The following is a 257,741-nucleotide window of genomic DNA, read 5'->3' as shown; positions in this document are numbered from 1 at the left end:
TTTAGTTCTAGCGATTACCTAAGTTCTGCCTAGCAAAACTACTATTATTCTACCTCTTCTACACTATTCTATATTAACTATAAAGTTTTAGCCTACTCTAAATTATAAGCTTTTACTTTAGCTTGTCTATTACGCGCCTATATTAGTTCTACTAGTTCTTACTTAAATACGCAAATTACTAATATTCTACTTAGTAAAACTAGCGCTATTCTAACTATTTTAAACCTCTTATATTAACTATAAGGTTCTAGCTTACTCTAAATTATAAGCCTTTACTCTAGCTTACTTATTACGTGCCTACGTTAGTTCTAGTAGCACTTAACTAAACTTGTAAATTGCCTACATTCTACCTAGCAAAACTATTATAGTTCTAGGTATTCTACTACTAAGTATAACGTTACTTCTACCTTTTTAAAAATGTATATATTATTTTCTCTTTAATATATTATAAGACTTATAGAGTTATATTTATATTTTAGTATAGTTATACTTCTTTATCTATATAATTACGCTATAGCTTTATATAAGTATAACCTAACTATATAGCTCTGTATACGCCTTTCTATATATATTAGTAAGGCCTCTACTACCTTCTACGTTAGTAAGTAGCTAGTTTTAGAATTTAGCCTCTACTATAAGTTCTCTACTAAAGCTAGTACTCTATGTTATCTTTACAGCTCTAAAACTAATAGTGTTCTTATTATATTTATTTATAAATAGATTAATTACTATGTTATTATTAATATCTATATAGATCTTGTTATAGTCTATTAACTTACAGCGCAGCCTTATAAGTAGTAAGTAACTAATCTAGTAGCTATTACTATTACGCATAATAGAGTATATTCTTACATTTAGGCTCTACTCTAGAAAGTAAACGTTCTCTACTATAACCTATCTATTATTCTTTAAGTTAATATTAGTAAGTAGTTAGCTAGTAAGAGAAAGATCTATTATATTGCTGTAGGTAGTCTTTATATATATAGCTAACGTTATACTATTTATAAGCGCTAAAAGAGCTAGAGTTAGTATTATCTTAGATAAAGTAGAAAGGTTACGCGCACGCCTAGTATAATAGAAAATAAGTATTATATTTAGGTTATATAAGTAGAAATAGTTAGTCTTAAAAGTAGTTAGTATTATGTTAAGTAAAATACAAAGGTTTATACCTAAATTAATACCTAGCGCAAGTGTATTGTATAGTAATATATACCTAACTTAAGCTATTAATAGTAGCTACTCTAGAGAAGTAGTTTTATAGCGTAGTTAATTATTAGTAAGTATTAGTAATACTAGCGTAATAATACTAGAGTAGAGGTAGCATATAATAAGTAAGGTAAATTTTAGCTAAGATAAGATCTAGTAACGTTAGGCTAGTAGTGTTACGTTATTTATGTTTACGTTTATTATTAGATTATATTTAGTTATCTAGTAACGTTAGTGTTAAGGTAGCTTCTCTCTCTCTTACTAGAATAAGATACTTCTTTTCTATCTTACTCTATTATAAAAGCATCTATTACTTACTCTATAGTATATAATACTCTTAGTAAGACCTTAGGTTTTACGCTAGTTAGCGCTTACTTACTAATTCTATAGACTAGGTTTTAGTAGTACCTACTCTACCTTTACGCTCTTATTAATAACCTAATAAATCTACTTTACTTGCACGCTTATTACGTAATAACTATTAGATATTATAGTTATAGAGCTCTCTAAAAGAGATATATAAGCCTAGTAGAAAACTACCTTCTATAGCTTCTATATAAGTTTACTACCTAGTGTTATTACTCTAATTACTAATTTCTTTTATAGTAAACTACTACGCTCTTACTACGTAGGTAGTCTTTTCTAACTAGTTCTAGGCTAATCTTATTACTCTTATTAAGCGTAGTTATAGCTAGAGTGTCTACCTACTAATAGACCTCTATAAGTTCTACGTTGTAGATAAACCTAGTACCTACTTCTTATAGAATTAATAGCGCTAGAACGTAGGTAAGATTTAGCTATAGCAATCTAACTATCTACTTTACTACTTCTTTTCTAATCTATATTATAAATAGGTAAATCTTAGATAGAAGATAGGTAAGAAGCTAAAGTTTAGCGCTATATTATAGAGCTATAGAGATTAATAGTCTATTTTTAAGTATTTTCTTAAGAGCACTATATAGCTTAACCTAGTAATAAGTTAAAGTTACTCTCTCTATATTAAGCACGCTTAGTAGAGCAATAATAAGAACTCTAACTACTTTATCTACTACTCTATTAGAGCGTAAGACTAGTACTATAGCTACTATACTTATAGCACTAGTTATAATAGTTTTCTAAGGCCTAGTAAGTTAAAGAATAGATTATATTTAAAAGCAAATCTAAATAATTTAGCGCTAAGCTCTCTACTTTTCTTAACTTACGTAACTTTATATTATCTATTAGCTAGTGTTACTTTATCTTCTACGTCTTTAGCGTTCTCTTCTTTTTAGCTCTAGTAGTAGTTATTATTCTTATTATCTCTATTTTCTCTATTTAGACGTAGTAGAGCTAGTATAACTCTTAGAAGTTTATTTTTATTATTATTACTATTCTAAGTTTTACGTCTATTTTTCTCTACGTTGCTAGAGCGCTACTACGCGCATTAGCCTACTATATTTAACTTTAGAGTAGGTAATATAGAGAGGTTAATATTAAGAGGTATAGAGGCTATAATTTTAACACTTTCTGCATTATTAAATTACGTATTTAGTAGCAAAAAAAACCTAACTATTTAGCGCCTTTATAAGTACAAAGAAGAGAGCTTAAGAGAGACGTTTAGAATCTAGTAAATAGGTTCTTACTTTATAGACTTTGCTAAAGTTAGGTCTTAAATATAGCTATAGCTTAGATAGTAGAAGAAAGAGAGCTTACTATAGCGCTAGGCTAGTATATTACTTATAGTAGTATTCTACCTTATTTAATAAGATTTTCTAGTTAATTCTACTTCTATATAAGAAGAAATAGCTATTTTAGATCTCTAGAGTAGATAGATAGCTTATAGCCTATTATAAGAGCTTACTTTTATTCTCTATAGAGTATCTATGTACGCTAACGTTATTACCTCTACGTAAAGCTTCTCTATCTCTCTAATAGGTAAGGCAGGTTTAGGCTTTTATAGAAGTAACTATAATAGCGTTAATAAGTTTTATATAGAGAATAGCGTAAGCTCTTCTTTGCTATATAGGTATTCTACTCTTTCTACTAACTATAAGTATTATCTACCTCTAGTACTATACTAATATTATAGAGATCTTAGGTGTAGCGCTATATATAATAATTAAGCGCGTAATAAGGCCTACTTTATACTTACTAGTTTACTTTCTCTTCTCTTTCTACGCTAGTATAATAAACGCTTCTATACTTATACTATAACGCTCTAAAGCACTATAAACCTAGAAATACGCTCTACTACTAATTAGAGTTAGAAAGTAGAGATACTAATTTAAGGTAGCTCTTACTTACTATATTATTACCTATTAACTACTATCTTATTCTACTACTATAATAAAAAGAGACAAAACACTAATATTATATATCTAGACTTAGATAAAGAGCTTAATATCTAGTTAGGCCTCTAGTTTAAGTACTCTAGAACGCTAAGCTTAACGTTATAATCTCTACGTTTCTTATTAACTAGCTAGTTTTATACACCTAATTATACACTTTCTTATAAGTCTACTTCTTATATATTAGTATAGTCTTCTTAGCGTAATCTAATAGTTTTACGTAAGTTAAGCTCTTACGCGTTTATTATTCTAAGAATAGCGTACTAGCTAGATAGGCAAAGTAGTAAGAAGAACTTTAGTACTATATAGCGTAACTAAAGGCGCGCTTAGGTAATAGCAGCTTTATAGTAGGCGTAGCTAATAATAAAATAATATTAGTAGGCTTATAGATCTATATATAAAGGCGTTAGTAGTAGTATATTTCTATCTAAAAGTTCTATAGTAGTCTACTTAAGCCTTCTAGTAGTGTACCTTTTTCTTTCTACTTATAGCTAGTATTTATAGTTTACTAGTATAAAAGTATAGGTATATTACCTACTACTTAGCTAATATAAAGTATACTAGACTTGCTTTTACCTATATGTAAGACCTTTATAGTAGTAAACTAAATAAAATTAACTTTATTTTATAAGTTAGAGAAAGACTTTAGGCTTTAGTTATAGTAGTAATTAGAGTATCTTAAAAGAGGCTAAGATATATATATCTTACTACCTGCTTAGCGTACGCTACGCTACTAAATAACTTTATAGTATTAGCTTTAATAGCTATAGACAAGTAGTATATATCTATCTATTTCTTTTATCTACAAGCTAGCGTTACGCGTATACGTGCTAGAGATAAAAGGTAGCTTTTACTTTAGATCTTTGTTCTCTATATATCTCTATAATTAAGTCTATTATTTTAGTCTAAGTTCTTCTAATTAATTCTATTACTACTTTCTATTAGCTTATTACTTCTATACTTTAATATTTTTATTACTTACCTTAAGTAGAGGCCTAATAGGTCTAACTATGCGCTCTAGTAACTATAGTCTAGTCTTTTTACACAGTTAACCTAGTCTAATACTTATATACTATAGAAGAGGTAAGTAGCTAACGTAGCTTAAGAGCAAGTTGCGCGTAATATTAGATATCTATTTATACTTAGTAGTGTCTACGCTTCTAATACTAATGTAGTAGGCCTAGAGAGCCTTAAGTTATTACTACGCGCGTAGTTTATTAGCTATAGTTATAACGTATATAAAGTTTAGTTAGTTATTAGAAAATATATAAATAGAGTAGTATTAGGCTTAGTAGGTAAAAGTTAGATAAGTTGTAACTATAGTAGTAGGTATATTAACGTTAGCTAGTGTACGTTTAGCTATCTATGCCTAGGCACTTAGCTAGTCTCTAGCAGCGCAACTTGCACTAATAATATAATTAGTAACTATTAGGCTAGCCTTACTATAGTAGACTACTATATTCTAGTCTACTTTAACTTTACTATACTTATAGTTATATATATCTTTATATAAAGTTATATTTTATACTATAAGTATAAACTTTAGTATTTAGATTAGCTTTTTCTTCTTACTTATCTATATATTATGTCTCTATATTCTTAGGCGCTACCTAGAGCGTATATAATATATCTACTTATTATAACCTATATAGAATATTTATAAGGTTACTCTTAGAGACGTTAATAAAATACTTATTCTAGACGTCTATGTAGTTAATATTAAAGCGCCTAATTACCCTCTTTCTATTATTCTAGTTAGCTAGGCACTTACTATTAGCAGCGCGCAAGTAGATATAGTAGATAAGGTTCTTATTTAATATTAAGGCTATAGTAACTATATATTATAGTTTTGTAGTTGCGTTCTTATTACACTTTCTTACGCTACTAATAACTACGCATGCGTTAGAGCACTCTATAGTAGTGTAGTATTACTTTACTTTATTTACTAGTTAGTGCAACTTTATAGTATATAGGTAAGTTAATAAAGTAGAGGCTAACGCTAGTGTCTATTAGTAACTACGCTTACTAGAGTAGAATAGACTAGACTTTAGCTTAGAAGCGTTATTATTCTTATTATTAGATAGTAAAATAAGCTAGTTAGTAGTTCTATTCTCTATTAGTGTAGGTGTTACTAGAGTACTTACTAGTACTAAGGCTAGCTTAGATAGAGTTAGAAGTATACTACGCTAGAATAACTCTAACCTTTTTAGAGATAGATTATACTTATTACTAGTAGATAGGCTGCTCTAGTATAAGTAGCTAGTATAAGGTACTAGTTATAACTCTCTATTATTATTCTAGCAGCTACTTTCTAATACGCTTATAGAGTTAGTAGTTATTAGAGATATAAAGTGTTGTAGCGTAGATAAAGCTTATATAGTAGATATTAGTGTAGTTAAGAGCGCTACTATAGTCTATAGTGCCGCTAGTAGTGTTTATATTCTAATCTAGTCGCTAATGCGCTAGGTAGAGTTCTAACTAGTCTTACCTCTCTAATTAATTTTAGTAATAGCATTACTTAAAGTTTAAGGTTACAATTCTTTAAGTTTAGAGATAAAAGAGTTTAATCTATTAAGAGTAGTTTATAGTAGAAGTAGTATTACTTATATATCTACTATAAGTCTATTAGAGTATAGGCTAAGAGTAGTAGTTTAAACTATATAGTAAAGGTAGTTAAAGTTAGTAATAGTAATATTATAGAGGTTAACTCTAAGATTATTAAAGATATCTAGGTTCTTAACACTCTTAATATAACTTACGCTAAGTTCTACTATACTAGTTAATTACCTATGTTGTAGAGCTATTATTTTATAAAGAGTAGAGTAGTTAAAACTAGAATTTTAAGAGCAGGCAAGTTAGGTAGCTTATCTACTATCTTACTTATTCTTACTATAAGATCTAATTTATTCTACTTACCTTTACTATAAGTTTAAATCTCTAATAGTAAGTTATCTTTACTATAGAATTAATACACTTATAGTGCTATTTATATAAACTAAGATCTACTTACACGCTTTACTTAATATTACTATAAATCTTACTAACTGCGTAGGCGTCTATTACTCTTATTATAATAAAGTAGAGAGTATTAGACCTAGAAATTGCGTTATAGAGTAACGTTACTAGAGTAAAAGTATAAGAGTAAATAGTTTACGTTAGTAGAAAGAAATTTAGCTTATTATTTAATTTATGTAATTAGCACTAGCATAGAAAAGTAGTTAGGTTACTTAGTAGTCTCTTATTAGCAGCAGCTTAGTTAGTCTAGTTATTTTCTATATTAGCTATTAACCTAGTCTTTAGCATCTAGCGCTACTATAAAGAACTTAATTTTCTCTAGTAGCTTTATAGTATCTATAGCGAGTTAATTAGTCTATAGCGTTAGCACTATCTATCTTACGTTTATACTAGGTTTAGAGAGAATCTCTAGTTTATAGTATTATTGCGCTACTAGAAAGTAGATAATATTACTAGTTTTTGCCTCTATACTATACTCTATCTTAGGTAGAAGTAGGCGTCTAGGTATTTTAAAAATAATAATAATAGAGTAATAGTAGGCTGTTATAGTTAGTATATGTGTTTTAGCACAGCAGCGTGCGCTTACTATAGTTATCTAGATTATAGTAGAAGCTAGTTCTACTATTTATTACTACTAATACTATAAGTATACTTTCTAGGCTACTTATATAGTACGTTAAGGTTTGCGTATAGTTAGAGTTAGCTATATACTATACTTTATACTTATCTACGCCTTTTAATTTATTAACCTAAGACTATATAGTCTTAGCTACATTATAATATTCTACGCGTATCTTATTATATACTTTCTTATCTAATAATCTAAGTTGTCTAGTAGCCTTACTTAGCACTACGTTAAGGTAGTTAAGAAGCTTATAGGTTGTAGTAATAATAATAGGTTTCTTATTTTAGAGAGTAGCAGAGGCAAAGGTAGTAAGTAAGTACTTTTACTATATCTCTAACTAGATCTACTTAAAGAACAGCCTATAGGCGCTTATAGTATTAATTTATATCTCTAACTATACGTGTTAGCTTACTAGATAGTTATATTATAATAGTAGTTTACCTTTTCTAGCGTAGTAGCTTAGTTTATTAGCTTTACTTACTCTTTACCTAATAGGTAGCTAGTTAGGCGCAAAGCTATAAACTTAGAAGTAGATAAGTTTAGTATATAGTTAGAATTAGAGATACTAGCAACTATAATAGAGCTAGTGTATAGTATATTAACTAGCGCTCTACTTTATAGCTCTAATAGCTTATTCTTTTACGTTACTTACTTTATAGTCTTACTAGAGTAGTAACTAGAGTAGAAGCGTATATAAAGGGTATTTAGTAAAAAGAATAGTAGCTCTTATTAAATCTACTTCTATTTACTTACCTATAGCGACTTTACTATCTTTCTCTAATCTTATTTATTCTAGGCTCTCTTCTATCTATTAGATTAGCCTATAGTTTAGTTAGAATTGCGTATAGCTATTAACGCTCTTACTAGAAGAGTATAGATAGTAGTTTAGGTAGATTAGATAGTAGAGAATAGCTACCTTAAGTTACGGGCTCTTATTAGTAGGTAAGAGAATAGCAGCTTACTGCGTTGCCTAAAAGCTAGGTCTAGAAGGCGTAAGATAAGAGGTAGTAATATAGAAATAAGCGCGTAGTTATAGTTAGCGCTTTCTAAGAACGCTAATATTAAAGTGTACGTATAGTAAGTAGGTAAGAGAACAGCAGCTTACTGTGTTGCCTAAGAGCTAGGCCTAAAAGGCGTAAGATAAGAGGTAGTAATATAGTAGTAAGCGCGTAGTTATAATTAGTGCTTTCTAATAGCTTTATAGTTAAAGTGTACGTATATTACGTAGGTTGCGTTACTTAATAGCTAGGCCTTTTAGGCGTAGAGTAAGAGGTAGTAACGTAGTAATATAGATAGTAGTGTTATATAATATAGAGTAGATAAGCGTAGTATAAGGTAAGTAGAAAGAACTAGAGCTAGTAAGAAGTAGGCAGGTGTTATTAAAAGCGCGGCTAGGTGTAATTAGGTAGTAATATTATTATATAAAGATATTATAAAAGAATATTATAAGTAATAAGTAGGTAAGCTATAGAGTAGGTAAAATTACTAGCTTAGATTATGTTATATATTATAATGTTATCTTATAATAATAGTATATACGCGTAGCGCGTGCGTAATATATACGTAGAGTAATATTATAGAAGAAGAATATATAATAGAAGTTATAGCTTATAGCGTAATACTATATTATATTATATATTACTACTAACGCCTTATAGCCTATTCTTAGGTGTTATACGCTTCTTAATAAGCTATTATTACTAGCCTAATTCTCTATATACTAAATAAACTCTAGCCTCTACCTAAGAAAACCTATAGGCTATTCTCTTTTACTATAATATAGATCTCTTAGAAACCTCTTAAATACTACGCGTATTATACTAGTAAATAAAGAGAACTAGTAGCTATAGAGTTAGATATCTTTGTAATAGATAGTAGAAAATAATTTACCTACCTTCTATAGTTCTAGTCTAGCGCTATTAATGCTAACTAAAAGTACTTCTAGAATTAAGTTAGAGCTATAAATACAGGTAGTAACAAGGTACTCTAGGTGCGCTTACTAGTCTTAATATAGTTACCTAATAATACCTATATAGACTATAGTATTCTTATTAATAGAGACTTTCTTAGAAGCGTATACCTACTTAGTAATTATAATCTTCTTATTATTAAATAACTTATATATAAATAAAGTCTAGTTTCTAGAGTTTATATAGTATAGCTATTTGTTTTTCTATGCTAGTAGAGTAAGTAGATTACTTACCTCTTTCTTAATATCTATAGACTACTTACTATAGTGTATGTGCAAGAATATATTATAGTTATAGTTAGTATTATTAATAGTAGTACTACTATTGCCCTCTTATCTATAAGTATCTTATTCTTTCTAACTATTATAAGCATTCTTATTACTACTTACCTTAATAGGCTTACCTATACTTAGGCTGCTTTCTACTAATAGGCAACTCTTAGTATAAACCTACAGGTTTATTAGTAGGCGCTTTTTAGTTAATAATAATAAAGCTTTATTACTACTAGGCAGCAAGAGTATAGTTATAGCGTAGGCGTAGAGCATAATAGAGGGCAACCTATATAGTTAGCGTATTCTTTCTAGTATTATAGTTTAAGAGAATAGAACTATTTAGAAGAGAGTAGAAGTTAGACGTAGTCTAGAGTAGTTATTACGCGTAGAATAGCTTACCTAAGTTATAGGTAAGTTAATATAAGTATATAGGTAGTAGATAGATATTACGCGTAAAAGTAAGTTATTAGTTAGTTCTTAGTAATAGCTACTACTACTTTACTACCTATTTTAATAATACTATTCTATATTTTCTTATTTACCTTAGAATTACCTAACTACTCTAGATATCTCTACAATTCTCGCGCGTGCATACGCCTCTATAGATATAGATATATAGTCTAGAATAATTACTTCTAAAATAGGTAGATAACGTAACTAGTTTATAGAATTATAAGATACGCCTTAGATTATATATAAGAGTAAGGTATATTATATAAGTTTATATAATAATCTAATACAAATACATTAGTAGAAGAATATTTGCCTAACTTCTAACTAAAATAGCTATAACTAAAATAACTATAATTAAAATAGCTATAGCTACTTAAGTAGAGAGTACTTAGTAATTATATATCTATGCTCTTAGCAAACATAATATTGCGTGTACGTTCTATACTAAGATTATCTCTTTATTCTACTAGATACTTACTATATGCCTACGTTGCTAGCTATTAATACATTACTATATTCTTTACTAAACTTCTTAGTGTCTACATTAATAGATGCGCCTTTATTCTCTACTATATTATACTCTAGAGGCAAGGCGTCTAGCTATTTCTTAATAATATATATAGTGTAGTTAACATTAAACGTATATAAATTCTTGTTATATACCTCTAACTATAATACATCTATTATATCTTTAACTACTACGTCTAGTAAACCTATAGGCTTATAGTTACACGCCTAAACTATAGAGCTATTACACTTAGGTTCTAAACTTAGTAGTAATATATTAGATATATTAATATTACTATAATTAACCTATTAATAGTATATAAGTATAGTATAGACGCTGCTATTATTTAATACAAAAGCAAGATAGAATTAAAAGTCTAGTAGACTAGCAAGGTCTATAAATAATATTAGTCTATATATAGTAGCTTATAAGGTATACGTTATATATAGTAAAGTTTTTAGATAGAGACACTTACGTTGCTAGCTTTACTAGTGCATAATATAATATAGCGTTACTTATACTCTAGGTCTAGATATACTACCTACTTAAACTTGCTATTTCTAGTAGTAACGCCTATTAGAGTGTTAGTTTTATTTATTCTAGTAGTTATATCTAGTATACGTATACTTAATCTTGCTAGTAATTAATATGCTAGTTAGAATAAGCATACTATAGCTTATAGTAGTTAGGTATAGTAGAGAGAATAAAGATTAGATAGGTATATACGTTAATATAATAGAAAGAAGAGGTAAGGTAGTAACTTAGATTGTTATAGAGAAAGAGGTTAGTGTATAGATTTTATAGTAATATAGAGGTAAATTTAGATATAGATTTAGTGTAAGGTTTAAAGTTAAAGTAACTAAGTAATACCTAGGTATTGTAATACTAGTTAAATATACTTACTTTGCTGCCTCTATAACTCTTAGCTAGTACTCTAACTATATTACTACTTTACCTTAATACTTTTATATTACCTACTTATTACCTATTACTTGCGCGCTCTTACAACTTATATCTCTACTATATAGTGCGCTTTGTCTATTATATATCTTTTCTTTACTTACTACTACGTAAAGCGTTAAAATTACTACTTACTAGCTCTACTTACTATAACTATAAAGCTGCAGCTCTAATTATATTTACTTTTCTCTCTTCTATTATAATAGCTTCTTAAGCAACACTTCTATTATAATATACTCTAAATATAGCTAACTTTACCTATATCTTTACTTCTACTTTTACTTAAAGAGCCTACTCTAGCACTTTACTATAGCTATACGTAGCATTAAACTTAACTATTATTAAGATGTTAATATCTATAATACGCTTAGTATCTATCTATAGCTAGTCTATATATAGACTATACGTAAGTTTAAAGTATAACTAAACGCTACTACTTTTTGCATTACGCCTAATAAGCTTCTAGAACGCCTAGCGCTACCTAGTACTAACTATATAGCTATTAGAAGACTATTTAATATTATAAAGAATATAAGTCTATAAGAGTAGGCGTGTTACCTAACTATAATCTACGCAAATGTAATTCTATGTTTATAGAGTACCTAGAACATTATAAGTATAACTAATATATAGGCACTACGTCTAGTTACTACATTCTCTATAAATCTAACTACTACACCTACTACTTTAGTAGCCTCTACTTTATACTATATACTATTAACTTGCGCGTTTGCCTCTACCTACTTACTATCTACTACGTCTACTACGTCTACAGCGTCTACTAACACTAGTTTACACTATATGTTTAGTTTAGCTAGTAATAATAAGATATTTATACTACTACTACTACGTTTTAGAACTTACGTAGTATCTAGCTTAGTAGATAGTATAGGTAAGCAGCGTAGAGTAACTTTGCCTACTAGTAAATAACTACTAATTATTAACCTAACTAATAATCTTAATAATAACTCTAATAATAATAATATTATAAATAGTACCTCTTTACAAAAGCGGCGTATAGCTATTCTAAGTAACTACTAGTAGCGTAGTAGTTATACTAGAGAGTCTGCACTAGTTATTAACCTATATAGTAATAATAATAGCGCTAACAACTACCTAGCTATAACTACAACTAATAGTAGTACCCTCTAATATCTAATCTTATAACATATCTCTTTTACTAAGTATATAAGTCTAGATAAACTGCGTAAGACGTTTAGATATTACGTAACTAAGAATAGGCTTCTTATACTTATAAAGTTAGTGCGTAAGATAGAAGAGATAATAATACTAGTAATTAGAGTAGTTAGGTATAAAAGTAATAGAGAGGCGTTACTAAAATATATTATAATAGCAACGCTGTCTAAGATTAATACTATTAGCTTTAATGTACGCAACTTAAGTATTACTAGTAATAAGCTGCTACTATAGTTATTAGGTAGAGAGACTAACTAGATTATATTTAATATAATTATAGCTATAGAATACTTATTTAAAGGCGTTACTAATAACCTAGCTAAGTTAAAGAAATTTCTAGTTACTATAAGAGCTGCTAGCAGCGCTTAGCTAACTAGGCACTAAGCTTCTACTAACGCCTATTTACTCTATATCTAAAATACCTACATAATGCTATAGCTACTAATATAATACTACTATAGTTCTTATAGATTCTACTTACATACGTATAATATAATCTATATCTAAAGAGTAAGCTAGTTTAAAGTTTAGCGCGTAGTCTAATATATAAATCTATATATTAAGCGCCTATATAAGCACTAGTAGCTAAGAAGCGTATAAAAAATATTAATCTTTTATACTTACTTCTATAACGCTGCTCTTACTACGCGTTTATAAAACAGCTTAATATATATAAAAGTTTACTCTTTTCTTAGAAATAAAGGTCTTTATTTTGCTATAATGTTTTATAGTTATATACTACTAAATCTCTTTAATATAGCCTTATTATATTTTAAATACAGAGCTAAAAAGTAAGAAAATAAAAAAAAAACTTATAGCTACCTACCTGCCTAAAGATAGTACTAGTGTTACTTATATATAATATAGTTAAATAGGTACTACTATCTAGTAGGTAGATAGCTACTATTTATTAACACTAGTCTTATAAGCTCTAGTATTAATAAAGATATTAGTAATATGTTAATACGTATATATTAGCGGTAGAAAACTACTTGTTTTTTTATTCTACTAGTACGCCTAGCTATTCTTACTTTCTTCTATATATAAGCTTTTAGTAAGAGGTAAAAAAGAAAAATAAGATAACAACTTATTAATAAGTAATCTTTAATTTTAAGATAGGTAGAGAGGTTTATAAGCTATGTTACGCCTTAGAGACATAAATATATAGACTATAATATTATATAGTTATTTCTATATTTTAATAGCTAGCTTAACCTATAGAATTATAAGCTAGAGGTTTTTAGACAAACTAGAAAAGATAGATATAATAGAAACTATAGCAAGTTAAACGCTGTTAACGTTTTATATATTATTAGGCTATTAAATTATTACTTTGTACAAACCTATATCTACCTACTATATTAGTAGGTAATAGTATTAGTAGAGTATACTTTTAGAACATAGTATTGCACATATACTTATAATCTTTTAGAGTTAGATATTTTATTTTAGAAGACTAGTATATAGAGAAGTAGTGTAAAGTAGATAGAGTGCTAGAAGAGTTAATTTATACTCTATTCTAGTGTTAATTAGCGCATAGTTAACTCTATCTTAGCTTATTATAATATATTATAGTATACTTTTTAAATATAGTATTATATACACACTTATAATCTTATTACTAAGCTTTTTTACTATACTATACCTACGCTGCTTTTAATAAATTTAGTAGAATAGAATAGTGCTTAACTTATATAATACTTTTACTTTTGTTTTAGTATAGTTTAAATATAAAGTAAACTCTAAGGTAGTAGAATACGTCTAGCACAGAATATTTATATATCTCTACAGTCTAATAATACTTGTTTAGAACGTAGTATTATATATATACCTATAATTTTATTACTAAGCTCTTTTATTACGCCTATACTACTTTTAATAAATTTAGTAGAATAGAATAGTACTTAACTTATAGAAAGCTTTTACTTTTGTTTTAGTATAGTTTAAAGATAACGTAAACTCTAAGGTAGTAGACTACGTCTAGTATAGAAAATATATATACCTCTATAGTTTAATAACGCATCTATTATTTATAATATAGTATTAAATATACGCTTATAATTTTATTACTAAAGTCTTTTACTCTACTACGCTACTAGCTTAAACTATAAATCTTAGTCTAGAAGTTTTTTAATAATTTAGAAGAAGTAGAATATAATAAAAACAAAGATGTATTAAATATAGTTAACGTTTTATATTCTTATTATATATTTACTTTCTTAAGATAAGGTATAGAGAAGCGCGTAGGTAGAGCTAGTTTGTATATTATCTTAGCACTCTATTATTTAAAAAGCCTATAGCTAGCTAATACTTCTCTTATATTAGGCTATTTTGTATATAGCTTTGCTACTCTGTAATTTTAATACTATTACTACCTAGGCAGCGCTAACGTAATCTTATATCTATAGGCTAATAAGCCTTTAGTTTTTAGAGTCTAGCTACTACTATACATTTGCGATAGAGTAAAAGGTTTTAGAAATACCTATATAAGCAAAGTATGTAATAATAGAAATAAGTGTCTCTATACGTAGTAATATATATAGTTAGCTACCTAGTCTATACGCTACTAAAACTAGTATATACGTAGTATATATATATATAGTTATTATTTTAAGAATAATATTTTATAGCAAACTATTATATTTATTTTAGAGAAAAGACTATGTCTTATAGTAATAGGTAGTGTACTATTTTAGAAAAAAGACGTATATTTAATATATATAATGTCTTTTTAGAACGCTTATTAAGCGTTATATAGTTAGAGTAAGTATTATTTATTTTAGTAAAAAGACTACGCTCTATAGTAATAGACTACTTACTATTTTTAAGAAAAGACAAAGCTATATAAAGATCTATAGTTGTTTTTTTTAGAGAACTAGTGCATATTTAGCTCTTTTAGTTTCTTTTTAGAACGCTTATTAAGTGTTATAGAGTTAGAGTATATATAGAAAACTACCTAGGTAATGTTTTTATACTATTCTTAGTTACATATCTATAGGTACCTATAGGCACTTTAACTAGAATAAGAGAACTTTAAATATATATTCTAAAACTAAAAGAAACTACTTAAATAATTATGTGCGTCTAGTTTAACTAGAACTTAGATAGAACTACTTAATATCTACAAGTGCGTTCTATTAGCATAGAAATTAGATAATACTACACTTACTACATAGACTATTAATCTTATAACTAATCTATCTATAGCTCTAACACTATACTATTTTTAAAACTAGAAATATCTTAATACTACGTAGGTACTTAAACTATTAGCTATAAATATATAATTCTCTAACACTCTTACTTTACTCTTCTACTACTAAAAAATAGCTATTAGACTAGTAATATTCTAGAATCTAAAAGCGATTATAGAATTCTAAACTACTACTTTAAAAACAATAACTATTATAAATATAATAATCTTATCTATATAGCGCTACAAAAATAATAGCTACTACAAGTATAGAATATATACGCTAAAAATAACTACTACTATAACTATATATTATAGATTTTGCTATACTAAAAACAGCAATAGCTATATATATAAGATTTCTACATTCTTTCTAGTAAATAAATTCTAGTATAGAGTAGTTCTAAACTATATATCTAAACTATTAAATAAATATGTTATAGAAATATAGACGTTTTAAAAAGTTAAGTAATATATTATATATATTTTAATAATACGTTATAGTAAGAGAGTATAGGTTATAGGCCTTACTAACTATAGGTAAAGATAAATACCTAAGAGCCTTAGCAGCTGCGCCTATTAGTATAGCTCTTCTCTAACGTACCTAGTAATAGCGCTATCTTACCTACTCTCTACTTCTATTACGTACGTTTTATACTAAACTATTAGCTTTATCTCTACTACGCAATCGCTAATAAGAGATTCTACTTTACTATAGTAAAACTACTACTATACCTATAGTTGCTTATACTTCTTCTATCTTACTAGATAAATATATTTTATATTCTATATATATAAGTACAACGTTTACTAACACTATATAGTATATAGATTATTACTAGTTACGTATTAGTAGCTACTCTACTAGTGCTCTTACCTACTCTACTAGTCTCTCTACCTAGAGATATTCTTAACTATAAGACTAATCTAAGCTCTAACTTACGCGTTAAAGAAGGCTCTTAGAGTAATATACTAGCTAATAGTATAGCTCTTACTAACGCTAGCCTTATACTTAATAAATAGATAGAGATTAGTACTATCTTTTTTAGAGAATTTAGAGATAATATTAATAGTCTCTCTATTATCTATAACTATTATTAAATCTAGTAGGCCTACTTAGTCTTTGCTTAAGTAGTTTTAGATAAGTATAATTCTAACTAGGTTGCTATTAACAAGAATAGAAACCTTATTATCTATCTCTTTATAGCTACCTACGCTGCTAAGAACTATAGAGCGTTCTATTATAATAACTATAAGGTTAATATTAATAGCACTCTAATATAAGTTATAGAGGTTCTAATCTATAACTAGTTATTAGTCTATACTACTAGTAGCCTCTTTATCTATAAGATCTAGTAGCACGCGTATATAGTATTATATAGTATACTATAAGTGTAGATAGTTAGCTTATCTAATAGTAATAATAAGGCTATTATAGACAAATAATAAGACTAGGCTTTATAGATAGTACTTAAGAATAGATATATAATTAGCGTGTAAGGTAATTAAGTAGGCAAGGTATTAAAAAGAATAAGTAAATATACAACTTTCTATATACGTTTCTATATACTTACTATAATTTATGTAGAAATAGGTAAAGAAAGTATAAATATAGACTAGCATAATTAAGTAGGTAATAGCTATATAGTATCTATACACTTAATCTAACGCTACCTAGAGATATTTAATTAGCTACTCTACTCTTCTACTTCTAATAACTCACCGCTATTAGCTCTAAGCTTCTATAGATATATCTTTATTTTACGTACACCTAGACTACCTTAAGCTCTAATAGAGAGAATAAATCTAGTAAGGTTCTACTTACTTATAGCGCTTAAACGCTCTAATCTATCTAGTTTTTACGTTAGTAGCTTTTTCTTTTCTAGATTATAGCTTCTAACTATAAACACTAGGTAATTATTTACGCTAAGTATAGCTATAATAATATATTTATAGAATAGGTTACTCTAGCTACGCGTAAAAGTATATATTATAGTTATTAAGTTAGGCTTTGTCTTAAAAAGTACCTCTTTTATTATACACTTATCTTTTATAAGTAGGTATCTAAAAGAGGTATAATTATTAGTATCTTCTATATATTAGTAGTATTATTAGTGCTAGTAGCAAGGTTGCACTACTTAGTAAGAGTTATACTAGAGTAGGTTATTGTTATAGTTAGCAGCGCTTAACGCTAGTTAATAGTACACTAATAGTCTAGGCACACTCTTTTTACTATTACTACTATTAAATATATTAATTATTAGGCCTTTATAATAGAGTAGTAATCTACTATCTAAGTAATTACTCTAAGAGCTTAGTAGGTATAGGTGCAATTAGTTAGGTAGTCTATAGAAACCTTAGTCTACCTCTACGCTACTAGTATTCTATAAAGAAGTTATTATAAATCTTAGTTATAGCTAGGTAGGTAGTAGAGGTAGTAGAGGCAGTGCTTAAGGTAGTAGTACTTAGAGCAGCAGTGCTTAGAGCAAAAGTACTTAAGGTAGTAGTGCTTAGAGTAGAGGTACTTAGAGTAGCAGTGCTTAGAGTAGTAGTACCTAGACTCTACTTGCGGTATTTATTACTAGCGCCTATAGTCTAGTAGAATCTTTAATATTCTAAACTATGTTATAGTAGCGCTAAGTATTATAATACATAAATTAGAACGCTAAGCCTTAGTTATAAAGTAAGAGATTTAAGATTACGTTTATTAGACCTATTAGTTTTTTAAATTAAGTATCTAGTAGTGCTACCTAGCCTTTACTTACTAACTTATCTAAGTATAGACGTAGAGTAGCGTTATAGTAGGCCTTATAGAAGATTTTAATATTAGCAAAGGCCTACTTAGTATAGAGGTTAAGGCTAAAAGTATTATAGATATTAATATTATTATAATTTAAGAGTATAAGCCTATAGATATTACGTAAGAAAGTGTTAGCTATATTAAGAGTAAGTAGTAGGTAGTAAAGAGAGGTAGGTAGGTTAGTTAGTAAGCTAGTAGTAGTAATAGAGAATTAACCTAGTAGGTAGATAATAGTAGATTCTAGCAGCAGAGGGCCTACTATAGGCAATAAATAGATATAGAAAATGTTAGTTAATTCTATATATACGTAGTAGTTACTGCTAAGTTAGAGTTAGTTATGTTAATAATAACGCAATTAAACTAGCGTTAGTAGGTAGAGTATTATAGCCTTGCTTTATAGCTACCTCTATACTACACTTTAAGTAGCCTTTACTTTAACTATAACTCTAACCTTTACTATAACTATAGCTTTCTATTTAACACTTACTTTATTACTATAGCCTATACTATTCTTTTACTATAGACCTAAATCTGCATTTATACTATATAACACTACTTATACCTAATATAATAAGTACTTCTAGCGACTAGGTCTTAATTCTAACTAATACTCTAATTATTAATAGAGTTAAGCGTAAAACTACTACGTTAACTATAGTGTATACTTAGTAGAATTAATAGACTAATAGAAACTTCTAAAAGTAGTAGAATATATAACTAGGCTATAATAATTAATGTAGAGTCTAGGCTCTACTAGATTATACTCTACTTAGATAAAATAGAAACTATAGTTATATTAATTAACGCACTCTTTAGTAAAGCCTCTTCTTCTACTCTATCTCTTATTAGAACTAATTCTAACTCTTACGTAGTTACTATTAAACTACTCTATAACTACTTTTTTCTTTAGTTTAAATTAAACTATAGCACAACATACACTATTTCTATATACACTAAACTAATAACTAATAGTAATAAAACTAGTATAAGTAACATATATATTGCGTATACTAAGAGCCTTAACCTTACTATCTCTAATATATATATACGTAATAAGTAATATCTATACGTATAAGACTCTAATAAAAAGTACTCTATAGACGCGTATTAGCTAGAATACACTAATAAGAACTAGTATACGTCTAATATAGTATTATTAGTATATACTATTAAAAAATAGCTTAAGGTAGTTTCTATTAATAACAACTCTATAAATAGTAATAATAATATTAATAGTATACTAGAGCCTATAATTAGCGAAGATATAGATAATAATAATAATAGTATAATAATATATAAGTTCTAAAGCACGTAATAGCGCATATGTTATAACTATACACTACAACTAAGAACTATAAAGAAAAGAAAAAGTAGGCGTAGTTTAGTAAAATCTAGTTTACGTTTACTAGTATAAAATATAGTAACGTAGAATATCTAAAGTTAGATTAGATAAATATTAATCTAGTTGTACTAGTGTGTTTTAAGGCTACGTCTACCTACACAACACCTTATTAATTACTACACTAACTATAGATATAAGAAAACTATTTTACCTAATAACACTACTTATTAAATTTCTAGTATAACTCTCTTTGCCTATATTAATAAAAGTAAGTAAGAAGTGTTTATTGCTATAAGCGCGATAAAGATTATATATACACTATAAACTTTATAACACTACTAAACTCTATATTACTTACTATAGTAATAAACTACTACTATTAAACGTTGTCTAGAGAACTTAACTTATATTAGATTTTAAATTTATTAGTCTTATATAGCAACTAAGGTAGCTTATGCGTAGAAAATGTAACTATAGCTTAATTTAACCTTTCTAGTAATAACGTAGTAGAACTACTAGAACCTACTATATAACTAGATAGTGCTACGTTAACTAACTATAATATAGCTAGTTCTAATTCTAACTTCTAATTATAGGTGTTAGCGTAATCTAACTACTTACATAATCTAGACACGTTATTATAATACTACGTAACCTATTAATAGCTTATATAAAGCAGCTATATTACTTTCTTATAACTATACTCTACTTTAATATTAGCTACGTAGAGTAATTACGCATTAGGTAGTGCCTCTATATCTAATCTAAGTAACGCACTTAGAGGTATAGCTAGAATAGAAGATAATAGTATATAAAACTATAATATAGATAGTGTAGGTAGAGTAGGTATATAAATAGAGTAGGCGCGTAATAGAGTACTTAAGGTGCGTAAGAACTAAGAAACACAAGACTATAAGAGTAACAGTATTAATAGCGTTAGAATATAAGAAGATCTAATACGTAATAATTTATTAGTATCTATATAGTAATATTATACTTTAGCCTTTAGAATTAGAAGAAGAGGTTATATTAAACTATAGCGCACTCTTTAGCGTTGCTAGACATAGAATTAGAAGAAGTAGAAGACAATAAACTAAGGCAACCTACTTTAGAGTTCTCTAAATTAGGTATCTATACTATGTTAGCGTATTCTATATAAAACTAATACTTAAATACTACTTTATCTTGCATAGTTATCTATTAGAACTATTATACCTCTAGTAGGTACAGCGTAGAACGCAAAGTGTTAGGTTACTACTATAGTATAGAAGACTAGTACCTGTAATAATATAATAATTACTATAACTAATAAGAAGATAGTGTTAGATTAACTAGATAGGCAAAGCGCCTACTCTTATTCTATATACTCTAGTCTAGCTTATATACTAGGTAACTAGAATAAAATTTAAAGTAGCTCTATATAGAGTTAAGCTAACTTACTCTTCTTACTTTACTAAAGAGTAGTAATAGAACTTTTTAAAGTAGAAGAGTTGCGTAGGCTCTTAGGCACTTACTATCTAATTATTTTACTTTTATCTAAGAATTTTACTTCTATCTAAAGTGTTAACGTAACACGTTGTGTTACATCTTACGCGCGCGTAATTATATAAAGTTTTAATATTTCTTACTAAGCTTAGCGTAGTAGGTAAATATAATACTTTGTATTAAACTACTACTATAGTATACGCGCGAAACGCTAACCTCTATAATAAGGTTATTATATATAGCTAATAAGCGCACTACTTTAGATAGCTAATCTAATACTCTACTTCTATTCTATACGTTCTAAGCTAAATAGCCTAATTATACGCTACTAACGTAGTGTTACTTATAGAGTAATAAGTACACTATTAAAACTATAGTAGTAATATACTTATATTAAATAAGTAACTAAAAGTACGTTAGATTTTGCTTTTAATACTCTTATATTCTAGCCTAGTTATTTTTAAACTAATCTTCTCTATATAAAGAGTTATACTCTATAAAATTTACATAGTTATTTATAAACATTTTACTATCTTTACCTAATAGTATAATATAGAACGCACAAAGAAACTAGTCTATAGAGAAGTAATAGAAAGCCTAAAGGTAATCTCTACTATAAGTCTAGCTAGCGATTAACTACATAACTACTATACTATAAATAGAATATAGCTTACTCTAGTCTGCTACTATTACTATCTATATATATAGATAGAAGAACTTTTACTATATCTACTCTAGGTCTTAGAGTATAAAGATTAAATATACCTACCTAAGCTAAGTACTACGCAAAGCATTATTATTAGATAAGTTAAACTCTTATACCTAGACCTATAAGTAAAGCTACTTACTACTACGCTACTAATTTAGCGTATAACGCAAGTACGCTATATTCTCTCTAGTAGAGTTAGTCTTAAGATGTCTAGTAGGTACCTAGTACTAGATACACAGCCTAACTATTACTAGAAAATAACTAACCTAACTTAGATCTTACTTAAGTTACTTAGCTTCTTATATAGATTATCTACTCTAGCTACTATTCTCTAACTACTACTCTTTATAAACAAATATAGCTACTACGTTTAGAAACTCTTCTATTCTAGGCTAACTAGCTATATTAAAGATAGTTATAAAGGTCTAAGAGAACTACTCTATAGTAAGAACTTCTTAGACTTTATTCTTAATACGCTGCTAGAGGGTTCTACGTAGGTCTAAAGTAGTACTAAGTCTTATAGTCTAAGCTTTAATAGTATTACTATCTATACTAGAGCTAGAATTATACTAGATAAAAGCCTTTAGCGCCTACTAATAGACAAGGTAGATATTATAAATAGTAATCTACTCTAGAGTTTACTTCTTATTTATTATAGCAAAGAATATCTTAATAAGATATATATATAGCGCTTCTATAAACGTACTAGAATTATAATAGAGTAGTAGACTAAACTTTTAGATAAAGTATAAGTAATAGGTAATAGCGTAGAACTTTAGTATATTAAAGTGCTACTTTCTATCTACACCTAGCTTACGTAAGTTCTTTAGCTTCTATTTATATATATTAATTTACTCTAATACGTCTAGTAGGTATTCTAGTATTACCTTATTATAGCTATAATAATATAATATAGTAACAAAGTTATATAACGCACAAAGGTATTATATTGTATCTAGGTATAACTAAAGAAGAGAGGCGTAAATAGCAACTATCTACTATAATATAGCTCTTTAATCTATTCTAGTTAATTAGATAATATAGCTAATATTTATATAATAGAATACCTTAAGACTAGAAAACTCTAGAATAATATAATAGCAGTTATCTAACTAGCGTAGCCTATAGTAGGCATCTAATCTCTTAGAACTAAACTCTTTTTCTAGCAAGTCTAAGAGCTAATCTATAGAATACTTTATAATACTCTTATATAACTAATATAGAAGATCTAGAACTAATACCTTATATATATTAACATAAAAATAATTCTATACAAAATTATCTACGTTATAAATGTATTATTTCTCTCTTAACTAAGTTCTCTAAAGCCTCTACTAGTTAATTATCTACTACGTATTAAGATAGGTATAGATAGGCTAATATTTAGTAGTAGTTTTGTTTTCTTAATATAGCTATATAAGAATAGTGCGTTTAGAAGATAGAACTTTATAAATAGTGTAATGTTACCTAGTCTTTATACCTATTATAAGCACTTACTTCTTATAATCTACTATTACACTATATATAATAGAGAAGTATAAGCAGACGTAACTATTAGTATATTAAATATAGACTTTTTCTTTACTAGAGATATAGATAGCTATAAGTATTAAGCTATTAGTAGAGCTTTATAGAGAAGAATAGAGAGAGAAAGAAGGTAGAGAAAGTAGTAAGAATATATATTTCTACGTATAGTCTAGCATAATGTTTATACTTATATAGTAAGCTTTAGCTCTAACTAAGTAATTATAATACTTTATAGTAGGTAATAGAGTAGCTAAAAGGTTACCTAGAAGTATTCTAGAGCGTTACACGTCTAGAGAAAGGTTACTAATAGATATATATATAGGCTACGCAACTTAATTACTAGAGTAGTTTATTAGATACGTCTTATCTACACTAATAAATACTAGCACTAACGTAGCTCTATCTAGAAGTAACTTTTGCGTATTCTACTACTATGTAGAATTATATAGACTAGTATATACTCTTATATTTATATTATAGACGTTAGTATCGCCGCTAATACTAAGCTAATAGAGATACTTAGAACTATAGTAGAGATAGAGTTTAAATGCTAGAAATAATAATTAAAACTTAACTATATTAAGAACACTCTAATACAGAACCTAGTAATTTTTAAATATCTAATTCTAGCTAACTTTAGTTAGAATAGCTACACTAATACTAGTGCTATGCTATAATAACTTAGGTATACTATAAAGTATAGCATCTAGAAGATAATGCTACTTCTCTACGCTACTAAACTATAGTAGATTAGTTAGAGGCTTAAGACGTTTGTCTTTAAATAGTAAATCTATATTACTCTTAGTATAGTGTATAGTATTTAGCTATACTATAAACGTATAATTTATAGCATTATTAAAAGAGTAAAATATATTTATTAGTCTACGTAGCGTAAGTACGTATAAAAGTGTACTAAAAGACCTACTCTACTAAGACAAATACTAGTAGAGCTTATCTAGTAAAGGTGCACCTATAGAGTAACTTTATACTTTCTTATAAGTCTTGCGTTAAGAGATATAAGTACTACTAGTTATTATTAAGCTACTACGGGTGCTACCTAATAGGCTATAAGAAATTTATATATTTTTATCTAGAATAGAGGGCTTATTAAATAATAGAGAGTAGTTCTAATTATCTCTACTATTAATATTAAGCGCTAATATAGGCTTATTATATTTGCGTAGTGTCTCTAGTAATAGATAACTACTATCTTATAAATAGGCGCTAGTTAGGTCTAGTAGTAGAGAGATAGATAGATAATAGTAATAGAGTAGTACTACTACGTCTACTACTAATACGCTTAAGAAACGTTAACAAAGGCTATAGTAGAGTCTAATACTACCTCTACTACTTGCCTATAGTAATACTATAGCGTAATACTAATAACTATAGCTAGTAAAGGCTACTTAATTTGTAAGAGTACAACTATAGTAATATTAATATATTAAGAAAGTAGGTACGCGTATTAGAAGGTTTAGGTTAAAAGTATGTAATATAAATTAGAAGTATAATGCGTAATAGCTATAGAGAGTGTAAGGTACTACTAGTGTAATATCTATAGAATAAGTGCCTAGCTATTAATAAGATTAGAATAATAGTATATTTAGTCTAAGGCTCTACTAAATCTACGCAGAATTAGCTAGATTCTATCTTAGAACTAGTAGTATTAGTAGTAGTAACTATTGCCTACTTTAGCTGCGCGCGCAATACTAAGCCTACCTTAGCCTAAGCGTAGTGCTATAACCTTAGAAATTACAAAACACTTTAATAGCTGCTAACATTAACTCTTTTCTAACTACTACGCATCTTACTACTAGCGCGCCTAAAATACTATCTAAGAAGAGAACTAATTCTGTTTAAATAGCGCTAAACCTAAACGCCTCTACGTATAGCCTACTATACTATAAGATAGAAGCTAGTCTAAAGTAGAATAAACTTCTAGGCAAATCTCTAAAGCTAATAATAAGTAGAGAAATATTAGTGTAGATTATAGTAGCTACAGCCTATAGATTTCTAGCTATATTCTATAAGGTTCTCTTAGATAAACAAATTAAACACGTAAAACGTATTATAATCTAATATAACTATAACTACAAAAGAGTCTATAAGTAATAGTAGATATATATTAATAGAGCTACCTCTATAATGTAATTAATAGTAGACTTACTACTAGAAGAGTCTACTATATAATTTAACCTTAGGTTATAGTTAGTGTAACACTATAACGTATAAATAATAACGCCTACTCTATTAGAAAGGTATTTAACTACTAAGACTATAGATAATAACTACTCTATAGCAAGACTAGAAAGAGTGTATAAAGAAAAGAATAGATTATAGGTAATAATAACATAGCTCTATATACGTAATATTATTTAAGTAATAATAGTAGTATATATAGCTAAGAAGTAAGAGGTTTAGTAAGATACGTATAGTAGAGAAGAAGTGTAGACAAAGAACTATATATAACTAATAGCAATAATAAATAGTAAATACTAATAGAAAGAATATATAATATAACTAATTATAGTTAGCGCCTATAGCCTAAATCTAACCTTCTACTTATTCTAGTAAGAGGCGTAAACTCTTATTCTTCTATACTATAGATAAACGTACTAGCCTCTACATGCCTCTACCTATTAAACTATAGCTCTATTTATTATATAGATTAGTTATCTACTATATACTTACTATCTTAACTATATTAATAAAGCAAATAAAGATAACTATAGTAGCAGCACCTAGCTAAATTAGTAGCTTCTCTAGAAAGCGCTATCTAAAGTATATTAAGAATAAACTAAACTACAACTTAAAAGCTTTAATACTAACTACTAATTAAGTATATATATACTATAATATATCTAGAGAGTCTAGCTAGAGCTAATTAAGCTAGAAGCGTAGCTATAGTGTAAAGAACGTATACTACTACTAATAAGTAATATAAGAAAGCAAAGACAAGAATATAAGAATAGATATATGTTATAGAGAATACACTAACGTTAATATATACTTACTATATATAGGCGCTAACTCTCTTATAAATCTTCTATAAGATTATAACGCTAGTAAAGAAGTAGAAGGCCTACTATAATAATAACACTACCTTTAGAATATAGTTTACTCTAAGAGAACGCTCTCTATAGTTAAGTATAACTCTAAATAGTACGTACTTAGTTTTAGCTTATAGAATACTACTAATAATAAGTAGTATTATTTAATAGTAGTTAGTTAGTAAATAATTTCTAAAGGTCTGCCTATAGAAAGAGCTAAAATAATAAATATAAAAAGAAAAACAGACTACTTATCTACTACGCAACTCTATACCTTATTATAACACTATTATAGAGCGTTAACTCTTTGCTAGTTAAAAATAGTAATTCTTTATATTCTAAACGTAACTAAGAGAGAATATAGAATATAATAGATAAGAGTTAGTAAGTTATAATAGAAACTATGCGTAAGTAGTAGTTTACAGTAGACTTTAATAGTATTAGCTCTTAGCTAGATAAGAAGAAAGCTTATTAGATATACGTTTCTCTACGTACGTTATCTACGCTAGGCTAATAATAGTAAGATAATTAAGTAGTTATAGAGGTACTAATTACAACTAGTTATATACGCTAAGAATATTATAAAGAAGATATACTAGCTAAGTACTACTAGCGTAAAAGATAGAATTTAACTATTACTACTTAACTAGAGGTTCTTAAATAAGAGAGATATAAAAGTAAGTTTATTAGTGTATAATTATGCTACGCAACGTAGGCTTACTTTTTTATTTAAGATAAACTCTACTTTCTTAGTAATACGTTAGTAAGAGTTATAGTTATAGAAATATATAAGGTGTATATTAGTTACACCTTGCTAAGCAAAGAAATATACTTAAAACTTGTCTACACTAGAATTATAAGAACTATAGTTGCCTACTTTAGTGTAGTATTATATCTAGCACTTAAGAAGCTATAGAAGTAGCTTTATTAAAGATAGAACATAAATAGAAAGTAAGTTAAACGTTAGTATTATCTACCTACTCTAGATACTATACGCTAATAAGTATAGCTTAGTTCTATGCTATTACGCGTAACTAGAATACTTAATTCTAAGAGTAATATATAGCGCTAGCTAAGATAATTTAGAGAGAGATAGATACTTATTAGAGTATAGTTACTTCTATTACTAAACCTAACGCTTCTATAAACTATAATACTAATATAATAGATAACCTCTTTCTATATATAACTATAGATAAATAGTAAGCTTATAAATAACGTAAACATTCTAAGTCTAAAACCTACTACGCTTAGCAGGTATATAATTAAGATAATAATAGTAGTAATAGAGGCAGCAATGCAAATGTTAGAGAAAATAATACTCTAATACTAACACTAGATAAGTACATTAACCTAACGCTAGATTCTAATATTAATCTAACGCTAGAGAAAAGAACTAGTCTATAAAGCTAGAGAAGATATAATATAAGAAAAGAGAAATAAGAAGTATACACACATAAGAACTAGTATACTATAGATAGAAGTAATAAGAATAGTACTAGCTTTAATGCTAATAATATAATAAAGCTACTAAAGGTAAGTAATGCTTTACTACTTATAACTCTTTCTAATCTATTTATAGAAGTACTCTTAGTAGATTATTCTTAAATATAAGTATAATAGTAGCGTTTATATAAAGACCTATACTATAGCTATCTTAAATCTACTAATATTGTTATAGAAGTTAGTAAAAGCGCTTCTATCTAGAGTAAAGAAGAATAGAAGTTTACTACTAATGCTAATAGGCGTAGAGTAGTGCTTAGAATATTACTAAAGATAGAGAAATTATATTATACTTATAGTAGATAATAACAAAGAAGAGAACAAGCTAGTTATATAACTACTAAGTAAAATAGTAGAGAGCCTTACTTTACTACTATGCAAAATATACTAGAAGAAGAAAGAGTAGAAAGCTAGGCTATAATAGAATAAAGTAAATTAAATATATTAAGACTTTCTATACCTATACTATATAATAATTATAAAATAGTAATTATGCGTAAACTATAACGCTGCACTAGTTTAAGGCAAATTAGCTTATTTTAGTTAGACGTATACGTTGTATTACTTTAACGTAATAGCTAATATATTACTAGATAAGAATAGTTATACTAGATACAATATAGGTGCTAGTAGCTCTAGTAGCTCTAGTATTTATAGTAGCTTTAGTAGCTCTAGTAGTTATAGAGGCTCTAGTAGCTCTAGCGTTTATAATAGCTTTAGTAGCTCTAGTAGTTGCAGTAGCTCTAGTAGCTCTAGCAAACGTAGTAGCTTTAGTAGCTCTAGTAGCTATAGAGGCTCTAGTAGCTCTAGTAGCCTTAATAACTCTAGTAGCTCTAGTGGCTGTAGTAACTTTAGTAGTGCTAGTAGCTGTAGCAGCTCTAGTACTTCTAGTAGTTCTAGTAGTTCTAGTAGTTCTAGTAGTTTTAGTAGCTCTAGTAGCTCTAGTAGCACTAGAAGCTCTAGAAAATATAACTTATAAGCTGCCTTGCCTAGTTATTCTAGCTGTTCTACTTATTCTAGAACAAAACTAGGTCTCTTAGGCTAACTAGTCTAACTATATAAGGTAAAATATTTTCCTAATAAAGATAAGATTTTATACTACCTATAGGTATTTTAAGAAAACCTTGCTTATAGTTATTATAACTATTTAAGTTACTACTAAACTTTAGTTATTAACTAAATTTTCTATCTATTCTATAGTACTAAACACTGCCTACCTATCTAAGAAGTAATATTATAATACTATACTACTGCTTTTAATACTACAAAATAATTAGTAATTGCATATAATTTATATAACGAACGCGCAGCAAGATAAGATGGTGTTAAGTATTAGACTGCTGACAATGCCGATGTTGCGAGCGTGCTCAGGTGTCCTTAGCGCGAACCCTGGATCTTGGAAAGACGCGTTCCCGAAGGCCGTTCCATCTTCCGACACACTCCCTTCCATGGAGCTCGCTATACACTGTCAATGGCACCTGATTTTACCGCAGATGCATGGCTTCATGCCTCGTTCTCACCTTTCATGAAAATGTTCGGCTATACGGCAAGGCGTCAGGCGCTTGGCCAGGACGTGCTCGTGCATCCACCTACATGACGCGTACCTAAGCAACACACTTCCAAGGCTGATGACACGCCCACCAGCTCCCTTTGCTACAGGACGGATGAGACGCTCTATTCAACGTGCTAGAAGAGGTAAACTATCTCACATGACCACATTGGCTGCATGACTTATAATGACAGGATGGCTCGTCCTACCCCTCGGCAGACACCCCGCCCGCTTACCACCTACGCCCTCCTTCTTGCAGCCCCCGAGCAATACGCATATAGCAAAACCGCGAAACGGAGGCCCGTACAATGAGGACAAGCAAGAACGGAGCAAGTTTGCTCGGAGCGTGCTTGAGGGAAGCACGGTGGCTCTGATATCGCTCTTCGGCCTGGGTCTTGGCGGCTATGCCTACAGTTTGTTCTACAAGCGGACCGTCGCGAAGAAGATTGAGAATGCCTTTGCCACGGGATACAGCTCGCAGGAGCGGGTTGCGCTGGGTCGCATCTCATACGGCACGGAGCCAGACAAGATACAAGAGATTGTAGAAAGAGAATACTGGGTCCCGCGAGCAGAGCAGGAAGACATCGACAACGTCGTCAGCGGAAAGGCCAGGGGGAGATACTATTTGGTTATCGGCGAGCGAGGTACTGGAAAGCGAGCTCTACTCCTGGAGGCTATGCGGAAGGTCAATGGCGACGGCATTGCTATGCTAGAAGCGCACAACGATCTGGAAGTCTTTCGAACGCGACTCGGGAAGGCCATCGACTACGAATTCCACGAAGACTATATCGGAGGACTGTTCAGCATTCGGGGCCCGAGGGACAGCTCGCCGCTACTGGACATTGAGAGAGCGCTCAACCAGATGGAGAAGGTAGCCTTGTCGCTGCGAAAGCGTCGCGGCAAGCCTCTTCTCATGATTATTAACAATATCCACTTGTTCAAAGACGACGAAGCGGGAAAGCATCTACTGGAAATACTACAGCAGCGTGCCGAAATCTGGGCGGGCAACGAGCTCGTCACGACAGTCTTTACCTCCGATGAGTTCTGGACCCTAGAACGCTTGACACCACATGCGACCAACATGCACGTCATCAGCGTCAGAGACGTACGGAAGAACGTGGTAACTACCGCACTCAAACAATACCGCGCTCGCTACCACAACGAAGACGTACCCCAAAGCATCCTAGACGAAGTCTTCGCCAAAGTCGGCGGCCGACTCATCTTCCTAAACCAAGTCGCCAAATCCCACGACATGTTAGAAACATGCAAGCAAATTAATCGAAGAGAGAAAATGTGGTTCCTGAACAACTGCTGGATCCTCGGCGACTCCATGGACGACGACGTGGAAGAACAACAAAAATACTGCGCTGCCGCCATCGTCTTAGCACGCGCGCTCGTCCTGCGCGAGAACGAGACACTCGATTCGGATGACCAGTTCACACTCCCCCAAATTCCGCTACACGAGGCCCGCCAGATTATCACGCGCGCCGATTTTGTGCACCCGTTCGATCACATTAACGTTATTCATATCGATGCGCATGGTATGGTACGAGCAGATTCTGTGCCGATGCAGAATGCGTTTAGGGAGGTTGTACAACAGCCGGGCTTTGAAGAGCATTTGAAGGCGACGCTGAACAGGTTGGATGAGCTGGAGAGTTTGGCGAGGACGAGGGAGGTTGCGATGAGGGAGCCGCCGGATAGGAGTGGGGGAATTGTGCCGGTGCAGACGTATTGTGCGAAACTCTGAGGAGGTGAAGAGGTGGGTTTGTAGGTAGCAGACCGCGTCGATGTCGCGCGTGGTGCTGCCTGCTGCTGCTGTCGCGATCCCGTGCATGCTAGCACAAACATCGAAGTGGTATACATTCAGCTTCGCGTTCGTCTCCTCATCGCAAGTCTTTTTCCCCACCTCCAGCTCCAGCAGATTCCATCGCGCCATGTCCTTATTAGACCTCCCGAAGGAATTGCTCAGCAGAGTATGTCGTTTTCTCGGTCTCGATCCCCAGACGCGAAAGTACGAAAACAAGGACTTCCACTCCCTACGCCTCACGTGCAGGGAACTGTACAAGCGGACAACCTACGATGCGATTATCCGCTACGGACCTATGCTTCGCGTGCTAAAAATCAAGTTCACCTATCCATCCCTCTGTCGAGTCTTGCAAATTGTTAAGATCGAGGAGTTCCGTGATCGGATCGTGGCACTGGAATTGGATCCATACGCAAGCCATGATTTCGACCACATCCTAAAGCCATCATCGCCACTCCACCCAGGCGACGAAGAGAGAGACATGTTCATCGACTCAAGTGAAGCCGTTCTTCTTCTAACAGAGTGCTTTCGGTGGTTGGCCAAGGCGAAACGGCTTGTACAAGTGCAGCATTCCAGGTCTGCATCAATCCATGTCTCTTTAGCGGCTCTAGTGGAAGCCCAGTTTCCGGTCAAGCTTGATATCGTGTACGCATCCCCGCATGACCTTATAAGTCCACCGGGTCACGGAGATTTCGGACGATCGCCTGCGATTTACGTGCCCTATATCAGGTGTATCTCAACAGATGGAGGTGTCCCAGGGGTGCTGGATTATGACGAGGAACTCATCCAGGAGCTGGGCGAATACAAGAACGAAGTAGGCATTCACATCAAGAACTACCGCCTTCGCCAGCCAGCTGTCGCGTCCTTTTGGTTCGGTCTGCGCGATATCGAGCATCTGCACATCTCAGGCTGCATATGCGAGCCTTACTTGCGCTTTTGTAATGCGTGCAACGACACCTTTAACCACATCTTCCAGGTCGCTTTCAGTCATCTAACGGTCTTCCATCTGTTCTGCATGTACGTTAGTGGTGGCCGCCTTCGAAGGTTTCTCCGAGAGCAAGGCCACACACTCAATCAGTTACTATTCTCAAACAACGTCTTGACTGACGGTTCATGGAAGACTATCGCACAAGGGCTGCAGAAGCTACCTTTCTTGCGTGGGCTTACTCTCGACCATGATCTTTTGCAGAAAGTTGCCGTCCCAAGACCGCAAGGCCAACAGATACCTGTGTATCGATGCGAGGACCCTGAGGATGACGATGCGGGCGTAGACAAAGTTCGCCACTATCTGGCATTCTTTATCGAGAATTTCTGCACCTCGAGATATACGGGTACTAGATACTTGCCGTGGCCCTTGCCGCATTATCACAAGGTGGATCTCCCGATCTTCTCGCTGGCTTACGGCCCGGAGACTATTGACCGTGACCCTGCTAATCAGGCGCTGGAAAAGTACATTGTGGAAGTTGAAGGGGATTAAGGCGCTGGTCACAGGCAAACGCTACTAAGACGAGTTTTACGAATTCATATAGCTGGATACATTGAACACGAGGTATTCAGAAAATGCCTTGCGTCAAGGTTACTACATACAATCTCGGTCGCGTCTTATTGCCCTGTCCTGCTTTGACATTCCACCGTGATACTGTAGCGTACGAACAGGCTCATCCTGTGTTGGTAGTACCCAGCATAGTCCCCTTCATTCTTGATGAGAGACTGGAGTCGATGCCGAGGCAGAGTCCACACCGCGGTATTAGTAACATAGTCCCCCTCGTAAACGCGTAATTGCATACTGCTCAAGCTTCTTCGTCCGCCTCAAGATACTTGTCCAAAGCTATCTTCGCCCGTGACCGAGTATCGAGTATAGTCACGCTGTTGTAAGGTAGAAGGAACGTACGGGCCTCGTGATAGACCGGAAGTTTATAGCCATTGAACGCCTCATAACAGTCGCCGGCAATGCTCTTATCCGTGGCAAAGTATCTTACAAATACGTCCAGCCAGTGTGCGACATCCTTCGTGTTACGCAGTATAACATCAATGTGCGAGTCATCGCTTTGGAGCTTTGAGGCTTCAAGGCCAGGAGTGACGTATTTCTTTGGTAGGCTGATCGCGAGAGGTGATGAAGCGTGTCTCTGACGAAGAGAGCCAATGTAGCGACCCGTCGTCGTATCCGGGCCCACGTCCAGATAGTTGAGGTTCGGACATTTCTGCAGGCCTTTCGCGATCGAGCACCAGTTACCGTCGGTCAGAGATACGAAGTCGAACATGACGTGTTGTAGCGTTCCAGAATGTCGTTTGAGAAAGCCTCGAAGACGACTCCCACTCACGTAGCCGCCACAAAGCTCGAAGTGAGTAAGATTTGGATAAGTGTTCTTGGCGAAGATACCGGCCCAAACATCTTCGCATCCGTGACACAATCGTAGACGTGGAACGGTGTCGCATCCGCGAAAGCTGACTTCCTTCACGCTCGAGAGTTTGGCGGCTAGCTTTGCTACTTGTGGGGTGACGGACTTGTAGCTAGAGTAGTGGCGGCCGAATTCGTTGTGTGCGACGTCAACTCTTCTCATGTCTGGCTCTATGTCCCCGGGACTTTTGTGTAAAGTGGCTTGGAACTCGAGATGCGAGATGAGATGCGGAGACTCGATTAACGGGTTCACAAAGCGATTGTGCGATGATAGTTGGTAGTCCTTTGGATTCACCAATACGTGGATTATTTGGCGGGGGAAAGAGGCGAGGTTGAGTGCGGCAAGGACGGTGGGATAAGTTGTCGCTTCGCAGAGGTAGATTGTCAGCAATGAGGTCGAATTTGCAAGATTCTTGAAGCTTTCTGTCATCATGTAAACCGCTTCGGGAGAGTTCGCAAAGGCAGTCTGCTCTTCCCAAGATGAGCTGTCCGCGTATTCACCACAATCACAGAAAGAACTTCCGTCGCAATACACACTGTCGCATGGCGTATCAAATCTGATTTCGCGAAGTCGGTCTCGGAAATAGGGAGCGCGGCTCATCGAATATAGGACGCCGAGGGATTTGTAGGTAAGTCTGACCACGAGGTGGTCTAGCATTTCTCCGTAGAGAACCCCAACGTCGAATAGCGTTTTCTGGTAGACAGACCTGCAAGAAAGTCGGAGCGACTCGAGATCTTGAGGAAGAGTACAGTCGAACATATCATCTTCCAAGATGATGAAGCGACATATCCTGCTAAGAATCTCCGGCGGTAGCGCAGACAGGGCCATGACTGGGGATCTCCGGCGGCTTGGGCGAGGTGTGCGAACAGGGAACGAGATTGACTTGGCCGTAGATGATGTACATGCCAGTGCTGAAGAAACTGCGTTGTTCTGTTGTGGGTGCGGTCAGGCGGTCAAGTATCGACCTGAGGAGGTAGCACTTGCCAAGCAGGCAAATTATGAACGAAATGTTTGCTCGATTCTTTACTGCGTACGTCACCGCTAGCACGGACCCAGTCTCTAGCCGAAAGACATCGCTGCCTCAAGTGAAAGAGCTCAATGACAGGAAGCTTGAGCAAGTTGCCATCCTCGCACTTTTCTCTCGTACTTTGATGAACGATTGCAAATTCCTCGACGCCACTCTCTATACATGCACTTCGATATACCACCAACGAACGTAGATACGAATGCAGACGCAGAACAAAACACTTCCACCTCACCCATCATCACAGCCTCCCATCAACATTCCCATACTCAGCAAGCTCCACCTCATTCAAATGACTCCTCGCCCTCATACTACTCCGCGCACTCTCCGTCGTCGCCAGACTTTGACGCATGAGCACCGCTCTCTTCGGATCCATTTTCGCGTTCGGTGATGCAGGTTTGAAGACTCGATTGCTTTCATGTCCGTAGTACGAGTACCGGGCGGGTCGCTTTCCTTTAGCAGCTAGTGAAACTGCGCTGGCGTTAACACCAGCACCCGAGTACGATCTCGCCGGACGGGTTATGGCTGGTAACGGCCAGTCGTCAGTGTCAGAGTTTTCGTACTTGACTGATGATTCGGGCGAATCATGGTGCAATTCCCACTCCTCATGTTCCCAGATGGGGTCAGAGTATGTCGACGAGGAACCCGATGGTTCGTCGATATATACCGACGAGAATGATGTTGTCGCTGATGTTCGTCTCGGCGCGTAGGGACGCGGGTGCATCATCTTCTCCATCTGCGCATCGAACACGTGACTTGATGCAGTATCTCGCTGATGCAGTCGTGGCAAGCTACGACGAAGCGACAACATTCGTGCTGGGTTTCGTGGAGGTGGTGTTCGCTTCTCGAGATCCAACATCTCGTAGCAGGCTTTACCTATCCAGAGCATCTGCTCATGCTCGCGAAGGTAGCGTTCACCACCGAAAGACTTCTGGACAATGCTGCGGGCCATCATCCCCAGCTTTCTTCGATGTTCAGACTTCTCGTACATCCGACGCGTGATGATCTCGACGTCTTTTGGTGTGGGTTTGTGAGGTAAGATTGGTGCCGCTACCCCAGCGCCATCGTCGGCGTATTGAGCCCACTCATCCAGCATAGCGAGTAAGTTGATCTGCGCACGTGCGAGTCCATATGCGTCATTGGGTGCCACAACTTCGCTATAGCGTTTACCGTCATCAGGGTCAGTGAGCACGCGCAGGGATGCGCCAACGTCAGTACAGACGACTGGCGCTCCGGTGAGTGCCGCTTCTCCAAGCGCAAGCGGCAGTCCTTCGGACACGGAGGAGTTAAGGAATAGCCAAGTGTTCGCAAGGACCATTGCTGGGTCTGCAGTGCCGCGCATCGCTACATTTTGTCCAAGACCTTTGCAAGCCAAGATCTCTTGACATTCGGAGGAGTAGACGGGTGATTTGTTGAGAGCGCCGTAGATATCGAGCTTGTAGTCTTTGAAACCCCATTCGTTGGTGATGATGTCCGCCGCAAGTAAAGCTGTCTTGATGTCTTTCGCAAACCAAACGTGAGACAGCATGGTTACTGTCGGCGTCTTGGTTTTGATCTCGGTCACCGGAGAGAACTTGGTCATGTCGGTAATTCCGTTGACGATGGGATCGACTTTCCGACGAAACACGTTCCGGTGTGTAAGTTGCCCCTCTGCGCTACCGATCTCCACCTCCCAGCCGGGGTTGAAGAAGTCTAGCATATCAAATTAGTCACTTGGACTGGGATAAAAGATGCGATGCACCTACCTGCACAGGGAAGAATCTGATCGGCGTGATGCAAGATGAGACAAGATGTCAACTTCATTAGACCCAGTAGCGAGTTTCGGATGAAGGGCGGCAGAGTGCACATCGCGGATGAGAGGTAAAGGTTAGTCTCACGCCAGGAGATTGCATGATCCCAGATTTGAAGTGTGCAGTTGCGCTTCAGCTTGCAAACGATCCCGTAGGACGCTGACACGCTGTGGTGCGAGGCTTGGAAGACGTGGGGTATCTTTTCGGGGATGGGGATCGAGAAAATGAATAGATCTACTCAAGTTAGCTTCGTCGCGATCAACAAGAGGATATTACTTGCATCGGAACCACAGCTCTAGCGCCGTGTCGAAGTGATTAAGCGTTGGAAGCTCAGTACGGAACCATTCTGAGGGCGGTTGCGCGTTCGGCATGTCTTCATCGAGCCACAGTCTCCTCCATGTATCTTTGACCACATCGCTGGTCCAGACCTCTTTCCAGTGACGCGAATCCTGAAAATATGTGTTCAGGTTGACCAAAGCACGCGTCGCTTGCTTCACGTCTGCTGATGTCATTGTAGTCGCCCGTGCGCCGCGAACGAGAGCAGTCAAGGTAGGAATGAAGTTCGTTTCGATGTCGGATATCGTTGCTGCTTTGACCAGATGGTCGACCTCGCTGTCCAGCTTGTTGGTGAACATCCCATGGTTTGGATGCATGAAGTCCAGTCCCCATAGTGGTATCACCTTGAGTGACTCGACGTTCTCTTCGGTTTGGTGCTTCGGCAAGCCAAAGTCGTTAGCCGATTCGACGACCATGTGCCATTTGATGGTGCGCAAGTTGTTGATGAGATCTCGACGACATGCCGAGACTCCACCGCCTTCATTCGGCCATGTACCAGTGTCAACAGCGATGACATGAAGGTTGTGGTCGGTATCGCGTTGTAGTGCTTTCGTTCTTGTGAAGATAACGGCATCCCCACCCTGACCAAAGCTGAACAAATCACTCATTCGAATTGCAAGTGGCGTCCATGCGCTGATATCGCTTGTGAGGTCTGAGCTGGCCATGATGGCGTCGGCATGCAGCGCCAGATAATCTTCAGCCTTTACGAGGCTGCCGCGATCTCTCCGTCTCCAATATGGGCGGAGGAGAGCTTCTCTGCGAATCAACTCTTCATCTACCCATCGGATGACAACACCATCTAGATCGTTTCGCTTCTTCCAAGCTTTCCAGAGTTGGGATCGAGCTCTGGAAGTGGAAATTTCTTGTTGTTTGATGTTTGTGCGCAGCATCCGACTGAAGAAACTGGAAGACGGGGACTTGAAGGCTAACAAGGGATTCTCGTCCGCGAAAGTACATCGAGTTGGCTTCTTTAGTACGCCGAGCCAATCATGACGAATCATATCCGGGGTTTCGACTGGGGCGCCGTTAAGCTTCGTAGTAATGGTTGGATGGAACTTGTGGTCATACAGCCATGAGCATTCATATACATCGGCTCCTTGGACGAATGTCGCTTCGTGAACGCGAGGGGTGGGTATCCAGCGCTCCATCTTCTCGGCATGGCGAACAGGAGGTGCACACCAGCTGACGTTGGCTGACATGTGCGGCAGCACAAATTCGGCGCGGAGAAGTTCGTCGTCGTATTTGGCGTTCTTGCGATAATGATACTTGAAACGGACCAGATTATTGTGGTTGATATAGCTTCCCGACTCGATGTGGCCCTTCCGGTTGTAGATAACCTTGGCACCCGCATCCTGGCCGCTGCGACAGGTTCTGCTTAGAGGCACCCTACTCTTCTTGACTTTCGAGATCTTCGTCTTACGCTGAAGTTGCTTCAACGCATACTCGTAAACAAACTCATTGGTGACCGCGCCATTCTTGTACTCTTCACGCAACGTGATGCGCATCTCTTCGTCATAGTATGTGACCCGGAGATGACCCCAAGTAGGCTCTGCTTCCAGATCACCTTGATAGAACATCAGTTTAACCCCGCCAACTTTGACAGGATGAATGAATGCTGTCTCCGTGTCTCCATAGCTTCGAATGATCAGGCGAGTCTTTTTCTGGACGATCAAACTACCCTTCACTGTTCCAGCAAGGCCTGCGATGTCTTTGCGGCGATGGTACAAGAAAAACGGCAGAGCAACGGACATTGCAACCCGACTGTATATCCACAAGCCTGTCAGAACGAAGGTGGCAGACGTGGCTAGTGGACGTGGTGTGTGTATCAAGGCTCCGTTCAGCTCGCGCTGGTATTCAGGGTCGGCCATACATGCGAGGAAGAAGAACTTGACCCACGTCCCAGCAGAGTGGTAGACATAGGCAATCGGCAGACGGACGTATTCAGTGAAGATGCTGAGAACTGAGACAGCCGAGTGATTGAGGACAGGATGATACGCCTCCTGGATGTCCGCGGTCATTTGACGATACTCTTTCTCGGTTAGAGCCTGATCACCTCGGTTCTTGAAGAAGCTGTACTTGACGACCGCTAAGTACGCGCCAAGGTCATATCGCGCAATGCACGACAGAATGGTACACGAGCTTTCCACCGGAACGTTCGCGTTTATCCATGCCATTTCTGTGTTCGTATAGGGTGCGCGGACGCCAACACATCGTCGGAGGAAAAGGCGACGAATCTCGAGGGGAAGATCTTCCCATTGACTCTCGCAGTTGAACCCAAGGCATAGATTCCGCAACAGTTCTTTGCGAAGCGCAGTTTCAAAGCTCGAGGCTTTCGGTCCCACGATAAGCTCCGGCATCGACCGCTTGCTGCATTCTGATATGGCGTAGAAACCACAGTCGCTTTCCCGGCAAGCAAGCATTGATTCTGTAATCTCAGCCTGGTAGTGCGGCATGCCAAACAAGGTTTCTGAACAAGCGTGCAGCAACGTCTCGGCAATGATCGCACTATTGCTGCTCACATTCATCTGCTTTGAGCCAGACCCCTTTGCATCCGAAGCGACGTAAAGCGTGAGACGTCCGCCTGTATAATGCGAGATCGCCCGTAGGTCGCAATCAACCCCAGCCACAGCCTGCATAGGAACGATGAAGACTTTGATGGATTCGTTTTTCCACGCCAGAACGATCCGCTGGATTAGAAAGGGCATAGTCGGGAATGCTTGCATGGCAAGCCTAGAGAGATTTTCGTGGGTGCATGATAGTAGGATAGCACAGATCTGGTCACCAGGCTGACCGTTGGGATACACGCGGAACCTGTTCTCCTTAGGTGCAGCCCGTAGCTTGCTGCAGTACGCGTGGAGCTCACTTTGACTGAACTCCGCATCACCACCAGTGCCGCTGTAGGCGCGATATCGCTCGTCGATGGCTGAACGATCTACACCTCGAGACGCGACGCAGCTCAAGCTAGACATCTCGGTCGATTTAGTGGGCTCCCTGTTCTGCTCGGTGTTTGGTAGTAGGTTCGACATCCAGGTACGCACGTGGAGCAAATCAGGCATGCCTAGCTTGGCAGTCCGGAACGAGAGAAGAGCTGCCGTCCAGGTCGAGACAGCAAGTGCAATGATCTTGTTGTACATGAAACCTGGTAAGACCGTGATGAGTATGTTGCCAGTTACGAAGCCGAGACTGACTGCTGCCAGGAGTGGCATTAGTGCATGCGGGCCGGAGAAAATCTTGTTGTACTGGTAGAGGAGTAGACCAGTATATGCGCCAACGTAAGCCAGGAATATGGTGAGACCCACTGAGGAGCCATTGAAAATCCAGATCAGTGCAGCACATATCGCCAGGGCCCAAACATGGACACCGATAAATCGACATAAGGTGTTCAGATACAAGTGTCGCCTGAATTTCAGATCGTTGGATTTGGCTTTGTCGATCTGGTGTGCGTCCTTGATCGAGACTGGAGACATTTGCTCAGACATGGTGTGTAAGTGTTGAGCTTTGTAGTCAAGTAGTACAGCTCCAATGAGGTAGTATGCAAGACCGAAGCCGACTGAGAGGCGAAGTGTGTCGTTGTCTATGGAGGGAAGCAATCCGACTAGTTGGCCGCCAGGTTGGTTACCGCCGCGTACAAGATCGAGCCATCGATCCATGAGTGCGACGATGAAGTAGAGTATACCACAGTAGATCTCGTCTCCAGCGGTCCTCCAATGGATGAACGAGTTGTGAAGGCGAATACCTTTTTGCGACTGCTGCATGCTTTCAAGCGCCACCTGCGTTTCAAGATTCCAGGTTGAACTGTATGGGATCGGTCGTTTGGTGTCGGTAATGCGTGCGTACCAGTCCAGTAAAAATAGCGTGGAATCCCAGCAACCTGCGAGCTGTCTGACGAAGGCATCATTCGTAGGCTTCTGCCAAAATCGGCGTCCGTTCTCCTTCAAGACTGCGCTGTGTAGCGCGGTGCGGCAAAGAGCCAAGATTGCGGGCTCACTCATGCCGTAGAACAAGTCTTTGGCACTAATCGATGCTTTTGAAGAAGGCGCGCTCAAGTCGAGGACTTTGGATGCGGTATGAGGACCTTTGCTCGATTGATCTGCAGAAGTCGGATTAGCATGTGTGGCTGAAGCGTTAGGTGTGGCATTACCTTTAGGATGCATACCGCTTGTGACACGCTGCTCTTTGGCTGACCGTTTCACATACCAATCCTTGATGTCAGCATCGTTAAGCGTCTTGATGTTGTGATACCAGGTCACCCATTGCGTCGCAACGTGCCGAGTACCGAGGATCAGCAAGGTAATGAATATATAGAGAACTCCTGGATAGATGTAGATGTCGTAGTCCTGAATGAAAATGGTCAACAAAGGGGATATCACTAATGTCGGGACTACCATGATGATGACTTTGCGACCATTGAGGAAACTGGACCCGGGAACCTGATATGTGGAGAGGACAGCAAGCACGGTGAGGTATGTTGTGAGGCCGAAAAGGTAGAAGACGAACACCGCCCCAAGGCCTGGACCCACGACAGCTGAGATGATGACAAAGCCAAGAAGACAGCCAGCAAGAGTGAATGCTAGGCCACCAACCAGACGGGTGAGTACGAACATGTTAGCCGCTGAGAATGCCATTGATATGAGGTAGTAGGTGCCTCCGATGGATATCCAGGTTCCAATCGCGCCAGAGAGGAGCAATGAGCACATCAATGCCAGTGTAGCATAGTATAGTTGGTCCTCTTTCATGTGCACACTCAGATACAGACCATGGCCAGTCGTAGATAGTAGGATGATGTCAACTAATGCTGGAATTGCAAAGACACTGAGGAAGGTAAAGCGGCGATATGCAGGCATGACGGATGGCTTTTGCTCTGGGTCGATGTCGGTCTGGGCTGCAGCGTAAGCGGAAGCAAACGATGGTGCGTTGAAGATCCACATCGGAGGTTGGTGTTCTTCTTGGTTGTAGTAGTTCCTATGCTTCTCCGATAGCAATATACCGATATCGCTTGGCTTGATGTCAAAGTACGCCTCGCATCTTGATCCTAGCGCGAATAGCTCTGCAAAAGCTGCGCTTTGATCTGAGTATTGATTGAACAGGGGATTCCGATCCGACACCTCGATGTACACTTCCTCAAACCCTGCTTTCCTTGCAGCGCAGAAGACGCAGAAAAGCACGAAGTCAGCCGCCGAATCTAAGGATCCTCTGCTGGTAATGTTGTTGAGAGCGGAAGTGATGATGTCTAGCCTCTCATGGTCTCGTGACCATAATATATCATCGAGCACCCTGGCCACTTCCCTGAACAGTTCTAGAGCATCACGTCCGTCAAGTGTGGGTAGATGTGAGAGCCGGTACCATTTGAGCTTCGCGTTGACCAGCTGTTTATCGGTGATGCTACCACTGATGTAGTCCACGTTGCTGAGCTTCTTGAACTGATGGTACGTAGGTATATCGATCAGTAACTCTTCGCAACGTTTTCGTATGGATGAGAGCAACGAGCAGTCCTCATCCCACTCCGAATATTGCATGTGTTGCAGATACAGGAGTAGATCAGTCGACGAGAGAAGCTCTAGGTCTTGCTGTAGCCTCTCGGGTAGTCGCTCAGGCGAGAAGGACCCAGCCATGAACTCCGTCAAGCCATACTCTGCTAAGAAGCACTGGTATCTGGAGAAGCCTAGCCTGCTCAAGTGCGTATGAAGAAGAACAGCGTTGAGATCCTGAACCGACTTGGAGATGTACATGATGACGGATTGGGCTCTCTGCTCTAGTTCCCAGACAGCCCAAAACTGAGCACCACCAGGCGTGTGAAATCCAGAGTCGAGCGCAGAGTATACTTGTAGTTGATAGTTGTCCTCCGCGTCGTCATTTGTACGAGCTAGTGCGTCTACAAGCTTTGAGATGGCATCTCTTGACGTTGGAAGCAAGTCTAGGAAGTGGCTGCTGCTGTGGCAATAGTCACGAAGAATCTTGGCGACAGGATGTAGTTGTGCGGTGGAGAGTCGGCTGAGCAGCTTCAGATCCCGTAGACGTCGTTGTGATTCAATGACACGCGAAAAGTCTGTCATTGACGCGTCCAATCCAATCGGAAAGCATCCCAAAGAGCCGAATGGCGACCCATTGGATGAGCAAGACAGTGGGTCGCTGCTATGCTTCTCCCTTGCCAGTGTCCATTCCAGACCAGAAGATACTGGTGATGTAGGTGTTCGTGCAAGCATTGCTCCGTTCTCGTCGATCTCGGGGTAGTGCACAGTATCAGTACATGTGCTCGACGCATCGTCGTCGCTGTCGTCGGCAGAATCGGTTGCGTCGAGGCCGGCGAGCGTATCGGCAAGGCGGGGAAAGATGTGTTGTAAAGGGAGGTAATCGTCGATGATACTTGAGAAACCGGGAGCAAGCTGACAAGACTTAGCAGTGACCTACGAATGCCCAGGCCAGGCAGACTTACTGTTCGCGCCATGCGATATCGCTCGTGGACTTCCATGACTCTTCGTTGCTTGAGCCACTGGAAAGCAGCCAAGGGCTCATGACAAGGAACAATCTCGTCAATGTTCGAAAGAGCCCGTTGACGCGGAAAATATGGGATGGCGCCGTGGTAGCTACACCACATATGTGCTCTCCTGACCACAGCGTGCGAGAGTTCGACATCGTCCTCGATCGTATCCCACATCATCGTTACGAACGACCTTTGACAGGCTTGGGAAACAAAAGATTTGGTTGTAGTCTTCATTTTGTCCATTTCGAAGAAGTCTCGGCGCTCTCCATTCGACTTGATCGTTCCATTGCGGATGATGAAGCCAGCGAACAATGCCACATCGAGTTTCTGGACACTGTCTAGGAAGTCTGGAGCCTCAATCTCCAAGTAGACATCCAGACCGTAGGCAATGAGAAGCTTCGACAAGCCGTTGAGTAGAGGCACCGATATGCGGTCTCGCCAGCCAGAGACAAGAACGCCTGTGAAGTATCTTTTCTGGTCCGGCTGTCGCAAGGTACGCTGAATAGTCCACGACAGAACATACACCGCTCGCGACATGTCCAGTTCACTATCCGTTGTCGAGAATGTGATTATCTGAGCCAAATCAAGCCGTGCGATGATGTGAGGCCCCATTGAGACGCTATCGTCGCCAACAGCTTCCAAGACCCCAGGCTCGCAGTAATCCAACACTACAACGTCCCATTGTGAAAGTGTTTGCGCTTCATCGTGTGTGACTGGATTGCTCAGAAGGCCCAGATATACGCCAAACGTCGACGGCTTTGTGGGGAGGGTATGGGTTTTGCGGACGACGCTCGAACTGTTCGACAACAGGTGTATTCGTTCTTGTACCGATCGTGGTAAGCTGTGATCATTGTCGTCACCCTGTGAGGTTTATAAGCCCTGAGAAGGTATAGCATGCATGCTACGTACCTTCAACAATGTCCGTAGGGAACGGTATGAGTACCAAAGGAAAGCAACAACTCCTACAAGCCCACTGGCACTGATGATGGCAACAAGCGTCCATTCCCACCACTCCTGTAGTAATGGTCCAGTCTCGAAGGCCTGAACGCCCAAGATATCCGGCGAAGGCATTGGTCCTGCCTATGATCTGTTGGGTGTAGCTCAGATATCTCCAGGTGCTGCTCCACTTCCAGAGAGTACAGTAATTACCATATGGTGATAAAGGCCAGTCAGTAGGCAATGCACGAAGAACTGGTAGAAAGATCCATAGCAGAACCGTAGTAGCAAGGTGGATATGATGCCCTACTGCAATAGCCAGTGTGAACAGGGTGGAAGAATGGTCACTTGCTCATCGGCAAGCTCATCGGCTACCGAAAGCCAGTTTGACAGACACTAATATTTTCACCATGGCCTATGTTTGTGCAGTCATGTGTTAGCTGTTGATCTGCGAATCGCGTTAGCATACACGATAGGTGTGAATAATCCACCGCTGCAGGGCCAGCGGCAGTGACGGAGCAGGGCCATCCTTCGAGAATCCTGCAATACGACTCTTGGCTGCCGCGAATGGCATTGGAGCGGCAGTCATCATTGAGGGACTTGCAGCGCGAAGCCTTCTGACCGGGCATTGGCGAGAGCGATGCCAGGGAACGCTGGCGATATCTGGGGGCTAGTGCCATCTACCCCGAACAGCGGACTGTTACTGTATTGAGACTAGAACAAAGATGATTTAGATCTTAACGACGAGGCGATGTCAGCGTAGGAGGGTGTCGTGATGACGCGACAAGAGTGGTGGACGAGGGAGGACGTGACGAGGCTGAAATGTCGCGGTTCGGTAGTAAACGTCCGTGCACGCGCATCATCTCTCTTTCAATCACGTTCATCCGGCACCGCCTTTAGCCTAACATCCTCCACACGACGATTTTAATATCCAACCTCATCTATCACGGCACCTTTGTCGGTCTTGTATCCGACGCGCATGCAATGCAATGCACCTGCCGCAGATGAAGTCTGGGACGGTAATTGCTCGCGCAATATGGGCAGGCTGCGGGGATACGCGTGCTTTCGTGCAGCCAGGCTAGACGACACCCGGTGCTTCGTTCACAATATCCTTACACACACTCGCGTCCTTGCGGCCCCAAAGGCATTTTGCACCATGGACTTTGGCCGCACTTCTTCCAGCATGCATCGGGTTTTGCCTTCGGGGCTGCTCCAGAACTATCCAGTGGCTTGGTAGGCCAAAGTCACGAGTTCAGCCATGCCCTGAGATCTTCGCAATACATTCGTCTTAAGTGGCAAAGCTCATAACGCTGTGGTTTCTCAAGTACACTGATTTGCCAAGACCCTGGTAGACCATATGGCTTTAACGGCATCTTACGTATGCGAGGCCTTCCAGAGGTACGGCAATGAGTATTCGAAGCATCTGATCGAGCTATCCGCCGCGTCATGTTCTGAATCAAGTTGAATGCCAGGTGAATTCTGACTACTGAGGCTAAGAAGGGAGAAAATCGATAGTCTCTTGATCGTTTACTGCATCTGGACCAATATCCTCCGTGTGGCCTATGAGATGATATCTGCCGAGACTTCTTTATTAACTCGTCCAGGTTCCTCAAAAAAAGTTTCGGTAGCAGGCTGTTCACTTCGCGTCTCACGATGGCGGCTTCCATTGCATCATTACTGCGAGCATGCGCACTCACATGCTTCTGTCTCTTCCTGCAACATGTTTCCGCCTATGTGGGAAGTGCCACAGTATCAAGCACAATCTTGGTCATTGCACGCGATTCGACTTCGGCCATCAACAGCGCTACACTTGGCCTTCAAGGTTACGGTATCCCTTACGAGATCGTCACCGTTCCCCAGGATGGGATCACAAACCTGCCTTTACTCAACTCTTCAGCAACGCATGGCAACTACGGTGGTATTGTCACCGTGAGCGAAGTTGGATACAACTACGGAGACCAATACTACAGCGCACTCACTAGGCGGCAATGGAACGATCTATATGCTTACCAGACGAACTTTGGCGTACGCATGGTCCGTCTCGATGTTTTCCCTACAGCCGACTTTGGAGTCTCCAGCGTCGGGGGAAACTTGAACGATGAGCCTGTATCATTCACGAATACCACGGGGTTCTCCGCGGCTAATCTCAAGTCGTAAGTCTCGCGACCCAGTTCAAGTGGTACAATACTGACTATACCAATAGTAAAGTAGACGTGAGCATCGCGAACATATATCACTCTCCTGCGAAGATTGTGAACGCATCAATGGCATGGGAGGTTGCCAAGTTCTCGAGCAGTGGAAGCGCCGCAGTCATCAACCAAATAGGCACTCGGCAACAAATGGTTTGGTTTTTGCCATTCGCTCTAGACTGGGCACCGTCAAGCAACGTCCTCCAACACGCTTGGATCACATGGGTGACAAGAGGCCTTTTCGTTGGTTTCAGAAGGATCTACTTCAGCACACAGGTGGATGACATGTTTCTGGAGACGCCCATGTACCGACCGGCGGGCGTGAATTATCGCGCTAAACCCGATGACCTTTCGTTGCATGTCACATGGCAAGCCAACCTGAACGCGAATATGCCTGCAGGATCCGAGTTCTTCATAGAGATCGGGCACAACGGCAACGGTGACATAGAAGCATCCACGGACACGAGTGAAGGCGAGAGAGTCTGCACCCCAACGAACGCAATCGAATACGCGGATCAAAAGGATGGCGACCCAGAATTCCAGAAGCCTCCTGGTACTGGCACCAACATCTGGCCTTCGACGCCTTCTCAGTATACCTGGAGCCTTGAGTGTGCCGAGATCGACGAGCTACAAAATTGGTTCGCCGACGAAGAACAACGCGACGCCTTTGCGCACATCTCGCATACCTTGTACGTTCCATGCCCCTTCATGCTTTGCACTGCTGACTCAGGACCAGTTCCCACGCCGACCTGACCAACGCGACCTACTCAGATGCCTCAAAGGAGATCTCATTCAACCAAGCTTGGCTCAAACAGGTTGGGCTTGATGCTGCTAAGCGCTGGAGCGGGAAGGGCATCATTCCACCTGCAATCACTGGTCTACACAACGCAGATGCCATCAAAGGCTGGATGGATAACGGCATCGTCAATGTCGTAGGAGACAACACCCGCCCGCCTCTTCGCAACCAGCAAAACAGTTTCTGGCCGTTGACAACCAACGTCCAGAACAACGGCTACGCAGGGCTCAACGTCATGCCGCGCTGGGCAACGCTCATCTACTACAACTGCGATCTTCCCGCTTGTACTCTACAAGAGTGGATCGACACTTCTGCAGGCAAAGGAACGTTTGAAGATCTCATGATCAACTCTCGAGACACTGCAATGCGCAATCTCTTCGGCCTACATTGGGACCCGTGGGTGTAGCTTCATCCGCATCATTGGTTCATACTGATTTGTTATATAGATACATGTTCCATCAGGCCAACATGCGCGTCAACGACGTTCCGTCCACAACCGTCAACGGCAAGAGTGGCCAGTACTCGCTACTCATGACATGGATTGAGGTCATCTCCGCTGAAATGATGCGCCTGTATGTACCCTTGCTTCTCCGAAGGAGCATCCTACTAACACACTGCAGCACCACCTGGCCTTTCAAAACCCTCAAGCACGACGACCTCGCACAGCAGTTCATCAACCGTCAAACTCGCGACCTATGCCGACCCAGCTTGACCTGGACTACATCCGCCAACGGCGCCAACATCGAGTCTGTCAACGTCTATACGGCCGGCGGAAACAAATGTGGCACCACCATACCCATCACGGTACCAGGCGCTGTGGCAAGCACGACCGGCGCGACGAAAGAGCAACTGGGAAGCGATCCGCTTACACTATGGGTGACTATGAGCGGCGCAAGCAGGCAGTACAAGTTCTCACAGGCCATTCCGCTGTAAACACAAGCATCCTTTGGAAGAACATGGCGTCGGTCATTATCGAAATTGTCATCTTCAATGTATATCTTTTAGCTGAAGCTCAGTCAAAATTGTCTCTGTGTTTTTTCCCTGCATCCAGCATGGCCAGTGAACAGCTGCGGAGTTTAGGCGGTCATCTCTGACCCCTGAGCTAACCCCACATTCGCACAGCCACAACATCAATATGGGTGAACATCAGACCCAAGGTGGCGGGACAGCTGCGCCGCATTTCGCTACCTGCGTTTTGCAGTATCACCACACCCGACACGTAGTCACATCGTCTCTCGAAAGCGATCCAGTCCTGCCGTTATACTGTGGCCTTTTCCTAACAACTAAACTAATGGTCTTACCCCCATCGATCGACAGTGTGTTCAGCTGCCAACCTTTCCAACCGGGAGCGAATTCCTTCGGCACGCCTCACCCGCAATATGACTGCATGAGCGCTACACCAATTGCAGTTACTATATGTCTTACATACAACAATTATATATTGCCTACATATGCAAGGGTGGCGCACGTCACTGCGCCGCTTGCGACGCGTCTTCTCGTGATATTCCCAGGCTATCGATTTTTTTCGAAGCGTTTGCGGAGAGTCGGGTATGGGTTATCGGCGCGTAAGAGTCGTGAACTTGGTAGAGCTATTATAACCAGGTCTTCTATGATTGAAAGCATCGTGCCCAGAGTGTGATCGGAAACTCTGCGTCGGTGGAAGGAAGTTCTAGAGAGACGGCATATCTGATCTTCTGTGCCTAGCAACCCGTCGCTCAAAGGCATAATGTACACGAAACCCAAAGCACGACAGCCATGGTCTCTACGGCGCAAGATCCTCATCGCCGTCGGCATCGTCATTCTAATCCTCGCCTTAGGCCTCGGTCTAGGTCTAGGCCTCACATTAGGACGCGATAACGACGACGACAACGACAACACCTCACCACCAACCTCCACCCTAACACCCCTCCCCACACCAAACACCACACTCCCATGGACACCATCCGTATCCGATACCTGGCAAATCATCCTGTCCCATCCACCCGTTCTCTCCTCCTCAGACACTAGCACAACGCCCAACGTGAGCATCTTCGACATCGATCTCTTCGACACGCCCACCGAGACGATACGACAACTACACTCCATGGGCAAGAAAGTGATATGCTATTTCAGCGCAGGCAGCTACGAAGACTGGCGGCCCGACGCGTCGGAGTTTAAAAAGGAAGATCTTGGGCGTGATCTAGATGGGTGGCCGGGTGAGAAATGGTTGGATCTAAACAGTGAGAACGTGAGGAGGGTGATGAAGGGGAGGGTAAATCTGGCGAAGGAGAAGGGGTGTGATGGTGTAGACCCTGACAATGTTGATGGTTATGTGAGTAAACATCCGCCTCCCATACCATCTCCATCCGTATATATATATACTAACAACCCCCCAGCAAAACACCAACGGCCTCTCCCTCACCCCCTCCTCCTCAATCTCCTTCCTCTCCTACCTCTCCTCCCTAACCATCTCCCTAAACCTCACTCTCGGCCTCAAAAACGCCGGCGACATTATCCCCGCCGTCCTCCCCATTGTCCACTTCAGCGTAAACGAGCAATGCGCAAAGTACGGTGAGTGCGCCACCTTCGTCCCTTTCATCGCAGCGGGGAAACCCGTGTTCCATATCGAGTATCCGGATGGGGCGGGGGCGGAACAAGGGTTGGAGGAAGATGTTGTGGGGAGGTATTGTGATAGAGAGGGGAAGGGGGAGGGGAGCGAGGGGTTTAGTACGGTGCTGAAGAAGATGGAGTTGGATGGGTGGGTGGAGTTTTGTGATAGAAGAGTTGAGGTTACGGATGTGGATGAGGGGGTGGGGGGCCATGGGTAGAGAAGGGGAGAGGGATGTAGTGGTATAGCTCATGATAATGTCTTTGTTCATCAAAATCTGCCCATTACTTCTGACACCTAATGTTGTGTTTAAGCTCGAATGCGCATGGTTTCGTCGCTAAACCAGCATGCTTAGCTGTATCAAGCTTTGTGACACAACCGGGTTATCGTAGTCACCTATGCTGAGTACAACTTGCTCTGATCACATGATGTGGTAGTTCCTATACCTGCGAGGTCAACGATGGAGGCCCACCCCCGTGACCTGCCTCGTGCTGTCTGCTGACAAGGCGTTCTCTCTGCAGCAACATCTTCAGATCGTGATGAAACACTGTACCAGCAGCAAACGGGTCAGTCAGACTTCCAAGCGGTATGCCTCCCAGTATTCCCGGCAAGCAAAACTCTCACGCCCAACTCCAATCTTCCACATCTGCGCTACCCCAGCTCCCATACCCTTCCCTTCTGCTAGCCGTATATCACACAGCACACACAGCCTCGGGCTATGCAACTTGGCTTTAGCCGTCGTAAAAACTGGAGAACCCCTGCTTACACCGGCTCTTCCTACCGAAGTGATGGTGTGCTACGGCCGGGAATCTGACATCGGTGGCGTGTGTTTGAGGCTGACCAGCTCAGTGGTGGAATATGGCGTTACCAGCATTTTGCTTGTTTGATGCATCAAGCAGAGAGTATGCATAGTATGCATTCAATCTCGGTACGGGTCGATTTTGCCAAGGTGTAGCTACCGGCCGGTTGAATGCGATTCAATATCCGATGCAGGTGAGGTGGAAAATCTGGGGCGGGCATGTCGTTTGCGGTAGGTATGCTCGGCATATTGAAGCCGTCTAATATTTCGCCTGCGGTCGGTATAGTAAGACTTCTGGTCGAGCGGGCAAGCTGACTTGGTCGAGCAAGTTGCCGGGTGGGGCTGAGATGTCGAGGCAGAGTGGCGTATTCATCTGGTTCTAGAGCGCGATCTGGTGCACCGGTCCCGATACAAGATGATGCATTGGTTTCTAGATCTGAATTACGACGTTAGTGGCAGGTGTGTAGGCCCCCAGACTGCGAGATCACCGCCGATCGGGTCCGGATGCGCGGTATGGCCGGGACGAACGTACATGTCGCATACAATACGAAGTACTTAGATTGACCATGGATCTCGATGCGTTACGCGGGTCGACATTGAGGTTATTCGGGTCTGTTGCAGACTTGTTCGTACCAGCGAACCGGAATACACGTCACACGAATCCCTCCCTTGATGCAAGCCACCATGGGCGGTATATCCACCGTATCGGCGTGCGATACGAGCTTCTGAGAGTATCGAAAATCCTTCGTGTGGTTGCGATCACGCCAATCCACTTTCCATGTTCGGTAGTCGGGTCCTGCCGCATATATTGGGATCCACTCTGTGTAACTGAAACGTTAGCACGAGGCGAATAGACTTAGCTGTGCTGTCTACCGGAAGTGTTTTTCTTTACATCCCTACAAGCCAGTCTGCGTGGTTCACGATAGCTCTTGCCAATATAGGTAGGTGAGTCCCGCATGTCGATGTCGTCATTTAGCGAGGCTGACCACGCGCAATGGCGTCCTGTCATCGTGTCTTGTTCTCTACCTGTGAAGGCCTAGCGAACTGGCAGGACGAATGGCTGTAAATAGCCATACGTGTCAAGAGCTATCTTGGATGAGGTTTGCTTCGTGTTGTTGACCTCGTGTTGCTTGTGGTGTGATCCGAAAGTTGGCATCTCGCTTCCAGACCCAACCGAACGGAAGCGCAACGGACGCATCCTTTGAATGCAGCTACAGAGGTTCATGTGGAACGAGAAACCTGCACAGTATGCTGTAAGCGAAGGTTAGAAGCATGATGCGGAGGAGCGCGACAGGCCGCGAGGTAGCAGTCATGGCGGCACGACTTCGGCCCTCTACACCTATCCATGCAGCACGTTCATTGTATATCTTCGCAGAGCCGCCGGTACTTGGTCTCCATCACGTCGCGAAGTAACTCCGGTGCTCATCCAAGGATGACATACATCAAGGAAAGTGTCAATATCGAAGCCTGGAGCATCGCTTGGGAAGATGCACAAATAGACATGGGCCGACGCGGTACGCAGCAGAGATTGAATTTCGAAATGAAGGCCAAGGTTGAAATAAAGTGTGTATGCAGCTCTAGTGCAGGACGAAAGGCTTGTTTGTTTGATCCGGGGAAACGCGCAGGGGTTGAGTGAGCTAGATCTGCCGCCTAAAGCGGCAAACAGGGGAGCTCTCGGGGTAATATTAGAGCCAACCAGATGAATACTTGGTAGTCGAAAATTTGAAGGCGGGTTTTTCGATGATCGTTGCTTGTTTGAAGACGGCATTGTGTAGCTGGGATAATTCCTCGTAAGCTTTCCTCGGATTCAACCGACGGAGTGGCGGACCGCTTGTGTCACGGAAGGACTTTTTACATCGCGGACCGCTCTTGACACGCCTCGTCACGGCGCATTAGCCGGCTCGCTGTTGAGAAAGCCACGGTAGTACGAAGCAGTCGTGACCAGAAGATCCTTTCCTTCTGCATGCCAGCTTCAATCCGAAGATCAGGATCACTCAGCCCCAGGTCTCTAGACAGTGTAGTCAAGTGATTAAGGCTTGCCGCATAAGTGCTCGTAGCCGATGAAGTAGTTGAGACTGACACAGAAAGGACAACTGTCGAAGACGTGGGTGTCTTGCGTGGATTAAGCGATCGATGACCCGATATCTACATCATTCAGTTCCAAGGCTGTGACCCTCAACTCAACAGCGCATCCAAGCCTTCGATAAACGCAGGTAGCACACCGTCGAGTTCGGTATAGTTCGAGCTACCTGTTAACCAGATGCCGCGGCCTACGGCTAGTAATTGCAATAGCGTACTAGCGGTCTCAAGAATCGACAGATCCGGTGTGGAGTGCACAAGCAGCGCAAGCTTTTCGCGATCATATGAACCCGTCGCCTTGAAGAGCTCGCCACTTTCAGTCGTCCAATTGGAAAATGAGTTCTCGAAAACAACGGTCAAGTCCGGCCCAGTGAACAATGCCTCATCAAAGTAACGAGGCTCTGGAAGAGCGCCAGGGTTGTGAACTATAGTGCAGTGTCAGCCTTACGCTCATGTAACTGCCGGAGTTGAATAATGGGGGTTCTTCTCGCCTGCAATAGAAACAGACCCATTTGAGGACGCATGGTAAAGTGTACAGCAACACGACAGGGGCCTCAAAAGCCGGCTTCGGTGACGGTCTTACTTTCAATACAGAAGAAGGCGGGCTGAGCTTACCAATGTAGTTGTCCTTTAGTCCGGTGCTGTCTTGAACAGCTTGAGCGATGCTATCGAGATACACGGCACAGTCTGTAGAGTATTGGGTAGGCGTCTCATCAACGAAGACACCACTCAGAGCCAGTGAGGGATCATATTCGCCCCAGAATGAAAACGCAGCAATGTCATCCAGCACAGAACTCAAGTCCCTGGTACACCACGTGGTTGCCACATAGCCGATAGTGCGTACATTACTGAGCGAGTTGAGGGCCTCGATGGCTGCAGTGTATTCTGCGTTTGGTAGTGCACCCTCTCCAGGCCCGTTATGCACATTTACCACGACCGTAAAGTGTATGCGAGAGAACGATGATGCCCTGAAAGCAGTATATGTCGTTAGTCCCGGTATAATGAGTAGCGACAATAGTAGAGGTTCCGTAGCGTACACATCGTGAAACGGATCCCACGCGCCTGCTGAGGGGTAGACGTAGAGCGGAACAATTACGGAGCTGAGTCCGTCCATGACTCTGCTTTGAGCACGGCAGGCTAGGAGCCGATGACGAGACGCTGGCCCAAACGGAGATGAGCCGATAGAGAGTAAGATCTGGAGAAACACAGCTTACGGATACTGACGAACGCAAATATGTAATGGATATCCTTATGGTGTGTTCGGGCACCAAGAAGACGCTGACAGATGCCGGGAGATCGAGTAGTCGAACGAAGCCTCGCAGTATGCCCACGTTGAATCTCTGACGGCCCAGATGATGGTATTTTGAGAGATTAGAGGACGCGGCAATGCAACCACACGGGTACGTATTGCGCACTTGGCTATGCAGATTGGACAGGGATCGTTAGCGATGCGAGAGTATATTTTGAGAGTGCTAGACTCGAGGAGACTCCGAAACTGATGAGTCGGGATGAAGAGGCCGCATTGTGCCAAGCAATGTAAACAATATTGACGGCGCAGGAAAAGTCTGACTTCGATGTCTTCTGCCTAATTGATAGTGATTTGAGGCTGTTGTTGAGAGTTGTGGCGCGTATAAAGAATTTCGGACGTATCGAGAAAGGTAGCGCCGTAACAATCAACGCACTCGCTCTTCTTCCATACATTCGTTCATTCGCCAAGCATAATTGTGCAAGATGTCGTCATCCTCTTCGACGTATTCGCTATCGCCCTCCGTCACACCGGAAGTACTCAATACACCGGGAACACAGCGATCGGTGCTATTCGACGACGATGTAGTAGCGGATCCTCTGAACATCGATGGATCCACGTCGACCTTCATCATGGTCGTCGGTGGGCTGGGATACATCGGCTCGCACACCGTATTGGAGTTGCTCAAAGAAGGCTACAACGTGCTGGTCATCGATGACTTGAGTAACTCGTACGAAACCGTCCTGAACAGGGTGCGGGGTCTTGCGATTGACTTCTGCACGGCGCATGGACGACGAATGCCAGCGTTGCACTTCCGTCAGCTGGATTACAGGAGTGCACACATGAAGACGGTACTGGCCAGCTATTCATCATATTCGATCATCAGCAAGCCAGCGCCTACGCCAGCACGATTCCCATACTCGACTTTGCAGAGAACAGACTCCGGTATCGACATGGATATGGATGACGCCCAAGAACCCGTCGTTGAAAGACTGTCCAGAATATCCGGCGTTATCCATTTTGCGGCGTACAAGTCGGTCGAAGAGAGCATCCGGATGCCCTTGAGATACTACAGCAACAACGTCTGCGGGCTGGTCGACTTTCTGGGGTTGCTAGAGGAGTTTGGCATCAAGAATTTCGTGTTCTCCTCTTCTGCCACCGTTTATGGCGAAGGCGCTAATTGTGGGCTACCTCTGCGCGAGGAACTGTGCGTGCATCACCCAGAATCTTTCTTGGACAGCGACGGAGCAGAACGCCGAGTTTTGCCGGGCGTTCTGGGCCTCACATCACCATATGGTCGATCCAAGTTCATGTGCGAGTCCATTCTGGCAGACCTGGCGCTTTCCGACCCCACATGGTCCATAACCGCCCTTCGGTACTTCAATCCGGTATGTACATTCAATGATCAGGGTATGTAGGAAATGTACCTAACAACTCCAGGTCGGTTGCCACGAGTCCGGTATTCTGGGTGAAGATCCTCGGCAGAAACCGAGCAATCTGATTCCAGTTATTGCAACAGTCCTGACAGGGACAAAGCCAGTGCTGGACATCTTCGGCACGGATTGGAACACCCCAGACGGCACGGCAGTGCGGGACTTCATCCACGTCGTCGATCTAGCTCGGGGCCATATTGCGGCTTTAGCAGCTTCGACGGCTGGTCGTACTTTAGCAGCATTTCGCACGTACAACCTTGGTAAGTGGAGGCCTTAAAAGAACGTCTCACACTAAGGTCTGTGTACTGACTTCGACTCAGGTACGGGACGAGGACACACTGTCCGTGAGGTCCTCCAGAGTTTAGAGGACGCATCTCAACGGAAGATCCCCGTCAGGGAAGTTGGCCGCAGGGCTGGAGATGTTGGCTTCTGTGTGGCGGAGGTGCGACGAGCAGAGACCGAGCTGCAGTGGAAGGCTGAGAGGTCCTTGAATGACTGTTCCGGGGACGTGTGGAACTTCACTAAAGCTAGGTGTGTAGAGTCGTAGACAAGGGGCGTGCTGAGTGGCCCTGCACGGTTTTCTTCATCATCCTTTCTCTGCAAATTCTAGCATCAGCGGCATCTCTTCTCTTGTGTGTTCAGCAAGATAGACCATAGGCACCGAATTTAATACCCAATTTCTCACCAAACGATCAATGCGACCAATCAGTACTCTGGTTCATCGCCGCCGAAAGTTGCTGCAGGGCTGATAGTGTACAGGACGTCGTAGCCAGATCACGGAAATGAGCGAGACCTAGTAATGAGCAAGACCTAGTAATGAGCGAAACCTAGTGGAGAGTCGACGAGGCTTAGAGGCAACGCGCAGGTACGCCTCCTTTCATATGCGTTCAGCGCCTAGACAGCCCGATTTTGGCCAATCGAGACGAAAGCTGGATTGCTTTTTGGCGTCGTGTGTGTGGGTTCATCGCTGGTATCAGATAAGGCTGTGGCAGCATCTCGAGCCAAGGCCAGGTTGCATCGAGGCGAAATCTTAGAGGCACACTGTGCTGCTACGTCGCAGGCGCGGTACCATTTCCGTGACTAAGACAGTCCAATGGAACGTGTAAGAGCATGTGGCGAGGCGACTACTTCAGCTGGCTCGCTACACTCAACCCTTTCCGCCGAACGTGCGCAGAACCACTAACCCCACGATAAAATGGCAAAAGCGAAGGCGGAATCCAGGCTAGCGACACGGCGGTGACGGGAATGCGCGCAAACGGCCCAGTAATGGACGACGGCAGTGCCGTGGAGACAGCTCGTTAGTTCCGATTCGCCAATTGTGCGTTTCAGTCCCGGCCGGCTTGCGTTGAAGCGGTACAAGCGAAGTACAGGCGACGGCAGGATCCAACGGTGCGTCAAAGGGCAACGGGGCAGGCCGGCCAGGTCGACGGTACGATGGAGTTGCACAGAAGATGCTGTCCTGAGCTGAATGGGGCGACGATCACATAGGGGCCGACAACAAAGAGGCTGAGGCTCTCCTTGCGTCCTGCGGTTGGCGTCTTGAGTTGGGCGGAGACGGCCGATTGGGTGCAAGATGGAAGGAGGCTTCGGAAGCTTTTGGCGATTTCAGCGCTAGGCCGAGTAGACGGGCGTCACGTGCCGGGTCAACAGGACTAGCAGCCCGCACCCGTTGCAACCTCAACGTCTCTACCTACGCACAGTCGCAAAGCCCACGCCGACCTGGATACCGTGGATTCTGAATCGCCTGCGCGTAGACCGTTCTGTTGCGATGCCTCCCTCTGCCATGGCGATGCCGGGGCAACACATGAACGGCGCTCCTTCGAACATCTCGGCTGGCGTAGATCCCACTTACTGGGGCGGCCACCAGGACTTCTCACCGGACTCCACATCGCCATTGTCGCCCTCACTAGGGCTCCATCTGTCACCGACACAGAGTATCACCACCCAGAGCAGCATCAATGGCGGGACTCCCCCGGCGCAAACGCCCCAGTCGGACAGCGGCGGCAGCAAGGGAACCGGCCAGAAGAACAGCCAGAAGCAGTCAAATAACGACCAGACCAGAGCCTCGGTCGCTGTCGCGTGCGTCCCATGTCGCAGTAGACACTTGAAATGCGACGGTGGTGTGCGATGTTCCCGATGTAGGACCGACAACGTGGAATGTACCTACATCAAGTCGCGAAGAGGCTGGAAGGGCAAGCGGAAAACCAAGGACGACACGGGCGCGTCCACGACCCCGAATGGTGGGTATATCGCAACGACGACAATACCAACCCAAAATCTAACGTGATTAGGAATATCTGCATCTGAAGTCCAAGCCAGCAATGGCCACATCTCGTCACCTGAGTACTCGTACAACGGCGATGCTGGCATGAACCAGCTCAGCCCAACTCACGGTCTTGGCGTCCGACCTGTAGCCCCACCAGTTGCTCAACTCAACCTAAATGGATCCGCGCGTCTGAACCGATTTGGCCACTTGGGACCCGAGACGGCTGTTCAGGCCTTCTACCACTTCTTCTACAACTCACATCCATTCTGCCTTCCGGAACGGAGGTTAGTGGAACTCTTCAAGGAACGACATGCCCCACTCTTGGAACATGCCGTGCATTTCATCGGATCCAGCTACATACCGTCGGTACCCACGGCCATGTACAAGGAAGCGTTAGATCGCCAGATAGACAGCAACAACTACCCAAGAGATGCGTGGTCGGTCCAAGCCCTGCTCCTCTTCGCCATCGGCCTCCACGCCCACAACGAAGTCCCCCGCGCCGCCCAGATCTTCACCATAGCCCAAAACCTGACGCTGGAAATCGGGCTCAACCGTATGGAATTTGCGCTGATGCACGGAGAAAACGACGCCCAGTTAGAAGAAAGTTGGCGGAGAACGTGGTGGTCCATGTTCACAGCCAACGGCATGATGACCGCCGTTAACCCCGGCGTGCAATTCCGACTGAAAGACGTCGTAACCGACGTGCCACTGCCCTGTGAGAACGTCGAGTACTTTTCAGGTGTAAGTACCCACTCCCCTGACATCAGATCTGACATGTGTCAAATCGGCTTGGCATGTTTCCCTTCTTAGTGCGAACCCGTGCCGCTCTTAGGTACTCGAGATGAGATCATCTGACTGCATGTCATACTCCGATGGGGAGATCGATGCATGTCATACATGTGGGGTGGGGGTCTGCCGATTGCATGACCATCCTCCTGGGACTACACACATGAAACCTTATACAGATCACTAAACTAACAACCCACAACAGCAAATACCCTACCCCTCCACCCTCTCCGACTACGACGACTCGGCCTTCCTCCCCCACTTCACAACCTTCTCCTCCTTCACCTACCTCATCGACGCCATCCGCATCCTAGGAAAAGTCTTCGAATGCGCACGCTTAGACTCCACCTTTGAATACCACGCCGTCGACGTCGTAGACCAATACCTGTGCAACTGGCGTCTGCACCTCCCGGCCTCAAAAACAGACATCGTCTCCAACGACGGCCACATCGACGAGGTGCTGTTCCAGGCACACATGGTAAACGCCGGCAGCACAATAATGCTACACCGCCCGCGCAGCAACCTCGGTTTCGGCCGCGTCGAAGGCGTAAACATATGCGTCCAACCCGGCCAAGTTCTCCTCCCCACGCAAACCCGCGAAATCCACACCGCGAAATGCCTCACCTCCGCCGAAAACATCTCTTCCTTAATCCGTCTCCCCGGACCCCTGTTGTACCACACCCCCTTCTTCACCTGCGTCGTCGTAATGGCGTCCGTGGTGCACCTCTCCTACTGGTCTTTCCTTGTCCCCGACGGCCAGGACGACATCATCAAGCAGAGCATCCGGCTCGATGTCGGCACGCTGCAGCAATACAGCAATACGTGGCCGATTGCGAATGTGGTGCTGGGGCAGGTGCGCGGCGTGGCGCATACGCTGTTTAACAGTAAGAAGGCGATGAGCATACATCTTTGGAGCAATTTGCAGCAGGATGATGTTATTAGGGGCGTTATTGAGGAGGGGAGGAGTGTGCCGACGCAGCAGTATGCGCAGTTGATCGCTCCGTGAGTACTTCTCTTTCTTTTTCTCATGATGGGCTATGTGTGCGTCGACTTGAGCTAACATTATCGCAGGATGCTGAAATCGTAGAGGTGCCTTGTCGTCTTTTCGCTTTCGTTTTTGTCTCGCATCGTCTTGTTTACTTGCGCGTTGTAATCATTTCCATCCGTTGTCTTCGTCGCGCGCGTCAAAAACGGTCGTTTCCCGACTCCAGCGAGCGAGCGAGCGAGCGAGCCTTCTACTTGTCAATTTTTCGGTCGTCGCTTTGATCCGCTATTATGCGACTCTGCTTGTCCGTATTATGAGCATACTGACATCACGCGTCATTTCTTCTATCGTGTCTGGGCGGTGGGCGGCGCATTCCATTGAAAAGTCCGAGCAAGCGGAGTTGGAATATAATGAAGATACGAAATGTGCTGTTGTAGTAGTAGTCGCAACGCCCTTGTGCGTGTTAATAGTAGAATCGAAAAGCTTTCTCAACTGCAATTCTGATACATCACGTTGTCATGCTCTGAATTGATCGGAACAGTCTATTGTTCATTCGTCGAAACGCCGGCTAGTCCAGCGCTTCCAGTCGGATACTTCCGCCAGTCCTCCTCCGCATGCCCCGTTTTCGCCAAGAATGTCCTCAATTCTCGAGCTGCATATCCGTTGTCCCATTCCACTAAATCTCGTCCATGTCGTATACCCATTAGAGCCCTAGCCGTGGCCTAGAGCAAGCTCATGACCGTATCTACAAATCGGCGTCGTCCTCATCGGGCAGAGGCATCTGGGCGGCGTTCTCCATCTCCTGTCGGTACTGGTCGAGAACGGCCTGGTCGACCTGGACCTCGGGAGGCGCCAGAGCGGGGGCGGCGACAAAGTCGAGAGACTGGTTGCCGACGAGTTTCCGGGCGAGCCAGAGGAAAGGCTTCTCGAAGTTGTAGTTGGACTTGGCGGAGATGTCGTAGTACTGGAGGTTCTTCTTTCGGTGGAAGGTGATGGACTTTGCCTTGACCTTGCGCTCCTTGACGTCGACCTTGTTACCGGTGAGGACGATGGGGATGTTCTCGCAGACACGGACCAAGTCACCTGGGGCTGTTAGCGAATGCGTATCGGGGGGTTGTGGGCGCATGTACGGTGCCAGTTGGGGACGTTCTTGTATGTGATACGCGAGGTGACGTCGAACATGATGATACCGCACTGTCCGTTGATGTAGTATCCATCGCGGAGACCACCGAACTTCTCCTGACCGGCGGTGTCCCAGACGTCGAACTGGATCTGGCCGAGGTTCTGTCGTCTCGTTAGTAGGCGTAGCGCGGGCGGCAGAGGGTCGGACAACGTACTGTGGTGAAGCCGAGGGGGTGGACCTCTACTCCGAGCGTCGCGATGTACTTCTTTTCGAACTCTCCGGTCAAATGGCGCTTGACGAAGGTCGTCTATGGTGGGGCTGTTAGCAACCTGCATCGCAGTCTCAAATTCTCGCAGTCTCGCAGTCGCGCGGCCGTCTCAATAGACGGGCTGCTATCGCGAGAAGCGTCGGAATGGGCGTCATACCTTTCCGGTACCACCGTCACCGACAAGCACGAGCTTGAAGGTAGGGACTGAGCTTGCGGCAGTCTCGGCCATGGTGTCGGGTGTTGTGGCGGGGTGATGTGGTGTGTGAGGGGGGAAGTGGGCAGAGTCTGTGGGAGAAAAGATGTCAGTCGGGGTCGCACAGGGTTATTGAGCAAAAGACGGTGGTGCAGACTCACGGGTGATAAAGAGTGGGGAAAGTAGCGGGCGTGAGGTGGGCAAGAAGAGGTTTTGTTGTGCTGAAGTGTTGGCGCCCCGGGCGGTGTAAATCTCTTGGCGCCTTCCGCAATTTTGACCTCACAGGCAGGCAGGCAGGCAGAGGCAGAGGCAGAGGCAGCGTTAGGCAGCTATAGGCTTCTTTGTCTCAACAGCCCGGGTTTGCCTTGCACCTGTGTAGTCATAGATTGTCAATTACTAGCAATTCCTTGATCTGTTTCATCCCAAAGCAAACAACGCCGGGTATCATGCTATGCTTGTTGGCCAAACCGAGTGCGCCACGCGCGCTGCCGCCAGCCTTGCCTGCCACCCATCCAGCTCGACCTATCTCGTGATTTATAATACACTACATGGGCAGCAAGTGACAGCCCAACAGCCCCCTTCCGCCCCAGTTCCTCCGCGGTGTGAGTTGCATCTCAACTGTCTCTGCCGGGCCGCCCGATGGGTTGGGTCGCAGCGCCTTGACGGTAATGGGAATCTGCACTTGTCAGCCTGCTGCACGCCCGACTGAAGACAGCATCCTGTGCAGCGTGATGCGACGTACCCCTTCGTTCTGCGACACGGCCTCGGCCACGCGCGACAGGTTCTCGTGGTTTGTCCAGTCCACCCAGCCGAACTTGGTTATGGTGTCGTACACCTGTAAGCCGGCCGTCGCTGCTGGGCTGTCTGCGACCACGCTGTTGACCTTTGCAAAGGGCGCTTCGAGTGCGGCAGGCGGTGCGCTCAGCCCTGCCTGGGCGCCGTTAGCCGTCGTCGCGTCGCCCGCCTGCGCTGCCAGCCGCGCGTGGTGCTCGTGGAGGCCCTTTTCGATGCGCGACATGAGGTCCTTGTAGTCATTCTTCAGCCGTATGATGCGCGCGCGCGTGGTTCGGACTGCGACAGTCAGCGACCCTGGGTGACCTCGAAGATCACCGCTCCTTACTCTGGGGGACATCGATATCACTGCGTGGAAAGCCGTCGAGGGTGGTCAGGCCGGTGCTCATGCGGACGCCATGCTACAACAAGACGTCAACTGCTTATCCCGCCCATAGCCCTGATTTGCGTACCGAATCCAGCACCTGCCCTAATGCCTTCAACTCTGTCTCTACTCGGTCCTTCTCGGCCATGAGCTCCTGCAGCGTCAGCTGCTCTTTTGGTATGCCATTGGAGTAGCCTGCCGACGTGGGCCCAGACGAGACGGTTGGCGCGTGTATATCATCCATGATGTGCAGATGTTTGTCGCCGCCGCAGAGTTGAGAGTGCGTGAATGCTTACTACAGGGAGCTTGGATGTGGGGGTGGGAGCTTGAGGGAGCTTGAGCCGCGCGGGGCAAAACCGCCAGGACGGTCGCCTTCCTTTTTCCTCCCTCACTTCTCTACCAAACTTTACTATCCCCAAGGCACGCGCGTGACCTCTTGCGTGCCAAATAAAGAGAATACTCCAGTCGCTTAGTATGCTCAATCTTGCGATGGCTCGGCTCGGCTATAGACATACTTGTTCTGCACCTCCGCCGCTCCTGCCGTCATAGTGAGACGCGGTTACCAAAATTTGGTGAGAGCAACGCGGCCGCCATGTTAGCTGCCTTCGTCGATGGCTCACCACTCGCCCCTAACGAAACTCTGTCCATGGCTCTCGGTAAGCTTGTGTAGAATGCGCTTTACTGAGCGCCGTCTGGACCCTTTCCCTTAGATGCCGCCATTACGCTCTTGAGAACTTTGCGCCTCTGCGCTTTCCTCCCGTCCTAGCCAGTAGTCATATCCAAAATGCCTCAGCCAACTTCCTTATCGCTCTGCAGCTCACTTGTCTCTCCTTAAGCCATCGTCGTTGGATGCAGTAGTATTTATCTCATGCGCTGAAAGCCTTCGTACCCGTCCTATCCCGTGTCGACCGTACGACTACGGACATGGCATATGTGTTGTCGCTCCGGCCTCAGAGCCCACTCAAGCGGTCCTTCAGCGACAATCCATACCTCAACTCCTGCTCCCCTCAGAAAGACACACTACTGCCACCACTGAGCGACATTACTGCTCGCAATGCTTCCGCGTGCTCGTTGTATTCCCTCGGGGCGACTAGGGCAGGCGACTGGTCTCGGAGCAACGAGAACACACCACCACTTACCTCTCAGTCGCTCCTCGATCTCGTGCCCGAGAAAGGAGGCTTCCCATTTAGTACCAGACATGTCATCGAAGAGCCACGCAAGCGGAACTGTGGGCCTGATCGACCACCGCCATCTTTCTCGAGACTTACAGTCCCGCCGAGGCCGCATGCGAGAGGATATCACAGCTCGCAGCAAATAGCGGAACCTTCCTCTGACAGCGACAGCTCGGCTGATGACATGGACATTGACGACCACGACTTCGAGGAAACACACCTGTTCAATCTATACGAAGCCATACACGTGCCATTGCCAGAAGGTCGCTTCACCGATCATGACGGGGATGAGCCGCGCGAAGATTACGAAGAAGCGCCTGCGACTATCTCTGTATCTTCACAACCCTTTCGGCGGTGGATGAGCACTTTGAGGCGTCGACACGCGCACAGGTGGAGGGATAACGTCGCTGAAATACCACGGCTATCCTTCGACACCGCTGATGGCATATCTGTCCTCTCGCGACCGCTGGGAAGGCTGTCTGAATCGGTGCGCAGGACATCAGAGTCTATGACATCGTCAATGGGCTATGTGACAGCAATGAAGTCGACTTCGATGACCATCGGCAGCGCGAGCATTGCACCACGCTCAGAAGCTGGAGTACCAGGGAAAGTTCGCTTGGGTAACAGAAGCAGCAATTATTCCGAAGCGCGCAGATCACTCGAGAGTCATCGTGGTGCGCTAGGGCCTGTGCTCGACGAGAGCGCGTGGCTTCGATCACTACAGCGTCGCAAGGTTGTGGAGGAGCTGATCTCCTCAGAAGAGAGCTATATCGCAGACCTCAAGGTCTTGATCAACGTATGTTACCTATCACCGGGTTGACTCTACCATTCTAATCCAAGCAGGACTATTTCATGATCCTTACTGCCCTTCCTACTCTGTCAGGCCAGACACGATCATCCATACAACAGAATATCTCCCAGATTCTACAGCTTCACGAAGACTTGCTCGCCGAACTTCATCAGGTTGTACCTCAGGCAGACTTCACCAGAAGCGCGTACCAAGAGACATATCCCGTGACGAAAGCCAAACATATTCGCTTCCATAGCGCCGACATTGTGCCGGGGCGCTTCGCCGAACACAAGACTGCCAGGAGGCTGAGGCATTCTTTGGAGATTGGACGATCGCCAGACCGCAGACCGCGAGGCCTAGTAACGGACACGCAGACGGCCGGGAACATTGCCAAGATCTTCAACAAACATGTAAGCTATGCGCGACCCTTATCATTGTCTTCGCTAACAAAAACAGATGAAACGCTTCTTCACATACGAGGAGTACGGCGCGCATTGGACGACCATGTCGCAAGATCTCACCACCATGTGCAAAGGACTGCATGGCTGGCAAGAATACGAGCGCGGTGTCGAAGCGCTGCAGAAGGTGGTCGCGTCGGAGAACAACCGAGAGGCAGGTAGCAAGAAGGCACTCAGCTTTCCAGATCTCTTGATCAAGCCAATTCAGAGGGTGTGCAAGTACCCACTACTGTTCGACGACTTATGCCGCCACACTCCCGTCTACGACGACCCAGAAGCGCATGCCGAGCTCGAAAAAGCTCTTTTTCGGCTGCAAGAGACAATCCGCGAAGTCAACAAGGCAAAAGACGACCCTCAGACCCGGCGACTTATCGAGATTACATGGCAGCTACAAGATCGACTGGCGTTCTCAGAGCAGAAGATTTCTCGAGCTCTTGTCTTCCGCCTTCTCGGGCATGTTCTCCTATGTGGCGCTCTACATGTGACATATCAAACACCCGATCGTATCAAGGGTGCGTACATGGTTTGCGTTTTGTACAAATCATGCCTTGTACTTGCGACGGCGAGCCGGTTCCATACGCCATATACCGTCGTCGCGTCGATCGGGCTTGCCAACGCCAGCATCGAGGAATGTGATAACGGTCGCGGCATACAGTGCCATACTGCCCCACATACATGGAAATTTGTCTTCGAGCATGGCCATCGCTTACACGAACTCATCTTCAGCGCCTGCACTTCTCACGAAGAGGAGGTTTGGAAAAAGCAGCTGCGCGAGCGTATTGTTTACGAGACACACGATTTCGTCGAAGGCCAGTCTACCATGCAGGACATGTATACATCCCTATCGCTAGGTCTCAAGTCTCTTGGGCCTGTCTTCGGTCATGCGAATACTCTAGTACGACGCATGTCAGTTCATCGAGCGGCGACTCTCGGTGCGAAGACCAACACGAGTCAAGTCATTATCAAGAACACCCAGGCACAAAAGCTACCCGATACGCCCCCGACGTTTTCGCCAAGTATAGTAACTCGATCTCAATCGCACCTCTCCGCAAATCACATCCCTATACTTGCCCCGCGCCGAGCTGAGCGCGTACGTCTCGAGAGTACATTGGAAGACGTATGGACAAAAGACATGTTGCCCTTTCCGGGCATGTCAAATCGGAGGATGGAGAACCAAATCAGAGCTTCAGCAAACTCAGTGATGCGAAAGCTAAGCATAGCAAGCATAGCAAGCAATTTCTCGCGTCGCTCGCCCAGTCTTTCCAACACGAGCAACACGCGGTCAGAAGACTCTTTCGGAAGCCGCGTTCATAAGATGTCGAACGGGAACCTGCGAGCTCAATCAGCGACTGATCGAAGGCCGACCCCTGCACTTGTCGACTTCCATTCCGCACCCGCCGCGTTCTTACCAGAGGACTTCGAGGTCGAAGACACGCGACCTTCGAGTAGACGCCGCCGTCTTGCCAATCGAGCGATAGGCGTTGAGCGTCCAACCGATAAGCCACTACAGAGCAAGCCGAAGAAGGTTCGACGTCTTTCCACGCACCTGATCAGTCTCCCACGATCAGAATCACGCGCTCGCGTCACCGAGAGAACCGTCTCCCACGCATCAACAGCAACCACCGTACGCGCACCACCTCCCTGCGCCGAGGTAACCAAAAACATAGAAAACAGGAAGCAGCGACGGCAAGAAGAGCCCACCCCCGAATCCCGGCCTGCATCTTCAAACCACTCGACCTCGAACAAGTTTTCGAAGAGCAAGAGTAGGATCTTTAATTTCTTCCGATGATCCAACACACATATCCTGTTGGACCAACATGACAGACCACACTGGACACGCATTGGGTGTCCACAAAACGGCAACGCATTGCAGGTACATACTTTCCTTGACGACGTAACGACCACACTATCCTTGCTCCAACAGCAAGTACGAGAACATGAATACCACGACTGAGACGACGGCGACAGCAACGGCAATGACTCCGATAACCAAGGGCCAGTGTAACAAACATAATGATTAATCATGCGATCAGCAGAGCGTTACTGCAAGGTACACCCGCTCTCTCTTACGATCTTGGCAGCCACCGTTGATGGTGGCTGGTTGGAAGTCTGGGGGATCGGGAATTCGGCATGACGTCATGCGGCTAGCGGGTTTGGGACATGGACACGTACGTACTGGTACCTGGGCACGCGATCGCATGATGGAGGGGTGGCGTTTGTTTGTGATGGGATAGGGGTATTTGGATAGCAATGATTGAATCATGGTTACATGTTTTGGGTGTGCTTGAGTGAGATGTGTGTGATGTCTACTTCTGCTTGATGCTGGTGCTGTCTACATCGCGTCGTCTCAGCCTCATTGCCTGTGATGGCAAAGCAGAGCAAAGCAGGCATGCAACTCCGGCCTGCATCCCTGCCATACCGTTTCAGCCCAAAGAGCCTCAATGCAAAATACAAAACAAGGCGTGAGAGCTTGCGTGCGCAATTACCATGCCAGGTGGGAGTACGTAGAATACCCTTGGCAATGACGTAGCCGCCCACCCGGTCAAAGCTCCAGATCACGTAGCTCTAAATAGCCCCTCTAAAGCTTCCCCTCCATTCCCTCACATCACTCGAATACCCATTACACACTCTTCTCTACTTTACTACAACACTCAAACCACGCAAACTGGTTTCTTCGATCTTCAAAGAACCACACACACGAGATACCCCACGCGAGAAATCTACCAAAATGGCCCGCGGCAACTCCCCCCAAACCCAAGTCTTCTACAAGGGCAGCTCCGGCGACCAATTCTGCATCTTCGTCGAGAGCGTAGAGGAGCTTCAGAAATGGAAGGCTGATAGCACGATTCCCATGGTTGACGTTGTGGCTGGGTGGAAAGTGCTTGTCCCTGAACACGGCAAGCAAGGTGTCCTCAACACGGCTAGCAAGCAGCAGCTTGAGAACGAGTTTGGTAAAGATGCCAAGGAGGATGATATTTTCAAGAAGATTCTCCAGGAGGGTAGTGTGCAGAGCTCTGAGGTATGTTGATCCTTTACCCCGCGGATGTTGGTGAAGACGGTTGCTAATGTGTGTGTGTGTGATGAATAGAACTCGGAGCGCATCGGTATCACCAACGAGACCCAGGGCGGACGTCAGGCCCACTAAACGCTTCGTTGCTGCTTCAGCTTCAGCTTCAACATGAACGACGAACGATTTCTTTCGATATGATATCATGATTTAGGAAGATGGGAGGGTGGGATAGCTCGGCACGTAATACTGCTGGCTTGCAAGGAGGGCAAGGCATAAACAGCCTTGCCTGCATCCTGCATGTTTGACAGGCATCATAAATGAGATGAAAACCTACAATAGCGTCGGGCTTGAAGTCGAATGTGTGACGTGATGCTGCCTCATCTGTGATGTGAGCGCGGTTGTGTTTAAGTGGTGTGTAGGTGCTGGTGGTTTATGATCTACAACTGCACCTTGGTGAACTTGAACTAATGGTTCCAGAACTATTATGCCTACACCTTCGCCAACCGGACTATTGATCTTGCTTAATGAGCTTGGTGGTAGCCACGACTCTGCTCTCCTCCTATATTTGCTGTTGCTCGTCTTCAATGTATTCTTTCGTTTAGCACTGTGAGATCGGTCAATTGGAAAAATGCACTTCAATCCGTATACCGGATTGACGGGATATACGGCGCTCGTAGGACATGATGAGTGTGGTATAGACCTGGAAGAGGTGTTGGGAGAGAGGGAGTGTGTCGGTGGTTGCGGTGTGGTGGCAGGATGAGATGGTAGGTATGCGCGGCAATCTTCATCATTGAAGATCTAGGTAGAGCATGTCGCCAGCAACGGTCCGTTTTCGCTTCTTCAGACTCTAACGTTTCGATGAATGGGTGGTGATTGTAAGGCAGGAAAGCAGATCTACCGACTACATCAAAATGAAAAAAAAAATGCAGAGTTGGTAACTTGACGTCGATGTAGCCTCCAGGGCGTTCAGGTCTTTCCTAGGGTGACGTGGGAGTAAGTTTGTCGATATTGTAGTACGATGAAGACCACAATGCGTATGTAGGTATCTTGCCATGCAATGATACTCTCCAATGGTCACAAGGTTTTACAGATGCAGTCCCTGATAGGTAATCCAGCACAGATGCCGACCCTAAACCGGCTATTGATTGCCTAGCGCAGCACGACCATCTATCACTAATCCGTGAAGCGACCGAATACGGGAGGCAAAGTGTCTTGGTGGAGTCGCGCGCCGAATGTTGCAGCACTAACGAGTCTTCTAAAGAACACGAAGGACCGATGGAAGGTGAGGTTGTGCCGAGGTTGAGCCTACTATGTCCTCACTCTGTCAAGCCAGATTCTTTGACATTTGACATTTGGTTGATGGGATGTCGTGTAACCTGTCATGTTGGAAATGAATGCACTGCCGCGTGCAATGTTGTGCGCAGTACCAACATCTCCTAGTTACACAAAACGTCTACCTGTAACAACAATGCACTCTGCACCCCCCAGGAAGATGACAGCGTAAGGCCCGGTAGATCGACAACACCTGCATACCTTAATAAACCCAAACAGTGCCGCGCCGAACATTCCGATGTCCACACCCACCGCATAGCCGCAAATACGAAGTTCGCGCGAAGCCACCAGAGAAAAGGGTGTGCATGAAGTCGCAGTCCTGACGCAGGGCAAGCACGCCGTCTCTGAACGGTGTCGCAAGGCTGAGCGACCTTTTTGGCGTGGACACCGTATTTAGATTCTTCCGCTTGCAACATCGACCTCGGGACCTTTTCCCCGTGCAACAGGACCACCAGGCACGTCATCCGCATAGCTCAAACACCACCATCCGCCGTGATACGAAGCGCTCATTACCGACTATTGGTCGATCCCAGCGCCTTCGCTGTCATGGAAGCGATGTAGACACGGGATATTAATCATGTTATTGCTGTGTTGAATAGGAGCCGCGGAGGAGACAATGACGGGACGGTGTGGTTCAACATGCGACGCTCTGAAGCGAGGCATGGCAATTGGGTACAAAGCGCATACGTCCTACGACACCTGTCTAATATAGCAATATAAGAGACGGATATCCGCAGGGTTGGTGAGAGACAGCGAACAGTTGTAGCGCACGAGGGCGCGGAAAAGCCGGTTTTCTGGCTTGAATCATGCGAGCGAGCGTGCGAGTGTCCGCGACGGTTGCAAATGGGGGGCGGCGATCGCTCGTATCGCATCGCAGAGCGGCTGGTAGGTAGGTAGGTAGGTCACTCCTGCGCAGCAACAGTCGCAGTCGGTGTTCACTCTGCGGGCTCCAACAGCTTGCGCATTGCAAACCTCCCACATTCAAAGAACGCGTTAGTTTCACTCTGCCTCAGCCACAAACATCGCCGCATCGCATGGGATCGCCATCGCCGCCCTGGTACCACCTCGCATCGCAACCTTTTTTGCCTGGCGCACGCTGATACGAGGGCGAGGGCGGCCGCTCGGGCCTAGTGCAAGGAACGTGAGCGCCGCTGTGCATGGGTTGATGGTGGTGATGGTATTTCCCGATGACCTCACCGTGACCCGCCCAGCCTCTCGGTAACTAAACGAACGGACTGCGAGCAACCGAGGGGGGCGTGACTGTGGAGACTGTAGTTTAATTGGATCGAATGGGGTAAAGTTTGCTTGGGTGGGTGCTTCGTTCGGTGTATATCCTGGATGAGCGAGACTGGGGCGTGCAAACGGGCGTGCGATCATCGTGCAGTGTCTTTCTCCCTTGTCTTGTGTCTTTGAGTTTGTCGGCTGGCACCTGCTTGCTTTCTACACTCTCGATTCTTTCGGGACTTTTTGCTCGCTTCGCTCTCTCACCTTCATCTGCTCCACTATCGCCGTCGCGCGAGTTACGATCTCGAAATCGACTGCAAGGATAGATCGAGCTTTTCTGGTATCGCCTTTTCACCGAGCAAGGGACCCTTCTGGTACACGCGCATTATGCCTACTCTCAGGTGGATGCGCGCTGCTGCTGTTGTTGCTCTTGCGACACACGCTATTGCTCAGAAATGCTGTAAGACCTACTTGACCTCATCGCCGAGCAACAACTAATCGAACAGACTACCCCAATGGCGAAGAGGCGGCAAAATCAGAAAAGCCCTGCTCGTCAGTAGAGGGTTCTGCTTGCTGTCCTGATACCTGGGAATGCTTGGACAATGGTCTCTGCCATTTACCGGCCGGCAACCTGTACGGCAGATACAGCTGTACGGACAAGGACTGGAAAGCAGAAGGCTGTGCCTCGAACATGTGCACAATCAGTAACGGCGGTAAGTACCTCGAATTCTCCAATTGATCATTGCTAAGTTCCAGCAGATGTGAAAGCTGTTGGAGGCGAGTCGATCACACAATGCAAGGACCACGATGACCAGTGGTGCTGCAACGCAGACGCCGTAAACGTAAATTGCTGCAAGGAATCACCATCGCCACGACCCTTCTTCGCGCTGCAGGATGGAAAGGCGTATGCGACCATTGGCCAAAATCAAGCTTCGACTGCTCCCAACCTTGCGACTATCACCGGTCTGGCGCAGAGCGGCGGTGGATCAGGAGGAGGAAACCAAGCATCGAAGACGACAGCAGGAGGCTCTTCAGGATCTCCCTCTACCGACGCCCCCAACTCCGGTTCTGCAACCGCAACTGCCGATGACGCCGCGACCACGCCCTTCAGTTCCGTCATTCAAAGCCTCTCCACAAGCGCCGGCGGCGGCGTCGTAACAATCCAAAACACCGTCCTCGTAACCCCGACCCCAACCGCCGGCTCCAGCACCTCCAACAACGACTCCTCCTCCTCCAACGGCGGCTCAAAATCCAACCTCGGCCTCATAATCGGCTGCGCAGTCGGCATCCCCCTCGCCCTCGCCCTCGTCGGCATAATCTTCTGGCTCCTCCGCAAGCGCCGCCAACAAAAAGCCAACCCCTACCATGACCCTTCCTCTGAAGTCGAGGGCGACAGCCCTCTTGTTGGTGCAGCAAAACTCAACAAGAGTAAGAAAGAAACATACCGCAACTCGCGCCCTGCAACCGCGGAAATCGACGGGAACCCAATTGGCGCGGGGCGCGCAAATCGCGTGTCTGAATTACCGTCTGGAAACGGGTTTCAACCGGGTCATCAGGGCACGCCTTACGGACCCGACGCCGTTGGAATCGGAGGCGGAAACGGCGATCCGAATCGTACTACTTGGGATACTATTCCTCCGCAGTACTCACCCGCACAAGCTGCTTTCACGCATCCCGAGGCTATGGAGCTGGCGGATACAAGCGTCAACCCTGTTCTTAACGAAAAAGGACAACCGTATCAGGCGTATAGGCCGCCGCAGCCTGTGGCGGAGCTGCCGAGTGTGACGACGCCGCCCGAGGATGTGGAGAAGCAGATGCATCATCGGTAGAGCGTGGATATGATATTGGGTGGGGGCGTTTTGGGAGTATACACAAAGGCATGGGATATGAGGCATTTCGGTCTTCTTTTTCGTTCTTGAAGCAAAATATAGGGATGATACCATGCACGGTTTTGCTGTGTGTAATGAGTACGGTTTTCTTGAGAAGGGAGGTAGAGGGAGATGGGGAGGGAGATAGTGATCTAATCTTGAAATGTGAGTTTCACGTAACTACCTAGGTATGTTGAATCTCCAAACTTCCGATAGACCTCAATCTTCTATCTTTTCGCGTTTCAGTCGATTATTGTGCAGTGTAACTACGTTGATAACACCACCCATGTAACAATCGTGGATCTTACGCAATATATTTACGCTCAATATACTCAGATATCAACCTCCCTTTTCGGTGAGCTTGATGAGGAAAGGCGGTGTGTGGGGAAAGGGCAACGAGTCATGGGCCGAGGCGGCATGTCGTCAGCCCTTGAGCCCTTGAATCTCGACCCTGAGATGCGATAAACGTGTCGCATCTGCCATTGCTTCCGACATACAGACTACAATCATCATCCGTATATCTACACATACTGTTAGAGTGTTACACCTTCCTCAAGAACCATGATACATCTCCCGGACGAGCTGATCCTCCACATCATTTCCTGTAAGCATCCGTGCCCATCACGCGCATCCCCCACCCAGCCCTGACCCTCCCCAGACCTCGAACCCTCGGAGCTCGTCGCCCTCCAACACGTGTCGCGCCGCTTCCTCAACCTCTCACGCGACAACAACCTCTGGAAGTCGCTATGCTTCACCCACTCAACCGCTGAGCGCCGTCGCCGCCGTCTCGAAATCACCACCGACATCGACCCCCGCCTCGCCGAGCTGATACGCGCCGCTGACACTCTTGCCAACACCTTCGATACCTCTGTACACGATGAAAGCGCGCCAAGCGCTGAGTCACAGCAGGAGCGCAATCAGGAGAAGCGGAGGCAGGCGCTGATTGCGAATTGGGATCCTAGTTACCCTGACGAGAAGGTGAATTGGTACCAGGACTTTATACAGCGACATGCCGAGCAGAAGATTAGCTGGTTCCAGGATGCTGGGACGGAGGAGAGAGATGAGGGTGTCATAAGGAGAGAGGCTACGGGTGCAGGTATTCTATTCGACGAAGACGGCCTAGCAGACAAGCTCATCGCCCCCCTCGACGATGGCAGTATCAGCATCTGGGACGCCTCAGCGAGCAGCGACCGACAGGGCAAGATGCTAGCGAAGAGCGACATCGGGCTGCTACCAGGCAGAGGCTCAGACCTCGACTACGACACGCGCCTCACACAAAGCCAAGCCATCATGACAGAAACGGGTGCCGTCGAATGCGTAAGCATCGACAGCAAACTCCACAAAGGCTTCTTCGCCGTCAAAAACGCCCTCAACGAAGTCGATCTCAACACCCTCCAAGTCGTCTCACGGACGCCGTACCCCTTCCCCATCACCGCCCTCTCCGAAGCCCACCACCGCACCCCCCTCACAGTCGGCACAAACTGGACGCTCCACCTCCACGACTCGCGCAAACCGCCCGCACCGCCTTCCTCCGTCCGCTGCGAGCTCATCGGCGGCCCAACAGACAGCGACTTCTCGCGCCTCGACACCGGCGACTTTGACGGCCACGTCTCGCTCTCCCAGCCCGGTGCGCTGTCTATACTCCACCTACCTACAACGCGCGACTGGGATGGAAACGGCGATATCTGGGTCGCAGGACGCTTCACCAGCATGTTGAACTTTGACCGGAGGTCTTTCCCGAGACTACGCGGTACTGTGCATTCTGGCGCAAGGCTATCGTGTATCACAGCTATACCGCATCCCTTTGTACCACAAGATCTGAGACTGGGCCGTCCGTATAGCAGTCCGGCATTGTTGCGCGAAACGAAATCGACACGCGGGTATACGTTGATCGCAGCGGGTGAATACAAAGGCAAAGGCTCGCTCGAACTATATGGCCTCTCGAATGAACCGTCTCGTTCCATCAACTCGAGCGATAGCCGCACGACGCGCAACCAGAAAGCGTATTATCAGAATCGCCAGACGGCTAGTAGTTCCAAGCTATTGGCTGTGGCGCCGCAGGGCACGAGACTTGTTTTCTCAGACGGAGACGGGAATTTGAAGTGGGTTGAAAGGGATGGGAGTACGCCCGTGCGGCAGTTTAATATTAATGATTTCCAGAGGGGCAAGGATGGGGAGGCTGTGATAAGTGGTTCCCATCATCACAGTAGTCTTGTGAATGCGACGCCGGACGAGGAAGCGGGGTGGGGGGATATTGTGCAGAAGATCTTGCCTACGACGAACGGCTCACTGCTTACACCTTACTCTCCGGCTTCTTCTGGGACTGAGTCTCTCGGTCTGAATAACCTTGTTCTGTGGACCGGAGATGGCAAGTTGGGGCTGCTGGGCTTTGGCAAGGAACCGCCGATGGCGAGGGATGTTTTTGAAGATGCGCTGGAGAGGCAGGGTGATGGGGAGGAGGGAGGGGAGAAGATGAGGGAGAGAATGTATGGGGTTGAGATGAGGAGGGCGTTGGAGCATCAGGCTAGGGAGTTGAGGTGGTTGAGGGGGTATGGACTGTGAATAAGAAGGTTAGAACATTCACTCAGAAAGAGCCTGGTTTGTTTTGTGGTTCCTTGGGGGCGCCGGTGCCTGGTGGTACTTAAGGCTTTGCTCCTGCCTGGGTATAAGCATTGTTCGTTACCTTGAACGGTTCTCTACTCAACCACCGAAAATGTCAGTCAACGCTTACGCCTCACCTGTTGCTCCCGGCGACTCGAAACGCGCGAACCCAGACAAACACTCCTTCTTGGAGCTACCAGGCGAAATCCGTAATCAGATTTACGATTACGTGGTCAAATCTCCGACACCCCTTGAAGTACGATATCACGGAATAGAACCTTGGACTTGCGATCTGGGTCTATATCTCAGCGACCAGTCACGCATTCCGACAAGTCTCTTCCTCTCCTGTCGAAAGCTATACCATGAAGCTGCTTCATCTTTCTACGCCAACAATACATTTACCCTGGAACCGGATGTCAGACGTTCAGCATACCACTCCTACGCTGAGATATCTAGCACCTTAATCACTCGCTTAGGCACTCAAGCCCGATGGCTCGCCAAGATGGAACTTGATGTGAGCTCCCTAGCAGATTACCGATATCGCAGATGTGACGAGGGGCTTGGCTTCGTATTCAACGATTGGACCGAGCTTTTCGATGTTACTACTCTCCTTCGCGCTATCTGGAGTCGAGACTCGCCGGTGCTTGTTTCTTTCACCAGGTCGCCGAATCCCAGTACTTTTGAGTGTGACGCTACGACCGTGGCTGCTATCATCCAGTCCATCTGCCAGGGCCAACTTCAACTCCGTCGTTATGGACAGCAGCTGCGCGCGGTTGCGCTGAAGCGAGATGGATCTGGCGGGATACTCAACTGGGGGACTACTCCGGCTACACCTCAGCCATGGCAATGCCCAGGTCGTTTCCAAGCGAACCCTGATTACCTGACAGACTTCACCGCTGAAGACAACGGTTCACTGCTCAAGCTTGTCTCGCAACGTAGCGAACCCTTAACTTTGCTAACCCTGCCTGAGTCTATTCAGGACCGCATCTATAGCATGGTCGTACATCCCACCGAGGGTACACCAATCGATCTCGACCACGACACGAAATTCGATTGCGGACTCATCTACGTCAACAGACACTTCTACCGCACTTGGCGCGACAAGTTTCTCTTCGAGAACAAGTTCGTGTTGACCATGAGCACAAAGCAGCTACAAACAACATTCGACGACTTCGGCCATCTCCGGACCTTCCTCCGTAAAACCTACATGCCCAAGTCAACCTACTCAAATGGAGAGCCAGACACCATCACCGCGAGGATCGTCATCCGGGACAAAGCGAATCCACAGCCCGGTCCATCGTACATTCTTCGATTTGAACTCGAAGGCACGGCCTCGCTGGCCGATGTGCGTATCAATGCGTTACCATTCGTCATGGAGACGTCGACTACGCAAGCATCAAACACAGTCACAATCCAAACTTGGACGACGCCTGGCACTGACGGACCAGCAACCATGACTGCGTCTCATACCATGACACTCCACCAGCTGCGACTCAAAATCGTACTAGCGATAATGCACCACGTGTATTCCATTCCAACGTACAACCGAGACGAACTCCCAGATTTCTGGATCAACGGCTTCGGAGACGTCGTCCCGACTCCTCCTCCTCCTCCTACTACCACTACCACTAACACTCGTGTACCATGCTCACCCACCGGAACATGGCACCCAGCCTCCACACTCATATACAACGCCGACTGGGACGAAGACAACTACTCCATCTCAGAGCTCCATCCCATCGACTACGTTTACCGCAACAACGGCTGGGGATTCCATTCTGGCTGTCGGTATCCATACAGCATCCATTGGCAGCTTTTTCCGTTTTGCAGGCGGACGAGGGAGGTGCTGCCGTACCTTGTGCGTTGTTTGGATGAGGCGGGGTTGCCTGATGACGATGACGGGATTTTCGGACAGTAAGTAATGGTTGTGAGGTTGTGAGTTGTGGGTAGGAATGTGCTAATTGAGAATAGGCTCAGAGATACGGTTGTGTTGTGTGAGTGCGACTGGGGGTATTGTCCGCGCGAGGAGAGGGATAGACAGTTTTATGAGTATGGGTTTTAGGGATTTGGGGATTAGGGCTGGTGGCTACGTCGCTGGATTTGAGGCTATGGGTTAAGGCATGACGAAGGTCGGCGGATATATCGCAGGTGGAGACGCAAATCAGCTTTCATGAGTAGAGTCTGGAGAATTCAAAGCGAGGATGTTGCGTGGAGCGTGCTGGGAGATTGTGATGTATGCTTACTAACTAGCGTTGTCACGTCGCGTTCGGAAGCAAATCAGGTCTGTAGGCATCACTTCGACACTTCGATTGTCGACAAACCTCACACGTCGCAATCACCAGATGTCGCTTCCTGGAGTAACTGATGTGTTGCATTCCTGTCGACGATCGTGCGCATATATGTGCGCTTCATTCGCTGGTCTCGCGGGACGTCGTTCATGCCGACATCCTCTCTGTGGACGATGCGGCGGCCCCGAGGTTGCGAGCTCACGATGCGAGATCTGTGTCACCGGCGGCCACCACACACCGAAGGCATTGCAGTGCCTTCTGTGGTCTCTTTTCCCTTTAACATTCTCTGCTAATGAAATAGACACTCTCGGCTCGGCAAAGTCAGGTCGCCACTGCCTTCAGGGCCCTGGCGCCTAGCGTACGTCTGGGTTATGTACACCCAAGCTTTACCTGAAGGTGCGAGAACTACCACCAATTTGACCAACGTCTCCCCAGGTTCCTGGAGATCTCAATCGACTCAGCCTCCAGCAGCGCGATGGACGACCAGATGCTCCTTCCCCCTCTCGCGCGCGGCGACTCGAAGCGCGCTGACCCAAACAAGCTCTCGATCCTCGATCTACCGGGCGAGACTCGAAACCAGATATTTGGCTACTTGCTCAACTTTCACGCCCCACTGGATATATATCACGAGAGAAATCGTTTGGATGAAAATGGTCGGCTGCAAATGCGTCTCGGCTGCGGCGTACGGATTCCCGTAGCCCTGTTCGCATCGTGTCGGACGCTGTATCGCGAAGCAGTTTCCGCCTTCTACTCTGGTAATACCTTTGCCATAGGACTCGACGGCGGCGGTATTCTCTACCCTATACCATTCAGCCGTGGTTATAACTTTCCCATGGGATCCAACAGCTACTACTCTCCGAGTACCGCAGCCCCACATCGCGTTCCCATCGAATTGCCTGGCGCTTTCTTCGCACATCTTGGTACGCAAGCGTGCTGGCTTAAGAAGATTGTGCTTGACCTCATGGATCTTCCGAACGCAAGCTTTTACAAAGGTAGTTCGCTCAGGTCGCTTCCCGAAAATATTGCTCATGACGATGGGCTCGCATTATTCAAAATCACGCCTGTCCTACGCGCTATTTGGAGTATAGGACGGGATATCGACTTCTCCTTTACCCACAGCAAGTGTTTGCCAATCCTAGGCCCCTCGGGTTTGGCATGCAACGCCCCAGCCATGAGCGCTATGGTTCGCTCTATTCTAGAAGGTCAGCTACGATTACGAACATACGGTCGGCTGTTATGTGTGGTAGCCCTGGACCGGAATGGCGCTGGAGGTATAGTCGGTTGGGGCACCACTAACCCCATATCGTCAGACGCGTCTCCCACACGTGGACAAATCTGCGCCGACATGTATTTCGTTTCTAGTTTTATCGCCAAGGATGGTGGCCATCGATTGGAAATGGGCAAGCGAGAGAAGCCGCTGAATCTGCTAGACTTCCCCCGCCCCCTTCTCGATCGTATCCTCAATATGGTCGTGCACCCTAGTGAAGGCTTTCGAGTCAACCTGGGCAAAGATAACAAGATCAACTGTGGTCTCATTCACGTCAATCGGAAACTTCATAAGCGGTGGCGCGATGAAGTACTCTTCCGGGACAACCGCTTCGAGTTAGTCTTGACGACAGACTGCACGCGTACCGACTTCGATCAGTTCAAGCATTTGCGAAGATCTCTCAGGAAGACGTATGATACTCGTACCACCTATGTCGAAACGCGGACTCTTGTTGCCGGCGCATATCTCAAAAACAAAATGCGGTATACTCTCAAGTTCAAAGCAAATGATCCCATCTCACTAAGCGAAGTCCGCATCAGCATCCTCCCCCTGGTCATGGAGACGTCTACTACTCGTGGAGACGACACAATCACAGTCGAAGTCTGGGCTAGGAACAGCGAGGGGATATCCAGCCTAGCTAGTTCACATACCTTGACAATCCACGAGCTGCGCGTAAACATCGCTGCCGTCATAATGAAAAACTTTTACCTGACAGGAAACAAACTCGTACCAGACTTGTGGATCAACGGATTCGGAGAAGTCGTGCAAGTCGAGGACGCCGATGAGAAGATGCCTGTCTCGGGCGAGGCTTGGGAGCCAGCTTCGGAGCTTACAGATTTCGATAAACACGGGTTCAAGGTATCGAGGTTACATCCTATCGACATTCATTACCGAGGTAATGAGACACCAGCGAGGCCTGTTGTTCATTTTGTAGAATCTCAATTCTTTCCCTTTCGGGGAGAGGTCAAGGAGATTCTTCCGTACCTCATCAAGAGTATTGAAACGACGGGAGGGCCGTGCAGGGACATGTTCAGTCGGTGGGTGTTTACTTGCACATGATCGTTTTTTTGTATGCTGATGAGTTTCCAGGTCGATGATGACGCAACCATTTCATTACAAGGAGATCCCGCACCACGATACGGACTACGAAAGTGACGATATGGACGCTGTAGAGTAAGCTTTGAAGCTTACGAATGGGTAACGGGTTATTTGAGGGTATGTAGATGTAACCTCTATGGCGCGCGACAGAAGACCGTTGGTTTGGGCCACGGCAAGGTGTACCGCGGTATGCGGACTCGGAAACACGAGTTCAAGAAATACATAGCAAGAGAAATAATACGGATAACTCGATACTTGCAAATTCGCGCGGCCCTCGCAACAGGGGGTGCACCATCCTTGTAACACGCGTCATTGCGCTGGTGCCACTCTTGGACCATCGCTCTATGACTCCACGGTGACTCCGCAATTGTCATTTGCGACACGACCTTTTCATTCACCGCGCTCAAAGACACTACAAGTCCAGCCGTTAACTACAATCAAGTGATTTTGATGGAAGAAGCCTTCGATTGAAGTAGTGATCTTTTTACATCTTGCTCTGGATGAAAAACAGGTGCGTCATGTCGCACCGCTGGCAGATGACAAAGCAAATGCTGGGTACCCAACAGCGTCATCTTGTTTATCGCGACCCATCGTCTTTGCGCATCTACGCTCATCGCCTACAACAAGTCTGTAGTGGTTGCGATCTCTCTCATTCGGGAGGCCCGTTTCGTTAGGATGGCTCTGCTAAAGACGTAAGTATCAGCTTCTTCCTTGTCCTACATTTACTCCCACCTCTATACGCATGCAGCCACTGACAGTGCAGCCTATGGGAGTCGGTTGTTACCTAAACATGTGTAGTTTCACTGAGGAAAGCCAGGTCCACATCGCGCCCGATGTTGGTGCCTAGTGTTCTCCAAGAAAGTACTTGAGGTCTCGCTTCTCATACCGTAGGGCCACTGTCGCCACCTCAACCACCTTTCGCTCAACTGCCAAAAATGTCGGCTCAAGGCTCAACTGAAGGCTCACCTCCAGGCTCACCTCCAGGCAAGGCTTACAGAGAGTTTAAGGACCACTATGACGTTTGGTTCCTACCAGCATCCATACTCGCGATGGACAACTTCCACCCTGCCTCACCCCTCAGTCTCGGAGATTCGAAGCGCTGCGATCCAAACAAGTCTTCGATTTTAGATCTACCCGGCGAACTCCGCAATCATATCTTCAGTTATCTGGTTGAGTCTCGCACACTAGTGAGCGTGGGTTTCGTTACTCAACATCGCCCGTCCAACGATATGGATATGCGACTTCGTTTTGTTTCTCGGGTTCACCCTCCCATGGATCTCTTCACGTCGTGCCGAACGCTGTATCGCGAAGCAGGTACCATACTCTACTCAAACAACACATTTCGACTTTCGCGCCATCTCCCCTTTCCATTTGACCTGCCTAGCTCGTTTGTCGAAGTACCACGAGAATTCTTCAGCCGTCTTGGATCACAAGCGCATTGGCTGCGTAAAATTGTCTTAGACCTAGATCATCTAAAACCCAGGGACTGCTTCAGAGGAGAAGCTCGACTTGACAATGACTTCGAGGAGCAAGAACGGGTGTTCGATGAGAAACTGGAGCTGTTTGAGATTACGCCTCTTCTGCGGGCTATCTGGCGTCTTGAAGCTGACGTGGATGTCTCGTTCACCCAGCCATTTGGTCCTGCTAAGTATCAGGGTGAGGAAGTTTTCCGGTGCCACGCTTCATCAATCACTACCATTATGCGATCCATTCTACAGGGTCAACTGAAGTTACGGCAATATGGAAGGCTAGTCGCTGCCGTTGGTCTAAAGCGAGATGGAACCGGAGGAATGATCAACTGGGGAACTACAAATTACGACTATCGGGGCGCACATCCGCAACTGGTTAGGATTCTTCCTGGCCCTGAGCACATGTCGAGCTTCGTGGCGGAGGACGATGGGTCCCGACTGGAGCTTGTGAAGAGCAATGAAGCTTCTTTACTCGGTATCCCCAAACGCATACGCCGAACCATCTTCGACGCGATCATCAACCCTGATGATGGCATAGCCATCGATCTCGACAAAGAGACCAAGTTCAATTGCGGGTTGCTGCATACCAACAAGGAAATCTTCGAGACTTGGAGGTCGCATTTCCTGTTCCACAACCGCTTTACTCTGACGATGGCAACAAGCGACCTCCGCACTACATTCCAGAACTTCGATAAGCTGAGACGGTTCCTCCGCAAAACGTTCAAATCCGGTTACAGCCGTGAGCCGATGACTGATGAGTCGATGAGGACTATTGCAACATCAGGCAGAGATCGTCCAGTTGGCGTAGACTATGTCCTCAGGTTCAATCTGAGTACTCCAGCCACGCTGAGCGACATCCGTATCAATATCCTACCCTTTGTAATGGAAACCTCGACTACACCACCGCATCATGAAGTAACAATCCAGATATGGACCCCCACACCCGACGGCTCCACAGCCATGACAGCTACCCATACTATGAACCTCACCAGACTACGACTAAATGTTATCAAAGCCATTTTGGACTGCGCATTCACAGGAATATCAAATAAGTCCTACCTACCCAATTTCTGGACCAACGGCTTCGGAGACATCGTTGAGACTGTCCACGATTCGGTTGACGACACGGGTGGAGCTTGGGAGCCTGCCTCCGAGATTGCGCTCGGCCTGACGGTATACCACTTCGTTCGTACTCTTCATCCTATAGATCGGGACTACCGGGGGTGCGTGGCAGATCCGACGTGCGAATACTATGACGATACGCAGTTTTTCCCTTTCCGGGCTGACAAGAAGGAAATTATGGTATATCTTATGAAAACTATGGCATCTTATCCTGATTACTTCAAAACGTAGGTTGCGATTTCACGTGCTTCTTTGATAGTCTGGGTGGTTTTACTAACAGGGTGCAGGTTGAAGGCTCCGCCGCTTTCTTGCGCCTGCGAAGATGACTGTCCGCTTAGGAAGGATGATGACGACGATTCGAGCGTTCTTGACTGGCAGTATCTTGTGGCGTGATGAAAGTTGAATGGGGAGGCAGAATGGACTTTGCCAGACGTCTGATCACCTTCTATAAGGAGGAGATGAGATAGGCGCCTGCAGTCTACGCTGGTCTTAGAACAAAATTTACCTACGTCTAAAGGCAATGTATACTTCTAGGTAACTCTGAGAATGCGTCATCTAGTTAGAATGACTCTTCGACCCGTTAGCTATGACTCGAAGTCGGTGACAGTGCGGCTGTGATTCATGGACATGAACTTCATCATCCAACGACATCTCGCTGCATTTAGTGCATGTCATAGCTATGAGTGTATGCGACGCCCGAACTATGGGCGTTAGACACAGGCGTGTACTTCCCTCTGCTTCCAAACTTCCTCCATCGATGCTCTATATATCTTCTTAAGTACAGATATATACCATGCGCGCTACTATAATATCTCACAACAGTGAGCGATCAAGCCCTACAGTACCCAATACCCCATCTTTCCTCGCCCTCCCCGCCGAACTCCGCAACAAAATATACCACCATATCTGCCACCGCCCCTCTCCAATCCGCCTATATTTCTACCAAGATCCCAGAAGCAACACGCCCAAACCAGTCGTGCCATATGCATCTAACACCACAATACCCACCGCCTTCTTCTTAACCTCCCGACAGATCAACGCAGAAGCATCATCAGTGTTCTACTCCACCAACACCTTCCTGCTGAACCGAACAAGCAAATTTGCTACTTTCACGCGCCCGTGTTTCGTCAGCGCGCTCGTCAAATTTTTTGATACTCTGGGTTCGAGAGCTGGGCTCGTGAGAAGTGTTGTGTTTGATACTTTTACCTTCCCAGATAGTGTATTTCTCTATACTTATCTGGACAGAAAGGCGAGGGTCTTTGATACTAGAATGGATGTTGTGGAAATTACGGTGTTACTCCGGGTGGCTTGGAGTCGCGGTCTTGACTTTGAGATTAGGCTTATCGATGTGGATGATGTGGGTGTGGAGGGAGAGAGGGTGGAGTATTGGATGGGGAATTTTGAGAAAGAATGCTCTAAGAAGATTATCAGTGTCGTCAATGCACTGCTCGCGGGGCAGTTGGGGCTTAGGGAGAAGAGCGATGCGGTGCGTGCCGTAGCGATTAAGAAGGATGGCTCTGGAGGCTTGATTTGTTGGACTGACGCTCCCAGTGAAGGTCAGAAGACTACATTGCCTCGTTGCCAATGCGTCCCAATGACCAAGTTCACTGCAAAAAGCGGAGGCAAAGAATTGGAGCTCGTCACTTTTGCCCCTCTCTAGCTTCGTGGGAGTAGCATCTTTGACGTTTCACTCTACTCGCAGGATCAAGGCTGCAGCATTGCGAGCAACCGTATGGGAACGCCCTTCCCCCTGTCGACTAGGGCTCATTGGAACAGCAGTACTCTCGCACACACTCGGGCTCTCGACCAATCGCATCACCCAATCAACCTCTCGGGTCAACTCCTCGATCCCAACAAGAGGTCAACATGCCTCCATATACTATCCCCTCGCCTATAGCCACAGCAGGCGAATCAAAGTCGATAGACCCCAGCAGACACTCTCTAGTCAAGCTACCTGCTGAGATTCGAAACCAGATTTATGGACATCTCAGCCAATACTCGGAGCCGATCATAATCGACCTCGATCTCTCCCCAGCCAGAGACGTCTATAGATTTTATCTTGGTGCAGGATTTGAAATGCACAAGGGCCTATTTTTCGCGTGTCGGACTACCTACCTCGAAGCAGCTTCATTGTTCTACGCCAACAACACCTTCGTTATCGTTCCGGCCAATCTCAAAAACCGTGGTACCATCGAATATCTTCTAGGTGTCTACACTGGATGGCTCCGGAAACTAGGGTCTCAAGTGTACTGGCACCACAGGTTCTCCATCGATCTCTCTACAGGCGTCTTGGACAGACGTATAAGCTTCAGATTGTACAACCAGCAAAGACCCGAGGCTTTCAACATAGGACACTTACTTCACTTCCTTTGGGAATATAGCCTTAACATAGACATCACCTTCACTAATACCGTATCCGCAAACGACCAAAGACGTATGTTCGATCCTACAACGATAACGGCTATTACAAAATCGATTCTCGAAGGCCGACTCATGCTCAAGGCGTCTCGGCGTCATATCGCGTCAGTCGCAATTGACTACGATGGCACCGGAGGCGCATTCGGCTGGAGAGAGGCTGATAACTTTGACCGCTGGCCTCGGGTAATGATACCTGCACACGATCAATACCATAGGTTCACCGCTGAGGACGGCGGGCGACGGCTCGCTCTGGTCCGTCGAAGGCCGACTTTGATTGTCCGGCAGAGCTCGTAGAAAAGCGAAGAACAAGAGAGAATGGGGTGTGGCGCATGGAAAAGGGAGGGTGTTGGTGGGATAGTGGATCGCGGTGCGTAGTCGAGTATGTAGCTGGGCTGACGTAATTACACGATTTAATGAGAATTTGTTCTCTACGGCAGCATAACGGTCCTTTGATGCGCGCATGTCGTCGTGATGTCATTCTGGGGGTTCCCATTCGTCTGGGTAGTGAAGTCGTGAAGGCCACACCCAAACCTGCACGGACCAAAATGGTCATGTGACAGAAGGTATAGCCTTGGGTTGGGCGTGTGGGCCAAAGCATTCACCCAAGTTCGGACCCCCGACTCTGCTTCACGACGCGTTCAACCACAGTATTTCTCTCCCCGCATCCAAGCCAACGCAACCCCATCAGCGCAAGAATCCCAACCATGCCTAGAGAGACTGCGATACCGACGACACGGCCTTCGGTATGGGACAGAGTGCGAAACAAGCGGTGGTCTCTGTTACGAACAAATTCCAGACTTTCGTTAGACGATGGTAGCGTGCGACCGAAACCAGGAGGGCTCAAACGAATGCTGAGCTCACGTTTGGGAACGAGCGTAAAGACTCCACGGCCTCGGTCATCCTGGGTATGGGGGAAGGGAACTGTCCACGGTGCATCAGAAGAAGCGGTACCATTGACTCGCTCGAGAATCTTCCTACAACGAACAACTTCAGCCACCACCGTGGATCGAATACGGCCGCCGAGTCACTACGTCGACTACAGTAGAGTCCCACTTGCTGGTGACCGCCGACGACCTTCACCGAAGAGTAGTATAGTGGCTCAAGCTTCCGAAGGAGTAACCCTCGCGACCGTTTATAGCGACGACGGCGAGCCCTCGGGACGCGAATACGACCGCCGAAACTTCAAAGCCATTCGAGGCATATCGCGCGCAGCCCTGGGGGAAATGGTACTCGATCTCGTCGATCCTGAAAGGAAGTTGTCCCCTGGCAGCTGTCGCGTCACACATCGGACGGAGGGCTCGTTCCACCATGCAATTTTTTTGACGGTTGAGCGCGATGATGAAACTCCGCAAGAGTATGTTCTCAAGATACCTGCACACGGCACACCGAAAGAGTGGGGTATGAACGACCGTATGATGTTGGAATGTGAAGCTCAGTTGCTGAAGCATATTCGCCACCATACAGACTGTCCAGTACCAGAGATTGTCGCATACGACGGCGGCCTACAGAATGCTATAGGGGCGCCGTACATACTCATGAAGAAGATCAAAGGTATAGCGGCGACGGATCTGTGGCTCGGTCAACCCTACAGAATGTTCAAATCTGACGATCTACACCTTGAGGCCGACGACCCTTCTCCGGAGGTCGAGCAAAGGCGCGTTACCTTCCTGCGCTCTCTTGCACAAGCTATGAGCCAACTTGCGACACTCGAGTTTCCGTATACTGGCGTGCCTAGCTACGGGTGTCCGGAAGATAAGAACCCAAAGTTCATCGCACCGGCCTGGCGGTGGCACTGCAAGATGAACATGGAAGAGCCGACGTCTTATGGATCATTTGCGTCCAGCGAAGCCTTTTTCGCTGCTGGCCTCGACAGGCTATGCGAGCCTGAGGACTCTCTCGATAGCGATGGGATGACAGAACTTGGCGTTCAAATAGTGATGCGGATCATTCTGTCTTCTGCTCCGTTCAAACCGTCAACGCCACTACACGATGGAATCTCTCAGGCCGGGTGCGGTAGCCATAGCGTACCGGTGCGCGAAACATTTGTCATCCGACACGATGATCTCGACCTCCAGAATATCCTGGTAGATGATGATGGTAATGTGACTGGCATCATCGACTGGGATGCTTGCGCAGCGGTGCCACGCTGCATTGGCTACACATCAATGCCTACCTTTCTTCGTCGCGACTGGCTCCCAGACTACGGCTTAGGTCGGCTGCCACATATGACTTGGGCCATCGAGCGCTACCGCGAGATATACGCCCAGGCTATGAAGGAGTTCTGTCAGCCTTCGGATGTAAACCTCACACGCAAATCCGCGATGTATCAGCTGGTGTTAGCGGCCTTGGACAAAGACTTTCGGTGTAGGGATGTTGTGAAGCTGCTGCTGAGGGAAATGCCTGAGTACAGACGTGTTGATGTGAATTCGTTTTGTCGGAGGCTGGGGCAGGGTTGGCCGGCAGCTGAAAAGGCGTTGAGAATGAAGATGGCGGAGTTGTTGAAGCCGGAGTGAAAGCGATCCGTATGCGCAGCCTGTATGACGTCGAAGGGTCTTCCAAGGGATTTATTACTTTATGGTATTCGAACCATGTCAATGCCATCTCGATGGCGATAGAAGATGGCCCCGAGATTCCACGTGCTGAGTCCAAACTGTCGTTGCCATGGGGTCTCTTATCGCAACGACCGCAGGCTTATCAGTGCTCAACGTCATCGGTACCGAGCACGTGCCGAGCTCTCACCCCTACGTCCCAACGTTCTTTCTCGCGCACAAACTTCAGCCAACGCATCGTCAGATCCGGCCCAGACACACCCCGCATCGGTGAGAGTCTTCAACGTGCGATAATAGTATTGCCCCGCAACAGCCGCCAACAATCGATAAACTATTTCTGTGCCACGCTTAGGCCAAGTCGCGTTACGGTGCGACCAAGACGGATGGCGGCTGTCCAGCTTCTCAGCCCTATCTTACGCGAGCCTCTTCTCGTAAAGCTTACAGGCAGGATCGATCTAAGTATCTCACGCGGTACATGATGAGGCGATGATACATCAACAATGTACCCTTCGAGAAATAGCACTACCACACCTGCAGGTGCTGCCGTATCATCGCGCGTCCTTGTCCGGATGTAGTACCACTCGGTGTAATACAATGGGTATAGCACTACCCTAAGAGCATGTGCCGAGCTGGTTTTGTAACTCTTGGTTCTCGAACAGGTCTCGGCTCATAGTCATTGGGATCGACTACCAATTAGGACGTGCTCGACTGCATTGGCGCACAACAAGTCAGGCATCGTGATCCGAAGAAGGGTGTGCGGGAAAAGCAACGTTTGTTGATATAAAACAAACATATCGTGGACACCTTCAGATACGAGCACCACCCACCGACAGTCGCTTTCGCATTCATCTTCTTGCACCTATTGTGTGCTCTAATATCCTAATATCTAATGTTTTCACACGCAAAGGCAGCGGCTGCCTTTCTGCCATTTCTCTACTCAAACACCCTCGCTCAGGGCCAAGGATCATGGGGTCCAGTAATCGACTTTCCGATCATTCCCGTTGCAGCCTATATCGTTCCGGAATGGCCGACTCCGACTCGCATGATGGTGTATTCGGCATTCTCACCGAACGCCTTCGGGGGTGAACGTGGTCTCACTCAGTTCGCAGAGTACAATTTGGTCTCCGGACAGATGACTACTCGTCAGGTTGCTGAAACCAACCACGACATGTTCTGCCCTGGTATGAGCTCCTTGGCCGACGGAAGGTTGGTGATCACAGGAGGAAGCAATGCGGAGAAGACAACCATATACCAACCGGAGACAAACACATTCGCTCCCGGACCGGATATGAAAGTACCCCGTGGCTACCAAAGTAGCGCTATCCTCTCCAACGGAAATGTCTTCACTATTGGTGGATCTTGGAGTGGCCCAAGAGGTGGAAAGCCAGGAGAGATTTACGATCCAGTACAGAATACGTGGACACTTCTTCCTGGTGCTGCTGTCGAGCCGATGTTGACAACCGACCACGAGGGTATCTTCCGCGAGGACAACCACGCCTGGCTCTTTCCCTGGCGCAACGGCACTATCTTCCAGGCCGGGCCCAGCAAAGCGATGAACTGGTACTACACCGATGGCGAAGGAGGCGTCAGCCCAGCGGGCATCCGGGACGATGTCAACGACGCCATGTGCGGTGTCCACGTTATGTACGATGTTGGAAAGATTTTCACTGCAGGTGGAGCCCAGTACTATGATCAAGCGCCCGGTCTCGCAGTCGCGCACTTGATGGAGATCAACTACGTGGGCGCACCGGTGACAGCTGAACGAATCGCCGATATGCACCACCCCCGCGCTTTCGCAAACATCGTCGTTCTTCCTGACGGCAAGCTCTTGATCACTGGTGGACAGCGTTGGGCTGCGGGCTTCACAGACATCGACCCCGTCTTCATCCCCGAGATGTTTGACCCCGCAACCAAGACTTTTACCGAGCTACCTGCTGAAGCCATTCCTCGTAACTACCATTCCGTTTCTATCTTACTACCCGATGCCACCGTCTTCAGTGGAGGAGGAGGTCTCTGCTGGGATGACGGAACCGGTGGACCGTCCTATCACTGCAAAGACACAGTCGACCACCCCAACGGCCAGATCTTTACACCAGCATACCTCCAAACCGGCGCTCCTCGCCCGATCATCGAGAACGTTGCCAACAGCATCGTCGCCCCTGGCGGTGAGCTGAGGGTCAAGATGCAAGGTTCGGCCGACGGTGTGAAGTTCTCTTTCATCAGGATTGGAAGTGTTACACACAACGTCAACAGTGATCAGAGGCGAATTCCGCTCCAGCCAAGGGTTGAGGGTGAAGAGGTCGTCTTGCCCATCATGAATGACTCTGGTGTCGTATTGCCGGGAGCGTGGTATCTGTTTGCTGTCAGTGCGGAGGGTGTGCCGAGTATGGCTAGGACTGTGTGGGTGGAGAAGGTTTAAGTTTGATGGTGCGTTTGATTGAGTCGTGATAGATGAAGATACCTAAGTGGGTTCGTAGTAGTGTTAATACAAACCATGATACCAAATCAACACATGTGTCAAAGTGTGAAGGATAGGCACTATTGCGGAAGATTCGGCATCAGAAGCTCGTCGCTTAGTAAGCACTCCGTGTGATTGACTTCTTTCGGTTCATACCGAGAATGTGAGAGCCATCGACAACATAAATTGAATTAACTAATATGCTGACCAAAATACATCGCTGGCTAAAGCACATTACCAAAATGACGATGGAGATGCTCGTTTTAATGCTTCTACAAAGAGAACCTACAGAGGTCCTCTCTCCACGTCCTTGTGTGATCCATCCACGCTTCCATCAGAGGACCCCTCTTTGATCGCATCTTTCTTTTCCTCAGCCTTCGGTGCCGGTGGTGGTGGCGGAATCTGCGCAACCCAGAAGACCGGGTATCGCCGCTGAACATTATTCCCCATCATGGCTGTGACCAGCACAACGGTTGACGATAGCAGCAAGACCGGCAAGAAATACCATCGCAGCGCCCAGATATGCTGGTCAACACACGGCATGAGTGCTGTGGCTCCAGCAGGTGGGTGAGTCGTCTTGGTCAGATGCATGACAACGAGTGCGATAGCTGTGGCCAAAGCAGCAGCGAGCCATTGCAGTCGTGGGTAAGGATCTTTCTCGAGGTCGAACTGGAAGATTGTTGCTATGATGACTCCAACTAGGCCGCTGAAGAAGTGGCCGAAGATTAGGGAGCGTGGTTGCGAGAAGGGCACGTCGATGGCGCCGTAGCAGAGGATTGCTGAGGCACCCTATGAAAATGTCAGTCCTCCTCAATATCAGATATACAAAGAGTCGGAGAACTCACAAATGAAGCGATGATTGGTGGTACGGCGCGACTTCGCATGTAGTCTGTATGCCCAAATATAGCGAGAATGACGCTAAGCCCGCAGAAAGCGCCGATGAAGCCCCAGACACAGACGACCCATGTGCGAGCAGCTGGGGCTGCTTTTGTTCGATATCCAAGCCAGTGGCTGATAGGTTGCGGAAGGCGTGCAAGACCACGCTGGATAACGCGCTCAACAGGCACAAGAGGATCCCATATCGGCATCGTGAAGGCGGAAGATGCCTAGTTTACGCACGCGGCGGCGACTACGACGTATACCCAAGAAAGACGATTAGATTGAGACAGTCGTGTCGAGGACTATTCGCTGTCAATATTAGGACGTAGTGGTAGCGATGTCAAGGAATAGAAATGCGGAAAGAGAGAAAGCTTGATGAAAGCATAGACGCGGTAAACAGAACCTAGAGAAGGGAATAACGACCGGTGGGACGTCACCATCGCGGATCGAGCCTGGATCATGCACCCCGGACTAATGGCGCGTGCCGTTTTAGTGCTACTAATGACCGCGGCATCACGCTTTCTGAGTTCACGATCTTTGTTGATGCCACTGTTTCTAGGCATGGCTGGTATGCGTCGACACAAGGACAACCGAATCTCTGGCCCTGCTGCTACACCTACAAACAGGCCCTGCAATAACAGGGAAGATAAAATCTGCGCAAACAAACGCGCAAAAGGAAGGCTTCCGCAAAGTCCTGACGATGGTTTTGGAAAATGCGGAGTAAGAGGTTTTCTGTTAGTAATAATCCGAGATTTCGCAGAGCTTCGGGCGAATGTCGCCGAAGTGCGGCATCACCAAACTCCTACTCCTCACACTTCTGCGAAGGTCACTTTCTAGTTCGTTCGATTCGAGATCGTTGGTATTAAGGTATCCGCATCTCGCTCAATGATGCAAACAGGCAATCGATAGATATATGTGGTCGTCGCATCCATAGATACGAACAGTCCTCAAGAACGCCAGAGCGCCGCGCTAAAGCCCAAAGATTTGGCATGCATCCCAGATAAAAGTCGTAACATGGTCGTCGCGATTAGACAGCCTGCCAGGTATTACTATTCGGATCCTTTGGCAGGCTGTTGTTGGAACCTTTAGTACCCAGGGCGGTGGCCACCGAATCCACCCTAACATTTCCCTTCACTTTCGTACTATCCGCATCATTACTATTCATATCCTCTTGATCATCTTTCACAGTTGGTAAGCTCATATCGGCCACAAAGCTCGGCTTGGTGAGCTGGTGCTCCTTCAGTATGCCCATCTTCTTCAACCAGTTCTCAGCAGGGCTCTTGAGCCAAGGAAGCGAACTAGCGATGATGCCGATCTCTTCCTCGAGTTTGGCCCACAGTGAAGGTACGATGGTCGCTTGCATCACGTCGCCTTGGCCGAAAGTGGTGAACGTTGTCATCTTGGCGCAGTTTATCGCGGTTGCGAGGAGTCCGAGGGCCATGAGGAAGCCGATGAGTATCTTCTCGGATTGAGAGCGGTTCAGGGTGCGGATCAGCCGGATTGGCATGAGTGAGAGTGTGAGATCCATGGCGATGTAAATGCCTATCAAGCGAGTCAGTTGGGTCGTATATGAGTAGCACCTCTGGAGGTCTTACCAGCAATGACCCATCCGTAGATGACGATGGGGCCCAGATCCCAGCATTTGGAAGAGATACCGGTATCCCAGTTCGAGCTGACGGGTGTGCATTGCGCAAATTGGATGACGAAGTAACTCCATGAGATTGTTGTTTGTAGGCCCATGATGAAGTACAACGGCCATCGCCAAAGCCTTTCAGTCCCGAAGCGCAGCAGTGAGCACGCGACAGAGAGTCGTACAAGCCAGAGCGTAAGAAGCCATACAGTTTGGAGGGCGAACTGTAGTCTCAATGTCTGCTTGAGCGTCTCGGGTGTGAAGGATGCCGCTGGTTTGCCCCATCCGTATGCCGTGGATGCGATAGCCAAACATATGCCGATCAAAGAGAGTGGTTCTGCGACAACGATGATCCAGTCATCAAGCAATAGTTTTCCAGTCCTCTGTATCCGTGTGTAGATGCGCGCGATAACCAGGAAAATCGCGACGACCCCGAAAGAAACGACGGGTCCGAGATAGATGGCGGCTTTGTTGGCGTATGGCACCGCGGCCATAGGGTCGGCCATCGAGTGGTGTGGTGTCGTGGGGTTTGACCAGAAGGTGAGGATACGGAGGAGTCTGGGGTATTGCAATTGTCTTGCACGCTACGTGCGACTAGTTGTCATGGGCTTCGTGAGATACTCAAGGAATCCTCGTATGCTGCGATTCTACCAAAGCTACACACCCGTCGAGGGACAAATCGTGAACGGAAGCCACGGATAAGGCAAGACGCGGGAGAAGACGAACAGGCAAACAAGAAGAAAGAAAAGCCTAGATACTCAGGGCCTGAAGAGATGTTGAACAAGTTTAAAGTTTCGCACCTCGGGATCCGGCTCATCGACGCTATATACGGACCGCTGCAAGCACCGTATTTCCCGCCATTCTGACATGCGACAGCGTGGACTGATGAGGCGCCCGGCCATATGTCCTGTGAAGGCTACCACCTGCAGGAACAATAAAGTTCGAAGCAAACCTTCCGTCCTTCAGCGCGGAGACGAACTTGCGCAATGCAGATGCGGTGGGGAGGGAACCGTTGCTTTGACACGGCAGATGGGCCAGGGCCCTCAGGCATCCATCGTCAAATGTTGGTTGCGGATGAGCCGTTTACCACGCGACTGCTAGACTACTCTGGGTCTAGGCGCTCGCTCGGCTGGGTATAGTGAGGCTATCGCAAGCGGGTAGTCGCGTGGCATGATTCACATACCTGGAGCTGCTGAAGCAATGGCTTCGTTTTTGATGGGTGCATCGCCCCTGAGATGTTCAGCTCCGCGAGCAGGTTTATGCGGTAGATGCACGTCAACGGTGAATGTTGCAAGTTTCGACCCCGGATTACTACTGTCGCAATGACTCCAGCAATCAGATGAGAGAAAGACGAAAGACGAAAAACCTGCGCTGCCGCTTGCTACGCCTACTGTGTTGCAGCTGCGACAAGATGCACATCTCATACTCAAGAATCTAGCCATCGGGCTATTCGTTCCCTTCGCGGTGATGTATTCCGGTAAACTAATCGGTTTCATCGCTGCGATACCATCGACTCTGGCCCTGGTCCAGCGGCAGTACGTGCGTACCGTGTCCGGCGCGGCCTCTTTGTGATCTGAGGATTCCAACGCAGCTGAGCGCCGTCATTGGCGGCATTATAGGGGTCTGAGTCGCACAGCATCCATAAGGATGATCTGTCCAAATGCGAGTCAATAAGTTCGGAAGGATCGCATTGCGCAAGCACTGCAGGATGAATGAATTCTGGTTGTTGGGAACTCTTGGAGTTGAGGATTGGCCGCCACGACGGGCGGAAGACGGCGGAAAACGAGAACCTGGATGCAGACTGACTCGTATCGATAGCCCAGGGAACTGATGGCTCGCACATCGCATTCAGAACTTTGGTAGCATGCGAACTATGGTGTAGCAGAACCAAAGTCCCATGTGCGCCATCCTTCTTGCATGCTGCAGGGCCGCTGGCGTTCAGGCTATACGAATGTCTGTAACACGCCAGGTCAGCCACCGCATGAAAGATTACTGATGAAAAGATGTAAGCCCAACTTCGGGCCTTCTTCTATATCCCTCATTCCCTCTCCAAGAATAGGAGTACATCGGTGTAGAACTCCAATGGTCGTAAGCTTGATGAGAAGCTTCCGCGGTATCTGATTGGTCTATGACATCATGCCCCTCACTTTAGCGCAAGCACGCAACCTGCATTGAAACTCTATCGCAAGATCGCAACCGAACATTGATCATCAACAACATCCTAAACCGAATCTGTTACCCATCCTCCGAAACCCGATTAGAAAGCTTTGCTATGGTCGAATGTCCAGAGTGCGGTGCAGGGGCTGATTTGACGAAAGACGGTGCTTGGGCGCATTGCGCTTCCTGTATGTCAACGCCCCTGATTTTGTAGACATGCATGCTAAGTTGTTATGAGGCAACACGGTATTTGAGCCAGGAAAAGAAGGTAGCCACTACAAGGGCAGCGGAAGCGGGTCTGGTGACAAGGAAGAAGAGAAGAAGAGCGATTCGAAGGATGAGAACGTGAAAAAGGATTGAGATTAAGGGGACGAGCTTGACTTCGAGCGTGAGATGTTCAATGTCGATGTATATTCACCCGGTAATTACCATGAGTTGTACGCAAAGGCCGGATATGCTTACAGTACGAATGAAATCGCTAATGTAATGACAGACACACAATATACGGCACATGCGTATCTCGCCCGATGTCCAGCAATGGTACATGATCGACGAAGATCTCTTCTTGCGCCTATGTCGTCTTTATCTCCGTGATCCTTTCGCTCCAATGGAGTAGCTCGTACCTGAGCGATACGCTCTCGACGTAAGAAAACGTAGATTTATACTAGCCTTCCACAGCGATTCGTCTTGTCGGTGGAGACCGCAGATTTCCGCCGGCATTAGCTGTCTCAACATGATCTTTTCAACTTCGCTAGCAACTGTCAGTTGGTTCATTCCATCAGTGGAAAATACTGTATACTTACGCATTGCCCGAATCAGGTTTGTTCTTAACGTCATACCTGGTCAAGACCTCCTCGAGATAATCCAATACCGTTACCGCGGAGTACTGAGATGGGAACAGCTGCTTGCAATCTTTTGATTGACAGTCGTGTCGGGTCTTTTGTCCGTGGAAGTACTGATCCTTTGGGTAAATAGAGGACACTTCACGCGATTTCCTACCGCCGACTCCCCCGCGTGCTTTTGCCGGGTCGTATTGGATGCGATATGGGCTAGAGAAACGACTGAACTCTGTCTCGACGACCTTTCCCAACCCGTTTACCCACATCGTAGTAGCTGCGTACCCAACAGTCTTACCGAATGTGTGTTCCAGCGCATTCATAGCGTTCAGTCGAAGTTCTTGAAACGTGATTGTTTGCTCGGCGAAAAGGGAACGGCCACCCGGTGTAGAGGTCAATGAACGGATCGTGACAGTGCGATCACCCCAATACGAAGATGTCTCCAAAAGTAAGGGCAGCACGCTGATTCGCAGGTCTTCCAAGGCGGTCGGATCGGCTAGGTCGAACTCCAGCACAACGCTGAGCTCTTGTGACTTCTCCAGCTTCCAATGGGGCGCTGACCACCGCAAAGGTCCTGATATCCCGTGGTAGTTTTGTCCAGGATCCTCGGGAGTTGTAAATGTACGACGTAAGATGCGAGCAAGTTTGCTAAAGTTAGTGAACGTACTGCGCTTTTCTCTTGAATGAAGCAGCAATGTGTACGTTGCGGCTTGTAGCAAGCTTGCCCAACAGCTCTCGTGAAACCGCCTATTGACGTGAGTGAAGTTGACTGGCAAGCTCGTGTCGACATCAAGATCGATGCAGATTTTCTCCCGCTCACTGAGGACCTCGGAAAAGATCTTGGAGAGTACGGGATGAACGGGTAATGTCAACAAGGTAGGAGGTGTCGGCTTTGTCAAGGTGAGGCACCGTCCACTATCCTCAGCGGCGAAGCTGTAGATTTGTTGAGCGCGATCGAGTGCAAATCGGCTTGGTGCGCCAGGTGGTACTTTACCCAGACGGAACATACCACCGGAGCCGTCATATTTGATTGCAATCTCGAGCATCTGACTGCGAGATGCCTTTAGCATCACTTGGCCTTCGAGAATACAGCGCATGACCCGGGTCATCGCTGGAGGATTACAGACATCCCGGGAAGCTCCCTTGGCTTGCAAGTAAGCGATCTCGATAGCGAGGCGGTGGTGCCAGAGGAATCTCAAAAGTATGCCGACCTCAAACACATCGTATGTGTACCGGAATACACACCTATCGAAGTTCAAGGCCCACGGCCTACTCGTAATATCAAGGATAACTTTACGGATCCAATGAACCTGCGAGCCCACTCGCTGGAGAAATAATACAGCAATCTCGTCCGCAGTCGCTTGACTACGCTGTGAGTATTGGTAGCTGTCCGGAGCTATGAGGAACTTGTTGTTGGCATAAAAGGCCGAAGCCACATCCGAGTAAATAGTCCGACATGTCAGAAGCAAGCTCCTGTGACGCTGATGTTCTGGTTGGAGCGAGAAGCTTATGCGCTCGGAGCTATATTCAAAATGTCGGCGGAAAGTGACCTTGACGGGCTCGGAGAACTCGACGAGATACTCGAAGATTTTGTTGCGAAGCTCGGCGGGTAGAGTGACGAGGGAATGTTTGCGCGGATCTGCCGGCTTCGAGTTGCCGCCCGATAGTGGTAAGGGGACTCTAGGATGCGCCTTAGTGAGAGCGTTGAGGGCAGTCGAATGCTTAGGCGCCATGATGATGGCGTTCCTTGATCTGGAGCGATGTGGTTGAGAGTAGTGGAGTGCGCGTAAGGTGTCAGTCAAAATCTGCAAGTCCTTAAGTATATCCGGGGTGGAGAGAATACACGGGGCTAAACAAAATCGCGCCACACTGCAGCCTTGAGTCTTACAACGCAGTGGACCGTGCCCTTTGTCTTCCGACGCAGATAGTGGTCCTCACAACTTCACTACCCAGAGGTGCGTTTGCAGAAGACGTTGCATCTGTGTGTGGAGTTGCACTGCTCGGAGCGGTGTTGTCGGAGTCTCGGTTACCCATGGCGCGTGCAAGTGAGAGTATAGTAAATGGATGTATGCTGTAAGCGCATGTATCGAAGCCACGAAGTGTAAAACTGAATGTAGTGTGGACGTTAAAAATTGCGGTGTAGAAGTCAAGAAGCGTGATGTCTTTTTGTTATTGATGTTGTTGTTGTTCCGACTTTGTCAGCACCTGCGCGACAACTTCAAAGCGAAGGAACATGGCTGCGGGTGGAGCTTTTAGATTTCCGGCGATATAGGCGACGAACCCAGCTCCAAAGCCGAAGATATGTGTCGTTGTGCAGCGCCAAGGGCATCGGGATGAGGTGTATTTTGAGTCGAAAAGCATGACGGCAAAGTGTGGGACCATGTGGTGGGTATGTATAGTCGTGGATCCGCGCGTTCGTTTCTCCCCGTTCTTGATCATGTGGAGCACGAAATAAAACTTGGTCCTTCCCTTTGAGATCTCGTACTTCTTTGCATGACGCCCCATTGTGTACTTGAGCTTCGGCTGCAACGACTCGTGGTCAGACATCTCTCCGTCCATCATAATACCCTCATCTGTATTTTCCACCTCTTTCTTTGGCATCTTGCTGTGTGAACGGCGTGACATCTTTCTGTCGTCTGTCTCCAATACCGGGACGATGTCACGGAGCTTTCGAACAAGGTTGTCGCTGGAGGGCTTATCTTCCAGAGGGATCTTGACATCTTCTTCGTTGAATGCAACATCGAACTGGTCGTAGACGTCGTTGAAGCCTGGCAGATGGACGGTGTCTCGGCTGGCATTGTTAATGGCCGTTGTCAGCGGGTGTGCGGTTCTTTTCTCAATATCCCACTGGGGGAAGTATTCCGGATTGAAGTCGGTCAAGAGGAGGGCCGCCCCGACTTGCGCGCCCAGATGTTGCAACTCCATCCTGATAGATTGCACATGGGTAGAAAGCATGGCGATTGTTTCGTAGAAATAGTCTTGATCTTTGACCTTCTGTTGGAACTGCTCTAGCTCTGAATTGCTGACGTTGGTAGGGGTCGTGCAGGTTTTCTGGAGGAGGCCGTGCAGAGCTGAGTTGAGGTCCTGTATATGCTGCAGCCTCGACACCAGCTCGTCCCGGTAGATGACGGCAGCGTCCTTGCCAATCTGCTTCTTGTTCTCCTCGTTGACCTAGAGACGAAACAGCGAACAGTAGGGACAGAGAAAAAGAAAGAACGACTGCTAGTGGCATGAGTGCGCAAACAAGCAGACTGATCGGAATCGCTGCCAGGAAGTCGAGTTCGTCGCAGAAGGTCTTGCCGACTACGATTAGAGTTAGAGTTCTTCACAACAGGCTATGCCGACAATGTAGCCTCGTCGCCTTACTAAGAAGAAATATGCAAAAACCAAGGATATACTGAAGCAAGCCTTGATAGAGCAGAATACGTCGATGTTTCAGTTGCTAGTAAGGAAACAATGAACCCACAACCATGTAATAGCCAGTCTTAGTACGTACACTTTCCACAGTACCCACAGTCGTTAGCAGAACAGGCAGTGTAGTCTGGCTCAGACTCTGAGTCGTAGCCACTGCCAAGCCCATACCTTGCATTAAGATCGACACCGCCATCACTGTATTCGTCCTCATCCGAAGCATCATCCTGAGTAGAGGAAACAGTAACCTGAGTCTTCTCCCATCTGTCGACCAAGTCTGCAGGCAGCGCGTGTACGCCGTCACCGTACTGGTTTCGGACCTCTAAGCGATCCGCTCCGGGGCAATACACTTCGAGCAACTTGTTTGTGCTGCTCTTGGCGATGTCAACAATCTCATTAAGTAGTGTTGCGAAGCGGCGGATACCGTCTCTATTCTCTCGGACCCAGGCTCGCACATCCTTCTTGACATCTTGTACCTGTATGTCTTCGAAGAGGCCATGGCCGTCGTGGTAGGCAACGATGAAGTTGGATATCTGTTTCATCCAGAGCGCCGGGTAGATGTCGGTCATGTCGATGGGTTTCTTGTATTTGCCTGAGCGTGTCTTCAGGTCAAAGATGGAGTGATGCGGTACTGTAGATCCGCGGTGTTCGATCTTGAGCTCTTCCGGCTTACCCATCGCGTTGCTGGGCGAACGGCCGATGGCTGCTTGCTGGAATGCTTGCAGAAGCTCATCTTGGTCCCCAGCAGTCTGTGCGGGCGCGACATCACGGACTGCTAGGGAGTCATCAATGTAGCCGTCGCTTTCGAAGCGTACAAGACACTCCAAGCCGCCAAACTCATATCGTATGATGCGCTGGTGTGTCTCAGAACCCTTGACACTATGCTCCCATGTGGTGTATGCTTCTGGAAACGTATGACCAAAGCCTCTGATATCCTTGATAACTTCTTTGGGGTCGTTCTCTTTCCGTACAAAGAAGACAGTCTCGCCAATGACCTCGATGTTAAACCGAAAGGCTTTGTCGACACCACGAGCGAAGCGCAGGAGGTTGCCAAGGGTGCTTCCGCATGCGAAGACATCGGTGTTCGTAGCGTCGAATTCGGGGTCGGTCTCTGTAATAGCATGTACGACGGGTGCCATGGGGAAGTCGGGATACTTTGCAGCATTGGGGTCGCGAAAGTACTGTCCGTCGTCTTCTTTCAAACGCTGTGGAGCTTGGAGTGGTGTCCAGCGAGGAGGTTTACCTAAAACTGTCAGCTCCATCTGGTATGCAGACTACAGCAAGATGAAAACATGCAAAGTGGGCGGGCTAACGTCCATGTAGGCACAAAAAGAAGCCTTACCTGGAACGACGATGGTAGGTACCTCGTCATTGAGCCAGTTGTACGACGCGACATGTTGGCAATTCGATATCTCCGCCGAGTCGATTGGTTTCAGACTCAGATCGGAGCTGCGAAACACTTTCACAGGGTCTCCAAGCGGATGTGTCTGGAGATCCGGTTTTGGCAGCTCTCTGTTCTTTGCGAAGTGAGGCGCTCTTCCTCCGCGGCCTCGCCCTCTGCGTGGAGCCCAGCCACCTCTGCCGCTGCCTGAAAACGAAGCCATATTGCGGAAATGTACTGACTAGTTTCGAAATTGTGAATTGCGAGGCTGAGTTATGCGCTGGATGGAAAGCGACACGCCGGCTTCAAGTATGGCATGCTGCCTAGACAAGGCTGAGTTCGTGTGGCGCTGTTTGCTCAACATGCAGGTCGCACAGCGCATGCCTGTAGGCCTCAATTCGTCCAGAGCTCACCAGAACATGCAGGCAGACAAAGATTGATGCCTTGCCGCATAACAAAGTGTGAGTCTCTTCCAATCATTCGCACAGCCCGTTATCAGAGAATCATCGCGCATGCGCTGGGGTCTGGTGCGGCCTCCCGGCTACCCATTCAGAAAGCTCAAAAGAACCAAACGCCCTCTGAAGAGCGATGGAATAGCGGCAGATATCAGCTTGTCTTGATAAATCTTTTCTCAACAGTTGATACCTTACACGATACAAACCTCATCCATGGCGGACCAGGACGCCGCGAAGCGTGCCGCAGGGCTGACGAAGCTCTTCAACGCTATCATCCATGGTCGTCGCGAAATCAAGACGGCGGGCGACAGTAATCGATTTTTGGAGGCGTTGTGTGCTCAAGAAGACGCGTCGAAGTGTGTTGAGTGTCTGATCGCGTCTTCGGCAGGGCTAGCGGCCGTCGGCGTTGCCTTCCGCACCACCGGGGATAGCGCGTTCCTCAACGGGTGGGCAACCGCCGTCATCACTCATCTGGCCCAGCCCCCTGTCAAGCAACTCTACGGCGGCCAATTTCTTCAGCGCGTCCTCGAACAGATTGTCCAGCCTCCTACATTCTGGAACACCCTTGTGAACGCGCATGATGGTCACGTGCTTTCCAGCGATGGCACTCGCGCGTTCGCGTGGCTGCTACTCGAGCTGCTATACAGTCGCTCTGAGGACATTCCAGATGTGCGAGATGTCGCAGAACGCGTCACTAAGAATGCATCTTTCATCGATTCAGACTCGCTAGATATCCGCAACATTGGGCATAAGATCAAGCATGTCCTCGACAGCACATCCGACCAGACTGTCGACGGCCCAGGTGGGCGACACGACAACGACTTCGCGCAAATCCACAAGATCAAGCTCTTACCGACGCCAGACGAATTCGCATCTTCCGAGCATCCATTCTACAGACGCGCTGATTCCATCGTCTCTGTCACCCCGGAGAGCCGTGGTCTTACCCATGTTGACAACCAATTTCGCTTACTCCGCGAGGATCTTCTTGGGGAGCTACGTAACGACTTCCAGATTGCCAGTGGTCAGAAGAAAGGTCGACGTAAAGTGGTTCTCGAACACCTGCAATATGCCGGTATCGACTGCGGACCAGAGGCGAAACCCAAGCCTTGCTCGCTGCAGCTTCTTTGTCCAGACGACGTTCCTCAGCTGCGCAACGTCAAACCCGCGAACCGCAAGAAGTTCCTCGCCGACAACAAGAACGTCCTGAAGCATCAGTCACTGGGCTGTCTCATCAGCAACGGTAAGATTGTTGCGTTTGCAACTGTGGACCGTGATGAAGATCTCCTTGCGAAGCAACCTGCTGTTGTAGTGCTGCGAGTGGCCGACGCCAGCTCGTTTGGCAAAGTGCTGATGGCATGCAAGCTCCAATTTGACCTTTGCTTTGTGCAGGTAGATACTGCTGTATTTGCGTATGAGCCTGTCCTGAAATGTCTTCAGGACCTGACTGAACTGCCACTGGAAGACCAGCTCCTCAGTCTTACGCCAGACTCCGCGGAAACCCCGTCCGGCATCCAACCGACAAAGACTGTCAACGCCATTCGCGACCACTGGGAAGAGGACCTTCAAGACATCATCGGAAGCACTCATCCAATCAAGCTCGACCAGGCCCAAGCAGAGTCACTGCTGACTGGTCTAGTAAAGAGAGTCAGTCTGATCCAAGGCCCACCAGGTACAGGCAAAAGTTTCATCGGAGCACTCATCGCAAAGATATTGCACGATCGTACCAATGAGACGATGCTCATTCTCACTTACACGAATCATGCTCTGGATCAATTCCTGGAAGATATCCAAAAGGCCGGTATCCCTGCTAGTTCGATCGTGCGGCTGGGATCAAAGTCGAATGCCAACACTCGCGCACTGACCATCAGAGAACAACCAAATAACTACAAGATGACGGGACAAACATGGACCATGATTCAAGACCAAAAGTCAGAAGCGGAATCTTACCATGACGCACTAGTCAGGAGGATGACATATTTTACGTCTATGCGGCTCAATGAGCAGATGCTCCTAGACTACTTAGAGTTCTCGGATGATTCAGAATACTTCGATGCGTTTGTTGTGCCCGACAATAAAGATGGTATGACAGTTATGGGGAAAAAGAATAAACGCATCGACAAGTACTACCTAGTCAAGAGATGGGTCAATGGAGAAGACGCTGGCATCTTCCTTGGTCATGCGATGCAAACATATCCACACGTTTGGAATGTTCCGCCGCAGATCCGTCTTGGACTTCAGGCGCAGTGGAACAAGACGATACTTGAAGAGCGGGTCACCGAAATAAGCACACTTGCCAACAAGTACAACAAATGCTGTGCCCAGGTCGTTCGACTATTTCGCGAGAAGAGTTTTCACGTGCTCAGTCAGAGACGCATCATCGGATGCACTACCACAGCAGCTGCTATGTACACCGAAGAGATCCGCAAGGCCTCACCAGGCATTGTTCTGGTGGAAGAAGCTGGAGAGATCCTGGAGAGTCATGTGCTTACAGCTCTAACCCCAACCACGAAGCAGCTCATCCTGATCGGCGATCACAAACAGCTGCGGCCAAAAGTCAACAACTATGCCTTGACTGCAGAAAAAGGAGATGGCTACGATCTCAATGTCTCTCTGTTCGAACGTCTCGTGCTCAGCGGAGTTCCACATACCACGCTCAGCAAGCAGCATCGTATGCGCCCTGAGATCTCGTCCCTCGTTCGGTCGCTCACATATCCGGAATTGGAAGATGCAGAGAAGACTCAAGGTCGACCGAACTTACGTGGTCTTCAAAGCAACGTTATATTCGTGTCACATTCGCGCCCTGAGCTCAACGCGGTACAGATTGCCGACGGCCGCGATGGAGGTGCTAAGTCCAGCAAGGAAAACTTGTACGAGGCTGAGATGGTGCTGAAATGCGTGCGGTACCTTGGTCAGCAGGGCTACGGTACGGAAGACATTGTGGTGCTGACACCTTACCTGGGTCAACTATACCTGTTGATGAACACTTTGTCTAAGGACAATGATCCCATTTTAAACGATCTGGATTCCTATGAGCTCATCAAAGCGGGTCTGATGACGCCGGCTGGCGCGAACATCTCCAAACGCAAGCTTCGCATTTCAACTATCGACAACTATCAAGGTGAAGAAAGCGATATCGTAATCGCATGTCTCACACGCAGTAACGATGCTGGGGATATCGGCTTCATGTCGTCTCCTCAACGAGTCAACGTGTTGCTATCACGAGCGCGAAACGGTTTGATCATGATCGGCAACGCAGACACTTTCATGAACAGTCGCAAAGGCAAGGAAGTATGGGTACCGCTTATGGACCAGCTGAAGCGAGACGGCCATGTCTACGACGGCTTTCCTGTCAAATGCGAGCAGCATCCCGAAAAGACCGCGCTTCTAACCGAGAAAGAACAATTCGATACGGTGTGTCCAGACGGCGGCTGCTCTGAACCATGTGGCAAACTACTCAACTGCGGACTGCATGCTTGTCCCCGTCAATGTCATCAGTTGCAAGACCATTCACGAATGGATTGCAATGTCATCATCTCCTCAACATGCCCTAGTAAGCACAAGACCACTCGAAAGTGCCATGACAAGGCGCCAGCGCACTGTCGGAAATGTGAAGCCGAAGTGCGAGCCAAGGAAAAGAAGCGGCAACGCGACCACGAGCTAGACGAACAACGAGAGGCCAAACAACGTGCATATGCCGCTCGTTTAGTCGAGATTGAGGAAGAAATCGAGCACCAGAAGCGCCTTCTGAAAGAGCAGGCCGAGGAAAGAGACCGCCAGCAAGCGCTGGAGCAGAAGAAACAAGATCTTCGCAACCTGCAGGAGAGGGTCAAGAAATCCAAAAACGCTCCAGTGCCAGCACCTTCGACATCTACTACTACGACGGTTCCACCATCCGATACTGCCAAACAACAAAGCGATAAACCAGCGCCAAGTACAACGACTGATCACCGTAACGATACCCCGACCAATGACGAATCCACGTCGTCGGATTCGGACGAGGACCAGCCTGATTGGGACAAGAGTGAAGCCAGAGATGAGTGGGAATGTCAGAAGAAATTTGAGGGTGCAGAAAACGAAGCTCTCGACTCTCTAGTACCTATGATAGGGCTTGAATCCGTCAAGCAGCAGTTCCTCGCGATCAAGGCCAAAGTCGATACGGTCGTACGTCAGGGTGTATCACTTAAAGGGGAGCGTTTCGGTGCTGCCCTGCTAGGCAATCCTGGGACAGGAAAGACGACTGTGGCTAGGCACTACGCCAAGTTCCTAGTCGAGGTAGGAGCTTTGCCTGGTGGCCACTTCATTGAGAGTTCTGGATCAGCTCTTGCAAATGACGGCGTATCCGCTTGCAAGACCCACATTGATGACATACTCCAAGCAGGAGGTGGTGTATTCTTCATCGATGAAGCGTATCAACTGGTATCTGGAAACAGCCCCGGCGGCAAAGCGGTGCTCGACTACCTGCTTGCAGAAATGGAGAACTTGACAGGCAAGGTCGTTTTTGTTCTCGCAGGCTACCACAAGCAGATGGAAGCCTTCTTCTCCCACAACCCTGGCATTCCGAGCCGCATACCAATCCGAATGGAGTTCCAGGACTACGAAGACCGCGAGCTACAACAAATCTTCTGCCAGTACATTGACAAGAAGTACTCCGGACGCATGAAGATTGAAGACGGCATGAAAGGCCTTTACGTACGTATCGTTGCGCGGCGCATTGGTCGTGGTCGAGGCCGTGATGGCTTCGGTAACGCCCGCGAAGTCCAAAACAAGATCGCACAGATTACCGAACGCCAGGCCAAGCGACTGCGCAAAGCAAGAAAAGCCGGCACGATGCCGGATGACTATCTCCTTACCAAGGAGGATCTGATTGGTCCGGAGCCTTCGTCAGTTCTCAAGAATAATGCTGCCTGGTCAAAGCTGCAGAAGCTCACGGGCTTGGCCTCAGTCAAAGAGTCGGTACGAGTACTTCTCGACGGTATACAAACCAACTACCAGCTCGAGCTGAAGGAGAAGCCCATTATCCAGTATTCACTAAACCGTTGCTTCGTCGGTTCCCCAGGAACTGGAAAGACCACCGTAGCCAAACTCTACGGTCGCGTTCTGGCCGACATTGGACTTCTTTCGCTTGGCGAGGTCATCGTAAAGAACCCAGCAGACTTCGTCGGGAACGTCATAGGAGGCTCAGAAGCCAACACCAAAGCCATTCTGGCTTCCACAGTCGGTAAAGTTCTCATCATCGATGAGGCTTATATGCTTGCCAAAGCTAGCGGATCCAACGGCGGCGACCCTTTCAAAGCCGCAGTCATTGACACCATCGTTGCCGAAGTTCAGAGCACCGCAGGCGAAGACCGATGTGTGTTGCTGCTAGGATACAAGGACCAAATGGAAGACATGTTTCGAGATGTCAATCCCGGCCTTGCGAGGCGGTTCCCGTTGGAATCTGCGTTTGTGTTTGAGGACTTCAATGACTTTGAGATTCGTCAGATCTTTGACTTCAAGCTCAAGGGCATTGGGTTTGATGCGAAAGACCAAGCCAAGAAGGTAAGATGGCATATCAATTTTGGTGCATTACCACTGACACGTTTCAATCTAGGTCGCCATGGAGGTCATTCAACGCGCGCGCAATCGCCCAAACTTCGGCAACGCAGGCGAGGTCGATATCCTCCTGGATCGCGCGAAGGCGTTACATCAGAAGCACATATCCTCGGGCAAAGTCAAGCAATTTGGCACTTTCGAAGCTGTCGACTTTGATCCTGATTTTGACCGCGGTACTCGTGCAGCCACTGAAGTTTCGGCTCTATTCCAAGATGTCGTAGGGTGCGAGGATCTGATCAAGCAGTTCCAGGGTTACCAAACCACAGCTGCCAATATGAAAGCTCTCGGATTGGACCCTCGAGAGCAGATACCTTTCAATTTCCTCTTCAAGGGGCCGCCAGGTACCGGCAAGACTACTACGGCTGCAAAGATGGGCAAGATATTCTACGACATGGGCTTCCTCAGCCAGGCGAAAGTGGAAGAATGCTCCGCTACCGACCTGATCGGCCAGTACATTGGTCATACTGGGCCGAAGGTTCAGAAACTCATGGAGAAAGCCCTGGGAAAAGTTCTTTTTATCGATGAAGCCTATCGTCTTGCGGAAGGCCATTTCGCGACTGAAGCAATGGATGAGATAGTCGACTGCCTCACCAAACCCAAGTATGCGCAGAAGCTCGTCGTCATTCTGGCTGGCTACGATAAGGATATTGACCGACTGATGAGCATGAACCCTGGGCTCACCAGTCGCTTTCCCGAAACAGTCATGTTCAAGCATATCGACCCAGAAACATGTCTGAAGCTCCTTGTCAAAGTACTATCGGATCTGCAGAAGAAGAAGAAAGCGCCACTCGATCTCTCGATCATCGATCCGCCATCATCGCAACTACGGCAGCAGCTACTGGACCTCTTTGGCAGGCTATCGGTCCTGGAGTCATGGGGCAACGCTCGCGACGTTAAATCGCTCGCGAAGAGCATGTTTCAAGCACTCATCTCTACGGCCGTGCCTCCCATCACTATCCTCGTACTCACTGAACCTATTATCATTCGTACTGTGGAAGACATGATAGACGAACGTTCACGGCGGCATGCCGCAGCAGGCACGAGCCGGTCAGGAAAGCGAATGCCCAACCGCCCCATGCCCCCACCACAGACGCAGAACCCGACGCCACCCAGTGCGCAAGGCTCAAACACCTCGACAAATACCGCAGCCCCACCACCAACAGCCGGCACCAATACGGACAAACCGGAAGACGAAAAGAAGTCAACGGAAAAGAAGACTGAGCCCGCAACAGAGCCTGAAGACCCGTTCGCTTCCATCTTCAAAGTCAAGCGCGACGCAGGCGTTTCCGACGAAGTATGGGAGCAGCTCGAGCGCGACAAGCACGCCATGGTAGCCAAAGAAAACGAATACCGCAAACTCCAAGAAGAGAAGCGACAGTACGAAGAGCAGATCAAGGAATTCATCCGTGCCGAGAAGGCTGCTGCCGACGAGGAGGAGCGGCGTGTCCGAGAGCAAGCGCGTATCGCTGCGGAACTGGAGAGGCGACGCCGTGATGAGGAACTGGCAGCCGTTGAGAAGGCGCGACAAAAAGAGATGGAGAGGCAGAAGAAGCTGAAGGCAATGGGACCATGTCCGATGGGGTACATGTGGATCAAGCAACATAGCGGGTATAGATGTGCGGGTGGGAGCCATACGCTGTCTGACGCCCAGATTGATGCGTATTGTCGCTAAGAGAGGATGGATGGGTTATAGATGGCAGAGGGGAGAAGTCAATCGAACAGTTCATTTCTCTCGTTGCTGTCTAAAAGCAACATAAGAAAATACCATTTCTTATCAATTGTTCCTCCGACCATTCACAACAATATTGCCCCAAATATCTATTCTCCTCAACGGAACACTTGCGACATTACACTCCTTCGCCAAAGCCGCAGCCGAACTCACACCCTGGCCACGTTTGTCCTCAAACTTGTCCGTTCGTGGGCTATCAGGCCACTGGAAAGTCACCATGATATCGCGACTAGCCGCAGCCATTTTACTCGCTTCCATGAGCCCTTCTGCCCTGTCTCCACCCGCCTCTCTGCCAAATCCAAATCGCTGAGGCGACAACGGAGTATCGTCTTGCGGTTTGATACTCTGTCCGTAGAACACCAGCGGCAGAATACTATCTTTCCAGATAGGAACGCTATGCCGCCTTCTCCAGTTCGTAACATTGACCCAAACGGAGAGAACGCATGTAGCGACGGTAAGACAGATAGGGAAAAGAAGCCATTTCAACCTCATTTCCACACACGCTTTGGTCTCCCACGCGAGCCCATACACCACATCCAACGGCAGGTCCTGCGCGCCGTAGCTGAAATCCCACGCTGTAGCGCTACCGTACTGGAACCGGAAACGATTGGTCATGGCATTCGCCACGGCATCGAAAAGTTTCGTGACGTTAGCATGGGTCGAGCTGCCCTCTGCTTCTACCAGCGGCCGCAGTACAGCATTAACGCCTATATGCGCCAGATTAGACTGACTTTCCAACTGGCAAAACTCGCTGTTCTTGCAGTTCTTGAAGCAATCGAACGTCTTATACGACTGGCAATACCCATCGAAAATATCGTCGTTCATAACCATAGCGACCGCTTTGACGAATTCGGCTGGTTGCCGGTATATACACTGTTCCGGCCATGTCATATTCTCAAACGCGTATTTCTCGTGCGTGAAATCGAAGAGTTGTAATTCCGCTGTTGCGGTGCCTTCGGGGATGAAACCGCCTTTGTATAGCGTCCAGGGGCCTACTCGGCACGGCTCTCGTCTTGTTGTGTATTCGTATTCCGTGTTGGAGAGGCTGTTTTTGTAAGTGGGTAGGTCGAGTTCTTCGTGGTGGGCGCCGCCGATTTGGAGGCGCATGGCTGAGGAGGGGGCTTCCCATTCGTGGAGCTCGGAGTCTTTGATTATGGATTTATAGGTGCGTGTGCATGGGTACAGGCTGCATACTGAGGCGGTGATGGGGGTACTGCCGATGTTGAGGAGGGTCGCGTTGACGTATGCCCATCTGGATGCTTCTCTGACGCTGTCGGTTAGGAGACTGCCCATCCATGTGAGGTCGGGAGTTGGCTTCATGATCGAGACTTCGAAATGGCTTGCTCCTACTGATAGGTTCAAGCCGCTTGGCAGAGAGTGGACAGTGTTGTTACTCCACTCTGTACTCTCGATCTCGCTCGTCACTAGAGACGCCACGTTCGTGCACGTGTTGCACACTCCAACTGTCGAATGCATGCTCTGATTAGAGTCGAAGAAGGCCTTTTCCAGTTCAGGTCTTGGACCCAGGTTACTAAACGTACAATTTCCCGTGGGGCAACTTGTGCGAATCTTGTTCTCAATGCCGTAGGGCGATACGACACTGGACAGAATTGCGGCGACAAGGTCGGTTGTGGGGCCTCCGTCTGAACCACCTGTAAAAGGGATGTAGCCACCACTCCCAGGTACCGTGTGCGCGAAGGGAAGTGATGCATTGAGCGTAGCGCTAGGAAATGAGCACGGCGCCGCACCATTAGCCTGCTGAGCAAAAGGTCCCACCAAGAACGACAGCAGCAACACGACCGCAGCAGCCAGTGTAACAAAGTCCTTGAGAAAAACAGTTGGAATGAGAAGCAACGCCCCATAAGCCCCGCGGCTCCCGTAGTCGAATCGCTGGATATCTGACAGTGGGCGGGCACTCGTGACGTTGAACCAGTCCCATTTTCTCTGCGATATGATCTGCGCGACGGTGACGACTAGCAGAGCCCGTAGGACTGTTGATAAAAGCGCGATGAGAGCGTTGAGATTGAGGTCGCTGCCCCAGTCCGGTACGGGTTTGCCGTCGTATACTGCCAGAATGCCTGCGATGGAGGCTACCAAGCCGATTGCGCAGGCTATAGTGAGGGTTTCTCTGGTCCAGGTGCGGAATACGTAGCAAGACTCCATTTTACTTCGGTTCGCAAAGGTATCGGACAAATGCGAAGACACAAGCAGATGTGGTGCTAATGGAAGGCGCGACTTTGAAGTTAAAGATTGACATTCCTGCAAGGAGTCACGCGACCCTTCAAGCAGCCAGACTATGCACGCGTACCTGCTTTCCTTTGTCCTCCACGGTCTGTAGAAGCGGCCGTAAGGATTCGGCTAATCTAGCAGTCGCTCTACCAAGTGTAGTCTGATGAAACGTAACAAAGAAAATACGTCATAGCCCTGCATGCGTACACCCATACGGATAGTTAGCTAATTTTTCGTTCCCATTATGGTATACACAAGGATACAAGACAGCGCATCGATAGAGATACGTAGTCATCCCGCTGAACACTTCCCACTATGCTGCTACTATCTCCATCCAATGCCGGACCGTCCAATGTCGGACGTCAACTTCTTCAACCCCGGCGGTACAGTCCTGATATCCCAATCCCAATGAAATGTACTCCTGAGCCTTCGCCACACGCGGATAACATGGTCCCACGTAATGTCGTCATCTGCCCCGTTAGAAGTAAACGCTTCATACATCCAGTCCATGTTAGTAGCTCTGCTGTACCCAAAGACACCTAATTCCTTGATGCCGAGCTTACCATAGGCAAACTTTAATGGAGCGTCCCCATTGGCAGTTGAGGCGTGAAGAAGATTGCCGTAGCCGTCCATCCAGAGTTCAGGGAAGGGGTCCAGTTCTTCGAGAAGAGCTTTCACGGTGTTGATACCAGGAGACTCAGATAGTTCCTCTTCTGCTTGAAGTATGTAGTCGGATAGGAGTAAGAACGTCTGTCTCAATAATTTCTCTGTTGAGACAGTAGTGCTTTGTTGCGGTGCCCCGGTGTGGGAAGGCGGAGTGAGCGTTATGCAGATGGTGGAAACACGGTGGGGATATCCGTCGCGTAGTAGAGTAATCAAATCTTTGATGTCAATACGGACAGTGCTGAGGGCGGTCACTTCGGCGGGAGCAATTTCCAATACAAGGGTCTGTGCATGGGGCTCTGGCCAGGAACTTAACATCGCTCCCAGGACCGTAGGATGATTGGATCTCTTGGACAGGAGATCGTCCAACTTTTTGAAGCCGTCAAAATCTGTAACGGGCTTCTTGCTGGTCATCTTTATGCTGATTCGGTTCAGACGTGATACAAGCTCCCCTAGGGTGCGCCGGGGAACTAGGCCTGTTCGAGCGATACCGAAGTCAAGGCCCCGTACAGTATGTGTGTTCAAGTCGATTACGATTTCGTCTGGGTGGCGCAGTACAAATCCTGCTATCCGTTTTCGTGTGTCTACTGCTAGGTCTTGAAATGGGCGGCGCTTCCTCCGCGGCTTCCATCGGAGGGTTTTGCCTTCGTCTGATACAAGGACTTTCCTCAAATTTGTCCCACTTCCATCTCTCATGCCCACGGCACCCCCCAATTCCCGTTCCGGAAATTGGAGTATTCTGATCTCAGACATGAGATGGTTAGAGAACGCGTACTTGCGTATGTCGAGAACGTCGTGTACTGCGAAGGCAGTAAGCAAGTTATTGAACATGCGCGCTCTATCAACCCATGGTTCTCCATCTCTATCGGCCGCTTCAATCGTAGGCTCGTGCGTACATAGTGCTCCGCTAGCACTTCCGAACGAGATTATCTTGAGGGAGTCCGGGTTCTTCCACACAAAACGTAATAGAGGCAAGAATTCGAACACATCGCTGTTCGCACATAAACCTTCACAACAGGTCGCATTTACATCAATGACAACCTTCTTGAGGCGGTTGAATTGCGTTTCGATGTCGTTCAGCCACTTCGCCGCGTAGTCGACCTGGGAGTATTCTTCATGGCTGTTCAACTCGTCACAATCCTCTTCGTCAAACAGTCTTGAGAAAATGAACGTGTTTCCGCCGTATAGAACCCCAGAAGCTTCGTCGTGTATCTGGCGGCAAGACGATAGCAGAGCGAGCCCCTCATGAAAGTCGTGTCGGAATGCCTCGTCTTTCCCGACTCCGTCTTCGTATTCGCTGTAGTAATCCTCGAGAGCCCCACGGAAAGGATGTGACGCATGGTAAACATCCGCGTTATGAAGCAAGACCGGATCTTCTCGCTTGAACAGCAATTCATACACGCAATTGCGAATCTCGGGAGGGAACTTTGTAAGGAACGAAATCGCAGATGGGTTGGTTGGGGACGAGGTACGTATTTGCGAATTCCGCATGATGGCGATAGTGGTGTATAAGTCGCGCTATTGCCAGTGTAGTCGGTAGGGTGGAGCGACAATCGAAAGTGAGTAAGTCGAGAACAATATATATTCTTTGAAAGCAGGCGCGTAGGGGGCGAACTAGGCTCCTGCTCTGACAACGGAAGGACCGCACAGACTGACGGTGATGAAAGTAGCGTAATTCAATAAAATATCGTGTCGAGTGCAGAGCAGTATCGTGTACGACAATAGGCATGAGCCCTCGATACTCGAGGCCATCAGCTCCTCATAGCAAGCCCGCACGATACCTAATCATAAAACCCCAAAATCTTATTCGCCCGATCCAGAATAACCCTCTCCCCCGGGCCCAACCCCTCAGCATCACTATCCCACTCTTGCAAACCCATCGCCCGTCTCCCCTCCTCTCCAACCAACTCCTCCATATCCTCAGCTGTGATACGCCCAACATGCTCACTCTCACCCACCCCACCACCAAAATCCGGGCTCGGAGTACCAGCAAGAAACGTCTCGCGCTGACGAACAAGGTAATTGGCATTATCCTCCGTCATGGGGCAAGCAGGGATATAAAGGACGCTGGAGTCAGAGGATCCAGCATGCGTCTTATCAACGCTGTGGATGGTATCGCAGTGCCAGGCTACATAGTCACCCGGCCTGACCGTCGGCATATGAATCATCGATTCTTGTAAATTGAGATGCGGATGCAGCAAATGTGACAGTTCCTGGCCGCGACCCGGTGTCGCACCATGGACCCACGCGTTTTGTCTGCTATTCATTTCCCAGTTGTCTGAGGCGAGGAAATCGGCGGTGTTTGTAGTGGAGGAGGAAGAGGGTGTTTGCGCGCCAGGCTCGACGCCGCGTTTGGGAGAGAAGAAGGGGCGGAGGAGGTAGTATGCTGTTGCTTTTGCCAACAGTGGGTTGACGAGGAGTGTGCCTTCAAACGGACCCGTTGTAGACAGCGAGAGCCAGCCTTGGAACATGCGAAACGCGCTGCATGCTCCTACACCCTGGTGCAAGTCCGAAATAACGGGCAGACGACAACTAGCTTCCCAGGGGTCGAAGTCTTCCCATCGCCCTTTCCATACAGAGTCGTAGACTTTGCCTAGCCCGTAGCCTTCTTCGTCCCAGCGTTCTACGCTGCCGCCGTCGACATGTGGGCCTAGTGCGAATTTGGCGTCGCCGGGGAGGCGCATGCGCAGGCGGTCGGCGTAGCTTATGGGGTGTTTTGTGGAGAGCGGGATGTGTGGGTTGAGGCTGTGCCAGTAGGACATGAGGAAGGATTGCGTCTTGAGGAGATTCGGGTTACCGCGGGCGAGGAGCTGGGTGCGCGACCAGTATAGTTCGAAGACTTGGGGGTTGTCGGCGGGGAAGGCTGCAGAATGGTTAGTTATGCGTATATTTCCGGGATGCGCCCAGATGTACCTTTTGTCTGAGGATTCTGGCGAATGTACTCTCTCAAGTCCTCCTTCCATTGCAGCGCTTCCTGCTCTGGTACCACATTCCGGATGACGGCGACACCTCTCTTCCGCAGCTCACTGCTGAAAGACTCGGGCGCATTGTCGATATCCTTGAAATCAATCTCTGGGATAACCTGACTGCCACGCTCGACAATCAGCGGAATTTCCTCGCGCAGATCTCGAAGGAGGCGTTCCCAAGACTCTCGCACTTCGGCTTCGTGTCCACGGATCAGCCGGCTCTTGAGGTCCGCATATTCTTGCGTCAGGGGCGTAAACTCCTGTCCCGAGAGCGATGCGAAAGCATCAGATATATCGCCAGCGCGTTTCTGGGCTTGTGTCGCGGCGGTGCGCAATTGTGTGACGGCGCGTCTCGTCGGAGATCGGATGGTTCGGAGCGCGGAGAGCATCGCGGAGGTATCGTGCGGAAATTATTCGACTATTCGATACTGTATCATGGCCTTCTCATCCCCAGAAGCCGCCCATTATATACTGCTGCTTGCGCCGAGGTTGCACCAGCGTTCAGTGTAGTTCCGACAGTGTAGTGAAGCTCAAGCTGTCGAGAGAAGATACTGTACATTCGGAAGCTCTTCTCGACTGGGTATAGCGCCTTCTTTGAGCTCTGCCAGTCCACCATCCCCGTAACTACCACTACATGTAGAGCATCGTTCCCGACAACTCCATCTTAGACCGTCATCAGCTCTTAGATTCGCGAATGAGGCGATGAGGAACATGCTCTTCGGCGCGACTTGGTAGACGGACGCCCTGGAGTGGTCGCGCGGGAAACGGCCGCCAGACCCAATACCCCGCCATCCCACTCCTCCAAGCATCACCTTGCGCCCAAGATGACTTCCGCGCTGCCGCCTAGCAGGTTAATAGGCAGGCTGAATCAACGGGCCGCAGTCCCACTGACCGCCTTCATCATCGAGGACCCTCATGGGCAGAATCGACGTAAAAGTGTAGCTTCGTCATGTGGGATGAAGCTATAACACTCAAGTGATCGTGACTATGAGCGGGGTCGCTGGACCAGGGAGCCATTGAGAAGGCGGAGAATGCGACGTCCAGCCCGCTTGAGCTCGACGGAGCCGTACCAAGTTCCTCATATGTCTTACTGCGCGTCGATTAAGGTCTTGTCGACGCGTGAGGACGGTTACGGCGGGACGTTCTCCGCAGCCTTTTGCTGTGTCCACGTATATAGAAGTATACCTGTCCCGTTGCTGCGGGTTGCTTTCTGCTTCTCTAGATTGTCAGCGTAAGCACCTCTGACAATAAGACTGCTTGAACCGCAATCAAAACCATCATGTCGCAGTCGTATCTGCCGAAGGATTTCCTGTGGGGATTCGCAACAGCCAGGTTCGTCTGATTCTCAGGACCGATTTCTCCACTCCCCAAATTGTACCCCGCCAACGAGATATACGGTTTGGGAGGCGCCACATTGTTGTCACATACTGAGTTTCTGAACCCGCAGTTACCAAATCGAAGGCGCACCGCATGAAGATGGCCGCGCCGATTCCATTTGGGACACGTTCTGCCGCATCCCGGGCAAGATTGCTGGCGGAGAATCCGGAGATGTTGCATGCGATTCCTACCATCGCACTGACGAGGACATTGCCCTCTTGAAAGATATCGGCGCAAAATCATACCGCTTTTCGCTCTCGTGGTCCCGCATCATACCGCTCGGCGGACGCAACGACCCCGTAAACGAAAAAGGTCTGCAGTACTACATCAACTTGGTCGACGATCTCCGTGCCGCAGGCATCGAGCCGATGATAACGCTGTTTCATTGGGATCTCCCAGACAACCTGCACAAGCGATATGGGGGCATGCTGAACAAGGACGAGTTCGTGAAGGATTACGAGAACTACGCCAGGGTGTGTTTCAAGGCTTTCGGTTCGAAGGTAAAATATTGGATCACCTTCAACGAGCCTTGGTGCAGCTCTATTCTCGGCTATGGCACCGGCCTTTTTGCTCCCGGTCGTTGCAGTGACCGGACCAAGAGCGCTGAAGGTGACAGCTCGCGGGAGCCGTGGATCGTCGGCCACTCGCTCCTCATTGCCCATGGTGCGGCGGTCAAGGCCTACCGCGATGACTTCAAGGCCAAGGATGGAGGCCAGATTGGGATTACGCTCAATGGTAAGTGACCAGCACGTGGCTCGCGTAGAAGGTGTGGGTACCACGCATATCGAAGGCCGTGCCAGGGTAGTAAAAATCGGCCTCACGTCTGAGCATGAATATGGCAAGCTGATATGCCGTTTCTAGGCGACTGGACAGAACCGTGGGATCCAGAAGACCCGAAGGATCGCGAGGCCTGCGACCGCAAGATCGAATTTGCCATATGCTGGTTCGGCGACCCAGTGTACTTTGGCAAGTACCCAGACTCGATGCGCAAGCAACTGGGCGATCGCCTTCCCGACTTCACACCGGAAGAAGCGGCTCTCGTCAAGGGAAGCAATGACTTCTATGGCATGAACCACTACTGCGCCAATTATATTAGACACAAGGACACTGAGCCTGAGCCTGAAGATCATGTTGGCAATATGGACATTCTTTACCAGAACAAGAAGGGCGAATGGATTGGCCCAGAGACTCAATCCGTCTGGCTGAGGCCAATGCCTTTGGGTTTCAGAAAGCTAATCAAGTGGCTCAGTGATAGGTACGGCGGCCCGACCTTCTATGTGACGGAGAACGGAACCAGTCTCAAGGGGGAGAACGATCTCCCTCTTGAGAAGTTGCTCGACGACGAGTTCCGTTGCGAGTACTTCAGGGGATACATTGGAGCCTTGGCCGATGCTCACACCTTGGACGGTGTCGATGTCAGGGGCTACTCAGCTTGGAGTCTCATGGAGTGAGTAATCCCGTTTCTTGACGTCTACCCTGACCCCCACTTGTCATCAAGAAGTTTCTTTTTTCTTTCCCATTGAGTGGTGGAGTCTTTATTTGTCCGCATGGCGGTTGCGCGTTCGCTCCCGGGTAGATCATTCTTTCTCTCCTAGCCTCAAACACTGCGGGCTTGGGGTCCCGCGGACGCCGTGTAAAGCGTCATGGACACTGACTTGGTGTACCTGCAGCAACTTTGAGTGGGCCGAAGGCTACACGACACGTTTCGGCGTTACCTACGTCGACTACAAGGGTGGCCAGAAGCGATACCCTAAGAAGAGCGCGCGAGAAATCTCGAAAATCTTTGACAAGTACATCAAAAAGGAGTAGGAAACCGAGAATCCTGGCGACCCGCGGATGTGGCGTACGACGGTGTAGGACGGATACGCATCCACCGAATCACTGTCGGGATGGGCCTGGATTGATAGGCAGTGCCCTTCTAGGATTTTTCTAGCGCCATGTATGTGGATGGGAGACGGTGAATGTGGGACGATGTGGCACAATGTGGCATGCCATGATGGGCTGTCCTTGCAAATTACCGTGTGCGGAAAGCTGTGCGACCCTCTCTTTTCTTAGATGGATCTCGGAGTCTTTGCATCTGTAGATACTATCTTAGATCCGGAGCATTGCGCCATCTTAGGCCCCGCGTGGTAACAATCACTGGGATGATGGTTGTGTATCTCCCGTGTTAGCCTCGCGATATTGATTCCGACGTTTGAACGAACTCCTCATCTGTCTGCTAAGATCGTGGTGCCGTGGTGCCCGAGGCGTAGTGTACCAAAGTTGATAGAGTTTGGTTGAGTGTCCACCATGCTGTCATGGTTGAGGGTGAAGGGTGCCTGTAGAGCTGAAGAGATCCCTGACAGCCAAATCGGCACGCATCCCATCTCGCCTGTTTCCTACACGCATTCGTCCACCAACGTCAGCGTACCGCCACTTTCAGCCTCGAATCATACCCCACAATTGCGTCTTTTATGCAGGTAAACGCCAAAAAGAAAGGAACGTGGCGCGCCCAACGACTATACAATCGCATTCGGGTTTGGCCAAAACGATAGCGACTGAAAACTGTAATTGCACGCCCCACCAATCACTCGATAGCAAGAGGTTGCGCCATCGCTATGTTACACTTCTAGTCTAAGAGCTAGAAGCTTCGGAGACCTTTGATGGCGCAACAGGCTCGCTTGGCGCGAATCGTGAAGCGTGATCGGTGAGGGAGGGCGCGAAATTGTAGCGTTAGCGAGGCTAGGAGAGATCCAAATGGTGTGGTTAGAGCAAGTGGGGCATCCTTGTTGGGGTAGACCCGTAAACTCTAATTTTCCACAAGCATGTTTCAGGCTAGGGGTCGTCTTCACCAAAAGTTCGTGGCCGCTAGTGGGTGGCATGGTCTTGTGGAGTTGGACAATTGAGTTCGAGATTAGCAGCGGACAATCAGGATGCAGGTTCATGGAAGAATGCCGGCTGATTATCTAGCAGGCACGGAAAGATAGATCCTAAGTTTGGTAGCGAAAGCATAGAGTCATGACGAACCGTCCGTCTGTGACAGTTTGGCGGCTGGCCTTACTTTGGGACCGGCACTTGAGATTATGATAATGCTGATGTTTCGGACGCCATCTGATCCGGCCGACGCAGGTTTGCTTGCGCAATCGTTCACGGGCCCGCAAAGTGGACATGGTGTCCTGGAGTTGGGCTTGTCTGTAGGGCCCTTGGAGATGGTTGAAGTAAGCTTGCGTGCAGCCGCCAGGCGCCATTACGAGTAAGACAGGTCTAGCGAGCGAACCGGCTCGCTCTGCATCCCAAGAATTCCAGTGTTTGGGTGTCGGTGGTGACATTGCAGCTGCGATCTGACAGGTAGAGATGGTTACACCGCAGCACCGATCTGCCGCTCCGGGCCACGACGCACGGGTACCACTGCCTGCATTGCACGGAAGGGGTTGACGACGATGGGGCTCCACGGAGACGGATGTTCGGATTTCGCATTCGGTTGAGCACTGGATGGAGCGCTGAGATTGGAGCACACGGAATTCACCGCTCTATCGACACTGCAGAGACGAGATGGTCATACTGGACGCGAGGTGCATTTGATACGGCGCGCCGCCCTTGGATACGGCGAAGATCAACGTTCGGGCAGCTACGTGTGGGGAACGTCGACATTAGGCTCGCCATTCGTGGTGGTAGTAGCAACGGCTGGTTTCAGCATCTCGCGACTGTCATGACGATGTTGGTTAGTAGTGTCGCTGAAGCTGCCCCAGTCGCGATTACAAACAAGAGAGTGGCCTCATGTCAGCCACTCCTGGAGGTCCCTAACTGCGTAGAGACGTGACGGCGGCGCGCTAGAAGTTTGCATGGACGGTGGCATGGACGGTGAGAGTATTGGGGCTAGAGTGCGCAAGGGAGAAGCGAGCGCGGGCGGTGGGCATTGACGTAGGGAAGGAGCTAACCTCGTGACTTCCCGTACGCGTACCATGGCCCTCGACTCTTCACCGAAACCTGAGGCCGGCGATGGAGTTGGCTGGAAATGAAGCACGCTTTCGGGCACAGTCGAGCTGTCGCTGTCTCAGGTATACGCACGACGTCAAATAACGTCGCTGCTAGCCGCAATCAGGCGCGCGTTGCAGGTGGTGCGGCGCAATTGATCCTTCGGGCTCCCCACCTGTGCCCCTCCAAACCACCACGACTCTGCCCGTGAACCTGCATCTCGCGACCGCAGTTGAAAATTCTGCCCACGTCTCCATCGCCAGCACGCACTGGGCAGGATCGCGCGCTCCGGTCCATTCTCTCATCGCGGCACGCGGCTGGCGGCACCTTAGCCTAGTGCTGCCGACGTGCATCACTGTCATCTTCGAAACAGTTGCCGAAATTCGCTATCGTCCAATATCGGCGCCAAGTGAGGCCTGGCAGCGCTGCCGTCTACGGCCTAGTCGCTGAAGCCTCGCCGTGTGCGCCTGCGTCTATGGAGCGGTGAGGTTGCTCGGAGGATTCTTGCTTTATCGATTATTGGGGGATGTGATGCATAGCGCAGCAGATCCGCGACCCCCATGGCAAGACTGCCTGGTCCTGCACTGGCTCTGCCCATCAGCATCTCCAACTCGTCACGAGATGTGACGCATCAAGGTTTGCACGTAGTCTTCCTATACCACTGGATACGGTACGGCGCACGAGCTCTAGCCACAACCTTCTGACCTCTCCCCCATGCGGCGTGCAGGAGCGCATCACGGACTCTCTCTGGCCAATGCTCCTCAGCTCATTTCTGCAAGTCCGACTGTCGGCAATGCAGTCCCTGCGAATGACGGAGCCCTCACCATATCTTCCCACGTGCCGACCATGCGCTTAGTCTGCAGGGCGCCGAATATAGACGTACCATGTATGCATAGCCAGCACACGGCATGAAACGCATCGATAGCCATGAGGCCACGATAGAGTTTACTTACTCCGCCGAACATGTCCTCCTCGCAGCGTCGGCAAGACTGCTCAAACTCGATATGTCACCTGTGGTGTAAACATGGTCCGTGGAGTTACTTCGGAACTATCCCTCCAAAGCCCTGAGCCCTCGCTGCTCGTTCATGGCGGACCATGCCATGGCCCTGCGTCCCGACATGATCGACGTGCCTGTCAGGCTATCCCCCCTGGGACTCAATACTCGCAGAGATCCACAGCGGACCCTCGAGCGTCTCGCAATTGCCCGCCGCCTCGACGCTCAGTGCGACCCTCCGACTGAAGCAGCCATGGACAGGCCCATCGTGGCCCTTGGCACTTCGGGCTAATTTTCACCATGCAGGGCTTCCACGTGCTGACCCTTTTAGCGCTGCCGGGGCCTGCTCGTCTGCGCGCTCCTTTGCATCGCCCGTGTCATCCCTGGATCCTGGCATCGCTTCACGTACTCGCTGCATGAGCCCACGCCATACGCTCCTCAAACGTCACATTTTGTCCGTGTCTGGCTTGCCTGTCATCCAAACTTCGCTACGGTCCGCAAACACGACCAGCTTCCTGACTGGCAAGCGGCCATGGCGACATCAGCACCTTGTCTGCCCATTATTATGCGCTTCCGTAGACCCTTCGCGGTGGGCCCACGGGCGCTTTTCTGCGCGCACTCTCGACGTCAGGTGGGCCGAAGCGTGTTGCGCAGGAACTCGGCCATGCCAACGCGGGTGGGGTGCAATTAACAAGCTAGAGCCTGTGGTAGTGCCTTTCCAGAACAGTCACGCCTCGCACCCAGACGCAGGGCGACGTGCTGCTAGGCCGGCCTTCCTGCCACCACCGTTGAGAGTTTATATGGCGTGAAGGGTCTTTACCACCCTAAGCTGATACGAGCCTGTGGGCTACCTACACTATGCGGCGTCCAAGCCTCGTACTAACGTACAAGCTAAAGTGAAACGATTTCCCCAGAACCCACGTTGTGTGGCTACCCACCAGGGGCCCAGGATCAGGATGCCAACACTAGCCTAGGGCCGAGCATGGGTCCCGACAGACGCTATCCATGAGACCTGATAGCAGGTTATAGGCTCATGCCAGCCATGTCTTGCTACCATCAGTCCTGTCTCTCTACCATTTTGCTTCGCTCCTTTGGTCGTGCCGTCCCTGACTTTGTTTCTAATATCTGTCTCTGACTGACATCATCCTTCCTTCGCATCTGCAACACGGCACAGAGCACCCCTCATCCCTCGTCATTATTCTCCCCCCAAAGCACGGGAGCACCCTTCGCCTGTACAGACATAACTGATATTGCCAAACGCTTGGACCGCATTCGTTTGGGCCACGCTGACATAGCAACGTCGACATCGCATATACTCTCACCGCCTCTCGCGGATCCTCGATGACTTCAATTCTCCACTACCGAGACCCTATCGCCTACAGGAGTGACTTCATGAGTACCTCCAGCTACCACTCGCCTCACATGGACCAGCAGAAGAGGTCGCCGCCTTACGAAGGCCATTCTTCTGGCTCCGAAGCCAGACAGCTCACTCCCGGTGCGAAGAAGCGACCTTCGAGAGCCGGCACCCGCAGCGTCACCACCCTCACCGCCGCTCAACTCGAGCGAAAGAGAGCGAATGACCGAGAAGCACAGCGAGCTATCCGCCAAAGAACAAAAGACCACATCGACACTCTTGAACGCCAGGTTCGCGACCTCACTGCGCAACTAGAGAACAACTCCTCCACCAAGATGATGGACCTCATCCGGAGGAACGAGGAGCTCGAGCAAGAGAACGCAGTCCTCCGCGCCCGTCTGTCACACGCCGTATCGGCACTGGGAGTCCCAGAGTCAGGAGCAGGTACGTACTATTGATTTCATTCCTGCAAAAGCACTGTCCAATTGTTCGACTCACAAGCTCATTGGGTTGTCATGGTTGCTTTTTGGTGTCTCGGGCCGCAACCGTTTTGGTGCAGCCGAACCTCTTTTCGCAACATGTCACATCTTTCTTTTGCTTCATTTCCCGCATTCCGGTCTGGCGGCTCGATTGAGCGACGTGCAGTATCTGTAACGTCGGATTCCCTTTCCCGCCGAGGCGAGGCGAGAAGCGCGAGCCTCGTTCTCCACCCAATGTGATATCAATGCATGGAGGCTGACATCACTACAGCAGGCGCACCTTCACCGAGTGATCGGGTTCAGATGCTCAGCCAACCCCGGAGAATGTCTACTGGAACGGCGAGGAGCGCACATTCAGTCCCCGAAATAGCGACGCCCGTGTCTCAACCTGGACACTGGCAGTCGCAGCACACGTACGCCCACCACGTCTCCTCACCGCACGTTGATACGCCACCTGCCATGGGTGAAGTCCAAGCGCCACAGCACGAGGGAGTTCGCTGGAGTCCTCACCCCAGCCACCCTCAGCAACAGCACCACCAAGTTTCCATGCCAGTGCAGGATGCGTCGGTCCATGCGGTTGAGCAGCCCAACATGTCATACCCAAGCCCATATGTCATGGAGAGCAACGCGCGAGCCATGTCTTACCCTCTTGAGAACGCCTCCATGGTCACTTCTCAGCCGATGCCAATGTCCGGTTACGGTACACCGACCTCGCATCCTTCGCCTCATGCCTCGGAGTACCAACGACACATGAGTGTTCCTATGCATCACCAGCCCGTCCAAGGCCAAGGCCCACCTCAACACCAGCACCAGCAACATCACACATCTGCTCCCTATGGCTCGTACCCTGTTGGTCCCCAGCAAGGCTACCCTCCCCAGGTTAGCCATGGCAGCGAGATGCCCATGATGCACGCACAGCACGGCCAGCCGCAGATGATGAACGAGCAAGGACAGCACATCATCTACCAGCCGTACCAGTCCAACATGAAGGTTGAGCATTGAGTATGACCACGACTCGTCTGAACATGTTCGCAAATCCTACGTGGCTGCAGACCGTTGGCAAGGGTACCAGGGAGACGATCCTTCGATCACACAACACCCACATCGAGCAATCTACTAGACGCAACCACGCGCCATGGAACAAATTGCTCCTTCATCGCAATCTTCTCGACGCGGGACAAAATGTCCTTGACACGCGGCACCACGCGGCACAGTCACGATAGGCTGTATTCCTCGGCGATATATCATAATTGTTCCGCAAGGGCCCTTCCGAAAGCAGTAGCACGCGCCGCCGCTCGATGCTGTCGATGACGGCAAGACGCGATCCATCTCGCGGGAATTTGGCAGGGACGACCACGCCGCCTCGATCCTTTGGGTTTTCACACGCTAGAACCAGGCACACGTTCACGGTTCACCGCTATACGACGCGGCACCCGTTTCCAAGCGCGCCCCCAGCGTCGGACAATTTCGCATCACCTCAAGTTTTTTTTGGACGTCGACGTCGCTGCCCCCACGATCGCATGAAGCGCAATGAAACAGCAACACGGAAGGCCCCACATGCGGATTGTGGGATCGCATCAAGATTGCAGTCGCCCGTGGTGCAAAGAGGTCCCGCTTGGGACGCTACAGCCTAGTGCGTTCCTGGAGACTAGCTTAGGGCACGATGGACGGTGAAGAGGTGGATACGATGATGATGGGATGGTGGAAGCGGAAGAAGAAGGGAAATGAGCAAATGGAACATTCCGTGGATCCTCCATTTTCTGCGCGCGCGCCTGACCGGGGGCCTCGTTGCGAGATTTGTGAGCCGTCGGCCGCGTTTTGGGCTTCCAAGCTGGCTTCCTTTCGCTTCCACCTCGCCCACGCCCCTTAGTCTGGTTCGCTGGGGGCTTTCGATGGTGCGATTGCGCAGACCAGCGCGTTCCTGAAGGAGCAATGCAACCGAGATTTCCCGACATCCGAGCATCCGTTCGAACTGGCCCATGCCCTGGATCCATCCATCCCCCATCCATCACACCCACACGACATCGGCCACCCGTCATGGTATTTGTCTTTTGTAAACTTACGAAAGGGAAACATGCATGGAAGCTAGCCCCACATGCGCCAGAAAGTCTGCTAAAATTTCCTCGTGCGGATAGGGCCCACCGACGCTGAAACATGGTATGCCAAATACACTTTACGAGCCAACTACGAGCTACACTACGCTACACACCGGACGCTGGTTACGCATGCAGCATCGGGTGGTTTGCCAGGGCAGAAAAGGTCTACAACAGCGGTTCCGCCGGCCCTTTTTGCCTCGTCCCTTTATCGGACGTTTTCTTCCGATGGACATAGTAGCGCCGTAACGCCGAAACACGGTGGCCAGCAGAATTTCTCGGGCGTGGCTTTTTCTTCGCTGGGTGCTGCGGAGCCTTTGTTGCCAAGGCCAGGGTGTGGAGGCTTTGCGTGGCGTCCCGCGGATCCGCTCACATGGGATACATGCGTTCGGGCGCGCTTCCGCCCAATCGCATTGCGCCGTTGGCTGCAGTAGCTCGCCTGCGCTCGCTTGTGTCCTGCATAGGGAAGCGTTGCCGATACACAACCATGTGAAGTGGACATGAGCTCACCGTATTGTCCCTTGATCCTGGATCACGATGGCGGCAGTGCTCTCGTGTGATTGTTTGTCACACCGCATGAACGCTGACGGAACGCTGACGGAACGGAAGCTTCACGTGAATCCGAGGCCACTGGTGCTGCGTGTGTCGGGCATGGTCTGCTACACTACGACTACAGGCTCTCTCCTGGTTGCCATCGCCTTCATGACGACGCCTGCGCTGCTGCCTGCTGCGCGCGGATGTGCTTCAGCTCGTTGGGGTACCACCGCTCGCCAACGTCGGGATGGCTCTTGATCCTGTTCATCAGCGTTGCCTCGCCGAGGTGTCCCCATCTGCCCTTCACAAACGTAAACTCCACATCGTCCTTGCGCTTCTTCCTCGCCTGGTCCCTCAACTGTAGTACCTCGTCCGGCACATCCATGGCTTCAAACTGCGCGTCGTAGCTCACGCCTTGGAAGAACGGCACCGAGTAACGCGCGCCTTCCCCCTTGCGCGGACTCAGAACGCGATGTGTAGTTGACGCGCAAACCCCATCTGTCAGCGCCTCCATGCCTTGCCCGATCGCCACAACAAGCGTACCAGGTATGGGCTTGCAGTCTATCCACTCGCCCTTTGCGTTCTGCGCCTGCAGGCCGAGCTGATCGGACGCCTGCAGCAGGTAGCTGGTGAGCATACTATCTTTATGCGGACCCACGCCCTGGCGCTTGATCTCCCACTTCTTCCGCTCCATCTCGCTCGCCCCAGCCGGCAAGTCACCTGTATCAACCTCCGGATACTTGACAATCTTGAGCTTGTGCTGCTGGTCCCGATCAAAGAACTTCTCAAACGCCTCCGCAGGCAAGCCAATCGCCTCTGCGATGAGCGACGTGAAGAGCGTGGAGATGTGCGCCATGCGCCGTATGTAGTCCTCATAGACTGGTCTGAAAGACGGGAGATGGTCAGCCGACGGCCATTGGTTCGGTGCGAGCAAGTTGTGGTACAGCGGTGCGTCGGGTGCCGGTAGTGCGTGTGGAGTCGAGAGATCGAGTTGTTCCCTGTGGTCTGGATTGAATGCCGTGGTTTCGTTGTCGAGCTACGAAGAAAGGATTCTTGTCAGCATGCATTTTACGACGAGTCGTTTGACGACCAAAAGAAAGAAAGCAAAAGTTTTGAGTTACGAGGAAGAGATGGGATGGAGTAATGGCAGGAGAGAGAGAGTGTGTGTGCAAGTTAACGGCCGTCGAGTACATATTGTTGGCGTCGTCTATTTGGGATATACCCGGGTGATTCTGTTATCTGTCTTTTTTTTTTTCTGTTTTTGCAGCTGGCGTTGGTATGAGAAGAGAAGAGGGCATTGGAGGTTTATTGTGATACACGCGTTATGGGTTTACGGCCGGTTTCTCTCTTTCTTTCTTCGTTTCTTCGGTTCTCTGTATCATAGTTTCTTAGGTATCATTTTTTCTCTCTCTCTTTCCGTACACACCATGCATAGCGTAGCATAGCGATAGCTTGTAATAGACCATCGTCTTATCTGCATAATCGTCGTCTCTCTCTCTCTCTCTCTCTCTCTCTCTCTCATTCAACTTGCCACCTTCAACTTGGCAAATAAAACAGAAACATCGACACAAACATAAGGAAATCACACACTCACCCTACTCCACCCCAAAAAACTCTTCTCGTTCTTCATTTCAATCTTCTCCTTCTCCCCCCTCGGCAGTTCCTCGAAAAACCGTCCACACTCCTTGATCACATCCTGCACCAACCCCTCCGGCAACCCCGTTTCGCTCAGATACAAAAACCCCACGTTCAATAAGGCGTCGCGTAGGTCGCGCAGGAACTGCGGTTTGGTAGCCGGGTCCAGTGCGGCGCTGAGTGGCAGGATGGGCAGGGACGTGAAGGTCTGTGGGGGGTCTGCCATGGTGCGGTGTGCTGGTGTGCGCTGTGGATCTCGTGATGGGATGGGATGGGCTGGAGCGGTAGATGGTGGTATCGTTGATGTCGGTGTTGATGTTGATGTTGTAGCGGCTCCGTTCCGTTGTCGCTCGTGTGCATGTGGTTCCCAGTCCCGGTGAACTACCCCGCGCCTGCCTCACACCATTCAGCGGGGCAATCGCACCACCACCCCGCTGTTCTGACTGGCTGCGACACTTCCTTTCCGTCGCCTCACTCCTTCCACACGTGAAGAGGCTATTCTAGTACCTCGCCATCCACTTGAACGCCAGGCCCACGGCTGTGAGTTTCAAACCGCCGATGACGAGGACGCTGAGGGCTTCAAAGAGCATGTTCGTTGTAGTTTGAGACGTAGACTTTTTACTCGAGTAGGAAGGTGTTCGTGTGTGAAGAGAAGTAGATGATTATGATTGGTAGATAGGTGGGTAACTTTCTTTGTTTTCTCTCGATGAACGGTATACTCGAGATGAAGATAAAAAGAAATCATCTCGAGATGTTTGCTTCTCTTATACGCCTCAATCTAACTAACTACATCGTGCTTCCCGTTCCCGAACAACGGTCCCTCGTGCCTCTTTTTCTCGCCTCACATACGGTCTGGAATAAGAAACTTGAACCCGGCCGGCCGACCACCTGCACCGTTTGTTTTCGAAGCCGTCGCAGTCCGTTGGGCTGCGCGGCGGGAATGACTTGCCTCACACCTGCTTGATGGCTCACAACCAGCTCCACTTCCCCAGCCCGTTCGATAATCGATTCGATCTGGCCATCGCATCGCCAGCCCGTCGTGGAGATACGCGTCTCCACAGATAGTAGACTTCGGCGCAACGGCGGCGTTGTTTTATCATGGTTGTTTAGCCACGTGCTGGGCTTTTCATCGTCATTCCCAAATGAGCCGTCACGCGAGACACACTCCGCGGCAGCAAATATGGAAAGTATCGCGTAATGCGCTTGTGGTGCTTTGTCCATTTGTTTACTGCGATGCATGCTTGATACTTCGATCGTGAACTGCAGTCGTTGGTCAGGATAGCTATGCACCTGTGACGTAGGTCACATGCGCGATGCGGCGATGAGGACGATCAGCGGTGGAAAAAATGAGGCTGGTATGCAGGTGTAGCGAAGCGGTTAGTGGTCATGTGCTACGTAGGACGACGACGACGACAACGACAACGACAACGATTACGACTGCGACTACGGGTGAAGTCGCGTGAGCGGATGCTTGTTGGGATGGCGGGCTGGGAGGGTGTAGATACTGATGCAGGTATGTGTTGTTCTTTTTGATAACTAGGTAGCTGTGTGTGTTGTGCATGCGCGTGTGGTGATTGTAGGAGTAGGTATGTTAGGCTCCGCGGCTGCAAGTCATCGGTCTACGAGGGACGGGACGGCGGCCACGATGAACGATGTGGTTGCAGTAGGGTTTGGGGCGTTATGTCGAACATGAAAAGGAAGTAGAGGATGGGAAAGGAATTTTACATTTATCGGTAGGCTTGTAGCTGTGTGTTTTCTTCTTTCTGCACTGTAGTAATCCGTCTGTTAGACTACCTCGGCCTGTAGGCCGAAAAACAACAGTCGGTAGGTATCCTAGTTCCCGTCCACCACCTCTACATCTCCTCCTTCCAGCCACACATATGCGATATACGCAACGACCAGCACACATAGGAGAAGCAAACAAGAAAACAGCAAAAAAGTACTCACGCCATAATAACGACGTCAACACCACCCACTACAATCCCCCACCCACCGCCGCCAAGCCCATACACGCGCGCTCTCAACAGCCCACCCCAAACACGCCTCTTCGCGCAACCGAAGATCAGCCAACGGCATTGCATCGGAGAATTCTCATCTCAACCCTTCCATGCTTCCCCAAGCGTATACGTCAATTTAGTAAAGCAGGTAAGAGCCAAGCGCGCGCATCATCTCAGGGTAAGCGAGCGCGCCGCAAGACAGGGGGCGTATAAAGCATGAAACATATACCAATCGCGTACCAAGCCATGCTAAGCGCCCTTTAACGGTTCCCAACGGTGCCGAGCCGACGTAAGTGACGATGTCGTGATATGGGGAGAAGGGGGAGTATAGTGGGAGGGTGGTATAATCTACAGGGGAAGGGGGTTGTCTGACTTGCAGACTGTAGACTGCACATCACACTACCCCGAGTCGTGAGGCGACACGACCTCAGTCGAGTATCACAGGCGGAGACGGAGGCGGCGCGGAGGTGATGTGATGGAACACGGTGAATGGCGTGTGTATAGTCGTCGTGGTAAGGGTAGGTATACGCGTAGATCCCGATATACCTACCGTCCATCAACCGAGGATATACCATACCGGTAGCTTAGCTCAACATACATACGCTGTAGTTAACCTATACCACCCAAAAACGCTGTCTATAACTCCACGGCGCACCCGCGGCGATCGATCGTACGATACGCAGGATGCGTATCCTCGTTGGTTCGGAACGTAATTATGAGGTGGTGAAGGGGTATACTATAGCACAGCAAGGGGAAGCGAGTTAAGATGAGCCCGTTTTCATAGCAAAAGGAGTGCTATAGAGGGACGAGTCGTGGCAGATGTGATGGGGCATGGAGACGGAACGTTCGAATGACTCTAGAAGTGAGCGCCGCCGAATAGTGACTTGAGTCGTCATGATCTACAGTACCGAGGTGTCGTGACGGTGGACAGGCGACGGCCGATACCCGGAACGTTGTAATAACCGAAGGAGTAATAGTAATATAGGTGACGAGTCGTGATGGAACGTTCGACTCAGACCGGAACCGTTCGACTCAGCCGCAGGTCTGAAGCGGGAAGTCGTCCCAGTTCTTAACACGGAAGACGGAGTCTGAGTAAGGGAAGTCAAGGTATGGACTTACTCCACTGATTCACATTGCAGTTACATAGTTACATCGGTATCTTCCGAGCCCTCACACTCGTACGAGACACCGTCACGCACTTTCCACTTTCCTCGCATTCAATGCAACAACGGAGTAGGCGACTCGAGTCGACCTGAACTGCGCCGTAGAGACGCCATACGGGATACGCGGAAACCGAGACAGGACTGCGCCGTACGGGGAGGTCGGTACAACGGGGGACCTAGACTCCGACCGACTCCGACCTCGCCGTTACGAAGCACGCAAGTACCAAGTCGCCGTAAAGAGTAACAAGAGTAACAAGAGTCAGTCGCCGGAGGATTCAGGTGGACTCTGTAACGAACCATCACCGCCTTTTACGCGAACCATCCGCTTGGAACGCAATGCATGAAAGACATCCCGGGGGGTTAACACCGCTCTTTTTGCTCCTACGTGGCCACATCATAGTAGAGTCTTTGCTGTCGATATGTGCGGTACTCGCCCCGGCCCCCTTCGCTCTCCTCTCCACAGATGCGGCGTTGTGTTGTCATATACCCTCGCTTCTACCCCCTCAGGAGGGAGACCGCTTTTTTGACTTTACTACGTGGCCAGATTATATGACCATGTACTGTACTCGCCCCGGCCCCCTTCTTCGCCATCACATTCCTTTGTCCCTTCTATAGCTCCCCGCGCCGTTGTAATATAGCCCACAGTAACCCACTCTTCTGCGGTTCGAGGAGATCGAGATGTTACGCCATATTATAATACTGTCTGCTGTCAATATGTGCTGGACTCGCCCTGGCCCCCTTCATGCACGCCTTTCCACAGTAATCGCAGCGTTCTCATGTATCCTTTCCTTTCTGCGTTCCGAGGAGCTGAGAGGGAGAGGTGTCGGAGCAGTTACGTTCCACGGAGGGGTTGGAAAGGAGCTTTGACGCTGCTGAGTTTACTTCTTTGGGGAGGCAAGGGTACTCAGTTCGAGATACAGGCAGGAAATGGGTGAGGTGAAGGCAAGTTAGATAAAGTTAGACGTGAAAAGACTTGGAGATAGTGAATTTCATCAACATCTCTCATTGAAAGTGTATATCGCTAGAACAGCAGACAGCGTATAAACGAACTAGGAAAAGAAAGCTACTTCGACTCTTTACATGCGATGCCAGTCGCTCCATGTCATAACCTCATACCTCGTATCTCATAACCCGCTCTACCTCTTCTCCTGAGGATAGTACGCAGGCTGACCCTCAAGCGACTCACCAACACCCTGACGGTAACTAGGCGGCGGTCCACCAAACGAAACCTGACCACCAGGCGTAGGAGTGCTAGACTGGTTGGGAGGGGCATTGTTGTTAGACACGCCCATCTGAGGGTTCAAGTCGCTGGGCGTGATGGTACCGCCATCACCACCGCCCACCATGACGGTCTGCTCGTTGCCCTTCTTGTCCTTGACCTTGCCGACGACCATGCCCTTGGCTACGGACTTGATGATGGCTTTTCTGCTGACGCCTGTGACGTCGATATAGACGAGGCCGACGTTCTTGACGCCGCCGGCGAGGTTGGTGGTGATTTGTCCTGCTTCGGCGCCGTACTTGTGGCCGACGGCGGCGCTGGCTGCGGCTCCGCTGCTGGTTAGGAGTTGCTTTCCTGAGTGCGAGATGCCGTCAGCGACTGTGGAGAAGGCGATCAAGCTCTTGTTCAACAGTCCTGGCTTGTAGTTTGTGTTGGGCGTGCCATCTGGGTTTACGCTCTTGGCGTGTGTCTTCTTGTGGCCTGCCATTCCTGCTGCAGCGTTCTGAGCGTACTTGGTAAGCTGGCCTACAGTCTTGGCTGAGTAGCCAGCGACGCCGGTTGTAAGGGTGTTGATCTTGCGGACGCGCTCGTGGGTGGCAGGCTTGAAGACCATGGGCTTCTCGTTCGGCCTCGTCTTGTTGATGAAGTTCTCGGCACCGGATACCATCATGTTACTAAGGTAGCTGGAGCCGGTAACAACGAGGCGAGATGCGGCGGCGGCGTTCTGGACGAGGCCAGAGTCTTTGTATGCGGGATGGCGGGCCATTTCGAGGTAGTCTTCTTCGAGCGGTCGGATGTCGATGCGCTTGCCGTCTGGCGAGACGACAATCTCGACGGGATCTTGACCTGTGTTAGCATGAGTGACCTGCGCGCGGAAAAGGTTCAGATGACATACTCTTGGATCCCTGCTGCAATGCTGGGTCGGCGTGGATCATGGCACCCTCAGCCAGCTCACCGACGACGCTGCCATTCTCCTCGTCGACCAAAACGACCTCGCCATTGTTGACAGCGCCTGCGTAGCCCTGGCCTGGCTGGTAGTCCTGGGGGTTGTATGCCTTGATGTCGCCCTTGCCCTTCTCGTGTGAGGGGGCCTGCGCACGCTCGAGGAAGGCTGTGCACTGTGCCAAGATGGTCTCAAAGGTATCCACATCTTCCTGCGTGACCGATGTCGAGCCCTTGCCAATTGGCGGGAACTCAATGCGTGTGAAGGCGCCGCTCTCTGGGCCCAAGTCCCATCGCGGTATCAGGTAGCTGCGCGGTGGCTGGTGGTAGATCTGTGTGGTCGCGGGGAGGGGGAGATCTAGCTCCGGGGGGAGGTTGAGGTGTAGGTAGAAGTCTTCTTCGGGCGCTTCGTTCTGGCCGCGCGTGTTGCTGAGGTCTGCAAAGGGCGAGTTGGTGGGGACCATTAGCAGCGAGAGGGTCTGTGGCCCTGAGGGTGTGAGAGGGCTCTCCTCGCCCTGCTGGATGTGGTAGGCTTTAATGCCGCCGACTGTGTAGAGCAATCGAGGATCTCCATGGCCGCTCATGCTTGCGAGACGTGTTTCGCGGGGTATCGAGGTAGGGTGGTAGGTGAAGGAGAGATAAAGGAGCGATCAGGTGTCTTTCGCGGGATATGGGCAGGAGGGGTATCTTCTATTTCGGTGTACGAGTGCAGGAGTAACAACCTTTTTATGGAATGCAAGCGACAGGGAGTCGACTGCCCATGTGCAACCTGCTCGAGACGCCGCGCTTGCGACAGGCATTCTGACGTAAATGCTCAGCCACGGGGAGCTCTGCAGTGGGCCAATCAACGCTGTGGCTGTGCATTGCGCCACATGAAGGCAAACTCCATCTTCTGCGCGTGAAGATGTGTACGGTCGTATTTCCGCCTTGACAAGATTCGCGAAGCGTCTTTGCCCCTTCACATGCGAGATGCGCCGGTCTTGTGTTGATGATCTGCTGTGCATGCGCCTCGGAACGCGTCATGCACGGACGACTCACGTCTTCACGCAGGGTAGTCGCTAACAACCCCACGACCCCATCGTGTACTTCTTGTTGGAGCATGGTCTTTTTAACAAGAACAACGTCAGCAGCTTTCGTCATCCTACCGTTGCGGTTAGGCTGACCTAGCTCCCGCTCTGCATCCATTTCCTCATTCGTCTCGTGGGATTTCGACTCCTGCCTGGCATATCGTACCCTGTTGAATACAATGTTCACAGGGCTATGCGTTCGCAAGGTCGTGAGACGTATGCACTCCGGTCGGCAACGGTCTGCACCTTATAGGAATGGCAACGCGGTACCTCGCGATTTTCCAGACACGATCACTTCTATCCCCAGGTCGCCTGCTCCTGTACATAGCTCACTGGCAATGAATTCTGCCGCCTTTCGTCACTCACTCGTAAACAATGCATCGATACCAGCAGACCGACCCATCAGCCACCTCCCAGCGCCCACCCTCATCGTTAACACGGCCATCGATCGACCAACCTGCGCATCGTGAAGATCCATGAGACCTACTATGAAGCGGCTGGAGCACGTTACCACTGGAGTTCCTTCATGATCTCCAGAGTCTGTATTCGACATGATTATGACACCCGGTTGCACGAGACTAATCGAGATCAGAAAAGTTACACCCAGGTTGCCCTTGCAGGCGCTTGGCTGGTCAGCCTTGGTTCACAGATACAGCTCTCAGAACGGTCGTCATAGACGTCCATACCATCTGTCCAGTCAATTGCCGCCATCTACTACCTCTCGCCTTCAGTCACAATGTCTTCGTCTGAGACAACGCATCCTCCCCATGAGACTGCTGCAACATCTGCTTGTAGTTTAGCTACATAATCACGTGTGTCTTGGCATTCGTCGAGGACGGGAAGGCGTGATGGGGGCCTGAAGCAACCATCGGTCTATTTACAATCGTCACAACGCGTCCTTGGAGCTGCATCTCACTTCTCCGCTTGTCGACACCGCAAAATTTGGCGCCGATAAGCTTGAGCTTCACGTGACTGCTCTCGTCTCTCGCCGGGGGACGATTCTTCTGTCACACTTTCCAAGGGCAGAGTTGCATGCTTGGCGCGCAACAATATCAGCATTCGCTCTCCGATCTTTTGCTGCGAAGTTCCACTGTCGCGACCGCGTTGCGGGCAAGCACCTCAAATTTGTACACAATCGTTTCTGTTCTCGTTGGCGCTGCTCGCGGTAGCACACAACTCGTCGCTCTGTCGTCGCGCATCGTCCATAGCATAATTCCATCCAACTGAGTCCAGCACCATCGCCAGGATGCAAATTCCAAAGCAAGACTCACACCCAGCCGATCCAAGCGAGCCCTCATTCCTTGACCGGCCAGGCGAGATCCGCAACTTGATATACGAACAACTGTTCAAACGCGCTGAACCAATCCTCCTACACAACACCCATGCCTATCATGCAGTCGAGCCCAAACGAAGAAATGGCGATACAGATCAGGAATTCTACGCCCTGAAAGCCAGGTTTGACACGGAACTCGCGTCCAGAATCGGTGCTGATTATGAGTTCATCCACGACTTCCACTTGGGATTACCGCTGCTGCTGGTCTGTCGACAGATATACCATGAGGCAGCCAGTGTGTTTTATAGCGACAATACCTTCGTTTTCTCGCGTGTGCTCGATCGCCATGATGGGAGGAATAAACCGCGCTATGACGACTTCGATGGGAAAGCTTATCATCAGTTCGCATATGCTTCCGTATGGCTATCCAACATCGGCAGTCAGTTTGGGATGCTAAAGAAGGTACATATCGATGTCGACGCTATGTGCTATCCCGCTTGTAAGCATCAAATTGATGGTTTCGATGCATTGCCTTTGTTACGATTGCTTTGGAAGGATGGTGCAGAAAAGTCACCAATGACATTCGCTTGCACTCGTAGGAGACTGGACCCTGACTGCGTGAACGCTCTTGCACGGACTGATGAAAGGAAGAAGCGGTATGAAGAGCAGAAAATACAGTACCCGAAGGACTTGGTCAATGACTTCAATGCAATCGTCTCCAGTTTGATCGGAAACGGAGAATTCAGTTTGCAAAGATTCGCCAATTTAGACCGGCTTATTCACTCTGTCAGCATACATTTTACGGAACGATACATGCGAGTCACATTTGACAAGGAACATAGTCACCGGAGGGATTTCGCAGTCGACCAGAATGGAGACGTCGTCATCAGACAACTAGGCTCAAAGCCACGCCACTTCCTGGACCTTCCTCGAAGTGTCCTGTCAAAGATCATCAAGCTAGCGGCACTATCGCCTGAAGGTCCAATACTAGACATGGATAATCATACCATACACGGGCTACAGCTGAACATCTGGCAGCTCAGCAGGGAGTCACGTTCTGATTTCAGAATCAGGAACATGTTGACTCACAACACAAACGTTACCATGATCAAAACGAGTACCAAGAGTAGGACCAGTTTCAAGGACTTCCACTTTTTGCGAGTACACTGCCTTACACGTCCTTGCTGCTTCTTCATACCCAGATGGGATAGATCCATCGCGTCATTCAACATCGCTCTCGTTTTCGAATCCGCCGCCGCAACATCACTAAGCACGCTGCGTATCAACGTCGTAGGCCTCATAAAGGCGTTGAAAGATGCCGCAAAAGAACAGGTGAGCATCTCCATCTCGCTCAAGAGCCCGGGGGAAGATGCGTGCGAAGCATTGCAGAGTGGCAAGATTCCCCTGCCAGATCTGGAGCGAAGAGTCTTCTTGCTCCTGTCTGATGTCATAGCTGGCTGGGACGTTGCGGAGGACAAGCTACCGGATATCTGGATAGACGGGCACGGAAAGCTCATCAGCGCGACATACTCTGCTTCTGCCACTGTACTAGCTAGCCGCGTTGAGAATCGGCATGCGAAGCTCAAATCGGTCGAGGTGCAGCAAAGAGGGTACCAATTTGCTACGGACCTGTCTAATAACAAAAGGGACGTGGAAGGGGGTGGACGCGCTATGTGGTCCGCGCTCCGAGAAGAGTATTGGCGTGATTGGCAGGATTGGGCACGGAAGAGGAGGGTGGAGGAGGATAGATTGGACATATATGTGAGGGAAAGAGATGAAGCCATTAGGGAACAATCTGGTTTCGACTTGGATGAATATGAAGAGAGAAGGCTGGGTCAAGGGGGAAGTTTGAGACGGGGTATCTGAGGACTACTTAGCGATGCTTCACGGGCGAGAAGGCATTGAATGGCCCGAACTTGTGGGATATGGGGAATAGAACGACGAGAAAAGCGAAGGAAGGAATGGAGATGATGCTCTTCCAATGGACGCCCCCAAAGCGTTTGATGTCAATCAACATGACAACTTGAGAAATATCGTGTTCGAGACACCGAGCGATACCGTGGATAGAATACACTACACTGACTTCGCGCATAGCCGCTAGAACGAGTTACCTTCAGAAATCAGAACAACGAACCAGCCACAGAACCAAAAGACGAAAAGATGCGACTTCCAATAACGCACGCAGTGCCGATGACGAAAAGACAAGAACAACCCCTCAAACAAAGAGGCTGAAACTGTTTACTATATCTACAACATGCGTGACGTACACCTCGTCCTTCTGCGCGTTTCATAACCAACGGTGTGACCTCATCTTCGTGACAAGAACCGAATAATGGAAGAAGCAAGAGTGAGAGAGGTGAGCGCGGGTAAGAGTGTGAAAAACGTGTGAGATGAGGAGTACGTCCATCAAGTGAGCTTGAGAATGCAGGATAGAGAACAGAGGACAGGAAATGCAGGATTTGAAAGTGGTAGAACGATGCCATTGTACACACTTCCCCGAAACACATACGCAATGCTAGAACGCTACAAGTATAATAACCAAACAACTGGGCGACGCGCTATGCCACGATTCGATAGCAAACAAACAGCCATGCGCACTCCTAAGAGCGACTACCGTTCATAGCACTCGCAGGCAACTCGCCACCCCTAATCTCACTCATCGCATACCCAGGGCGCCACGCAGGATGAATGTCGTTCAAAGCACCCCTCGTGCTATCCCGTACATTCGTCGTGTGTCTCGGTTCCGCTTCAACGATGTAACTTACGCCGTCTTCGGAGGCGTAAGAAGGGGGGCGGGGACCTTCGTGCTGGGGTTGCGCCGGTGATGTCGATGTTGCGCTGCCGCGGAGAGATGCAGCTGCGAGAGCCGCAGGACCAGAGAGCGAGGCACGAGTCGAGTGAGCAGCAGCGGAGATAGCACTACCCCTTGTCGCATCATCAACCCTCTGCCAATGAAGCAGATTCGGATCAACCCTCACACTACTCCTCCACAGCCCATACGCCGGCGGCGGAGGCGGCGGCATATTCTTGCCCTCCTCATCCCCACTCGCACCCACCATGTCGTTCTCCAACACGTCATCCATATCCGCGTCTGCGCTTTCCTCGTCGCGACGCAGATGCACGCGGATGGGGACGATGGGCTGGAAACCGTCGCCGCCGCCCGTCATGTCGGGCATGGCAGCGCGGTGTTCGTGGCGCGGCGGGTTCAGCATGAGCATGCAGAGGCGGATGAGGGAGTGGCAGAAGAAGATTGTTATGGTGAGGAGGACCATGATGAAGAGGATGTGGATTTCTTGGCCGAGGGACCGGTTGGTTAGGGCGATTGCTAGGTCTGTGGGGGGGAGAGGGGTTGTTAGTTTTCCATGTTCTTTGAGTGGGGAAAGGGAGGGGAAGGATGGAGAGGACTTACAGATTGCGAGGATGGTGATGAGAAAGGTGCCGGATATCACACATGCGATCATCTTCCCGCGTGCGGCTGATCCGCGGATGTATACTGCGGTGGTGCCGCGCTGTTCGCGTCTGCGTACCCATCCGTTGGAACCGCTGGATGCGTTGGATGCGGATCGTTCGGTGTGATGGTGCTTTCTCCTTCGGTGCTTCCGTCGCTTGTGTCGTCGGCCGTTTATCTCGTCTTGTAGTTGCTGGATCTCAGGGTCTACGAAGCCCTCCTGCTGACTGGGCAGTGGTACATCGGCTGGGTGACGAGCGTAGAGTGTGGTTGGTTCCTGCGGATCTTGAGGCGGGTTGATGGCGCCGATGTAGGAGCCCGCTGTGTGGTGCGCATGATATGGAGCCCTCGAATCATGTGATTCGCGATGCGCGTTCTGATGGGTGGGCAGCCCGTCCTGGTTGGCCGGTTGCTGGCGGTTCCAGAAGCCCAGGAAGGGCGTTTTGGGTGTGTTGATGTTATTGTTGTTATTCATAGCCGGCGACTGCGAGTATATCGACGATCCGTTGACCATCCCCCGCACATTACTGCGGAACGCGCTGAACCGAGATGTCGACTGCGTTGCCGGCGTTGCGTCGAAGTCCTGGTTCTGGTCTGGCCGCGGCGACCAAGCGAAGAGTGGTGACCGAAACATGGCGATCTGTATATAGCGCGGTAGTTCCCTCAAGTCCAGAAATATACGGTTACGAGCCCCCAAGTTCTATCTTGGGCGTACGTGAATCCCTTATAGCAGACGCGTCGTGCTAGCCGAAGGTCTCTGTGTTGATTTCACTCAAGACAAGACAAGGGCGAATAAGAGAAAGGATACTCCAGAACCAGTGCAGGAACGCCGTGTACCCGAACCGTTTCCAGGAACAGAAAGTGTGGAGTGAAAGAACAATGAATGGATCTCGCCCTTGCCCAAGACCCTACCCAGCATATGCAAAGTAATCCAGTTGGAGCGAACCGTTTGGCTACCAACCTCTTAACTTTCTCGAAAAGCGTCCAAACAAAGATCTTCTTCCCAGACTCTGAAAGTGAATAGTAAAAGGGAAAAGAGTGGAAAAAAGGACCAGACAGGGCTATCCAGCAGCGCACCTCGGCCAAACGAGCGCAAAAGAATGAAAAGAAGCGAAACAAGCAGGAGCACAGCAACCGCTACCTCTATTACCAATGACTGGAAGGAAAATAGATGCAAGACAAACACGAAGGAGATGAAAGAGTAGGAGAGGAGGTGGTGGTCGCGCGCTCCGCACCAAGATGACATGGGTCACAGCGTCCCAATAACGAGGGACGGTCAGAAGTCGAGAAAGCATTGAGCGCCATGCGTTTCCGCGACGAGTGGCGTATCAGACTTCGATCGCTGCGAGTGTGAAACACGTCTCCGCCATGAGCCCGGCAGCAGCAGCGATCCAGGACGTGTCACGGACCGCGGTTCGCATGTATCGGTGCATCAGATCTGGATGTTCTCGATTCTCTCGAGTCTGCGGAGCCTCTGGTGGGCGACCGACAGCCGCTTGCTGAGAAAGTTACTGGTGCTCAGTCGTTCCTCATTGGGGTAGACGTTTCAAGTTGCTTTTGTCTCAGCCAACCAGCGCGCGGCGGGCCTGACGCTTTTGCTACTACCACCTCCTTCCGGTCACCGGTATCTATTTACGTGCAACGGCATTCATAACGGTGCATAAGACGCGGGTATTCATCTTGATTGACTTTGGTTGTATTTTGTTTACTCTTTACATTGTCGATGGTGTTGCGCGTCATACTGTTCTGCTAAAAGTAAACAGATTCGTGTCTTCGACGCGTCTTTTCACCCCCTTCCTTCGCTGTGTTGTGGGAAGACAGTACATGCGACTCCGTACCCTGTCAAATGTCGCACCGGCGTATCCAGTTCTATATGTAAACAACGTCTTCCGACGTACCGTGGGGCCGGATGTTCCTCGGGCCTTTTCTCTCCACGTTTTTTCCCCGGGGATTGATGATCCATCTCGAAGCATGTTTGCGTAGCCAAGTTGCTTCCTACGCACCAAGTTGCTTCATCTCCACGTTCACTTGCCTAGCTCGCCTACCATGAGCTTGCGGTCTGAAGATGCGGATACCACTAAGATTGCCAAGTTAGCTTCGTGTTCGAAAGACCATAGCGTTGTGTTCAGCGGTGAAGAGTGTCAATGCGAAGGACTACTCTCCTATCCGCCTCAAGCGCTAACAGTCAAAATTGTTCGCTCGTTCTCCAAACCCGATCCGCCATGATCATCATCCGGTCGGAAAGCTGAAGCGTAGCGCGGGGTCCAGAGCGGAGAACAGGTAGAGGGACGAATGCAAAAGGAGATTTAGGGTACTTACAAATTGGTTCACCGAGCGGGTGGAACCGCACGTCGTTGACGGCACCTCGATGGCCGGGGAGCTTGTGCAGTAGCTTTCCTGTTCGCGTTTCCCAAACGGCTACGCTCTGGTCTCCGCTACCGGCTGCGATCTTCTCGCCCTTGGAATCCCAGCTGGCCTTTAGCAGGTTGCGCTCTTGACCCGTGGGAGCTCCGTCGTATGTTTGGATGCGCCTGTCTGCAGGCGCAAAGGGTCTCACGTCCCATGTTCTGACGGTCGAGTCGTGTGCGTTGGAGAGGAGGGTTTGGTTGTCTGGGGACATTTGGAGCGAAGTGACGGTGTCGGTGTGCCCGAGGAGTGTGTATGTGACGGCTTGTTTCCGCAGATCCCAGACTTTGATGTCGTTGTCGATGCCGCCGGTGAAGAGCTCGTTGCCGGCTTCGGCCAGGCATATGGCGGTTATGGGAAAGTCGGTGGGGATGAATGTTACGGCGTCTTTCGTTCTCGTGTCCCAGATCTGTGAGAGTTAGAAATGTCCCAGAACGATATACTGATGCACTCACCCCGATGTAGCCGTCGTCGGACCCGCTCACAAGCACCTCTTCACCGCGCTTGCTGACGTCCATGCAGTTGATAACCTCCTCGTGCCCTGGGTGTCTTCGTATCCTCTCGCCTGTCTCCACATCCCAACTTGCTAGGTGCATGTCTGCCGAGGCGGAGAAGAGAACCTTGGAGTCGCGCGACCAGTGCAGATCCAGGACTGCCTGCTTATGTCCAGTGAGAATGCCGTAGTTTTCGCATGATCCAGAGCTGCGCCAGAGTACTGTTCATGTTAGCGCATATCTCTCACGTGTTCACAGATGACTGACATATAGAGCGGTCCATGGAGCCCGAAGCTATGTACTGTCCTGTCGGATCGAAGCGCGCGGCGAAGATCTCCCCAGAATGGCCCGTCAACTCCATAACCGGCGACTGCAGCGCGCTGGTACGCGAGCCCTACAGCACCTGTCAGCACGTCGCAATCTTCAGCTTGGTACTCTATCAAAAGTCCGTGGGCATAACATACCGCTTGTATCAGCGCGCCATTTGCGCCCGAGCCGTTCACGACGGCTACTGCAGAGCTTCCCAGATTCGCGTCTGACTTGGTGCGCTTGACCAGCTGGCTCGTGCCAAAAGCCTCGTTGGCGGGTCGCTTCTCTCTCGACATGGCGATGGAGGGGTGCTTGATTCGGTATACGGGCGGGGTCTGTGGATTGGTGCGCGGTGGTTGTGGTCAGTTGTAGCTGGTAAACTTTCCTCAAGGCAGATCTACGCTAGGGCCCGGGCGTCCCAGGTACGCTCCTCCGCAGTCCGCATGCTCCCCGACGCAACAACACGACTTGATATCAGCGACTTAATATACCAAACACACGCAACAGTCTACTCTCACACTTCGACACCACACACATCGTCCGACTAAACCCCCGCAATCATGGCGTCATCGACCAAAGCAGCCCGCATGGGCGAGGAGTGAGCTCCAGACGTCTACTAGTTGCTGCACATGTGCTAATAGATGTCAGAGTGTGGAAGTAAGTCTCGCATATGGCCACTCTAAGCGACCGCTTCTGACGGTGCCAGGACTCGAGTAGACAAGGTCAGCGCCGAACTCGTCACCCTCACATACGGCACCATTGTCGCGCAACTATGCAAGGACTACGAATACAACTACGCCGACGTCAACAAGCAACTGGAGCGCATGGGATACAACATCGGCATACGGCTGATTGAAGACTTCCTGGCCAAGTCGAGCGCGCCTGCCTGCACCAACTTCCGCGAGGTCTCGGAGATGATCTCAAAGGTAGCGCCACCGAATCAATGGGATATAGACCGCAAGCTGACATATGGTTGTAGGTCGGCTTCAAGATCTTCCTGAATATCACACCGACAATCACCAACTGGTCAAGCGACAACAAGCAGTTCTCCCTCATCTTCGAGGAGAACCCGCTGGCCGACTTCGTAGAGCTGCCTGACGACGGCCGCGCGCAGGATGAGCTGTGGTTCTCCAACATACTGGTGGGCGTGCTGCGGGGTTCACTAGAGATGGTACGCATATACCGCATCAAGATGGGGCGTGGGTAATGGACTAACACCCACCAGGTACACATGCAGGTTGAAGCGCACTTTGTCAGTGACGTCCTTCGCGGCAACGACACAACGGAGATGCGGATAACGCTGATCCGCTACATTGACGACGAGATGCCTCCCGATGACGAGTAGAATGAGGTAGGGTTGAGGAGAAATTACACTTGCTATTTAGGTTTAGCAAGCAGGCATTCGCCGATCCATGTATAGTGTGGAAGCGTGACGGAGAGATATGCGATAGGAAGCCCTGGAGGTAGGCATTCTCTGAAGACATCGTCTGAATTGCATACTGTCGTGCTGTTATGGAGTCGGGCAGACGATTCGTGCTCAGACTCGATGCACGACTAGATAGGGTGCACTATTGACGACGGCCATGGAAGCCAATTAGAGGGTAATTGCAATCGCGCAATTGCACTACCACACCATCGACGCACCATTGATCGCTGAAGGCGGCCTCGCAGGCTACATTGTGCACTTAGTCTTTGCAGCCCCTTAATCTTACTGTGTAGGACTTGTTGACTTGGATACCGCGCAACTACGACCAAGTCGGTGAACCCATCAGGGTGTATGAATGATCTGCTACCAGTACTGGCTGGGGCATGACGGTCGGGTTCGCGTTACATGTGCCCCACCAACCTCCCTAGATATCGGCCCTGGTGCATACGATACTGCGATGCGGTCACGACACTTCAATTCCGCCATGTCTGACGTCTTGAATTGCTTTATGCGAGTAGAAAAGCAAATATCGAGGCAGTTCTGATGAGAGCGCGATGCTGCGCAATGGGAGGCTGGAGCATAGGGGATCTAATAATACCGAGATCACGTGGGCCACTTGGCGCAGCTCACGAGCGGCCGCTCTTCCCCTCGCGCTGAGCAGCTCAGAGTTTGCACGATCCTGCTGCAGTCCCTTTGTGCAGTTGCTTCAATCGCGCCCTCTCGTGCAGGCCAAATATATCGCAGGCGTTGTTGTCGTGATCGCATCTCTTGGCAGACCCGTGTAGCGCGCCGTGAGGTCCCTCCAGGGCGCTGTTCAAGACCTTCCTTCACGCTAACCCCCGACCCATAGTGCCGTGCATCAGCCGCCGCCTTTTCATCGCGACGACACCAGCGTCGCTACCCACACCCGGCACCCCAGAGCTGCCATCTCGCGCGACCTCCACGCCATCGTCGTCCTCGACCCGTCCTTGGCACGACGCTCCGCTCCGACACGCACCGTGGCGACGCCCTCCCATGCTGTTGTAGAGGCCCGTCCAGCACCGAGGTGCACAACACAGCGCGTCTATTGCTACCACCGCGCACCTATCGCTAACCCCCCACCCGTCCACCGCGCCTGCCGCGCCGCCCGACTCCTTCCCTCGCGATGCAGAACCAGCAAATGGCGCAGATGGCGCAGATGAATGCGAACGGCTCCCTCAACGGCACCCCCATCATGGGCAACATGGCGCATCCCAAACGCATGGGCGACCAGGACCCCAAGGAAAAGCTCAACACGTACATCTACGACTACTTCCTACGCAACCGCCACCACACCCTCGCGCGCGCCATGCTCGACTGCGACCTCAAGCTCAACACGGAGAAGGCCAGCCCCAACAACAAGCCCAATGGCGCCAGCGACATCGACATGCCCGACGACCTGCCCCTGCCGCTCATGCCCCCGGGCCAGGCCGCCGACAACTCGTTCCTGCTCGACTGGTGGGTCCAGTTCTGGGACATCTTCGCCGCTGCAAGAGGCGGCGGCGGCGGGCCCAAGAATGCGGCCCAGTATCTCGGCCACAACCGGGTAGGTAGCCGCGCAGTTGTAGACACGGAAGCGTACTGACTGAGACGCAGAATCTGGGCCACATCCAGAACCAGCAGCGGGACCAGCGCCTCATGATGGCCACCAACCCCATGAACGGCGCCCAGTACATGATGCGGAACGGTGCCATGACCAACGGCAACCAGACCGACCTCAAGCGGGCAGCCGCTATGAACAACCGACCGTAAGCCCTCGCACTTTCTCTGCGATCTCGCGATACTCGAACCCCGACTAACTCCCCCCAGCGCCGGCAACCCCATGGCGGGCATGCAGCCCATGAAGAACCCCAACATGATTCAGATGCAACGAGACGGCTCCAACATGGACATGAACGGCAACCGCCCCAACTCGCCAGGGTCTAACGAAAATGCCCCTTCCCCAAACAAGCGCCCCCGCGTCGACGGTACGTCATCTGTCACACCCATGTGGAGAGTACAAGCTAATCAAGACCCGCCCACAGGTGGTATGAACGCCGGTAACATGCCCAGCAACCAGTTCAATGAGTTCATGCCGCAAGGCCCAGGTGCGCAGCAGAAGAACATCGAGGTATATGCCCAAAGTCTGGCCCATCAACACAGAGTGGCAATGAGTAACACTTCCTCCCCCCAGGGTATGAACTCTGGCGTCCAAGGCTCCCCCATGGCCCAGTCCGGCCTCGACGGGCAAGACCTAGCCTTCGCCGGCAACGGTCCACGGCCCGGCAACATGCCCAACAACCCTCCAGGCGCTCCCCAGCAGGGCAACCACGCGCTGCAGGACTACCAGATGCAGCTCATGCTGCTCGAGCAGCAGAACAAGAAACGGTTACTCATGGCCCGCCAAGAGCAAGACAATCAATCTGGACATCCTCAGCAGGGCGTTATTGGCGCCCCAGGTTTTGGCGCAGCCATGTCGCCTCAAGGTAGCAGAGCCGGCGGCCCATCACCCAACCCCGCCGACCAGATGAAGCGAGGCACACCAAAGCTCGGTCAGCAGAATCTACCTGGCTCGCCTATGCCCGAGGGAATGATGGGGCAGCAACGCGCATCTCCCGCACCCAACATGAACTTCGACCCCAGTCTGGCACCCCCAGGAATGCCTCCACAATTCTATCCCCAGAATATGTCCGGCCCGAACGGCAACCCCATGATGCGGCCTCCGAGCTCACATCCGCAGCCGCCCAATTTCAACGGTCAGCAACTAACGCCTGCGCAAATGGAAGCCATGCGCAATGGCCAGATGCAACAGAACGGTTGGCGAGGGCCCCAACCAGGAATGATGGGTCCAGGTGGCCAGCAGATGGGAGGACCAATGGGCCAAAACCCTCAGCAACGGCAGCAAATGCCGCCGCCTCCAGCGCCTACGAACGAACCACCCCGACCAGAACCCTCTCCATCCGTGTCTAACCAGGCACCACCGACACCGAACCAAGGAAACAAGGCCAACCCCAAGAAGAAGGTGACCAAAGACAATAAGGTAACGTCTCGCGCTTCTCCTATACCCTTGAGCATCGTTGATATTGATTTTAGAAGCCCGCAAACAACAAAAAGGGGGCCGCAGGTTCTACTCCCGCCACGACAAACGGCGAAGAACCGCCGACTCCCACATCCTCCACTCCCGTCGCACCCATCACGCCAGTACACAAGCAATCCTTCAACCAGGGACAAAACGGCCAGCCGCAACCTGTGCAACCTCAACCGCCTTCGGATCAGAACATGGACAACGGGGGTCCGCCATTTGGTAACATTGATGGTGACGTAAGTCTTCGCGTTTCTCAGGTTTAATCACATCTGCTAACATGACGAATAGCCCAACGGCTTCGATCTCGGCCTCAACTTTGGCGACGACGCTGGCGCCCTCGAAACTTTCGACTTTGACTCGTTTCTACAGACGGGCAACGACAATGACGCTTTTGGCAATCTAGTCAGCGACTTTGATTTCCCCAATCCCACAGAAGTATAGTATCGTCGTCGTCGTCGGTTACTTGATTGGCTGGCTGGCTTTTTTGGTGGAACAACAAAAAACAAAACCCCCTCTTGTTTTCATATACCCTTTATGTTCGTCTTTCGAGACGGCGCTCTATCTACATCGATCGCTTTTTTGGGCCATCATCTCTTCTCTCATATTGGAGCATAACGGGGCTTCTCTTTGGGCTTTGGGCTAGGAGACAGGGCGGCGATTGGTCCCTTGAAACCCTTTTATATGCTTCTGTTGTTGTTATCGGGCGTTTTGCTATGGCTTCCTTGGGCGCTGTTCTTGATTACGCAACCACGCTATTTACTCTGATCATGTCGTTGGTCTTTGTCTTTCCATACTTATCGTTACCTACCTACCTACCTACAAATATTCTCCTTGTCTGTTCACACACACAAACACACTCTCACACATATATATTCTTCTTGCATTCGCTTATCTGCACTTCTGTGTAGGAAAGCCTTTTTTGTTGGTTAAGACGATTCCAGGAGCGAGCGGAAAGGAAGACGAAGGAGCGAGACAAGATGCAGGTGGAAGTCGAGAGGGTGGATTGGGTCTGAGACCCGTCTTTGCTATACCATTTTTTCTTGATTACTGTTTGTTTCAACCGAGCGGGAGAGTCGGACTTTGAGGTGGAAAGTGGAAGTGGAAGTAGAGGTATAAGGCGAAGAAGTTGGAGAGATCGAAGGGAAGATGGCAGTGGAAGATGTTAAAGACAGTGCGACACATTCTTATCATTCGAGATGACTTAATGCCTGAATAAGTTCCTTTTTTTTTCAAAAGCTGAACCGGAGGTGCATGCATGTCTTGAGTGCAAGCTATCGTAGGGATGGCGTTGTGACCGTAGTCGTGAATGTGAATGGGTAGATCTGCTTCTATGAGGTACGTCGTACCGCCAAAGGCAATGCGTATGACGAGGTTGAAGCTGCCCCTTCATATACACGCCGGTACGATGCATTCCCGCTCTTCCCAGAGCCATTACTAAACACACCTCTTCGCAGTAAACCGTAAATACCGCGTACCTCAACGACCTTCCTTCTCCTTCCCCTCCCCTCCTCTTTCCTTTCCTCTTCCCTCCGCACCCGTCGTCACAAATCGTCATCCAATAACCACCGGCCGCCCCCAATACCCCGTTAAGAAATTAAGGCAAACGGGTGAAAGAACCACACCCCTACCTGCCGTTCTTACTAATGCGCAAAAATAGCCCTTTTCGCATACCAAACCCTAAACGTCCCGGGCGTTGGGTTCGCACTAGTCCGTCACACGGCATCAGCAAGGTTTGGGGTTGGTTTTGAGTTTGGCGAGACGAGGCGACGCTGCAACGACTGATTTTCGTCACTCGCTGGGGGTAGGTACGTAGGTCTGATGTCATGCGGATGTGTTCGGTATTATCGGTATCGGAATCGTGTAGACGTGGGTTTGCCATGCTGTGATGATGTGACGGGTTTTGTGAAGAAAAAGGGTGTAGGGTAAGGTTCGGGGATGCGAATGTAGAATTGCATATGGACGATGGTGAGGTGACGTACCGGGGTGGATGGGATAGAGTTTTGATGATGTGTCTTTCGTTGACTTCGCAGGAGGTTGGGAAGGGAAGGGATGAGAAGGGGGTAGGTAGGATGGCGTTGAGAAGAAGAATGTAAGACAAGGAGATTGCTGTACACTGCTCTTGTATTATTGGGTTCTGAGAAATGAGATGAGATACGGAACTCCTGATGATCGAACAGCCAGGTTCTGGCTTCCTCCCCGACTTGGAACGCGCGACAAAGGTCCGAAGTATGCAGAAGATGCCTCACAATCCTCCAATAGCTACAACTCAAAGACAGTAGAAGTAGTGAAGATCTTGTAAAGACATGCAATCATTCTTTTTGCTATGCCAGCCAGGCTGCAACCATTCGTCGCATTCATACCCAAACCCAGCTCTATATACGTAGCTATTTGTACATTCTAATTTCGTAACCCATCCCATACCCAAATCCAAACCCAAGCCCATGCATGACCCATAACCAAATCACACTCTCATGTATCCTCGTAAGATCAGACTTGAAGGAGAGTCGTAAACCAACCACATAAACACATTACCGTGACCCATCAACGCGCGACTCAACTGCGTGAGCCCCATCTCTTGATCCTCATACCTCATTAACACATCTCTTCTCTTCAAGGCTCCGACACGGAGTCTCTTTCAGTAATCGCACTCAGCCTGTGTATCTTAGTACGTATGCTCGCCCCTCCCCCCAAACCCCTGCCCCTCCTGCGCCCTTTTCTTGCGCGCTTGATGAACAAGACCCTGTACACTATGCACAGCCCGCAAACGCTGCTGACTACTCACGGTAGGCAGAGGAACATGACCGTTACCCGGGGGTCCGCCGCCCATGCCACCCGTCATACCACCCGCATCCCCCCTTTCGAGATCAGGTTCTTGGCTGCCCTCCCTCTCCTTTTCAATGACTTCCTTGACTTCTTGGTCTTTATCGTCGTCGTCTTGACCGGGGTTGGCGACTTCGTATTCGAGTATCTTGATGAATTGGTAGAAGACGACGGCGATGATGGCGCCGGCTGCGGGGCCCACCCAGTAGATCCAGTGTTCGTTGTCGAAGACGCCGGTTACGACGCAGGGGCCGAAGGAGCGGGCGGGGTTGAGCGAGCCGCCGGTGTAGTAGACGCCGACGAGTTCTGCGATGAAGAGGGCGAGGCCAATGCCGACGGGGGCGATGAATGTAGCTGGGAGGTGTTAGTGGGTGGTAAGGGGAGGACGATGAGAGGACATACCTTTATGCTTCTCCTTTGCCAACATGAAGATGGTAAAGACCAGTTCGGCGGTAAGAATAGCTTCGATGAAGACACCCTGGGCTAGACTCGTGCCCTCACCCAACGTAGTCCGCACGTTGAAGGATGTGGGGAACAAGACGCTGACGAGGAAACTGGCAAAGATACTTCCGCTGATCTGCGCTGCTACCAGCAGGAAGGCGCGGATAGGAGACAGAGCGCGGCAGAGCAACATGGCGAACGTCACGGCGGGATTGAACAAACCACCGCTGATACGGAAGAAGACCCATACGTTTACCATGAGAGAGAAAGCGAAGACGAGAGCGATGTAGAGCAGGACAATGGGAGAGAAACCAGCGGATTCGTTGGTCGTAGTGTTGGAGTCGGGGGTGGCGGATGAGTCGATGTTGGCGACTTGGGTGCCGGAGAAGGCGAAGAAGAGGAACATGGTTGTTCCTACAAATTCGCCGACGAAAGCGACAAAGTCTGCGAGATGTGTTAGCGATGTGGGAGAGTGGAGACGGGAGGGTGACTTACGGTTCTTTGCGTTACTTCCCATCCAGATCATCCATGGCAACCTCATTACACTCTCCTGAGGTGGGTAGTTGGGTGGTCCTCGGCTTCCTCCTGCGTAGGGTATGGGAGGGCGGCGTCCACCGTAGTTACCTCCATCGGGGTAGTACATTTCGTAGTTAGGCTTGCCCGGTGTGTCGCTGTAATAAGGCTGCATGTTGTGGTCGACGCTATTCCTAGGTATGGGCCCATACCTGGAGTTCTGCTCATGGTAGTTGCGGTACGCACTGGGAGGGCCTTGCGTTCTCCTGCTTGGGCGACGGTACGCGCGAGGATCGCGGGGATCGACGTCTTCCTCTTCAGAGTAGTCTTCTACGTAGGGGCCACGGTGTGTGGTTGGGCTGTAAGGCACAGGTTGAGATGGTCGTCGTGGACGAGGTGTTGCGTCCCAGTCACGGATGTCGGCCTGTCCTCCCAATTTTCGATTGGAAGGCATTGGCGTGAGACCAAAGGTGTTGTTGGCCTGTTGTACGGGCGCGTTATGTGACTCGGGATCGACGTTGTAGTCCATATGTGCTTGATGAGGCTGTGCAGGCAGTCGTAGAAGCTCCTGCCTCGAGTCGCTGGATCCTCGTGGGTGTGTTGGCATGGCGGGAGACTCCATTATCGTCCCATCTTGTAGCGTCTGACCGTAGTATTGAGGCAGTGAGTTGTTTGAGTTCAAACTTGACTGCGCCATGTAGGCGGTTGGTGTGAGGTAGCTGCTAGACTTGGTGCTGAGGTGGTTGATGGAGAGAAGACCTTCGTATTGGCGAGGGATGGTTATACTAGAGCGTCTGGGGAGCAATAAAGCTTATGCAGCTAGTTGAGTAACGGTGAAGTTTGGGTGTTTGAGATCAGTGCAGATCAGTGGCTAGATGTATGAACTGGTGATGCTGAGCGACAAAGGAGACCATATATGCTCGGTGGCCAAGGCTATAGCGAAGACCCTGAATAGATCCCTCACCCGCTCTCGTCATACCTAATTTGGTTCAGTGTCGTCTCTTCGTAGTCTTCTCGGCGCGATAACTCTCCGAGCTTTGCTTCATTCGTTGATGGGAGCAACGGGTGGATTCCAGATCCAGGGTTTTCCATATCGAAGTCAAAGCGATGCTTACCATGACGTCGTCTCGCTGTCCCTTGATACAGAAATGGGTGGGATGTACTTGGTGGTGGCATGGGGCATCCTGTGGAAGAAGCATGGTTCACCTGGTGGGGGTGAAGAGGAGGTTGTCAGAGGGCTGGGCCAACGGTTAATTCGAACGGACGACGGCGGCGGCCAAATGAGAACGCAGCATGATCTTGAAAGTTACTCGAACGTTCACAGGGTAGTCGCTTGTAGTTGTGATCGCAGCCGGGATGTTCGTGGTAAGATGTCGGCTATCTGCCACACGTGCTAGTGGGATCCCTGCGGCACGCACGATTACAAGCCCAAGTACCTGTTTCGCTAACAAAAGTAAAACGCCTAGCTGCGTGAACACGGAAGGCGTTTGAAATGGGCTAACAATGACGGCGGTCTGGAGGCCTAGGCAGTCAGGCGTTCACACGGTCGGCATGTTCGCGAAAAAGGAGTAAAGTCTATATTCGACACTGCGAATGCGGCTGGAGAGATGACCGAATTTCATGATCGACCATACCGATGCAGCGATATCACACGGCAGTGAACTATGTTCTAGGTCGGCGCAAGGGAGTCACGTTCTCCGCTCTCCGGCCGATTGTGCGATGACAGACTTTGCGCGAGGCTGCGTAAGCACTTGCTCCAGATATCGGAGGCTGGAGCAGCGGGCCTGAATACGAGGATGTGTTGTCGTCAGATCCTTCGCGGCAGAAAAACAAAACGGGAAATATCGAGTTGTGATCCAGCCTCGAGCGGGGTGGTGGCTGGAGTATCCCGGGTTGTATCCATGTAGTGGATCCCGAGGGCTCCAGATCTTCGATGAGCTGACGTTGTAATAATCCGAGAAACAACCTACTCGAACGAATCAGAGCGAGTGACGCACTTCCGCGTGATACCGAAAGTTTCCGTGATCGTTCGGTAGTACTTCGCTTGATGTATGCTGAAACGTGATGTACAGATGTACAGATGCACACTGAACGAAAAGGGCAACTTTGGAGTATCCTGCGGTGAAGAACCCATCAAGCCTCAAAGTGGCAGGTGCGAGTGTTGAGATGGCAGGCCCACATATGTGCTGGGAAGGAGACCTTGAAGTATTCAGACCCATGCTCTCTCTGACACGAACAAGGACGAGATGAAGAAGCAAGTACGAGATAACGCAAGCATCTGCCGTGAAGTCCAACAGCCCAATTGCCAAGTTTATGTTCTTTCGATATCTTTATTGTTTATCATAGCAAGTATAACACGACGTATGGGTCGGCCCGCGATATTCGTCCGGAGCACCCGCTACGCGCTCACTTTTGCTCGCCCTGGCCGGAGCGCTCAGACTCAGCAATGACGTCGTCGCTGTGTTGTTGTTAGTGTTGTCTTTCGCCAAGCTATGATTACTGACATGTGCTTGTCCAAATCCTCCATGTGCTGCCTTTGCTGCTTGAGCTTGTCCTTGATTGCGAGAAGCCTGTTTGTTGTCAGCACGTTGTACTATGACAGAACGTTGTGCCGGGTCGTTGCTCGGTCTGAAACGGTGCGAAGTAATCATCGGGATATCGGGATATACAGAGCTGGAGTACGTACTTGGCCTTCTCTTCTTGGCGGATGTAGAGCTCTTCGCTGGCAGCCTCGCGCTTGGTGAAAGCGTCACTACAATACCGGTTAGTCTGGATATAGGGTTTACAGTTCATGAGCATAGACTCACCCGCCAGCGGCACCAGTAGCCCTTGAAGCCCCAGAGCCGGTGGAGCCCTCAGCCATGCGGAGGGCGGAGGCGGAGAAGTAGCGAGGAGCGGCAATTGAGCGCGCGCTCTTGATGATGGATGTGCGAAGCATTTTGGCGGATCGGTAGAGAGATGAGATGCTGGGTGTTGGGTGGTTATATGCAATTGGTATGCTGAGGTGGAGTGATGGCTCGACATCTGGAAGACATGGGAGCTTGGACGTGCAAGTGCGTCATCGCCACGTGATTTCGAAGGGTCTCAACATCGTTGCCTGGCCCACTCGACAGTTTGGTACGCGCATGACCTCTTCGCATAATACGCCTGTATATCTAGGAAGACCGGAGGGGTAACGTTGGAGACACGTCTGTCGATGTGTTGTTGAATTATGAAAGTTGCTTCAGCATAAAAAGCACAACAAGCACCATGTGACAAGAAGACTTCGGGGTCTGTATCACTACAACGATTGCAACAACATGGTCTTGACCTCAAGGCTCTCTGAACAGCATGGCATGTTTTTCGTTCAACGTGTGTTCGGCATGTCCACAGTCATCGCACCCATTGTCGGGGCAGAGCCAATGTGCGCTGCTCAAGGCCAAACGTGATGCCCAATGCTCGTCGTGAAGCCCGGTCCTTGTAGCTGTCATGGAAAGGGTGTACTGCGGGGCATGTTGTTCAGGGACTCGACAACAACGTCTCCAAGGCGACTCTGCAAGCCTGTAAACAACAGCAGGTACTACTCAGGCCAGGAAGGGGCCGCTGAGGCGGTGGCGGATGGTGTTCGCCTGTCAGAATAGAAGGTCGCGCCAGTTCTGGGCCGTGTGAAACCAAGGATAGGCAGGCGTGATCGACGCCAAGACGAGTCAACTGGTCGGGTTCTCTCCCTCTCAAGTCCCCTCCTCTGATAACTCAACCACAAGCCGCCCTTGACCAAAACATCTGCACTTCACTTTCTTGCCAACACCACACCGCCGCCTCTAGCAGCCTACATTCCCTCTCCATACCAACTTTTCTCTACGTAAGTGCTGCTCCACTGCATTTCGTCACTCCCCCCGAATCCGCGGACAGCTGCAATTTGCGCCCCCGGCCGCAGTAAACAAGGCCCGCTCTTCCCATCAGCATGGCCGGCTGTCGAAATCGCTCGTCTCAAGTTGCTCGGCCGCTGTTGTCGTGGGTGTCGTGTATCGGCGCTCTTTTCGGAGACCCGTGGTAGCTCGAGCCGCCCCTCTTTGCGCCTCTGTTGTGAGGTGCAGAGTCCACGCAAGCAATTGGCATATCTCCACTTGCCGCACACTCCGAGCCTTCAACACAAACAGGACAGCCAGCGAACAGTAGATACGGCAGCGAGACGACATTTTCTCCGATTACGGCCATAGCGCACATTGAGGGGCTTGCTCGCTGTTGAGCAGCTGCGATAGCCACTGGTTGCACTTGTCGCGCGCTTCAACTCGATTTACATCAGCTAACAGCGATTTGCACAGACCACACATCACAATGGGTTACGAAGACTCCGTGTACCTGGCCAAGCTGGCCGAGCAGGCCGAGCGTTACGAGGGTAAGCGCACCACAAACAACGCACCGCATCGTGTCCTAACGACATGTGACAGAGATGGTCGAGAACATGAAGGCCGTTGCCTCCGCAGACCAGGAGCTCTCCGTCGAGGAGCGAAATCTCCTTTCCGTTGCCTATAAGAACGTCATCGGTGCCCGCCGCGCCTCCTGGAGAATCGTCACCTCGATCGAGCAGAAGGAGGAGTCCAAGGGCAACGAGACCCAGGTTACTCTGATCAAGGAGTACCGCCAGAAGATTGAGGCCGAACTGGCCAAGATCTGCGAGGACATCCTCGAGTGCCTTGACAGCCACCTGATCCCCTCTGCTGAGAGCGGAGAGTCCAAGGTCTTCTACCACAAGATGTAAGGCGCCACGTGCATTTGACTAGTCAGTTTGCTAATCTTCATGTCTTCTCCAGGAAGGGCGACTACCACCGTTACCTTGCCGAGTTCGCCGTTGGTGACAAGCGCAAGACCTCTGCCGACAAGTCGCTCGAGGCTTACAAGGCTGCTACCGATGTTGCTGCCTCCAACCTTGCTCCTACCCACCCCATCCGTCTCGGTCTCGCATTGAACTTCTCCGTTTTCTACTACGAGATCCTCAACTCGCCCGACCAGGCTTGCCAACTCGCCAAGCAGGCTTTTGATGACGCCATTGCTGGTACGTGAAGGACGAAGTAGTCGTTCTGAACAAGGCTAACGAATCTGCAGAGCTCGACACCCTGTCTGAGGAGAGCTACAAGGACTCTACCCTCATCATGCAGCTTCTCCGTGACAACCTCGTAAGTTCAGTCCGCAGCCCGTTTACCACACACATGCTAATTCCTATCAGACCCTCTGGACATCGTCCGAGGCCGAGCCCTCCGGTGACGCCCCCGCCGGCGAGCCCGCCACCGACGCGCCCAAGGCTGAGAGCAGCGAGGCTCCCGCCGACGCCAAGGCATAAATCCGAAAAACCGATAACAGACGCAAAAATGGCAGGGGTTAGTGGTTATTGGTGCATCTTGGTAAACGGTCAATGATGGCTAGACTCATCATTTTCTACAGTAGTGGCATGAGAGGGTATATCCTAGGTGTGACTTTCAGGCCCCGGGTGCGCTTTGTTTAGACTCCAAATTCTCAATCCTGTCTACATCCTTTACCTTGGTGTCTTGGCCCTTATACCACTATACCGTCCCTTTCCTGCCTAGTCTCGTTGGTTTGGTATGCCGTATTTTGCGATTAGAGTGTGGCTGGATGTTGGCTATACGACGTTCTGGCTCTTTTGCTGTTCCTACATTCTCTTCAAGACTTATAATCAAAGATATCCGCTTCTATTTGGGGTCTTGTTGAGTGTGTCGAGTGAATTTTGCTTGTTGACTGGGTGCTCCTTCCCCATTGTACCGCTTACGTCACGTCACGCACGTGGTGTAGATAGGTTGTGGTCGCAGCTTCCTCTCTTTTCCACTCTCACTCTCACTCTTCGACCCTCCATAGGCGACTCAAAAGCTTGTACTGAACGTCTGTGTTCGTATACCCTCTCGCCGGCAGTTACTACGCTAACAGCCCCGCCATAGGTCGACCTCATACTACCTCCACTCGACCTCCACACGACGAATTTACCGCCCGGGTTCGTGTTCATCTGCAGACTCAGCACTAATACGCTCAAGTCAGCCGTAGCTAAAGCAACAGCCATGGACGCAATCAGCTTGCTACCACCGGCCCAGACCACCAACACCACGGTGGTCACTACGACAAAAACTACCGCTACCGCGACAACGACCATAACAACAGTCACTACAGTCACCACCACGACGCCTCAGGGCACAAGCGTCTTCACACCCTTTCGCTTCCTCGACTTGCCTGTCGAACTCCGAATCATGGTGTACGAAGAGCTGGTGGTTGTTGGCAAGGTCTTCTACACGCCCGACGACTACGCTATCGAGAATGAGAAGCGCTTTGAAGACTGGAAGTCTTATCGAACCCCGGAAATGGCCATTCTGCGGACTTGCAAGCAAGTTCACGACGAAGCTGAAGAAGTCTATCTGGGGAAGAACTTGTTCGTACTCCCGGACCAGTGTACGAAGAGGCAACCACTTGCAGGATCGGGTCTATGTTCCAATGCTGCTCGCAAAGACGAGAACATCAGCCATATACCGTTTCACGACCGGTGGCTGTTCTCCGATGCAGCTTCTCGTCTGGTTAAGAATATCAGCGTAGCTATTAGCAGACGTTCCGATGAAACCTTGTGCCCATACGCTTACGACCACTCGCTTTGGGAAGAGGATGGCGAATTCGACAGCATGGTTTCCACCGCCCGTCTTAATTGGGTACATGATTGCGCGACAGACAATATGGCAAACGACTTGGATGACTATATCGATGATCTGTCCAAGTTCTTCAGAAACGGCGAGAAGCTTCCATTGATCCGCCTCAACTATCTTGAGTTCGATGTGACCAATGCATACTGCCCAATAGGATGTTGTCGAACGGCCTGGTTGATCTGGGGGCCACTGCTGAAACTATGGCCAGAAAAAACAACGTTTTTGGGAGTGAGAAACGCAGAGGGAAAAGTTACCATTATGGACTCTGTGATGGACTTCTTTTACGATGTGCCGCCGCAAGAGTTCCCCGAGAAGCTCAGGGTGAAGTTTGGAGCGAATGAGGACGTTGATGAGGAAGATATGAGGAAGGTGTTGGGCGTGGTCTTCAACCCAAAGAAGGCGTACTGGGAGCAGTGGAAGGTTGAGACCAAGTAAGTAGCTGTAGCACTGAGCACGTCAGCCTAGGAAAAAGCTGAACACCCTGGAGCCTACATCAAGGTATAAACATACAAAGTAGGTGGCCTAAGGTTAACGTAGGCTCCAGGGTGTTCAGCTTTTCCATTGTATGAGGTGGGAGGACATGATCACGCTGAAAGGGTCAGTAACAGTTGGATTTCGCGTGACTGCCATGATATTAGCATTGAAACTAGATGGAGCGTTCGATGGGGTCCAGAAGAGAGTCATGTCTATGACAGCACGGCGCAATGTAAGCTGGACATGCCTAAGTCATAGTCCATGAATTGAACATTAGTCGGACAGACGTCTTAGCACCTCATACAAGAAAAAATAAACAAACAGGCCGAGAGCCTACATCATCGTTAGATCTCCTACTTCGTATGTTTTAATGTTAATGTAGGCTGTAACTACAAAAACGTAGGCTGCAGACCTGTTCAGTTTTTTCCTATGTTGACTTGTTAGTGGCGAATGGCATTGCACATTTAGATAAGCCGATCTCTATGCTCATCAAAACCTCTCAGTGTACATGCAAGGCAAGTTTGTATATCCTAGGTCGCAAAGACCTCGTCTCGACAAGCCTGTAGAAGGGCGGGGCTAGAATAACGGAGACTGCTGAGGTCACGCACAACGACAAGCAGAGGCATCACAACACTCCACACGATACCATATTGCAATCAGAAAAAAGCCCTGCTTCTGCATTTGTATTACAAGTCCCAAAATGTATCTATGCGTGCCACAACCTCGCGACAGCCTCGGTGATACCAACGTCATTTGTCTCGAAAGAGTAAAGGGCAAGACCCAATGCGACAGTTCCGGCGCGGAGAGCCCACATAGCAGACTTTCGAACGAGGGGAACACGCTTGGTGGGGAAGTAGTCGATGATGCAGGACCTGTGATATATTAGCCACTGTAACTCAAGATACAATTTCGATCTACATACTCAAATCCAATATGCGAGTGGACTACCAGGAGAGCGCAGAGAATCGAGTCGGACAGCGGGTTCAGCGATCCAGCAGCGAAGGGCGCAATGGTCAAGGGAATCAGACCGGCTGAGACGATCCTCTCAAAGCTCCAGTGGTAGCTGCCGTGGGCGTAATCGGGGTCTGGCACGGGGACGGGGTCGTTGGTGGTTCCGATGATCTTCTGGGGCAGCGGCGGCAGGATCTGGTTGCGCTGTGTGGCGTGGAAGGCGGCGATGCGGGTCGACTGGGGGATGGCTGAGCGCTGGAATGCTGGTCGCAGCGACTGGGCGAGCGGGCGGTTGAGGGTCGAGGTCGCGGTGGACAGCATGCGCTGCGAGGCCTGGGTGGGCGGGCAAGCTTGCCTGAGGAGGCCGGGACGCATGACGGAGGCCATTGTGCAGTCTGACTGTCTGATTGAGGTCGTGGAGGTCGCAAGAAGCAATATCGGGATCGCAGTCGTAGTTGACGACAATGCCTCGGATGTCGATTGCTGACGTCCCTGCCGCCCTCATTGGCCAGCGGTGGCAGCCGGAAAGTCCCGTGATCGCAGATTTGACGAAACTCATCCACCTCACCTAGGCCGCGCTGCAGCTGGACGTATCGACATCCACCCCAACCCATCACCGCCCCATCTCCCATCCCCTGCACAGCGAGCAGACGCAATGGCCTCCCGCCAGCTCGCCCTCAACCTGCAGCGCAGCATGCGCTCGCGCTCCGCCATCAACGCCGTCAAATCATCGCGGGCCTCGCCTCTGACCCGCGGCCTGGCCACGCCCGTGGCCTACGGCGCGAAGACCGAGTCGACCACCCTCGGAAACGGCTTCACGGTATGCCCGCCACTGTAGGAGGATACAGGACTGCAATTGACCCGCCTGCGCAGATCGCTACCGAGCACTCCCCGTGGGCCCAGACTTCGACAGTCGGTGTCTGGATTGACGCTGGAAGCCGCGCCGAGACGGACAGGACCAACGGCACTGCCCACTTCCTGGAGCACCTTGCCTTCAAGGTACGGACACTCAATGGCAATGGCCGGGACAGCACGCTGATGCATGGCACAGGGAACCCAGAAGCGCACACAGCAACAGTTGGAGCTCGAGATAGAAAACATGGGCGGCCACCTCAACGCCTACACCTCGGTACGTCATACGGAACGAATCATTCCCAGGGCCGGATACTGACCAAAACAGCGCGAGAACACCGTCTACTACGCCAAGGCCTTCAACAACGATGTCCCCGCCGCCGTCGACATTCTCTCCGATATCCTCCAGAACTCCAAGCTCGAGGCCCAGGCCATCGAGCGCGAGCGTGATGTCATCCTCCGCGAACAGGAAGAGGTGGACAAGCAGCTCGAGGAGGTTGTCTTCGACCACCTACACGCCACCGCTTTCCAGGGCCAGCCCCTCGGCCGCACCATCCTCGGACCCAAGGAGAACATCCAGAGCATCCAGCGCGCCGACCTCGAGAACTACATCAAGACCAACTACACCGCCGACCGCATGGTCCTCGTTGGCGCTGGTGGCATTCCCCACGAGCAATTGGTCGACCTCGCCGAGAAGTACTTCGCCAACCTCCCCTCAGAGCCCCAGGACTACTCCGCCAAGTCCGCCGCTGCTGAGCAAAAGGCAAAGCCCGACTTCATCGGCTCCGAGGTCCGCCTCCGTGACGACACCATGGGCACCGCCAATATCGCCATTGCCGTTGAGGGTGTCAGCTGGAGCGACCCCGACTACTTCACCGCGCTCGTCACACAGGCTATCGTCGGTAACTGGGACCGTGCCATGGGTACCTCCGACTACCTTGGCAGCAAGCTCAGCAACTTTGTCTCGCAAAACGCCCTCGCCAACAGCTTCATGAGCTTCTCCACCAGCTACTCGGACACTGGGTACGTCATAATCGAATGATGCTATAAATATTCGCTAACAAACCCTAGTCTCTGGGGAATCTACCTCACCAGCTCCAACCTGACGCAGCTCGACGACCTCGTCCACTTCACCCTCCGCGAGTGGTCCCGCCTCTCCATGAACGTCACCTCCGCCGAAGTCGAGCGCGCCAAGGCCCAACTCAAGGCCTCGATCCTCCTCGCCCTCGACGGCACCACGGCCGTCGCCGAGGACATTGGCCGCCAAATCGTCACCACCGGCCGCCGGTTATCACCCGAGGAGGTGGAGCGCGTCGTCGGCCGCATCACAGAGAAGGACGTTATGCAATTCGCCCGCAACAGGCTGTGGGACAAGGACGTTGCTGTCTCGGCTGTGGGCCAGATTGAGGGTCTGCTCGATTACAACAGGATTAGGAATGATATGAGCAGGATGCTTTCATAAGCAGGCGAAGGAAGGAGGGGAAATATGTGCATAGTAAGATGATTGCTGTGAAAGCGTTTTTAGACGGCATAGGTTACTATTGTAGTTTTTTGTATGAAGTACTTGACCGGACTGTATTTTGACAAGATCTTTTTCAAAAATGCTCGTTGCTTGTGGATGAAGTGCACGTGGGTTCGTCTGTGTGGTCGATATGGAAGTAGAAGAAAGATATGGACTTGCTCTTGATTCAGACAGACTGGGTTAAAACGCACTCTCTTCTTCTTGTTTTCTGACACAGTTTACTGCTCTTCGCTTGAGACTCAGAATTCCCGCTCTTGCCTGCGATTCTTGCCTCCTTTGGGAGCCGTTTGCAAATAAGCGGATATCTTGCGGAAGCCTCGTTGGTCACGTTGAGCTTCGTTATGTGACAGGGAATTCACATTGAGCCATGGAAACGGAAGAGGTGATATAGTTTCTCTTGATACAGGCCTATTGTTTGTCTAGTCTGCATGTTCAAGTGGGGGACGCCATCACCTGGCCATGGGGCTATCACATCTTTGCAGAGGATACCGTGTAAGAGAGGGTCTAGTCTAACAGCAAACAAGCCTGCGGCATTCGGCGGTCGAGGTACGGGGTCTAGCCTTTCCGTGTATAAGATATGGCCGGATCTTGATTTATAACTTCTTACCTCTTGTTTTACCATCATTTACGCCCCCTTCCAGCCATGGACAGAACCACCGCGGTCGCCATCATGGCAACTCTCACTGCAGGTTCGATGGTGGCACTCGAGTACCTACGGTGGTCTGAATCGCGACAGAAGTCCGAAGCAATCTTGGCCGCTGCTAAGATTACACCAGAGGTTTCTGCAGCACCTTCCGATAAGCAAGACAAGAGCGAGGATAAGAGCGGGGACAAGAGCGAGGATAAGAGCGAGGATAAGAGCGAGGATAAGAGCGAGGATAAGAGCGAGGACAAGAGCGAGGACAAGAGCGAGAAAGAGAAACAGATCGATATCTCCCCGGACCGAAGCTCGATGATGACTAGGAACAATGAAGATCAATACTTGCTCGGTGCAAGACTCGTCAAGTCACAGTACGACCAACACTGTTCGTGCGATGAGCACGCGGAACACCTGTACTTCAACTGGCCATACTCTTGCCACATTCAACACAAAAAGGATGATGTCGTCGTCAAAGTCGGTTCGAGGCCCAAACTAGACGGCGGTTTCGGAAATCCACCTTACGAGAGCCTGTCGCTTGCCAAGTGCACCATCGAATACTTCTCCAGGGCGCAGAAAGACATGGACAAGAAACAAGAGAAGGCACTTGATCAATGGAAGTCATCCTGGGAGCGCACTCGTGCACTTGAGATGTTGGCCAAGGAGGACGTCCGTGGCAAAGAGACGGACTTTCTTACGACGTGGATGGTTGAGCAGCTCAACGAGTTGTTCTTCTTTGGTGCTATCAAAGACCTTGAAGTTCAATGGAACACAAAAGAGCTGGACAAAAATGACGGATTGTTGGGCGATGCCGAACTCAAGCCTAAGGATGGACATGACCGCTCCACCATCCGGCTGCATCCAACCCGCCGTTGCTACATCAAATCCGAGTATGTACGTCAAGGTAAAACACTCGCTGAAGAACGCATTGGTTGTATCTTACACGAGCTGTTGCATATCTTCGTCGTGCAGTATATGTGTGATTACTGCACGAGGTGGGAGAACCGGCTCTCTCATGGACGAGCCTGGCAGCGCATTGCGAAGGCTATCGAGGAACAGAGCTTGCGCTTGTTAGGCGTGGAAGTCGACATTGGTCGTTTGGACGCTATGCTTGCTGATAGGCGTGAATGGGATGATACCCGTAATAGTCTGCATGACTTGGAGTCTTGGGGATTCTGGAAGCGATAGGTTCACAACGACTGGTGGCCAAGGAAAGACGATGGACATTAGATGGTGAGTTTGGTCTATGCATTCGACAGAGCAAAGGCGTTGTACACTACCCAGGTGGTCAATGTATGTAATTGTGTATGTATTTTACTTTGATGAAAGACCCATTTTGTACCAGAATCATTACTGCGTTGAATGTATGTATCGATTGCTCGATGCGGACTGGTTGTCATGTTCAGCCTTGCCCCGCCTCAGGGTTGTACGCACTTTCCCTGCCGATAGATCCGCCATCCAGGATTCAATGTAATCAGGGTCCTAACAAGGTTCTAGACCTCAGCTGAACACGAAAACGCGATCGCAACATTCTAGACACTCATCAACTTTGCTTTCAGCAGTTTCTGCCTCTCGTTCACGCCACGGGTTCATTTTCCTGGTTGCGGCTGACGCTATGACGTCGCCGCCCTGTGCTCCGCGGTGCTTGTTCGATGAGCAAACGTAACCAGCCGTGCCAGCGTACTTGGAGAAGGGCACAATGGCAGCCTCTACAGACTCACCTGTTGTCACTGAACCTGAGAAACCAATTCAAATACGCACTTGCGATCCATGCAACATTGTTACATCGTCACATACCTGCTAATGTAGCCTACGCACGTCGCGCTTGACTAACTGAGGCATAGCGCCACCATGGACATCGACAAAGAGTTTCGCCAGGTCGATGAGCTCGATATTGGACTGGATCGGTCACATATCACGTATCAAGGTCAGATCGAAGTAACCGGAAGTCGCTCCGAAAGTAGCAATGACGACACACCTCACCCACGCGATCCGTCGCCTGTATCATCCACTAGCAGGATAGTCAACAAGGTTCGCCAAAAGAAACACATCGCCGGTGTCAAGATCAGAAAGACTTTGCATATTGCAAAGGCTGAACATGAAGTCGATGAGCCTGATCCTGATTCGCTGGTGCTGGTCGATACGACGGAAGGAAAGCAGTCGAAGTCACGTCTCGATCACAAGTCCACGGCCTCAGAGAAACATACTTTCAAGGACCTCCTGCATAATCCGATTGATACGGTGAAATCTAAGGGATGGTGTCAAGGTAAGCGACCTTTGTTTCAGATGTAAACGCCAAAGCCAGGAGGAATACGCATGTTCCCACCGCGCCAGATGGAGCAGAATTTCACCTTCACGCGCATAGTACATGTTTCGCTGACTGAAGACTTCCAGGAAACCAAGAAGTCGCAGCAAACATAGCTGTGAGCGAAGTGCCTCATGGCCAGGAAGTTGATTTGGTCAATGCCGCGGCTGCGATAGAACAAGCTACGACTACGGATGCGAAGGCGCAGGCCCAGCAAACTTTCGCTGACATGCTCAACCAAAGACAGAGCATCTATGTCAGATGGTCACTAGATCGGCATGTGACAAAGATTAGGGTCCTTCCTCGAGACACCGCGGTGCTCAAGCCAAGATCTGATTTCGAGAAGCAAGATGCCGGAGGCCGCGGCTTCACTGACTGGAGAACATATGGTTCGCACTTATTAGACTACTACGCTCACCGATACGGAGGTCAGTATATAGGCTACGGATCCGACCCGCCAACCCCTAGCAAAGAGACAATTATGCCGAATATCGAGCGCCTTATCGTTGCGACATCGCCTTTCCAGGAGTTCATCATGACCACGCGTCGCGTATATCGGTGGGAGAAACCTCTCGAGACAACAAAGTACTTGGTGATTTACCTAGTCCTTTGGTATTTCAACCTACTACTACCAGGCATGATGTCAGCGCTACTGTATCTGGTCGTCGAGCGACGCTGGCACGGACAGTCCATCCAAGACCTCCGTGAAGACATTGAACACAGAGAAGACGTGGAGAGAACGGCATTGTCACTTACCGAGTTCATCGAGAAACAAGGCGACGAGAACTGGGCACACGATCTGCTTCAAGACCTTGGTCCTTGGCTTATGGTTCAACTGGCCGACCTGGCCAACTTCTTCGAAAGTGTCCGCAACTTCTATGAGTGGAGGAAACCAATGCGCACGCTGGCTGTTATCGTCGTTATGACTAACGCCATTCTCATCACGGTCTTCACGCCTCTTTGGCTAATCATCAAGATGTCTACGTTTTCTGCTGGTTTCACTTTCTTCTGCCTCTTCCCCGTCTCGGTCAACTTTCCGAATTACCGCCTGCTTGTCTCGCCATCTAAGCGGCTGCTCTGGAATATCCCAACGCATGCTGAATGGGCAATTCAGTACATACAAGCCGAAGGCCTTCGTGTAATCACCGAGAAGCAGAACACCAGCGCCAAAGCAACGGATCTAAAGTACACAAATGATCTCAAAGACTCCGCCTCACCATCCAACCAAGACTTCGCCTCCTACCGCTCACAATTCGACAAAACGCCCGGACACCTTATCATCAACGCAACGGGAGTGCGCTTCGTCGCGAATCGTCCGCCACATGAAGTCCGCTTCTCACTGCCATATGTACAGATCAACCAACTGGAGAAGCAAGACCGATATGTGGAGAAGATGATCAAGGTCCTCAAGGAATGCGATAGAGATCTGCGTTTCCTGGATAGGGATGGCCGTGAGTGGATCTTGCATGAAGTCGAGAAGAGAGACGAGGCGTTTAGCCAGATAGTCGGATTTAGTCGGACGACATGGCAGGTTTTATGGTAGTACAGTCCCATCTCTTTCAACAATGCAAGCCGAATCTATCTCTTACATGAAAACAAGTCTTATGATGGAAGAGTCTTTCTATAATACAACCCTTCACTCCCCAATCACACCAACAATCAAACCTTCTCCACACCACTGCCCCCCTCCACACCCACAATCGTAGCCTCGCCATTCCCCAACGTCTCCACCAACCGCCTCGGCCCAACATACCCCCTCTTCCTTATCCACACATACCAGCCCCCCAGCAGAATCGTAACCCCGCCCACCAACGCACTCGTATAGTTCATCGTCGTAGTATCAAACGGCACCGCGAACGGGAAGCAGTATATCGGTATCCACACAACCATGTACCCACACGCTATACTCGCCACAGTGTAAAACACCGGCGTGGGCATGGTAAACGGGCCGGAGATAACGTGGCGGCGCCGAGTGAGGATGTTGGGTAGGATGAACGCGAGGTACGACATCGACGATAGCACGATGAAGGAGCCTACGAAGGCGGAGAAGGCTGTGGAGCTACCGATGTATATGCATCCGAGGATTGTGTTGATACCCCCACAAGCCAGCGTAGCATTAAACGGATTCTCCCACTTCCTATCCACCTTACCCACCCACTTGCTAAACGGCGTCGCGTCATCCCGTCCCAGCGTCCACAGCATGCGGCCAGACGTAATATAACACCCAATATTCGTGCAGAACGTCGGGACGAAGATGACGAGTAAGAGGCCGAGGGAGCCGCCGTGCGTGTTTGTGGCCTGCCGGTAGAGCTCGGCGAGGGGAAAGGGCCAGGGGTTCGAGAAGAGCGTGTCGAGGTCGTTTACGGCGTAGAAGATTGTGATGAGGTAGAGGAGGGCGGTTAGGAAACCGACGGTGTATTGCGCGAGGATGGCTTTGGGGATGTTGGTGCGGGGGGAGGGGAGTTCTTCTGCGAGGTGGGATACGCAGTCGCTGGGGTGGTTGTTAGTATGACATTTGAATTCTTTGGTTGGTTGGTTATTGAGATGGGGGAATGGAAGGGGATGGGATAGGATGAATAAACTCACGGCGTCCCCACAGCAAAAGCCCCATTCAACATGCCCGCGCAAAACACAAATCCATCGCTCTTCCACCCCGCCTGGTTCTGCCAATCTTTCCACACAAACTCGTTGCTCGCGTACCCTTTTCCGGTTCTACTAGGCATGATGGCGCAGACCATGATGGTAACGAACACACCCATGAGGATGAAGAAGAGACCAATGTTTGTTAGTTTAGGCAGCGCGCGATTAGCGAACATGACGACGAAGCAGGCGAGCCAGGTGATGATGAGGTAGGCGATGAAGACGTGCCAGCGCTCGAAGGCGTAGCCGGGGTGGAAGAGACCGTACATGGAGATGATTTGGTTGGCGAGGATGGAGGAGATGGATGCTGTGCCGAAAATCCAACCTAGAGCGTTCCACCTGTGTTGTGTTAGTTGTGCTCTTCTCTTATATCATATCATTTGTTGGATTAGGTTGGGTGATACGTACCAGCCAGCGTAGAACCCGATTACCTTACCGAATCTGGCTCCGCCTGTGACGGAAGCCCAGTGGTACACACCCGCTGATGAGGGAATTGCAGATGCCATCTCTGCGATACACGCCGCGATCATGAAGTAGCAACATGCCACGGCGATGAACTCGTAGATGACACCTGCTGGGCCGCCATTGTAGAGCGCAATGACCTAGGCAAGGTTAGCATCTTCTATCCCATCAATTCGTACCAGAGAAGAGGACAGACGTACGATAGACCCTCCCAACGCAGCCCAAACATTCCCCGTCGTGATTCCAATCGCACAGATACTCAATAAACTGAAATTCCTCTCAAGTTCCTGTTTGTGACCCGACGCGTTTAGGACTTCGCCAACGCCTGTCGCTTCATCGACATCCTCCGGTCTCGACTTCTCAGCAGACTTCTTATCTATGTCCATCTTCGGAAGCGGTAGTACAGCGTGAACGATACGCCAGTAACCGTGAAAGTTTTGCTATTGCGACGTGATGCAATGCGTATGCAGGAGGTCGTTAATGACTAGGAGACACGCAAAAGCGATAAGACCCGTCGCAACGTCAACAACCCTCTTCTCTGTCTAGACACGGCCAACCGGAGATTAATACCACCAATCGATCAAGTCTAAGCGAGTGAGCAATCGAGTGGACTCGCCGTGTCGATCGCAGATCAAACGGTCCTACGCGGGAATCGTACAAGCAAACGTCCCGCCCAAGAGATAAGGAAGCAAAGAACGATGGCGAAAGAGAGGACGATGAACCTAGCTGAGAAGAGTGTAACGACACAGAGGAAGAAGGAAGGAAATGTGCAATTCACATCTTACTCTTATGACGGCCCGCGACTTCGCACGCCTCTATCTCTGTCGTTACGTTGTGTTGTGTCAAACATAACAGTGACATCTACACGTAAGTACGTGTGCTAAGCGACGCGACAACATTTCCAAGACGGGCAGATAAAGCAGCCCTACCAGCACCCATGCGACTTCCGTACGCACTAAGTGTACCCATAGCCCAATGCTAGATGCCGTCTCTACGCCCCGGTCACGGCCGTCACGCCCAAAAGTCAGCCCCAGCGAAGCAAACCCTTCCCAAAAAAGTCTGACCTACATACTATAGTACAACGTGCGAGCATCCGACCATCTCCGCACTCCCGCAGCTGAAATGGATACCGTGGAGACGGGTGACGGATATCAGACATCAGCGTACACTAATCACGTTGTGTCGCAGTCATGCATGTCGAACTGATAAGAGAACCTCAGGCGAGCGATGGTGGACCAGGGGTGTAAGATAACCAACGATCCCGGGAATGTGGTGCAGGAACGTAAATTTGACCAATGGGGAGAAGGGTAAGTGAGGTTTGGTGGAGAGGCACATCCCGGGAGATAGGCGGATATGCTGCGGACTTGGGGAATGCGGAGATATCTTGCATGGCTTGTGTAACGAGGTGGCGTAAGGCGAGATAAGTGATTACCTCCGACGGGTTTTGGAGGTTTGGAGGTGAGATCGGGAGTTGTTGTTAGAATGTTCTTTTTTTCAGACTCGCAAGATTAGTGGAACAATAGAGTTGAGATGCGACGGTTTCTCGTTCTGCTCTCTCCATGTCAGTGCCTAGATGGTGGTGTGATGGGTGTCGTCCACAGGACGGGAGACGGCGCCATGATCGAGCCGCTTACGCCCGTGCTATACCCCACGCGTCCTAATCGGCTCCATTGGTCGTGCGACTTGATACCGTGCGATGCAGTGACATTGGGGCGTAAATTCGAGATCCATGGAGAAACAAGGCGTGATACGCTGACAATGGCTGTGCGGTCGGGAAGTACAGATGTTTTCAGCGAAAAAGAAAGTAGATTGGTCCACCCACGTCCAGTGCATTGTCACCACAGCTTTTTAGGTGACATGCGCCGGATAGGAAGGCTGTAGTGACATGCGCTATATGCTATGTTTGTTGTTTTGTAGTTGACCGTATTACGCCTATATTTCTTAGATACTGTACACAAATAAACAAACGCACCTTCAACTCCGTATCCCATGTCATGTCGCTCTGCCAGAGGTCCAGTGATTACATACGTTTCGTTCTCATTTACGCGTGAGCGATATCCGTTTCTAGTGACATATTCAATCCATCTTCAAATCCAACTCATTCCGTGTGAAAGAAAGTAGGCTCACGCGCTGCGCATCTCGGTATCCTCGGCATCGTCCACGTCGCCAATCTTCCGCTTGCTAGGCGTCGCGCTGCCCTCGTCGCCGTTGTCGTCGCCCTCGGTCCACTCGGTGACTTCCCACTCAACATGCACGCCGCTCTCGGAGTGTCCGCCGCGCTGCTGCTTGAAGCGGCCCAGGCGGGTGTTGCGCACAATCTCTTCGAACCAGGGCGCACCTCGCGATTGCGGTTCTGAGCGGACGACTGTACGCGAGCGGTTTGTCCGTGAGGGTCCGGCGGCGGAAGTCTCGTCCTCGTCGTCGCTGCTCTCGCTGCTGCTGGGCAGGAAGCCGAGTTCGCCGAGCATGTCTTGGTCTTCGTCGAGCAGGCTGCCGACGGTCAGGGAGATGTGCTCGGCCTCGTCTCTCGTCCGCTCATTCCATGACGAGAGCTGTGTGCCGCAGTATCCGCAGAACTGGCGGCGGGTATTCGAAGTGTAGGGGTTGACGAAGCTGCGCTTGATGCTCAGGCGCGTCTCGTCGGGGTATTGGGCAAACGTCGCCGAGGTGTACCATGGCAGAGGGACGCGGAGCCAGAGGGTGAGGGGGTTCGCTGAGTGGTGTCCTAGAGTCTTGTTAGCACCGTGTTGGAGAGTAGCGCGCGGCAACCCAAAGCAGACTTGGGCTGCACAACACTGGGCGTGTACTTACGTGACGCAGAGGTATTGTCGTATCGCAGCTCGGCCTGGCGGATCTGCTGTGTCGGCATCTCAATGACATAGCGGTTGCGTCCGCACGCGCAGGAGCCGTGCAGCGTCTGCGTCGCCATTCCGGGCTCGTAGAGGTTTGGATGAAAGCGGTTCGCGTGGTGTATTCCGGTGCAGACAATGCCTCTGCCCATATAACTCGCGACTGAAGCGTTTCAGTGTGTGCGGCGTGGCGTATGGAAAGAAATCGAAAGTGGCTGTTGCCCGTCGCGCCTTCCCCAGCTGTTGTGCAACGGCCCGTGCTGCGATTGGTTGACTGTCAGCCTGGTGGTATGCCGACCAAGGTTTACCCTTTCACGTCACCTGGACAACTGTAATGGCCGTGTAAGAATGAGATGGTCTTTATTTCGAGTCGGTAGCTATAGAGGACATTCGAGATATTCGTCGCGAGGCATATGTATTGCGCCATGCAAAAGGTGACAGCCATGGACCCTCGTGATACAGCCTGTCGTCATGTGTGGGGAAGCTCATAAGAGAACATTCGAGCACGCCCTGGCCCCTTCGCGAACCAGAACCCCGAGCAGCCATCAACCACTCTTCTTCTTTTCTTCTTCCCTCATCTTAGCAACACTCTCGTTTACTCTCTCAATCGCCTCCCTCGCCCCATCCCAGCACTTCCTCTTGCCTGTGCTGAACACGCGATGTATGTGCGGACTCCATATCCCACCCATCAGCAGGTTGCAGAACTTCCTGTTCTGAAGCCAAAACAGCCAGCCTTTCCACCCGTATCCCAGGTACTCGTTGACACCCGTACCGGCAAGATCGTCCATGGCCGCGACCCAATCACCTGTCTCACATTGCCCTGGCGACAAGTTGTAAACACGCTTTGCCGTCTCTGCTAACCATACGTGGTGTTCATCCACAGCAAGCTTCATGTCAGGAAGTGAGGGTAGAGAGGATTTGCCCGCCCAGACCTGGGCTATAGCCATGGTTGTCAAGTCTAATCGTCGTCAGCACATGTTTCGCCTAACCATCATACCCAGAGTCGCTCACCGAAAATCTTAAACCCACTAATCGTTATGTGTACAGTAGCCATGAACGCCAGACTATCCGGCTTCTCGAGTGAAAACACGTTCTTGTAGAGACGGAAGAGCGACTTCCCATTCGAGCCCGGCGCGTCGAGCCACGCTTGAGGCCGACATTCAGGATTGAAACGCGGCTCGATCATGCTGAAATCGGACTTGTAGCCCGTACACCAGATTATTGCGTCCACGTCAACCTTTGTCCCGTCTTGCAACTCTACCTCAGTAGCATTCACAATGCGTTTGATGCCTGCGACTGATGTGATGCTGCCGTCCTCGAGGCAGGGGACTAACGTATCAGATACCACTGGTACCTTACTTGCGGGCTCGAAGCGCCATTCAGGGCGGATGTTGAAACTCTGGTCTTGCAGTTTCTTGAGGAATTTATCGAAGAGGAACTCGCCGAGGCGAGGGAAGTATGTTATGATGAGGCTTTGGAAGGTGGCGAGACGTAGGTTGTGCGTGTGGTCTATCGGGACACCCTTTATGCGCCGCGGGAACTATAAGAACCATTATCAGTCTCAAGACCTTTGCACATCAACAAGGTACGCTTCAACTTACAACCCGAGCTCCATGCCGATGTGCCAAATACACTTTATCTGCTATTCCCACCAGCTGAGTAGATGTATCCGCCGCACTGTTGCTGAATCCTACAACCATGACTCTCTTCCCCTTGTAGTCTACCGGCCGCTTGAAAGCTTGCGAGTGTACACTAGGTCCAGCAAACTTTTCCACGCCTTCTATGACTGGCAGACTGGCCTTACCAACCATACCCCCAATCGCTACAACGACTTTATCAAAGTACTCCTTCACGCCACCTTTTACATCCACAACCCATTTCTCCCGCTCGTCATCGAACGTGATTTGCTCGATGACAGTACTAAGCCGCATATATGGTTCTAATCCGAAATGCTTCGAATAGTCTGTCAAGTATTGCTGAACCTGCGTGGCCGCTGGATGCGACGGTACGTCGTCCGGGTAAGGGAAATCAGTGTAACACGATCGCTCTTTTGAGACGTTTACGGTTGTGGTTTGCATTACCGATGTTTGCTCTTTCTCCGAGTACTGCCATAATCCGCCGACGTGGTCGTTGCGGTCGAAACCCGTGGCGTGGAATCCTTCTTCTCGCAGGTTCTTTAATGCTACGAGGCCAGCCGGTCCTGAGAGGTTCGGTTAGTGGCTTCGTTGTGTCAAGGAAGAGGTGTTCTACCTAGTCCTATGACTGCTACAGTGGGAGCGCCTTCCATGATGCTAGTCATGATGATGCGTCCTTCGCACTCTTCGCGTGCGCTTTCCGCCACCTGCTCTTCAGACCAACACAGCGATCGTACTTGACTCCGCAACAATCGTGTTGTGTAGTAGATCTGGGAACCGTAACGTGATCACTCTCACGCGGAAAGCGAGTTGACTCCAGATATCGCGTGTGGACCTTACGGCCGTGTTGTTAGGCCGAGCGAGTCCGACACAAGTGGAAGGGAAGACCAAGGCTACACTTAACGTCGCGCGCTCCGCCAACACATCTATATCTTACATACTTTACTGTATAACACACATGATGCGCTCTCTTAGCTCTGACATCTTGGTGTGCCGAAACAGGAGACGCTTGGTTCCTGTAATTGGCTCCTTTGGCACAAAGACGCCCGAGGCTTACGCCACGGCCAGCCCCACTCTCACACACCGTTTCCCAACTCAAGTGCTGCGCAGCTGCGGCCCTCTTGCCCACGCGTCATATCTGACCAGTTGTGCCGTTTTACTGGACGTTGAATAGTGCTAGACAAAACGCGTGGTTTTGAGTTGGAAGTTGCGATTGGGCATCTCCCCGCATCTGAAGGCAGCAGCTTCCTGTGAGGCTGTGCAGGGCAGTGGAGTAGGTACGAATAAACAAGCTTCTAGTTCGTCCTTTACGCCTCAACTTTAAGTACACTTTCGACAAGTTCCTCGTCTTACTTTACATCGTCACATTGAATCAACACTGGCTTTTGTGATTTACTTCAACTATGGCCGGCCCACCGTCATACCCCGCCAACCCAAACCTCACTTCCATCCCACCACCCCCCTCGACATCATCACAGTCCAACGTCGCATTCACACCAAGCGCAACCTCAATCGCCGACTCCTCCGACAACGAGTATGAGCCAACCCCCATTCACAGCCCAGGCGGTCCCCAATATGAAGATTTGCCACCATCCTACGACGAGGCGCGGGACCAAGCCGTGCACGACACGCGTCATGGTATCGCGCCCGTAGATCCCAGCCAAATCGAAGCCCATCGCATTACTGCCAATGAAGGACCAAACGAGCCAGAAGTATGGGAGTACCGTGTAAGAGGCGAAGAACCAGATCCTGCTAGTGAACAGGAACAAGCGCCGGATTATGCGAATCATACAAACGACAAGGCCACCAGTGTTCCAGTCCAGCATGCCAGTACGAGTGAGAACATCGCTGTGGGACAAGTGCACAGCGAACCTACTTCTTCGTCGAGCAAACAGCCCGATCTGGCTTCTGACTTGCTCACCCAAGCCTTGAAGTTCAGCCGCGAAGAACCAGATGCTAAGGCGCAGTATGCACCGCATCTAAACCGCATCATCGCGATACCCGACCATGCAGGACCAGCAAGACGTGCAGACGAACACGTATACTTCTTAGTTGCCTACGCTGAAGTGTTGGACCGGCATTCCATCAAGCCAGCCGAGTTTGCAGAGTTCTTGTACGGTCTACAGGTCCTGACTACAGCCGCGCACACGACGGCCGAAGACTTGCTACAGGAATCGACGCATGAAGGACTCTCTTCCAGCATCGTACACGACTACATTCGAGGAGCGAATGAAGCTTTCTTTGCGCCGAGAGGTCTGATTGTGTCGTTCCGCAGCGAGACTGCGCTTCTAGATATGCTACCTATACCTGCGGGCCACAAACCCACCGTTCTCGCCAACTTGGCCGATAAGACTGCAACGGCTGAATGGCGCGCAAGGCAATTGTACCCCTGGATCGAAGCTCTCGACGCTGACGCAGTGCCGATGCCGAGCGAGAGAGTGCTTAAGCTGCATGAGATGAGTGAACGACTTTCGGGTCATCAGACGGCTACTGGCTCACCTGATTATGTTGGAAACACGTCGTCACATAATAGGGCGCTAGGATCTGCTGGAGCATATGAAGACCCACCTCACTCCATTCCTGGACCTCCAGAGGATTCTTCACGCGCACATGGTCGACACGGACGGGGTGGCCATCATCCTCGCGGCAGACGAGGCGGTCACTGGTCGCCCTTTGGTATGCCAGGCCATGGCCCCTTCGGTGCACCTGGCAACGGACCTTTTGGTGCCCCTGGTAATGGACCTTTCGGGCGCGGCGGTCGAGGACCTTTCGGGCCCCGAGGCAACGCCTTCTTCGGTAGAGGAGGCTGCTCCTCTCGTGGCGGACGTGGACGCGGACGTGGACCACCACAATCCGGAAACGAGTGGGCAGAAGTAGGCAAAGAATTAGGAAAGATTGGGGAGCAATTGGGTAAACATATGGGTGATTTGGGTGTTGAGATCGGTAAACGCGCTAGTGCTTTCGGGGTGGAGGTGGGTAGGATGGCTAGTGGAAACGCAGGTGGAGGTGTGAGTGTGAGTGGGAATAGAGGGCCTACTACCTCAGGTCCTGCTTCGTACGAGCAAGTCCACAACGACCTCCCACCTGCGTACGACACGCCACCGGGACAAGAAACAGGCGTCCTATACGGCGACCGCAAAATCGACACTAAATACCCCACCGACACGAAGGATAAGGGCAAAGCTGCAGTCAAGGACCTGGATGACGACGACGACACCTCCTCACTATCATCAGATAGCTCCGACTCTTCCTCCTCAGACTCTGATTCCGACTACGACTCCGACTCCGACCTCACCCCTGCCCCAACCCCCAAAGCCCAATCCCTCAAACTCGCGCGCCGCAACATCAAGCAGCGAAACCGCGAGCTCAAGAAACAACACCGCGCCAAGAAGCGTGAGTTGAAGTCCAAACACGCTGATACCAACACCAAGGGCAAAGGCAAAGCGGCGAAGAAAGCGAAGAAGGATCCGGAATGGAAAGCTGCGAAGAAAGAGTATAAAGCGCAGAGGAAGGAGTTGAAGAAGGAGAGGTTGGCTGTGAAGAGGGAGTGGCGGGAGGCGAGGGAGGAGATGAAGAAGGAGAAGAGGGGGGTGAAGGGGATGGCGGTTGGTGGGAAAGCGCGAGAGGGGGCTGAGAAGGGAGGAGAGGGGAAGATGGGGGTTTGGTTGGTGGTTGAGAATTTGGCGCCTTGAATGGTTGGGAGACTGGAATATGTGTATGAGATGGTGGTATACAAGAATTCTATCATTATATTTGCGACTTTAAAGATGGGTTGAAAGTCCAAAACCGCGATGGTCATTGAAATTGGATTTTGGCATGCGGACAGAGTGCGCCACGTATGCATTTCCTCATGACATTGGCACAATCGCTCTGAATGTAATGTATCAGTAGCTCCAGTCAGTTCATGGTAGTGTGGAAGTGACGCTACTATACTCGGTATAGTGCGGAGCAATCCTTCCCGGAGCTGGGACAAAGTTATCGAGTCATGCAAAGCATTACCACTGACCAGAATGAGTCGTTAGCCGAATCGCGAACATCGCGCGTCACAGTCCTCTTCCTTTCACCGACTCGCGAAAGCCGAGCACGCGTCGGCTTTATGCGCAAATCGACGACTCAACTATGAAGACATCACATTAAAATCATGCCGTCGGTGGTATCACAATGAAGACAGTTCTGGGCCTTCAGCAGCACCGCGCGCTCGCGTCCGTCTCCTTCCCCGCAACCCCGCCATGAGCTCTCAGGAAATCGTCTTCCATCGTTCAAGATTATCCGCAAGTAGCTCCCAGGACATGACATGAGTGTCGCGCTACCTTTATGTATAGCCGCCATTGGACGATACTAGAGGAACGGCCCTGCAACAGCCTCGATGGTTTGCCGTACCCCGGAAAGCCGGTCCTGGACGGCCTGGTATATAGCTTTGAGACTCTCCGTCATGGAGCAATTGATCCCTTATTAGATTTCTTACGAGACATATATGGCGCCGAACCCCAAACGAGTGAAAATGTCTCCTTCTACTGACCGCAAACGCGCTGTGCGCATCGCAGGATGCTCGGGAGGGTTTACGGATCGTTCGACTGCTATCATGAGGATGGCGGGTGATCCGGAGGTGGATGTTGTGATGGGTAAGACTCCCCTGAAAGCTGGCTATGGAGGACTTCGAGCTGACACGAACAGGTGACTGGCTATCCGAAATGACCATGACCGTACATGGCAGCGGCAAAGTTAAGCAGAAGCCTACGAAGCACGCCAATGGCACGACGAGCCTTGAAGACCGGAAGAAGAACGCAATGTACGCCGATACCTTCATCCAATGCCTCGAGCCAGCGATACCAAATCTAGTCAAGAACAAGACGAAGCTCGCGGTGAACGCCGGCGCATCAGACACTGAGCTCCTCGCTGAGGTTGTGGTCGATATGTTGGAGAAAGCGGGTGCTGGTCACCTCAAAGTGGCATGGATAGAAGGAGACGATGTGACGGGACAGGTCAACAGTCTTATCAAAAAGGGAGAGAAGTTCGAAAGCTTGATGCATGGCAAGAAGCTGGAGGAATGGGGAATGCAGCCAATCTGCGCACAGGCGTATTTGGGTGGACTTTGCATTGCAGAAGCTTTCCGACAGGGCGCTGATATTGTGCTTGGTGGAAGGCTTGCAGATGCTGCGCCGGTTATTGGCGCTGCGGCGTAAGTTACAACAATGGATTGTTGACCTCAGCTAACGTGATCAGGTGGTGGCATGACTGGAAGAACGATCAATTTGACGAACTTGCCGGAGCGCTCATAGCAGGCCATCTTGTAGAGTGTTCTGCCTACGTCACGGGAGGATACTACTCAATGTTCAAAGATCTTATGAAGACTGGAAAGCACATCAACATGGGCTTTCCCATCGCGGAAGTCGAATATGATGGTAGCTTCAATATTGCGAAAGAGAAAGATACCGGAGGTAGGTGGCGGCACCTTGAGCTGGAGTTGTACGCCGCTAACGCATACAGGTTGCGTAACTGTCGGAACATGCACTTCGCAGCTACTATACGAGATCCAGGGACCACTATACTACAACTGTGATGTTACGGCCGATATCACGGACGTCAAGATGGAGCAAGTAGGCGAGGATCTTGTCCGTGTCACAGGAGTCAAGGGCCTTCCTCCGCCACCTACAACCAAGGTAGGTATTACCGCTCCAGCTGGCTGGCAATGCGAGTGGCATATGTTTGTATGCGGTCTTGATATCGAGGAGAAGTGCAAGATTACTGAAGACCAAATCCGCTACGGTAAGCAAACGTTGTTTCCACACACGCAACGCGAGACTAATATGAGCAGCCATGGGCGACAACGTAAACCGCTTCAAGACACTAAGATTCCACCAAAACGGTTCTTCGCCAATTGATGCCCGCAATCAAGACGTAGCAACAGTCGACTTCCGCATCTTCGCCCAGACTTCCGACCCCGAGCTAGTACGACCCGACATCCCCAACGGCTTCAACCGCTGGTGTCTCGAAGTCTTCCTCCAATCCGCCCCCGGTCTTTCCCTATCGAACGACCTCCGACAGATCGCACCAAAGCCCTACTACGACTACTGGGTCTCGCTCCTCCCCCAAGACCAACTCCCCCTACGCGTCCACACCATGTACGGCAACAAGTCAACCACCGACCTCAGCCCACCCGCCATCACAAAAGAATACCCCCGCCAACAAGCCTCCTACGAAACCGCCTCTCCAGTCGACCCATCTTCCTTCGGCGAAACCGTTCGCGCACCACTAGGCTACATCGTAGCCGGCCGCTCCGGAGACAAAGCCTCAGACTGCAACTGCGGCTTCTTCGTGCGCCACGACGACGAGTGGGATTGGCTGCGCTCGTTCATGACGATCGAGCGCGTTAAGCAGCTTCTTGGTAAGGATGAGTACCAGGGGAAGCCGATTGACCGGTTTGAGATTGCGGGGATACGGTCGGTGCATTTTTTGCTGCATGATCATCTTAGGGATGGGGGGTATAATACGTGTTCTTCGTATGATACTTTGGGGAAGAGTAAGTATATTGAGCGCGGCTTTGGGTGAGTGAGTTTGCTGACAGTGTGACAGATGCTATGGAGTATATGCGCGCGAAGACTGTGGATTTGCCGAAGAAGTTTCTGGATAGAGGTCGTATTTAGATGTCGTGGAGCTGAATGTAAAGGTCTTTTTGTACGTTGCTGCCTTTTGGACGTATTTGCTCGCCATCATCCAACCATTATGACGGGTGTGTTAGCACGCTGCTCTTTCAAGTCCGAAAGTAATATGACGTAATACAGGTAAGTGAGAGACACTTTTTGCGCTCCATGGCAACCGTCGTCGCTGTTTCCTTCCACAACAAGCGAGGTCCAAGCTCAGGCGATACAGCGTCACTGCCACTCACCCAACCTCTACCTCGGTACCGTTGCTGTCGTCTTGTACAGGAACCAAGCAACACATTACACCCACTCGTGCCGCCGTCGCATGCAACAGCATTGGAGGCTATCTCGTAAGTTCTTCGCTCATTCCGGGTATGATATTTGTACATTTACTAATAACCGTCAGTCGCACCTACGTCCACCCATTGGCTTGAACTGCAGCCATGCACTTTCCAGTCCCAAATACTAAGCGCAGCCGCATCGCGCAAGCGTGCTCCGGATCTGTGGCACTGGATGTACCCTCACTACTCACTATCGCGCCTGAGCTACGCAACCAGATCTACGAGTATCTTCTCGTGGAACCTTGCCCTATAACGTTCGAGATCGCCAAGGTTGATCTTAGAGAGACCAAGGTGACCAAAGGGACTTCTACCTCCATAGGAAGCCCTGCTATCCTTCGTACTTGCCGTCAGATCTATCATGAGGCAGTCGGTCTCCTTTACAGCCGGAATGCCTTCCGCTTCCAACACAGCATACACGACGACTTTTTCGACGTTAAGATCGTTAGTCCCATGGAAGTATGCAAGAGATGGATAGACGACATTGGCTCCTGTCTTCCGAGACTGCGCACCATCAATATCAACCTGGACGTGCCAGAGATACCGGGGAAGTATGAGGATTGGATGTTCGGAAGAGATGTGCGCACGAATTCCCGTCAGCCGATAGACGTCTTGCCGTTACTGGACGTTTTCTGGAACAGCGACACACGCGACACATCAGTCATGTTTGAAATGACCGAGGACGATGTATCAGACGACTACGGATTCGGCTTCGAAGATCAACAGCACGACGCAACATCCATCGCCAACGTCCTTTTTGAGCTTGGAAAGAACGATGCACTCGATTTACAGAGAACGCGTCGCTTGCTCGATGCTGTCATCTTGTATACGAGCGGTACAAGAGGCTCCATTATATATCGGTCATCCGGATACAGCGGGACTATGTCGCGTGCGTTTGAAATGTCAACGCAGACCCAGAGGTACCACCTCGTTCCTCTACGAATCCCATCGACTATGTTTGATCTACCTTACGAGGTCATACATGCTGTCATCCGTCTTGCACTTGGTGATCTCGAATTCACGTACGATTTCTACAACGGTATCACGCTTGGCCACCAACCCGGTATGCTCAAAGTCAATTCTCAGCTTCGTGGGCTCGTTGCACCGTCGTTTCTACGCCAATGCCGTTTTACCTTACTTCTAGGTACTGAGTCGCTCCAATCATCAAAGGCAATGTTCAAGAGACTGGATTGTCTCATTGCAGAGACTTATGCGCAGACGAAATTCAATGATTCCGAGCCAACGAGACTATGTAATCCGGTTACCGCAAGCATATTGCATGGGAACGTACCGACCATCATCTTGCAGTTCCAGACAAACGAGGCGCCGCACATAGCTGCCGTTCAGATTGATGCATGGGATCTCCTACGCGTCACTTCGGTCTTCCCAGCAAACACTACGATGATCATTCGCGTATGCGGTGGCGAAGACGAGATCCAGGATCATACTACAAGGTTGGGCACCATTCGAAAGGATACCTACCGCCTTTTGAAGCATCTAGAGCCCGAAACAGCTGCACAAGCCCGCAAGCTAAGTGTTCAAGTTGAACTGAATAGCCAGTGTGTCCCAATGCGAGCTACGATCCGGAGGGTTGGGGAATGCCTGCAACCTTCCGTTGTAACTACGGTGAAGAGTTTGGACTCAGCGGAATTCGTCCTGTTATTCGATAAGCGCAGTCCTAGGTGGTTGAAGCAACTAAACACCCCAAAGGGCGAGTGGTCGCGCCTGAGGCCCACAGAGAACCGGCCTGGAGAGCACTATGATCAGGATGAGTGGAAGGACCAGACGATGTATACCGTTCTCTGGCGTCTCTATCGGCTCTGTCACTGAAGTGTAGGACTACCATACACACGAGTGTGCACACCCGAAGCTGCTCGCGAAAAGACTCCAAGCTCGAGCGCGAATGTCGGAAGAACACAGGTTCTTTTGCCATGTCTTTCCTTCCATTTTTGCATCGACCTGGCATTGCTTAGCACATATCTGCTTGGGCATATCCCATAACTAAAACTCCGCTCTACATGGAAGCTCTAAATCCATCATCACTTCCCAAACAGCTGCGTTGACATTACACCCCACGTGTCTTTCATCTGCACCACGTAGCCGTTGTGACCAGTGCACCTTAGATTGATCCTGTTGCATCATCCAGTAATTGTGGTCGCGCGTCACCGTCACCGTCCAGGTTTATTACCAGCGGAGTGTTCATCACTCGGGCACAGATTATAAGAAGATAACGTAGTATAGTGTGAACGAAACACCTTCCTAGCGCGCTAGTGCAAATAGTCACTGCCTGGGTGCTCTTTCCTCTTAAGACAATCAAGGTCCAAGCTCAAGCACAACAATCTCACTGCAAATTCCTGAACACCGACACTCACATATCCATCGTTGCCTCCCTCGCGTTGTAAGGAGCCACGCTGAACACTGTACTCGCGCGTTCTGCAACTGCGTTCAGCTGCGCTGACAGCCATACGGTAAGTTCTGTACCCGCTGTTGTTTTATATATGCACTTACTGACCTGTTCCAGTTGCCCTCGCTGCACGACTACTCAGCAGCTGAAGCGCTGTCTCTCACTCCATCATGCACTTCCCACTGCCGAAGCCCATCCACGGGCAGATCGCACAAGTGTATTCGCAGATCAGCAATCCTGCTGAAACCTCACTCCTCACCATCCCGGCTGAACTCCGCAACCAGATCTACGAATACTTGCTAGTAGAAGACGAGCCCATTTCCATCGCGGGCAGCAGCCTACACGACACAGTCATAAAGACCAGCAGCTTCTCAGGAAGTCCGGCCATCCTTCAGACTTGCCGCCAGATCTACCATGAGGCAATCGGCGTTCTCTACGGCCACAATATCTTCCAATTCAACTACGGCATAGTCCTTGATAAAGGGACCATTCTCTTTCCTACAAAGGCATATATGGAGTGGACGCAAGAGATCGGATCGAGTCTCTCAGCATTGCGTACCGTTGTCATCGATACGGACGCTCCGCATTTATCAAATGCGTATGATCATCTTCCATTTTGGGAAGACTTTTACAGGTGGTCCCGCAGTGACATAGATATCTTGCCGTTTCTCGATGTGTTCTGGAACGGAGTCGCACGCGATCTGTCAGTTCGTTTCGAGAGTAGTGGGCGTCGTATACACCCCGATTCCGATGAATACCCCGACCCTGATGAATTGGGTCCTGACCCCAAGTTCTTCACCAAGGTCCTTTATGAGCTCGGAAGACTGGACACACTCAAGTTGAAGAACGCACGCCGCCTACTACAGGATATCGAAGTGGCCCCAGACGGCAAGCAAGGCACCATCTGCTTTCTCTCGACTAGTCGTAAGGCCGATTTCACAGAGCGATTCCAATTGTCGGAGAAGACGCAGGGATACGAGCTTGTACCGAGTCGACCTAATCTTCTCAATCTGCCTAACGACGTTGTTAGAACCATTTCTGGGTTTGCATCCACCAATCGTGAGATCACATACAACTTCAACACAGGTGTCACGAATGGGCTCAATCTCAGTATGCTCCACGTCAATGTTCAACTCCGCACTATAGTCTCTTCAGACTTTCATTGCAAGAGTGAATTCATCATTGTCCTGAGCTCAAATACACTTCGATCTTCCTCGGCCATGTTTGAAAGGCTTGATCGCCGAATTTTCCAACATTACGGCCAGAAACAGGGAAGACTGCAGAGCTGTACACCGATCGAAGCATCCCAGAGGTACAAGATTGCGCCAACTATCGTTCTGCGGTTTCAGACAAACGAGCTACTACATCTGGCTACAGTTCGTATCGACGCAAGGGACCTCCTGCGGGTCACTTCCGTTTTCCCAGCCGGCACCACCATCATCGTTCGTGTATGCGGCCGTGATGAGACCCGAGACCACATTACAACACTTGGCGAGATCCGGAAGTATGTCTTGGTTCTGATGGAGCACTCGCTGAGGGTTTCACTGGAGGTTCCACTCAGGGTTCAAGATCCTATTGTAGAGATTGAGCTCAACCATCACTGTCTCCCCGTGCGGGTTACCTACTGGCAACATACATGGTTGCCCACTGGTGTTCGGGTTTGGGAAAAGACAATGAACATGGTGGACATTGCTTCATTGCATGAAATGGTGAGAAAGGGATGGTGGTGGCCAGAAGAATCCAGGAACGGGTTCTTGTCTCATGGAGTGCCAGAAGGCTGGGACGACGAGACGCGCTATAGCCTGATTAAGTGTCTCAAGGACCTTTGTTCGCCGCAGGATGGTTGTAGTTATGCAGTGTATCGCAAATGGAAACACTGTAGGTGGCACTCATTGTGAATCACCCGCAATGAAGGGAAAAAGAGAGCCTTCATCTTCAGATATCGAGATCAGTTTCGGCTGGGAAAGACGTACTAGTAATAGTGGTATTTAGCAACCCTCAATCCATTGACACCTCAACAACCATCCATGACATGATGACCACGTTTCCATCTCATGCAATACAATAGGCCCAACAAGCCCTTATCCATTACCCACGCGCGACATGCGCATTCCATCAAATCCAACATCCAAGAAGATCGCCAACACCATCACGTTCGTCATTTCCAAACTTCGCCTCACCGCCCGCTGTTAGCGGCTTGGCGGCAAGAAAACGTCACTGCTGCGTTTTGATTGGCCACACTCGCCTACTTTGCCATCATCACTTTACCTACTTTAGACGCGTGCCATTGCGCATCTGCAAACGCGTGGTATCGTGAAACCCACGCGCTGTCAAAAGAGAAGAAAAAGAAGAGTAGATAAATAGAAGGAAAGGAAAGCGAAAGAAGATGGATACTGTTGAGCGAGGAGCGATACGCGACGAGAAAGATGCACGGTTAAGAGATGGGCAGGCAGGTGATGTTGAGAAGGGTGGTGTCAACGGTGGTGCTGGTGATGGGGAGGATATGATGGGTACGTCTATGTCATCCCCAAATCCATTGTCAATGCCCTTCTCAATGGGACGACTAACGTCCTTGCAGGCAACAATCCATCAACACAAAAAGAACTTCCTCCTCTAAAAGGCCTCTCGTTCCTCGACCGCTTCCTAGTCGTATGGATTATCCTCGCCATGGGCATCGGTATCGCACTGGGGAATACCGTTGACTCCGTGGGTCCAGCGTTGCAGAGGGGAGAGTTCGTGGGTGTTAGTATTCCGATTGGTACGTCTCATTCCTTCCATCCTCATCCTCATCCTATGATCTATCTCGTAGGTATCATACCAGATGCTAACACGTCATATAGCCATCGGTCTCCTCGTAATGATGTACCCCATCCTCTGCAAAGTCCGCTTCGAAACCCTACATCTCCTCCTCAAGAAACGCGATCTCTGGATCCAAATCGCCGTCTCCTTCGTCCTAAACTGGATCATCGCCCCCCTCTTCATGGTGGGATTAGCATGGGCCTTCCTACCCGACCGCCAGGACCTACGTGAAGGACTCATCTTCGTGGGCATTGCGCGCTGCATCGCCATGGTACTCATCTGGACGGATCTCGCAGGCGGCGACGGCGACTACTGCGCTGTGCTTGTGGCGTTTAATTCGATATTGCAGATTGTGCTGTTTGCGCCTTTTGCGGTGTTTTATATTCAGGTGGTTAGTCATGGGGACAAAACGGATATTTCGTATGAGAAGGTTGCGCAGAGTGTGGGGGTTTTCTTGGGGATACCGCTTGGTGCTGCTGTGATCACGAGGTTGGCACTGAGGTCGATGCTGGGAGAGGACCGCTATCAACGCAGGTTCATACGCTATATCGCGCCGTTTTCGCTCATCGGCCTGATTTACACGATTATCGTTCTCTTTGCTAGTCAGGGCGCGCATGTTGTCAGGCAGATTACGGATGTGCTGAGGGTTTGCGCGCCGCTCCTGGTCTACTTCATCGTCATCTTTACGAGTACGGTTTGGTTCTGCTGGAAAATGGGGTTCAGCTACAAGGTTAGCTGCACGCAGAGCTTTACTGCTGCAAGTAACAACTTTGAGCTTGCTATCGCGGTTGTCGTCGCGGTCTACGGCGCGGGTAGCGGGCAGGCTCTGGCCAGTACGGTGGGGCCCCTGATCGAGGTTCCTGTACTTGTGCTGTTGGTGTATGTCCTGAAGTGGATACGAAAGAGATGGCAATGGGTCTAGATGTCGCGGGAGTGTACAATATGGGATGGACATCGATCATGATGCAAGCTAGCCGTTGGACCGGCACCACGCCCCGGGCGTGAGGAAGATATTTGGAATGTTCCTTGCTCAACAGACGCTTGTGCTGGTGTATAACAGCAGAACGGTTTAGCTGCACAGGAGTAGTAATAGGACGGGTTGTGTATAAGACGAATACCAAGGTCATCCCGTCGGTAATAATTAATCTCTAGCACCAGTCATGTGTCGAAAATACACCATGAGACGAGACGCCAACATAGCGGGACCAGTATGACGGGTACAGTAGACGGTGATTCCCGAGTTGGAAGCCTTGGGTTTCATGGGTTTTGACGGGTCCCTCGCGGGTGTAGGGTTCCAGAACGTGCAAAGCTTAATTCTTCGCACATCGTAATCTCATTGGAAAACAAGTGACTGCGTTGCCGTGATTTGATTTGCGATGACACGCAGAACCCTGCTTTTTAGCGCGAACGGAGGAGATACCGAAGACTTTTACGCTAGTCATACGCCAGGACAGTTGGTCCGCCAGCGTAGCCAGACCAACGTGGGTCAGGGTATACATGCGAACCCCACAGATGGAGATGCTGTTCACACGCAAGGCGTTCGGCTTCGAATACCGGTTCCAGTTCTGGACAAGATTGGAGTTTTTCGAGCGGGCGGTGAGCACGTCAATCTCATTTTCAGTCGGATAGATATCAGCCGGTGGTACGTACAGCGTAATAACGCCCGATTGTGCATGATAGTACCCACATTCTGAATCAGAGGGACACAATTCTGCAACCAAATTGTAGTTGACGCGCGGGCTGTAGGCAACAAGGCGATGTCTAGCAAGGGGTTGCCGCTGGTGTCCGAAACGGCTCTGACATCGGATCTTGGGAGCGGACATGCGCGCCATGTCCGTCGGGTATCGAGATCGAAATCGAAATCGTGTGTTGAACTTGCTAGTTTCGCAGTAGGAGGGTGATAGATCGTGCTGGGAGTACCGAGTATCCGGTGTTACTTGGCTCACGGTGACGCTCTGCATTTTCTCGTGCTCTGTGTAGACTCCGCAACGTGAAAATCAGGTGAGGAGGTTAGACGATGAATCATGGCCCCTGTATGAGGAGACTGCGTTGGCTTGCCTCGTGGGAGACCCTGTTGCTGGCCTAAGTCGACGTCAAGGTAGTTACCTGCAGGTGTTCTGCGTGACGTCCCATGTGATCATCAGTGCACTTTGTGCTCGTGCGTTCAAACCTTACAAATTCCAAGTTACACAAATATAGTTGGCTTGTCGTGCACGTACAGCCTGATGGTTCGGTCCGTTGTAAGGGACTGTTTCTGCTAATTCGGCACTTGGTGGTTGCAGCGGCGGCTGCCGTGTGGTTACGGTTGCAAGCAGCCGTCGGGCTGGGTGGTGCGTCTCCAACGGTCTTTGTGAGTTGTACCACCGCACCGCACATGCTGGGATGTGCCGTGACACGGTGACGGCGTGAGATGATGCAGAGGTCCGCGAGTCGAGCACTTGCGGCATACGCAATGTGTGAACACAGCCAGCGCGGCTGGGTCGACACAATCGTCGCGTATGACAGTCTACGGCTGCAATCGAAGGCGTCCGCACGGCACGTATGCTGACTCGTTGCCAGCGCCCAAGATTGGACCCCGCGGCGAAGGAAAAGTGTAGCCAGATAGACCTCGTCTGTTTCTGGAAAAGAGATAGCGGCGGTGCTATGTCGAAGGAGGATATGTTGTGCATGAATAACGGGCGCCAAAAGCTCGGTGGGTATCAGGCCGTGTTGTAGACTACACCGTGATAAATTTCGCTAACCGCCGCGTCCCCAGTCATCGCAATCTGGCTGCCTCGGATAACCTACACATGCCTGAGCTGGAGATGGTGATATCAGGCCCGCGCCGAAAGTCATTCCGTTGGCGGGCAAGACGGACAATGACGTAAAGAAGGACCGTAAGTCGGCGCGCCTGGGGTGGGTGGAAGCGCCTGGTCGCTGACTCTGCGTTGGCAAAGGTTTCCGATTAGAGATGTGCTGCAGAAGACGGGCCATGATGCTTGGTTGCGATGTTTCGATGATGTCTACTGTGCAGGTGCACTATAGCTGGAACCGCTTCACCAGGCCTGAAACGCCGTCTCTGGTGCGCTGAGGTGTCGGCAGGGCCCAGGCGCTCATGCTCAGTCGTCTCAGGCTGGACATGTCAGCCCCACGCGCGCTTCATTCTGCAGCCGCGGGCGAATGCCGTCGCGCGATGTGCTGTATCCCAGGCGCGACCCATGTGGGTGCCGGCAGTGACGACCAGCATCGACCTTGTCGTTGGCTGTCAAAAGAGGGGAGACGCTCGCTAGAAGCAGTTCGGCGTCACGGCGCCGTGTTTGTCGCGCGGTGGGTGGGCGGTGGTGGAGGCAGCTCTGGTGTTCATGCGGCATCGACCGACCGGCGGCTCGCCAGTCGCACTTTCCTTCCCAGCCCTATGGAGAGACCCAGCACGCCGGTTCAGCCATGTCAGCGACGACCGTGTTTCACTCTGCCTTGCTCACGGCTGTCTGTCTAGGCCTCCCCGCACTCTTGTCGCCCTCGCGGCCATCAGTCAGCCTGTTTCTTCCTCTCCAACCCTGCAGCCGTCCCTCGCGAGGTTGCATCGTTTCCGATTTATGCTGGTGTTGTGCTGAGAGCTGAAACGGTCCCTCTGTGCCTGCAGGGGGGCCTCGCTACCAGGACTCCGCCGTCTGCATCGTGGAGCTGACATGCTGACATGGGCGCGGTCGGCATGTCCCTCGCGGAACTGTCAACTGCAGCCACGTCGCGTCTCAGTCCCTGGAGCAGCTTGTAACGATTACGTTGGCGTCTTTGTTCAAGTTTTTGCAAAGGCCGGCCCCGCTAGATGCAAGCGATGCAGGATGATCGCCTTCTAGCTATACGCAGAAAGCAGTTCGCGAGCTATAGCTTCCCGTGCGGCGCAGTTCTCTAGACGGCAACTAGGAGCGAATGAGGTGTGTGATCCTAGGCGGTGAACCATGCTTCTGGGAACGCTTTCGACAGGACGCATCACGTATCGACAAAGTTACCTGCCGTGTCGGCGACTGCATGGCCATGGCTTGATCGGCCCAATCGATCTACCTGCTACGTACTTGGCGAACGCTACTGTCACAAAGGGCTCACAAAAGATATCGATGCATTTATTGCTGTTATCGTCGTCGCAAGCAAAGCCTGCTACCGACAGCCAGGCGGGGTTGGCCCCTTGCGCAACCCTTCCTGTACCGAACGACCAGTCGGCAGCGGAACGGCGCGCGGCGCTGCAACAAGACTTGTGTCGACAATGCAGTCGAAACGGTGGTCTGCCATAACCTGGTTGCAAGTATTGGGGCAGTGGGATCGGTCCCAGAGTGCTTTTGTGCTATGCTCGCAACGTGCTCTAAACGCTACAGGCGGGCAAACGCGCATGCAGCCTGACGGTCCGCTGGGATAAGCAATTCTTCGGTACTCGTCTCGCGTAAGCACCATGGTGATTGAGCTGCTGCTGGGGATCGCGGAGATTATCCAGCCTGAATGGTATCACCTGAGTAGTCATTTCGGTCTTGGACGCGAAAGCGTCGCCTGGGCCGACAAGCGTCGCTGAGGGCTGATGGTGTCCTGAAGCGGCAGACGACGAGCACAGAACCGGCAGGGTGTGTGTGAATGACGGGAATCCTATTCGCTCGAGTGGAGCATGGTACGGGATTCCGCGCAGGTCGGTTACCACTCTATTGGGCGTCGCGGCCAAGAGGAAGGGGCTGTCATGATGCATCTGGGGGATGCATTACAGTGTATGATGGTGCATGCGATGATGGTGCGGATGGTGCGTTGATGCTGAGGGTGAGGCGCATGACGGTGGGGAGCGGTGTGTGCTGCTACCAGACGACGTGCCTGGGGCACTGGATAGGGAGAGGCTACTAGGAGATTGGTAGGCACTGGCAGGCAGTCGAGTGCACGGATGCGCTTCCGAGAGACGACTGCACCCGCCATTGTGGTAGCCGGAAGAGACTTGACTTGGTTGGGTCCAGCTCCGAGCGCGAGTGGCATGGACAGGGCCACCTAATTAATAGTAGCTCAGCTATGGCCTGCGTGCCGATGGGTCCCAGAGAGGTGCAAAAGATGAGTGGAGCACGCCTCGGACTGCCTCTTGCATTGATGCCGGCCTGCTTGTGGTCGACCCAGCGTCAGCACTCGTAGTCGCGCTTGACGGAAGCACTGCAGGGGTCGTCCGCTTTTAAATACCTCCCGCATCGCTCTGCCCTGATGACTGAGATCGCCTTGCTGGACTGTAGCAGTATACCCACGCCTGACCGCACTCGACGCCGTACACGTCCCAAACGACAGCGCGCCCTGCTTCCGCGTCCCCGTCATCGTCCCATGATCAGCGCATACGACGACTTGGCCCCTAGCACCGCCCTCGCTCGCCGTTAGCCGTCTGCCCTCGCTGTCGATACTTCTCGCTCCAATGGTCACGATGGCTTCGAATGGGTGTGTGCCCCCGCTCTCCGTACCACGCCCGCAGACTGACCCTCGCCCGCAGATTGCCCGTGCCCGCTCAGAACAGCAACTACATGGAAAATGGCCGCTGGTATCATGGCTTCCGGAGAGGCCTCTACATGTACCCGTGCGACGAGCCCGAGAAGGACCGCATGGACATCTACCACCAATTCTTCGCCGTCGCACGGAGAGGGCAGCTGCACCAGGCGCCGGTGCCGACGCAGCCAAACGTGCAGCCCCGCATCCTCGACGTAGGCTGTGGGACGGGCATCTGGGCAATTGACATGGCCGAGTAAGTTGGCCAAAGCAGCCAGAGCTACCGACTCAAGGCTAACCGCGCCCGTGCAGCAAATACCTAAACGCCGAGGTGCGCCCACTTAAGCATGACGCATTGCTGCCAGACGGCTGACATGATGTGCGCAGGTCCTAGGTTTAGATCTCGTCAATATCCAGCCTGAGAAGTATGCCGCCCGCCCGTCGCTTGTCCGGCCTGACACTGATGCAGCCCCCGCAGAATCCCCCCGAACCTGCGATTCCGAGTACCACGCGACTACGAGAGCCCATGGACGCTGGGCGAGGACTCCTGGGACCTGATCCACCTGCGCATGGCGTGCGGAAGCGTGACGAGCTGGCCCGAACTCTACCAGAAGATTTACTCGTGCGCGCCCTCGCTAGACCCTCGCTTTTGGCGCCCCTGCTAACTGCCGCAGGCATCTCAAGCCCGGCACCGGCTGGATAGAGCACATTGAAATCGACATGGAGCCGCGCTGCGACGACTACACGCTGCCCCCGGACAGCATGCTCACCAAGTGGTACGGCTGGCTGGCCGACGCCACGCAACGAGTTTCGCGCCCAATCGCCTACGAACACCGCACCCGCCAGCTGCTGCAGGCCGCCGGCTTCATCGACATCCAGGAGACGGTTATTCGCGTCCCCTACAACACATGGCCCAATGACCCGCACCAGAAGGATATTGGGAGGTGGTACAACTTGGGCCTGACCGAGGGTCTGGAGGCGCTAACCTTTGCACCTCTCACAAGGGTCTATCAGTGGGACCTCAACGCGCATGTCAGGCCAGTGCTCGAGAGTGTTCGCAGGGAAATCTGCAACCGCAAAATCCATGCGTACAACAACATGTAAGTCACGCACCAATCCGCGCCTGCCCACGCCCACTGACCGGCCCAAAGCCACATCTGGACTGCCCGCCGTCCCCAGCAGTAGCATCTCGCACCACCCTTGTACCACTCTGTTCATGGATAGTTTGCCTGCCCGCTACACAGGTAGCCCCTGCCAGGCACCCACCTAGCCCGGACTGGCTTTCCCCCGACGCTCTATCGAGCGCATCAACGCGACGGCCTCGTTACACCTGGACTCTAGAGATGCTTCCAGGATGTTGTGCATTCCGCGACACCATTTTTAGCCTCACTTTCGCCGATCCCATGGCTCACGCACCAGCGCGAACCACCTCGGAACAGGGGATTTTGCCTCTTCTGCCTTTCCTCGCGTCGACTTGCTCTTCACCTAATGGCGCATCTTGCGGTAGGGAAAATCGGGTCTTCTTTGGGCGACTACCCCAGTCTGGCGTTATGGCATGTTAAGAATATGATACCTTGATACCTCGGTTTCCTTGCGACAAAACGATTTGTTTGCCTCTATCTTCACGAGAGCATGGCGGTCTCAGCGCGTCAGCTTCGTTGTGCACGTCACGTCCTTTTGCGTCGGTGCAGCGCACACGACGCGAATCATGGTGGATTGCATGCGGCCTTTTGGCTCTTTTCTGACGAGCATGTTGTTGTTTTTTTAGCGGAGCGCTCAGGACCCTTGGTGTGTCCCCTTTCCTCGATAGCACGAGCAGTATATAATAGCTGGAATATACCCCCACTTCCTCTCATAGAGTTTATCGCAACGCCTCTCCTGAGAAAGTCTGTCGGAAGTATCGACCCTCTGGGAAGGAGCCATGACGTCGCACAGGTGGCAATGCACTTATCACTTGTCCGTGGTTTATACGCTGCTGCCACGCGTCGCCGTTCCGACGTTGTGGGCACTCTTGGCTCTGGTCCAGGATGTCCTCTCGAAGATCTGTAACGGTGGAGACCCAGCGGCGCTTCTACACAAGACGGCGGGACGCATAAGATGGGCGCGTATTGTTTCAGTGTTGCATCGCTGCCTCTCGAGGCCCAGGGTGCCGGACCGATCCATTCTGGAGCAATAATAGCAAGCGAGCTGCAGCATGCCATGGCCAACATGGGTGTCTATCGCCCATGCAGTTGCATGCACGATATACTAGACGGCTGCAACTACGATGTCCGACGGCGCGCGCCCAGTCTAGCAGCTGGACAGTCGAGTGCATGACTCGTATGACGTTTGCAGCAGAGGCAGCAAGTTTGTCGAGGTGGTGGTATGCGGGGTGGGAATGGGGGCGAGGGCGAGGGAAAAGGCGTGCGTTCCGATGCTTTGGGCCGGCCGAGGCTTCTGAGGCTTCTCCCGTATCCCGCGTATGGTGCCTTCCGCGGACCCTCCAGGGAAGAAGGGAAGGAACGGCCGGCCGCCCACTCGTAGGAGGAAAGGGCGCATCACTGCATCCAACGTCTGGACTCGGACCTACTCACTCTCCGGTCTTCGCGTACTCCAACGCACGCTGCATGCCACTGCAAATGCGAATGCACCCACGGAAAGCAAACCCATGTTTTCCGCGCTCCCCTTTGCCCACACCCCCATCCACGACGCATCGCAATCTTGCGCCGCGTGCAACCAAACAACGCGTCACGTTCGCGCGACCTGCTAACGACATGGAGAGGCGCCATGTCACCATGTTTGATAACCACGGTCCTTTCTCGGTGCATCCCTCAGCCTGTAATGCGCACACCATTGTCAGTGATCGCCGCACAGTGTTCTGACATGTCCGGCACCGCCGTGACAGCTCGCCGGTCGACATCGGCATGAGCAGGCGTTGCCGACGCGCTCTGCCTGCATCGTGACCGCCAATTCGTCACAATCGCGTATTGCATCTGCCATCGCCTTTCGCCAGACCACCGGACTCTGCGCTTCCTCCGAGAACCACGCCTCCCCATCCCCGCAACCGAGCCGCACGTGTAGGGGACCGCTTTTCACCTCCGCCGATTCCGTCCTGCCCTGCGTCTATCTTCTCCTCCCTTCGAGCGGACGCGACAGCCATGTGCGCACCATCAAGGCATCCACCTCGTCTACCAAACTCCTCCTCTGCTCCAACCTATACACCGCCAATGTGACTGGCGAGCGCTGCAAACTCTATTCCGCCCTAGGACCCAGTCCATGATGCGATTCCCACCCTCCGCTGCCCTCGTTACCGATGGCGAGGTCCTGCCGCGCAGCATCTCACATAGTACACCGACGTGCTGCGCCGGCCCTGCGCCACTATTTCCGCCTGTCACCACGCCGCCTGTATCTTACCACTCTCCCGGATAATCTTCGCCCGCTGCGAACCGCAGTCGCCGACCTAATCGCTGTGCGATATACACACTTGTCCGGTGCTAGCAGAGAATGGTGGAAGTGAAACTTTGGCCTCGCTGATCTCTCCGCGCTCCGTCCCCAGTCGCATCAGCTGTCAGGTCGAAAAAAATCTTTGCTGCAGAATACATATGCACGACGTTATGGGATTACACTAGCCCATCTGCCGGTGAGCGGCAACCGTTTGCCTGGTCCTTCGACGTGTTGGTGGCGTGGTTACAACCAACCGTTCGGATCCTCTCCCAGCTCCCAGCTCCCAGCAACAACAACGATGGATTGCTATATTCGGCCCATCTTGTTCGCTCTCGGAGGCAGCGACATTTTACATTATGCAAGGGCGCGCCTTTCGATCCTGCTCGATCCTGCTTGATCCTGCTCCACGGATCCAATGAGCTTTATCCGTCTTACACGATCAGCCAGCCAGCCAGTCAGCCTGCAGAGTGACTGGCCCCACGGACCGGATCCCTCGCAGGTCCCGAAGATGGTCCGCATTAGTTCCCACTGACTTGGTCTTCCCTCAGAGTCCGTCCGTTTGTTCGACTCAGCTCACATCCCCATCGCTTACACTGAGGAAACATTCCGCACCATGCCACCCTAGGCGACCACTATTCTGTAAGTTTCCGACTCCAGTTTATCGTTTCGTTCATTCGGACCCCCACTATGATGACAAACGCTGGGGCCATAAGAGTTCCTCTCCGCTTCCTCATCTCGTATGGGGAAGTGGATTGCAGGAACAGTGCTTTCAAAAACCAGCAATATTCTACCAAGAATCTTCTCAACTTTTCTGATATACTACAACAAACCACGCACTCTGGAATTGCGCTTACTCGCCGGGACGTATCCAAAGCTAATCATTGGTCAGGGTCGAACACTCCGGTGCTAAAGCTAGTGCTCTTGTAGCAACTTTAGCACACCTACTAGCGGAAAGCTTGGTACGTTTAGTTTCGACTCGGTTAAGAGGTGATCTTGAATCGAGGGTCTGGCATCGGAGAATAGGCAAGAACTGGGAAGGTGGCAGAGATCTGTGACACCACTTGTGTCGCAACTTTGACTCTACACGGCGGTACCGCGTTTGCGGGATCTGCATAGCCGTCGATCCAGGCCGTTCACCTCCGATGACGCGATTCATGAGCCCACGGCGTGGGCATGGGAATGTTCGCATTGCCGATGATCGTCGGGGAGGTAGGTCGTTACGCCAGTCGTCGCATTCGTATAGCAGCTCATCCGGGTAAGAGAGGTACGTACCTACGTATACACGGCCGTGAACGGGTGAGTCGTCAAGCCGCCTACGCATCTCCAACTCTAAGCGTACGAGTAAGTCCGTGGAGAAAATCAGGAAAAGTCCGTGGAGAAACTTGAGCAAGTCCGTGGGGAAATTGCACTGACATCAAGGAGCCAGGGCTCAGTCGTGTCACCGCCTTCGCTCACATGGCATCGACTCATGGGAAGCCCATTTCACCTCCACCACGGACAGCGGCATCTGTCACTATCCGAAATACCAGCTCTACATCCACACGACACCCCTTCGGGTACGCAAAGCGCGTCACCTGCCTCACGTATATTTCTTGTTCCTTCTCGCTACACTAACATTGCACTACTCCCATTACTCCAACTACTCCAAGCTGCTAGAACCACGCCTGTTTTTAGTCCCCGTCCTTGCGGCGGCCAACCCTCAGGCGTTATTTGACATTGAGCTCGTCGTGATATTTCCCGCTTTGGTTCACTAGCAACTGCGGTCGATCTTGGCTCCCGCTAGCTTGGGGGATATAGTCACTGCACTCCGTGCTTTAGTTGGCGTTAAGATCTCTTAGTTTGCATACCTGCGGCTCGCTTAGGGAAGGTACTATGAGTGCAGTTTGGGTGTGGACATGGGAAAGGAAATTTGGTTCGGGGCTTCGGGGCTTGAAGTTTCTTTGGGGGAAGACACGTGGAAAGGAATAGGCGTTTGGAGGTGGGTGCGTGAGGTGTGGTGTGGTGTGCGATATGCCTGGGCAGATGAGTGATAAAAAGGAATACAACTGCGTCTGTCCTAGCCTAACCTAGTCGCAGCAGCATCTACGTATGTAACTTGCTCAACGGAGGACTCTTGTAGTATGCATTAATCACAACGTCTCGCCCTGCAGCTATCTATATGCGTATACCATAATGACCTCGATTGATTACACTGGGATACTAATTGCGGGGAAGACCTATTTGGTCGTATGTATCGCAATATCGGACGTTTGAAGACATCCCAATACTGATAATAGCTTCGCAACATTGAACAACTCCCTCACGGTTCTCTTGATTCGTTTTCCTCTACTAGATACCATCATCCTACACCCCTCCCCTCCCAATCACACCAGCCAACCACTCCAGACTCCTTCTCCTCCTATTCCTCCTCTCCTGCGCCTGCTCTTGCTGCTTCCCTCCCACCTTCCAAGATGCAATCGTAGCTTCTCTACACAACGGGCCCCCGTCTTCTTCCATCTCGTCCGTTTCCTCCGCCACCACAATATCCTTGTCAACAACAATCCCTATTTTGCCGTCATGCGCGTTATAGTTGTATGGAGTCAGCGGGGCTGGAGCCCAACATGGTGTTGAGCATGTGCATGCGAGATGTGATGCCGGCGCGAACATGTGTGAGAAGAAGTCTTGGACTGCGTCGGAGAGATGATCACAAGTCATTTGGTGGTGTGGGTGTGGTGAGTGCGCGAGTTTACTGGAGGAAGAAGGTAGGTAAGGCGTTTGGTGCTGGTAGTGCGGCGCGAGCATGGTGTTGTAGGCTGAGATGTCGAGGATGTTTGGGTAGAGTGACATGTGGTGGTGTGTGGAAGATGTAGTACGCTCTTTGTGTTTGGTTGTGCTTGGTTGTGTTCGGTATAGTGATGTAGAGGTTTGGTGGTTAAGGTATTGGTGAAGATACAATAGTACCTAGGTAGCGTTGTGCTTGGTAGTAACAAGTACAGCAGTAACGCTACAGTCAAATCGCTGTAGTATATACTCGAACTTACTCGGACCCATCGCTACTTCAACGTCTTCTGCCAGACATCCCATGACCGAACGAGACAGAAGACCATGGTGTGACTTCCACGCGATCCAGTATACCACCTGGGCAACCTCGGGCAATTTCACCTGTGATGAGAAAATACAATAGAGGAAAACATGCGCCAAACGCAGCTGTCAATATGCGCACGTCGTTCGACACAACGACGCAGGGTCCCGATAGTGGAGAGACAAGTGGCGTGATGGTTCGCGGCGGAAGCAGCCGGTCTCGCCACCACAACCACACGGCATGTGTTCCCCGCAGCCACCCGATCCCTGTATATCAGTAATCCTCGATGTACAGCTATAGTGCAATCGCAGTTATGCAGCGAAGAGAAAGCACTCGCAATTGGGAAATGGGGTGATGTTGGCAAGTTGATGCGTGTAGGGAATGGAATACGATGTCGCGTGTTGGGTGTATGCACACGAAGCCCGTATCAGCATTTGGAGTCTCACCACCACGGTCGGTGTTGCGGGGAGACAGGGAGGTGGTATGGATGGGAAAAAGTATTTAATGTACATGTGATGGTTCTGCTAAAGGCCCGGAATGTAACCATAAAACGATTAGATCGATATCAACGTCGACATCTACAGCTACTCATCCATCTTCCACAATTACGAGAACGAGAACGAAAGCAACGATCATGACTACCGTCCCCGTTCTCTCCAATCCTTCCACAACAACCGCTGCAGATATCGCTTTCGAGCGCGAAAAAGCTGCCATAACTTCCTACGAAGAAGGCTGGGATCGATGGGACGGACCAATTTATCCCATTGGCTATGCGCAGTGTCGGATGCGTAAGTCATCTTTCTTTCACTTGCTGGTGTTTAAAGAAGGGTAAAAGATTGACCAGTTACGCGTAGAAGAAGATGGATATGCTGCACCAAGCAGAATCGAGGAAGTGAAGGCGAAAGGTGTGGAAGTTAAAGTGATGGAGGTTACCGCGGATTGAAGGCGCATTGGAGATGTTGAAATGATTTCTTGGGTGTTGCGGCGCCTGGAAAGCGAATTTGTTACAGCGGCTGGCTTTGTTTGGACATGTATCTAGTTTACTGATGTGATCTCCGATGCTTAACCATAATAACATAGTGTGCACACATATCACAATATAGTCTGGGATCTCGCTGTACATAGATATGACACCGAAGACTGCTGAATGGAAGAGTCAAGTCTAGATGCCTTGTATTCAACTACGGTGAAGACTATCTCATGGCATCGCCCAAGCTGATTCCAGCGCCTTTGCCCAGCGCATACCAGTTTACTCTTATATCCCAAACGCCAGTCATTAAAAGCAGCGATTCGCTGTATATGTCCAGTACAAGTTCGGCCGTGATGAGAACGAGCCATCAGTGTGCGATTGCACAAAACTCATCTTGTAAAGTTGTGACCGCTGACGTGGAACGCTTTATGTTTTCATCCTAGACCCCACCAACGCCGAGTGGATGCTGTATTGATGCCAGCATCGCATAAACAAAACAAGAGGAATCAAACGATCCTCAACTAGCCTGCTTGATCTTCAGGTCCATGACATACTGCATCAAGCTGCAGTCGTCACACTTAACAAGCGACTGGAGAGCCTTGACCCTCGTCCGAAGCAATTGGTTCTCATCTGCCAGGCTCTTCTTGTCCTTTTCCATTTGTTTGATGTACGCAGTCGCCGATGCTAGGATGACTGCTTTGCTAGGCTTCGAGGGTGTAGGTAGGTCCTCGATATCCGCGCCGTCGCACGCTCGTTGGTTTTGGAGGGAGGGCACGACACGCTTGAGGGAATCTAGTTGTGTGTTGAGCGATTCTCGGTACTTTCGTTCGACTTGGTTGTGCGGTAGTCGTCGGCGTGGCTTTGTCTTCTCATCATCGTTGGCTTGAGGTGATTCTTTGGCGGAGGCGTCTTCTGTCGTCTCGCTCTTCATTCGTGTTCGGTCGTCTGTTGGGGATGTGGTTGTGTCTTTGCTTTCTCTTTGTTGAGTTGAGAAGCCGTTTGCTGATGCGTCGCTTTCAGATCGCTTCTTGGGGCGTGGTTGGATCTCCACTATACCATCTTCGGCAGTGACTTCTTGTGGATCATTGAGCAGGTTGCTGATACTTGGAAGAGCGTCCTGGTCTGCGAACAAGAAGGGAGCACATCCTCCGCCGCACGTCGATGGATTAGGCGGTGAACCATTTACATCGTGATTGGGGCAAAGTGGGGATGTCCAGCAGGCAGAGAGTATGTCTGGCTTGTTCTTGGTACGTTTCGACGTAGTGTTTGTTGTTGTTGATGTTTGAGTTCTCTCAAGCCCTGGCTTGGTAGTGGTAGATGATCCTTTCGGGCCGTCGGGGAAGGTGAGGTCTTCGACGAAACCGGAATCTAGGTTGTTGGGAAACAAAGATTCATAGGCAGGGTTGGGGAAGGTGTTGGCACGTTGGAGTGCTTGCCTCTGAGCTGGCGGCATGTTGGCTGACTGGTCTAGGCCGTTTACGTCTAATGGTGTCTGAGATGTAGAGTCGTTACCAGTCCCATGTACAGGCTCGGGTGACGACTCATTGGTAGATCTCCCTCCACCAATGTTGTTGCCAAAGGGCTTGAGGACGTCGAGGTCGCCCAGAAAGTAGTCGTTAGGTAAGAACAGCGAGTCGTCAAAGTAAGGATCGCCTGATGTTCCTCCGAGAAGGGAATCAAAATTGGTGACGTCTTCAGGTGAAGAGCCTGACGTGTCGGTGGTGGTCGACTTAGGCATCTGGGAAGTGGGAGGGGCAGACGTTGGTGGTAAAAGATCGGACCATTGGTCGTTCGGTAGGTTGAAACCCTCAGTATTGAGGAATGCGTCCCAATTGAGAGCCATGATGATAGTCCGCGGGTGGGTTGTTGCACGGAAGAGCTCACGCGTTGATCAGGAGATACAATCGCTAAGGTACCCTGGCCAAGCCACACGTGAGACTAGCGGGCGAGGTGCAGGATCAGGGTCGAGCTGGGGTCGAGGTTATAAGCGCGGGCACTTCCTTTGTCTTCGTCAAGTTGAAAAGATGCTCGCAGGTACTCAACATGGGTCGATGGTGAAGATGTATCCACGCGTTTGAGAGAAGTTTCTCTAGGTTTTTACACGGGAATAGGCGATGGCTTAAGGCGGGTGAGTAAGACCCAAGGAACAGCTTGGCAGTAGTTGCAGGTCAATACAGGCGAAGTCCACACCGTTTCGTGGTACTCCTCGTACGGGGTTTGATCTACCGACTGGTCAGGGGGTATGAAGATGCAGTATCGAGAGTGGCAGGTGCAAAGGGCAGTCAAAAGCCTAGAAAATGTCAGTCGCTCCAACGGGGCTTTCGGTACAGCAATTGTGCGGAAGTTGTCCTGTGCCAGGTTCTGCGCTGTTCTAGATTACCAAGGTAGAGGTTGATCAGACCACCAGAGGGTGGCGTGACATTTCCCTGCGCCCCGCTCCATGCCCGGAACCATCCTAGCGATGGCACGCCGTGCGCCTCATTACGAGGTCCTAGCCACAGCAGTATCTTTTTCGCATTATTTTCGGAATGCCGTCGCTCTTGTGCCTGAAGATCATCACAGGATGACATGGTATGAAAAGAGTGCAGGTGTGTTGTGGGCAATGCCATGTTGGAGCGGGAGCCAACGACGCTTCCGTTAGCGGCCTCGGCTGCCCCACTAATAGCAGCCGCATCTCAACATGCTCCTATGCAATCGAGACTAAGCTTGTATGTCCTCTCTGTGTTTGCAGGGGGTATAAATACACGCAAAGAGTCTTTGCGAGAGACTCAAAACTCGTTTGGTGTATTTATTCGAATCGACATAGTGATAACTATCTCGCCAACACAAGGAAATGCCGGGCATCTAGAGGTCACCCGTAGACTAAGCTCTACTCCCCTATATCTTGGGACTTTAGTTATCCATGTCCCTAGATTATCACTATCGAATTATTTCCTCTCGTCGGTGTGGTGCTATCATTACGCTTGAGCGGAAGGCCATTGCTCTTCCTAAGACGCATAGTGTCTTGAGTTGAGTATATTGACCCACTTCTTCATAGTCTCCGCCCGATCGCTCAACTGACCCTGGCATACTCAGAACGAGATTGGCAGGTGCTGGAGAACGTCCGTCAGCCCGTATGCGGCTGTGGCGCGGAAGCTCCCGTGTAGGCGAAGTATCTAAAAACCCGTTGTTGAACCCGTCTCCGCTGCGACTAAGCCCTGGCTGTACATCGCTCCGGGCTCTTCGATCTAAAGTATGGTCCTCCCATCCGCGGATGTGGTCGCTTTCAATTGTCCAAAGCAGCCTATGCCAGGATCTGGTAGAGGTGTGCATCATCTTCCGAAGATTCAAGAGCCTCATGAAGCTGGAACTGTGTCTCTCATTGTCGATTGCAGCAGTTACACCATGAGGACTACCGGAATGGTTGGATCCATCCCTTCACGGACTTTCCTTCGCGCTGCCCGAGACCCGGGTATTATTGGTCGATGGCACAAGGGACAGTACTCATTGTATCTTGTGAACCACTCGTCGAGACAGTGTGAGTGGAAAGCGTGAGAGCAGTGGAGTCCCCGAACTTGCGCATCTTCGGCGAAATCGTCAAGGCAGATGGCGCTGTCTCATAGTCAGTCCAGCCCGCTCATCGAATATGGCTAATTTGGCATACTCACCATAGGGGATCGGATGCTTGCGATAAGTCGGAAGACTTTTCCTTCTGACTTTCGAGCCAATCATAGAAATTTTGTGATTTGATGTGCGTCTCCAGCTCGTCTTGCCGCGTCTTCCAGCGCTTCTCTTTGTGAGTAGATTCATCGCGGACGCATCGTGGGAGAATGAAGCCCCTGCGGCGGTTCCTATCGTCAGCTTAGACATGCATGAGGTCCTCTGACACCAGTGCGGAGACTGACATGATGACCAGCGTAAGAAGTAAAATGATCAAGACCGAGGGCACGATGATCGCGATGACGATCGTACCACTCTTTACACTCGCCGGCGACGTCTCTTCTTCAGTGTTGTTTGACATAATAATAAGACTGGTAGGGTATATTCACACAGAGAGAAGAGAGAAAGCGAAATCTTGAGCGCGCTTCGAGGTGTTGCGTATATGCCGCGGATTGGATTTCCTTTGTCGACCGATTCAAGCTGCGTGCATACCAAGGGTGTCGCAATCACCGACTGCGCGCATGTGGTGACCCCGGAGTAACGGAATGTATGGCTTGAGGACCACGGGATGGGTAGATAGGAAAGCAGTGTTCACGTTCGAGCGCGCAGCTCGGAGGAAGGCGGATTCGCAGAGACAGAGGAAGACCCAACCTTAAAAGTAGCTACATCATCGTCAGATGAAGCCCAAGACTGGCTCTGCAGCTCGATACACCCAATGCGGGCTTGGCCTATCTACCCTTGACGCGTCGCTCCTCTCAGCGTGCTCTATTCCTGAGCCAAGGGCAGAGCTCTTAAAGTTGGCCAACCAGGTTTCATCGGCGTGCTCTTGTGACGCGGGGTCGAGAGCTGAAAGGGCCGACAAACTTTATGGAGGGCAAGGCGCCCGCGTTGTAACATGCTGCGTAACCTTATAAACCTCGATCCACGGGAGAACAAGAACTCTTGGGTGGGACGATTGCGCTAGCAGTCGGGCCATGTGAGGGTGTGAAAGATCGGTACTCCAGGTGGAGACGGAGGGTGGGCGCTAGGGTCCACACCACGCCCATCACTTGTGGGGTAGCAGATCTTGTAAACTGGAGTTCTGCTCGCGATAAGCATTTTGTTACGCCTGCCTTGGTATGGGCGCCGTGGTTGTTCGAGTGCGCGAGTTTCCTTTTGGACGACCTCGGGAAGATTTCCCCAGCACGAGCGCTACGCCGAATATGGACTAGGGCGTGACACCGAATAAACGAGCTTCTTCGTAAGCAAGCACGCAAGCAACACGCAAACCTCATCCGCTACGTACCGTTTCGCCGACGCGCCGCGCAAAGCCACACAGCTAGCCACGGAGGCCCTGCATTCGAAAGCGATAATCACACCCGCTCTCTTGAAGAATATCACGTAGTGCCGGACTATCCACAACACAACGCCAGCTGAACATACAGGTGAACTAGTATGCTCCAATGGCCGGATCGAGGATCCGAACGAGCGAATGACATAGCCTCCGTTTAGCCTTGCAAACTTCAGCCGCAAATGCGCGTCTTTGTCTGGCCTCGCGTCTCTCCTTTTGTGCACAAACGAGCCAGCTGAGGATATGGCGTTTTTGGGCAGGTCTGGGCAGGTCTTATCTCGAAGATGGCGACCCCAAGGGAGTGCAATGGATGTAACACGCCCGGTCTTCGACGCGCAAATTAGGTATATCTGAAGGCGTGTACCTCCAATGCCGGAAATGTCCAGCAATTCCGGGGTCTATCCAAATTCATCGGTCTCTTTTGGCACACAAACATGCCATATCAATACCAACCACTTCCGACTCTCTACAACTCAGAAGATGTATACATACGATTGCTGGAAGTTCACAGGGGTCCTCCAAGTGGCCCCATTACCGGTCGACTGTACACAACATTGTTGTCGGAAGCCCCAAAGTTTTATGCTCTCTCCTACTGCTGGGGCCCTGAGCCACACGAAGCTACCATTCATATCACCAACGCGGCCCCACCTCGTGATCTGGAGAACGACAACACTCTGAAGATACCTAAAACTTTAATACCGTTGCTCTACGAGATCCGAGGATGGCGTTGGCTGGAAACACGCACAATATGGGTCGACAGCGTATGTTTAGATCAAAAGAATAAGGAGGAGAAGACCGCACAAGTACCAAAAATGCGACAGATCTACATGAAGGCTAGTGTGACTGTGAGCTGGCTGGGTCTGGGAGAGGAGGGGATAGAAGCAGCTTTTGAATATGCTTCTGGTCTGAACAAAACCTACAGGCGAGAGCTGGCGGAGCAGGGACAATATGTTTTGTCACCGGCAGAAGAGATAGAGAAAGATGTGCGTGTTAAGGTCAAGCTAGGCGATCCAGCACTGGAGACGTTGCTCAGACTTTTGGATCGGCCTTATTTCGAACGAGCTTGGATCATGCAAGAGGTCGTGGTTTCCAGTCAGGTGGTGTTCGTGTGTGGAAGCGCTAAGATACTCTGGCAATCGCTTCTAGGTGCATCTCTATATCTAACGCTGAATCAGCTGTGGCTGTGGGAGTTTTACCAAGGAGTCAAGTTAGGCAGCATCATTCTCATGAGGCTCAGTGAGATGGAATGGGAAAATGGCGTCGATCTTGATTGGCCCGGGACGCTACTGAGGCATCGATCATGTTTTTCTGGTGATGCCAAAGACAAAATCTTAGCTTTTTACGGTATGAGATGCAAGAAGGCATTGGATGAGCTGGGAATAGAGCCGGACTATGACGAGGCACTCACGACAGAGATACTGTACACTCGTTTGGCCGCGCGCGCGCTTCGCAAAGGGCAAGTAGCAATCCTCCATGTGCCTCGTCTGGTCACCAACTCCCTCGAAGAAAGCGACAACAGAGTCGTCCGACTCACACTTCCGTCTTGGGTACCGGACTGGCAATGGACGGAAGCAACACCACAATCGTTAGTCATGCTTGAAATACCTGGAAAGGATGCCGATAAAGCGCGAGACTACCATGCTTCGAACAACTCTGGATTTGAACCTAGCTTCGATATCGAGGCATACAACTCGCCACCAGAACTTGGCAAGCATCCAGAAAACTTACCCAAGATGTTGCGGTTGTCTGGAGTTGCAGTGGCACGTGTCACTCAGCTTACACCACGCCGCTGGGAATTGCCGAAAGCCCCACTTCTCCAATCTCTCCTCGATCAAGCAAAGCTCCTCCAGTTTAACATGCAGCAAGTTCATGAGTGGGAAGTCCTCTTTCGACCCCAGCACGCCAAACAGCTTTACTCTGCGACCGGCGAGTCTGCAACGGAAGCCATGTACGAGATGTTCACGGCTTGCGAAACGCAACATACCCCAGAAGCTAAGAGGAACGCTTACGGAGCATTTGAGAAACGCCAGAAAATCCTGCGTCTTCTTCACACATTCAACATCCACCGCTTCCTAGTTTGCTACATCGTGGTAGTTCTGGTTGAGCGTGTGTTTCGTCGCTTTGGCTGGGTCAATCCTGAAGTAGAGTTCAGGTCTATGACCTGGCAGGCGTTAAATCGCAAGGGCGCGCGAATAGTTGGTCTTGCAGACTCTAAGACCACTTATTATGCTCTGGTACCCAGTATATGTCGGCTTGGAGACCACGTTGTGCTAGTCGGTGGCGTTATGACGCCGCTCATACTGCGGGAAGGTGAAGGTACGTGGGAGTTCATAGGTGACGCTTATATTCATGGAATCATGAAGGGTGAACTTTGGGAGAAGGGCAAGGGAAATTGTCAAGACATGTGGATCGCTTGAATGAGGAGGAGTTTCACGCTCTCGGACTCTATGCACGGTCTGCAAAATGGTGGTCTTTACATTGCCAATCACTGCCGGATCCACGCTATAGGTACCACCAGTCTAACTCGGCCACCGCGCACTCTGTTATCCACCTGCTTCCACATCTAAAAAGCTCGCATTCTCAACACCCGGAACTTGAGTAAGTCGAACACTTTGTGACCTTCTACAACACATCATGTCTCAATCGAAGATTACAACTTTCGTCAACGAGACATTGGACAAAATCTTCGCCTATCTCGCCGACAAGAATGCCTGGCTTGCTCTGATTAAGGGTAAAGTAGCCGCCACAGATAGCTCTTAAGATATCTTGCTAACTTATTACTAGTATGTAGCCTCCTTGCTATGCTTTGCCAACCCGGTTCCAAGACATTTTATTATTCGTGCTAACAGCTTGATAGACACACCGCAGCTTCAGAGCATCAGCCCAGCAACTTCTCTACCGCGACATCCAAGTACCTGCGCAACATACTCCAGTTCATAATGGACGCTGCTCGATGCTCTTGACCGCGCTCACAGCCGCCCCGCACCTCGCCGGCTCAGTACAAACGCTACAAATCGATTGCCAGCTCGAAGGCGCGTACCCATATGGCAAGCTATCCCTCGAACGAGACGCGATTCGGGAGATTCTCGCCAAACTTGCGAATCTACAAAACTTGACTATCTTTATCCTGGACGATCCGCGATCAACGTTTGAGCAAATGGACGCATCATCCGAGATTGCTCAAATGTAAGATTACTGACCAAACGTGATTGTCGGCAAGGAGCTAACGTCAAATACAGGCTGAGAGATCACACTACCACACCTATTAGCATAGACTGTCCCGAGCATCACTTAGCCATGTCAACTTGGCTCTTCGGTCTGCCCACCGCCAAAACACTAGTCGTACGAGAGAATATCACGCACGCAGCGCTCGGGTATTGGACCGCGCCCTCCATCCAATGGTTTGACACAGTCAACTTCAGAAATCTCACCTCCATCGACTACAAATGGTGTACATATCCATCAATACACAATGGACGTGCTGCTGTGAAGAAAGCTGGCACTGCTAGTCAACTGGAGAAATTGCGCTTCACATGGTACCTCGACGGCGCGCCCTCACTCGGCCTAGATGTCAGCATCGCTAATTTATGGGCGACTCAACAGACGCTACGAGAACTCACTATTTTGCCTGGCATATGCTACGAAGTACCGCAGAGACCTTGGAGCCCAACTAGATTCACCAATTTTACCACCTTGCAGATTCTGCATGTGCCGGCTTTCGCGTTTTTCGAGGAAATGTCATGCGGTAGCCTGAAAGCAAATCCCAACCGCGTGGGCTTTGAGCTCAGGAGCGATATCACGACTCTCTTACCACCGAATGTACGCGAACTAGAGATCTGGTTCAGATACCCATCTGGTATCTTCGCCACGGGTGGGTCGGAAATGCGACAATTCCAAGAGCTGTCTGAACCGGAGAGGATTAAGTGGTTTGGTTGGATACTAGCTTTGCTTCAACTGTGCAGCTTGCGCCGAGTTCGAATGAGCGAGAGCCTTTGCGCTCATGATGGAGGTGGTTGTTGGAAGCAGGAGCGTGGCAGCTGGCCGAGTTGCAAGCTTATACTACCGGAGGTGGTGAGCGAGGCTTTCGCTAAGGCGGGGGTGGACCTGGAGATTGAGGTGTTGGATAGAATGGCTGTGTATCATGGGATGTATTAAGATGGTTGGTACTGGGGCTGGATATATGCGCCTTGGGTATTTATGGGGGTAGGAGGGATGGCGTTGAGTGGTGGCAAGGTTATGTTACTCAGTTATGTCGCTCAATGACTCAACCGCTCACAGGGGAACGCAGCGATGGCGATGATAGCATGACAGGATGTTCATCAATCAGTATTTGACCGCCTAACGGTGTCCATAGTAGCTACTTGCAACATCAACATCAACATCAACACCAACACCAACCTCCTTAAACATAGTATTTCCCACAAATCCCATTACTAAGCAACACAGACCCGTCCGGTGTTCCGTCCTGCAAGATAATCTGGCCCCCCAGAGAAGCGGGAGCGCAAGCACCACTATTTCGTGTGAAGAAATAACAGTAGCTCTGGCCGTTAACTACCTGGAATACGCTTCCGACACAGGCAAATGTGGAGATACAGGCCGCGCAGCATCCATAGATCGACCCGGCAACGACACTCTGCTGCGACAGGCCGTTGGTCAGGATTTGGCTGGAAACTTGGCCATTGGTACTGGAGATGAAGTTGTCGGCACCGCAGGCGGCGTAGAAGGTGGAAGCTGGTGCGGCTACTTCGATTGTTTGGGTAGTGACAGTTGTGATGGTAGAGGGCTCGACAATGGTTTGTGTGATGGCTGTGTAGTAGTCGACAGTGACTGTTGTTGCTGCGCGAACGGGAGTGAGGGTGGTCGTGCTGACCTCGGTTATTGTGGTGGTGACCGAAGAGGTAGGTGCCGACGTCGTAACAGTCGTGGTCCTCTTCGCGGTCCGGGTGATGGTCGACGTACTGATGACCTTTGCTATGCCAACACAAGCCACTCCTTGTGGGTAGAGGGGAGGTGAGCATGTCGGTTTTCGGCCTTTGTTGAAGATGATACGTTGCGCTTGGCCTCGCTCTTCTAGTGCAGATTCGTTCGATGCTACTTCAGGGAGGCTGGCGGATCTTCGCTTCCTGTTGGGGAAGGTTGACTGGATGGGCTGGAAATTTGCAGGAGGTACTACAGTCGTTGTTGCAGCAGTAAGCGTGACAGTGAGCGTGGCGGTGTCTGTTACTCGGGTGATGTCCGTGGATGTTATTAGGACTGTGTCGGTCTGCGTGACAGTTTCAGAGAACGTGTCGGTCTCTTGGGTCTGGGTCTCAGTCATTACGCTCGTCGCTGTGACAGTGACCGTGGCGGTAACCGGTGGAGGAGTGACGACATATGTAGGCGTCTTCGTTGTGAACTTGAAGCCATAGAAAGGTACCGTCAAGATGCGAGACGTTGTCTTGACGGTAGCAACCGGCTTTGGACCTTGTTTGGTGATACAAGTAACGTAGGACTTTGTCGTAGCAGTTGCGCTAGCTTCAAGTGCAAGCAAGAGAGCGCCGGCGAAGAAAGTAGGTAAGAGATGCATGTTGCCACCGTGTATATATGAGCTTTCCGAAGTGTCTGATGGTCCTATTGTCGCATTCACAGCTCTTATATATGCCTTCGTTCTTCCAGCTCATCGTCCCAGACTCTTCCCCAACTTGACCTGGCGACTGGACCTGGCGATACCCATACTTTGTTCAGCCAGCCATTTCAGCCTCCTTGAGCCATCACGCACTGCCCAGAATGTACAGATCGACATACGGAGCACATTTCGCGTTAGTGCATAAAATAATGCATCCCGAATAGGTATGAACAATGAATGCTGTCGCAACTACAGGGCTAGATCGCAAGTGTGGCTTGTCGGCGGTATGTAGACTTATTTGCCAGTTCTTGACATTGGAAAGCGTCCGGTCACCAGTGATTGGAGACACGAGGATCTAGTGCTGGTGTTTAAGGCCTCCAACTTCGAGAGTTCAGTATGTGGTGTAACCTAGACTGGGCTGAGTGGAAGTCTAGGCCCGAAATGCGGGATCTACAAGTAAAATGCAAGTTGCCGCGAGAAGGATGCAGGAACTGGAAGACACGGGTGGACTGTATGGAATCTAGAACGCTAGTGAAATCACGTGATACGCGGTGGCGCTAAGACGGGTAGCGTTAGCACCGAACGTCCTTTGAGAGGCGGTCGCCGCCGTCGCATACGGAACAGACAGGACACTACACGTCCGCACTCACCCACCCCCCTTCACCTCCCCGCGCCTAATCAACCCAGTCGCGATCATGGCCGAGCCGTACGACTACGACGGTATGGAGGACGAGTACGAGGATGAGGAGAACCGCGTCTTGCCCGAGGACTGCTGGGCGGTCATCAGCTCCTTCTTCGACACCAAGGGTCTGGTCTCGCAGCAGCTCGACTCCTACGACGAATTCACGCGCAACACAATCCAGGATATCGTAAAAGAAAACGGCAGCGTCATTCTCGAGCAAAATACGCCCTACAACCCCGATGAGGAGGAGAACCCCATCATCAAGCGCCGCTATGAAATTAAATTCGGGCGCGTCTACCTGGCGCGGCCAACACACACCGAAGGCGACGGCACCACGGTGCAACTTTATCCCCACGAAGCGCGTCTACGGAATCTCACATACTCCGGTGCCATGTTGGCCGATATCGAGAACCGAATAATGGTCGCTCGTGAGGGGCGCGAACCAGAGGAGGGCGATGACGAGGAGATGGAGGGTGGTTACACAGGCGGCCCATCGCAGATCCGGTGGGAGCGTGAAGACATGCCAATGGATGATGGCGCTGCGGCGCGAGTCTTCATCGGAAAGCTTCCTGTCATGTTGCGGTCAGAGCTCTGCCATTTGCGAGCGCAGTCTGACGCGGACCTGTTCGCTCTGAACGAGTGCCCTTACGATCAGGGTGGATACTTCGTCATCAACGGAAGTGAGAAAGTCCTCATCGCTCAGGAGCGCAGTGCCGCGAACATTGTACAGGTCTTCCGAAAGAAGCAGGGTCCTATTCCATGGATCGCTGAGATTCGAAGTGCGGTCGAGAAGGGCACCCGGTTGATCTCATCGTTCAACATCAAGTGGGCGGAGAACTCACTCGCAGGTCCCGGAAAACGTATCCCCGGTCCCTTCGCATACGCTACCCTCCCATACATCAAGGCGGATGTGCCCATGGCCATCGTCTTCCGCGCGCTCGGTATTGTCTCCGACGAGGAGATTCTCAGTCACATCGTTTACGACCGCACCGACACACAAATGCTGGAGCTGTTGAAGCCCAGTATCGAGGAGGGATCCGTTGTTCAGGACCGAGAGACTGCTCTGGACTTCATTGCCAAGCGTGGCGCCAATTCAGGCACGAAGGACAGGCGTCTCAAGTTCGCGAGGGACATTATGCAGCGAGAATTCTTGCCGCATATTTCCCAGAAGGAGGGTCAGGACACACGCAAGGCCTACTTCTTTGGTTACATGATCCACCGCCTTTTGCAGTGTGTTTTGGGTCGCCGCGACGAGGACGATCGTGATCACTTCGGTAAAAAGCGTCTGGATCTTGCTGGACCTCTGGTCGCCAACTTGTTCCGTATTCTCTTCCTGAAGCTCACCAAGGACGTGTACAAGTACCTCCAGCGATGCGTTGAGAACAACCAGGACTTCAACGTTCAGATGGCTGTCAAGGCCAGCATCATCACAAATGGTCTGAAGTACTCTTTGGCAACGGGCAACTGGGGTGACCAGAAGAAGGCCGCTTCCGCCAAGGCTGGTGTGTCCCAGGTGTTGAACCGATACACTTACGCCTCTACATTGTCGCATTTGCGTCGAACAAACACCCCAGTCGGTCGTGACGGCAAGCTAGCCAAGCCGCGACAACTTCACAACTCCCATTGGGGTCTTGTTTGCCCTGCCGAGACTCCTGAAGGACAAGCTTGTGGTCTGGTCAAGAACTTGTCTTTGATGTGCTACGTCAGTGTCGGTAGCGACGCCTCGCCTATCATCGACTTCATGACACAGCGAAACATGCAGCTTCTGGAAGAGTACGACCAAAACCAGAACCCAGATGCGACCAAGGTCTTCGTCAACGGTGTCTGGGTTGGTGTTCACTCCAACGCCCAACAGCTTGTCACAGTCGTGCAGGAGCTGCGACGAAACGGAACTCTATCCTACGAGATGAGTTTGATTCGTGACATTCGTGACCGAGAGTTCAAGATCTTTACAGATGCTGGCCGTGTCATGAGACCGCTGTTCGTTGTTGAGAACGACATCCGGAAACCGAACCGCAACCACCTCATCTTTACCAAAGAAATCAGTAATAAGCTGAAGCAGGAACAGATGGAGACAAGCACGCGACAGGGGTGGAGTCAGGATGAGGTTGAGCAAGCCACTTACGGCTGGAGAGGTCTTATCCAGGATGGAGTTGTGGAATACCTCGACGCCGAAGAAGAGGAGACCGCCATGATAACATTCTCTCCCGAGGATCTGGAAGAGTGGCGAGAGATGAAGATGGGCCTACCTGCGGCTGAGCGTTCTACCGAAGGCGAGCACCGTCTTCGACGTCTCAAGCCACTACCAGACCCACGCATCCACGCCTACACTCATTGCGAGATTCACCCGGCCATGATTCTGGGTATCTGTGCCAGTATCATTCCTTTCCCTGATCACAACCAGTCGCCCCGTAACACCTACCAATCTGCCATGGGTAAACAAGCCATGGGTGTCGCCCTCACCAACTTCGCGCTGCGCATGGAAACCATGATGAACGTCCTATACTACCCCCAGAAGCCTTTGGCTACTACTCGATCGATGGAGTACCTCAAGTTCCGTGAGCTTCCAGCCGGTCAAAATGCCATCGTCGCCATTGCCACATACGGTGGTTACAATCAGGAAGATTCCGTTATCATGAACCAGAGCAGTATCGATCGCGGACTCTTCAGGAGTCTGTTCTACCGTGCGTACACGGAGCAGGAGAAGCGTATCGGTGTCAACGTTCTGGAGCAGTTCGAGAAGCCTACGCGTGCCGATACACTTCGTCTGAAGGGTGGAACATACGACAAGCTCGATGACGATGGTGTCGTTGCGCCTGGTGTGCGTGTGTCCGGTGACGATATCATCATCGGAAAGACCGCGCCCATTGCCACCGACGCTCAGGAGCTCGGCCAGAAGACTACTCTCCACACCAAGCGTGATGTCTCAACACCACTGCGTAGCACTGAGAACGGTATTGTCGACCAAGTACTGTTCACTACCAATACTGAGGGACTGCGCTTCGTCAAGGTCCGTACACGAACGACCAAGGTGCCGCAAATCGGTGACAAGTTCGCTTCTCGTCACGGACAAAAGGGAACCATTGGTATCACTTACCGTCAAGAAGACATGCCGTTCTCCAAGGAAGGCCTCACCCCCGATCTGATCATCAACCCCCACGCCATTCCCTCCCGTATGACAATTGCCCATTTGATCGAGTGTCTACTCTCCAAAGTCGGCGCCATCACCGGACAAGAAGGAGACGCCACCCCCTTCACCGACATCACCGTCGACCAAGTCTCCGGTCTGCTCGAAGACGCCGGCTACCAAAAGCGCGGTTTCGAAATCATGTACAACGGGCACACCGGCAAGAAGATGCGCACGCAGATCTTCTTGGGCCCGACATACTACCAGCGTCTCAGGCATATGGTCGACGACAAGATCCACGCTCGTGCGCGTGGTCCCCTTCAAATTCTCACTCGCCAGCCTGTTGAGGGTCGTGCTAGGGACGGTGGCCTTCGTTTTGGCGAGATGGAACGTGATTGTATGATTGCACACGGCGCCGCCGCCTTCTTGAAAGAACGTCTCTTTACCGTCTCAGACGCGTACACCGTACACGTGTGCGACATCTGCGGTCTGATGAGTCCTATTGCGTAAGTTTTCCCCTCTCCCACATCTCCCCATCTCTCTCACCTAAACACTCTTACTAACTTTTCAAATCCAGCCAACTCAAAAAGGGCCTCTACGAATGCCGCCCCTGCCACAACAAAACCCGCATCTCCCAAATCCACATCCCCTACGCTGCCAAGCTGCTCTTCCAGGAACTCCTCGCCATGAACATTGCCACGAGAATGTTTACCGATCGCTCTGGATTGAGCGTCCGTGACTAGTCGTTGTCGGACGCTATGGACAGGCTTAGCCTGTCTTCTGAGCGGAAAACTGGTCGGGGGTATTCTTACTTTCGGGTTTTCTCGTAGTCGTGTTTGTTTTTTTCTGCATGATCATGGCGTTTTTTTGAAGTTTTTTTGTCGAAGGTTGGCAGAATGAATTGAAAGAGGAAATACAAGGCTGCCGTTGGAGGTTTTAGCCTGGCGTTTTTAAGTTGCGAGCGCTTTTTCTCATCTATGCGGGGGTTTAATCAGAGGCGAATCGAATAAGACAAAAACTGCATGTGATTAAAGACGAAGTAACAATAATCTGTTTTGTAAATCAACGTAGACTGGAATCAAGGATGCTACTTTCCCAGATGGTGTTCACCACAAAGCCATCAAGCGAGATACGTTGTACGAATCGGCATTATTGTGTTGCCTACTGCTTGGTATCTGTACTATCTATCCACACGGTCCTGTGTACGCCTTACCGAATGATTACCACCGCTCTCGTCATCATCAATATCACTCACTTCTTGAGTCCATCAAACGCAACGAGCGTCTCATCATCGTCAAACGCAAACGACCAATCCTCGTCACTATCATAAGCCTCCTCGACACCCTCGATATCGTCACCAGCGTCGTCCCCAGCTAATTGCCGCTCTCTTTCTCTTTCTTCATAACGTTCGATTTCCTATAATTCGTCCTGCGTCAAGTATGGTCCTTCTGGGGGCACGGGGAGCAAGAAGATGCGGGGGAAAGCTCGCTACGCTCCGCCGCCGAGCAGGTGCTCGATTGCGCCTTGGACGTTGCCGCCGCTGCGCCGCAGGGCGGCGACGTTGCGGTCGAACTCGTAGAAGCCCATTTCGTTGAGCTGCCTGAGTTGTACCTCGTAGATTTCCTCAGGTGGCCGGTTGTCTGCTGGGGCTGGTGGGGCACCGAAGCCGCCTGCGCCGCCGAATCCGCCGGGGCCGAAGAGTGCGGCGAAGGGGTTGCCGCCGGCTTGTTGGCCTGCTTCGCCTCCTGGAGCTCCTGCTGCGTCTTGTCCACCAAAGGCTGCGAATGGGTTTGCTCCTGCACCTCCTGCACCGCCCATCATCTGCATCATGTTGCGCATGGCTTCTGGATCCTGCATCATCCTCTGGGCGGCCGCCGCGAATGGGTTCGCTTGTCCGCCTTGTGCGCCAGCTCCACCAAACAAGTTGGGAAAGGTGCCCGAGGCGTCTTGTGTGTTTTGTGCCGCACCACCCTGTTGCTGAGGAGCCAAAGGATTCTGGCCTCCAGCAAACAGATTGGCGAACGGGTTTGCTCCAGCGCCTGCGGCACCACCGGCTGTACCGAATGCGGAGAATGGGTCTGTTGGTCCGGTCGTATTAGGCTGGTTCGGTGTCGCGGTTGTGCCTTCGCCTGTTGCAGTCGAACCTGGCTGTGTAGTGTTGTCGGTAGCTCCTGGAGCTGGGAAACTCGGGCCCGTGGGGCCCATATTCCGCTGCATCTGCAGTTGCATGCGCATCATCTCTGGGCTGAACATCATACGGCGCATTTCGGGGTTTCGGAGGACTTGCTGAAGCATCGGGTTGTCGCGGATCTATCTCAGATTAGACAATGCATAGTTGAAAGAGGAAGTAAACTTACCATGGGGCTCTGCAGCATCATTTCTACTACTGCTGGGTTGTTCATAGCCTCGTTCATCTGCGATAGAAACATGGGGTTCTCCATTTGCTCTAGTAACGCTTCTGGGTTTGTAGGAGGGCCGCCCATCTACCACGTGTCAGTAAATTTCTATGTCGAATCTCGGTTTGATCTAGACTTACGCCACCGTCTGGTCCGAAAGTGTCCATGCCTGGTAGGCCGTGGAAACCGGCATAACGCGCGCCTGTGAGCCCAGCGAGGGGGTTGTTGCCTGTTCCTGCAGCAATGTTGGTCGGCACCTGTGGCGTCTGGGTGTTGCCCCCGCTTGCTGTGCCTGCCGTGCCTTGGTTTCGTACGTTGCTGGCGGCACCCTTGACGAGATGGACTGTGTGGCCATCCTTGATCTTGACGCTAGCGAGTGTGTCGTGGTCCTTCAGTACGCGACCGGAGTATATCAGGCGTTGGCGTTCGGCGGGAACATCTGCGTATTCCGACGTCGAGAGCTTGGCCTTGAGGTCGGCAACTGTGGTGGTTTGGGCTAGTGTGAGAACGTGCTTCTGGTCGTTTGCAGCCTTGACATTGAAGGTGATCTGCGTGTCCTCGGTGGTTGTGGCGGCGTCGTCGGCCATGGTCGCTGATTTACGAGCGTGGGGTAGTGATAGGAAGCTCTACAAGCACTGGGAGGAATAGAGCAGCCTGGGTATGACTGTTGACTGTGAATTAATACGTGTCCTTGGCGAATGTGAGTGGTGTATAGCAGCAGAGATGTTTGACTGTGCGAGAGGCCGTCATTAGCTTTGGATAGGATTGGAAGGCAGTAGAACGTCACTGGACCCGCACCTGGTACCCTGCCGTTTTTAGCGCGCGCCCGTGCATATCGCGCGGCTTCCGCTTACTAAGACATGCGCGCCAAGCTTCCGGGTGGGGGCAGGAGCGGAGGTTGACCGGGGAAGCCAGCCGAGGTATCTTTTGAGCGTTGAGTAGCTGTCGGCCGTCATGCAAGCTACAATGGCGTCCGCGACGAATCTAACTACCCGACATCGTCTTCGAGTTCCTGACTGAACCCTTTCCTACACACCACAATAAAGCTGTTTGCTACCATACATATCGCGCTTCACAACAATCAAACTTCATCATGAAAGGCATACAGATCAAGGAATATGTCTCGGTAAGCATCCTACCTAGCAATTTACCAGCTTCAAGCTTCATCTCTAACTCTCCCAGGGGCCAGAGGATCTCAAGGTCCTCGATCTCCCGACCCCGACTCCCAAATCGAACGAGTACCTAATCGCCATCCACGCCTCAGCAACCAACTTCTTCGATCTCCTCCAGATCCGCGGCAAATACCAACACCAACCTGCATTCCCCTGGATAGCCGGTTCAGAGTTCTCCGGAGTTGTCCTCAAAGCACCGACCTCGCTCGCAGGAGGCAAGACACCAAAGTTCAAGGAGGGCGACAAGGTCTTTGGTGCTTCCCAAGGCGGCTACGCAACACACATCGTTTGCACAGAGGAGAGACTCAAGCCCGTGCCCGAGGGATGGAGTTTTGAGGATGCCGCTGGTGTATTTGTTACAGCGCCGACGAGCTATGCCGGTCTGGTAACTAGAGCAGGGATCAAGAAGGGTAAGCATCGGAACTCCGAACCCTGTTTATCTTCCTATGGGGAAATTAATACTACTTTGCAGGCGACTGGGTACTCGTCCACGCAGCTGCCGGTGGCGTCGGTCTCGCCGCCGTGCAAATCGCCAAAGCCTTCGGCGCAACCGTCGTAGCCACAGCTGGCACATCACACAAACTCGACGTCGCGCGTTCCTTTGGCGCAGATTACGCCGTCTCCTACCGCGACAAAGATTGGCCCGAGCAAGTCAAGAAGCTCACTCCCAAGGGCCGTGGCGTGGATATCGTATACGACCCCGTCGGTTTGATCGCTCAGTCCATGAAATGCACAGCCTGGAACGGCAGACTTCTGGTCATCGGATTTGCGGCAGGCGATATCGAGAAGATGGCTACGAACCGCATCTTGCTCAAGAACGTTAGTGTTGTTGGGTTGCATTGGGGTGCGTATGCGATCAATGAGCCGGAGATGCAGGATAAGGTTTGGGACGGTATCTTCCAGCTTGTCAAGGAAGGGAAATACAAGGGCACTGCTTTTACCGATGTGGAATATGTTGGACTTGACAGTGTACCCGCGGCGCTGAAGGCATTGGGTGGTCGCAATAGCTGGGGTAAGGTTGTTGTCAAGGTACCACAAGAGGGTGGAAGCAAGATGTAAAGTGCCTGGCAGAATCATTTGTTAAGCTATGCGCAAAGTGCCTCGCAGAATCATTCGTTAAGCTATGCGCAGAGTCCGGCATAAGATTGCGATCGCGTACATGAACAGCTGCTTTGGGGCGGCATTATAATTTGGCAAACTGCCTGTTCTTCCACATACGACCATAGGATCATGAAAATTAGGCTTCCCGTCCGCTCAGCCATATACAAGCATGATACCGGCGGATTAGTAGTTAGGTGGGTGACCACTAGCGAATCCCCGCTGTTGTATGTTTTTGCCAAATAGGCTTTCTTTTTGCCCATCATAGTCCACGCAGTCGAACAGCCTGAATTACGGCATAGACTACTCCACCACTCTCGTCCTAACATACCGCAGCGTCCTCACCTCAAAATCATTACAATCATTGCACGAAGGTCCAGGCCGCAAAAGCCTACGATCACGCCTCGATACCACAGTCTCTCCCAAATCCCTCTTCCACCGCCTTTCCATTGCATCCCCATCCCAAACTAATGCCCACTCTTTCCCCTTCCCCTCTTCTTCCCCATCACCACCAAACGCAAACCTCCACATCTTCGCATACTGTACAACGCGTTCCAACTCCTCCTTCCTCGCCTCGAACGTCTCCAGCACCAACTCCAGCGTCTTCAGATCAGGCAACGCAGAAACGACATGTGCGCCCCAAGATTGCGGGTTGAGCCGCGGATGCCGACCAGCCTTGCGCTGTTCAGCACGCAGACGCATGGCTTTGCCCGAGGGGCGGCCCTCGTTGAGGTCGTAGCGCCCGAACGACGGGTCGAGATGGAGGTTTACGGCTACGTTCCATGTTGACCAGTCTGTGCGTGTGAGTCGCAGAGTGAGATGGGTTAGGGGTTGTGCGAGGGTGATGTGGAGGGCACGAGATGATGGTAGCATGGATTCCGCGGGGGTGGGAAGACGGTTCAGAATATCGTCTAGTCGTTGAGGTTGTGTATTTGGCAAGTCGACGACGGATGGTACAAGAACATTGTCATCGAGAGTGCGTGAGCATCCCTCTATCTTCTCCCATCCATCATCACGGAAACAGTGCAGAGGCACCACGTATGCGCCCTGCTGTCTAGCAATGCCTCCCATCGCTTTCAACACATCCCTCAGCTTCTCGTTTTCCAGCTCACGCTGCTTGATTGTGATGTCCAGTCCGCGTATCTGTGCTAGTTGCCATGCTGACATTCTGGCGCTTTGAAGATTACGAGATGCACCCATGCGGTATGCATTCACTCTCAATGACAAATTCCACGTTTCTAGATACACCGCTTTACAAGTCAAGAGGAGGGAGACTGTTGTATCAGGAGCATGCAAAGGTCTCCCGCCAGCCAAACTCCTAGCATTTTGACCGTGACCGAGGTATTTGACGTGAACGACTGGTATGGGATCTTTGGGGCCAAGGTAGTCGATGGGATAGGAGGCTGTGTCTTTGAGAGCGTAGGCATAGATTATCTCTCTGAGTTCCAGAGGAAGTGATGTGAAGAGGCGGCAGTTGTTTTGGGATTGGACATTCGATGGATCTAGGGACCATGCTAGTGGTTGATGGTTTATTTTCGTGCGAGCGCATTGTAGATCGACGTCTTCGGCTGGGGTACTACCAGTGGACTTTGTGTCGCTGGGTGTTGGTTCGTGTGCGGCTTCTTGGGTGGCGTCCAGTTGATCTTGGTAGCGTATGCATTCGTAGCAATTCCCGCATCGATCGTCAGCCATTGTGGTAGTTTGATTATCTTTGCGGATTGATCAACAGGACTGGGGAGAGGTGCACAACAACGATGGGGGCAGGAGGAATGTCTTGTATCGAAGTGGATGACTCAAATGTAGGTGTGTATGGTTGCCTGCATGCAGGCCGATTCAGTTCTTGCAGTTTAGGCGTCCCAGTTGAGGTGGGTATCCGCTATTTGAACACCAGCGAATCAAGTAAAGCGGCTGCTGGGCTCTAGCAACTGCCCAATCGCCTTCCTGACATACTCCTCACCCTCAACCCATCCTCCACCAATAAGCTGCTGAAGCTCCACAACATTACTCATCCTCAACCCTGGGATATGAGCGAAGAGCTTCTCAATCACATCCGTAACACTGCCCTGCGTAATTGCACCAGCAATAGCACGATACATGCCAGACTTACGCGTGTATTTCGCGTCGGAGCAACCAGTCTCTACCATGGCCTCGGCATAGATATCCGCGTACTTCTGAATCTCCCATGTGGGCATGTGGGGTGAGTCAGCGAGAGAAAAGTCCCTATTCCAATCGCGACGGAGGAAGTCGGGTAGTGAAGCATAGCCAATACAGCGAGGGACGGCGAGACAGTTGTCCCAGTCGATGATGCCGGTGACGTTTCCATCGTCATCTACGAGGATGTTCTGTAGATCGAGATCAGGGTGACGGATGACGAACGTCTCGTCCTCGTCGGCGTCTGCGGGATTCTTTTTCGAGACGGCGATCGTGGGGTGGTCGTGAAGCATGTCGATGATCTTGCGCATTCCAGATACCATGTTCAGTATATCTTGATCAACATCGGGATCGTATTCAGGGATCGCAGGCCAGCTCTCCTCCAAGTCCAGCTTCCAGTAGTCCAGATTCTTTTTGAAAGGTCCATATGGGTACACTTGGGTTGGTCCCCCTAGATCCTCCGCAGTGAGTTCGTACGGCGGCTTCCAGCGATATGAGACTGTAGTTGTTGGCGTCGCGCCCAAAGAAAGTGCGTCCTTGCAATCTACAAGACCAACCTCATTGAAGCTCACGTCTCTTAGCTGCGACATACACTGCGCAAGTGAGCGCAGAATATTACGGCGCTTCTTCTCCGTTTGTGGAGAAACGCAGTTGGTGGTGACATGATTGCGATCACTAGGCTTGTCATACCAGACGTTTTGGGCGGCTTTTCCAGGCATGCGCTTCATCAAGATGTATGGTGCGCCGATGAAAGAGGTCTCGATATCTAGAGCGAAGTCAACGACTTCTGGTATCGGGATGGAAGTTTTGTTTCGCAGCCACTGCATCAAGGTCACTTCGCAGCGTAGGTTGTGCTGATCGCCTGGCTGCCACCGGGCTGCAGTTCCAATAGCAGGGACTCTGAAAACATATCGTTCGACAAGACGGTTGGGAGGCTCGTCTTTTACCGCTGCCATGAACACAACGTGATGAAATCCACCATCCCTGCGTTGCGTAACATGGCACTCCTCTAAAGCAATATCGACGGAGCTGTAGCTCTCGATGACCGAATGCAGCAGCTGTCTGAATGCCGAATCAGGAATTGCGTGAATCTTTTCCCAATCAAAGCGAGACATCCCGGCTTCAGATGCATCTGTCCTGACGGTGGTGTCGCGATCGTCCCCAGTGCCAGTATCCGCTTCACTCTTTGCAGTTGTGCATGTATTGCCGTCTTGCGACTGCGTCGTGTTACTCGGAATCAGAAGACTATCATCTTCTTGACATGCTTGTATGTTTCGCGAGGATGCGCTATCCCTTTGCTGGCTACGGCTTGAAGGATCCGAAGGCACGTCAAAGCTCTCCAACATGTCGTTGTGAAGGTTTACTGCCGTCGACGCGTCGCCCGTAACCTCTTTCAGAGAACGAATAATCGTAGTCGAGCCGTTCGTAGTCGTGCAGCTATCGTGGTGATGTACGTTATCGAAGATGGACCCAGCAAGCTTATAAGTCAGAGTCGAGGTGATGGTGGATCGGCTCCCAGCTTCACGAATTGTACGTTTGCCGTCAGTTGCGGTGCTCTCGCAAGCGGTTGATCCTTTGTCTACTTTGTTAAGAACGTGATTGTTTTTCGCAATGTCGACATGGTCATCGGACGACTGCGCAAAGCCTTCATTCGTGATCTGCTGAACACCGGGCTCAGCGATATCGGACCCTCGAAAGATGTCATCAACTTCCCACCTACCACTGGACTCCTGCTCGAGGCTGAGTGTGAGCGGTTCGAGCTGGTACACGTCGTCGCTGGTCTCGGATGTGCGTTCTTCGTGGGTCTTGGGCGAGACGGTTCGACCGTGTTTATAGTGGAACAGTCTCCGCAAAGAAGCCAGCATGCGCGATGCTCTTCCTGATTTGGGAGCTTCCATGGCGTTGAGTGCAGGCGGGATGACGGAAGATGCATTGAGTGTCGTCACCTTTGCTTGACGATTCGGCCATAGGCTTGTGATCTTGTTTAGAATACCCATAGCTAGTAGAGTTGAGTTGGCCACTCGTGATCGTGAGAGGGTAGCAGGTGGTTGAAAGGTCCAAGTGAGAATGTGTTTATGTATTGCAAGAGTCGAAAGCTTTGACCGTATTCTTTGTGATTCACTGCTGCCGGTAAATGCGATCAGGAAGCGGTAGATTGCACTTATGCCTTTCACACGGCCCAGTTCTTGCTGGTTCAAAAGTTCGCAGAATGCCCTGGCTTTACTGTCCAGTATCAGTACGCGCACATTCAACTCCACTGTTGATCAAATACCCAGCCAAAGACATTCCTTGCCCCCTTAACGACCCAATTACAAGATCTCGAAGCTCAAAGTTCTGGTCCGTTACCTTTGAGAATATCTACCATGGCAGTATTCAGTTTGCCCTTCGTACGACTCTATGGGCCCGGTTGGGCTGTCTCCTGGAGTGGCCGTTGTTGCAACATTTGGCGAATGACGTGCGACATGGAAGGGCACCACTGTATAGAGCCTGGATGCGGCACAATCAAGCGCAGTTGCTTCGAGCGGCTACATCTTGCATACTGTTGCGTACCCATTCAGATGGCTAATGGCCAGTGGCGGTTCTGCGGCAACCGATTCGGAGTAGAATCCCCTCATGGTTGCTCATTACACCATTACGGCGAGTATGAAGATAACCGCTTTTTCCAGATGGCGAAGAAGAATTTGGACTATGAGCTCCCGAGCAACTTCCCCCACGAGCAGATCGGATGGCAGATGGACATACCCAAGCTCGGAGATGTCCGCTTTCCGTTCACTATGTGCATGGGTCTGATCAGTGGTCAACCGAGCTTTGTTCGAGTTCTAAAGGTCTCGCCAGACGGTTCGCCCGCTGAGATCTGTGAGATCGTTAAGGTAGCAGATAGGGATTTGCAGCTCACCAAACCCGAGACCAGCAACGACCGTTCCTCGGACGACTCTGCAGAGGCAAATGCAATTCCTCGAAAGCCAGCAGTTCTCCTTAGTATAATCGAGGAGGAAGAGACAAACGAAGAAGCATATAATGACGCCGCCTCTTATATGACCTATAACCATGCTATCAGAGAGGCCAATCGAGAGCGAGAACGGGGATTAAAAGACTCCCAGAAAGCCAGAGCAGCTGAGAAAGCAGCAAAAGCCGCTTCTTCCAAGTCCAGGGCCAAGTTGCAGAAGCCGGAGAGTATGAAAGAGAAAATAGCTGCAGCAAAGCGGAAGAAGAAAGACTGATCAGCGTATCCCGGTTCTGTAAGTACTTCGATTAGACATGGATTTGTTTCCGCGTAGAATCGGCGCAATCCTTTGCTATCGCTGACGAATGTAGTTCCGTAATCAGTCAGCACCCGAACATCGTTTTGCGTTGATAAGAAATCGCAGGCGCTGAGATGCGATATGAATATTGCAGGATGAGCAGACATAGTGGTAACCACTGGCTGCGCTGCGATGCACTGTAGGATCAGCATAAGCTTGGCGAGAGAACCTGGCGTTCATGAGATATTCGCGAGGCATGAAAATCTACTCTTTTCAGAACGCCTTAAGCGTACAGAATCAGTTTGTGGTGAATGAAATGACCCCTCATATGTCTCGGTGCTTTTGATGAGGCATGGTGTTCGGTGATGAGATGAGGATGAGGTTCGAGTTGGAAGCGTGGGAAGGAACTATGGAGCATTGACCACCAAAGCGTGGCGCTGACTAATTACCGATCGCCGAGCTCATTGTTACGCGCATCCGCATTGGAGATGCGTCTTACCCTCCGCGTTTTGCTGACTTCTGTCATTTTCGACTGTCGGTGCGCTTGCTCATCTCTTGTGTCTATCAACACGACCACTTGATGTCGGGCTGGCCATCATCGTGTCAAGCTTCATACCTACCGTTCACCTTTGCCACCGATGGCGAAACAAAACCTGGCCCTGAAGTCTAGCCTGAGCATGCGCGAGCTTTATGCTACGAGCATATTTGAAGAACCCAATATAGCCTTCCGCGTATCTGTGGGAACTGTAACTTCGTGGACACAAAAGCGAAATGAAAACTGCGAAACCGGAACCATTAGTTGCCATGGCTATAGGGTGAAAGCAACGGCACAACAATGTGCCTGTCACTCCTGGCCCGCACTCAATCTTGCAGAAAGAACTAGAATAGCCTACATGGATGTTCGAGGAATGTGTGGCAGAATTCACAATGTTGTCAAGTGTCAGTACGATTTGGCGTGACAAGTCTGGGCCTTCCGACTGTCGAACAACGCGACCGCATTCACTCTGAACCTTTGGCAAGCCAGTATTCGCCATCGTTCTGAGATGAGTCTGCGGCTTCATTTCACCCCATGAGCTACCAGCTCTCTTGAGTATAAGTTCGTCCCCTATTCTCCCCACATCATTACTCACCTTCCGAAACCCTACACATCCTTTACAGGTCAACCAAAAGTTCGCCACTTACTCTCTTCAACATACTACTCACATTCGAAGCTCTAAACCATTGCTTCAGACCATCATGTCATCGGAAGAGGACAAGATAACATCCTCGTTGGTCAATCTAGACATTTGCATGACCGCGCAGGAGTCAACAGTTGACCGGAACAGTATTCCAGCCGACGAACATGCCAACCAAAACAAGACTTATCGAAACCAGCCCTCTAGACCTAAGGGGAACGAAGAGACTGAGGATGGCGGCATGAATTCTGGCATTGGCCTGGACGAACCAGTGTCTGATGATGATGACGACCACGAGCGCTACATTGTTGATGACGATGAAAGCGTTCACCTTGCTCTTAACCTAGAACGCCACGACTGGGAGCCTCTTCGACAAATTCCAGACGACAAGTTCAAGGATATTGTCCTGCTATCCGTGGATCCCAGCGGCCAGCTTGAGCGTGCAAATGTCGAGATTCTCTCGCGCTATGAGGGCGAAATGAACCTCGTTGTGACGCTTCAAGTCCGCCACAAAGACCAGGGTGATCAAGACTACGTCGTATCGGTGCCATCCGTGGGCACGCAACCTCGCTGGCGAGCGGGAGACGCCCACAATCTGAGAAATGAAGTTGGTCTTATGAAGTACCTCTTTCAGCACACGGATGTTCCGGCCCCAGAGGTCATCGCATCAGCAGAGTCTGTAGAGGGATCCAACCTAGGTGCGCCTTACATACTCATGAAGCGTTTACCTGGCCGTCGTGCGCATGAGATTTGGTTCGAAGATGCCTCGGACATGAGCCACATTACCGCAGTCCGTATCTCAAAGGAAACTGAGGTAAAGCGTGTGAACCTATTGCGTTCACTTGCCAATGCTATGGCAGGGCTACAAAAGGTTGAGTTCAAGGGCATTGGCATTCCTGCGTTTACCGATGGGGGGAGCAGTGAGACGCCCCGCGTTTCCTATTTATCTCAGTGGAAGGATGAATCCGACCTCACGCATGAAGACCTGGAGTCTGACACTCAGGTCTACCAGTACGGACCATTCGCGTCGAGTATCGAGTACTTGACTCCTAATTTCAGGACGATTTGGCCGCCTCTAGATTCGGAGGTACTGGATACCTTGTATCCAGGCACCTGCGACCGCCTTAGAGCGCTAGGCTACCAGGAAGTGCTCGAGATCATCTTTTCGCAGCCCGTCATCAGGAACTCCAAAGCGTCTAACGCCGAGGCTAGCGAGGAAGAGACCTTTGTCCTGGGGAATGATCTCTACCTCCATAATATTCTCGTCGACGATGATGGCAATGTTACAGGCATTCTAGACTGGAGTGTCTTCGCAAGTCCACGTTTCGTGGGTTACGCCTCACTTCCCATCTTTCTCCGCCGTGATTGGCACACTTGCTTCACTCTGCACGACTACCCATGCATGGGATATCAACTGGACCACTATCGTCAAATCTATACCAAGGCTATGGAGGAGACCGGATGTGCCGAAGCACGCTTCACCGCTAAGTCAGGCATGTACCACGCGATCGTAGAAGTACTGACCAGTTCAATGTCTGCCCCCGAGCTTATCAAGAAGATTATGCTTGAGATACCAGAACTGCGTCGCACAGACCTCAATGAGTTCAACATGCTCCTGGGGCGAGACGACTGGCCCGAGGCTGAAGAGTGGTTGGCGGGGAAGATTGGAGAGCTTCTGGACAGCAAGCCCTTATCACGTTGAAGGGGCCTATGGAGGGAGTGAGATGTGCTGAATACGTGCGTTCATCACGGACAGCATCATGAGTACGGAGACTAATCAAGGAAAGCTTAGTAGATGGACAGGTCAGCTGGTATCAGGTCCTGTCGCCAGAGTTTTTTTCGAATATCGTGCGCTGTATGGCCATATCAAGATAGAAGTTCTGTTTATATTACACCGTTGCTCATTGACTAAAATGCCTTTGATGTGTTCCTTTCTTCTCTCGCTACATGTGGTCAAGTGAAGATCGATACGTCATGGATCGCCTGACATCACCACTCTCACAAGTACACATCTGGGTACATAAACATACCTGCAGTAGTTTCTGAAGGATATACAACTCAAAACCATCAATCTGAACAATTCTCAGAAAATATGGCATCCCCATTAACAATAGTCGTCACCGGCGCCAACCGCGGAATCGGACAAGGCATCATCAACCTCCTAGCCACCACCCAACACCCACAACCCCTCCACATCTACGCCACATCGCGCGGCGGCGTAGACCTCAAAATCCAAGCCAAACCCCCCAACGAGATCCGCCACGCCAAACTCGACGTCTCCAACAAACCATCCATAACGTCTTTCCTCAAGACCGCGCTCAACGACAGCGGCAAAATCGACGTCTTGATCAACAACGCCGGTATAAACAGCAACAACAACGAAACCCCCGATGCCGCCGAACAAGTCATCAACGTGAACTACCACGGCACAAAACAAATGTGCCAACTCTTCCTCTCGGACGGAAAAATGTCCGCCACGCCAAACGCCCGCATAGTAAACGTATCCAGTACCGCCTCTTCCTTGTCAAACTACCCCAGCGCCACTGCAACCCGTTTCCGCTCCGCAACGTCCATCGCCGACGTAGACACCCTCGCCCGGGAATACATCGACTCCGTGAAATCCTCTTCCCAAGAGTCCGCCGGGTTCGGCGCGCCCCCGAAATCGTATCAAGTCAGCAAAGCACTTATGAACGCACTAACGGTCGTTCTGGCACGCGAGAACGAGGGCGTGTTGGTGAATTGCTGTTGTCCCGGTTGGGTGGATAGTGATATGGGGAATCAGATTGGGAGGCCGCCGAAGACGTTGGAGGAGGGGGCGAGGATACCGGTGAGGTTGGGGGTTGGGCAGCTTGGTAAGGGTGGTGACGGAGACGGCGGTTTAAGACAGGAAACTGAGCCGGTTACTGGTAGATACTATGGGAACGACGGAGTAACAGATCGGGGATGGGGGAGGGCGAGGGAGTGGTAGATCAAGTCTAATGTAGATGGTATGGGAGTACAGAATATAGATTATCCTTTTCTCTGAGCGAACAGACCGAGTATACAGAACCCCATCCCCACACTTCCCAAAAGCCCACCTCGATCAATCCAAAAACCAACTCGGCACCTCGGGCCCCCAAACCGCCAAACTCTCATCCCCCGCCTCCCCCCACCCCACGGGCGTCTCCTCATTCACCAAATCCCCATCCGCATAATGCTCAATCATATTACCAGTCGTATCCCACCAATAATCAAACAACTGACTCCCCAATATATGCCGTCCAACGCCCCAAACACTCTTATACCCCTTACTCGCCAACCACTCATGCCCCAAATTCTGTGTATCAAAGTCATGGACTTCGAAACTGCAATGATGGACATGGGAAGTGGGGTTGCTGGAGAGGAAAATGGTGTGGTGGTCTGTGTAGGATGGACCGAGGTCGAGGTGCGCGAAGATGGCTACGTCTTTTTGTTGGGAGAGGGAGGGGTCGGACGGGTTTGGGTTGATGTAGAGGAAATCGGTGGGTACGATGTTGAAGGTGCGGGTGTACCATTGCATTTCGGATTGGAAGTTTTGGACGCAGAGGCCGTAGTGGCCTAGTTTGTGGACGGCGGCGGGACCGGGTTTGAAGCGTTGGAAGCGCGCGATGCGGGGCTTTTCGTTTTCGTAGTTTGTTGTTAGGACTTCTGGGAAGGGACCGGGTTCTTTTTTGGTCTGGCCGTGGATTAGGTTTATGGGGAAGCCTTCTGGGTCGTGCAATGTGATCATGTGGCCGCCGCCTGGTGCGTCGGTCAACTCTTCGATAGGTCCAGCACCCGCGATTTTCGACGCTTTTTCCAGCTCGGCGTAGCTTTCGACTTCGAAACAGCCGCCGAGGAACTTCTTTTCTCCTTCTTGTGCGTAGTAGACGTATTGGTCTGAGCCGTAGCCTTTGAACCATTTCTTGCCTGGGGCTTTTTGGGCTACGCTCATGCCGAAGTCACGGAGGAATGTGGTGATTTCGTCTAGATCAGGGTGTTGGTAGCGCATGTGGACTAGTTTTGTAAGTTTGATTTGGGCATCGCGGTCGATGTTTTGTTCTTGCTGCCATTGCCGGAGTGGTTTGCAGGGCTTGGGTATGGCGATGGATTGATGGACGGAGGAGCCGCGGTTTGGTGATGTTTCCCGGCTTGGGTTCTGGGAGCGCGGTCAGTCAGGTTCTGAATATTTGATGTTTCCGTTCATCAAGGAAGAACAAGCTACGAGGCGAACTCGTGTGTTCGAAGATGCCAAAGAGTATCGAGAATGTAGATGTGGGGCCGTTGGAGGTACATACGGCAGGTGTGATTTTGTCATTAAACTCGTCGAAAGCCATGTTGAAAGAATTCCCAAGTTTCTTTCGCCAAATAGAATCGCTGTATAGAAAGCAAGCAAAGCAATTTGATGTTTGGTTGCCAATGCAGCCAGCGACGGGAGAGTATATAACCGGATGTGGGGAAGGAGATGGCACCTATGCCGATGTGGGGTCCCGGCATCTTTGTAGGGCTGAAGGCAAGACACCCTGCATCAACGCCACTGGTTTGCATATGCAGCAGGTACTGGCTAAGCCCGTATGTGGAGAGTCAAGATGATGTGAGATCAGCGTGGCACATGTACAACCAGCCGCATTTCGCAAATGATGCTCTTTGTTAGATTGTCACTTCAAAGCTCCATCATTTCCTCTTCTTCCACAGTGGGTTTGGCCCCTTCGACCAAGTTGTTCAACCATGTACCCAGTCTGAGCGCAGCCTTGCTTATCTGAAGCTCTACGATGGGCACAGCGCCTGCCGCATACCCATTAGTTCCAAGATCTGTGTCGTTCGTTACGCGACTCCACACGTAGTCGCAGTCCCATTTGTTGCTCTCCTTCGCCCAACTTGTTGCGCATTCCTCGGGTGTAGAAGGGTCGGTACAGGAGAGCCACATGTACGGCGCGGAGTAGAACTGATCTTTGCGAATACGAGCGACGAGCTCAGAGAAGAACGGATCGATCGACTCGTGCGAGAAGGGATGGTCGACGTTTGCCGCGAAGTAGGGTATGTAGCCGTCCCAGACCTTGTTTGTTAGTACATCTTTTTGCTATCGGTGTAATATACTCACAGAATGTAACTGCGTGTGAGCGCCACCAAATACCACTTTGTACGTATTGCCTCCTACTTGTCGGCCACTTGCATGTAGAGGCTGATGAATGTCGCCCAGGAAATGAGCAACCCACTTCAACGCATAAGAGCAAGTCAGGTTTGCACCTCCCGTCAAATCACCAGTATACACCTGGTCTATGCACTCCCGCAGTATCCTCGTCTGGTTCGCAATAGCACTAACAACGCAACCGCCCTTGGAGCAGTCTCGCGCATAGTCTAGACTACAGTTCTCAGGTTGGCGATCGTGTGTGTCTATCCAGTGCCACTGGTAGGAGAAGTGGCCTTCGCTTGTGTGCGCATACGCGTCTGCCCATGCTGCGGAGCGCCCGACTGAGCTGTTGTATTTGGGTTCGAGAATCTCTGCGAGGACGGACGTGGTCTCGGGTGTGAAGAAGGTTTCTGCCATGAAGCCGATCTGATTATGCACTGTGTGGTCTTAGCGCTAGCTACTCGCGAAAGTGAAAGGACGTACCGTCTGTGTTCCATGCTGTCGCCGAAGCTACAAGTGTAGCTCCTATGAAGATGCTTCTATGCAACATGATACCGGGGGTTAGTAGAGCTTTTAGTTTGAAGAAACAAGCAGATAGGTATGTATCTAGAGATGGAAGCGTGCGTCGCTTATGTACACTCTGAAGCTTGTGGCTGGGTGGATGCGAGCTGAAAGATAGGGCTGGAAGCCTAGAATCCCATTCCTGCCGTATGAAAAGGTCAAGATAGACCAAAATGAGATTTCGAACGAGCAGCAGTATCTCGAGAAGGTAGAGACGAGATGATGAATGTTTGGCGCCTCTGTTCCAAGGTTGTTGACCTCGGGACGCGTGATGCACCATGATGACGCGCCGTCCACGTGGGGTGGCCGGGGAGATTGCTGCAGGGCAAGCGCACTAGAGCCGAAACGACAACGCGCATCGCACCTTCCCCACACGTGTGAATTGTCATCACTGCGCTTTCACTTGCGTCTTTCACATCTGCGGTCTTGGAGATGGCATCAGTTCCAGATCCTTGGACAATCAGAGTAACAACCTGACGCGATTTTCTTCACCAGTCGCGTGGCTAATAGCACGAGAACGCATGGAATTTAGACGGCCGAGGAAGAGAAAGACTGAGAATGCATCGTAGATGGTATTGAAGAGGAGCATCGCTCAACTTGTGGAACAAGGCACAGTTGCAGCTTCCTCCCATTTCACATGGGCGAAGTTTGCGCCTCGATAACCGAGAGCTCCTCCCTGTATTGAGGCGAGATGGAAACGGCCTTCATCTTCCTCTTTGCCAGCTCACACCTAGTATCCCTTTCACCACCTCTTCACCTTGTCTGCTCTCTTTCTTCTTCCTATCTAGCCGGCAGTTGTCACGTACCTAGACGCGTTTCAACTCCCCTTCCAAGATCTCATTTATCGACAAACACTCTACGTTACCCAGTACCGTCGTCACCATGTTCAAATTACCTCTCCAAACCGCTCGTGTTGTCTCCAGATCTGCACCAGTCTCTTTCAAGCGCCAGCTACGACCAAGCTCCGGCTCAGCGTCCGACCGCGCCGGGTGCGTTGACCGAGCCGTCAACGAGCTCCAGGCTGCGCAGGGCATAACGACTACCGGTCGCATTGTCAACAAGATATGTACCCGCCTCGCCAACGATAGAGCAACGACGCGTACAGAGCAGCTGATCTGGCTTGCGAAACATGCTCTCGAGACATCAGCAGCACCCAAGCGCGACACTGATAGCAGCAAGGCTTCGGTATATCAGAAACCCCCAGAGAAGCAAGAAGATGAGCAGAAGTCAACCGCATCTGAGGCGGACGGCAAACGTTCTTGGGAGGGCGTTTCCACATGGCCGCATATGTGGTAGGTATGTGTATCGTCATGACCCGATAAAGAGGCTGACTTATGTGTGCGAACAGGTAGATTTCCGGTTCAAGCACCTCTTTTCGATAGTGGGCGCTTCTCTGTCAGTGTGTCGTCTTCAGGACTGTAGGTATCGAGCCCGGCGCATGGAAGCTCATGGTTACGTATCATTGTCAGTTGCTCCGGGCCTTCTGAGTTGCTATGTGGACCGAGTACCCCATGTGGGCTGCTACAACAACACGAGAATACGCATGTATACGCTTCGATACGCTTGAGACTGCACCAGTAGGACTGCGATATACTCGGCAAGTGGGCGAGGCAGACTTCAGGTGGCTTTGGGTCATCGGTATCAGGTAGCGTTACGATATATTCAGTCATATCTCGACTAGGCCTCCAGACTACTGGTGTGTATTCGGTGAATTCGGTTCCTAACAACCCAAGCCAACTGAATTAGCGGAAGGTCGGTGGACGCCTAACACTGTCAAGCAGCACCGAGATTAGCAATTCCAGTGTCGATCGTTTCAGATGCAATTTGTGACATGCAAACTAGACCCCAGGAGTAGGCAACAAGGCATCGGGGGCTGAGCGATGACGAAGCCCCGCCTGTGGCTTTGATCTATTCATGGCCAATCACACGCCAAGAAGTCCGAAGAGGTCCGCATCATAGCGCATACGCTCTCCCGCGCGTGGAATACAGGCTTGCAGCTCCTACGCCTCGTTCGTAGTTGTAGCGGCTCTTTCTGACGCTCTCTTTTGCAGCTTCGTCATTACCTACAATGCCCTCTTTCTGAACCTTCTTTTGCAACCACCATGGCGAGTTCAAGTAACCCCGCGCAGGGCAATGACGCGCCCCGCGACAATGCCCCGCCAACACAGCCATATACACAAACACAACCCGCGTTGGTCTTACCTGGTGGTCGACGACAGTTCTATACTGACTTGATGCGTAGCGCGTCCTCTAGTTCACATCACGACCCTAGCGCCAACGATGGTCCCGCCTACGAAGCACCGACCCTTGGGGACCTACCACCCGCATACACCGAGTTGCCAGGCCAGGTCGAGAACGAAGAGCTGGGCACGAATGCAGTTGTCGCCGACGATGGACGTGTTAATATCCGAATCGACCAAAAGAGTCGCGCGCTGTCACAACTCATCCTCCCACAAATACAGCGTCAGCTCACAAACGCGCAAGAAGATCCTGAGCCGCCTCCACCATATGTCCCAGAGTTCCTCGGTGGTGCGCCCGGCCAGCAGCCTCCGCCTCCGCTAAACGTCGTCATACAAGTGGTGGGCTCTCGCGGTGATGTTCAGCCATTCGTTGCACTGGGCAAGGTGCTCAAGGATACGTACGGCCATAGAGTGCGGTTAGCGACACACCCCACGTTCAAGGACTTCGTTATCGAGAATGGCTTGGAATTCTTCAGTATCGGAGGCGACCCAGCTGAACTCATGGCTTTCATGGTGAAGAACCCGGGGCTGATGCCTGGCTTCGATACATTGCGCAGTGGTGACATTGGCAAGAGGAGGAAGGGTATCGCAGAGATTCTGAGCGGCACATGGAGATCTTGCATAGAGACTGGAAACGGTCTCGGTGTAGATCCGCTCCAGCAGACTGTCGAAGAGTGGATGGGTATCGAGGACCAGCTACCAGAGCAACTGCGCAAACCATTCGTCGCCGATGCCATAATCGCAAATCCTCCCGCTTTCGGACATATACATTGTGCCGAGAAGTTGGGCATACCCCTACACATGATGTTCACGTATGTCTGCTCTCCTTCAGATACGTGCATGTACTAATTCGAATAGTATGCCGTGGTCGCCTACACAGCAGTTCCCGCATCCACTCGCCAACATCCAGTCTAGCAATGCAGACCCCACCATCACAAACTACTTGTCATATATCATGGTCGATGTACTGACGTGGCAGGGTCTGGGCGACGTCATCAACAGGTTCCGCAAGGATAGCCTTCGGCTGGATCCCATCAGCGCTGTCTGGGCGCCAGCTATGCTCGCGCGTCTGAAGGTGCCTTTCACATATTGCTGGTGAGTATACTTGAAATGCTGCGCACAATTTAACTCACGTTTCACAGGTCTCCTGCACTGATTCCTAAACCCAGGGATTGGAACCACCACATCTCCGTCGCGGGTTTCTACTTCCTGAACCTCGCCTCGAACTACACACCAGCCCCGGATCTTGCAGCCTTTCTCGATGGAGGTGAGCCACCAGTATACATCGGCTTTGGTTCCATTGTGGTGGACGATCCAAATGCCATGACTAAGATGATCTTCGACGCCGTGAAGATCACCGGAAAACGTGCGTTGGTGTCCAAAGGCTGGGGCGGGCTAGGAGCCGATGATCTTGGAAAGCCAGATGGCGTCTTCATGCTTGGTAATTGTCCTCACGACTGGCTGTTCAAACGCGTGTCTGCCGTCGTGCATCATGGCGGTGCAGGAACTACGGCAGCTGGTATCGCAACTGGAAAGCCGACCGTTGTTGTGCCATTCTTCGGAGATCAAGCCTTCTGGGGAGCCATGGTCTCAAGAGCCGGCGCTGGGCCTGATCCCATCCCATACAAGGAACTCACCGCAGAGAAGCTTGCCGGAGCTATCAACGAAGCCCTCAAACCGGAAACACTCGATCGGGCGCAGGAGCTCTGCGACAAGATCAAACAGGAAAACGGCACACAGAAGGGAGCTCAGTCATTCCATCAGATGCTTAATTACGACGAACTGCGATGTGCTCTTATGCCAGACAAGCCGGCTGTCTGGAGACTGAAGCGTACTGACGTGAAGTTGAGTGCTAAGGCGGCTACTGTACTGGCCCAACAAGGCGAAGTGAACTTCTCTGACATGAAACTGTAAGCAATCGCATGCTCGATTTTTGACATGTGCTAAAACTTGTAGATACCGCCCTCGCGAGTACGTTCCTGATGAAGGCCCTTGGGATCCAGTTTCTGGCGCAGCTGGTGCTATCATGGGAACAGCAACTTCAGTGATGATGGGTGTTGCTGATATGCCGATTCAGACTCTCAAACTACTCAACATACATCCCGATGCCAGATCTAAGAAAGGCAAAGAAAAGGCCACAGGTACCGAAACTTCGTCGACCGGAGAAGGAAGTAGTAGTGGACGCCCGACAACATCGAGGACGGCGACTGATGCTACCGATCGCTCAGGTAGAAGCGGGGCCGCAACACCAACAGCAGCCGATGCTGCTGCTGATCTAGCCCGGATACAGGCGGACAACCCAGCAGTCAAGAGCCCTGGCTCTCCTGGTACGCCTTCACACAGGTCATCATTCATGTCTCAAGCATTTGCTGAATCTACCCAAGGCTCGCGATCGCGGTCTCGCAGTCGCTCTAGATCAGTGGCTGGATCGGCAGCGCCATCCAACACTGGGCCAAAGCCAAGCATGGCCGAGAACTGTGAATCTGCAGTAGACACTGGCAAGGGTCTAGCTAGGATTGTTGGCGCTGGCTTCAAGTCACCCATGGACTTCTCACTCAATGTGGCCAAGGGGTTTCACAACGTACCGAAGCTCTACGGAGCCGAGGTGCGACAGGTCGATAAGGTTACCGACTTCCAGAGTGGCATGCGGACCGCTGCCAAGGTATGTGGACTATAACGCTACGAATGACATTTACTGATGTCAACACAGCAATTCGGCTTCGGTCTTTATGATGGCATCACTGGTATTGTGACGGATCCTTACAAAGGCGCCAAGAAAGAAGGTGGCATCGGCTTCGTCAAGGGAGTTGGACGCGGTATCATGAGCGTACCATTCCGCGTCATGGGTGGTGCTTGGTCGGTTCCTGGCTATGCCATGAAAGGACTCTACCAAGAAATGGTCAAGAGCAAGGGAAAGAGCGTGCAAAACTACATCATCGCCGCACGTATCGCGCAGGGCTACGATGAAGCATCCGAGGTAACGCAAGAAGAACGCGACGAGATTGTCAAGAAATGGAGTCACATGAAGTGGGGTATCAAGAAGAAGCGCAACGTTGGAGCTGAGCAAATGGACTCACTCCATTCACTTGTCCAGCAGAAGAAGGATAGGAAGGATAAGCGCTCTGCTATACTCGACTCGCATGTTGGTGCAGTAGCCCAGCCATCAGCACACGCGAACTCCGTCCCACAAGGCAGCGCCGCAGGCCAATACCCTGATCCCCCACGCAGACGCGGTGTCGAGCCTGAAATCCGGTCAACGATTCCCAGCTGGCGGCAACAAGAAGCCGAACGAACACGCGCATTAAGACGGCAAGAAACCCCCACATCAGGCTCCCCATCAATCGCATCGTCAATCGCTCCATCCCAACAATCACAAGCCGAACTCGAAGCCCAACTCCGAGCCGAAGAAGAAGAAGACCAACGCGAACTCGAACGCGCCATCGCCGCCTCCGTCGCCGAGTCCTCGCGCGGCGACCCCGAAGAAGACCGCCTCATCGCCTCCGCAATCCGCGCTTCCATCGCCGAACTCGAAAACGCACCCCCTTCCAGTAGCGGCGCGCCGACCCAACAAGACGAAGAAGCAGCGCTCCACCGCGCCATGACAGCCAGCATGTCCGAAGCCGGCAGAACCGACATGACGGAAGAAGAGAAGAAGGCGCTTGAAGAAACGCTCAGAAAGAGTTTGTCTGAAACGAGTAAGCGGACAAGACGGGACAGCGATCATCGTGAATGGGATTCTGATAACGATACCGAGGACGATGAGGATTACAAGCGTATTATCGCTGAGTCGAAACAGCTTGCTCAGATTCATGCTGAGCATCCGGATGAATATGCGACGTCGACGCGAGGCGCGCAGCAGGAAAGCGGTGTTATGGATGCGATGAGTCAGGCTATTGGTGGTGCTGCGCAAGGTCCGACTGATGCTTCTCCACCTCCTTACGCTCATTCTTCCGCCCGTGCTTCTACCGCCCTGGGAGAAGACCAGACGCGTGATCACGACATAGATGCGCGGGCCGCTCCTCCTCCACTGCCTCATCGCATTACGATGCAAGACAACGATAACGACAACGACGATGAAGATGCAGAACTAAAGAAAGTATTAGCAGAAAGCGAGAAAGCGGAGAGTGAACGGATTAGCAATTTGGAGAAGCAGAGGACGGAGGAGGATATTGTTATGGAGTATGTGCGGAAACAGAGTTTGCTTGAGGAGGAACATAGGCAGAGGGCTGCTGGGGGGAGGTAGGTCGATTGCTTAAGGGAGGGATGTGAGTGATGGTTTTGTGGATGTAGGAAGGTGAAAGATAGTAGTATGTGATACCCTGATGGCTGAGCAATAGTATATGAAATTACGATGTTTGAAGCAAATGTTGCGATAGAAAATGTGATTGGATAATTCTAGATCTATGCGATAAACGATTATCTCCTATATACAGCCATCTCACCATCCTAAAAGATACTCAAAAGATTAACAAGCGGGTATATGCCCAACACCTGATCAAGAACAAACAAAAAACAGATAAAAAACGAACATCTACTCTCCGCACCGCATACTCACCCCGGCGCCGCGCCCGTCAAAACCCTAACCCCCCACCGCCACCACCCCTCCCTCTCGCCCAACACCCTCTCCAGCTCCCCCACCCTCCCCTCCACAAACTCAACCTGCCTCTCAAACTCACCCACCACATCCTCGATATCCTCGACTTTGCCGCGTAGCGCACTAATCTCATACTCAAGCTTATCGCCCACGTTCCCCAGTTCCCTCAGACTAGCAGTAAGCTGACCGCGGTTATTGGTCACGGTAGCGTGCGTGTCTTCGCGGAGGGAGTGGTACGTGTCGAGACGGGGGTAGTATATCGATTCTAAAGTTTGGATATCTGTGTCTGCGGAGGCGGAGAGGGCGGTTATGGAGGAGAGGGCGGTGGAGACCCAGAGGGCGTCTTGGGTGGAGAGGGTGTGGAGGTGGGTGTGTAGACGTTTTAGTTGCGTGGAGTGCAGGTTTTGTGTTGTGGCGCGGGTGGTTAGGGCGGCGGTGGTTGTAGTGGTTGTGGTGGTTTTAGTGAGGTTGGCGTCGGTGTCGGCGTCGGCGTCATCTGCAACTGCTTCTTCGTCGATGGGATCCGAAGCGTTGATTGTGGGCCAGCGGAGGACGCTTTCTTCGGCTGTGCTGAAGGAGAGGTGGCGGGGCCACCAGCTTTCGTTGCGCGGGGGTTGGGAAGAGAGGAATTGGGTGCCGGATTGGGTGCGGCGGAGGAGGGGTGGGACTTGGGCGGTTTGGTCGACGGGGAGGTTTTGGTCGAGGTCTATGCCGTGGTAGATGGATCCGGCGACGGAGCTGGATATGGTGGGTGGTTGATCGGGCTGATCTGAGACGTCGCTTTCGATGATGGAACTGCGTAGGTTAGACGCGTGGCGGCCACCAATTAGCTTGTTGTCGTTTAGTGACACCACTGAGTCGCCTGGGGTTTCGGTAAGCTGTTTGGTGTAGGCCGGTTCCTCGCCCATTGTACTCTGAGGCGACATGAGGGAATAGGGATCGTCCGACTGGCTTTCGTAGTATTCCATCGACGTTCTTGAGTCTGCATACTGTGGTGTGCCACTCTTGGTTCGATGCAACACATGTCGTCCATGTTCTTCTCGCGATACTTTGCTTGCATGGGTGCGCAGACCCACGGCGTTTTTGATATGATGGAAGCCGCTACCAGACTCTAGTTTGGCTTTGATGGTGGCCCGCTTTGAGTACGGATCTTTGCTGTCTTTCTCCTGGCCATCTGGCGAAAAGGTTTCTGCCTTCTTCATCTCCGAAGACCCCGTATCGCGCTTCGTAATGCCTTGCTGGTCAAGCGTTGATTCTCGGCGGACCAGCTTCGGTGCAGGGTCATGCTTATCTGGTGAGGCTGAGCGTGCTTCTCCGCCAGGAAGTCGATCGAACATGCTGTCTCCGGATACGGTCTTCCTGGGCTTTCCGTGCCACAACCACTTGGCGTGTTCACCTCTCACAAGCTCCACAAACTGGTCAATGTCGACAGTCTCCACTTCAGCGATACCGTCCTTCTGTCCAGCCCCAACAATGCCCATGACCATCTCACCGCCCTTGCCTCCTAACTCGGCCACGGTGGATTTGAAAGCCCGGGGAACGGCCCAGCCTTCTTTACTCGCTGCCTTTGCTGAGGCTCTTCGTAGCTTATCAAGCGTGTGTCGATCGAGGCGTCGCGTTCTGGGAAGATGTTGCGACTTCTGGAAATGTCCGATACCACGCTTAGTGGCCTCAATGTCGAAGACATCCTTGGCAACTGCAGCGCTACAAGCACTGAGTCGGTTTCGGGCACCCATCAGCATACCCAGCAGAGCAGCGACTGTGGTAGGACCAAGAATGCCATCGTGAGGTTCCACTGTGTAGTACTCAGATCCAAAGTCTATCCACCAGTCGTTGATAGCTTTCTCCGTGACATCGCACAGCAGCCCGTCTGCATACTCTGGTTCCAGCTTCCCAAACAAGACAAGTGCCACTTGACAGAGCTTCACAAGCTCAATGACGGATGCGTTGAACGGGATCTTTTCGCTGGTACGGTACAGTTGCTGGAACTTGGCTTGCGTGGCACTGCTTGGCGGTGTGAGCTTTATGCCCAGCCGACCTGAACATCCCAGTCTCTTCAGGTTCTCGTTGACGAAGAAGGCCTCGCGATATTTCTTCAGATCGCCTCCGGGGATGGGGATGACAGTCAGGGACGAGGGAAAGCCACTGAGGTTCGTAACCATCAAGGCGCCATAGGGGGTGTCCTTCCTCCGCGCATGGTACTCAGTCAGCGACCTGAAGTACAGGCGCATCTGCGGCGACCATTCCTCCTCATTCTTGGGTACGCTTATGATTGTGGCCAGCACAGTGTCCTCGGGATTGCCGGTATAGGTTGTGATGAGGAAGGTGGGATGGGTGCGCGAACAGGCCCATTGCTCGACGAGGTATATCTCGTAGCCCTCGATCTTCTGGCGACGGGCGAGGACGTGGCATGAGGTGGTCGGGTCTTCTTCGATGTATCGCGCGGCTACCACGTCGGTCAAGACGAAGCGCTGGTGTCCGGCAGGCGACGTGGGAGACTTGATCCTGGCCTCTTCGGGTATCATTTCGGTGGTAGGAGCTTTGGAGAGCGGCTGTGGGCGGGACTGGGCTGTAGTCTTGCGCGTGGTTGACGTCGTCTGCAGGGGCGGCATCTGGTCCCGCAGCTCCTTCTCCGTGTGCGTCCGCGGCGGCGACATGGGCAGTGGGTGCGCCATGTTAGGCTAGAGGCGGTGAGGTCTGTTTCGGATACACTGCAGGGCGCTGCAAAGGCAAGCTCTTCATCGTAGAGAGGTAGGCGCAGAGTCTCGCCGATGCCCGAGCGCGAGCCACCGGTTCGAGGGCGGCAGTGTGACGGAGAGCGAGTGGAATGGCCCTTTATGCATGGTTCCAGCAGTCTCGAGGTCGGCGCTGCATCTGGATGGCGAGAGGGCGTCGGTATAGGGGAGGTTGTGCATGCGGTGGAGCTGATGCATCATGCGCGCGGACGTCGTCGGCCTGGTCCCCCACACGTCATGCCCGCGGCTGCAGCGACCATGCGGCGATCGCGAGCTCGACGCCAACTCCAATCCGCCAACACGACGGCCATGGACAGCGGAAGAGAGCTCTGCTGGCCAGACAACAGCTATTCACTGCCAGCTGACCCTCGCTCTGCCGCCCCCAATCTCCCCAAACCATCATAGCCACTGCCCCCGGGCCTCCCATCGCTATCATCAACACCATGGACGACCTCCGCGAGCAAGTTGAGCTGCTGGAGAGCAGCGCCAACCTGTCCACCAGCATCGACGATGTGCAAAAGGCCATAGACATGCTGACGGCAGCTCGCGCTAAGATCGCAGCTGGTGCGGACTCTGTCAACAATCTCGCCGTGGACCCTGCTAACTTGCGCGACCAGATGCGAAGACGGCGCCCGTGACCCTCGCCAAACTCCAGGACCCATTCAAGAAGTCGCTGGACGCGGTAAACAAAGACCTCAAGCCAATCTACGCCGGCCTGAACAAGTATGGCAAGGCGCTGGACAAGGTGCGCTTCCCTACACATGCATCAACACCACCAACCTAACAGTTACCTACAGAAATTCAAAGACAAGCCCCTCCCCTCCGCCGACAACGATGCCCTCTCCTCGCACCCCTCGCTCATCAACCGTGCCATCGCCATGCACCTCCTGCGCGAAGGCCAATTCGAAGTAGCATCCACCTTCATCGAAGAAGCGCGCCGCCAGCCACCCCACCCAGAACCCACGCCCAACACGCCGAATCCATACATACGCGAAGCCTGGGAGAAAGATCTAGCAGAAGGAACCTTCAATTCGGAGCAACTGCAACAGCAATTCGCCGACATGTACCACATCCTGCACCAACTGCGGCACGAGCAGAATCTCGCCCCCGCCATCCAATGGGCGCGCGAACGCAGCGCCCTCCTCGAAGAACGCGGCAGCAACCTAGAATTCGAGCTGTGCCGGCTCCAATTCGTCTGCCTCTTCGACAGTGTATCCCCCGCCCCCAACGACGACTCCTTCATGTCCGACTCATCCGACGAAGCACCCCCCACCGGCCCCCTCTCCGCCTGGGCCTACGCGCGCCGCGAATTCCCACCTTTCCAAAAGCGCTACGCCCGCGAGATCCAACAGCTCCTCGGCGCCATGGCCTTCTACCAAAACATACCCACGTCCCCCTACCACCGCCTCTTCTACAACACCACCGCCTGGGACGAAGTCGCCCAGTCTTTCAACCGCGAGTTCTGCAGCCTCCTCGGCCTCTCCGCAGACTCCCCCTTGTTCATCGCCGCCACTGCCGGCGCAATCGCCCTGCCCTACCTGCTCAAAATGCAATCCATCATGAAGGAGAAGCGGACCGAGTGGACGACGCAGGATGAGCTGCCTGTGGAGATTCCACTGCCGAGTCAGTACCATTTCCACTCCATTTTCGTGTGTCCCGTGTCCAAGGAGCAGAGCACAGATAAGAATCCGCCCATGATGATGCCGTGTGGCCATGTTATTGCGCAGGTGAGTTTGGATACGCTGAGTAGGGGGGGTCATAAGTTCAAGTGTCCGTATTGTCCGTCTGAGAGTCTTCCGAAGGATGCGATTCAGGTTATACTATAGGACGTGGCCTGGTTTGAGAGCGTTCACGGGTATAAACTTGGGTTGCAGGATTTGGAACCGTATGGGATGGGCGATGATGTTTGGAAAAGTATCCATTCCGATAAACGACGGGGATGACTGCGTGGCGGAGGAGTGGTATGTGGTGTTTTAGCGTTCGGGCGTTACAGTATCGTGTACATCTTCATGGTCGACTGCTTCATAGCATCACGATATCTCTAGCATAGGCGGGTCTTTTTCCCGCTACAAATGAACAAATAACTTCAACACATCTTGAAAACTAATTCCATACTACATACCCCAAACCCACTCACGACCGTATCGCCTTCAGCACCGTCTCTGTCATAGCAAGCACCTTCTCCTCCTCCAACCGTTGCGCAACAAGTCTGTCACAGAAATTAGCATCAACCACCCCAGTAAAACTCCATATGAAGTAACTCACTGTAGACTAACTGGCAGGCCGTGAAGTAGCTCAGGGTGATCTGATAATACTCATTAGTCATCCACTTCCGCTAAGAATGGAAAATGGAATTATGTCAAGGTAAGTGACACTTACAGCTATCATAAGCAGCCTGACAGGACTCGCTCTGCGCCTTATAATCGCTCGCATACTGATCCACGGCTTTATCGACTGAGACGCCACAGGGGAACGAGGTGGCAGAGTAGTCGACTACGTTGTACACGCCGGTGTATCCGACGTATTTGAAGTCGCCGTGCGCTACGCTTGCGTAGGGTGTTGTCGGCGCTATTCACAACTGTTAGACCAAGAATGATTGAACAAAACAACGGTTCTCAGCTGCCTTACCTAGAATGCCATCGAGTCCCTCAACCCCCATCCACTGTTCCAGATACTGCCGCTGCAGCTCCGATCGCTCCGTATGCAGTTTCCACATATCATAAACACCTAGTTCCTTCGCGTGTTTGTACTGTATCATTTCAGGTCGGTACGGTTCACCCGTTACACCGAGTAAAGCCTCCACGCTCTTTCCTCCGTCTGCAACGAACATGCGCCCTAGAAGTTCAATCGCTTTAGCATGCAACTTCGGATTCCAGACCAAAACCTCATGCCCCGCTTGCTTTAGCATGACCGCCGTTTCCTGCAGCGCCCGCGTCACAGGCGGCGTGGGTAGGCAAATACCGTCGTTGTATAGCACCGCGATCTTGAGCTTCTGTGGGGGGTCGATGTGCCGCCATGGGATTGGCAGCATCTTTGGGTCTAGTTTCCAGCATTCTGCGTCGACGATGGCTTTGGAGTACATGGTGATATCACGGAGTGTTTTGCCCATGGGTCCGTTTACGGATTGTACGGCTTCTTGGCCGGCGAGACCGGAGCGGCAGCGTTGGGTTGTGAAGCGGCCGAAGGAGGGGCGGAGGGTGAAGATACCGGTACATGCCGCTGGGATACGCAAGCTGCCGCCCTGGTATTGTTAGATCTGAAGGTCTAGTGGGAATTGGTGCTTACGATGTCTGTTCCGACGCCCAGAGGGCTTCCTCCAAATGCGATGAGGGCTGATTCTCCGCCTGAGGATCCACCAGACGTGACTTTGCGGTTGAGTGGGTTCACGGTGCGGCCGAATGTGTTGTTCACGGACTCTGCCTGTGTCTTGTCAGTTTTCAGCTCGTTGCGTGTGCGTGTGTACGTACGATCATCATGGCTGTAGGCACATTCGTCTTGCAATACTGGACAGCGCCCAGTCGACGCAGTATTTCCACCAGCGTGGCATCGTATTCGGCCGGTTGATTTACTAACGAGGTGAAGCCTACGGTGCTATCTTTCCCCTTTACGTTGAAGTTGTCTTTGAGCGATATAGGCAGGCCATGGAGCGGTCCTACGGTCTTGCCGGTTCGTTCGAGATGCTCGTCGAGGGCTTTGGCTTGCTGTACCGCTTCATCGAAGAAAGCGTCGCTGAGACAATTCGTCTATGCACTTATCAGACCACCTCAACTCTGCTCTACGAAACCCTGCCATACCAGTTGATGCGCCGCTGCGGCGCATTTGCAGAACGCGAGCGTGACGTCTTCGGCACTCCATGCTTTCGACGCAATCTTCTCGAGGATATCTGACACCGTGCTCTCAGTGATTGCGAGTTCTGACTCCGTAAGCCATTTGGATTCCCTAGGCCATGTCGTGACATCGAGTTGTGATTCCGGTGGAAACTTGTCCTGGGGTATGCGGTATTGAGTCGGAATGGATTCCGCGAGAGCGGCGCGCTTCCCCGCGGCAACTTTCTCCCAGTTCGCTTCAGATGTCATACTTCAGGACCTTTTGCACCGCCAAGTTACCGTATGGGGGACTGTAACATTCAAGTCTATTAAATTAGAAGAGGGATTCGTGAATATCTCCGTGAGTATCCTTCGCCATTCCGTATTCCTATCCTCCCCACTCTCGGGTGCATCTGCGCCGCGGTCCATACGTGATGGCGGCCCTGAACCGAAGCCATCGAAGGCGTCGACAGTACCATTCCCCGCATTTACACGCGCCCAAGCCAGACTAACTCCTAGCAGACATGCCGCTCAGTCGGCCGAGATAGACTGCCGTTGCTCAAGAGGATATACCTGCCGTCTTGAGATTCAGATACGCCTGCCCAAGCACCCGATACCGGCAATCAGCTATCCAACCACAGGCGTCATGATCGTCGGTGAGGGTTACTGATTGTGAACGCTCCGAGTCAGGCATAAGTGGCGTACTATCATCCATATCTCGTTCCCAGCGTCTATCGGTCCTATCCTGCATGGACGGACAATGTCACCCGAAGAGATTCAACTACATACAGAACTGATAACGGCGATTGTTTGGAGACGCGATAGAGTCGTCTTTTGTCGCGCAACCTCACATTTCTAGCGACGAGGCGCATTGCCTCTGTTCAGCTGAGGTCAACACTTCAACATCTCAACTTCGAGATAACAATCTCCAAAATGGCCAACAGCTTCATCGCCTATCTTCGAGGCGACCAGAATGCGCCAGGCGAGCGCAAGCTCGTGCAAAAGCTCGATTTCTTCATCCTCACATTCTGCTGTCTCATGTACTTTCTTAACTATCTTGATCGCACAAACCTCAACAATGCGTATGTTTCTGGCATGAGGGAAGAGTTGAGTTTCAAGGGGAACCAGCTCAATCAAATCAACACCGTTTTCACTGTTGGGTGAGTGAGCATGCGAAAAAGTACACGAGAAACTCTACTAATGTCACAAATCCTCAGATACACCATAGGCCAAGTCCCATGCAACATAGCCCTCTACTACATAAAACCCCGCTACTTCTTCCCAGCATGCATGGTACATCTCCCCCATCCATCCATCCCTCCACCCACAAGCCACCCTTCATATCCTAACAACCCCACGCAGATAGCATGGGCCGGCCTAACAATGGTAACAGCCGCCGCGCAAAAGCCGCAAGACATAATGGCCATCCGCTTTTTCCAAGCACTTTTCGAATCCTCCACGTTCGTAGGAACTCACTACATCCTCGGGTCCTGGTACACAGAAAAAGAGCTAGGGAAAAGATCCGGCATCTTCACTGCATCGGGTCTGGCTGGTACGATGATAGGCGGGTTTATCCAGACGGGGATTCATAGTAGTATGGATGGGTTGAGGGGGATGAGTGGGTGGAGGTGGTTGTTTAGTAAGTTTTCAATTTTATGAACACATCTAGATACACATGTATTAACATCGTTCTCAGTAATCGACGGCATCATCACCCTCCCCATCGCTCTCTATGGCTTCCTCCTCTTCCCCGACACACCACGCAAGTAAAATCCATGTACGAACTGTTGTGAGACATTTACTGACTTCGTACATCCATCTTTAGGCAACACCCGCGCCCCCTACCTCTCCGCCACCGAAAAAGCCCTCGCCATATCCCGCGTCCCCGAAGTCAGCGAACGAACCCCCATCTCCTTCTCCTTCCTAAAACACTGCTTCTCTACATGGTACTGGTATTTCTTCGTCATCCTCTGGATCCTCGCCGGAGAAACCGAATCCTTCAGCACAAATGCCTTGTTGCAACTCTACATGCGGTCCCATCCAACGGAAACATACACCGTAGCCCAGAACAACAATTACCCAACCGGCGTTCCAGCAGTCGGCATAGCATCAACCCTCTTCTGGGCGACCCTCACGGATTTCATGGGCGGAAAGAGGTATCTAGTCGGGTACTGGATCGCAGCCACAGGCATCATAACCTCCGCGCTCATACTCGCCTTTCCACACAGCACACCCATACATTTCGGCATGTACTACTGGGCGGGCAGCGTATACGCCTGCCAAGCCACGTTCTTCGCGTGGGCAAACGATGTGCTAAGGTACGAAGAAGATAGTCTGAGGGCCGTGGTGATAGCGAGTATGAATATGGGGAGTAATGCGATTAATGCTTGGTGGAGTATTTTGTTCTACGGGGCGGATATGGCGCCGTATTTTACGAGGGGCATGTGGGCTATGATTGCGGTTAGTATTGGCATGGGGGTGTGGTGTGCGGGCGGTGTTTGGTGGCAGAAGAGGAGTGAGGGGAGGAGGGAGGGGAGTGTTGTGCATGCTGAGGTTAGGGGGAAGGGTGAGGATGAGGGGAGGTTTGCTGGAGGTGAAGGCGAGGCAGAGAAGGTATAGGGGGGCTTGGAGATATGACGTTGTTGTTGTTGTACTTCTACTTCGCGGCTCGGGGAGCTAATACAAACGCCTTGACAACGCCGAATTGTTATGCAATCATACTACCATCCATCCATCAAGAGCACAAACACTATCCTATCCTGTGCTATCCTATCCTACATCCCTTATATCAACCCCTATGACACACCACCGAACCTCTGGCTCGCCCTCCCGCCACGCATACTATTCATGAAATCAGCCGAAGGATCACTGCCCAGTCCATTCCACCCATTAGCACCAACACGCTGGCCCTCCCTCTGCGCCTTGTTGATCTTCTCCTGGAGCTGCGAGGCCCCCGAATCAATGAGCTGGAGCTGAGCAAGCTGTGTGTTGAGGACGCGGACGACTTTCGTGAGGGGATCGTCTGGCTTGCCAGTCTTGCTGAGCGTCTGCGATGTGTTGTTGATTTCTTCAATCATCTCCGTGAGGTCTTTGTTGAGTTCGTTGAGGCGGTCTTGCAGTTTTTCGGCGAGCTTGTAGCTGGGTGGTTGTTAGTCATTGTGCAGATTTTGAGGGTTATAGATACAACTTACGTCCTCTCGCGCTCTTGGTCTGGGCCGCGAAGCGTCTCGTTCTTGCCGCTGACACCGTGCATCTTCATGAGGTTGTCAATCTCCTTCTCGTAGCGGTCGAGGTAGGAGTCGAGCTCTTGCTGGTTCTCCTCCATCATCGTTAGCTGCCTCTCGACTTCAGCGGCGTCACGCTCGGCTTGGAAGGTCTTGGAGTATAGCTGGCGGACTTTGTCAGAGTTCTCGACGAGCGCCCTGTCCCATGATGCGACTGTCTCGGCTTGCGATTGGAATTCCTTCTGGTACTTGGATAGGTCGGCGGCCCAGCGGGTGATGATCTCGTCCATGGACTTGTTCTTCAGGCGTGATTGCGCTGAAGGTGCAGGTCCGGCAGTTGACGCAGCAAGTCCGCTTTGGCCTGCATTGTTTCCGCTTGTCGCTCCAGGGGCGGGAGTTGGTTGTGAAGTAGTGTTGGACGACGCTGCTGGTGCTTCGCTTCCTGCAGGCTTGCTGAACAAGCTGGGAGTGGCTCCAGATGTGGTGGTTGTAGCAGCTCCAGAAGCAGCGGATGTAGTGTTTCCGCCTCCCAATCCACTTCCAAGGCTGGGGAATAAGGATGTGTTTGACGATGCGGTTGTCGTAGGCGCACCGCTTGTTGCAGTGGTTGTAGCTCCAGTTGTTGCAGCGGTGCTAGCGGGAGCAGCAGGCTTTGGAAAGCTGAAGCCACCGCCCGTAGATGCTGGGGTGGAAGCTCCCGCAGGCGAGAATAGGCTCGGTGCCGTAGAACCGGATGACGCAGCGTTGTTTCCACCTAGACTTAGGCCCGAGGTCGCAGTAGGCTGCGAAGAAGCTGGCGCAGCAGATGAGGTACCCAAGCTAAATCCTCCCAATGGCTTCGCAGGTGTCGAGGAGGGGGTGTTGCTGCCCAGTCCGCCAAATAGCCCACCTGCAGGTTTGGAAGCCTGCGCGTCTTGTGAAGCAGGCGCTGACGGACCACCTCCGAATAGGCCGCCCGAGGGAGTAGACGCAGGTGCAGCGGGCTTGTTCGCATCGCCCGAGGCGCCTGTGTTTCCTCCTAGGCTGAAGCCGCCTGAAGGCTTCGCGGCAGATTGTCCGGATGCAGCGCCGAATAGACCAGGTGTGGAAGACGCAGAGGTTGCTGCTGGCTTTTGGCCGAACAGCGAGGATGTGCCGCCGCTAGACTGGTTGTTCTGGCCGAATAGACTTCCACCTGGAGGTGCGCCGGCTGGAGTGGTGGAGGGGAGGAAAGACGTCTTGTTTGCTGCTGGCGTAGCTGTTGGTGTTGAGCCTAGACGAGATGTCAGCAGTCGTGTTGGATGTCACAGATATGCTCAGCTACTCACTACCTGCTCCGCCGAATCCACCAAACGGAGAGCCGGAAGATGCTGGCGCCGCGCCAGTCGAAGCTCCACCGAAGAGTCCACCGGCTGGTTTTGGCGCATCTCCCTCCTTCTTCTGTCCGAAGCCAAAACCGCCGCCGAAACCTGGTGTTGAGGATGGGGCGGGTGTAGCTGAGCCTCCGCCAAACAGACCACCGCCAGGCTTGGATGCAGGTGTATTGGATGCGCCGCCGAAGAGACCGCCTGAGCCGCCTGAATTAGCAGCGCCACCGCCAAAGAGGCCGCCGCCGCCGCCGCCGCCGCTGGCTGGTGTGCTCGAGGTGTTGTTTGCGGTGCCGAAGAGAGATGGCGTCGCGCTGCCAGTGGAGGGTGCAGCGCCAAACAGCGACTTCTGAGGGGTGTTGCTGCCGCCGCTGTTGTTGGCAGCGCCGCCGAATGTGAAGCCGCTCATGATGGCGGGTGTGGAGGATAGCTCTGGTGTTTGTTGTTGATGGGCGGTGGAGCTGTTGTTGTCGGCGAGATATCGAGAACGCGCGAAGGTCTATTCGTGTCGCGCCCAGGGATGGAATCGTCGGGCCGCTAATGGACGAGGTCAAAGAATTGCGCGTAGTCGTGTATTCTCCTCACGCGCATCGACGTCGCGCCCAAAAGTTAGACAAACAGGTGCAAGGGTCAGGGCTTAGCTCCGGTGAATTGTTGTTCCCACCTTCCCGCTGCTGGAGCGTCCAGACCGCTCGTCCCCGCTAATCGAGCGTGCCTGAACGACGACACGCTCAAGCAACGAGGCGCAGTCTCCTGTCGCCTTCGCAGATCACTCCTCCTCCGCCACTATAACCTCAAACCAAGTCTGACGACTTCTCCCACAACACACACCCCGTCAAGTATAGCAACATCAATTGCCTCGACATGCCGGACGAGCTAGCACCACCCCGCAAGAGCGTAGAGCTGGAAGACCCCGGCGCCAAAGAGCTGGGTATGTCATCTTGTTCACATGACGTATCAATTCTGACACTACATAGCCGACTCAAGCGACGAGCACTTCTCCGACGCTACCGAAGGCCAGCCTGCACGGTCGGACATGACCTCGCCCATTCCCATCACACGAGTTGAGCGAGTCGACGACGAGCCAGCCCACGGCGAGGTTCCCGGCACAGACGCATACAACATGCGCACCCAAGACGCTGTCCCGGATGAGGTTGAGATTGTCCCAGAAGGCGCACGAAGTCGCAGTGCCTCGCGCGTCAGCGTAAGCGATAGGCCTCTGACACCAGGAGGAACGCCAGTGCCAAAGACGATTGTCGAGAAGATCGACCCCGACCAGCCCAGCTACGGCGATGTTCCCGGTACACTTGCCCACCAGCAACGTCTGGCCGATGCTACGCCTGACGTGGTTGTCAGAGCACCGGAGGAGCCTTCCCAGAGCAGCAGCAATCCAGGTACGTAGGGCATTTCCTTGGTGCCTCCTGCGTACCATTGACGGAAGAAGGGTCACCAACCTCGCATGACAGGTCCCCAATAAGCCCGAGTGACCGCGCAACCAAAGCCGCACCTGAGACACTTGCCGAAGCCGACGCCGACGCCTCGATCGAGCAAGACGACGACTTTGGCAACGCCGACGGTGACGACGATGGTTTTGGCGATTTCGACGACTTTGAAGAAGGCGAAGAGGGTGACGATGATTTTGGGGACTTTGACGATGGGTTTCAGCAAGGCGAGGACGATGCAGAGACATCATTTGATAAGCCCCCAGAACAGCCTCCTGTACCTGTCCCCTCGCCAGGTCCTGTAAGTCGCAGCAATTCTAGTCCACATACATTACTGCATCGTCCGCTTGCCTTGGTGACATCTGACTAACCTCTCCTTCTACAGCCCGTCTTAGACTTTGACCAACTCACATCACTTGAAGATATCGTCTCAGCAACACAGCCATACCTTGATGACATGTACCCTGCACAGGACGGCATACCCACAATATCCACCAATCCCGAGGAAACGCGGTCCATATTCCTCTCAGAACGGAGTCATTCATTGTGGACACAACTAGTCGCACCGCCGCCACTACAACCTCCCGACTGGGTCCGCTCGCGCATACGGCGGCTGTTCTTGGTATCCCTAGGTGTACCCGTCGACCTTGACGAGATCCTCCCTGCATCCAAACAAAAGAAGCTCATCCTCCCTTCAATACACATACCCGGCGGCTCACCGCGCCCTTCTTCAGACGGTCGAAATAACGGTGGTCCCTTGGGACGCATCAAGCGCGAGAACGAATCATCCACTTCAGTTGACTCATCAAGTTCAAAGCCAGAGCGGAAACGCAAGGGACCGCCACCGCCACCCGAACTGGACATCAGCAGTACCATGCAGCTTTGCGCGACAACAGATGCAGCACTGCAAGGGCTGACAGACGAGGAATTGAAGATGCACATCGACCACCTAAAGGGTCTGCAAGAAAGAGCAAAAGAGGTGTTCGAGTACTGGCAGAAGAGATTAGAAAGCGCACTAGGCGACAAGGATGCCTTTGAGCAAGTCATCGAGAGTCTGGTTGCGCATGCGAAGAAGCTCAGGTAGCCAGTCTCATGTTTCTGAAATACAGTTTAATCATATTTCCATTGAGGCAGCCATGTTTTGGAGATGTCGTTTTGTATCTGACCCCTTGTGATTCGCCCGTAGATTCAATTCTTGGGTCAAGCGAACCAAAGTTGTAACAGAGCACGCACATTCTAGTGCCAAAATAGGTGTAATAAAAGGGTGGGAGGATCTTTTCTTTCTCTTGGAGTTATCTCTTGTAGGAATCACACTGCAGGACCCTGTCTTCTGAAATTTCCAACTGCCGCAAGAGAGGTTACCATGTCATATACTACTACCAGGACCACTACCACTACCTTTACCACCACCTATACCAGAACCACTAGGACTATCTATACAAATACCGCGGCTGCTACAAACATCACTGTTTTCACAAGTCATACAAGCCCCGCAACCACGAGTACCACCACAACTACAACCGCAACCATGCCGTACATCGAAATAAGCAACGACTCTGCCCGAGCGCGCACAGCACCCTACGGATCACGCTCAGCCTTTACCAATTTCGGCCTCAAGCAAATCCGCACAGAATGCCTCGACGCACACGAAGACAGTTGTTCAATCTGTCTCGAACCATATTCAGACATCGACCCGGCTACAAAGATAAACATATGCCGCCACATCTTCCACCGATCCTGTTTAATGACATGGTTGGAATCATCATCAACATGTCCCATGTGCCGAGCAAAACTATTCGCTCCCGCACTGTCACCATATTGTTCCTATCACCCATTGCCTTCAATGCGGGACCTCCGCATTGATACTACAAGCGAACGTACGAATCCGAGGAGGAATTTGTTTGAGAGGAGGGGTGGGGTTGGGGGCGTTCCTGCGCTACCGCATGCAAGAACGGATACGGAGTTGTCGATGATGGTGGGGCGTGAGGAGAGGGATGGGCCGGATGCGTCTGATGCTTTGGCGACGTGGAGGATGGCGGCTTCTGAGGAGGGGAGGGAGGGGAGGGAGCAGGGGGAGACGCCGCTGGATTATTGATGGGATGGAGGGTGTGGGATGGGTTTGGGGGTGCATGCATTCTGCAAATGTGGTTTGAGGTTGAGAGATCTCGAGAGACTATATTGTTGGAATGGATGATGTTTGATGGGTTTTGATGTGCATGTATTCTGTAGGCATGTTTTGAGGTTGAGATACTCCAAGAGACTACGTTGTGGCAACAGAGAATCTAGCGCCACGAGTGAGGGATGTGTATTCTGCAAACACGTCATGAAATCGAGAAATGTCGGTCGATAGGCTTGCTCCTGGAAAGTAAGCGTAGAGACTACGTAGTCGCAAGAGAGGATCCAGCACAACTTGTTGGGTGTATGTATTCTGCAAACGCGTTATGGAGTAAAAGATTTCCAAATTTAGATGGCTTCCTTGTGTATAGTGGAGGGGTCCCTAGGTGGATACATAGTAGGTAAACCGTACTAATTCGTCACGATCCACATGACTGATCTTGGACATGTATATCGTGTTGAGTGTCGTGAAATACCTTGATGTTGCAAAAGCAAATCTAATTTCTGTAGGGTTGTCCGCTGCGTGGAACTTGCTCCCGGGGCGAGGACCCGGAGAGTGTTCGGATGCGCCGACCGGGTTCCCCAATCTTTCCTTGCTTTGGTGCAACGGCGAGTCGATTTTGGACAGCGCAAGAACACGTCCTCGCATGTTAGCCAGCATGTGCCGGCATCCGCTCAGACACGCTTACTGCAGTCGGCCGGACGGCCGGGAGAGACCCTGAGCGAAGCGACGTGCTTTGTGAACAAGCGTACCCCACCGTACGCACCATCACAGAGCCCCTCTGTCAGCTGTCAGTCAGCGCACGATAAGATATGAGAGTATTGCGATCGATGGCGCTGAAACCACGGCACGAGTACGGCAGGTGCAGTGGCATGCAGATCAAACAGGAGAGCAGCGCAGAGCTGCCGTGGCTAATTTAGAGGCGCCTTCACAGTTGGCCGTGGGCGTTGAAGTCCTTGGTGTCCGCGGTGTGGTGCGATGCTAGGCGATGCCTGTTCCGCGCGCCGTTAGCAGCGAATAGGGGTAATTTGCCACACTGGTGGGTGCAGGTGGCTTCGGTCGCACTGCCATTCGTCGCTCTGTTCGTAAACTCGTACGTGCTAAGAGCTGGCACGCGGACGGGAAATGCATGGTCACACTTCATTCCGCGGGCCATGACGTCGGCGGTGTGCAGTGGTGTTGTGCTGGAGGGCTGAATTTGCGGTGGTTTGTTCACCAAGTGGCCGTTGGCAGCCATAGTCCGCCCTGTCCGTTTCTGAGCTCGGCCGTGCACGTGTGGACCCACCCGTGCAGCACGCGACGTAGCGCTCAACTGTCATCTTCGTGTCCAGTCTGCTTTCCCAACCCGGCAGCATGTCGGGCAATCCTTTTGGCAGTGAGGCAGCATAGTGTAGCACGCTGCGTTGGGCTGGCGTGTTCCGTCTCTCAATGCTCTTCCGCCGCGCTCCCCTCTGCTCCTCCATCGTGTGGCGTGCGGCTATTCTTCACGCTGCCTAGCTGCTAGATCCGATCCGCGCTAGCCCTGTTTGAGCCATACTGGATATCCATTCCAGCGGGGCCCCTGCTTGCGCTTCCTCGATACCTCTCGAGTTCATCTCGCGATCCATCAGCATCCTCGCAGCCGTCTGCACCGGCAGACTCTTCAGTCCCTCCTTTGTCCGTTTCTGCCTGCCCTCGCACCGAAACTTGACCCGCCGCACTTCCGTCCTCTCCTCCGTTCCAGATGCGCACATAGCAGCCTTTTGAGCCTCGCACCCTTCCACCCGCCGCCACAATGGCCGCAGAGACGTACTCGAGCGTCTCAGCCATCATCCGCAACCTCGCTCGCCAACATGACCCCACGCGAGACCCCAGCTTCAGCGCACAGGTTTCGGCCAATGGAGCCAAGACGGCGGCCAACGCCATCGCTCTGCCGGGCCCGGAGAGCGAAGAGAAGACACAACTCGAGCAGGAGCTGTCGGCGCTCTGCTCAAGAATAGATTTCCTCGAGCACAAGAGCAGCCACGCCGCGACCAAGCAGGGCCAGTTCCCTCTGACACCCGCACAAGAGCCCCCGGAGGAGGGCGTATTATATACACAGGCCGGCGTCGTGCGCGGCAACAACGGCCCACCCGTCCAGGGCCGCCGGGGATCCAACAAGGAGCGCGCTATCTGGGTGTCCAACTGGCTCGCAGCCAAAGAGTCGAATGGCGACCCCGAGCAGCCCGCCGCAGCCCTCACCGAGGAGCAGCTCAACTATCTGCGCGTACACCTCAACCAGCAAGCCGACCAGATAAGGAACCAGCGCGAGCACATTGGTAAGGGCGTGCAAATGGAGTCGCATGCGCTTATTCTGACATCATACAGACAACCTGAGCCAGGAAGTGAACAAGCAGTTGACGACACAGAGCATGGTATTCGAACACGGCATTGAAGACATCGGCGCACTCAAGAGAGAACTCGGCAAACATCAACAGGGTAGGCTCTGCAGCCTCACATAGGCGTTGACACGGCTGACATGTTTAGCCAACTTGGCTTTCCAAAAGGCACTGCGGGAAATCGGCGCCATCGTCACGGCCGTGGCCATGGGTGACTTGAGCAAGAAGGTCTTGATCCATGCTAAGGAGATGGACCCTGAAATCACTCTGTTTAAGCGCACGATCAACACCATGGTGGATCAACTCCAGGAGTTTGCTAGTCAGGTTACATTCCTCGCCCGAGAGGTCGGCACCGAAGGCAGATTGGGCGGTCAAGCCAACCTACCAGGAGTTGCTGGTATTTGGGCTGAGCTGACTGACAGTGGTACGTTGTGATTAGGGTTCCACTATCGGCCCGATGCTAACGTGTCCTGCAGTTAATGGGATGGCCAAGAATCTTACCGACCAGGTGCGAGAGATCGCCGTAGTCACCACCGCAGTCGCCATGGGTGACCTCAGTCGCAAGATTGAACGTCCGGCCCGCGGAGAAATTCTGCAGCTGCAACAGACCATCAACAGCATGGTGGACCAACTGCAGTCGTTTGCGACTGAAGTATCCAAGGTGGCCAGAGATGTCGGTACCGAAGGAAAGCTCGGTGGTCAGGCTGAAATCGCTGGTGTCAAGGGCATGTGGAACGAACTCACAGTGAACGTGAACGCCATGGCTCAAAATCTTACTACACAAGTGCGAGACATTGCCCAAGTGACAACGGCTGTCGCGCAGGGTAACCTCACCCGCAAAGTCGAAGCCGAATGCAAGGGTGAGATTTTGGAACTCAAGAACACGATCAATCGCATGGTGGACCAGCTGCAGCAATTCGCCCATGAAGTCACCAAGATTGCGAGAGAGGTCGGATCCGAGGGTCGCCTTGGTGGCCAAGCTACAGTGCATGGTGTTGAGGGAACCTGGAAAGATCTCACTGAAAACGTGAACGGTATGGCCATGAACCTCACAACACAAGTGCGAGAGATCGCCGAAGTCACTACAGCCGTCGCAAGAGGAGATTTGAGCAGGAAGGTCAAGGCAGAAGTCCAGGGTGAAATTCTGTCCCTCAAGATTACCATCAACACCATGGTGGACCGTCTCAACACATTCGCACAAGAGGTCAGCAAGGTGGCCCGTGAGGTCGGCACAGACGGTATCCTCGGCGGCCAAGCGCAGGTCGACAACGTTGAAGGCAAGTGGAAGGACCTCACCAACAATGTCAACACCATGGCCCAGAACTTGACGCTGCAAGTGCGAAGTATCTCCGAGGTCACACAGGCCATCGCCAAGGGAGATATGAGCCGCAGAGTGCACGTGGACGCCGAAGGAGAGATTCGACTACTCAAAGACACTATCAACGACATGGTTATGAGACTAGACGAATGGTCTCTTGCTGTGAAGCGCGTAGCTCGCGATGTGGGCGTAGACGGAAAGATGGGCGGCCAAGCAGATGTAAGAGACATCGACGGCAGATGGAAAGAGATCACCACAGACGTCAACACCATGGCCCAGAATCTTACGTCCCAAGTGCGCGCTTTCGGCGACATCACCAACGCTGCCATGGAGGGCAAGTTCACCCAAATCACCGTCGAGGCTTCCGGCGAGATGGACGAGCTGAAGCGCAAGATCAACCAGATGGTGTCCAGTTTGCGAGAGAGTATCCAAAGGAACACGGCAGCCAGGGAAGCCGCCGAGTTGGCCAACAAGACCAAGTCCGAGTTCCTCGCCAACATGTCGCACGAGATCCGAACACCCATGAACGGTATCATTGGAATGACCCAGCTTACGCTCGACACCGACCTTACGCACGCACAACGAGAGATGTTGACTATTGTTCATAACCTGGCTGGTCAATTATTGACCATCATCGACGACATTCTCGATATTTCCAAGATTGAGGCCAACCGCATGGTTATGGAAGAGATTCCGTTCTCAATGCGAGGCACAATCTTCAACGCCCTCAAATCTCTGGCATCAAGAGCCAACGAGCGGAAGCTGAACCTCGCCTACGACGTATCTTACAAGGTGCCCGACTACGTTGTGGGTGATTCCTTCAGGTTGAGGCAGATTATTCTCAACTTGGTCGGTAACGCTATAAAGTTCACAGAGTTAGGAGAAGTCAAGGTGGCCATCTCCATGGCGCAAGAGCAAGAATGCGGCCCAGATCACTACGTGTTCCAGTTTGCTGTTTCCGACACTGGAATAGGCATCCGTGGCGACAAGCTCAATCTCATCTTCGACACCTTCCAGCAAGCGGACGGTTCCACTACCAGGAAGTTCGGTGGTACCGGCCTGGGTCTATCCATCTCCAAACGTCTCGTCACCCTCATGGGCGGTCGTATGTGGGTCGAGTCAGACTTTGGCAAGGGCAGTGTGTTCTACTTCACATGCAGAGTACGTCTCGGCACGCCGGAGGTTACCGCCATCCGGCCTCAGCTCGTGGCGTACAAGCAGCACGCCGTCCTCTTTGTCGACCAAGGCAACACTGGCTTCTCGGACCAGATCATTGAGCACCTCAAGACACTTGACCTCGTACCCATGGTGGTCAAGTCGATTGAGGAGGTTCCTGAGACGACGAAGAGGACCGACATGCCCTATGACTGCGTTATCGTTGACAACGACAACACAGCGCGGGAGCTCAGGATTGCGGAACGCTTCAAGTACATTCCTCTTGTCATGCTTACACCACATGTATGCATCAGCCTCAGGTCCGCGCTTGAGAATGGTATTTCGAGCTACATGACAACACCCTGTCTGCCGATCGATTTGGGCAACGCGCTCATCCCCGCACTTGATGGTCGCGCCGCACCTCTTGTCTCGGATCACTCCAAGTCTTTCCAGATTCTCCTGGCTGAAGACAACGCTGTCAACCAGAAGCTAGCCGTCAGGATTCTGGAGAAGTACCACCACAGAGTCACTGTGGCTAACAACGGTCTTGAAGCCTTTGAGCACATCCAGAAGAAGCGCTACGACTGCGTGCTTATGGACGTCCAAATGCCCGTCATGGTGAGTTGAGCTCTGTTTTCTAAATGCAAGTACACCACTAACATCATCTCAGGGCGGTTTCGAAGCCACAGCAAAGATCCGGGAATGGGAGCGTGAGAACGGTATCCCGTCAACACCCGTCATCGCTCTCACAGCGCACGCCATGGTTGGTGATCGCGAGAAGTGTCTCGCTGCACAGATGGATGTACGTTACCATGACATCAAGACCATTTCCTGCTACTAACTCCTATCTCAGGACTACCTATCCAAACCCCTCCGCCAGAACCAACTCATTCAAACAATCCTGCGCTGCGCCACCGTCGGCAGCAGTAGCAGCACAATGTACGACCACACAAGCGAGTCTCGCTACACAGCATCCTCGCACCTCCCCAGTATCAGCGTCCCGGGCCGGGAGAACAACGGCGGCGCCTCCTCATCACAAGGCGGCCTCCCCAGCCCCGGCAAGAAGCGCCCACAGCTCGAAACGCGCGGCTTCACAGAACGCGGAGGCGGAGCGCAAAGCCCAAACCTGCTGGCGGTGGATCAGACGGATAATGGCAGTGTCGAGAGAGTACGTTCCTTGTCCGCTAGTTTGTGAGTAAATTGACCCTAATATGTGTGTGTGTTGTAGCTTTTGCTGCGGAGTCACAGTAGCTGAGAATTTTTTTGTGACGTTTAAAGGAAGAGGAGAAGGCTTGATTAAGCTCACTTGAAAGCCCCCCTTGGCCTATACAAACACCAAACTACACTCGGAAAAAAGCATCGACGACTACTACCGCTATCGGACGATGTCTCTCCTCGCGGACAGACGTATTATCGAAATCATCGGATACCCCGCACATACAACACAACATTTCTAGGCTGGTGGGAAGGAGGGGGCGAAGGTAAAGGTAACATGGATGGGGATTGTGGATGGGGGTTTGGATTCGGTTTGAATTGGGTAACTGAGTATTGGCGTTTTCTTGTTTGAACCTGTCCTTGTCACCTTGTTTGTTGGTTGCTGCTACCCACGAATCTTCTTCTTGTGCGAACCACTTTTTTTTGCATATTTGGGCGTTTAGTTCATATGGGTTTGCCTCGGTGGCTTGATTGGCGTGCTGCTGTTGCTCTCGTCGCTGTTGTTGTTGTCGTGGTTGTGTATAGGATACCTTCGCTTTATTCAAAGGATTGCACTTGTGTTTTGGTGGGCTTGAGAGTTGCGATTGCTACTTCCGCATGCATGTGTCATTTGGGGTGAGAGCGGTAGTGGGGCTGAGAATCGCTTTTGCTACTATCTCATGGATATGTCACTCTGTTCGGAAAACTGCTAGTTGTGCTCATCGGTGAGGGCGGCCGCGGGCCAAGCGAGGTTTAGCCATACAGCGTCTTGTAATCTCGGGACTTGCTGCCTGCTTCTGTGACTTTGTGACTTTGTAATTATAGGTGCCCAGTAAGTTCGGGTTGTACGGGGTATATGCCTCGAGTGATATGTCTAAATCCCACCTACTGCAGCGAACTAGATAATTCGCATACTTGCTTTTTGCCAGGCGCGGGGTGCGAGGCCCGTAGACTCGAGGGCTCTGTCACCCACACGAGTTTGGGGGCCCGGAATGGGCAATTGCTAATTGCGACGGATATGCTCGCCCATGGTATCTATTTATGATAGACGTCAAAGCCACTACATGCAGCTAGTTCACTATCTAATTTCGCGTCTCTCGCGCGCCTCGCTTGACGTCGTTGTACATGGATGCACGCCAAGCTCACTACAGGCGTGTTTGCTGACCGGAGCATCAGAACAGGGCAGAAAACAAAGTCCTTCAGCTTTCAGCCTCGTGGCCAACTCAGCAGCTGGGTAGGACTGGGCTTTTTTCACACGCCCTGTGTAGCGTTGGTTTGCAGCATTTTCGCCTGGAGACGTGCTTTCATTGATTTGATTGGTATCGGATGACATCACGCTTCGGCTTAGCAAAGGCTGCCCTTTCTCGGTAACGGCGGAGGGGGACGCGACATGTCGGACTGCGCGCAGTGCCTTTCGCATTATCTTTCCCTGTCGTCAAGTCGTCGCTCAACCCACACCCCACTGCGACAAGGCTATCATGGCCCCAATACGGTAGACGGGAGCGCCTTGTTCGCTTTCCTAGTCTGCTTCTTCTTCAACTTGTGCTCGCTTCTTTGTCGCAACCTCGTTGTTTGCATTTCACAACCTTCTTCGTCGCTTCCTGCTTCGTCGTACGCCTACAAGGTCCGCGCAACCAGACGCGTCGCGCCCGCACATCGCAACTGCCTCGACGGCGCCTTCCCTCCCAGCTGAGGCAAGCACGGCTGCCTGATTTCACCAGCACCGTCTCCCCATTCACTTTCATATTCACCGCGTCCTCGCCGCAGCACCGACAGCGCCTTTCCTACTTAACTCGCCCTGCGCCGCACTGCTGGCGCTTCCCACCCCACCACCACGTCCCCTGGTACAACCGCCGACCCGCTTCCTTCGCATACCTAAACACGGTATCGCCTAGCCCAAGATGGCGTCGGACGCGATGAGCCTTCAAGACAATATTCAGATGCTCGAAGAGGTCCTTCCAGCCATTGATCCCGCTGATCGGCCGGTGTACGAGAACATGCTCCAGACGCTATACCAGCAGCAGTCGGCTGAGCAGCACCAAAGCGAGACCGATGCCCTGGTCACTGCCATCACAGAAAATGGCTTCCAGCCCAACAACGCCATGACCGCATATGGCCAGGTCCTTTCAAACGAGAATGGTGACTGGACACATGCCAACGGAAACAACCACACAAGCTACCATAGCGGCCCGTCATACACCAACGGGTCGTCGTATGGTATGCAAGTACCGCCCTCGCCGCCTCTGCCTGAACCACAACATAGCCGCAAGCGCAGCCTTGGGATAACCGACTACCCCGAAGCCAAGCGTGTCAGCGGGCAGCCTAGTCCGGTAACTCCAACTTCGCCCGTTGGTCCATGGTCACAATCGCTTCCTAGTCGCGAGGCCGCTCGGGTTCGTCACTCCGACCCTATGGACTTTGTCGACCTGACTGAATCGAATCCACCTTCGCCTGGCAATTACGAGCTTCCTATCCATGTACATGCGCAACCAGATCCCGCCCCACACTATATGGACCCATTCCCGGAGCTCAATAACTATCAGGGAGGAAGTGACAATGGCACCATACTACCAGCAGATGCGTTCAATCAAGAGTTCATGGCTCCGGAAGAGCTTGCTGAGTTTCTGATCGCACCCAGTGCACCAGGTAGTCATTTCGCTGTGCCGCAGACTTTCCCTTATCAGCCTCGTGCTGAAGCAGATTATCCCGAACACATGCGGGGGTGGAGCAGTGACGGAGAGGAGTATGGCCGCTTCCCGCTCAATGTCAATGAGGCGGAAGACATTGAGAAGCTCTTGCAGAGCATCAGTGCTGGTGTTGACGAAGAGGACAAAGAAAAGCGAGCGCCCACTCCCAAGACCATGACTTGTACTTTGAAAGAATATCAGCGTATAGGTCTCACGTGGCTGCTCGACAAGGAGCGCGGCGCGACCAAGGGCAGTATTCTTGCAGACGATATGGGTCTGGGCAAGACCATCCAGGCTCTCGCTCTCATTTGCGCGAATCCGCCGACGGATCCGGCATGCAAGACAACGCTCATTATCGCGCCTGTCGCCCTTATGCGACAATGGGAGAAGGAGATCGAGCGTCATATCCATCCTCGCCACAAGCTCAAGGTTCATCTCTATCATGGCAGTGGTAAGAACGTTGATTTCGCTCGTCTTCGCCAGTGTGACGTCGTCCTCACCACCTTTGGTTCCCTGACTTCAGAATACAAGCAAAAGGAGTCTTCCAAAGAGGCGATGGCCAACGACGCAGAGCTCCGCAATCCTAGCATGCGCCGCAAGGCCAAGGACAGGCTCGCACTGCTAGGACAAGAGTGCATGTGGTATCGTATCATCATCGACGAGGCCCACAATATCAAGAACCGGAACTCCAAGGCGTCCAAGGCGTGCGCTGACCTCATGGCTAAACACCGCTTGTGCATGACTGGTACGCCCATGATGAACAGCGTTGACGAGCTTTTCCCTCTTCTCCGGTTCTTGAAGATGTCGCCGTATACTACATGGACCAAGTATAGCATGGACATTGCAAAGGCAAGTACAGATGACTCTGACTATTGGGTACGATCTTTTACTAACGAAATTTAGGGTTACAAGAGCACTCAGCCACGCGCGCGGACCGGTGCACAGAACCGTCTTCACATCGTAATCAAGGGTATCATGCTCCGGCGTCGGAAAGACGCTGTCGTTGATGGGCAGCCTGTTTCCAAGATCCCTCCCAAGCACTCTGCCATCGATAGTGTGGAGTTCGAAGACGAGGAACATGAGCTCTACAAGGCTCTAGAAACCAAGTCGCAGCTTCAGATGAATAAGTTCCTTGATAAGGGTACTGTCACAAGCAACTACGCCAACGTCTTGGTTCTCCTGCTTCGCCTCCGCCAAGCATGCTGTCATCCGCATCTTATCAAAGACCTCAGTCAACCAGCAACCGAGGCTATCGATGAACACGATCTCTTGAGCCGCGCCAGGGAACTGAGTGATGAGGTCGTCGCGCGACTGAAGGCTAATGAGTCTTTCGATTGCCCGATTTGCCTTGATCTCGATCCGAATCCGACGATCCTCATCCCGTGTGGACATACGGTGTGCGGTGAATGTGTCCAGAAGATCATGGATCCGGCCATGCGAACCGCTCAAGATGGCAATGATGAAGCTGCCCCGGCCTTGTGCCCACACTGCCGTGGTGATATCAGCGCCAAACTGATCACAGATTACAAGCACTTCTGCAAGGTCCACTGCCCAGAGCGGCTTGGGTCAGCTGACTTGTCAGAACAAGAGGAGGGCGATGCTGAAGAAGATGACTCTGATTCTGACATCTCCGAAGACGAGGAGGATGCAGTGGATGTCGACAGGAAGGGCAAC

At 50.4% G+C, this 257,741-nt stretch overlaps 74 protein-coding genes across 74 annotated transcripts in view; 43 read left to right on the top strand and 31 right to left on the bottom strand.

The window, feature by feature from the left end:
• Positions 1-29,878: 29,878 nt before the first annotated feature.
• J4E92_007730 (uncharacterized protein) lies at positions 29,879-31,438 on the top strand (the record flags this gene model as incomplete). Its single annotated transcript, XM_051499093.1, has 1 exon — positions 29,879-31,438. One exon carries the CDS (start codon positions 29,879-29,881, stop codon positions 31,436-31,438), a length of 1,560 nt encoding a protein of 519 aa, XP_051350828.1.
• Positions 31,439-35,159: 3,721 nt separating this feature from the next.
• On the bottom strand, positions 35,160-36,617 carry J4E92_007729 (uncharacterized protein; the record flags this gene model as incomplete). The annotated part of the gene is made up of 1 exon (XM_051499092.1): positions 35,160-36,617. One exon carries the CDS (start codon positions 36,615-36,617, stop codon positions 35,160-35,162), a length of 1,458 nt encoding a protein of 485 aa, XP_051350827.1.
• A 363-nt stretch (positions 36,618-36,980) lies between these two features.
• Positions 36,981-44,596, bottom strand: J4E92_007728 (uncharacterized protein; the record flags this gene model as incomplete). Its single annotated transcript, XM_051499091.1, has 3 exons — positions 36,981-43,427; positions 43,478-44,386; positions 44,435-44,596. The coding sequence occupies 3 exons, from the start codon at positions 44,594-44,596 to the stop codon at positions 36,981-36,983; spliced, it is 7,518 nt and encodes a 2,505-aa protein (XP_051350826.1).
• Positions 44,597-46,114: 1,518 nt separating this feature from the next.
• Positions 46,115-48,379, top strand: J4E92_007727 (uncharacterized protein; the record flags this gene model as incomplete). The annotated part of the gene is made up of 5 exons (XM_051499090.1): positions 46,115-46,614; positions 46,665-47,339; positions 47,387-47,842; positions 47,893-48,018; positions 48,067-48,379. 5 exons carry the CDS (start codon positions 46,115-46,117, stop codon positions 48,377-48,379), a joined length of 2,070 nt encoding a protein of 689 aa, XP_051350825.1.
• A 4,628-nt stretch (positions 48,380-53,007) lies between these two features.
• J4E92_007726 (uncharacterized protein) lies at positions 53,008-53,423 on the bottom strand (the record flags this gene model as incomplete). The annotated part of the gene is made up of 2 exons (XM_051499089.1): positions 53,008-53,336; positions 53,420-53,423. 2 exons carry the CDS (start codon positions 53,421-53,423, stop codon positions 53,008-53,010), a joined length of 333 nt encoding a protein of 110 aa, XP_051350824.1.
• A 1,366-nt stretch (positions 53,424-54,789) lies between these two features.
• J4E92_007725 (uncharacterized protein) lies at positions 54,790-56,137 on the top strand (the record flags this gene model as incomplete). Its single annotated transcript, XM_051499088.1, has 3 exons — positions 54,790-55,545; positions 55,598-55,850; positions 55,911-56,137. 3 exons carry the CDS (start codon positions 54,790-54,792, stop codon positions 56,135-56,137), a joined length of 1,236 nt encoding a protein of 411 aa, XP_051350823.1.
• Positions 56,138-57,827: 1,690 nt separating this feature from the next.
• J4E92_007724 (uncharacterized protein) lies at positions 57,828-58,666 on the top strand (the record flags this gene model as incomplete). Its single annotated transcript, XM_051499087.1, has 2 exons — positions 57,828-57,834; positions 57,882-58,666. 2 exons carry the CDS (start codon positions 57,828-57,830, stop codon positions 58,664-58,666), a joined length of 792 nt encoding a protein of 263 aa, XP_051350822.1.
• A 74-nt stretch (positions 58,667-58,740) lies between these two features.
• J4E92_007723 (uncharacterized protein) lies at positions 58,741-59,648 on the top strand (the record flags this gene model as incomplete). Its single annotated transcript, XM_051499086.1, has 2 exons — positions 58,741-58,746; positions 58,848-59,648. The coding sequence occupies 2 exons, from the start codon at positions 58,741-58,743 to the stop codon at positions 59,646-59,648; spliced, it is 807 nt and encodes a 268-aa protein (XP_051350821.1).
• A 724-nt stretch (positions 59,649-60,372) lies between these two features.
• On the bottom strand, positions 60,373-61,247 carry GSP1 (GTP-binding nuclear protein gsp1/Ran; the record flags this gene model as incomplete). The annotated part of the gene is made up of 4 exons (XM_051499085.1): positions 60,373-60,710; positions 60,758-60,911; positions 60,965-61,057; positions 61,176-61,247. 4 exons carry the CDS (start codon positions 61,245-61,247, stop codon positions 60,373-60,375), a joined length of 657 nt encoding a protein of 218 aa, XP_051350820.1.
• A 508-nt stretch (positions 61,248-61,755) lies between these two features.
• On the bottom strand, positions 61,756-62,611 carry J4E92_007721 (uncharacterized protein; the record flags this gene model as incomplete). The annotated part of the gene is made up of 4 exons (XM_051499084.1): positions 61,756-61,887; positions 61,954-62,282; positions 62,332-62,404; positions 62,456-62,611. 4 exons carry the CDS (start codon positions 62,609-62,611, stop codon positions 61,756-61,758), a joined length of 690 nt encoding a protein of 229 aa, XP_051350819.1.
• Positions 62,612-67,274: 4,663 nt separating this feature from the next.
• J4E92_007720 (uncharacterized protein) lies at positions 67,275-67,815 on the top strand (the record flags this gene model as incomplete). Its single annotated transcript, XM_051499083.1, has 2 exons — positions 67,275-67,281; positions 67,361-67,815. 2 exons carry the CDS (start codon positions 67,275-67,277, stop codon positions 67,813-67,815), a joined length of 462 nt encoding a protein of 153 aa, XP_051350818.1.
• A 2,993-nt stretch (positions 67,816-70,808) lies between these two features.
• J4E92_007719 (uncharacterized protein) lies at positions 70,809-72,182 on the top strand (the record flags this gene model as incomplete). Its single annotated transcript, XM_051499082.1, has 3 exons — positions 70,809-70,813; positions 71,059-71,066; positions 71,113-72,182. 3 exons carry the CDS (start codon positions 70,809-70,811, stop codon positions 72,180-72,182), a joined length of 1,083 nt encoding a protein of 360 aa, XP_051350817.1.
• Positions 72,183-72,782: 600 nt separating this feature from the next.
• J4E92_007718 (uncharacterized protein) lies at positions 72,783-74,783 on the top strand (the record flags this gene model as incomplete). Its single annotated transcript, XM_051499081.1, has 2 exons — positions 72,783-72,825; positions 72,880-74,783. The coding sequence occupies 2 exons, from the start codon at positions 72,783-72,785 to the stop codon at positions 74,781-74,783; spliced, it is 1,947 nt and encodes a 648-aa protein (XP_051350816.1).
• Positions 74,784-75,668: 885 nt separating this feature from the next.
• Positions 75,669-76,740, top strand: J4E92_007717 (uncharacterized protein; the record flags this gene model as incomplete). The annotated part of the gene is made up of 2 exons (XM_051499080.1): positions 75,669-75,676; positions 75,816-76,740. 2 exons carry the CDS (start codon positions 75,669-75,671, stop codon positions 76,738-76,740), a joined length of 933 nt encoding a protein of 310 aa, XP_051350815.1.
• An 845-nt stretch (positions 76,741-77,585) lies between these two features.
• J4E92_007716 (uncharacterized protein) lies at positions 77,586-79,554 on the top strand (the record flags this gene model as incomplete). Its single annotated transcript, XM_051499079.1, has 2 exons — positions 77,586-79,414; positions 79,467-79,554. The coding sequence occupies 2 exons, from the start codon at positions 77,586-77,588 to the stop codon at positions 79,552-79,554; spliced, it is 1,917 nt and encodes a 638-aa protein (XP_051350814.1).
• Positions 79,555-80,410: 856 nt separating this feature from the next.
• On the top strand, positions 80,411-82,297 carry J4E92_007715 (uncharacterized protein; the record flags this gene model as incomplete). The annotated part of the gene is made up of 1 exon (XM_051499078.1): positions 80,411-82,297. One exon carries the CDS (start codon positions 80,411-80,413, stop codon positions 82,295-82,297), a length of 1,887 nt encoding a protein of 628 aa, XP_051350813.1.
• Positions 82,298-85,188: 2,891 nt separating this feature from the next.
• On the top strand, positions 85,189-86,997 carry J4E92_007714 (uncharacterized protein; the record flags this gene model as incomplete). Its single annotated transcript, XM_051499077.1, has 1 exon — positions 85,189-86,997. The coding sequence occupies one exon, from the start codon at positions 85,189-85,191 to the stop codon at positions 86,995-86,997; it is 1,809 nt and encodes a 602-aa protein (XP_051350812.1).
• A 1,081-nt stretch (positions 86,998-88,078) lies between these two features.
• J4E92_007713 (uncharacterized protein) lies at positions 88,079-89,452 on the top strand (the record flags this gene model as incomplete). The annotated part of the gene is made up of 1 exon (XM_051499076.1): positions 88,079-89,452. The coding sequence occupies one exon, from the start codon at positions 88,079-88,081 to the stop codon at positions 89,450-89,452; it is 1,374 nt and encodes a 457-aa protein (XP_051350811.1).
• A 324-nt stretch (positions 89,453-89,776) lies between these two features.
• Positions 89,777-90,375, bottom strand: J4E92_007712 (uncharacterized protein; the record flags this gene model as incomplete). The annotated part of the gene is made up of 2 exons (XM_051499075.1): positions 89,777-90,280; positions 90,337-90,375. 2 exons carry the CDS (start codon positions 90,373-90,375, stop codon positions 89,777-89,779), a joined length of 543 nt encoding a protein of 180 aa, XP_051350810.1.
• Positions 90,376-91,397: 1,022 nt separating this feature from the next.
• J4E92_007711 (uncharacterized protein) lies at positions 91,398-92,506 on the bottom strand (the record flags this gene model as incomplete). Its single annotated transcript, XM_051499074.1, has 2 exons — positions 91,398-91,912; positions 91,966-92,506. The coding sequence occupies 2 exons, from the start codon at positions 92,504-92,506 to the stop codon at positions 91,398-91,400; spliced, it is 1,056 nt and encodes a 351-aa protein (XP_051350809.1).
• A 1,766-nt stretch (positions 92,507-94,272) lies between these two features.
• On the top strand, positions 94,273-94,517 carry J4E92_007710 (uncharacterized protein; the record flags this gene model as incomplete). The annotated part of the gene is made up of 2 exons (XM_051499073.1): positions 94,273-94,345; positions 94,396-94,517. 2 exons carry the CDS (start codon positions 94,273-94,275, stop codon positions 94,515-94,517), a joined length of 195 nt encoding a protein of 64 aa, XP_051350808.1.
• Positions 94,518-94,956: 439 nt separating this feature from the next.
• J4E92_007709 (uncharacterized protein) lies at positions 94,957-100,008 on the bottom strand (the record flags this gene model as incomplete). Its single annotated transcript, XM_051499072.1, has 5 exons — positions 94,957-96,745; positions 97,452-98,164; positions 98,211-98,296; positions 98,490-99,647; positions 99,747-100,008. The coding sequence occupies 5 exons, from the start codon at positions 100,006-100,008 to the stop codon at positions 94,957-94,959; spliced, it is 4,008 nt and encodes a 1,335-aa protein (XP_051350807.1).
• Positions 100,009-100,453: 445 nt separating this feature from the next.
• J4E92_007708 (uncharacterized protein) lies at positions 100,454-107,504 on the top strand (the record flags this gene model as incomplete). Its single annotated transcript, XM_051499071.1, has 2 exons — positions 100,454-105,778; positions 105,831-107,504. The coding sequence occupies 2 exons, from the start codon at positions 100,454-100,456 to the stop codon at positions 107,502-107,504; spliced, it is 6,999 nt and encodes a 2,332-aa protein (XP_051350806.1).
• A 102-nt stretch (positions 107,505-107,606) lies between these two features.
• J4E92_007707 (uncharacterized protein) lies at positions 107,607-109,724 on the bottom strand (the record flags this gene model as incomplete). Its single annotated transcript, XM_051499070.1, has 2 exons — positions 107,607-109,689; positions 109,720-109,724. 2 exons carry the CDS (start codon positions 109,722-109,724, stop codon positions 107,607-107,609), a joined length of 2,088 nt encoding a protein of 695 aa, XP_051350805.1.
• Positions 109,725-110,114: 390 nt separating this feature from the next.
• Positions 110,115-111,944, bottom strand: J4E92_007706 (uncharacterized protein; the record flags this gene model as incomplete). The annotated part of the gene is made up of 1 exon (XM_051499069.1): positions 110,115-111,944. One exon carries the CDS (start codon positions 111,942-111,944, stop codon positions 110,115-110,117), a length of 1,830 nt encoding a protein of 609 aa, XP_051350804.1.
• Positions 111,945-112,234: 290 nt separating this feature from the next.
• Positions 112,235-113,808, bottom strand: J4E92_007705 (uncharacterized protein; the record flags this gene model as incomplete). Its single annotated transcript, XM_051499068.1, has 2 exons — positions 112,235-113,316; positions 113,367-113,808. The coding sequence occupies 2 exons, from the start codon at positions 113,806-113,808 to the stop codon at positions 112,235-112,237; spliced, it is 1,524 nt and encodes a 507-aa protein (XP_051350803.1).
• An 890-nt stretch (positions 113,809-114,698) lies between these two features.
• J4E92_007704 (uncharacterized protein) lies at positions 114,699-116,605 on the top strand (the record flags this gene model as incomplete). The annotated part of the gene is made up of 4 exons (XM_051499067.1): positions 114,699-114,751; positions 114,867-115,531; positions 115,658-116,243; positions 116,467-116,605. The coding sequence occupies 4 exons, from the start codon at positions 114,699-114,701 to the stop codon at positions 116,603-116,605; spliced, it is 1,443 nt and encodes a 480-aa protein (XP_051350802.1).
• Positions 116,606-121,166: 4,561 nt separating this feature from the next.
• On the top strand, positions 121,167-122,579 carry J4E92_007703 (uncharacterized protein; the record flags this gene model as incomplete). The annotated part of the gene is made up of 2 exons (XM_051499066.1): positions 121,167-121,542; positions 121,849-122,579. 2 exons carry the CDS (start codon positions 121,167-121,169, stop codon positions 122,577-122,579), a joined length of 1,107 nt encoding a protein of 368 aa, XP_051350801.1.
• A 1,791-nt stretch (positions 122,580-124,370) lies between these two features.
• On the bottom strand, positions 124,371-126,065 carry J4E92_007702 (uncharacterized protein; the record flags this gene model as incomplete). The annotated part of the gene is made up of 2 exons (XM_051499065.1): positions 124,371-125,240; positions 125,799-126,065. 2 exons carry the CDS (start codon positions 126,063-126,065, stop codon positions 124,371-124,373), a joined length of 1,137 nt encoding a protein of 378 aa, XP_051350800.1.
• A 4,070-nt stretch (positions 126,066-130,135) lies between these two features.
• Positions 130,136-131,744, bottom strand: J4E92_007701 (uncharacterized protein; the record flags this gene model as incomplete). Its single annotated transcript, XM_051499064.1, has 2 exons — positions 130,136-131,064; positions 131,114-131,744. 2 exons carry the CDS (start codon positions 131,742-131,744, stop codon positions 130,136-130,138), a joined length of 1,560 nt encoding a protein of 519 aa, XP_051350799.1.
• A 1,729-nt stretch (positions 131,745-133,473) lies between these two features.
• J4E92_007700 (uncharacterized protein) lies at positions 133,474-135,366 on the top strand (the record flags this gene model as incomplete). Its single annotated transcript, XM_051499063.1, has 1 exon — positions 133,474-135,366. One exon carries the CDS (start codon positions 133,474-133,476, stop codon positions 135,364-135,366), a length of 1,893 nt encoding a protein of 630 aa, XP_051350798.1.
• A 734-nt stretch (positions 135,367-136,100) lies between these two features.
• Positions 136,101-137,582, bottom strand: J4E92_007699 (uncharacterized protein; the record flags this gene model as incomplete). Its single annotated transcript, XM_051499062.1, has 2 exons — positions 136,101-136,831; positions 136,910-137,582. The coding sequence occupies 2 exons, from the start codon at positions 137,580-137,582 to the stop codon at positions 136,101-136,103; spliced, it is 1,404 nt and encodes a 467-aa protein (XP_051350797.1).
• A 1,551-nt stretch (positions 137,583-139,133) lies between these two features.
• On the bottom strand, positions 139,134-140,453 carry J4E92_007698 (uncharacterized protein; the record flags this gene model as incomplete). The annotated part of the gene is made up of 4 exons (XM_051499061.1): positions 139,134-139,763; positions 139,810-140,069; positions 140,116-140,242; positions 140,313-140,453. The coding sequence occupies 4 exons, from the start codon at positions 140,451-140,453 to the stop codon at positions 139,134-139,136; spliced, it is 1,158 nt and encodes a 385-aa protein (XP_051350796.1).
• Positions 140,454-140,717: 264 nt separating this feature from the next.
• On the top strand, positions 140,718-141,502 carry J4E92_007697 (uncharacterized protein; the record flags this gene model as incomplete). Its single annotated transcript, XM_051499060.1, has 4 exons — positions 140,718-140,755; positions 140,864-141,083; positions 141,137-141,328; positions 141,383-141,502. 4 exons carry the CDS (start codon positions 140,718-140,720, stop codon positions 141,500-141,502), a joined length of 570 nt encoding a protein of 189 aa, XP_051350795.1.
• Positions 141,503-142,727: 1,225 nt separating this feature from the next.
• On the top strand, positions 142,728-145,106 carry J4E92_007696 (uncharacterized protein; the record flags this gene model as incomplete). The annotated part of the gene is made up of 6 exons (XM_051499059.1): positions 142,728-143,147; positions 143,198-143,349; positions 143,411-143,568; positions 143,626-144,620; positions 144,674-144,901; positions 144,954-145,106. 6 exons carry the CDS (start codon positions 142,728-142,730, stop codon positions 145,104-145,106), a joined length of 2,106 nt encoding a protein of 701 aa, XP_051350794.1.
• Positions 145,107-147,327: 2,221 nt separating this feature from the next.
• Positions 147,328-149,136, bottom strand: J4E92_007695 (uncharacterized protein; the record flags this gene model as incomplete). The annotated part of the gene is made up of 3 exons (XM_051499058.1): positions 147,328-147,839; positions 147,888-148,370; positions 148,422-149,136. 3 exons carry the CDS (start codon positions 149,134-149,136, stop codon positions 147,328-147,330), a joined length of 1,710 nt encoding a protein of 569 aa, XP_051350793.1.
• Positions 149,137-150,845: 1,709 nt separating this feature from the next.
• Positions 150,846-151,377, bottom strand: J4E92_007694 (uncharacterized protein; the record flags this gene model as incomplete). The annotated part of the gene is made up of 4 exons (XM_051499057.1): positions 150,846-150,897; positions 150,944-151,009; positions 151,126-151,191; positions 151,247-151,377. 4 exons carry the CDS (start codon positions 151,375-151,377, stop codon positions 150,846-150,848), a joined length of 315 nt encoding a protein of 104 aa, XP_051350792.1.
• A 1,379-nt stretch (positions 151,378-152,756) lies between these two features.
• J4E92_007693 (uncharacterized protein) lies at positions 152,757-153,759 on the top strand (the record flags this gene model as incomplete). Its single annotated transcript, XM_051499056.1, has 5 exons — positions 152,757-152,817; positions 152,870-153,176; positions 153,233-153,474; positions 153,525-153,595; positions 153,646-153,759. 5 exons carry the CDS (start codon positions 152,757-152,759, stop codon positions 153,757-153,759), a joined length of 795 nt encoding a protein of 264 aa, XP_051350791.1.
• Positions 153,760-154,486: 727 nt separating this feature from the next.
• On the top strand, positions 154,487-155,551 carry J4E92_007692 (uncharacterized protein; the record flags this gene model as incomplete). Its single annotated transcript, XM_051499055.1, has 1 exon — positions 154,487-155,551. The coding sequence occupies one exon, from the start codon at positions 154,487-154,489 to the stop codon at positions 155,549-155,551; it is 1,065 nt and encodes a 354-aa protein (XP_051350790.1).
• Positions 155,552-156,296: 745 nt separating this feature from the next.
• J4E92_007691 (uncharacterized protein) lies at positions 156,297-156,928 on the bottom strand (the record flags this gene model as incomplete). Its single annotated transcript, XM_051499054.1, has 2 exons — positions 156,297-156,462; positions 156,513-156,928. 2 exons carry the CDS (start codon positions 156,926-156,928, stop codon positions 156,297-156,299), a joined length of 582 nt encoding a protein of 193 aa, XP_051350789.1.
• Positions 156,929-157,196: 268 nt separating this feature from the next.
• On the top strand, positions 157,197-158,855 carry J4E92_007690 (uncharacterized protein; the record flags this gene model as incomplete). The annotated part of the gene is made up of 5 exons (XM_051499053.1): positions 157,197-157,361; positions 157,415-157,540; positions 157,593-157,670; positions 157,722-158,416; positions 158,465-158,855. 5 exons carry the CDS (start codon positions 157,197-157,199, stop codon positions 158,853-158,855), a joined length of 1,455 nt encoding a protein of 484 aa, XP_051350788.1.
• Positions 158,856-159,558: 703 nt separating this feature from the next.
• Positions 159,559-160,740, top strand: J4E92_007689 (uncharacterized protein; the record flags this gene model as incomplete). The annotated part of the gene is made up of 1 exon (XM_051499052.1): positions 159,559-160,740. The coding sequence occupies one exon, from the start codon at positions 159,559-159,561 to the stop codon at positions 160,738-160,740; it is 1,182 nt and encodes a 393-aa protein (XP_051350787.1).
• Positions 160,741-161,403: 663 nt separating this feature from the next.
• On the top strand, positions 161,404-163,400 carry J4E92_007688 (uncharacterized protein; the record flags this gene model as incomplete). The annotated part of the gene is made up of 2 exons (XM_051499051.1): positions 161,404-161,818; positions 161,947-163,400. The coding sequence occupies 2 exons, from the start codon at positions 161,404-161,406 to the stop codon at positions 163,398-163,400; spliced, it is 1,869 nt and encodes a 622-aa protein (XP_051350786.1).
• A 116-nt stretch (positions 163,401-163,516) lies between these two features.
• Positions 163,517-165,345, bottom strand: J4E92_007687 (uncharacterized protein; the record flags this gene model as incomplete). Its single annotated transcript, XM_051499050.1, has 4 exons — positions 163,517-164,348; positions 164,444-164,836; positions 164,906-165,099; positions 165,160-165,345. The coding sequence occupies 4 exons, from the start codon at positions 165,343-165,345 to the stop codon at positions 163,517-163,519; spliced, it is 1,605 nt and encodes a 534-aa protein (XP_051350785.1).
• Positions 165,346-167,082: 1,737 nt separating this feature from the next.
• On the bottom strand, positions 167,083-167,888 carry J4E92_007686 (uncharacterized protein; the record flags this gene model as incomplete). Its single annotated transcript, XM_051499049.1, has 2 exons — positions 167,083-167,684; positions 167,771-167,888. 2 exons carry the CDS (start codon positions 167,886-167,888, stop codon positions 167,083-167,085), a joined length of 720 nt encoding a protein of 239 aa, XP_051350784.1.
• A 465-nt stretch (positions 167,889-168,353) lies between these two features.
• On the bottom strand, positions 168,354-170,095 carry J4E92_007685 (uncharacterized protein; the record flags this gene model as incomplete). Its single annotated transcript, XM_051499048.1, has 4 exons — positions 168,354-168,766; positions 168,820-169,348; positions 169,410-170,008; positions 170,059-170,095. 4 exons carry the CDS (start codon positions 170,093-170,095, stop codon positions 168,354-168,356), a joined length of 1,578 nt encoding a protein of 525 aa, XP_051350783.1.
• A 750-nt stretch (positions 170,096-170,845) lies between these two features.
• Positions 170,846-173,134, top strand: J4E92_007684 (uncharacterized protein; the record flags this gene model as incomplete). Its single annotated transcript, XM_051499047.1, has 1 exon — positions 170,846-173,134. The coding sequence occupies one exon, from the start codon at positions 170,846-170,848 to the stop codon at positions 173,132-173,134; it is 2,289 nt and encodes a 762-aa protein (XP_051350782.1).
• Positions 173,135-174,060: 926 nt separating this feature from the next.
• On the top strand, positions 174,061-176,086 carry J4E92_007683 (uncharacterized protein; the record flags this gene model as incomplete). Its single annotated transcript, XM_051499046.1, has 6 exons — positions 174,061-174,064; positions 174,117-174,621; positions 174,666-174,880; positions 174,930-175,208; positions 175,258-175,962; positions 176,016-176,086. 6 exons carry the CDS (start codon positions 174,061-174,063, stop codon positions 176,084-176,086), a joined length of 1,779 nt encoding a protein of 592 aa, XP_051350781.1.
• A 79-nt stretch (positions 176,087-176,165) lies between these two features.
• On the top strand, positions 176,166-178,251 carry J4E92_007682 (uncharacterized protein; the record flags this gene model as incomplete). Its single annotated transcript, XM_051499045.1, has 2 exons — positions 176,166-176,172; positions 176,540-178,251. 2 exons carry the CDS (start codon positions 176,166-176,168, stop codon positions 178,249-178,251), a joined length of 1,719 nt encoding a protein of 572 aa, XP_051350780.1.
• Positions 178,252-178,995: 744 nt separating this feature from the next.
• J4E92_007681 (uncharacterized protein) lies at positions 178,996-182,546 on the top strand (the record flags this gene model as incomplete). Its single annotated transcript, XM_051499044.1, has 4 exons — positions 178,996-180,667; positions 181,198-181,335; positions 181,404-181,583; positions 181,666-182,546. The coding sequence occupies 4 exons, from the start codon at positions 178,996-178,998 to the stop codon at positions 182,544-182,546; spliced, it is 2,871 nt and encodes a 956-aa protein (XP_051350779.1).
• Positions 182,547-187,131: 4,585 nt separating this feature from the next.
• Positions 187,132-188,278, top strand: LAE1 (Secondary metabolism regulator lae1; the record flags this gene model as incomplete). The annotated part of the gene is made up of 6 exons (XM_051499043.1): positions 187,132-187,349; positions 187,406-187,424; positions 187,481-187,518; positions 187,572-187,715; positions 187,768-188,193; positions 188,245-188,278. 6 exons carry the CDS (start codon positions 187,132-187,134, stop codon positions 188,276-188,278), a joined length of 879 nt encoding a protein of 292 aa, XP_051350778.1.
• Positions 188,279-195,064: 6,786 nt separating this feature from the next.
• Positions 195,065-196,390, bottom strand: J4E92_007679 (uncharacterized protein; the record flags this gene model as incomplete). Its single annotated transcript, XM_051499042.1, has 1 exon — positions 195,065-196,390. The coding sequence occupies one exon, from the start codon at positions 196,388-196,390 to the stop codon at positions 195,065-195,067; it is 1,326 nt and encodes a 441-aa protein (XP_051350777.1).
• A 3,560-nt stretch (positions 196,391-199,950) lies between these two features.
• Positions 199,951-201,933, top strand: J4E92_007678 (uncharacterized protein; the record flags this gene model as incomplete). Its single annotated transcript, XM_051499041.1, has 1 exon — positions 199,951-201,933. The coding sequence occupies one exon, from the start codon at positions 199,951-199,953 to the stop codon at positions 201,931-201,933; it is 1,983 nt and encodes a 660-aa protein (XP_051350776.1).
• Positions 201,934-201,963: 30 nt separating this feature from the next.
• On the top strand, positions 201,964-202,706 carry J4E92_007677 (uncharacterized protein; the record flags this gene model as incomplete). Its single annotated transcript, XM_051499040.1, has 2 exons — positions 201,964-201,970; positions 202,450-202,706. The coding sequence occupies 2 exons, from the start codon at positions 201,964-201,966 to the stop codon at positions 202,704-202,706; spliced, it is 264 nt and encodes an 87-aa protein (XP_051350775.1).
• Positions 202,707-203,918: 1,212 nt separating this feature from the next.
• Positions 203,919-205,082, bottom strand: J4E92_007676 (uncharacterized protein; the record flags this gene model as incomplete). The annotated part of the gene is made up of 1 exon (XM_051499039.1): positions 203,919-205,082. One exon carries the CDS (start codon positions 205,080-205,082, stop codon positions 203,919-203,921), a length of 1,164 nt encoding a protein of 387 aa, XP_051350774.1.
• A 734-nt stretch (positions 205,083-205,816) lies between these two features.
• RPB2 (DNA-directed RNA polymerase II subunit RPB2) lies at positions 205,817-209,673 on the top strand (the record flags this gene model as incomplete). Its single annotated transcript, XM_051499038.1, has 2 exons — positions 205,817-209,436; positions 209,508-209,673. The coding sequence occupies 2 exons, from the start codon at positions 205,817-205,819 to the stop codon at positions 209,671-209,673; spliced, it is 3,786 nt and encodes a 1,261-aa protein (XP_051350773.1).
• A 745-nt stretch (positions 209,674-210,418) lies between these two features.
• Positions 210,419-211,913, bottom strand: J4E92_007674 (uncharacterized protein; the record flags this gene model as incomplete). Its single annotated transcript, XM_051499037.1, has 3 exons — positions 210,419-211,240; positions 211,288-211,413; positions 211,467-211,913. The coding sequence occupies 3 exons, from the start codon at positions 211,911-211,913 to the stop codon at positions 210,419-210,421; spliced, it is 1,395 nt and encodes a 464-aa protein (XP_051350772.1).
• Positions 211,914-212,419: 506 nt separating this feature from the next.
• J4E92_007673 (uncharacterized protein) lies at positions 212,420-213,557 on the top strand (the record flags this gene model as incomplete). Its single annotated transcript, XM_051499036.1, has 3 exons — positions 212,420-212,452; positions 212,509-212,908; positions 212,971-213,557. 3 exons carry the CDS (start codon positions 212,420-212,422, stop codon positions 213,555-213,557), a joined length of 1,020 nt encoding a protein of 339 aa, XP_051350771.1.
• Positions 213,558-213,681: 124 nt separating this feature from the next.
• Positions 213,682-214,763, bottom strand: J4E92_007672 (uncharacterized protein; the record flags this gene model as incomplete). Its single annotated transcript, XM_051499035.1, has 2 exons — positions 213,682-213,700; positions 214,120-214,763. 2 exons carry the CDS (start codon positions 214,761-214,763, stop codon positions 213,682-213,684), a joined length of 663 nt encoding a protein of 220 aa, XP_051350770.1.
• Positions 214,764-215,491: 728 nt separating this feature from the next.
• On the bottom strand, positions 215,492-217,744 carry J4E92_007671 (uncharacterized protein; the record flags this gene model as incomplete). Its single annotated transcript, XM_051499034.1, has 1 exon — positions 215,492-217,744. The coding sequence occupies one exon, from the start codon at positions 217,742-217,744 to the stop codon at positions 215,492-215,494; it is 2,253 nt and encodes a 750-aa protein (XP_051350769.1).
• Positions 217,745-218,305: 561 nt separating this feature from the next.
• J4E92_007670 (uncharacterized protein) lies at positions 218,306-218,968 on the top strand (the record flags this gene model as incomplete). Its single annotated transcript, XM_051499033.1, has 1 exon — positions 218,306-218,968. The coding sequence occupies one exon, from the start codon at positions 218,306-218,308 to the stop codon at positions 218,966-218,968; it is 663 nt and encodes a 220-aa protein (XP_051350768.1).
• Positions 218,969-220,225: 1,257 nt separating this feature from the next.
• J4E92_007669 (uncharacterized protein) lies at positions 220,226-221,866 on the top strand (the record flags this gene model as incomplete). The annotated part of the gene is made up of 1 exon (XM_051499032.1): positions 220,226-221,866. One exon carries the CDS (start codon positions 220,226-220,228, stop codon positions 221,864-221,866), a length of 1,641 nt encoding a protein of 546 aa, XP_051350767.1.
• A 390-nt stretch (positions 221,867-222,256) lies between these two features.
• Positions 222,257-223,132, top strand: J4E92_007668 (uncharacterized protein; the record flags this gene model as incomplete). The annotated part of the gene is made up of 1 exon (XM_051499031.1): positions 222,257-223,132. One exon carries the CDS (start codon positions 222,257-222,259, stop codon positions 223,130-223,132), a length of 876 nt encoding a protein of 291 aa, XP_051350766.1.
• A 114-nt stretch (positions 223,133-223,246) lies between these two features.
• J4E92_007667 (uncharacterized protein) lies at positions 223,247-224,498 on the bottom strand (the record flags this gene model as incomplete). Its single annotated transcript, XM_051499030.1, has 2 exons — positions 223,247-224,227; positions 224,460-224,498. The coding sequence occupies 2 exons, from the start codon at positions 224,496-224,498 to the stop codon at positions 223,247-223,249; spliced, it is 1,020 nt and encodes a 339-aa protein (XP_051350765.1).
• A 326-nt stretch (positions 224,499-224,824) lies between these two features.
• J4E92_007666 (uncharacterized protein) lies at positions 224,825-225,709 on the bottom strand (the record flags this gene model as incomplete). The annotated part of the gene is made up of 2 exons (XM_051499029.1): positions 224,825-225,217; positions 225,434-225,709. The coding sequence occupies 2 exons, from the start codon at positions 225,707-225,709 to the stop codon at positions 224,825-224,827; spliced, it is 669 nt and encodes a 222-aa protein (XP_051350764.1).
• A 1,026-nt stretch (positions 225,710-226,735) lies between these two features.
• Positions 226,736-232,336, top strand: J4E92_007665 (uncharacterized protein; the record flags this gene model as incomplete). Its single annotated transcript, XM_051499028.1, has 6 exons — positions 226,736-227,145; positions 227,970-228,905; positions 228,952-229,188; positions 229,236-230,003; positions 230,050-230,755; positions 230,804-232,336. The coding sequence occupies 6 exons, from the start codon at positions 226,736-226,738 to the stop codon at positions 232,334-232,336; spliced, it is 4,590 nt and encodes a 1,529-aa protein (XP_051350763.1).
• Positions 232,337-232,644: 308 nt separating this feature from the next.
• J4E92_007664 (uncharacterized protein) lies at positions 232,645-235,362 on the bottom strand (the record flags this gene model as incomplete). Its single annotated transcript, XM_051499027.1, has 1 exon — positions 232,645-235,362. The coding sequence occupies one exon, from the start codon at positions 235,360-235,362 to the stop codon at positions 232,645-232,647; it is 2,718 nt and encodes a 905-aa protein (XP_051350762.1).
• Positions 235,363-235,865: 503 nt separating this feature from the next.
• On the top strand, positions 235,866-237,248 carry J4E92_007663 (uncharacterized protein; the record flags this gene model as incomplete). The annotated part of the gene is made up of 3 exons (XM_051499026.1): positions 235,866-235,986; positions 236,040-236,167; positions 236,220-237,248. 3 exons carry the CDS (start codon positions 235,866-235,868, stop codon positions 237,246-237,248), a joined length of 1,278 nt encoding a protein of 425 aa, XP_051350761.1.
• Positions 237,249-237,555: 307 nt separating this feature from the next.
• On the bottom strand, positions 237,556-239,498 carry J4E92_007662 (uncharacterized protein; the record flags this gene model as incomplete). Its single annotated transcript, XM_051499025.1, has 7 exons — positions 237,556-237,631; positions 237,688-237,727; positions 237,802-237,990; positions 238,051-238,663; positions 238,708-238,842; positions 238,890-239,165; positions 239,217-239,498. 7 exons carry the CDS (start codon positions 239,496-239,498, stop codon positions 237,556-237,558), a joined length of 1,611 nt encoding a protein of 536 aa, XP_051350760.1.
• Positions 239,499-240,161: 663 nt separating this feature from the next.
• On the top strand, positions 240,162-241,847 carry J4E92_007661 (uncharacterized protein; the record flags this gene model as incomplete). Its single annotated transcript, XM_051499024.1, has 5 exons — positions 240,162-240,388; positions 240,446-240,521; positions 240,591-240,867; positions 240,925-240,990; positions 241,054-241,847. 5 exons carry the CDS (start codon positions 240,162-240,164, stop codon positions 241,845-241,847), a joined length of 1,440 nt encoding a protein of 479 aa, XP_051350759.1.
• Positions 241,848-242,023: 176 nt separating this feature from the next.
• J4E92_007660 (uncharacterized protein) lies at positions 242,024-244,207 on the bottom strand (the record flags this gene model as incomplete). Its single annotated transcript, XM_051499023.1, has 3 exons — positions 242,024-242,366; positions 242,420-243,704; positions 243,760-244,207. The coding sequence occupies 3 exons, from the start codon at positions 244,205-244,207 to the stop codon at positions 242,024-242,026; spliced, it is 2,076 nt and encodes a 691-aa protein (XP_051350758.1).
• A 455-nt stretch (positions 244,208-244,662) lies between these two features.
• On the top strand, positions 244,663-246,324 carry J4E92_007659 (uncharacterized protein; the record flags this gene model as incomplete). The annotated part of the gene is made up of 4 exons (XM_051499022.1): positions 244,663-244,729; positions 244,776-245,192; positions 245,243-245,541; positions 245,626-246,324. The coding sequence occupies 4 exons, from the start codon at positions 244,663-244,665 to the stop codon at positions 246,322-246,324; spliced, it is 1,482 nt and encodes a 493-aa protein (XP_051350757.1).
• A 2,806-nt stretch (positions 246,325-249,130) lies between these two features.
• J4E92_007658 (uncharacterized protein) lies at positions 249,131-253,381 on the top strand (the record flags this gene model as incomplete). The annotated part of the gene is made up of 6 exons (XM_051499021.1): positions 249,131-249,653; positions 249,703-249,813; positions 249,862-250,137; positions 250,190-252,804; positions 252,857-252,988; positions 253,040-253,381. 6 exons carry the CDS (start codon positions 249,131-249,133, stop codon positions 253,379-253,381), a joined length of 3,999 nt encoding a protein of 1,332 aa, XP_051350756.1.
• Positions 253,382-255,281: 1,900 nt separating this feature from the next.
• J4E92_007657 (uncharacterized protein) overlaps positions 255,282-257,741 on the top strand; it is a gene marked incomplete at both ends in the record, with an annotated part of 3,270 nt that continues 810 nt past the window's right edge. Inside the window, 2 exons of the mRNA XM_051499020.1 lie at positions 255,282-256,943; positions 256,971-257,741. The exon at positions 256,971-257,741 is cut by the window's right edge and continues 810 nt beyond it. Coding sequence (XP_051350755.1) covers positions 255,282-256,943; positions 256,971-257,741 — 2,433 coding nt within the window. The remainder of the gene's footprint in view (positions 256,944-256,970) is intronic.

This window comes from Alternaria infectoria (genome assembly GCF_024043175.1).
Source record: "Alternaria infectoria strain BMP 0036 chromosome Unknown scaffold_13, whole genome shotgun sequence".
NCBI classification, from domain to species: Eukaryota; Fungi; Ascomycota; class Dothideomycetes; order Pleosporales; family Pleosporaceae; genus Alternaria; species Alternaria infectoria.
This window is presented reverse-complemented; position numbering and strand designations above follow the sequence as displayed.